Here is a 288,358-nt window from a genome sequence, read left to right on the forward strand (position 1 = left end):
AATTGTTAATACGGCGTATCACATTGATTGACTTGCATATATTGAAGAATCCTTGCATCCCTGGGATAAATCCCACTTTATCATGGTTTATGATCCTTTTAATGTGTTGTTGGATTCTGTTTGCTAGTATTTTGTTGAGGATTTTTGCATCTATATTCATCAGTGGTATTGGTCTGCAATTTTCTTTTTTTGTAGTATCTTTGTCTGGTTTTGGTGTCAGAGTGATGGTGGCCTCGTAGAATGAGTTTGGGAGTGTTCCTTCCTCTGCTTCCTCTGAGAAGGATGGCTGTTAGCTATTCTCTAAATGTTTGATAGAATTCGCCTGTGAAGCCATCTGGTCCTGGACTTTTTTTGGAAGATTTTTTGTTGTTGTTGTTGGAAGATTTTTAATCATGGTTTCAATTTCATTACTTGTGATTGCTCTGGTCATATTTTCCATTTCTTCCTGGTTCAGTCTTGGAAGGTTATACCTTTCTAAGACTTTGTCCATTTCTTCCAGGTTGGCCATTTTATTGGCATAGAGTTGCTTGTAGTAGTCTCTTATGATGCTTTGTATTTCTGCAGTGTCCGTTGTAACTAGAAGGCACCTTTCAGTTTCACAAATATTTATTAAGCCTCTACTATCTACTAGGTACTTGACACATTTCAGTAAATATGATTTTGTGTGACTTCCTGGTGACAACAGAGCACATTTGGAAAAAGAATGTCTCCTCTCCCCTGAATTGTATTACTGCTAGAGCCCCAGACTAGTCAAGGTTGGGGCATGGCCACAGAAGGAAATCAGCGTATATCCTCATGAACACTGACAATAGCTGGCAGCAGGGCACATACCCTATCCAGCAAGTCTTTTAACGAAAGCTGCCAGGGAGGGGCTTAAAGTTTCCTAAGGAATCTATGGAACTGCAGAAAAAAATGTCTAAATTCAATAGTTGACAGGAACAGTCTTTGGCAAACTGAAGTTTCTAAGCTATCTTTGATACTTCCTTATAGAAGTGCTACAGGAGCCCTAACTGACTAAAATTTTAAGTTTTATTGGCTCATCTGGTCAGAAGGTAGTGTTTGAGAAACCACAAATATAGCAATTTTGAAATTTAGTAAAGTGGCAATATATTTGGGAGTTAATATTATTAATATGCTTTTCCTTGATTCTCTTGCCTGTTTCTCTTGAGTTGCTTGGTTTTCTCCTTACCCTAGAAACATTTCCTTAAGAAGAGTAGCATAGTAAATCTACTGCCAAAAATCATTTGATTTTGGTTATTCTATTCACTTATGCAGAAAAGAAGCCATAGGGCTGCCCTAGTTGGAACAAGGCAGAATGCTATTATCATCATCATTCTCATTCAGCTATGCAGTCTATAAAAGTATATTAATATTTGGGGAAAAACTTCATTTTATAAAGGTAAACACTGGACTTTGATGTTAATGTGTTACTTAATGATATCACTTAAATTTGTTTCCTGTGTAGGAAGCTGCCTCCAGTTGTTAAAAAAGAACTACATCCGTTCAGATAAGACATTCCTAACTGAATTATAAGATGACTTATAAGGACAGTTTTTTGGCAATAGAAAGTTCTGAAGAAACAAATCTTGACAGTTCTAATACTTTTATTTTTAAAAGGATGAGTTTAAAAAAAAAAACCCAAATAATAGGATTTGATGTTTGCCTGGGAAGTGGTAAAAAAGAATCTCTAACTTGGTGATAGAAAATTCAGCTTATCCTGGGGTGCTGATACCTAGTAACGTGACAGTCTGGCTTTTTTGGCAGTGGTTTCAGATAAGTAGTTTAGAAGTAATTTTATCATCTTTCCCTGCTTGTCTCCATAAAACTATAATAGTTATTAAACCAATTTTAACTAAAATTAAGTATCAAAGTAATGCCTAGTATATGATAGGAACTCAGTAAACACATACTAAATTAACTTTTTAAGAATTCAAAAATTCCTTAATTTCCTTAGGGAAAAGGTGGGAAAGTAAGAAAAAGAAGTGTCAGAAACTGTAAAATTATAGAAATTCCTCAAATCAGTTTTTGAAAAATAGCTTCATGAATATTTAATAAAATTTATGTATTTAAGTAAAACCAAAAATGTGTAAAATTAATCATTATTATTCTCATAAACTAAGAAAAAAATCTAATCACGGGTTCGTGCCCCAGTCCGGGAAGATTCCACATGCCGTGGAGTGGCTGGGCCCGTGAGCCATGGCCACTGAGCCTGCACGTCTAGAGCCTGTGTTCCGCAATGGGAGAGGCCACAGCAGTGAGAGGCCCGTGTACCGCAAAAAAGTAAAAAAACAAACAAACAAAATACTATAGTGTATTTATATGCCTATAGGTATACAAATGTTAGCATGTATTCTTATCATCAGATTATAGAAAGGGCTGTTGAGTATCCAGTGATTCATATATGTTCACAGCTTATCTTTTTTTTAAAATTTAATTATTATTAAAAAAATTTTTTTTTGTCTGCATTGGGTCTTCGTTGCTGCACACTGGGTTTCTCTAGTTGCAGCAAGTAGGGGCTACTCTTAGTTGCGGTGCGCGGGCTTCTCATTGCAGTGGCTTCTTTTGTTGCGGAGCACGGCTCTAGGCACACGGGCTCCAGTAGTTGCAGCACGTGGGCTCAGTAGTTGTGGCTCGCGGGCTCTAGAGCACAGGATCAGTAGTTGTGGAGCACAGGCTTAGTTGCTCCGTGGCATGTGGGATCTTCCCGGACCAGGAATCGAACCCATGTCCCCTGCATTGGCAGGCATAGTCAACCACTGCACGACCAGGGAAGCCCCTCACAGCTTATCTTGACTTTAACCTGGTAACTGCACATTATCATATTAGCCTAGATAGAAACGTAGTAAGAATAGAACTTCTGATATTAAAATAAAATGAAAAGGCTTTTTGGCTTAGTCAATAAAATATTTTTCTCTTTCCATTTTGAGTATACTCATCCTAGGGTCAGTTAACTTCATAACTTTTCCTAGAGATATAAGGAGTAATAACTGATCCAGGAATTCCACAGAAAATTCTATGTTCCCATACAGGGTCGGGGTATGCAGTGATAACAGGTGTCTGGATCGCCAAGATACAACTGAACAGGTCATTTCATCTGGTATTTGAGATTCTTTGTGTGAGTTAAAAAAAAGACCTGTTGCATCAATCCATTGCTTTAGAGTCACACTTCATATATTACATAAAGAAAAAAGGCCATTTATGATTATTTTTCCATTTAGTAATAGAGTTAAAAAAAATGTTCACCCTTGAAGTCTGTTTGCCCTAAACCCTTATACAAGTTAGTCCTAAGAGGAATCATGTTCAGGATCCAAGAAACCCAGAGAGAAAAACAGAGTCACACAAACCATTTGCCAGTGACAAAGGAGTCAGCAAACTGTTGGAAAACAGAGAAAGCTTGTAATAATGAAAAAAGGACAGAGTTTTTTTAACCAATCACTTGTTTTCTTTTAAAAACACATAACCACATTAACTTTTTGTTTTATACAACCATCTACAAACTATAAAACAGTACCACATTGTGCATTTAACCTACTTTCAAGAAGGGAACTCCACACTTCGTAAGAATTCTACCCATGTAAGAAAGAAGGAAAAAGGAGACAGGTAATAGCATAGTCACAGATACAACATGAGTTCAAGCAAGCATCAATTCTTTGACGTCACCTTTTCCATTTACCAGAGTGGAGAGAGTAAGAAAGAAAGCAAGGGAGAAAAAAGAGGGAAAGCAGCACCCACAGAGGACTAATCACATTCCATAGTTACTTTTGACAACTATAGTTCAGAGTTTCATAGAATAGTATCATTTGACCAACACAACATGGTGGGGGTGGTGAAGGAAACATAAGTAGAGGGAGAGGATTCAAAAAGACAGGTACCTTTTACACCCTATTGCCCTCCTAAATACTCTTCATGGATACAAGCTTCTGTGTTAATCTGGAAAACAGCAAGATATTAATCTTCACAATGTGATAAAGCTTAAGAGTTCTGCTCTTTTTGCAAACGTGAGTGGCTCACAATTTCACTTTACAGTTCAAAAGAATAACAACATCATGATCATTCAGGATTCCCCACAATCTTCCTCCCTATTCCCATCACGCTGGTGTTGCTACAGGACAATCAGGGAAGTGTGGGTAGGGACTTCAGAGATAATGATGAAGGGATAGTGAGATGGAATCCTCGCTTTTGTAGGAGTCCACATCTTTCTGGTAGTAAGTCTTCCCTCTGATGTGTGGTGGTACAGAGGAAAGGGCATAGGAAGAACTAAGGTAATATGGTAGAAGTAACTGGTCTGAAGGTATACAAGGTATACAAGATGAGACTGTGTAATTAGCAGACACACTGAATCCAAGGCAAACAGTTGGTTATTTGATTGTCCTCCTTAGGTTGATGGCACCATAAAAAAACAAAAACAAACAAACAAAACTGAAGGTGACTTTGATTTAATAATAAAATGAACCAAAGGTCTGCTACAAGGAAACATGCTTTGGATGAAAAGCAGTATAATGATTTTCTTCTCTTCAGGGGAAACTCTCATCTTGTCCCTCTGACTTCCTCTTCCACAGTGAGTAAGCAATTTCATTCTGGAAGGTTGTTTTTAAGGGGCAACTCAATATCAGAGTTTTTCTAATTCATACCAGAAAGGCATTATGAGCCATTCCCATCAGCAGGCTCCTCTCCATTCCCAGGCAAACTTCTCATATCATTTAAACTAAGCTCTTCCAAATCTAATGAAATGCTTTTACTTTTCCATATTTGGTGAGTAGTGTGGCTTAATGCTGGTTGAATTAATGGTTTGTAGCATTGGCCAGCACAAATTTCTTATGCTCTAATATAATCAACTCTATCCCACATTACCACTGTGCTCTGACATTGTATAGACTGAAAATACAATGCAGAGGGTTAGCTTTTAAGATTTACTATCAAGACTGATACCTGAAATGCAGAAATGAAGTGTGTTTAAGTTATTTACAAAATGTCTTTAATTTTCCTTGTTTCAGCTAATCATCCAAAGCAAGAAATAAAAGTTAGATGTGTCATAAAATGAATTAAGCTCATAAATTTGATTTACTCCTCTTTACCTAACTTTTCCTGAGGTTCTACTAGAACTTTTACTGTCTTAACCTAGTGACACTGATCTTATTTATTGTTGGCTTTTAAAATTAGATTTGTTAAAAGTACGGGGATTTTGTAGTGAGAAAGCCTTAGATTCAACATAACTTTTTTCAATCTGAGAAGCTATCTTAATGTTAAAAATTTCAATGTTGTATAGCAAGAAGTACTTATTTTTTTGGGCTAGAAAATTTCATGCAAACTATTACAGAAAACAATAATCTGAAATTCGTTTACCAAATAAAGTGCAATCACTTCAGAGAAACCTAAGTTTTTGAATAAAATAATGCCATGGATAGAGTTATTTTCTAAATTACTTTTCTTAGACTAAGAAATTTTTCTAGTCATTGCTTAGAAAATTGCACTTGGGCATAAAGAACTATTTCCTGAATAAAGCAAAGTAGTGGAGAAAGATGGTAGGGAAACACAGGCAGGTCTCTTACCAGCTGTATAACCACTGAAAGGAGAGACAGCAAGGCATTGTCACCTCCATGCCATCAAGCTCATATACTTTCCTAACTGCCCTGCTGCCAAGGTCCAACATCCTTTTGCTCTTCTCTGCTATCTCCACAATTATTTTATTTCTCTTCAACTAAATGTCTGTTAATCTGATGCCTGTTTGCTCAGTAATAGGCTTTTTTCTATTCTTAACTTGCCTTAGTTAAGAAAGGATGAACTGCTTTCTCTAGTTATCGTGACTGTACTTTGGTCAAATCATGGTAGAAGGATACCATATAGCAACAAGTTACTTCTAGTAAAATCTGTTAAAATCTTAGAACTCTTATGTTGAGAATATTGGGATGCCACAAATCCTAGGGGCTGGGCTCCATTTTCCTTCTTTAAGGTTCATACATGTTACTGCTGAGGTGATTGGCATTCTCCTCTCACATCATTGCTTCTGAATTTGAAGTTAAGCAGGTTTCTTAAGGAGAAAAATGGCTGATGCCAGAAAAGAAAGATGCACATAGGTTTTCAACATCTTTCCAATCTTAGAAATAACTATTATAACCTAATGATGACGTAATGTTTGATCATTTTATTGTCTCTCTGAATTGGTATGAAATCCTCCTCAATGACTCCATTTTAATAGTATAGGCAGCCTTAATAATAGGTGCATATTTGTGCATAGAAAATAGCCACTTTTGTCTTTTACTTTCTCTACACAAATCAATGCTTTCCATACTTTCTTTCATAAAATGAAAAAGGAATTTTATTCGTTTTTTATATTTCCTTTTCATTAATTTGGGGAGTATTTTCACTGATATCAAATTGAGTGATTCTCAAATAAAATAAAGCTAGAATTTCTAAACCTAAAATCAGATGAAGTTTTACCTTTGGTTAGATTGCTGCTCCTTTAAAATGACTCTGTGACATTCATTTCCTAAGAGTTCTGTTGAGAGTTTCAGCGTACAAGAAGCTCCAATAAAATTTTAGGTAGGATATAGCTTTCACAACGGCTAGGGCATATAGAACTTAGGAGAGAAAAATGCACAATGCCTTTTTCGGAGAAAAAAAATTAAATATATATTCTGTCTCCCAAACCATTTTCTCCTGATGAGGAAAAGCCCTCTTTTCTCTTTACAGCTTTAGGAGGAACATAAAGCTGTTGTGTTTAAATACATATTTGAGTAACTGTCATAGTAAGTTGAAAGTTACATAAGCCTTATCATTCTTGAATAGACTATGCTGATAGGATGAACATCAGAAAAATAATACATTCTAACATTGTATTACCTACGAAAAAAATAATACTGATTAGGGCCTAGAATCATAATAGTTGAAGAAAGACCAAATTGGTCATAGGATACACTGAAGTAAAAACACTGGAGAATTCAAATACCAGCAGTCAACTGTAAGATTTTGTGTGTCACTATACAGGTTTACTAGTAAGAATGAAGTTGACAACTCAAATTGCTCTGGATACACATTAGTACCACCAATTTTATTTGTACAGGAAATGACTGGTCCACTGGACTTATCTATGTATTTCAGGAATAATTACTGCTACTTTTTGACAGACCAGTGATATTTCCCCCATAGTTTTAAAGTACAAAACCAGAATAGTTAGAAAAAAATCCCAAGTATAAATAATGTGACCTTTAAACTATTAAGGGTCACTAAATTGTTACCATTGATTATCATAAATGATTCAATTTATTTAAACTAAAAAAAAAAAAAAACCCAAATTAAACTTCTCTTCTTCAGTTTTGGGCCAAGGAACATGCTTGGCAAAACAAAAAAAACAATAAAGGCCACAAAGTTTTATGATTTTTCAGGAAAAAAAAAAAATCTCGATTCAGGAAGGGAACAGATTTGGGGAACTTGTAAGAATAAAGATGAAAAAAAGAAAACCTCCTTTAAAAAGAAACTATTTGTCAGTTAATTGGCAGAATTTTGGTAGTAACAGGAACTTTAATTAATTTACTGGAATTACGACAGGGATGAGTAAAGACTTGTGATACATGGGAGAAGAGCTGATGACAAAAGGGTATACTAAGGGGTAGTAACCATGTTTTTAATACTAAGTGATAATACTAAATTTAATGCCAACCACATTCAAGAAAGTAAAATCCCTTATGGCTTTTGGGCTTATCTGGATGACTTAGGAAATAGGAAAGAAATCAGACAAAGAAGTGAAAATGAGCATTATGTACAGACCATGATAGTCTGAAATTTCTAAGAAATACTTTTTGTGTATAACCAAGTTCAAGACCCCCAAATTTTAAAAGCAGTTTTTCTATCATAGGAGGGGCATGAAATCCAATGTTCATCCTTTAAAACTGCTGGGAGAGGGCTTCCCTGGTGGCGCAGTGGTTGAGAGTCTGCCTGCCGATACAGGGGACACGGGTTCGTGCCCCGGTCCGGGAAGATCCCACATGCCGCGGAGCGGCCGAGCCTGTGAGCCATGGCCGCTGAGCCTGCGCGTCTGGAGCCTGTGCTCCGCAACGGGAGAGGCCACAACAATGAGAGGCCCGCGTACCACAAAAAAACAAACAAACAAACAAAAAACAAAAAAAACTGCTGGGAGAAATGGCTGCTAAGGTCTGTTTTATCACTGTAATGTAAAAGAGGAAGGATAATTTGTTCTATGCTCTCAAAAGCATGGTTTCCCCAAGACAGACTTTGAATTTGATCAAATTCTGGCTAAAGTAAGAGGGCCGATAAGAAAAACTATCCAATGAGGGTGTAGAGAGTCTCTGAAATAGCTCTGTCTTCTAATTCTGAGTTAGTAAAGGCTGTACTTCAATTACCCTGCATGCTGAAGCTTAATAAGGCATAACTTCAGTTGTTACGGTTGGAATATAGGCAAATGTATTCCACATCTGTTCCTTTAAAGAAAAAAGTATCAGAGCTCTTAAAGAAATTTCAACTGGTTGTGTGGAAGTGTGTGGATGCTTTGTTATGAGAGACATGCTCAGGATTCTAAAGCAGCAGCAACGTAAGAAATCAGTAATAAAACTTTGGCTTAAAATTAAAAAGAAAGGAAAGAAAAAGTCAAACTGGTGCAAGTTGTCTCATGAAAGAGGTATTGTGGACTAAACCCTCATAAATGCTGTCCAACATTAGTTTCCCCTGTCTTCTTTCACTGTTATCACCTTCATTGTACAGGAGTTATATCATTCTTTTATGGTTAAGTTTCATAAATAATGAGAAAACCATATGTAACAAATACATCATATTTCCCACCCACCCAGCAACCCTCCCCAAAATAAGAAAAGTTACATCAAATTAAAAAGTAGCTTCGTGAATGAAGGTACTGCTCTAAGTTGCACTTTCCCTGCAAGTGCGGCCAGTGCTTTTGCGCTGGGTATGAAGGAAAGGAAAAAATTCTCCACATAAACAGACAAAAAATTTAAAAACCAATGTCCGGTTTCAACCAGTCAAAACCGGGCCAAGCGGAAGCCGAGATATCTCGGTACCGTCCCATCAGAGGGTCCTTGCAATGCTTGTTCTTCATCCTGACAGGTATCTGTGTCCTTGTGATTGTAAACAATCCATAAGATACTATGTTTTTGTTCCTTAAAATGTCCTCTGATTGGCAAAATGAAGTAAATATTTGTTTTAAAAGTAGAAAATGAAAATTAAACCAGAAGAAAAGAAAAGAAACACAGTGAGCTTGTTTGGAGTCCATAGGATCCGATCTGGAAGAGCTCGGAAAATGTGTTATATGTCTTCTCCTGTTTTCGGCTGGAAAGGTACTAGAGGTTGCGTTGGTCGAGGAAAGAACTGTAGAGTAGGAAAACCAAGGATGTTAATCTAGACTTCAGAGGATTCAAGTGTTAGCTTCATCATCTGTGTCTTCTATCAATACCTTAGTGTCACGAGCCTTGGATCTAGTGGTAATAAGAGGAAAAAAAAAACTTAGTCCATTACTAAAATACAAACACATCCAAAGTATTAGGTACATTTCCAATCTTACTACCATTAAAAATACCAGGCACAGGCACCATACACTGTTGGACACCAGATGGACTGTTCCTGGAGTTTCGTATTCAATTGTTGGTATTACTGGAAAAACACTAAGAAACTAAATTGCAACCAGAAGAAGGAAACAAAAACAATGCTAGGTCATGTGCAATGGAGGGACTTTGATTTTATGATGTATCTCTTTAACCTCTTTGAGTGACAATTTTCATCTCTGTAAAGCAGGAATAATAATACCTATTTTACAAAATACTGCTTTCACCTCATGGAGATAGTATGAATATCAAGTGAGAAAATGGATATAAAAAACATCAGTAAAGCATTAAACAAATATAAGGAATTATGATAAGGATGATAGAAGAATCATTTGAGGTACACATGAAAAACCAGGAGAGTTGGCCAGCAGGTGATAAGACCTAAGGAGAGACATGACAGTTGTCTTCAAACAGTTAACAAAGTATACATAGAAGAGGCAGAAAACGAAGTTATGTTAGAAAGCCCAATCAGGATCAACTGGTTGAAATTATAGTGAAGCATATTTCAACATAAGCTATCTACCACAATAATTATCCAACAATAAAAGCAGGTGCCTCGTATAGTTATAAACTTCACTATCACTGATGACTGTCAATCAGCGTAAGATGACCAACTATTCAGGATATTGTAAAAGACATTCCTGCATGGGATGAAAAATGGGATTAGATAATGTCAAAATGTTCTGCAACTCACAAGCCCCATGAGGTGAAGTGGGTATTATTATTATTACTCGACAGAGGTGAAAATAGACATTCAAAAAGTTAAGGATGTGCCAAAGGTTGCATGAGTCACAAAGTCAGTACTCAATCTCAGAACTTCTTAGATTCCCTGCTCTCTCGTTACATATATTACATATAACCTGCTCCATTGTTCTAAATGTCTTCCTCTGGTGGCAATCTAGTATCCCAGCGTTCTTCCACTGAACACCTGAAATTGAACGTAAAGATCTATTGCCAGAGCTCCCTTGTTTCTGAAACAAAAAGAGTGTATGTTTAGGTTGCCCTCTGCTGGTAACTAACAAGGATTAGACTTTCCAATTTAGGAGCTCAATGAGACGACCACCCACAGCACTGCCTTCTAGCCCTTTGTGGCCCTTATCTTGCTGACTCCACCAGCCTCCACATCCCCTCCTCTTGCTTCTTCAAACTCTGCTTCCTGCTATATATAATAATATCATGCTTTGTTTTGATGTTCTTCCTGCTGACCTCCCTGACCATTCCTTTCCTGCCCCTTTTGTTGGTTCTTTTTTTCTCTTGCCTGTGTTTGTTCCCTAAGACTCAGTTCCTTGCTCTGCTTTTCTTTTCTCTACCTTCTCCTCTTCAGAGAACTTCTAAATTCTATCTAAAGCTCAGGCAATTTCTACTCTGCGCCCCTATGGGTTATTACCACCTCCTATTTTTTTTTTTTTTACTTCCTTTAAAATGTTTCCTTATTTTCTTTTTAGTCCTATTGTAACCATCCTAATTCCAGTCTTTAATGTTCCATACTTAAGAATACTGCACTGGTCTTTTAGTTGAGCTGGCCTTGAGTTTTCCCTTTCCCAATATATGTTGCACAGTGCCATTAAAACTTATGAAAATATTACTTTCATAATGTCATTCTATGAAAAAATTCTCTGTGACTCCTTCCTGCCTACAAGATCAAGCTTGTACTTTTCAGCCTTCTACAATCATACTTCATCTATTCAGCTAAATTTTCTTACTATCTGTTACTAGTTTTCGTCACATGGCTTTTCTTTCTGCCCCTCATTTCCACCTTCATGTCTTTACTATGCCTCTAGCCTATTCAAACACTCCCTTATCCTTTAGAAAGCTGCTCATGCTCAACCTGTCTCCTCCTTCACTCCAATCCACTGTGCTAACCACTGTCTCTAAATTTCAAATGCAGCCACAATATACCCTACATTTATTGTTACTTTTAGGAATATACAAAGTAAATGACTGATAAAAATACTTTTGTAGGTATTTAGTAAAAAAGTAAAAATAATAATAGCTTACACTTATCGAGCTCTTTCTGTGAGGAAACTGGCCTAAATCCCATGTCATCACAAATTTAATCTAACCAGCCACCCTATGAGCAGGACCATATTAATCCCAATTTAGAGATGAGGGATAATATAGAGAAATTAAGTGATTTGGCCAAGATGACTTAGATGGCAAGTGGCAGAACTAGGATTGCTAAAGTTTATAACTTGGAAATGATTTTTATACAAGATATACTGAAGAGTCAAGTAAATTATTTTCCAACAAATTTTCCCCAGTGTACTTTTAATGCCAAATTAGTAAGTATTAATTAGCATATTAATGACATTTTACACTATGTGTTCATTAAGACATTCTATATATAGGTTGGATCATATGAAACTGCTGTTATTGCTGGTTTTTGTGGTGAAACACGGTTGAACGCCAGCAATTTCACCTGGTTCAACCTGATAGCTTCTTAACTTAAATGTTATCCAGTACTAAAACCTGAAGGGAATTCATCTCACAGAAGTGGAAGCTATACATACTGAGAAGCAAGGCGAGGCCGGCGCAGGGATATGCTCTGGCTGTACTTCCATGGCCGATTCTTCTGGCGGTTTCGTACCCCGTCTTCCTGGTCCATCATCTGCTCTAGAAGCGTCTGATCATCTGCATTCAGAGGGGCCACAGAGATGTCCCTCACAGCACGGAATTCACCACAGTTATTCAGATGTTCATTCTCCAGGCGGAAGAAGTTCCACACAAATCGCCTTAGCAAAATGGGGTAGAATAGGCAAATTACTTATAAAATTTGAACATACTACTACTATCACCTGTAGACCTCCCAGTATAACAAGTTTCCACTCATAGAAACAAAAAAAGGAATTAAGGACTAGAATACTAAAATAAAATAGAAAAAAGATGGTGTGGGGGGGGTGTGGGGGGAAGGGGACAAGAAAGGAGTAGGCAAAAGAAAGGGACTCATGGCATGCAGTTTCAGAGTACTCATTCTTTCCCTTTATTGAACAAATATTTATTGAATGCCTACAATATGACAGGAAAAGGCACTGAATGAGACAAAGCCTCTTCCTGTATAAGTGCAATCTCTAATGACAGAGACAGATAATAAACAAGTAAACAATTAGCTAACGGTAAGTGCTCTGAAGAAAATAAAGCAGGGCAAGGGTATAGAATATGTTTCTTTGAAGAGATGGCATCTAGAAAGGAAGCAAGTCAGGTAAAGTCCTACAGAAAAGTATCCCGGGCAGAGGAAACAGCAAGTACAAAAGCTCCCAAGCTGGACAGGACTTTGGTGTGTTAAAACAACAGCAAAGTCAGTGGGGCTGGAGAGGAACAGGAAGGTTAAAATGGCAGATGAAGATGGAGAGGTAGAAAAGAAAGGGGCCTGATCCATAGAGGGCCTTATAAGCCATCGTGAAGAGTTTAGATTTTTAAGTGTGATAGAAAACAAGGAGAGTTCTGAGCTGGAGAATGATGTGATTTGTTTTAAAAAGATCATTCTATCTGCTGAACTGTGAACAGACCAAAGGAAGATGAGAACACCTGAAGGAAGACCAATTAGAAGCTGCTGCAGTAGTCCAGGAAAGAGATGATGGAGACTTAGATACAGCTGGGGATAACAGAGGTGATGAGAAGCAGACAGACTAGGGATTTATTTATGAAGATGAAGCCGACAGGACTTACTGACATGGGATGTGAGTGGTCTCAGGTTTTTGTTCTCAGTGAATGGTGACACCATTTACTAGAGATCTGGGTTGTTCCTATTAGGCCAGAGCCATTAGATATCCAAGAGGAAAATTCAGTAGCTACATGGACATGAGTTTGCAGTTCAAGAGAGTCTAGGACTATAGACAGCATAAGAACAGTATTTCAAGTCATGGGCTTAGGAATAATATAAGTGGAGGAGAGAAGATTAAAGAAGATTAAACCCTGGAGCACTCCAATATTTACAATTTGGGAAGAGGAAGAAGAACCAGTAAAGGAACTGAGATGGAATAGATAGTGAGACAGAAGAGTGTAGTTTCTGAGAAATCAAGTGAAGAAAGTGCTTTGCTGAGAGGTAAAATAAGATAAGTACAGAGAACTAACCACTGGATTTACAGAAAGAGGATAAAGAGGCAGTATGATCTAAGAGCACAGATTCTGGGAGACTGTCTAGATTCAAATCATGGATGCTGCCACTTACTAGGTGTAATAACCTTGGATGATTTACTTAACCTATGCTTCATCAGTAAAATGAGACAGTAACAGTACCTACCTCACAAGACTGTTGTGAGGATTCACTAAGTTAATACATGTAAAGGGCTTAGAACAGTGCCAGGTACATAGAAGGCAATACATAAGTGTTTGCTATTTTTATTATTGATTATTAACAAAAGCAATTTAGTTTGAGTATTGGGAAAAGAAGACTTGAGTTGAATTAAAGGGAGAATGGGGGAGGAGTCAGAGAGCAGAGACAGCAAGTACAGACATCTCTTGAAGAGTTTTGCTGTAAAGGAGAGCAGAAAAATGGGCAGTAGTTGGAGGAAGATTCAAAGGAGATTTTTTGCTTTGCTTTAAATGGGTGATAGAACATCTGATTCTATTATGAAGCTGATTTTTTTTTTTTTTTTGCGGTATGCGGGCCTCTCACTGCCGTGGCCTCTCCCGTTGCGGAGCAGAGGCTCCGGACGCGCAGGCTCAGCGGCTGTGGCTCACGGGCCCAGCCACTCTGCGGCATGTGGGATCTTCCCGGATCAGGGCACGAACCCGTGTCCCCTGCATCGGCAGGCGGACTCTCAACCACTGCGCCACCAGGGAAGCCCCGCAGATAATTTTTTAAAGAGAAAAAAATCAAGAATAAAAAAATAATTGGGCTTGCGTGGTGGCGCAGTGGTTGAGAGTCTGCACGGGTTCGTGCCCCGGTGGGTTCGTGCTCCACATGCCGTGGAGCGGCTGGGCCCGTGAGCCACGGCCGCTGAGCCTGCGCGTCCGGAGCCTGTGCTCCGCAACGGGAGAGGCCATGGCAGTGAGAGGCCCGCGTACCGCAAAAAAAAAAAAAAAAAAAGTAATTGAGCTCCCTCTTTTTACTAGAACAAAAATTTTTCTTAATGTATAAAGCAGCATACATGAAAGAGAAAGGAGTATTTGCGGGGAGGCGTTATTGGTGATGGAGAATTTCAGATCCCAAACCTAGACATCTGAGAAAGTGAAGAGGGGAAGGAGGGTTGACAAATGGTTTGGAGAGAGCACTGACAGCAACAAGTATACTGCTTCCAGATTCAATCTTATTTTATCAGGCCATCCTGATATACGTGCCCATCCTGACTCGGAGGAAAGCTATATACCTGTCTAAAAATATCTTTATTTCATCTTCATTTGTGAAAGATATTTTCACTGGGTAAAGAGTTCAGGTAGGGAGTTATTTTCGTTCAGCACACTTAAGATACCATTTTAATGACTTCTGACGTCCACTGTTGCTGTTGAGAAGTCAGCTGTGAATCTAACAGCCATTTCTTTAAAGATAATCCTTTCTTTTGGGCTGCCTTTTTTTTTTTTAATAAGCATTTTAACTAAAGCACAACATAAATATATAAAAGTGTGCAAATTTTAAGTGTGCAGGTTGGCTAATTATTATAAAGTGATCACAATGTGTAATTATCACTCAGAAACAAGAAATAAAAAATTACCATATACCTAAAGCTGCCTGTATGGCCCCCCTATGTTATCTTCTAGAGAGTTTATTGATTTACCTTTCATATTTAGCTCTGCAATCCACCTGGAATTGATTTTGCATACATTATGCAGTGGAAGTTGAGATTTATTTTTTCCCCCATATGGATATCCAGTTGACTCAATATCATTTATTAAAGAACCTTTTTTTCTCCACTGTTATATAGCCACCTTTGTCATAAATCAGGTAGTGTCAATGAATGTGTGGATCTGTTTCTGGACTCCCTATTCTATTGCAGTGGCCTCTTTGTCTCTTCTTTGTCTCGTCAGACACTGTCTTACTTATGGTAGTTATATAATAGGTTTTGATATTTGAGAGTATAAGTCCTTTACTTCGTTCTTTTCAGGATAGTCTTGGATATTCTTGATCCTTACTGCTACCATATAAATTCTAGAACTGGCTTGTCAATTTTCACATACATACATCTTTCATTAAATTTATTCCTTTAGGGCTTCCCCGGTGGCGCAGTGGTTGAGAGTCCGCCTGCCGATGCAGGGGATGCAGGTTCGTGCCCTGGTCCGGGAAGATCCCACATGCCGCGGAGCGGCTAGGCCCATGAGCCATGGCCACTGAGCCTGCTCGTCCAGAGCCTGTGCTCCGCAGTGGGAGAGGCCACAACAGTGAGAGGCCCACGTACCGCAAAAAAAAAAAAAAATTTATTCCTTTAGGTATTTGATACATTCCAGGGCTATTCAAAACGGTATGTTTTTTTAAAATTTCATTTTCTAGTTGTTCGTGACTTTTTTAGAACATTAATTTATGTCAATCTTATATATTCATTCTAATAGCTTATTTGTAAATTCTTTTGAATTTTCTACATATACAGTCATGTCACCAATGAATGATCATAGTTTTATTTCTTCCTTTCTAATCCTTATACTTTTTCTCTCCTCATTGCACTAGCTATACCTGCAGTATGATGTTAAATAGAAGTGGTGACAGCATGCATACTTATCTCATTCCTGATCTCCAGGGAGAACTTACAGTGTTTTACCATTAAATATGATCTTTTTTTTATTATTTATTTTTTTGTAGTGTTTACTTTTTTCATAAACAGGCATTGACTTTTCTCAATGGCATTTTCTTTATTTGTTGAGGGTTGTTTTCCCCTTTATTCATTAATGTGGTGAGTTACATAGATTGATTTTTAAATGTTAAATGATTTTTGAATATTACATCTTACATTCTGGGAATGAACCTAACTTGGTTGTGATGTATTATCCTTTTTATATATTGTTGGATTCATTACCCAATATTTTGTTTAGGATTTTTGCATCCCTGGACATGAGAAATATCCTTGTAGGTTCAGACATCAAAGTCATACTGGCTGCACAAAATGAACTGGGAAGTGTTCCTTTCATTGTCTCATTTCCCTAAAAGAGTTTTGTGTAAAACTGATATTTCCTCCTCATATATGTGGAAGAATTCCCTGCAGTTTTCTTTGTAGGAAGAATTTTAATATGGATTTATTTTCTTTACTACATATAAACCTATCAGATTTTTAATTTCCTCTTTATCGGTTTTGGTAAATTGTGCTTTTTTGAGGAATTTTTTCACTTCGCTTAAATTTCTAAATTTATTGGCACAAAGTTGCTCATAATATTGTCATGCTCTTTTAAAAAACATCTTTAGGATTTTTGATATTTGTAATTTGTGCCTTCTTTCCTTGATCAGTACTATTTAGACATTTTAACAATTTTAGTAGTCTTTTAAAAGAACTAACTAGCTTTGTTAATTTTCTCTATTATATGTCTGTTTTCTATTCCATTAATTTCTGTTCTTTATATTTTCTTCCTTCTACTTTTTTTGAGGTTTGATTTGCTATTTAAATCTTTTTTCTAATATCGAGCTGTATACTTTTCTAATATATACATTTAAGGCTATACATTTCCCTCTAAGCATGGCTTTAGCTATATTTCACCTTTTCTTTTGTTACATTTTCAATTTCATTCTATTCAAAATATTTTAAAATTTTCATTGCAATTTCAACTTCAACCATGGGTTATTTATACATGTGATGCTTAATTTCTAAACATTTGTGAATTTTCAGATATCTTTTTGTGATTTTACTCCTCTGAAGTTTGTTAAGACTTCCTTTACAGCCTAGAATATGGTTAATTTTGGTAAATGTTCCATGTGTAGCATTTGTATTTAGTACTTGTTGTATGCAGTCCTCTAAATATGTCAATTAGGTCAAGTTGGTTAATTGACTACTTGTTTACTACTGAGAAAAGTATGTTAAAATTCTTCTCTAAAATTGTAAATTTATCTACTTTTACTTTTTAGCAGTGTCAACTTTTGCTTTACATATTTTCAAGCTATGTTATTAGGTGCATACAAATTTGAATTGGCTATCACAAATGAATCTCAAAGTCTCTAGGTCTGGCAAATTTCTTTAGCACAAAATTGGCTTTAGTGTTCTGCTTATCCTGGGATATCTGCCTTCACTTAGCATTTGGGCTATTTTGTCAGATCACTAATGCTTTTAGGAAGATTAAAAAAACATTTTATCTGGTATTTTTAGTGTTTCCACTGAGAAGGTTGGGCTGAATAACCCAAATTGCTAAATTGCAAAAAACGATTCTTAAAAGATTTTAATTCTAATTCCTGTTCTAAGACTTTTTACCTCCTTATTTCTACTCATGACCCTTCCAATGGAGCCCAATTCTTTCTTTCCTTTCTTTTTTTGATTTAAAAACCTTTTATTAAGTACAACACACATTCAGAGAAGTGAACAAATCTGATGGGCACTGCATGATGAATTTTAACAAAGTGAACCCATCATGTAACTAGCACACAGATCAAAAAACAGAACATTACTCCACCCCTCACCCAAGGAGGTTCTCCTGGTGCCACTTCCAATCACTGTCCCACAAAGGCAAATACTATTTTGACTTCTAATACCATAGATGAGTTTAGCCTGCTTTTGAACTTTATAAATTTGGAATCATACAGGGACATACTCTTGTGTCTAACTTCTTTTGCTTAATATTTTGCTCTGTGAGATTCATTCATGTTGTTATTTAGTCTTTTGTTCTCATTACTGGATAGATTTGCATGTGTGAAAATACCACAATTTATCTATCCACTCTATATTGCTGGGCACTTGGGTAGTCTCCATTTTGGTCTGCTATAAATAGTATTGTTGTGAACATTCTTGTATGTGGGTCTTGGTGGCCTTAGGTTAGCACTCCTGTTTACTATATACCCAGGTGTTCATGCACAGCTTTGGTAGATACTGACAAAGAGTTTTCCAAAGTGGCTGTTGTACTAGTTTCCTCCTACCTGCAGTGTATGAGAATTCCAATTGTTCCCATTGTTCTACACCCTCATCAATACTTAGTGTGTCTGTATTTTTCATTTTAGCCCTCATAGGTGAGTAGCTATATCTCAAATGTAGGTTTAATTTGTATTTCCCTGGTGACTAAGCATGTTAAGAACCTTTTCGTATGTTCATTAGCCATTTGGATGTTCAAATGGAGCCCAGTTCTAAAAAAGCTTCTAAGTCATCACCAGCAGTTACTTTAATTTTGTAAGAATTAATCTCTTAGTCCTTCAATCAGGATTTTCCAACTCTGAGGCTGATGAAAAGTTTGAGAAAAGTTGGAAAATTTAAGCTTTTCAAGTATAAGTTTTAATAAATTCTGATTTACAAGTATTGAGCAACTTTTTAGGTAAAAAAGAATCTTTGATAAACTTTTCAGTAGTTTGCTTACCGGAAAACCTCAAGGGGAGCAAAGACAGTAGCAATGATGTCCCTAGAATGAGGCAACAAAGTCATGGAGGTAATTGAGATTTGGATAGTCCAAGCAAAGCGCAGGATCACATCCTCTATGATGGCACAGTAATAATAGGCCTGAGGAATAATAAGCAAATTGAGTACACTTACCATCACGTTTCTTACAAATAAGCACACTTAGCACAGTAACAAGAGTCACATATCCTACTGACAAGCACAGGTTAAAGAGTTTTATATTTTAGAAAGATTTCACCAATTTAGTTTTTTTCTTAAATGGTACAATATTTAAAATGAATTTATAAATATTGTTTTACTGAATTTCAGTAATCATTTAACAAATAAACTTCATTCCCATATTGTATACCAGGCTCTCTTCTAGACCCCAGAAATACAAACCAGATGAAATCCTTGATCTGACTGAAATTATACTCTAATGTGTATGTGATACACTAATGACTCAATAGTTAATATTAGAAAATATTAGCAGATTTATTAACTCTGTTATTTGCACTTTTATTCTCAAATTGCCTTACCCTCCATCTGAAAAAATTTTGCCTTGCTTTTTGATGTCAGTAAATAAACTTAAGCTTGGATTTCACATACATAGTTAAATTTAAGGAATGTTCCATTTTCACATGAGGAAGACAGCACTCAACTAATCTTTCCAGGTACTAGTATCCAGTATTTGAGAGTCCACGCTTACCTACACAAATCTTAAGTAAACAAACTGCCAATAGACCAGAACTGTAATTCACGGATTTTCTCACTATTAATCTCTGGATATCTAGCTCTTTAAAAATATGTATTTAAAGGTTATGACATCTATGGGAACTAGAACTGATATGTATTAAGCCATAGCACTTATTTTATTTTAAAAAATTTAACAAAGGAATACTAGTCATGTCAGAAGCCTATTAAACAAAAGAAATAGCAGTCCCCTTCTTGTCCCATTCTCTAGAGACAAACATTTTCAAAATTTGTAGCTATTTCTTCTATTATTTATCTTCCACATTTCTAAATAATGTGTGTATATTGCTATACCTTGATTAATCAATTTTAGACATTATCCACTGCTTACTATGATGAATTTTATGAAGAACACATTAACATATCTCCCTCTTCCCTCCCCCATCCATCCAATAGAGCGATAATGTAATTTTTGGATAAATCCACATGCAGTGAACTCATTATTAGGCCTCTCAGTGAAGAGCTACAATTTCATGTGTCTTTAAGAGCCAGTCAAGTGGATCCACATTTCACTGATGTGGGAGCTGATGTTACCAAAAATTGAAGGTCTTTTGGGAGGAATACACTTAACTTGAGGTCAAGAGATGCAGAAAAGTTAAGTTTTAATATGGAGATAACAAAAATGCTTCCTGGACCTGGGTATGGTGCTCAATAGTATGCGTTGTTAATGCCAAGGAACTGATTTTAAGGTACATACAGCTGTGTTAATTTTTAAATGAAGTACCACTGGACTCAGCAAATAGCTTCTTCCTTTTTTAAGAAGAATAAATTTTATTCCAATATTTGCCTTTTTAAAATTGAAAGGGGTATGGTGATCCCCTAGAACATTTTTCTTATACATTGCAAAGCATAATGTACAAAAGCATATACTTTATATATATATATATAATAACAAAAAAACTGATTCTATTAACTAGTTTTACTACATAGAAATCAAAAAGTTAGAACTATTTAAACGGAGGAACAAATATTTATATAAAGATATAAACAGTTCATCAAAGCAACCATTATAACAAGAAATAAATGTATTATCTCTCTCAGTAAGGCAAGAACAGTTCAAAGAGCAATAAGGCACATACATTTGGTGAACACAAAAGGCCATCTTTACTTGAATGCATGTCTGCTGTCTGACTTGTGCTTACTATTACTTTTTTTGATTTTCTTTTCAAATGAGACTTATAAAGATATATCTAGTATCTTGGTCATATATTCTAAATTCGCACATTGGGATTGCTACAGCTTATGTTAAAAAAAAAATCACTGTCAGTAAACATCTCCTTTTCTGTCTTCATTTGTTTATACAAAGTTACCCTAATATACTATTCTTCGTATTCACTCTCCTATCATTTATTTTTAATCCTCACACTTGAAAACAGCCTTCCCTAACCACCAATTAAATACTAAACATTCACGCATTTTCAAAGTGCAATTCTGAGGTACTGGTGACATTCTGACATAGTATAAAGTATTAGTGACCCAATTTATAATCTCCTCCACATCACAGAATTTTAGGACTGGGAAAGGATCAAGAGATAATCTACTGTAACACCCTACCTTATAGAAAAGAATACACCGTAGTCTGGTTGCCTGAAATTATACAGCTAGTTAGTGAGAGAGCTGGGATTAGAATTCACTTATAAGGATTCCCAGTTCATTGTTTAATTTCTTTCAATATCTGAGTAAAGATACTCTTGGCCTTTTGACTTTTTAACTCAGCCTCTCTCATCCTTTTATTCATATATATATAAATAAGATGCTAAAATAATTCCCATATAATTATCCATGTATTTTTGGATTAAATTGTAACTTTAGGAAAACTGATTGAAATAAATGAAAGGAGAAGCCTTCTTGATGCACCCAAGCAAAGTCAGGCACTCCCCTTTCCTTCGTGCTTTCATAGCGCTGCTCATTCAGTCAAGTATTTATTCATTCATTCCACAAACATTAAGTCCCTGTATGCCAGGGACTATGCTGGATAGTGAGGGATATAGATACCTAAACAGGTAATTAAAATACAGTGTGACGATTGCCATAATGGAAATTTGTATAGGGTAAAATGGGATTAGTACGAATGGCTAATTATGCTTGGAGAAATAAGAAAGGCTTCTTAGAGAAAGTAAAAAACTGACTTAAAAAGAAGGAGCAAGAGTTTGCAAGGTAAACAAAGGGGAAAGAGGGCATTTGAGATGGAGGGAATTGCATGGTCAAAATAAATCATAAATGACAGTAAGTTATTTATTCCTCTATTCTAGTCTTTATCACATTGTATTGCAATCTGTTTACTTATCTGTTTAGAATACAGATTAAGGCCTCCTTGAGAACCACAATTTTACTTTGTTTTTATTTCCTATAGCGTCTAGCATATAGTAAACATCTGATACATTTTTGCTGACTGAATGGATTAGTACTTTTTGGTAAGTATTTTCTCTAATTATATTAGGTTGGGATTGGGTATATATTGTAATAGGTACGCCTGAGTTGTTGTTTTGTTTTTCTTTTTTAAATAAACCCAAGGACTCTTTGTACATACTTTTTGGGGGTATACAATCTCTTCCCGGAGGAAAGTGTTTTCTCCTGCATTCTTATCAAAAAGACCCCAGTCCATCTTCAGATCCCAGATGAGGGTGTAACAGGAACTGATGATACAAAAGACGATCCACAGGTAAAAGAACACTACGGTGTCTGAGTGACCTCGTTCTGAAGAAAGAAAAGGGAAAGAGAAAATTACTAGATTCAGGTAAAATTCTTCATTAAATAAAACTAATTTAAAAACAGATTCTTTCTCCAGCTCCATAAAGGAAATAAGATTTTAAAAGAAATCTCCTTAGTAGGATCATTGTCTAACAAAAGTTAAATAATAAATCTGATTCTTCTGAAGTTCAAATAGTTATCAAACATTCATCAAATACACAAAATTTGTACAAATGTGCATTTAGAGTTTAGAGGCTTTATGGTGAAAACATAAAATTTCAAATAACTGCAATGGAGGTTTTGAATATTACAAAAGTTGTCATTTTAGTTTTTGCCATCAGGTGGCAGCTTAGGGTCAAAGATGAAAAAAATTTATGAAACACCAGTAACAAGGAATGTGCTGCATTTGCTTTAAGAAATTCTTGGATTGTTTTTACTTTAGAACAACATTTCCTTCATATATGTAGATCTTAATACTTATTGCGAAAGCAATCAGATAATTTTAATTCTAGGTAAAATGCCAGAAAGCAAGATTGATGAGGAATGTATCCTTAAGAACATATATGAAAGCAAACTTCTCTCAAATCACAAAGCAAAGAATGATATGTTTGCTTCTTTTGGATGTTATTTAATGATGCAAAGGCTTAATGTGACTTTATGCTGGGAACACTGTAATGTAACTTTGGGTTTTATGCCGAGAACACTATAAAGTGCAATAAATCAGAAAAATAAAAATAATTTGCAAAGGTAGTTACACAACCTAGTCTTTTTCACTCTCCAGTGCTCTGTATATTCTCTATGAAACTTTTCTTTGACAAGTCTGAAAGTCATCGTGATGTTCTTTGTATTCTCTGGTTGTAGGATACAGGTATATAACTACTACTAATATGGTCCTCAATCATCAGGAAAAAAAGGTGTCATCTAATTCAAAAAAAGTTTAAATTGTGGTTAGTTTCCCAAAGGCTTAGAAAGTAAAGGATGTATCATGCATTATCCATAATCCTTCCTATTAAAATAAACAAGTGCTGGGAATATCCTGGTGGTCCAGTGGTTAGAACTCGGTGCTTTCACTGCTGGGGCTTGGGTTCAATCTCTGGTCAGGGAACTAAGATCCTGCAAGCCATGCAGTGCGGCCAAACAAACAAAAAAACAAGTGCTTACTAATCATTTTTAGATAGTAAAATGTTAAGTACAGTATTATTCAAAGGCACCCTTTAGACATTTATAATCTAGTAAGTTGAAACAGCCATTTGTTATTGATGCTAAATTTGAGATCAAAATAAAATAAACAGGGGCTTCCCTGGTGGCGCAGTGGTTGAGAGTCCGCCTGCTGATGCAGGGGACATGGGTTCGTGTCCCGGTCCGGGAGGATCCCACATGCCGCAGAACACCTAGGCCCGTGAGCCATGGCCGCTGAGCCTGCGCGTCTGAAGCCTGTGCTCCGCAACGGGAGAGGTCACAACAGTGAGAGGCCCGCGTACCGCAAAAACAAAAAACCCAAAGGACTATGAGAACATCAAGAAGAATGGGACTGTTTCCAGCAGTAGGAAATAAGAGGAAGTAGCATTTGAGTTATTTCTAGAAGGATAAATAGTGTTGCAAAAGTCAGGCAGATGAGGCAAGGCTATTCAAGGCTAAAAGAAGATAATGAAAAGCCATGAGGCTGGGAAACTGCAAGATATTTTTGAAAAGTTGCAAGTAATCTAAGTCTAGTGTGGGTGAAACACAGAGGATGTGAGGGAGTGGGTATGATTTGAAATGAAGCTGGAAAAGACATTTTGGGTCTGACCGTGGAATGCCTTCTTGGGCCTTAGGATTAGATCTGTATTTCAGAAAAATAATGGGTTGGCAGGTTGCTTTCATCAGAATTACTTAGTTGGTTAAAAAAATACAGATATCTCTGAGCTCCAGTGTTGTGTTAGCATCAGTCTGTACCAGCTTTATGAATCAATTGTCAAATTTTCAAAAACTTTGCAAACTGGTTGTTAAACATAGTCATTATTAAAAATTAAATTACATAAACATAATTAGCTATATTAAAAACAAAGGTAATGAAAACTCAAATTCATCACTTCCTAATTACTTTACTAAATTTTGATATTATTTATTCTTTTAGGTTATATATGTTTATTTTATCTATATAATGGAAATACTATACATCTTTTTCCAACATTCCATGTTAATCATCTTAGTAGCTTGAAATTGGCTATGGTAGCAGTCCGTATTTACACCATGGAAATCAGCAAACACTGCAAATCAGTGCTCCCATCCCCACCCGAGAGCTAGTTTTTAAATATATACCAGCACACCACTGTTCACCTTCTCCTGGAAAGTCAGTGGTAGGGAACAGAAACAAAAGTTTTAAAAATGGTCCACAACTGATTCTAATGAACAGTCAAGCTTGGATATAAACACATTTTCAGGTTTAAACTATTTTCACAAAATCTTTTCATCAAGAGCAAATTTATTCTATAACATTGTGCCATATGAATTATCATTTAAAAGGTCTAACAAAATATTTACTTATTATCTAGGTTTAGTTGGATGTGTTCTAACATACCTGTTCACTTCATTCTATACACAGATATAGAATCTAGCCGAGTTGTATTGTTCAATAATTACCATCATGGTTGCATTCAAAAGAATTCCATAACTCATCTACTAAGGTTTGCAAAGAATAAAGCAAATTTAGCAACATAATAAAATTCACTCTTGTCGTATTTTCAAAACAAGATCAACACAGAGATAAAGACCTAAAAGGAATTGATAATGAAACTAAAAGTAACGTGCTAATTTTGTTATTTCTTCTAGATTTTAAAACAAGTTCTATCCTCAGAATATAATTCTTAAAATGGGACAATGGGCTATGGGGCTTCCCTGGTGGCACAGTGGTTGAGAGTCCGCCTGCCTATGCAGGGGACACGGGTTCGTGCCCCGGTCCGGGAAGATCCCACATGCCGCGGAGCGGCTGGGCCCGTGAGCCATGGCCGCTGAGCCTGTGCGTCCGGAGCCCGGAGCCTGTGCTCCGCAACAGGAGAGGCCACAACAGTGAGAGGCCCGCGTACCGCAAAAAAAAAAAAAAAAAAAAAAAAAAAAAAAAAAAAGGGACAATGGGCTAAACTGCCTTCCTCTAAACCCATATTATTTCTATGAAATTGCTATGAAACATATACAAGGACTTATTGACTTAAAAAAATATACTTTAACAGAATATTTTATAATAAGTAATTTTTATCTTATGAACTTCTTCACACAATGATTTGAAGAAATCAAATATTTCGTCTACATATGCTACATTTTGGTCTTTTTAAAATTACTACCCTATGTGATCATTTCCATCTCCCAAATGAGGAGTGCTTCTCCCTGAAATCATCTGCCTTCATTGGTATTCAGAGGTTGTACCGGGAAGATATTATCACTTTAGGCAAGCAATTACATCTAATTCTCTGTTGGCTAACTCTGGTAGCCCACTTTAGTAATGTTCAGAATCACAGAAAATCAAGTCATTGGTATTCCACACTAAGCTTCTATTACACACCGGCCATGTTAGAAGCATAATTAATACCAGACAAATGTATGGTAATTGGTATCTAGTGAATCTAAAACAAATAAAATAAGCTTCCTAGAGTTTTGTACCCATTAACCATCATAGGAAGGATAAAGCAAAATAATATGTTGGGAAAAGTGCTGAGAGAGAAATCAGAAAAATTACATATGGACATCATTGTGAGTCATATTTCAGGAAGGATATTTTAAATATGAAAAAGTGGCACTGTGTAAAAACAAAGTGAACAGTTTTCTTTCAACCAAAACCTTTCTACTCTGGTAAGAGCTTACCAGGTTTTAATCTGAAATTAAATAAGGAAACAAATAAAATAGACTGGGGACACTGTTTTCAAAGCTCAAACCTATATAGGTAAGCTGAGTTATGAGTGAGTTTGGCTATCAGTTTATCCTAGGACAGGCAAGACAGACATTATATTCCCATTTTACAGTTAAGGAAGCTGAAGTTCAGCGAGACAGTCAGTAAGTGGCAAGATAACTGTATTTGAAGTCACAAGATCTGGGTTTGAATCCAGACTCTGCCTCTTTCCAACTCTGTGACTATAGAAAATTCATAATCTTCAAATGATTGAGACAAAAATGGAAATCATTAGGCCTAAGGATAAATGAGGAAACTAGTAATAGGAATCTTTAACCAAGGAACTTTTTTTGTACTAGACAGCACTGTTTCTCTAAGTCCAACTCAACTTGAAATAATAGTTCCACAAAACTATTAAGTAACATTAAAAATATTTCTAAGGTATGTGGAAAACAGAATTTAAAAAGTATACACATATTATTATTTCAGACTGTATATAACTTTATGTTTATAGAAATACAGAGGTAGCTATCCCTGATGAGGAAAGTAAGATTATTAAAGGGATTCATTTTAACTTTATGTGTTTATGTATTATTTGAATTTTGTTTTTATAGCCATATATACATATCCATGTTTTATTTGTATAATTAAACTAAAAGAAAAAGGAAGAAAGTGGGCTAAAGAAAACAGTTACCATCAGGGTGATGATATTTTATAAATGATTTAAACAAGAGTTTAATGCTGCTATATTGTTTTTATAATAAAAAAGTACACAGGAATTCATTTATTCATTCAACAAATGCTTACTGAGTGTCTACTACTATAAGCTGTGTTATTTATTATATAGCTATAATACTTAAGATCAGCTGCAAAGAAAAATCTGTTTACTTCTACATTCAACAAACATATGCTGAATGTCTACCAGGTAACCAGGTATATTTTAGAGCACAGAAAGGTACTGAAGAACTATTAAGGACTAAGTGTGAAAGAGGAGGGATGTAAAATAAACAAAAGCACAATGTGAAAGTGCAACTGTGGAACTGTGCATACAGGAGGAATCAATAGGTTAGGCTTTCAGGACGGGAAGAGCCAGGAAAGGCTTCCTGGAGGGGGTGCTACTTGAGCTGAGTCTTGAAAGTTAACAGTCTTGAGTTAACCAGGTTTGTGAGGCAGAGAGAGCCATATCAAAGAATAGAAACCATTCATTCAACAAATGAACACCTACTTACTATATGCCAGATATTATTCTAGATACCAGGCACACAGCAGTGAATCTTATTCACCAATGGGCAAATTTCCTACCCTAATGAAGCTTACTACTTTAGTTGGGGTAAACAATTATCAGATATACAAGTAAACAAGACAATTTCAGACAGTGAAAAGTGCCGAGAAGGAAACAGAACATGGGGACTTCTCTGGTGGCGCAGTGGTTAAGAATTCACCTGCCAATGCAGGGGACATGGGTTCGAGCCCTGGTCTGGGAAGATCCCACATGCCACGGAGCAGCTAAGCCTGTGCACCACAACTACTGAGCCTGCGCTCTAGAGCCTGCAAGCCACAACTACTGAACCCGTGTGCCACAACTACTAAAGCCTGCATGCCTGTAGCCTGTGCTCTGCAACAAGAGAAGACACCACACACCGCAATGAAGAGTAGCCCCTGCTCGCCACAACTAGAGAAAGCATGCAAGCAGCAACAAAGACCCAGTGCAGCCAAAAATAAATAAATAAATAAATAAATTACAAAAAGAAAAGAAAACAGAACATGGTGACATGATTGAGACTGGCAGAACTCCTTTAGATAGTGTTCAGGCAGAGAAGGTCTCTAAGTTGATATCTGAGTAATGAGAAGGAGCCAGCTACATGAAAAGCTGGAGGAAGACTTACCTATATAATATTACATTTTCTAGTAATCATAATTTAAAAGGTAAAAAGAAACAGGTAAAATTAATTTTAATAATATATTTTGTTAATCTAATATATCTAAAATGTTATTTTAATGTATAATTAATGTATAGAATAAATTATTATATAAAGTCATTGTGGCTATTAGAATAGAGACAGTGAGGAAAGGCAGAGTACTGTTTTGAGATACAGGAATGAGAAAAGGAAACAGATTAGACCAGGTGGCTTACTGAGACAAGGAAAGCCTTTTTAGGGTGAGAGACTGTTGAACGTATATATAGGTTGAAGGGAAGGGGCCAGTAGTGACGAAGAGATTGAAGATTTAGGAACGAAAAGGGGTGACTGCCAGAGCAAGATCCTGAAAGAGACAGGAGGAAATGAGGTCAGAGCACTAAGGTGGGAAACCTTGTTCCAAAGTCTGGGAAAAATACGGTGAGAATGGATTTGGGTTAAATAAGTACGTATATAGGTAGAAGATAGCTAAAGGAAAATGACTCCTGATAGGTTCAAGTTTTTCAGGGTATAGGAGACAAAGGTAGTCTGTAAAAGTAAAGAGGGAAAGACTGAGTTGGAGGTTTCGAGAAAAGCAATGAGAGTTATCATGAAAACCCTTTTCAAGTTAATATCCTTTTCTGAGATGACAAAAATTTAATAATAAAAGTTAGCAAAGGACAAATTAACATGTGTAAGTTCAGAAAGAGGGTAATATCTCCTTCCTATGATTTTTTTAATAAAACATTTTGTTTGTGCTTATACTATTTTTTATTATGATATAAACATACTTTTTCTCTCTTTCCTATAAAACTGTACCCTATCTAGCATTTTAAAAAGAATTTAATTTTACGATGGAGTAAACTGTATATGTGTTTATATTTTCCATTAAATTGTAATGTCTTTTAGGGAAAGATCTCATGCCAGCATTTTTCCAAGGCCTATGTACTCCACTCCACACAGCGGGAACTCAATTAATTTTTGCCAAATTGAATTCAGGGCAAGTGCTGTGTTTTACTCACTTTTAAACTTTCTGTACAATGCCTTACAGTCCAACAAATAGCTGGGGAAGGCAACATGGTTTCTGGCAGCCTACACATACAATGTGTCCCTAAAAACTTGTATATAGCTGAATATGAAAAAGACAAGTAACAGATGTACATGTTATATGAGGATTTTGTTTCCTGAGAACTAAAAATAAGAAAATAAAACCCCTTATTATATCTTCCTTGTCTTTTAGACATAATATTTAATGACATTATTCCCAACATCTTACAGACATTTTTCGTTTTTACTCTTTACAACAGAACACAGGATAATCTCTTCAAATTGAATGAGTGTTGGCAATGACGTTTAAACGTTGCTGCTTTCAGTATGCCTAACGATTTCCATCTTTGCTTTTAATGGTATTAAATTCGAGACATTTCTTTTCAATAATGAAGTGTACTATCACATATAATTCCCACTCATTTTAATAAAAATGTACAAAACAGAACAAAATATTCAAATAATCACACAAATACACTAGTATTTGTGACAAAGAAGGTGATGCTGCCAAAGCTGTTAGCTGGCAGCTAGTGCTACCATGTGAAAGCAGGAAACATTCTGAATCCAAAGGATAACTAAGGTGTGTGTGACTATCTGCAAAGTCTTATAACATAATACCCAAAATGTCCAGCTTTCAACTGAAAATCACTAATCATACCAAGAACCAGGAAGATCTCAAACTGAGTGAAAAAAGTCCATCAGTAGATGCCAAAAATGAGATGAGAGCTGCTGGAATTATTTGATGAAAATGCTTTTATGAATAATTATGAAATGCTTGAAACAATGAAAAAATAGGAAGTCTCAGCAAAGAAATAGAAGACATAAAGAAAAACCACATGGAAATATTAGAACTGAAAAATACAATAACGAAAATAAAAAACTCAGTGAATGATGTTAACAGCAGAATAGAGAAGACAGAGGAAATAGTCTGCAAACTGGAAAACAGGAGAATAGAAACTAACAAAGCTGAACAGTGGAATGAAAATATATTTAAAAAAAGAAAAAGAAGAAGAAAGAAAAGAGATTCAGGGACCTGTGGAACCATAAAAATGTTCAAACATCTGTGTCATCGGAGCCCAGAAGGAAAGAATAGGGAGGGGCTGAAAAAGTACTTAAAGAAGTAATGGTCGACAACTCCTCAAATTTGATAAGAGACATAAACCTACAGATTCAAGAAGTTGAGCAAACCTCAAATAAAATAAATCTAAAGCCAAAACACATTAAAATTAAACTTCTCAGGCTTCCCTGGTGGCGCAGTGGTTGAGAGTCCACCTGCCAATGCAGGGGACACCGGTTCGTGCCCCTGTCCGGGAAGATCCCACATGCCATGGAGCGGCTGGGCCCGTGAGCCATGGGCGCTGAGCCTGCGCGTCTGGAGCCTGTGCTCCACAACGGGAGAGGCCACAACAGTGAGAGGCCTGCGTACCGCAAAGAAAAAATAATAAACTTCTCAAAACTAACGACAAAGATAAAAACCTGGAAAGCAGTCAAGAAAAACCCAATACCTTAATGGCCGGGGTTAAAACAATATGATTGACAGTGGATTTCTCATCAGAAATCTTCCAGAGGCCAGAAGAAAGTAGCACGAAATTTATCAAGAGCTGGAAAAAAAAAGAACTATAAACCCAGATTTTTATACTCAATGTATACAAATTCTTATACTCAATATCCTTCAGGAAAGGAAGGGGAAATCAAGACATTCTCAGATAAATGAAAACTAACAGAATATATTAGCAGATCTACCCTGAAAGAATTGTTGAATTCTCTAAACAGAAAGAAAATAATAAAAGAAGGAACCTTAGAACTTCAAGAAGGAAGAAAGAACCAAGTAAGCAAAAATATGGGTAAATATGATAGGCTGTACTTTTCCTCTTGAGTTTTCCAAAGTATGCTTGACAGCTGAAGCAAAAATTATAACACTGTCTGATATGGTGCTAAATGTATGGAGGAAATATTTAAGACCATTACATTATAAATGGGGGAGGGTAAAGAGATGTAAAGGGAGGTAAGGTTTCTATAAGTCACTCAAAATGGTAAAATGATGACACTAGGACACTGTGATAAGTTATGTGTATACAATGTAATACTGAGAACTACTAAAAAACCTATACAAAGAGAGACACTCAAAAATGTTATAGATAAATCAAAATGGAATTTAAAAATATTCAAGTAAATACAGAGAAATAAAAAGCAGAGAGAGCAGAAAACCAAAAAAGAAAATGGCATACTTAATTTAAGTTCTAACATATCAATAATTACATTAAATGTCAATAGTGTAAATATATCACTTAAAAGAGATTGGCAGAGGGGATTAAAAACTATGACCCAATTACATCCTGTCTACAAGGACTCACTTCAAATATAATAATATAACTACGTTGAAGGTAAAAGTATGGAAAGATATGCATCATGCAAACAATAATCAAAGGAAAGCAGGGTGGCTATTTTACTATCAAATAAAGTAGATTTCAGAGCAAAGAAAATCAGTGTAAACAGACAGGGCCATTATATAAGTATATTAGAGTCAGTCCACGAAGAAGATGTAGCAATCCTCACTGTGTCTACATCAAACAACCAGAGTAGCAAAGTACATGAAGCAAAAGCTGATAAAATTGAAAAGAAAAATAGACAAATCCACAATTATAGAGATTTCAACTCTCCTCAACAACTAATGGAACAAGTAGACAGAAAATAAGCAACAATATAGAATTCAACATCATTAACTAATAGGATCTAATAAACACTCCACCCTACAACAGCAGAACATACATTCTTTTCAAGTGCCCAATGAACATATAGCAAGATAGGCCAAAAAAATCAATAACAGAAAAATCTTCAAACACTTGGAAACTAAACAACACACTACTAAATAATTCATGGATCAAAGACAAAGTCTCAAGGGAAATTTAAAGAATACACTGAACTAAATGAAAATGAAAATGTAACATCAAAATTTGTGGGACTTGGCTAAAGCAGTGCTGAGAGGAAAATGCATAGCATTATACATATAATTATACATACAACTGCGTACATTAGAAAAAGAGAAAAAATATCAAATAAATAGTCTAAGAACCCACCTCAAGAACCTAGAAAAAGAAAAGCAAAATAAATCCAAAGCAAGCAGAAGGAAGGAAGTAATCAAGATAAACACAGAAATCAGTGAAATTGAAATGAAAAATGGAGGAAAAAGATCAATGAAACAAAAAGCCGATTCCTTGAAAAGATCAATAACTAAATAATAATAATTCTGGAATGGATAAAAGTATGTGTTTTTCCCTCCTCTCCTGCAAAAAGACACAGTGTCATTTCTTTAACTAAATGGAATGCTACTGACCATAATTATTTTGCAAAGAAATAAAAGGATCCTAAAAGTTTTTGACACCGTTTCAAGTGCTTACTTTATGAAGCTGTAAAAAAGCTTCAGGTACTACATTCATAAGGGTAGAAACTTTTTTCTTAGTTAAACTGAAAAAAATTAAGCCACAGACACAAGCTAAAATTACAGCCAATTAAAAATGGAAATAAGATTGTGTAAGATTTAACACAGCAAGATCCTTTTTGACCCACCTCCTAGAGAAATGGAAATAAAAACTAAAATAAACAAATGGGATATAATGAAACTTAAAAGCTTTTGCACAGCAAAGAAAACCATAAACAAGACGAAAAGACAACCCTCAGAATGGGAGAAAACATTTGCAAATGAAGCAACTGACAAAGGACTAATCTCCAAAATTTACAAACAGCTCAATATCAAAAAAACAAACAACCCAATCCAAAAATGGGCAGAAGACCTAAATAGACATTTCTTCAAAGAAGATATACAGATTGCCAACAAACATATGAAAGAATGTTCAACATCACTTATCATTAGAGAAACGCAAATCAAAACTACAATGAGGTATCACCTCACTCCAGTCAGAATGGACATCATCAAAAGATCTACAAACAATAAATGCTGGAGAGGGTGTGGAGAAAAGGGAACCCTCTTGCACTGCTGGTAGGAATGTAAATTGATACAGCCACTATGGAGAACAGTATGGAGGTTCCTTAAAAAACTAAAAATAGAACTACCATAAGACCCAGCAATCCCACTACTGGGCATACACCCTGAGAAAACCATAATTCAAAAAGAGTCATGTACCACAATGTTCACTGCAGCTCTATTTACAATAGCCAGGACATGGAAGCAACCTAAGTGTCCACTGACAGATGAATGGATAAAGAAGATGTGGCATATATATACAATGGAATATTATTCAGCCATAAAGAGAAACAAAATTGTGTTATTTGTAGTGAGGATGGACCTAGAGTCTGTCATACAGAGTGAAGTAAGTCAGAAAGAGAAAAACAAACACAGTATGCTAACACATATATATGGAATCTAAAAAAAAGGTTATAAAGAACCTAGGGGCAGGACACGAATAAAGACACAGACGTAGAGAATGGACTTGAGGGAATGGGGAGGGGGAAGGGTAAGCTGGGACGAAGTGAGAGAGTGGCATGGACTTATATATAATACCAAATGTAAAATAGATAGCTAGTGGGAAGCAGCCACATAGCACAGGAAGATCAGCTCAGTCCTTTGTGACCACCTAGAGTGGTGGGGTAGGGAGGGTGGGAGGGAGACGCAAGAGTGAGGAGATATGGGGATATATGTATATGTATAGCTGATTCACTTTGTTATAAAGCAGAAACTAACACAACATTGTAAAGCAATTATAGTCCAATAAGGATGTTAAAAAGGAAAAAAAAATGAACTGTGAAATAGTTCAAAATTTACTTAAAACAAAGTAGATAAGAACTTCTACATCCCCCATGCCTATAGCCTACTGCTTAAATCAAAGAAAGTAAAAAAAAAAAAATCAATTGATCTGGTTTTGTTCTTTAGAAAACCATGTTGTTGTTGTTTTTTTCCCCTTCCTGGCATCCTAACCTCTTCTAAGTAAGTGTTGTCAAACACAGTGTTGCCATACATTTGTGCACTGTGATCAATTGTAATTTGTTACTAATGTTGAAGTATTTATTTTATTTACTTAAGTCTATTAAAGAATATCAATATTAACAAAAACAAACAAAAAAGACTGTATAACATTTAAGTAGTCATAAGAGCAGTATACAGTAATGAGTTGAATAAAATATAGATAAAAAAATAAATGTTAGCAAAAAATGACAATATATATTCTACATTATGATTAACAGATCTAAGAAGGAAGTGAGAGTATATATAATAGGAGGTATGCACAGAGAAAGATGGAATGCCAAAATCTCTTCCACCATTTTCCACACAACCTGCCAATACTCTAAACTAGTATAACACATCAGATCTAAAAAAGCCATCTGAAACAATTCTTAATCTCAGAGTCCAAGACTGTGATGTCTTTTTATAGAAACCTCATTTGATGCATTTTCTTTCAAATTGGGTATCAGAAATAGAGTAAAAGTTAAATTATCCCAAACTTTACCAGGACTTCTGAAACATCTATTCAAATATTTAACCTAGGAAGCATCTCATCAATCACAGTATCAATTCACTTTGAGATTTAATTAAAAATAACAAAACAAAAAGACAACCCTCAGAATGGGAGGAAATATCTGCAAACAAAGCAACCGACAAGGGATTAATCTCCAAAATATACAAACAGCTCATGAAGCTCCGTATCAAAAAAACAAACAACCCAATCAAAAAATGGGTGGAAGATCTAAATAGATATTTCTCCAAAGAAGACATACAGATGGCAAAGAACGTGAAAAGATGTTCAACATCATGAATTATTAGAGAAATGCAAATCAAAACTACCATGAGGTATCACCTCCACCATCCAGAATGGCCATCATCAAAAAATCTACAAACAATAAATGCTAGAGAGGGTGTGAAGAAAAGGGAACCCTCCTACACTGTTGGTGGGAATGTAAACTGGTACAGCCACTATGGAGAACAGTATGGAGGTTCCTTAAAAACCAAAAATAGACCTACCATATGATCCAGCAATCCCACTCCTGGTCATACATCGGAGAAAACCATAATTCAAAAAGATACATGCACTCCAATGTTCACTGCAGCACTATTTACAATAGCCAGGATATGGAAGCAACCTAAATGTCAATCGACAGGGGAATGGATAACGAAGATGTGGTACATATATACAATGGAATATTAGTCATAGAAAAGAATGAAATAATGTCATTTGCAGCAACATGGATGGACCTAGAGATTGTCATATTGAGTGAAGTAAGTCAGACAAAGACAATTATCACATGATATCGTTATATGTGGAATCTAAAAAAAGGGTACAAATGAACTTACCTACAAAACAGAAGTAGAGTTACAGATGTAGAAAACAAACTTATGGTCTACTAATGTTTACTTAAGTGTGGCCAATGAATCACCTTTAGTAGAAGCACCATGAGGTGCATGTTAAAAATGTATAAATTTCTGGATCATCACCCTAATCCTAGTGAATCAGACTGAAGGTGGGCCCAATATTATGCATTTTAAAGTAATACTTCATGGTGATTCACACATATACCGAAGTTTGAGGATCCCAGCATTACATCATGCTGCCTTGTTGGAAATAACTTTTTAAAGTAGAAAAAGGAATGGATTCAGAGACTGAGAATTATGGTTTTGCTACTTACTGCCATGTGACTCAGGGCAGGCAATTTAACCTTCCTGATATATTAAAATAATAATAACATCTACTTTCTCTTAGGGTTAATATCAGGTTTAAAATGAAATAATGTGTGCCAAGATGCTACATATTGACAAATAGCTCTATTAGAATAAAAGAATATAAAGAGCTGAAGGAGCCTTAGAAAGACAGTCTAGGCCAACTCCATTTTAATTTTTTTTAATGAAAATAACTATTTTCCTGTTTATAAAAGAACTTGTACATTCACCATAAAAAGTTCATAAAAGGGCAAACAAAGTGAGAGCACTGGGCAATCATATTACCTATAAATGTTATTTTATTCATTTAAAATTTTAATATTCTTTTCATTTTATAATTATAATCAGAAGAATGTTAAATAATAGTGATGATTGCAGATATTCTCATGTTAGTCCAGATTTTAATGAGAATGTCTCTAACATTTCCCCTCTAGTCATGATTCTAGTGGTTAGTGTGGGATGCTGATCGATAGATTGTGTGTGTGTATACATATATGTGTATATATGTGTGTATATACTGATCCTATATGTATACACAGTACTTGCTATATTTAAGAAGTATCCTTAAAAAAAAAAAAAGAAGTATCCTTATGTATTTTTTAATTAATGAATGTCTCTGGCATCTATCTAGATGATCACATGGCTTTTCTCCTTCTGTCTATAGTGATATGGTAAAATATTCCTAAATTATCTTAGTCGTGGTAACTCCAAAGCCCATGTTCTTTCTCTCAACATGAAACACTGCCATTCATTAAGATGGCGCTTTTAAAATTCTTACTGGCAGAGGATTTGATTAAATTGAGCAGAGAGATGGATCTGGCTTTCTAGGCAAAGACATTCCACTTTCTGCAACAGAAGGTTAAATGAAGGATAAATTTTAAACACTGATTTCAAATATTAATTTTTTTTTAGTTGAGGAAGGAAACATAGTTAGTCATATATTCATAACTGAGAAGGAAGAGGAAGATTATACAACGGATCCTAGACTTTCAGTTCATCCTTCTTCAGTGATTCAGTATTTTCTACACCAGCTATGAAACGTTGTGCAAGCTTCAATATTCCACTTTGGTGGATGTTCATTTCTTTTGAAAAGACTTCCTGGTAAAGTTAAAACAGCTGCAAGCAGTACAATTCTACTTTTAAAAGAAATATGCTCTAGGGTATTATTCAGAGGCAACCAAAAAGTATTTACAGAGAGCCCTGAGAATCCCACATGAGGAAACAAAGAAATGTAACACATCAATGTGATATTTAAGCAGTAGGTAGATGCTTTATTTTCCCTCCTATTAAGTAGCAGCACTATTTTTTTAATATGTGAAGAAAATACTGCTTTTAATATAAGAAAAATTTCACTCTAAACATTTCAATTAAAACCACATCTTATACCTCATTCAAAATACTACCAGTGAAACTAAGTATTAGCTTACTGGTCTTTGTTTCCATATTTTACTCGCTACATTCTAGGAAGCATGCTGGAATGTTTATTAACAATATATATTAAGGAAATAGCCAGCCAGCTTTAACAAATACCTAATTACCTCTGGTATTTCTCAGGAAGTGAATTTCATGACCCTAACAAAGAATAAAACTCTAAACAAATTATTCATGTCAATCCATTCTTCCATCACTTGCAACAATGTCAATATGTTAGTGTTTGTCTCCCTTCGATTCAAGAAAGACTTTCAATTTTCTTCCAGAGAGAAATTATTTATATAGTTGAGGTGACTCCACATTGCTCTTACTAATAAAAGCATGTGACTGTTAATGTGAGATAGCTAGTTCCTGGCAATGTCTTTGGTTTTCCACGAATGTGGCCATTAGGACAAAGGGATCACAAAGTGGGCCTAACCATATAAAAGTACAGTCTAATTATTCTCTCTCAATGTACCTTTGTGCTTCCCCAAACACAAATTTATCTGGCACTTGTAGGGATAGCACACTACCCTATCTGATCTTCCTTTGTTTACTACGAGTTTAACATTTCACCTTTGGGAAGAGCTCAGGTCATTCTATAACATTAGAAGGCAGTACGGTAGAGAAAAATAATCACAAGACCTGGGTGTGAATTCTAGCACGGTCACCTACTTGCTACTTGACTTTGGAGCTATATTGTTTGTACTCAGATTCACAACCTACGTTCTTCCACTTCATAGCTGTACGACCAGCAAGTAACTTAACCTCTCTGTTTTGAATTTCCTCACCTAAAAAATGACGATCAAGTGATCACCTCCAACAAAGACTCTCCTTTTTATTTTGGACCATACAGAATTTATTCTGGCAAACAGAAGCAGCCACATCCTCATTCTAGAGGTACTCGTAGTTGCAGTTCTAGAGATAACATTGGTGTCCAGCATTGGTAGTGTTGGGAATACAAGCTGTGATGTCTTCACTGCCTGTGGGGATTTCTGTAAGCTACTCAACATCCTTTAAATAAATCTTTCTTAAGATAACCAGAGGGTTTCTGGTGGTTGTGATATGAATATTGGGCGTAGGGGGTTATTGGAAGGCAAAAACCCTGTAGTTTTAGAAACCATCTTGGAGACTGAGGACTTGGATTTCTCTCTCCTTTCCGAAAGTGTCATTTAGTACATGTGTATTTCCACAGCAAGTGAATAATAATGGCAAGACACAAAGTGTGGTAGCCATTCTCTAAAATGGCATCCAATGTTCCTTGCCCCTTGGTATTCACATCTCTCCGTAATTCCCTCCCACATTATTCCAGGGTCAGTCTGTAGCACCCAGCAGAAGTGATGGATGGATAAAGACTCTCCTTGACTTAAGTATAGTCAGGCTCCTCTAAGTTCCTTAGGCCGAAACTTGGTGTCCATCCTTGTCAAGCATGCATCACCCAGTTGTAGCAAGAATCTTGCTAAGTCAGTTTAGAGAGAACCCTTTACCCTTGATATCTGATCACCTCAATCTCTCATCAAATTCTTCATCCTCCACCTTTGGCATCTGATCATCCTGATTTGATTTCAGCAAAAATCCTGTCAAGTCAGTTTAGCCAAAATCCTCCCTTACCCTTGATGTTTCCTTTTAGCAATTTTCCACTCATTGACCACCACCCTGCTCCTTGGCTATAAATCCCCACTGGTCCATTCTATATTCAGAATTGAGCCCAGTTCTGTACTGAGATGACTTTTCCTCTATTGCAACAGTTCCTGAATAAAATTTGCTTTTGCCAATTTAACTACCATTCAGCTCTGATTCTAATACCTCATAATGTTGCTGCAAAGATTAAATGAGTTAATACATGTTAAATGCTTAAAAGAATGTTAGCTCATAGAAGTATTCAATAATTATTAGCTTTAAATAATATCATTATTCTTTGTGGCCTTTCCCGTTGCGGAGCACAGGCTCCGGATGCACAGGCTCAGCGGCCATGGCTCATGGGCCTAGCCGCTCCATGGCACGTGGGATCTTCCTGGACCAGGGCACGAACCCGTGTCCCCTGCATCAGCAGGCGGACTCTCAACCACTGCGCCACCAGGGAAGCCCAATATCATTATTCTTCATCTACTATTTGCAGGTGCTTTGGGTGACTTTTGACCAGCCACTGTATAATATTCCATGTACCATAAACTCACTGTAATTAAATTATTCTCCTACTGCTGGACATTCATAAGATTACTTTCGATTTTTACTATATAGGGCTGTGAACATATATTCATTTATACCCACTTCTCTAATCACTTCCTTAGGAAAAAGTTATGGAAAGGGAGTTACTAAGTCAAAAGGTATGAATGATTTTAATACTCTTGATAGAATTACCAAATTGCTTACCAATTTATACTCAATCAACAGAATGAGTGTTCATCTCTCCACATCCTTGCCAGCAATTTGTATCATCACTTCCTTGATTAAATATGATTTTAATTTGCATTTCTTTTGCTACTAGTAAAGTAGAACATTTTTCATGTTTATTAGCCATGTTTATTCTACAATATTATGTTTATATCCTTTTCCAATTAAAAAAAATCAGTTAAAATTAATTTGTTTTGTGGTGATTAGATTACAGTTTAAAAATATCCACTCCTTTCTTCCGTGACTCTTACTCCATTGATGTTGGGTTTAATAATTTGCTTTGTCTGTTCAGGATGGGCAGACTTCCTTTAGGCTTGGCTATATGACTTCTTTTGGCCAGTGGGAGGTTAGCAGATGTGAGACAAGCAGACTTAAAAAGTGTTTCTGCAATAGTAATTGTTTCTGCTAGTACCACATATCCTTGGATAACTGCTGCCCCTTCGGCTGGGACCCGAAAATGAACAAACATGTAACAAACTCAAACCCAACTTTCAGGAAAGAGCCCAAAACCTAACGGCAACAGCAGCCTAAAGCCGTGCTATTCAGCTAGAATAGCTAGTCCCCAGCCTAGTTCCACCAATTCCCAGCTGACCCGCAAACATAAAGGAGAATAAATATATACTCATATATAAAGGAGAATAAATTACTGCTGTTTTAAGCTGCTGAGTTTTGGGGTGGTTTATTATGTAGCGATATCTGATTAGTACACTTATTGTATTATATTATGAAACTCTGAAAGAAAGAGATTCATGTATAATCTACTACTTATATTCCCTAGAGTAACATATACCTAGCAGGAACTTAGGCCTCATAATTCATTTGCCTGCTCAGTTTTTCTCTTTTTTTCTTTTCTTTTTGCTGAAAATACCTAGACACTATACCTTTTCTTGATGTTTATACTTTTCACCAATAAGAGCCTCATGTAAAATTATATATAATATAAAATAATATATAAATTAAAAATTTTATTTGCAAGTACTTGTCTTTAAATTCTTTTTCAATTAGACAAATTGCTCCGTAAGTTGAATTCATAAATAATTTTGACCTTGTTCTTTTAAACATCACAGATCCTCCAGCAGTATCTAAACAATAATAGAGATTGTTTTTAAACTTTAAATTTTTGTGCATGAGTGTTTCAAAAGCAACACAATTTACATAGAAATGCTAACAAATTACATCTATCAGTTATAAGAGCAATTAAGAAAACAAAGGTGATTAGAGAAAAGTCAACAAAAACAGCTTCAGGGTATAAGGACAAGTGTTTTTTTAAAAAGCTTCTTTTATATGACAAAGATGATACAAAAATGTAATTTATTCAAAGCTATAATTAATGTTTTAAAAGAAACTTAAGGTGAAATATAAATGGGATTGTTAGTGTAATATTTATAAAATCATTTAAAATCAGCACAATGTAGGCTTCCCTGGTGGCGCAGTGGTTGAGAGTCCGCCTGCCGATGCAGGGAACACGGGTTCGTGCCCCGGTCTGGGAAGATCCCACATGCCGCGGAGCGGCTGGGCCCGTGAGCCATGGCCGCTGAGCCTACGCGGCCGGAGCCTGTTGCTCCGCAACGGGAGAGGCCACAACAGTAAGAAGCCCGCGTACCGCAAAAAAAAAAAAAAAAAAAAAAAAAAAAAAATCAGCACAATGCCAAGTAGATACAAGTTACCCAAGAAATACTATTAAAGTCCATTTAATAATCAGAAAGAAACAATACCTCACATCTGATTTTATAGCATCAGCAGGATTTAAGCCAATACTGACAAATGGTGAATTCTAAAATAATCTATCTCGGGCTTCCTTGGTGGCGCAGTGGCTGAGAGTCCTCCTGCCGATGCAGCGGACGCGGGTTCGTGCCCCGGTCCGGGAAGATCCCACATGCTGCAGAGCGGCTGGGCCCGTGAGCCATGGCCGCTGAGCCTGCGCGTCCGGAGCCTGTGCTCCGCAACTGGGGAGGCCGCGGCAGTGAGAGGCCCGCGTACCGCAAAACAAACAAACACACACAACAAATAAAACAAATAAAATAATCTATCTCTTTTCTGCCTTATTAGTTAAGCTAGAGAAATTACAGCGAAATGTATCAAATTTCAAAAGGGTTAAAGATTTGAGCTACTTTCAATACTAAGTCCAAAATGAAAGCATTTATTCAAATGAGTTGTTTTAAAAAATTTTGTGTATGTCTTTAAAAAGTTAATGGAACAAAAGTTTCCCTAGAGATTAAAAAAAAAAAGCATTTCTACTATAGTATAACAAGACTAAAATTTGGAAATTGTGGCATAGCAGCTCATTATTCAGGGTAGAAACAGCATAACAAACTGGCCATACCCCCAGAGAGGAAGCACTTCAGGACTATGTGTGCTCACCCAAAACAATGAAATGACTATTTGCACTGAAGGCACTGAACTACTGCTGAGGAATCCTCATTAGGGGACACAGCACCTCTTACAGAATGTTAAACAAGGAGGGATCTAGAAGATATACGAGATCTGGGCACTGGAAAACAACCATGCAAAGAAATACAAATGAACTCGGCTTTTAAGTGAGTAGAGAGTATCTCTTTTTTTCCAAGTATTTTAAAATGTCTAATAGTAAATGCTAACAAATGCTAACAAAGGAGTCTAAAGTAAAACATGAAGTATTTTTTAAGAGAAGTTTTTTTTTCTTCTATGTATTCAGAGAACAGCAAAGAGCAAAATCCACTAAGAATTTATAAATATTTTAGAATGTTAGAAACTGTAAATGAAAACCAGAAAATCTAATGAAGTACTCTCTCCCCATCAATGGATTAGAAATAATAACACAATGGCTTTTTTATTACTGTACCTCCCACAGGCTTTTCCTTGCCAAGGCCAAGAAACCTCAAGGATACACAAAAACCATTTAAAGTACTTTCCTGTCTCCTCCACTCGCAATTCCAACAAAAAACTTGTAGGAATTGGCTTCTAATTTAGGCTTGTAACGAAATGCGAATTCTTAAAATAAGATTGGCTGAGAGCTAAATCCTTTGTTTCTAAAATCAAAGATAGAAAATAAAATATACTGAAATGTTTAAAGTGTTTCCTTCTTACTACAAGGGCTAGCTGCAGTATTATCATACTTATTCTCCCAATAATGGGCCTAACCCCCCTCCCTCACCTTTTAAAAAGTGATTCTAAGTATAGCGTTAACCCTTGCGTCTCCATTTTTACAAATCATGTGGCATAAGACATAACCTTTGAAACAATCTTGAAAATGCCTCCAATAATGCTGTTACTATGGTAACTCTTGTAGGCTAGTTCTCTGAAAAAACTCAGATTCCTGAGTCTAAACAAAGTTACCTCACCATTTTCTACACTTCTCCCCCCTGAGAAAATTTATCCTTTGCAATAGCACATACACATTCAATTGAAAAAGATCAACCTCATTAACCATGCAGAATCTATTCTTTTTAACTTAATGATCATTTCTAGTCTATGTTTTCTGATACATTTCTCTTGGAATATTGTCCAAGAAAACAATAGAAATCAAATTCTGCTTTTGATCACCATTCAATGTCAAATTTTCTGTCATGGGTTCCTTTGTCTTTTTGGTAAAAAAATTTAGTGATATAAATATTTAATATGTAGCAACTATAAAAAGTGTTTTTTTTAAATTTTAGGGATATCATTAAACTACAACCAATGGTCCCTCTAAAAAATGCTTGTGTTTTTAAAAGTTTGACTGTGGGCACATGAATCAAGTTCAGTCAGTAAACAGCTGTGTTACTTGAATAAAAAACCAAACACATTCCTAATTGATACTTACCCAGTACAACACCCTTATCCACACACCCACACACACTCAAGGTGATCATAAGTGTTTCTTGTGAAAAGACTTTCCATAAAGGAAGACACACATATACTAGCTCTAGACAGTAAAGAGAATTATATTTCATCTAAAGATAAATTCCACTTGTACAGCAAGTCAGAATTTCTTGATTTCATGTGCGCTACCTTATTTGATCCTTACAACAAATCTGTGACATAAACAGAACAGATACTCTGATCTCTGCTTTAAAGGTAGGGTTTTATCTGGGGTTGGGGTGGGGGAACGCCCTAGGGATAAAGATGAACAAAACTGGGAAACAGTAACACTTGTAACACTTCTATCACTCATAAATTACACGGACTTGTGTTCTGACACATAATGGGATAAGTGGAATCCTCCCCAACTTAATATAGATAATAAGATACAGCTTAACCATAACCTCTGGGAAGTCTTCTCTACGCTTCCCTTCCTGAGGCCTAGAGGCTGGGTTAGGAACTTAAGCTGTATGTAGGCTGTTCTGGTAACCCTGCCATCTCTTTACTCTCTATTTTAACGTCTCTTTTTTAAATTGTGCTAAAGAGCACAGCATAAAATTTACCACCTTAACCGTTTCTCAGTGTACAGTTCAGAAGTTTTAATTATATTCACATTGTTGTGCAACCAATGAATGCCTTTTTACCTATTTCCCCTACTAGATCATAAATTCTTAAGGGCAAGAATCGTGTCTTGTTTGTTGTTCTTTTTTTATTGCCTGGCACAGCCTGATACATAGAATATTCTCAATAATTCTTAATCTATGAACCTACTTACCCACTCACCTCCCTACCTAATTCAGAATTAAAGCTAAAAAATGAGGTGTTTACACAGGGGTATACATAAGTATATTAATTTCAGTCAAAACTCTGTTGTTGTCGTGTATCGATTTATTACGCTTTCAAAACTGTTGTTGTCGTGTATCGATTTATTGCACTTTGCAGACACAGTGTTTTTTACAAATTGTGTTGATCAAGTCTACAGGCACTATTTTTCCTTTTGCTTACTTCATATTTCTGTCAAATTTTGTTAATTCTTGCAATATTTCACAAACTTTTTCATTATTATAATAATTGTTATGATGATCAGTGATCTTTGATGTTTCTAATGCAAAAGCATGAGAAGGTTCATTGAAGTCTCAGATGATGGTTAGCATTTTTAATGGTAAAGTATTTTATTTATTATTATTATTATTTAATTTTTATTGGAGTATGGTTGCTTTACAACGTTGTGTTAGCCTCCACTGCACAACAAAATGAATCAGCCATACACATACAGATATCCCCTAACAGTAAAGTATTTTAAATTAAGGTATGTAAAGTCAGAACTTTTTCTGATTTGGCTGACTGGTTTTCTAATTAGGGTATATAGCAGATATTCTCTATAAATTGGATGAGTGTAATCTGCAGCTCCAAAATTTGTTTTCAAAAATACATTTAAAAAATGTGTTAAAGCATTTCATCAAAAACACTGCATTGAAAAATGTATTAAAATTAACAATATTTTAATTTTCCTAATTGTTTCTTGAGTATGTTGAACTAAACAAGGAGTCTTTAAAACTAAATATATGATTGGTCCTACTCAAGCTTTTTGGTATACTCTCCAGAAAAAGAGAAAGTGAATGACTCTAGTGACTAGTTAACAAATCGTTTTTCATTCAGTTTATGTTAAATTCTTTACTCAGTTTATTTTCAACTCTTTGCTTTCAACAAAGAAAACTTGATAGATCACAAAAAATAATTATTAATAATAGTTTACTATGCAATTTTGGGGGGCATATAATTCAGAATTTGTCCAAAAAACTGAGGGACAATGCAACAACAAAATTTCCATTCTTATGTATATAGCAATGCTAACAAAGTTTCTCAGGATTTACTTATATAAAAACTGAAAAATGGAAGAGTAATAAGTAATATAAATTTACCTCATTAAGAAACATTGGGACTTCCCTGGTGGCAGAGTGGTTAAGAATCTGCCTGCCAATGCAGGGGACACAGGTTTGAGCCCTGGTCCAGGAAGATCCCACATGCTGCGGAGCAACTAAGCCCGAGTGCCACAACTACTGAGCCTGTGCTCTAGAGTCCACGAGCTGCAACTACTGAGCCCGTGCACCTAGAACCTGTGCTCTGCAATAAGAGAAGCCACTGCAATGAGAAGCCCGCACACCGCAACGAAGAGTAGCCCCCACTTACTGCAACTAGAGAAAGCCTGTGTGCAGCAATGAAGACCCAACACAGCCAAAAATAAATACATAAATATTTTTTAAAAAATAAATATTTATGTGTAATAATTATTAAAATTTGTAATGTTATGTTGACAACTATAGATAAAATCAGAGTAATGATAATTACAACACAGAAAGAAAAAAATTATTCTAACAAGTATTTTTCCTAATAATAGGAATTTATATTCCTAGTAACTAATTTTCCTACTAATAGGAAATTAATAATTTAATTTCAATTTACATGCTATGTATCAGACAAAAGTCATTAAAACAAAAGTATACTATACTAAAATAAAGTTCAATGGGACAGAGATGTAAAATTTCTGACTATTGTAGAATTGCTTCATTAAAAAAAATTAAATCATGGTATAATGCCTCTATATTTAGATTACCTGGGTACACTTAGTAGAAACACTTAGCAGCTTTAAAAAAAATGTGAATATTTAAAATTTACTGGAAAAGATTTTTTTGTAATTATTTAAATTTAAGACAAAAAATTTCAGACATAAACTTAAAAATGTCTGAGAAGTAATATAATTTAAAATAATAAAATAAAGATAATAAAGTAATATATCAATAGTTTAAAAGGTTATTTGAATGGGTACATGAACAACAAAAAAAAATCTAAGGACAATACTATCCAAACCACTGCTTCTAGCTTTAGGTGTTCAGATTTGGAGTGTTTGCAGATTCGAGGAATTCAGATTTTCAGCTTCTTACTGAATGGTATCAGTATAGTTAAAGACATGTTATATCCTAAAATATTCAACCAAAAAAAAAAAAAAAAGAAAAGAAAAACCAGTACTCAATTTTACCCAGGATGGGAGAAAAGTGAAGGGTTATTAAGCCATAGGGTAGCATGTATCAAATTAACTGCCTGACTTAGAAATTCTCTATTAACAACCTTCTGAATCATGATGCATGCCTGGACTGAAAAATAGCATTCTTCACCAAGAGTTAAAATTTGGGGAGCTTTCATGGATAGGAAGAATTAATATTGTTAAAATGACCATACTACCCAAGGCAATCTACAGATTCGATGCAATCCCTATCAAAATACCAATGGCATTTTCTGCAAAGCTAGAAAAACAACAAACCCAAATTTGTATGGAAACACAAAAGACCCCCCCAAACAGCCAAAACAATCTTGAGAAAGAGCAAAGCTGGAGGTAACACGCTCCCTGATTTCAAACTATACTATAAAGCTACAATAATCAAAACAATATGGTACTGGCACAAAAACAGACACATGATTAGTAGAACAGAGAGCCCAGAAATAAACCCATGTATCATAAGTATTGGGTTGGCCAAAAAGTTCGTTCGGGTTTTCCATAACAGCTTATGAAAAACCCGAACAAACTTTTTGGCCAACCCAATACTTATGATCAATTAAACTGTGACAAAGGAGGCAAGAATATACAATGGGGAAAAGAAAGCCTCTTCAATAAATGGTGCTGGGAAAACTGGACAGCTATAGGCAAAAGAATCAAACTGTACTACCTTTTCACATCATATACAAAAATACACCCCAAATGAATTAAAGACTTAAATGTAAAACCCGAAACATTAAAACTCCTAAAAGAAAACATAGGCAGTATGCTCTTGACATCAGTCTTAGCAATATTTTTTTGGATATGTCTCCTTAGAAAGGGAGACAAATGCAAAAATAAACAAATGGGACCTAATCAAACTAAAAAGCATTTGCACAGGGAAGGAAGTTATCAACAAAACGAAAGGGCTGCCTATTGAATGGGACAAGATATTTGCAAAGGACATATGAGGTAAGGGGTTAATATCCAAAATATACAAGTAACTCATACATCTCAACATGCAGAAAAACCCAACCTGATTAAAAAATGAGCAGAGGACCTGAACAGAAATTTTTCCAAAGAAGACATTCAGATGGACATCAGGCACATGAAAAGATGCTCAACATCATTAATCATCATGGAAATGCAAATCAAAACCACAATGATATATCACCTCACACCTGTCAGAATGACTATTATCAAAAAGACAATGAAAAACAAGTGTTGGAGAGGGTGTGGAGAAAAGGGATCCCTTGTGCACTGTAGGTGGGAATTTAAATTGGTGCAGCCACTATGGAAAACAGTATGGAGATTCCTCAAAAAATTAAAAATAGGACTACCACACAATCCAGGAATTCCACTTCTGGGAATTTTTCTGAAGAAAATAAAAGCACTAATTTGAAAAGACATATGCACCACTGTGTTTACTGCAGTATTATTTATAATAGCCAAGGTATGAAAGCAATCTAAGTGTCCATTGATAGATGAATGGATAAAGATGTGGGGGGTATACACACACACACACACACACACACACACACACACACACACAATGGAATATTACTCAGCCATAAAAAAGAATGAAATCTTGCCATTTGCCACAACATGAATGGACTAGAGGGTATTATGCTAAGTGAAATAAGTCAGACAGAGAAAGACAAATAGTATATGATTTCACTTATAAGTGGAATCTAAAAAACAAACCAAAAAAAGAACAAACATAACAAAACAAAAGCAGACATACATACAGAGAACAAACTAGTGGTTGCCAGCAGGGAGGCGGGTTAGGGGATGAGTGAAATAGGTGAGGGAGATTAAGAGGTATAAAATTCTAGTTATAAAATAAATAAGTCATGGGGATCTAATGTACAGCATAGTAATTATAGTCAATAATATTGTGATAACTTCTTATGGTGACAGACAGTAACTAGACTTATCATGATCACTTTGTATTATATAGAAATACTGAGTCACTATGTTGTACACCTGAAACTAATACAATATTGTTAAGTCAATTATACTTCAAGGAAAAAAAAAACTATTAGAAGGCACTGGAAAGCCACCAAAAGCAGGCAAAAAGCCTGAGCTTACTTTGAAAAGACGTTGGCATAAAGAGTAAGAATTGTGAGTTTGTGGCTTTTTGCCTGAGGGTGCTCCCAATACCCTCTTTCTACTCCAGTCACAGAAAAATCAGTCTTACTGCCTCCAGGACAGAGTCAGGATTGATGGAACAGCTAGAAATTTAAAGGGGTAATCCTTGAAGGGAGAGACCTGCAGAAAGGGTAAAATGCAAAATCTGAGTACAAAATCTACCAGTATCCCAGGCCGACCAATGGGTAAGCATGTACAATGGAGAGTCTGAGGAGCTAGCCAAACAGTAGGTGCACATGAGAGAGGAGTTAAAAAAAAAAAATGAAGGGAGCTTCAGGATGTATTTCTTTCACTGAGGTACTTAGTTAAATTACATCATTTAACAAGAGTGCCTCCACAGTGGTAAAGTTATTGGCTGCATTATCAATATTACTGCAAAGTGTTCTGCTGGACCAAATCACAAGCTTTACAAAAAATAACCAGCCTAATCTTTCAAGACCATCAGACACACAGCAGCAGTTGTGGAGCACTAGCTAAGGCTCCTAAATACAGCATCTCAATTAAAAAAAAAAAATCACAGAAAAAGAACTTTTTATCAAAGTATCTAAAAATAATTGTAATAATTTCAATTGGTAACATTTCTTTACCACTCACAGATGAAAGTGCAGCCTCTAAGGTGCAGGCTGATACTGATTTAAATAGACAAAGAAGGAAGGCATTTTAGTAAAAGGAAGTGAGATCTTTGATTGACAGTTCTTAGGAGAAGGTTAAAAATTCAAAAGGAGTGCCTGTATGTGGCTCAGAACCTAAAAGCCTTTTTCTCCTCCCAACAGAAGAACAGTCTCAAGTAATAACTGGTTGCCATGGAGATAAGAAACTAGAGAGATCAGAGAACTCAATTTGCAGTTAAATAGGCTGGAAACAATCCTTACTACTTGGTGAAGGAAAGCGATTAAAAATATACATGATTGCCAGAGGGAATCTTCTTCACGTAGCATTTCCTAACCTCATTAATGAACAAGAAGTCTAAAAAACCAAATGCAAACCCAAGGTGTCTTGGATTGAACCCATTAAACAAATTCAGGACTTCAAACGTTATCAAAATCCTTTCTCTTCCAGATGACTTTGATTCTTTTTAACGGTACTTGTTAGTAAATACTGGAATGAGACTAAAATTGTGTTCAAGAACAAAGTAGTATACCTGACGGGACTGGAGCATCAATGGAAAAAAAAGAAGCATGACAAATGGAAAGGTAACCAGAGTAAGAAGCAGATTCAAGTGGTGAAAATCCAGATTTTGAAAAATCTTTTCACAATCAATGAATACCTTTGTGAGTGCTGTAAAGGGCTGCAAACGTCACCGTGAAGAAAGTCGTGGAGTATTTCCCAGCATTAACTAAATGAGGAAAGGCCCTTTTTGTGTCTCGGTATCGGCGCAGGCACTGGATAAAGCGAAGCCAAGCAGGAATGCACTGAACAATAGCCCGCACACCATATGAGTAATTGTGGCAAATTTCTGGTTCTGTGAAGATTTCAAAGAAGAAAAGACTACAATTAAAAAAAAAAATAACTTGTTCACATCATTTAGAGTCATATATTGTAACCACTAGGAAGTCCATAAAAGCAAGGAACCTGGGTTTCAGAATCACTTTTTTCTTTGCAACTATTATATTCTTAAACTTTTTAGTGGTTGATAAGCTGAGAAGAGAAGGTAAAATACACAGTGGGAACTTAGAAAAATCTGCTGGCTCAGATTTCTGACTATTCTGGAATCACCTTCTTTGGAGTGTGGTAAAACTATAAGACAATTAGAAGATGAGTACACTAATCAAGGAGAAAAAAATTAGCTCTGAAACATCTGGAAAACCTATATATATCACTGGTGACTCCAGTCAATTTCATGAACTCCAAACCACTACAATATATCCACTATAGGTTGTTCACACTCTTGTTCTTTAAATAAAACGAACAAAGAAAACAAACAGCAGAGTTTATACTTTTAAAATGAGAAGAATAGAGTTCGTAAATCAATTTTCTTCAAATTCTGGAAATGTATCAGAGTGGTTCAACATACAATAGAATTGTGATCTGCTGGCATCAATGAAAATGTGTTGGCACTGGCTTCATTAACTTTTGTTAGTCAGATGTTACATAATCTGTCTAAAGTTGGTCTTTGTCATTAAGGCAAAATTCCTTAGTAACTTGAACACCTGGCATAAACAAAGAGTGATAAAAAGAGCCAAAAGAAAAATAAGGTCCCCAAGAAGAATTAAAAAACATCTATGACTTTCTCAAAGCACTTGATCTAATTTCTAAATTATCAGTATTTTTGATCATAGTAAAGCAATACTGTGATAGCAATTGCTGACACTAAAGCATCTGTGATTTAATTACCAATGTATTAGAAGTTTTTTAGTTTTAGAATTCTTTAAGTGTAAGTTGTAAATCTCCTGGCAAATGAATAGCTAAAATTATAATATATAATTTAAGAGCCAAATTATATCAGATAAAGAGATTGCTAAAGGAGTGCCAAGTACATTTAATTAAATTTGGAATATTATTGGATGATCTTAAATTTCTCAGTTATCATTCCCAGTATTTCTTGGTTTACACTGGCAGTTCAGTAGTGTGGATGCACATTCATACCCTACCTTCTGAATCATTTGGCAACAGGCCCCCACTTTCATCCCATTTGAGCTCAAAACTGTAGAAGCAGATCATATATTCCAGGTCCATCAGTATCACTGACAGGCTGTTCAGCTGATCGGCCAGCCAGAAATCAGCAAAGCCTACCTTATGGAAGGGGGCTGTAAATACTCGAAACTGGGAGAAAGAAAAAAAATCAGAAAACACAGAAACAAGAAAGTTCATATTAAATTTCTCTAATTCATGTCTGACCCTGCAGCATGATTACTTTAGTTGATAAAATGGAAACCAATGAACTAATCACAAACACAGGGACCTGGCAACAGTGGCTAGGTTGAGAATTAGTAATGAAGGAAATGAGTTGAATGGACAACTAAGAAAGGAATTAAAAGGGTGGGGCAGGGGGAAGGCAGGAATAGCTACAGTCAGAAAACAGAAAGCAGAGAGGTGGGAAGAGCTGAAGTGGAAAGCACAGGGAATGGCACAAATGCACCGAGAGGACATTTAGCGTTAGTCTAAATTAAATTTTGCTGGAGACCCATGTGCTATGATAATTTCTGGAATATTCTCCCATCTTAGCTAACTGAATACAAAGCTCTTCTTTGCCTACACAGGATAGGAAGGGGAGGATAGCGCCTCGTCTGAAGTATGTATTATTCTCTAACCAAAGTCACTTTCATTTCACTAATGCCATGGTGATAATTGTATTTGTCTTCAAATTATGCCACAAAACTCAGTCCACATCCCACTGTTACAAAAACAATGATAAATAAATTCAGGTTACATGTCTTGAGCACTAATCCACTCTGTATTTTTCTCATAATGCATTTCTTATAATCCATTAACTATAACAATTCTGAGCTAGGTATTATCCATATCCCCATTTTACAGAAGACCTATAACAATAACTCCTCCTGACTCTATTCTGTGGAAGCCTGTTTACTACTGCAAAGGAAAATCCTGGCGTTGCAAAGAGAGAAAGAATTAGATACTAATCATCAGAAATAAGCTCAAATTGTACAGACTGCCTTGAAAGGCCTTGAGTGAAGTGAGGATGGGATGAAGGCAGCTTTCCTCCTCACCCTGTTAGACCCTTTCTATCTTACACAGGTGAAAATGGACTCCTAAAACAAGGAATTCTGGCTAAGCAACAGTTTTGAGAAAATGAGTCTAAAGCTATAGCTCTCCTGCCATCTAGGTATATTCATTTAATGGACATATCCAGCCTGGGAGACTATGGCTCTCTTCTCTCAGACTTGGCTGGTTCTTTCTATTCTTTCTCTAAATAATTCCCTTGATTATTTCAGGGAAATAATAAATGACTATATTACAAATCAATCCTGGGTGTCAACTATCTATGACAGGTATTGTCTTGGAGCTTTGGAATTTAGACCAGGGGTCTACAGGACACAACACAGGCTTTAAGACATTACTTTCTGGAGCTGATATATTTTGTGTCCACGGTTCAATCTCTGATCACTCGCTTACTCTTTCAGAAAGTTGTTCAGTAAGCCAGATGAGATGTTACCATTTGCAACCATAAGCTCCAGATACAGCAAACTTTATTTTTTTTTCAGGGTAGGGTGGGGTAGGAGGTATTAGGGATTGAGATGTTAATCATTTATGCACAAAGAGGTTCTGGTACCAGTTTATATAATATTTTAAGAAACTCTAGGTACAGAATGGATTTAAAAGATTCAAAGAGACAGAAACAAGAGAATAATTTAGGATATAACAACAAAGGATCAGGAAGTCTTACTCAGTCTAGTCATGGACTTTTGTGAAACTGGTAGCCTAGGGCAAACTTCTCATTTCTCACTGACGTTAGACAGACTACCATTACTGTCACAACCTGCCACACCCAGCCTCAAAACCTGGCTATTACAGAAAACCTCTGTAAGAGCAGAAGGGGAGGACAGTGTATTAAATAAGAAACAAAGAGATAGAGGGATGCACTAGAAAAGGAAAGGAGTGACATAAAATAAAAATTGGAAGGAAGGGAAAATTTACAGAAGAGAGAAGATGAAAAAAGAAAGAAAGAAGGGAGTGGTAAATATTGGTATAAGACAACTAATGAAGGTAAGAACATAATTATAGTCATTCATACATTTAACAAAGATTATTAAGTATTTACTGTATGTCAGGCATTGTGGAGGTACTAAATAAATAAAACATGGCCTGTACCCTTAAAGACCCACAATCCCTTTGGTCAAATAATAAATACCTAAAGAAATAATTACAGCACCATGTGGTAACTGCTATTACAGATAGGCATACAAAATACCCTGGAAATACAAAGAAAGGAACAAGTAGTTTGGTCAGAGGTAGGGTGAGTGGAAATGAAAATAAACAGATCATACTTAACTCCCTGACATTAACACATAGTCAAATTCATCTTAGATTTATCTGAATGCCTCCTTTTTAAAAAAAATTTTATTTATTTATTTATTTATTATTTTTGGCTGTGTCGGGTCTTCGTGTCTGTGCGTGGGCTTTCTCTAGTTGCGGGGAGCGGGGGCCACTCTTCATCGCGGTACGCGGGCCTCTCACTGTCGCAGCCTCTCTTGTTGTGGAGCACAAGCTCCAGACGCGCAGGCTCAGTAGCTGTGGCTCACGGGCCCAGTTGCTCCGCGGCATGCGGGATCTTCCCAGACCAGGGCTCGAACCCGTGTTCTCTGCATTGGCAGGCAGATTCTCAACCACTGTGCCACCAGGGAAGCCCTGAATTCCATTTTTTGAGTGAGAATTCTCCTTCCTTTCTTATTCTGGCTAAGGTCTTTCAACTTCTACTTTGTTGTGATTTAAATTAAAATGATAACAATTCACTGAGTAACTGTATTAAGAAAGCTACAGACAACCTGGATATCTGATGTTTTACCCACATACACAAAAAGACCACTAACAAGTTATTACAAAGAATGTATGTTATCATCTTCTAAGTTAAGATGATGAAGTTAAGGAGATAAACAGTTAAGCAGATGAAGTCTTAATTTCTACTTGTGGATAATCACATTCTTTCCAAATCTGATTTTAAGATTCCTGTTAGGTGATCCACTAATCAAAGTTAAACATGTAGATAAAGTGACCACCAGGTCTAACTGTTAAATGGTAGTGTTTAAGAACACAGATTATGGAGCCAGAATGCCTGGGTTCATATTCCATCTCCATTACATCCTGGCTTTGTGACCTTATTTAACTTCCCTGAACCTAGGTTTCCTCATTCATAAACTGTGGATTAATAGTAGCTCCAACCTCATGGTTTATTAAAAGGATTAAATAAGTTGATACATATAAAATGTCCAGAATAGTACATTATTAAATGAGAACATTTCTCTAATCTATTCTTATAATAGACACGTGTAAAACTTTTATTATACAACTAAAGAAAATACTGGAAAAACCAATTCCAAAATAATATAGCAAAAGACTCTAATTTAAAAACTTTATGCAGCCTTCTATAAGAATAACTTGATACTTTTGTTTAGAAAATCTGAGGCATTGTTTATGCTTCCTAACTGGATTTCCAAGTAGGACAAATACAGATCTGGAGAGAGGATATATGACCTAATGAATGTAAATAAACTGTATTAATCTGACATATAATACTAATATCAAAACAAATCAATTTCTTAAAAAAATTGTTTAGCTTCTTTTGGGGAGAGGAGTAACATATCAATTCCATAGATTCAAATTTAAATATGAATATAAGTGGTGCCCAGTGCCTACCACTATGGCCAAGTGACATATGTTCTTTTTCCACCAAAAATTAAGGAAAAAAAGAAAAAGGGAAATGTAGTTTACTTTAGGATGAAGCTTTAAGAAAAGCTGTATCAGAAAAACATAACTAGGGTAGAAACGTTCTTGTTAAATCACTAGAAATAACTCTAAGGGTAAATTTTCTCAGTGAGATTTGAATTAAAATAAGTCAATAGGTCAATTAATAGTAAAATATTCTATAAATAACATTTTTACTATTTACAATTATTACAAACATACCAAATCACAATGCTTGCTTCCGTATTTCACTGCTTCTGAGAGTATGTTTTACTATTCTCTTATTTCTTATTACACCCCTGCCACCCCATTCCATCAACAGTCCTCATTTATTAACACACAACAGATGCACAGATAAATGTCTACTCAATGGGGAATCGTTCTGCTAATAAGAATAACTGGTCATTCATGAATCATACCCGCTTCCTATTTAAACAAAGAAGGGTGCAATGGGGAAATGTTCACTTAGCACATAATGTACACAACTGTATTATTTTGTTATTGTAATGATGCAATCATCTTAACAATTTTCTAAGTCTTTCAAATCTCATTTGAAAATAACTTTATAGAGATTTCACAGTAATTTAGGAAGGAAAAATAGGTGTTTATAATCTTGTAGTTATTTCCTTGTAACCAGAAGAATATTAACATTTTTTATGCAAATAACACAGTTTAGAAACTCCACAAAATCTAGAAATAAAATGACAATCTCAAAATAAGAAAGGTAATCTAATATTGTTGTACTAACTGGAAATGATTTATTTTTAGTATAAATTTCAAGAGAAAAAAATGGCTCAATTTTTTCTTTTGTCTTAAATTAAAAAAAAAATCTAAAAAGCATGTTTTCTAGATGACAAAACACATTAAAGGTGATGGTATAACTTATGACTTATTAAAACATGCTTGAACATCTAAGTTCCACACTCAGAATTCAAACTCAAAATTAGGCCTAGTGGTGCTATACTTTAAGGGAATGATTTGCTTCCTTGTTTGCTTGCTTATTTATTTATTTATATTGAATGAAGTTGATGGAAAAGAGGGAGATTCTCAGTTTGTGATAAAAATCCTAGTGGAAGAAAGAAGAAATACCAATAAATGAACAATTAACTTTGGGGGGAAAAATATCAAGATTTGGGCCATTTTCTTTTTCAGATTGCTATAAATACCTGCCTACATTGGAACATAGGCTGCTTTTATTTGTTGACTGCTTACTATGTTTTTTTAATTGGAAGGTCATATTTTATTTCTTCAGATTGTAAAAATTTAGTTAATGCTAAAGAGAGAATATTGCTAAGAACAACAACAAAAATTATCCTAAACCTAAGGGGCATACAAAAGGAAAAAGAAATTAAAACTATAGTTTTCAAGGCAATATACTTTATAAGGTGAAAAAAAAGTGAGATGATAATTATGAGAATTCTGGAAGTCTGTGGAGATTGGTCAATTTAATTACTAACCATCACTCTACTGTTAGTTGTAATTTGTAATCTAAGAAATAATTATACGAAAGCATTCCCAATTGATTTTCAAAATAGAGCTGGTTAAACTTGGAAGTAAGCAGAAGTTCCTTTCCAGAGCAATCTACAATATCCCAAAAAATATAGCTACCATTTTTGCAGGAAATTCTATATCCTAATGCTGAGACTGCTTGATTTTGAGATCATTAAGAAATAGGTAAAGTGGAAGAAGAAATGGAATTTATAAAGTCAATTTCTCAAATTAAACTTGGTGATCTGACAAGATATTCCTACTGCTTTTAGAGAACCAATATTTCATAAAATAAAAATGTTTGATTGACTACTTATAGCAATTTAACAGGAAAGTAATAGTTTTACCACTTAAAAAAAGGGAAAATTCTACATGTTATCACAGTTGATTAATCTTTAAAGTAATTAATTATGAATTATTAATTTGCAAAGTCATTTCAATATCTCGACACTTCATATTCCATTTTGGAGGAAAAAATGCATGAGTGCTTTTCCTAGGGCCACTGTTACTGCACAACATCAGGTGTACCCGCCATACTGCATTCTTTGCCCCTGGAGCTGGGGTACCACTCATTTAGACTACAATGTGAACATGCCTTCTGAAGTTGTGCAATACAGGAGTTTTGTTTTCATTCTGGAGGAAGCCAATGACCAATATACCACTCTAAAAATGATACACAAATTTCTGGACTTACCAGCAGTTTAAGCAGCCAAAACCGGGATTTATAATAGAAAGTTTTGGTGGGGTTGATGAGAAAGAAAACCATAAACCCATAAAGGACAAGTGGGTACACATATGTGGGGATGACACTAACTGGAGCAAAGAAGCATGCCAGAAGGCTCAGGCACCACAATATCCCGAGGAATCCAGCAATCTGATAAAGGATGGGAAAGACAAAAAAAAAGAAAATTATTTTTATCTCTACCATTACTTAAAAAATCTTTAATAAAACAGAGGTAAGAAAAATGTTTAATTATTACATCAACAATCCTCTTCAAATAGAAAATAGATTTTAGTACCCATAAACCAGCTATATGGCTAATGTAAACTATATCCATGGGATTTTATGTCTTGCTTTGATTACCTCAAAGAGATGCTGATGAGACAAATTGCTTCTCGGATTAAGTTCAAAGATGAGCACATGATTTACTCCAGCCTGTCTCCAACCATACGTGTTGATGCCCAGTAGAAAAAGGAATTCAATCAGAAGAAAGCCACCGCGATAGATTCTTATCAAGGGCCAAATACTTCTATCTGTTTCAAGTTTAAATACAGCTGAAAGAATATCAACTAATTGGTTAGTTAGAAAATTTATAATGTCTCCATTAATTGTCTTTCTCTTAATTCTCAAGGATATAACCCTGGCATAAGAATTTTTAATAAATAAAACGTAAACCTAGGTTATCTCAAGAGCCTGATAAACTTGTTTAGAGGTTCTTTCTCTTCTTCATTTCACTCTGTAAAATTCCACCAGAAAAATTTTCCTAAAATTTGACTTTCAGCATATTAGTCCATGGTGAAATAATTTAGAACCATCAGATCAGTTCTGTCAGCTGGGGATTTCTGGCATGACACAACTTCTTTGGCTTTGTTTTGTCCATCACTGAATTGGATATAGTAATGCCTAGCTCACAGCGTTACTATGAAAATTATAAGAAAGAGTATATATGAAAGCAATGTGAAAATTGAAATGTCATATAAATGACAACAATTAGTATTTATAGAATGCTTATTATGTGCTAAGGATTGTATTTTTACATATAACAATTCATCTAATCTTCACAATGGCTCTGTGAGTTAAAAACTATTATCTCCATTTGATTGATGAGAAAACTACAGCAAGAGGTTAAGTAATTTGCTCAGGTTTACCAAGCTAGGATAAAGCAGAGCCAGGATTTTAACTCAGACAGTTTTGCTTCAAAGCCCATACTCTTAATTACTACATTCAATTGCTCATATGCCCATACAAACGTTCAGTATCACTACTATCCTATAGATCGCCAATAATTGTAACATTCAAACGTTTCGGCCTCGCAATTCAAGTTCTTCACAATCTGATCTCCAATTAAGTTTCCCAAACTTATAGTGCCTCTAAATTCTTATTTCCTGATAAATTTTATTATCCTTTTAACAAACTCATTTTGCTTATGTTGTCCCCTGTACCGAAAATGGCCTTGCTCTTTCTTTTGACCAATTCTATTTCTACTTATTACTTAAGAACCAGATTCTCATCTGTTCATAAATTTATTGAATCAATATGTTTCATTTTGAGCCTATTCTGTGCCAAACATTTCAATTTGGCTACCAATTTCTCAATTTTCCAAATAACTATAAAATTTACTGTTAGCACTACTCATTTGAAATTTAATTATATACATCTTATACTTAAATAACCATTTATTATTTATCTTTGTATTCTCTATAGCACATAGCACATTTAATAATTTAAAAATAACAAGGTAGAGAAGCCTTTGCTTTGGAGTCAAATACTACAGACCAGATTTCAAATCCTAGCTTTACTAGGGCAAATTATTAAATTTTTCTAAGTCTCAGTTTCTTTGTTGGTCAATGGGGAGAATATCTATTCTCATAAGTTTGTTAAGAAGATTAAATCTGAACAATATATACTAAATGCCGAAAACAGTACGTTTGGCCCATTTTTGAATATTCAGTGTATATCAGTTTCTTTTTACTTGATGAAAATTCATTTTTTCATTAATTTGACAAATATTTATTGGGTGCCCATTATGTGTGACACCATTCTAAAAGCTGGAGATTCAGTAATGAACAACAGACAAAATACCTGTCTTCAGGCAACTTCTATTCTGTATAATGTCAGATAGTGAGATAAGTATTTTGAAGGAAAAAGAGTAAAGAGATAAAGAATGTTAGGTGCTATTTTAGGTAGGGTGGTCAAGAAAACTTCTCAGAAGATGACATTTGCAGGAACCTTAAGGAAATAGAGACTCAATCATGTGACTCTCTGGAGGAACAGGGCTCCAAGTAGAGGGAAAGTACAAAGGGCCTTAAAATAGGTATAAGTCTTGTGTAGTCCAGGAACAGGGAGAAGGCCAGGGCACTATGACTGGAATGAATGAGAGGTAAAGTGGCAAAAAGTTACCTACAGGCAGATCAGGTAGGACTTTGTCAAGACTTAAGCTTTTACTCAGATGTATAAAGCCAATGAAAGGTTTTTCACATAATTGGTATGACCAGATTAATTTTAAAGGACTACTCTAGCTGTCATGTGAAGAACAGACTGCAAAGGAACAAGTATGGTAGCAAGAAGAAGTTAGGAGGTTGAAAATAAAAATATATATATATGGTCTTACATCCTGATTCCCAACCAAAGACCACATATATATTATAACAGTCAGGAAACAAAAATAATAAGTATAAATCCCAAAGAATACACAATTAAACTACTAGAGCTAATAAAATCAACAAAGTTGCAGAGTACAAGATCAACACAAAGGGACTTCCCTGGGGGCACAGTGGTTAAGAATCCTCCTGTCAATGCAGGGGACACGCGTTCGAGCCCTGGTCCAGGAAGATCCCACATGCCATGGAGCAACTAAGCCTGTGTGCCACAACTACTGAGCCTGTGCTCTAGAGCCTGAGAGCCACAACTACTGAGCCCGTGTGCCACAACTATTGAAGCCCGCACGCCTAGAGCCTGTGATCCGCAATAAGAGAAGCCACCACAATGAGAAGCCCAAGCACCATAATGAAGAGTAGCCCCCACTCGCCACAACTAGAGAAAGCCCGCATGTAGCAATGAAGACCCAACGCAGCCAAAAAAAAAAAAAAAAAATCAACACACAAAATTCAGTTGTCCTTATATAAACCACCAATGAACAATCTGAAATGAAATTAAGAAAACAATTCCAATTACAACAGCAAACAAAAGAATAGAACACCAAGGAATAAATCTAACCAAGGAGGTGAAAAAGACTTGTACATTGAAAATTACAAAACACTGCTGAAAGAAATCCCATGTTCATGGATTGGAAGACTTGTTCAAATGGCAATGTTACCCAAAGTATTCTACAGATTCAATACAATCCATATAAAAATTCTAATGGCCTTTTTTTGCAGAAATGTCAAATCGATACTCAAATTCATATGGAATTGTAAGAGGCCCCAGACAGCCAAAACAATATTGAAAAAAGAACAAAGTTGGAGAACTTAAAATTTATGATTTCAAACTGTACTACAAAATAGTGTGGTACTGGCATAAAAAAAGATATATAGACAAATGGAATAGATTGAGAGCTCAGAAATAAACTTATACATCTATGGTTGATGGATTTTCAATAAGAGAACCAAGACTATTCAATGAAAAAGAATATTCTCTTCAACAAATGGTGCTGAGACATTTGGATACTCACATGCAAAAGAATGAAGTTGAATCCATACTTCACAGCATGTACAAAAATTAGTTCAAAATGAATCAATGAGCTAAATATAAGAGCTAAAACCATAAAACTCTTGGAAGAAAATATAAGGTTAAACCTTCAGGACCTTGGATTTGGCAATGGAAGTCTTAGATATGACACCAAAAGCATGAATAACACAACAACAAAAACAGATAAACTGGATTTCACCAAGTTAAAAAATTTTGTGCATCAAAGGACATTATCAAGAAAGTAAAATGACAATCTATAGAATGGGAGAAAATATTTGCAAATTATATATCTGATAAGGGTCTAGTATTCAGAATATATAAAGAACTCTATAAGAAGACAACTCAATTTAAAGATGGGCAAAGACTTGGGTAGATATTTTTCCAAAGAAAATATACATATAGCCAATAAGCACATGAAAAGATGGTCAATGTCATTAGAAAAATGCAAATCAAAACCATAACAAGATACTACTTCAAACCCACTAGGATGGCTGTAATTAAGGAAAAAAAAGGGAAATCACAAGTGTTGATGGGAATGTGGAGAAAATGGAACCCTCATAAATTGCTGGTGGAAACAGAAAATGATGGAGCCTCTGTGGAAAACAATTTGGTGGTACCTCAGAAGGTTAAAAAGCATTATCATATAATTAAGCAATTCCACTCCTAGGTATATATCCGAAAAAACTGAAAATGGGTACCCAAACAAATCCATGTATATGCATGTTCACAACAGCAAAACTCACATTAGCCAAAAGGTAGAAACAACACAGCATAGTTATATTCAGTTTTGGTGATACTACCAAACAGTTCTCCGAAGTACTATAGCCACTTCCACTCATTCACTTTCATATCTTCATGGTATTCCATTGTATAGGGGTAATGTCATTTATTTTCTTAAACAGTTCCTGATAGACATTTGAGCTGTTCCTAGGATTTTGCTATTATAAACAAAATAGTGGTGAATACCCCCCTTTCATATATGTCTTTGCACCCATGTACAATTATGTTTATAAGATAAACTTTTAGAAATAAAATTGCTTAATCAAAGTGATTGTACTAAAAAATTTTTACATATGCTACCAAATTATCCTCTATAGAGACTGTGACAATTAATACTTTACCACTAGTGTATGAGTGCTTGCTATTTCACACTCTTATATGCACTTATTTTTTTTTTTACTTATTTATTTTTTTTGCGGTACATGGGCCTCACTGTTGTGGCCTCTCCCGTTGCGGAGCACAGGCTCCGGACGCGCAGGCTCAGCGGCCATGGCTCACAGGACCAGCTGCTCCGCCGCATGTGGGATCTTCCCGGACCGGGACACAAACCCGTGTCCCCTGCATCGGCAGGCGGACTCTCAACCACCGCGCCACCAGGGAAGCCCCTTATACGCACTTAAAAAAAAAAATTTATTGGAATATAGTTGATTTACAATGTTGTGCTACTTTCTGCTGTACAGCAAAGTGAATCAGTTATACATATACACATATCCACTCTTTTTAAGATTCTTTTCCCATATAGGTCATTACAGAGTATTGAGTAGAGTTCCATGTTCTATACAGTAGGTACTTATTAGCTATCTATTTTATATATAGTGGGGTGTACATGTCAATCCCCCCCGGTAACCATAAGATTGTTTTCTACATCTGTAACTCTATTTCTGTTTTGTAAATAAGTTCATTTGTACCAATTTTTTAGATTTCACATACAAGCAATATCATACGATATTTGTCCTTCTCTGTCTGACTTACTTCACTCAGTATGACAATCTTTAGGTCCATCCATGTTATTGCAAATGGCATTATTTCATTCTTTTTTTATGGCTGAGTAATATTCCATTGTATATATATGTACCACATCTTCTTTACCCATTTCTCTGTTGATGGATGTTAGGTTGCTTCTATGTCCTGGCTATTGTAAATAGTGCTGCAATGAAATTTGGGGTGCATGTATCTTTTCTAATTATGGTTTTCTCTGTGTATATGCCCAGGAGTGGGATTGCTGGATCATATGGTAGCTCTTTTTTCAGTTTTTAAGGAACCTCCTTACTGTTCTCCATAGTGGCTGTACCAATTTACATTCCCACCAACAATGTAGAAGGGTTCCCTTATAGGCAGTTTAAATGGTCAAACTCTTGTCTTTGTCAAACCAGAAAGTGAAATATGATATATTATTATTATATCAATTAAGTACAGGTTACTAGGAAACTATAAGAACAAGTTTTAAAAAATCTGAACAGGTAACTTTTCATCTTCATAACACTAAATATCTGGAATATGTGAATTTCAGACAAATTATTAAATATCAGGTCATGTCCCCTTGAGAAACCATAGCAATTATGCACATTATTATTATTATTATTATTTTTGCAGTACGCGGGCCTCTCACTGTTGTGGCCTCTCCCGTTGCAGAGCACAGGCTCCGGACGCGCAGGCTCAGTGGCCATGGCTCACGGGCCCAGCCACTCTGTCGCACGTGGGATCTTCCCGGACCGGGGCATGAACCCGTGTCCCCTGCATCGGCAGGTGGACTCTCAATCACTGCGCCACCAGAGGAGCCCACACATTATTTTTTTTAATGTGAATGTTTGAAAAAAAAAGAATCATGATTGTACATGCATTACTACTGCTGTGTTTCTCTCTCAATTTTCAACTCTGTTATCATTTACACAACCACTGGGAGATAAATAAGGATAGACAGCTGGCTTTAACTGTATTTACCCTGCCTCCACCCATAGACACACAAAGATTAAACAAAGACGGGTTCTGAGGTGAGAGAACATAAATACGCAACACTAAATGCATAAAGCACACACATTAGAAAATAAATCAGATCGTCTCACAAAAATGTAGGCTATACATACGAAAGAAAACAAAACCCCAACTTGCCCCTGAATTTAAGAAAACTTCATTTCAATTCATTCACATAAAAAGAATGAAGTTTATTTATCTATTCTTATGTCTCTTTTAATGATGGTGATGATGATAACACCATGCTCATCTTGGAAAGAAAAGAAAAAATTTCACACACAGATGAGTAAAGTCTTCCCTGATGCTCTCATTTGAAAGTAATCACTTGTTCTCTTGAGCTGCTTAGAAAACACTTCTATTTTGTAGTGTATTATTATTGTTTTAATATATCTTAATCTCCCTCGTGTAATAAGCTTCATAAGGAAAGGAATTCTCTTATCTATCTTTAGACTCAAGATTATCAAGCATAATCATAGATACATAAAATTTACTTGTTGAATGAATTCTAATACAACCCTGTTCTTGTAAGGTATTAAGCTCATTTAACAAATGAGGAAATTGTTTCAGAGAAGTTAAGTCATGTCTTTAAAGCCAAAACAATTAAGAAACAGTTGAGCTGGGACTGCAACCAGGCAAGGCCTTTTGTAGATAAGTCAGTGTTCTTTCCATAACAGCTAGCTTGATAATCTAGGGCTGGGCTTTTTATTGTAGTATTTCCATGCATTCTATATAAGTAAACTGCATTCATCCCTGAAGACACAGAGCTAGATTTAAATATGAACGTAAAGTATACCAATATTAAAACATGAGCTTACAGTAGACAATAACACAGTTAATTTTTAGTAAAATTGGTGGGAAGGAGAACTCTAAACATACAAATGAAAATACACTGTTAATACGTAAAGTTCACACACTATCTAAAAGCCATTACAACCTGGGCTATAATTTCATAATATGCAATTTGACAATCTTAATTAAGAAGAATGTTTATGAGGAATAATGAATTCAGTAAATTACTTCTTGAACATCTATATGTCTGGCACTGCGTTAGGAACTTGAAATACAAAAGTGAAAAATACATAGTCCCTGGAATCGAGAATAGTTTAAGTGTGACAGTGATATAAACCTTCCTTGTTCAAGCAGCATTATAATTACTAAAAGTCCAAAACAGATTATAATGGATATTTATACAATAACATCTATTTCTAAGTCATTTTCTGTGCAGACTTCACTGAACAGAATTTAATCCTTTATTAATGACTCACAGTTATTATAAGCACAAATACACAGACTCTTTTTTTTAAAAATAAGTTTATTTATTTTTATTTTTATTTATTTTTGGCTGCATTGGGTCTTCATTGCTGCGTGCAGGCTTTCTCTAGTTGTGGCGAGTGGGGTCTACTCTTTGTTGAGGTGCAAGGGCTTCTCATTGTGGTGGTTTCTCTTGTGGAGCACGAGCTCTAGGCATGCGGGCTTCAGTAGTTGTGGCACGTGGGCTCAGTAGTTGTGGCTTGCGGGCTCTAGAGCACAGGCTCAGCAGTTGTGGCGCACGGGCTTAGTTGCTCCGTGGCATGTGGGATCCTCCCGGACCAGGGCTCGAACCCATGTCCCCCTGCATTGGCAGGCGGATTCTTAACCACTACACCACCAGGGAAGCCCCAAGTACACAGACTCTTGGGGTACACCAGGATTATCTGCCCTTAAAGTAAAAGCCCTCAAATTCAAGAATCTTTGAGATATGTGTTTTTTTGCTGTTTGTGTGTTTTCTGAATATCATTTAATTTCATCTCTGTCCTTCTCTTCCATCCACTCAAACTTCAACCAACATTTTTTGAACACTGCTATATCCCAGGCAATGTTTTAGGTGCTGGAGATACAATGGTGAACAGGAGAGACAAAAGCCAAGGCATTAAGGAATTTATATTCCAATGGGAAAGCAGATAATATCAAACAAAATATGTCACAAGTGCTCCAAAGAAAACTAATGTAGGCTAAAGGGATAGAACAGGCTATTTTAGGGTAGGCTGATCAGGGAAGGCCTTACTAAGGAGGTGGCATTTGAGTAGAGACTACATGAAGTGAGGGAGTAAGCTATGTAGACATCTTGGGGAAGGGCCTTTTAGGCAATTGAAAGGGCTCACAGATGGGAATGAGCTTGGTGTGTTCAAGGAATAGTAACAAAACAAATGTGGATGGAAACAGTGAAACCAAGTGAAACTGAGTGTGGGGAGGATGACAGAATATGAAGTTAGAAAGGCCCAAAGGGATGAGATCTTGCATACCATAGTAGGAACTTTCAATTTTATTGTAAGAGAAGCCATTTAATGGATCTTGAAGAGGAGAGTGACGTGATCTAACTTGCATCAAAAAGACACTGGTGACTATAGAGAGGCAAGAGTGGCTGTATGGAGACAAATTCAGGAGGCTGCTGCAGTGTACTAAGAAAGAAATGGTTGCTAGACAAGGATGGCACTGGTGGAGGTGGTCAGATTCAGAGCATGTTTTGAAGACAGAGCAACAGGATTTGCTGATGGACTGGAGATGAGGTATGAGGGAAAAGAGAGGCTAAAGGTTTCTGGCCTGAGAAACTGATGAGAGGTGATGCTATATGGAAGAGAAAGCATATTTAGTGATAAAATAAATTTGTTCACATAAGTTTAAGATGCCTATTAGACATCTAAGTAACCAATTAGATATCATTCAGAGGAAACAGTATATAATTTGGGAGTTATTAGCACATAGATGATATTTATAGCCATAGGCTTCAATAAGATTGCATAGCTAGGAAATGAATGTAGACAGAGAAAGATCTGAGGACTGAACCCAGTGGTACTTCCTAACATTTAGATGCCAAAAGAAAGCTAGAAAGGAGTCTGGGAAAAAACTGCCAGCAAAGTTTAATAAGAAAACCAGCAAAGTGTGGTTTCCCATCAAAATCAACTGAAGAGTTTCAAGAATGAATGATCCACAATGTCAAAATGCTGCTGAGAGGTAAGTCAAATTCTGTTGGGAGGTTTAGTAAGATTATGCCTCCCTTGTTGTTACATCATTTCTTGATGTTGGGAATGTACTTGTTTCTAGCAATTCCTCCTACCTCTTTACAATTTTTAACTGCTATAGAATAGAATATTATATAATTTTCTTAAAATTATATGCAAAGTAATTGTAAATAGGTTCTGGAAAGGATGTGAGAGAGTCTCCAAAAAGCAAAGTAAATGACCTTAGTGCATAAATTTTGTAAAATCTTATTTACTCTCATCTGTGATCAAGGGAGCTGAGGTTATTGATAACTAAACGCTGAAAATGATGGAGAATAAGGAGTCACAATCTAGCAATGTTTAAAGGGATAATTATATCCAAAGGGGAAAACAAACCAAAATAACCAACACCCACCCTCCCATCATTTATAAAAACAAAAAACTTAGCCCTGACAGATTTCTCTTTCAGTAGCTTTGGTAGTTTGGTAGTAACTTTGGTAGAGGGACAGAATATGACATAAGCAGATTAGTAATAATTTAATTCAAAATTTAAACTACTCACCGGCAAGCACAAGGGTAATATTCAGTACAATGAATATTCCACAAAATAGGCCAACTCTAAAAGTAGTCCATGCTGGTGCAGGCTGTGGACAGAAAAATAGCATTTTGAGTAAAGGGCAAAATATTGAATACATTTAGTATACAGTGTAATAAATTAGCACTATAAGCCTCAAAGTTCTACCATGAACATATTTTATGATCTGAAGTTTTGTAAATCTGGACCAGGGAATCATCCTTCATTATCCAATAATACTAGAATTGAAGTGCCAGTTTATTCTAATTATTTTACAGAAATCTGTGTCACTAAATAAAGAGAATTAGAATCTCAGGCATCAAATTATATATATACTGAGTTTTCTTATAGGAGAGATTAAAGTGCAATTTCACTTTTACAGTGTGTACATATTTAAATTTTGTAAGTCAGTATTACTCAATTAGAGTTCACATATTTGGTACTATATAATTAGAGACAATGATAAAAATAAGAATACTCATTTTCTGAGTACTTACAGTATTATATTGGAGTACCTTAAAGTGAATTTTTAAACATACACTCATGTCAGAATCTCCAGGATGGGGGCTTTCCTGGTGGCACAGTGTTAAGAATCCGCCTGCCAATGCAGGGGACACCGGTTTGAGCCCTGGTCTTGGAAGAATCTACGTGCCATGGAGCAACTAAGCCCGTGTGCCACAACTACTGAGCCTGTGCTCTAGAGCTCTCACACCACAACTACTGAAGCCCACACCCCCTAGGGCCTTCATGCCACAACTACTGAGCCCACGTGCTGCAACTACTGAAGCCCACATGCCTAGAGCCCGTGCTCCGCAACAAGAAGCCATTGCAATAAGAAGCCCACACACCGCAATGAAGAGTAGCCCCCGATTGCCCCAACTGGAGAAAGCCCACATGCAGCAACAAAGACCCAATGCAGCCAAAAAAAAAAGAAAAAGAATCTCCAGGATGTGTACATGCAAAAATTATTTTTCTCTATTATAAATGTAATTTTAAATTTAGAAAATAATAAAAAAAATCTACTGCTTGCCAAAATAAATAAAAGAAAGTGCCTGATACTTTAAACATAAATAGATGAGAAATATGGAGAGATGATCTTATCAATTTAAATATTTGCTATGAATGTTATAAAAGAAATTGTAGTAGGTGATATTACATTTAAGATTCTTCAAATGTTTTCTAAAAACCTTTAAATGAAAAAAAACACTGAGACTTCCTCTGACTTATTATTCATCAGTAATAGATAACTCTATATTAGTTTAGGACTGAAAGCATTCAGAAGGAAGATGGTCGCTTGTCTTTTTCAAAAAAAAATTTTTAAATTGTGTAATTTATCATATTTACAAAAGGATGGGTGTGTGTGTGTGTGTGTGTGTGTGTGTGTGTACACACACATATACATATAAATAATGTATTTGGACTATTAGAGACAATAATAAAAGGTACCTAAACCTATCACCCATCTTTAGAAGAGCACATTTCCATTTCTTTGAAATCCTTACCCCTTCCAGATCCAAAATCCTTCCCTCCTCACCAGAGATAACCATTTCCATGTTTTCTTTAGCTCTATCCCTTCTACATGCAGTCCTAAAGACTTAATTTTTCAAAATTAATTTCCTTATTTTTAACAGCTTTATTGAAATATAATTGACATACAATGAACTGCACATATTTAAAGTATAAAATTTGTGTCCTTCCTCTCTGGATGCTTTTAAGATTTTTCTTTAATTTTCAAGCAGTGTGACTATAATATGCCTGTGTTTTTTTGGTTTTTTTGCGGTATGTGGGCCTCTCACTGTTGTGGCCTCTCCCGTTGTGGAGCACAGGCTCCGGATGTGCAGGCTCAGCGGCCATGGCTCACGGGCCTAGCCGCTCCGCGGCACGTGGGATCTTCCCAGACCAGGGCACGAACCTGTGTCCCCTGCATTGGCAGGTGGACTCTCAACCACTGTGCCACCAGGGAAGCCTCATGTGTGTGTTTTTTTAACTGTTTTTCTGACTAAATTGACATACAATAAACTGTACATATTTAAGGTGTACAAAATCTGATATTTTGACATATGTAAACGCCTATGAAACTATCACCATAACCAAGGCAATGAACATTATCTATCATCCCCAAGAGTTTCCTTTTGGCCTTCTGTAATTCTTTTCCTCTTACCACATCCCATCTCACCTCCAGGCAACTGCAAACCTGCTTTCTGCCACTATATGTTAGTTGGCATTTTCCAGAGTCTTAGGTAAACAAAACCATAATATATATATTCTTTTTTGGTCTGGCTTATTTTTTCAGAATAATTATTTTGAGATGCATCATGTTGTTCCATATATCAAGGTTTATTTTTTTATTGCTGAGTAGTATTCCATTGTATGGATATACCACATTGTTTACCTATTCACCTACTGATAGACATTTGGGTTGTTACCAGTTCTAGGCTATTATGAATAAAGCTGCTATGAACGTTTGTTTTTATATGAACATATGCTTCATTTGTCTTGGGTAAATACTAAGGAGTGTAATGGCTAGATCTCACTGTAGGTGAAGGTTTAACTTTTTAAGAAACTGCCAAATTATTTTCCAGTGTGGTTACATCATTTTATACTCCACCAGCAGCATATGCGATATCAGAGTTCTTGGTCCTCCAAGATTCAGTATGTCAATCTTTTTAATTTCAGTCATCCTAATAGGTGTGTGTTATCCCATTGTGGTTTTAATTTGCATTTCCCTATTAATGATACTAAGCATCTATTCACATGCTTATCTGCCACCCAGACACCTTTGGTTAAGATCTTCTGACGATTTTTAAGTTGGGTTGTTTGTTTTCTTATTATTGAGTACTAGAGTTCTTTATATGTTCTGGGTACAAGTCTTTTATCAGATATATTTTTAAAATATTTTCTCCTAGTCTGTTGCTTTTCATTCTCTTAACGTTATCTTTTGAAGAGCAGGAGTTTTTAATCTTGGTGAAGTGCTTTTGGTGTCATTTCTAAAAAATCTTTGCATAACCCAAAGTCACCAGGACTTTCTCCTATATTTTCTTCAAAAATTTGTAGTTTTAGGTTTTCATTTAGGTCAATGGTACATGTAAAATTAATTTCTATACATGGTATGAAGAATGTATGGAAGTTGTGCATTTGTTTTTTTTTTTAGCATATGAAAGCCAATTGCTCCAGCCCCATTTGTTGAAAAGACTATCCTTTCTCCAGTGAACTGCCTTTGCATATTTATTGAAAATTAATTGTTCATATATTTATTGGTGTACTTTTGGATTCTCTATTCTGTTCCATTAATCTATTTGCCTATCCTGACACTAATAACACACTGTCTTGATTACCATAGCTTTAATAAGATTGATACCACATAGTGTTAATCCTTCAACTTAGTTGTTCCAAAGTTGTTCTGGCTATTCTTGGTCCTTTGTACTTTCATATAAATTTAAAAATTTGCTTAATAATTATTTTTTTAAAAGCCCTGTTGAGATTTTGAGTTAGTTTGTGTTGTATCTATGAATCCATTTAGGAAGAAATGATATTTTAAATATACTGGGTTTTCTAACTTCTCTCATGTATCTGTCTTCTTTAATTTCTCAATAGTGTTTTGTAGTTTTCAATGTAAAAGTATTACACATCTTTTGTCAGATTTAACCCTAAATATCTATGTATTGATCTTGTATTCTGCAACCTTGCTAATAAAGTCAGTAATTAGCTCTAGTAGCTATTCTATAGAGTCACTGGATTTTCTAAATAGGTCATCATGTCATCGGCAAAAAAAAACAAACGAAACAAACCCCACCAGTTTTACTTCTTTCTTTCTAATCTAAATGCCTTTTATTTCTTTTTCTTACCTTACTACACTGGCCATAATCTCCAGTACAATGCTGAATAGAAGTGGTAAGAGTGAATACACTTTTTTGTCCCTAGTTAGGGAGAAAGCATTCAGTGTTTCATCATTAAGTATGATATTAGTTTTAGGTTTTTCATAAATACCTTTTATTGGGATGAGGAAGATCTTTCTGTTATTCATTTCCATTCCATTCTGGTCACAGAACATATTTTCTATGATTTAAATCCTTTTAAATTTACTGAGATTTAGTTTATGACACAGAAGATACCACTTAAATGTCTTTTGGTATAACTACTATGTAGATATCATTTAACAAATGCTTTTTTAGGCACAACGATTGCATTTTAGAGGAAAGTATGTAGTAGCCCAGACTATCTGAAGCCCTCCCACTCCCATATCATCAGATAAATATCTCATCTTAATCATTTGGTCTGACGAAGTTAGCGTGTCAGTAAGAATAAACAAGAGAAGTAGTACAGGATAAGAAGAGAAAGGTGGGAAGACATTACAATTTATTATGAAGTGAGATCTGGCAACTAATTTTTTAAAGTGAAAATAGCAATAGTAATAAACACTTATAAATTTTGGCTGAAACCTTTTTTAAAGTAATGAAACTAGTATATTTTATCAGCTAACAGATCATGTTGATTATTAAATAGGTAAAATGAACCAACCAAACAACTGGAAACAAATACGTACCTGAGCAGCTCCCAAAGGGGGAACACGTAAACGCTTCATAGCTTTTTGTCTGTCACCATCTTCAAGTTCATTGGTCACTACAGCCTAAAAGACACATTGTTAACTTTTGACACAGGTTATACTGAACTTGAGTATTGCATAAATAATTCTGAACCATTTATACATATGGTATTCTGATAACCCCCCTGGTGAATATATACTGAATAAAGCAAAAGAAAAAATCACGAGTAAGAATGTATGTATTTAAAGCAAGCAACTAATAACAAAAGGAGAATAAAAATGAGGAGTTATTTCATTAAAAATAAGACATTAATATTATTGAAAATATGTGGTATATAAGTGAGATTCCCGTACCTCAGTTTCAGAGATGAGCTGGTTGATTTTCTTGCATGTATAAAATGGGGCTACTTCTACATGAGCCACTCGCCAATCTGCTCCACGAGATGTTTCCAGGATCTTGTCATGCTTTTTAAGGATTTTTCGGAACCCTGTAAAATTCAGATTCTACAGAAAGAAATGAGAAACGCTACTATAATTTCCACCACCATGAGAGAAGATGAAAAATAATAAGCCCTTTGTGTTGACTGAGTTGACTGAAGATTGAGTACCGAGGGAAATGGCAATGCTTTCATAAAAGCATGTACTATAAAAAGATAAGACTCTTCTTTCTTATTTCATTTATTCATTTCAAGGTAGTATGCTATCAGTAATACAAAGAAACTCTGGATTATGAACCCTATTATTTCTATTTCATGTAAATTAATGGAAGTCTTAAACTCAAAACATTTTTATTTCCATTTTCCTATGTACAACTGTTTTCAAAATAGTTAATTTATGTTATTTTGCTTCTTTGATCAAAAGCATATATTCAGAAAATCTTCTGGATTTATCATGAACTGAATACATTTATTAGTTCTTTGCTTTTTGCAGGCCTGGTATAGCTATGTATTTCCCCCTGCTATGCAAGCATGTATGAACAAGCACAGGAAATGGATAATCATCTATTTTTCTTAACTTTTATTTTGTTTCCATCCATTCTGTTTGGGGATGGGTGTGCAAAGAGTCAGTGGAAAAGAAGAAGTGATCATACTTACAGGGTTTTGCTGATAACGCGTAGGAGCTTGTACTTTTCCTGCATTTCTACAATATCAAAATACTATACTTTTCTATATTCTCAAATCCTGTTGTTCTTTAATCAACAGACAAAAAAGCACGAGAAACTGTGGATTTGCAAGGTTCTTTAAATCAGAGGTCTCCCAAATTTGACCATATATCACCATCAGTAAAAAAAAAAAAAATTGAGCAGTCACTCCAAATTAGGTTTTGCTTGCTTGCCTGTTTGTTAATATTTTTTTTCATACTTTAATGGGTCATCTTAAACTCTCCTTGCGTGTATACACCATGATTTGGAGACTGCTTTCAATTCATTTTCCTTTCTCATCATTTTCAAAATAAATGTATTCTTAAAGGATAGACAGTCTCAAAGGATAAAGGGCAGATCAGACCTTTTATAATTAACAATTATTTTCAAGAAGCTTTTTATAATGATCCAAAACAAAAACTTCTGGCAAAGTTAATAAAGTAAAATTTAACAAGGGTATTTCCCTGTAATATTACACAGGAATTCCTGTGTAATATTACACAGGAATATGAAATGTTAATATTTTATATCACTATAAGCAAGAAGAAACACATTTCTGTTTCTTTTTAAAGATAAATTATAAAGCTATGGGTAAATTTCAAAGGAAAGGAATTTCCCATCATATATATCTTATATAATTACTTTCCTATTCTTCTAAAGTTATTTTCTGAGTTCTTCTTTGAATGTTAAAATATTAAATCACCAAAAAAGAAAGCAGAATTATGAAGGGAAAGATGGAAATAAGTACATGCATTAAACTTAGATTACTACAGATACGGCACTATAATTACTTTTTTTTTTTTTTTGGCGGTACGCAGGCCTCTCACTGTTGTGGCCTCTCCCGTTGCGGAGCACAGGCTCCGGACGTGCAAGGTGAGCGGCCATGGCTCACGGGCCCAGCCACTCTGCGGCATGTCAGATCCTCCCAGACCGGGGCACGAACCCGTGTCTCCTGCATCGGCAGGCGGACTCTCAACCACTGTGCCACCAGGGAAGCCCTATAATTACTTTTTATTTTAAAATTCCAATATTTACCCATGGTAATACTTGTATTATATAACCTCTAGTTTTTATATAGTGTATGATCCTGTGATGATCTTAACCAGATTAGGAGTAATAATCAAAAGAATAAAATGGAAAAATAATAGCACGTAAGGTCTCTTTAAAGATTAGGGAGATGCTTTTGCCTATTTAAATGTTTATTATTTAACGAATAATCTGTTTTTCAATATATTCTTTATAGATTTAACTATGTGAACAAATCTATAAAGAATTACAAATGAATAAATGCCAAGCATTTCCATAATTTAGCATACATGGTAATTCAACTTTTTAGGTTGGGTTTTACAATTTCTTTTCTTTCCCAAGTTTTGTTTTAGTTTTTGTTTTAAATACAGTCATATTGCAGCCTGTGGATAATAAAACTGAAAGGGTTCTCAGTGGAAAGTTGAAAAGTCAGTATCTTTTACACTATTAGTGTTAGTTGCAGGAAAGTTAACTATACAGCTGCTTTCATGGAAATTTTGCTGTGGTGGAATATAAAAGTTCTTACATAGCCAGCAGCGGTTGGGTAGACATACATTATTTCTTATTTCTACTCATTACTTAGAGATGCCTCTAAAAATAGGAAGCAAACTATTACTCTTTGAGTCAAGGGCTACTCCTGAATACTGTACAAAAGGTTTTGGAAAACTGATCTTCAAAAACAGAAGTCTTGTTAACATTATTTTACCATCTCTGATAACCTGGTTTTTAGCCAATTAAGAACATTTGAAATCCCAATAAGAACAGAAAGAATAATGACATGCTAAGAATTTCCCTTTTTGGATTGACCCGTTAGTAGAGCTCAAGGAAATTCCATTTATTTTAATTTCTCAATCATTTAAAGGTTCTATCCTCCACGGTAAAAACTGAAGTACCTGATAGTTCTGCAGCAGGATAAGACTGAGGTAGAACTCGCTGAAGGCCAGTTTAAGGTCTTTAAGATTCCTATGTTGGACACGTTCCTCATGGGACAGGTGGAAGACTGGCTTTCTGCGTTGTCGCAGTGTAGTAACACCAGTGCTTTCTTTCTGTGCATCCAGTGATGACTGAAGTTCATTCTGAAGTGTAGCAAACCTGCGCTGAGCCTCTGCGAGCTTTTCTGTAAGAAGTAAAACAGAACTGTCAAATCATCAAGATAAAAAAGCTGGTAAAAGTTCTCACTGACGTCTGAATTTTTACTAATTAGTCTGTTTCCCTAAAATTTCTAGGGAAAAAAATGCTACATTTAATATTTAGAACTAGATAGGAAAAACATGTTTCAGTGTAATACCCTCCTTTCATTCTACCCCACACTCCCCCTCAGCAAAACCTCAAGTGTACCCTTTCTTTTTACAGATGAAGATTGAAGACACAGAATTTAAAAGCCGTGAAGAGTGAGAATACAAAATGGTACAGCCGCGCTGTAATTTGGAAAACAGTCTGGCAGTTCTTAAAAAGTTAAACATAGAGTTACCTTAAGATCCAGCAATTCCACTCCTAGGTATATAACCAAGAAAACTGAAAATATACATGCACACAAAAACTTGTACACATAACACAAACTGGGACTCATAATAGTCAAAAAAGTGGCAACAAACCCAATGTCCATTAACTGATGAATGGATAAGCAAAATATGGTATATATGTACAATGGAATATTGTTCAGCCATAAAAAAAGAATGAAGTATTGATACATGCTAAAACATGGATGAATATTGAAGATATAATGCTCTAAGTGAAAGACACCAGACATAAAATGCCACAAAATTGTGTGATTCCACTTATATGAAATGTCTAGAACAGACAAGTCCACAGAGACAGAAAGTAGATGAGTGGTTGGCAGGGCCTGGGGGGAGGGAGGAATGAGGAGTGACTGCTAATGGGTACAGGGTCTTTTTGGGGTGATGAATGTTCTGGAATTAGATTGTGGTGATGGTTGTACAACCTTGTGAGTATTTATGCTTTGACTCTCTCTCCTCAGGAATAGCTCATTCCCTTTTAAGGGCTCACATGAGTAAGTCAGGCTTACCTGGAATAATCTCACTTTCTTAAAGTCAATTGATTTGAGACCTTAATTATACCTGCAAAATCCTTTATAGCAGCACCTAGGTTAGTGTTTGATTGAATAACTGAGAGAAAGTATGTGTATATCAGGGGGAAGGGATTTTGGAGGGCACCTTAGAATTATGCCTACCACATACTTTGAACTGATGCAAATTTCTGAAGACTCCAAATGCCATTTGGTCCCGCAGTCAAAATGGAGATATACAGTTGTTCAAGTGATAGATGGAATATTAGCCCAGGTTTAACTCAGTGGACCCAGTTGGTTCACAGGCTCACACTATGATTATATTTCCAGTTCTGGAATGTATAACTGGAATAGAAATACTGGGCTACTGGTGGAATCTCCACATTTGACTCTGACCCAGGAGAGGAAGGGCTAGTGGAAGTTCTGGAATTTCTCCCTATCAAGATAGTAAGCCAAAAGCACAAACATATCCCTAGGGGAACTTCAGAGGTTAGTGCCACCACCAGGGATGATGTTATCTATCACATCTCCATTTAACTTATCTGGTTAGTCTGTGCAGAAGTTGGACGAACCTTGAAGAATGAGTGTGGATTATTGTTAAACTTAATCAATAGTGGTCACCCTGAAGGCAGCTGCTATTCTAGATGTGGTATTATCACTGGTGCAAATCAACACAGCCTCTAGCACCCGGTATGAAACTATGCATCAAATAATGCAGCTACTTACCTGGCAGCAGAGGCTAGCAATGAGCTCCAGAAATGATACCATTCCTCATTGGAACTGACTAACCACCTAGCGGCAGGTTGCATGCACTGGATGAAGGGGGCAGAGATGTGTCCTCTTTGGAACAAGTGCTTTCTTTATATGGATGTGCCTTCCCTGCTTATAATGATTCTGCTAGCACCACTATCAACTGGAATGCCTTATCCATTTTCAAGGTGGTAAAGCAATGAGCATATCTATGGAATAAAACGGTTTTATCACATACCCAGAAATAGCTGGCCTAACATAAAGGCTTACTGAAATGAGTTGGGAGACAAAACTCTCAAAGGTTGGGGTTCTGTCTTTCAGAATGCAGTACTGAGACCATTATTTGGTTCTATCCTAACCACAGCCAAAATTCAGTCTAGGAATGAAGGGGTGGAAGTAGGAGTGGCTCCTTTCACTATTATATCTAATAATCCACTCAACCTGCAACTTGAGCTCTGCCTGTTGGTTAGTCCTCAAGAGGAAATGCTTCTTTCATAGGAATACAACAATGGTTCTGTTGAATTGGAAGATGAGACTGCCACCTGGCCTTTTTTGGACTCATCATACCATTGAACCAGTAGGCAAAGAAGGTGTTTACTGGTTAAAGTGATTCTGATTACCAAGGGGAATAGATAACACAACAGTAGCAATGAGCATTGTGTCTGCCACCCAGGAGACTTCCTGGAACACATCCTAGTACTTCCATGACCAATAACAGAAGTTAATGGAAAACTAAAGCAATCAAAAAAAGACAGAATTACTAAGGATTCAGCCCCTTCAGGAATTAAAGTTTCGGTTATCCCACCCAGTAAAGAACCCTCACCAACTAAGGTACTGGCTGAGGGCAAAGGAAATATGGAATGGGTAGTGGAAAAAGCAAATAACAGATATCAACTATCACTTCTTGACCTTCTTGTTTTGTCTTTTACATACCTTGTATTTTCCTCTCTAACTCTGTGCTGCATTCTGAGTTACTACTTCAACACTACCAGTTTATAAATTCTCTTTTAAGGTCTAACTAACTTACAGTTTAATTGATTAAGATATTAATTTAAGTAATTATACTGTCATTTAAAAATTTCTAATTGGTTATTTTTAAAAGTCAATTTTGATAGTTTCTTATTCTTTGCTCATGGTTTCGATACTTTCTTTTATGTCTATAGCCATATTAAGTATATGTTTTATTTTGTACCTGATAATTTGCATATCCTATACAGCAGGAGTCCCCAACCCCCAGGGAACTGGGCCACACAGCAGGAGGTGAGCAGCGAGCAAGCCAGCAAAGCTTCATCTGTATTTACAGCCGCTCCCCATCACTCGCATTACTGCCTGAGCTGCGCCTCCTGTCAGATCAGTGGCGGCATTAGATTCTCATAGAAGTGCAAACCCTACTGTGAACTACACACGCGAGGGATCTAGGTTGCGCGCTCCTTATGAGAATCTAATGCCTGATGATCTGAGGTGGAGCTGAGGCAGTGATGCTAGTGCTGGGGAGCGGCTGCAAATACAGATTATCATTAGCAGAGAGGTTTGACTGCACAGAGACCATAAAAAAATCAACTGCTTGCAGACTCATATCAAAACCCTATCAGTGAGTGTCAAGTGAAAACAAGCTCAGGGCTCCCACTGATTCTGCATTATGGTGAGTTGTATAATTATTTCTATTATTATTACGTTGTAATATATAATGAAATAAAGTGCACAATAAATGTAATATGCTTGAATCATCCCCAAACCATCCCCTGCCCCCCCAGTCCGTGGAAAAACTGTCTTCTGTGAAACCGGTCCCTGGTGCCAAAAAAGGTTGGGGACCACTGCTATACAGCTTTTAAGTGTTTTGTAGTCTTCCATAATTGTAAGAAATGGAACTATTCACCTATATTCAAATTTCACATTTAAGTCAAAGGGAAAATGAATCTAGGGTTTTTTTAAAATACAAGTTAAGCATTTCTATTGCATATGTGTTTGTCTTATTATCCTCATGATCAAAAACAGTATAGAACTTCTTGGTTCACAGTGCACTTTACATCTCAGCAATTTTTTCATGATGCTCCTAGGCCGAAAAATATACCAAACACTTCTATTAAGTAGTTAGGTTCAAACAACTTAAGTATTTACGTCCCAACCACTTCATAGCTATTTGCAAAAATATTATACACAAATACAAACACATATATAATGAAAGAATGTGAAGGTTTATCCAAAGTCCACTATAAATTATTATGCTAATTAAAAGCCTCAGGTAATTTAGTAAGATCGAAAAGCCAGAATATCCTAAGTAGCATGAATGATCAACTTTTGTTGTTAAAACATTAATACATGAGTTTGCTATTTGTTTAGCTTCCTTAGCCAGAGTTGTCAATACATAAATTTTGTAATTATTTACATCTTTCAGTACAAGGATATTAAAAATGTAAGAAGCCCCAAAAAATGGATAGAAAAAGAACCTGTATGCCAGCAATAAGCCAACAAACAGCCTCTCCATCTGGCAAACTCCTTACTCATTTTACATGGTTAATCATAAATATCATTTTCTATGTAAAATTCTTCTTGTCTAACAACTCTCAGTCACAATTTGAAGCTCCTTCAAGGCTCTCATGGGACTACATATATGCATACATAGAACACTGCATACAATTCTTTGTTTATATTTTTGCTTTATTTACTAACTGTGAGCTCTCTGAGGGCAATGGTTCTATAATCCTCATCTTTTATGATGAACAATTTTTTTACTCTTTTTGTTAAATCCTTTTTTTTTTTTAGATGTTGGGGGTAGAAGTCCATCAATTAATTTATTTATTTTTGCTGTGTTGGGTCTTCGCCTCTATGTGAGGGCTTTCTCCAGTTGTGGCAAGCGGGGGCCACTCTTCGTTGCGGTGTGCGGACCTCTCACTATCGCGGGCTCTCTCGTTGCGGAGCACAAGCTCCAGATGCGCAGGCTCAGTAGTTGTGGCTCACGGGCCTAGTTGCTCCACGGCATGTGGAATCCTCCCAGACCAGGGCTCAAACCCGTGTCCCCTGCATTAGCAAGCAGACTCTCAACCACTGCGCCACCAGGGAAGCCCCTAATATCTTTTCTTCAGGTATGTTCTATATACCATAAAATTCACCCACTGTAAGCATAAAGTTTGCTGATTTTTTAGTAAATCTGTAGAGTTGTACAATCATCACCACAATCCAATTTTAGAACATTTCCATTACCTCATACACTTCTGTCATGGTTGCTGGCTGTTGATCCTCACTCCCACCCCCAGGTAACCACTGATCTGCTTTCTCTGTCTACAGATTTGCCTTTTCTGGACACCTTATATAAAGGAATCATACAATATGTAGTCTTATTTGTCTGTCTGGCTTCTTTAACTTAGCATGATTTTGAGGTTCATTCATTTTGTATGAAACTACTTTTCATTATCAGTAGTTTGTTCCTTTCATTGATGAACTGTTTTTCACTGTATGGATACGCCACATTTTGTTTAAATGTTCATCAGTTCATGGACATTTGGATTGTTTTTAGTCTTTTTACTATATAAATTATGTGGCTATTAACATTCACATACACTTTTTTTGTGTGGACTTTCATCTTTGCAATAGCAGGTTCAATCCATGTTTGCTGAATGAATGAATGAATGGATATGTAGGAAAAAAGTTCTCTCTAGTAATCCAAGTTCCTATGTAGAAATAAGGAAAAATAAAACTTTCAAGGGTATTTTGCTACTTTCTTTAAACTAGTGATTCTCTTCCTTAAGGCACGACTGTCTAGAAGAGCATAATGAAAGAGAATCTCTACGTGGGAGTGTCGAGGATAAAGCATATGTTACTTGAAAAAAAAATTCAATATTACTACAGTTATGGTGTGAGATTTTTTAACTTATCAAAGGGGCATAGGTTTAAAAAGGATGAGAAACACTGCTTTTGACACCAAGTGTCCAAGTCTATTTTGCAATGATACCTCAGTTTTCTAAAGTTAGATCTCCAAAAAGCTCAAATACATGGAACAGCACAGAACCTAAAAAGAGGTATTAAATGTGTATATAAAACTTATTTTGGTCTATGAATGAAAATCTACAAATACAGTTATAAAAAATAAAAATGAATATTCCTAAGCAATTTTATAAATACTGATGAAAACAGCCTATTTTGGCAATAAATTCCAATTTCTATTCATGCCAGTGAATCAAGTCACTCTAAATATGAACAGATTATTATCTTAATAATATTTGTTTAATGCCATAAGCTCTCATACACTGATAATAAAATATTTGATAAAAATTTCCAATAACGATTCAAGACTTTCAACGTACCTATGTGTCCCTCAAAGAGCTAAAAAAAGATTATCAAGATCTTTAGTTTTAACGAGATTTGTATACATATTTTTACTTTTAGAAAAGTTATTTTAGAAATACAAGGTATCTTCAAAATAGCAAAGCTATCATGTTATGCAACTGAAGAACATTTCTTGATAAAGTTAATGTCTTAGAATACTTTTATTGTCTTTCAATGTTATCATCTTTCTGATTCAATTTATGGATTTCACTGTTACCTGAAATACAAAGTAAGTTTATAAGAATGTTGACCCATTATAGGTGATTCAGGATAGTTAATCTTGTTGCATTACATCCTATTTTTGCACGGCTTTTTCTGGAGTTCTTACCTGAAATTCTGACAACCTCAAATACTTAAGTCTAAAACCTCCATGTGTGAAAATAGCATCCTATTCTTCCATTCCACTTTTCTCTCTAATCAATAACACTCCTTATTTTCTTACAACTCCAGCCTCAGCTGACTATTTGTTAGCCTCCTCACCCCCAAATATGTCACGGACTTTAATGCATTACACATCTGGATAGGTTTTTCCCTTGTCCTAGAACACCATACTCCAGCTCTCCCTACTCCCCACACAGCCATTCCCGAACACACTCCTCCAAGAGGATATGGCAAATTTAAACGTTTCCATTTATGCTTCTTCATGTTTGCTTCCACAGTACGTTGTACAACTCTACAATAACAAATATCATAAATTTTTTTAAAGATATAATTAGTAAAGAAATATATTAGATGTACTCTGATATTTTCCATTCTACTATATTCTATTCATATTTTAAAAAAATGTGCTGACCCTGTGGGTCACTTATTGACACTGTGAGTCATTTATTGGGTTGCAACCTAAACTTGTTTAAAAGAACACTAATTTAGATGATAGTCTGCTTTTTTGTGAAGATGCCATCCTAAAAACCTGTTACCCCATGACTATGGGCATTGCCCTGCTTTCAGTCTTAGAAAGAAAGAAACGAAAAGAAAAGCTAGGAGGGAAGGAGGAGGAAAGAAAGAAGAAAAGACAAAGAAAAGGTTGGTTTCCCATGGCTTGTTTTTGTTTTTTTGTTTGGGGTTTTTTTGCGGTACGCAGGCCTCTCACCACTGCGGCTTCTCCCGTTGCAGAGCACAGGCTCCGGACGCGCAGGCTCAGCGGCCATGGCTCACGGGCCCAGCCGCTCCGCGGTATGCGGGATCCCCCCAGACCGGGGCACGAACCCGCGTCCCCTGCATCGGCAGGTGGACTCTCAACCACTGCACCACCAGGGAAGCCCCAATCACTTTTTTAAAGAAAATGAAGAAAGCAACATTTATTGTGCATAGAACGCAAATAATTGTAATTTTAATTTTCATCAGATGTGTTAGAAAGAAAGCAAGCCACTCTAGCTGCTTTAATTCACATCCCCAACTTCCCCTAACCTCCCATCCTTTAATAGCTTTTAAGTAACTTATTCTGGGGACTTCCCTGGTGGTCCAGTGGTTGGGAATACACCTTCCAATGCAGGGGATGTGGGTTCAATCCCTGGTTGGGGAACAAAGATCCTACATGCCGCCCGCATGCCACAACTAGAGAGCCTGCACGCCACAACTACTGAGCCCGCACACTCTGGAGCCCGCACGCCACAACTAGAGAGGAGCCCAGGCACCGCAGCAGAGGATCCCATATGCCACAATGAAGATCCCACATGCCACAACTAAGACCCGATGCAGCCAAATAAATAAATAAATATTAAAAAAAAAAAGTAACTGATTTTGTTGTAATGATGTAGGAAGAAACGCTAAGACAATAGAATTTTAAACAATATTACAAACCTATGGTCACCCTACTTAACTAAATATATTTAATCCACATTTTAACACATGAATAAGCAAAGAACAAAACTAGCCATTAAGTCACAGTTGTGGGTACTAGACACATATAATCACCTGTGAAATGAACATTTAGTATTTCAGTGAGAGAGTTTCTTATGTTTCATTATTATACAGTGCCTCAAATTCAATAAGAATAAAGAAAAGTAAACATATAGCAAGATACTGTATAATAGGATTACAGGAATAACTGTATAATAGGAATAGTTTTGAGTAACTATTACCCAATTGGTCTTACATTTACATGGAGACTGAAAATATTTTACAGCCAAGAAATAAATCTGTTTCTATTACCATTATTTTCCTACTTATGAATAACACTACTGTGATTTCCTACCTTTTCTCCCTCCTTTTTGGTAAAGAAAGGAAAAGCACATAACAGTGTTGTGAGTTCCTAACATAAAAACTGAAGTCAAAAATTAGGACAAACCAGATAAAAACCCTGAAATTATTTCCTTTAGAAACAAAGGAAAAAGCATTTAGATATTTAAAATATTCCAACCAATAAAAAGGGCTTGCCTGTTTTAATTGTGGAATATTAAAAGCAACAGATGTAGTCTAAGAGTTTTTTTTAAATGTAGGTGCATTGGGGCTTCCCTGGTGGTGCAGTGGTTGAGAGTCCACCTGCTGATGCAGGGGACATGGGTTCGTGCCCTGGTCTGGGAAGATCGCACATGCTGCGGAGCAGCTGGGCCCGTGAGCCATGGCCGCTGAGCCGGCGTGTCTGGAGCCTGTGCTCCGCGACGGGAAAGCCCACAAAGGTGAGAGGCCCATGTACCGCAAAAAAAAAAAATGTAGGTGCATAGAAATACTGCTTAGAAGCCAAGTATTTTGAATGGAGGGAGAAAGCAAACTGGTTCGAGAAAAGAGAAAGATGTGACATGAAGTAATTTGTACTCCCAACGGAAAAGGACATTACTGGTCATCATAAAAAAAAGTTTCTAGCACTACAACCTTCAGTTTGTATTGACTGATACCATTTTCAGTGCGAGAAGACACCTGGGAGAACTCTAGGTCCGTGATCAGCAATGTTATCACCAAAAGGATACCTCCTTTAAAAAATTTCCCTCTCTTCCCATGGTCTTCAAATGTTTGAAGATTTTATCTATAAATCTAAATAAATACCTATATCTTATTAGCCAAAAAATATGTCATAAAAAAAGAACAATAAAATAACTTACATTAGGTTTTGTGAAATATTGAAAATAGCTTCTGACTCCTTACATGTGAAATCCCAGAGGGCTGGGAATCAATTTGCTCATTTTACAAGTAAGTACGTAGAGGCCAAGGAAGGTTACATGGTAAACGTTTCCAAAAAAAATAATAAGGTTCAAAAATCTAAAATGTAATTGATAGGTAATAGACTTTTATGAAAATAAATACATCCATATTTTAGTAGTATTCATTCTGTTTTGTTGGTTTAGCTTTTATAGCATTTGGGCAGGGGGTACTTCAAGGTTTCAGTCAATACTATATCTCACCTAAAAAATAACCATTTTTAACTGACCATTAAATAATTTGTGAGATGTAACTGGGTGGAGGTAGGGTTTATAAGATGAACTCACCCCTATATTATTTATAGTTCTTCATGTGCCCTGGTATCTGAGGATTGTAGTATACAAGACAATCTGCCATGGAGAAAGTGGCTAAATAAGGAGAAAAATGACACAATCTAGGACAAGCACCAATTCTACTTCTGTCAATCATGTCTTCATATTACCCATCATTTCCTGACCTGGCAAAAAGTCAGTCTGAAGACTACCAATTTGTACCTACTCCTTGATGACATCAAGAGACATGCCCTAATGGCTCTGCCAATAAGCACAGAGAAAGGAAGTCATTAAATCATAGCCCCCAAATTTTTAATAGCAGAAAGCCTAAAATTATCTTTGAAAAGTAACCAAGTCTAAAATACCATTTTACAAACTGAGGGTTGTAACTCAATATGAGATCATGAAAGCAATTTAGTGTATCATAAATCAGCATTTAAAAAATCAAATAGAAACAATTAGAGAATACAGAATATAAGTAGTAAGAATAAGTATTGTTTCATGAGAAAATATTTTTAATCAAATATATTGCACATACACACATATACAGATGCATGCAAACATATAAAACACACACATCTGTCTGTGTAATGAGGTCATAATTTGTATGTATTTTTTACTGTTAACTCAAAATATATAAAGTATGTATCTGTTCTTAAGAGCAGATATTTTTCTTCGTAAATCAAGAAGCTTTGTCTACTTTTTGTAATCTAATTTATCCAATTAGAGTTGGGTTCAGAGATCCTTCCCAGAACAATCATAGTAAAAGAAAAATGCTAATAAACTTGACCTTTATATTTCTCATTTACAACCTTAGATCATACCCAATAGACTTTTCTCAGTCGAAATACTCTTTCCACTGCAAATGCCTTCCTCTTTTAGTCTCCTCTTCCTCATTCTACATTATATGGCTGCCCTCTCCTCTGTCTACATTGCTGGTTCCTCTTTATCCTCTTACCTCCTAATTGTCGAAATTATTTTTGTCCTTGAACACTGTTAATTCCTTCTGTACATTTTTCCCTTGCTGAAAATCTATGCATTTGCATGGTTTCAAATAATATTTCTGTTTTGTCTCTGCCTTCTAAGTGCTTGTAACATAGTGAAAAGGACGTGCATATATGCTATGCCCTTTCACAGCTCTGTGCCTTTGCATAAACTACTTCCTCTGCCTAGGAAGAAATCCAGCCATAAATGAAAGATGAGAAGGAGAACACAGAGTTAAGATATTTGCTTCCCTTTTTTTCAAGATGAGGTGATCCCATTTATTTATTTTTATTTTTTTTAAATTAATTAATTTATTTATTTTTGGCCGTGTTGGGTCTTTGGTGCTGCGCGTGGGCTTTCTCTAGTTGTGGCGAGTGGGGATTACTCTTCACTGCAGTGACTTCTCTTGTTGCGGAGCACAGGCTCTAGGTGCGCAGGCTTCAGTAGTTGTGGCATGTGGGCTCAGCAGTTGTGGCTTGCGGGCTCTAGAGTGCAGGCTCAGCAGTTGCGGCGCACAGGCTTAGCTGCTCCGCGTCATGTGGGATCTCCCTGGACCAGAGCTCGAACCCACGTCCCCCTGCACTGGCAAGCGGATTCTTAACCACTGCACCACCAGGGAAGTCCTTGCTTCCTTTTTTATTTATTTATTTTCTGTTTAAAGGGAGTGACTTGCTAAGGAAACTAATCCATTGAAAAGGGAAGTTAGAGGAAAGTTATTTTCTTAGAGGAAATAATTTCTGGAACAAAGTCTCCAGGAGCTGAAATTCAGTCAGTAGTTATAGAATTTTCCATAGACTGAAGAGGTATATCTTTTCTACAAATATTGGAGGAAAATAAATAAGGGTAAGAATATCTATAGGTATTTGGTGGGAGGGGAGTGGCACAGATCTGCATAAGTATTACACACCAACAGGAATTGAAGGCCTTTATATTTATTTGTAAAGTAGGAGGTATAATGAACATGATGGGGAAGATGCTTGGGTCAGAGAATTCAAGAGAATGGCATAGGGTTTAGAAAAGCACTTTGAAATATGAAAAAGGGCACTGATCATGATACACAGGCAGCTTTGAGAACATAGTTAAGAATGCAACAATGAATTTACAGTGGTTCAAATTTGTTCTGCTGTGTTTTTTTTTCCCCCGGCTGTCCTAAGCAGCCTGGGGGTAGGCATGAAGAAGGTAAAAGGCTGGACTGGTCCACGGTTGGAGTTTTGCCAGGCAGAGGCAATCAACACAAGGCAATGAGAGTAAAGGGATTAAAAGCTCAAGGACTGATGGAAATGAAAGTAATTCTGGGAGGGGCCTGGTCAAATGGAACAGAATGAGGTAGTCAAAAAAGGTGAGTTCTATGAAATGAAAAAACAGATGTTAAAGGAGTAGGGGAGTAAACATATATAAAAAAACAACAATTTAAAGGGTCAGACATAAATAAATAGAAGTTCTAATATTTTCTTTTCTTCTCAAGAGCATCTTGTAGATGCTACTCTGGAGACCATACCCTAGAGAGACAGATATGAGTGTTCCACACAACGGAAAGGCATAAAAGTGACATAATTAATAAGCTGCAACTGTGTCATTCAGCTCTGAGAGAAATGATAAAACCAAGTTTCTGACTCTTTAATGCTTTGGACTGGGCCACCTGAAGCTCAAGGTATTGAGTCATAATGAGGTCCTGAAATCCTTGCAACTGCAAGAGAACTAGGCAATGACCATATAAGGCTCAAACAGTGAAGTATCAGATGCATTCCTACCTCAGCTAAAGAAAATATCCTTTAATTGCAATACAGTAAGAAAAGCCCCAATTTTAAAATGATCAGAAGTTTCAACAATGACATGGTAGAGTTCCTACTTCCTTAGCAGCAGAAATTGTCTCTTGTATATTGTACCAAACAACTACTTACCTGAATAAAATGTGTTGATTTTGGCAAGTTCTTTTTCACAGGTTTGGAAAAATTTTTCTTCAAACTTGGCAAAATACCTCTTTACTGTGTCCTCATCTGTAACTGAAAGCAAGGAAAACAATATTAAAATTTAGTGTCCAAAGGCCAACTAGGAAAATTATGGAAATAAAAATTTAAATTACTACTTTCTTAGTCTTCGAATGTCAATATATGTATTTCTTTGAAAAAAATGAACTGTGAACTATATTAAGAAAAGGCTAATCAAAGGCCTCTTCACAGGAACACAATTATTTTTTAATTGAATGAAGTTTTCTAAATCTCTACTATAATAAACTTATAGTGGTGGACAAAATACGTGTTCATAAGACTTCAGAAGACACTACTGCAGAGGTGATCAAGGGAAACTAGGTGCTGGGAGGTGAAGTGAGTAGGATTCAGCAGAGAGTAAATAAAGTATCTCAGGATTAAGTACTGCATTCACAAAATGCAACAGATAATGAAGACATGAATATGTAATGTGTTTCTGGAAAAAATGAGTTGATTGTTCTAACTATATTAAATTGCTATCTACTCATTTTTACCTTAGCTGCACCAGACACAGAGAAAGAGATGTAGACTGATAGTTATAAATTAGATATTCCAAACCTTCAGTTGCTGGGTAGGAACATAAATGAGTTAAGTAAGTGGGTAATTGTGCAAGTATGGTGACAAATGGCAACTGACACATTCAGGATAAGTAGTGGTATGGATTCTGGTGAAGCGGAGAGCACAAGTCCATCTAGCTAGTTGCTGCTCAGGTTGTCAGATCTTCCAATTTTTCAGTCAGAAGCCATAAATCTAGGTATTTTAAAAACACTGTGTGGGCCAATCAATATATGTCTTTGCAGGCAGGATCCACTTTGTGAGCTGTCATATAGCATATTGATTTACTGAATCTCGTAGTATAGATACATATAGCTTCAGGAACCCCAAGCCTAAAAAGGGTATGTTTCTTGCCCAAGTAAGCTCTGACTAGACTCCAGATGCTAATCATAATTTAGAACTACCCTATTTCTGGATCTCTGGGGCACTCTAAGCTTGAAATGTCTACAAAAAGTACAGGTTCTTTTACAACCCTCAGATGCTCCAAATCTTAGTGCAATCCTGGAAACCCTTAAATAATTCACCTGTCCAGTAATAAGAGAAACAGTATTTCCCTAAGTAATATGTAACACACATACACACAAACTCATAGTACCAGAGATATTTTAAAGAAAACAAAAGCTTAAAACGAAATTTAAAAAAGCATGTTGAATCTATTCATTTAATTTGAATATACAAATGTAAAAAAAAATAGCACTACTACTTCTCTATTTCCTATGCTTTAGAACTGAACAGCTAATGCAGGATTCTACTGATTGTGCAGTAAAGAAGGGACAGCTACTTTAAGTACCTCATGTAAGCTTAGCAATTTAGGTACAATAAAGGCTATAATTGCCCAAGGCCAGTGAGAATTATTTTTCCAAACCATAAAGCAGCAAAGCTTTTTTAAAGCTGACCTTGAGTTAAAGATGCTCCATGGTAACATATGCTGCTCTTGTTTTTTGGTGGCAGGGTGGGGCTGGGGGACCACGCTGTGTGGCTTGCAGGATCTTCGTTCCCAGACCAGGGATTGAACTCAGGCCCCCACAGAGAAAGCACAGAGTCCTAACAACTGGACAGCCAGGAAATTCTCCAGATGCTGCTCTTATAATACATCTGGTTCTAGTTGATATAGAATAAGAGTAAATCTTACTCTACTTTACCTACTCTTTTTTTTTTTAATTTTAATTTTGTTCTCTATTGTATTGTTAGAGAAGAAAACCCCAAAGCAAAAAGTGGGCTTGGTCATATTTACTTTGTTTCCCTATTAACAGACAACTTTCATTACCATAAAATGATGGAAATAAAGAAAGTTGTCTCTCAAAGTGATTTAAATGTAGTTTCTGTTTAAAAAATAATTTTGCAGGGGAGGAATAAATTAGGAGTATGGGCTTAACAGATACACACTACTATATATAAAATAGATAAACAACAAAGATTTACTGTATAGCACAGGGAACTATATTCAATATCTTGTAATAACCTATAATGGAAAAGAATCTGAAAAAGAATATACGCATATATAACTAAATTACTTTGCTGTATACCTGAGAGTAACACAGTATTGTAAATTAACTATATACTTCAATTAAAAAAATAATTTTAACATATATGAATGTTTCTATATGACGTTGCATATTCAGCAACATCAACTATTCAAAATATTACTAAGAACCTAGAAACAACAAAAAATCTAAGCCTCTGAGAAACTAAAACGCGTGCAATAAATTTTATGTATTAAAGCATGAACATTCTACCCACGAATCAATGTCATATTAATTCTTCATTTCCTCGATCTAGAGACTATTTTATCTAAAATACCAGCAGTCTGTTATCTAGTTTTCTAGTTCACATATAACTTAATAGCCACAAATCAGAAGAGGGTAGAGTAAGATTACAGCAACACTAAGTAATAGCAAACAGAGAGAGAGGAGGAAAAAAACTATAGATAAAAGTAGCAAGAATAGCTGTGTAAAATAAATTAAATGAAGGAAAATGTTCTTGTCATCTCAGATTTCAAAAGACACAGTAATCTACTGTAATTAGAAGTACACTATTGGTAAAGAAATTAGGAAAACACAACAAAAAGAAGAGAATAGAGTCCAGAAATAGATCGGCATAACACAAATTTAGATTGAGGTAAAATGGTATCAAATCAGTAAGAATGGACTACATAGCAAGTAAGGTTGGGTGAACTGGCTACCCACTTAAATAAACTCCAAATGGAGTTAAAGAAACATAAAATACTACAAAAAATTAAATAACTCTACATGAAGAAGCTTCCTACACAGTACACAAAACAGAGAGGATAAAGAGAATGACTGACATTCTCACAAAATGAAAAATCTCCATATCAAAAGATACCACAAGCAAAGTTAAGATGAACAACAGACAGGGAAAACATACCTGCAACATTTAAAATAATTCACATGCAAAATATATTTTACAAAACTCTTACAAATCAATATTAAAAAGATACTCCATAAGAAAGATGGGTAAACTAGAGAAATTTATGGAAAAATATACAGTGTACAAGTGAAAGGATGTTCAACATTCCAGATATCAGATAAATGCAACTTTAAAACAATGAAAATATAATTTTTCAACCATTGGATTGGAAGCAATTTTAAAATAGTGGTATTATCTTGGCAGTGGTGAAAGTAAATGAACACTATCACTCCCTGTTGGTGGAATGTAAATCTGTAAAGCCTTTTAGGAAGACAGTAACTATCAAAATTTTCAATGTGTTTAATCCCACATGTAGGAAGTATATTCTAAAGGAATCTCTGCACATTACTTTTAATAGTGATAAAGAAAACAAAGTGATATCCAACAAAAGGGGAACAGTTACATAAATTACAATAACATTATATAACACCATGCAGCCATTTTAAATATGATATGCATATATCTTGGTATTTATGAAAATCCCAAGACATAATGCTGAGGAAAAAATTTAAATAACAGAATATATACAGTATGATCTCATTTATGAAAAAATATAAATTAATATTCATATGTACATTCATAGAAAGAAGATTAGAAGGATGCATACTAAACTGTTAATTGTGGTTAACTCCTTTGAAAGAGGAGTAAGTATGAGAGGGATTCTCACATTTTACTGTCTACACTTATTATGTTGTATTTATTGTATCCATTACAATGAAATGTATTTATGAAGGATAAACTTTATTGTATAAATAAAAGGTATTATTAACTGGAAGAAAAAAGAAACATGTCACTCAATTCTTTAAATTATACCTAACCAGCATAGCTAGTTTAAAAGAATATAGTAAAAACCTAACCAGCATAGCTTGTTGAAAAAAATATCTATGTCAGAATTTAGAGGTACATAAAATGACTAAGACTTTCACTTCAGTAATGAGTTGGTAGAATGCTGATTTACAGAACATGAATTTCTATTATAAGATGCTTCCTAAAACCTATCTGCTGAATAATATTAGAAATCAGTAACTAAATTGAAGGAACAGAGAATTTCAGCATTCAGAAATCAACTCGTCCAAGTTTCTTGTTGTATAGGTGAGGAAATATAGGTGTAGAGAGCCTAGATAATGTAAGGGTTTTTTTTCACCCCCTCCAGCAACAATGTAAGTTTTACAGAGACTAACTGTACTTTCTTATTGTAAAATAAAGAATATCAAAGTGACTACAATGTGTTACGTGGGTGTTATGAACTGAATTGTGCTCTCCACGCAAATTATCCCAGTATGACTGGATATGGAGATAGGACACTGAGGAGGTAATTAAGGTTAAATGAGGTCATAAGGGTGGGGCTTTATTCCAAAAGGACTCCTGTCCTTATAAGAAGAGGAAGAGACATCAGAGATGTCCCTCTCCCTCCCTCCCCACCTCTCTCCCCTGCACGTGCACACAGAGTAAAGGCCATGTGAGAAACAGCGAAAAGGCCCTCTGCAAGCCAGGAAGGGCCTTACCAGAAGAGCTGGTACCTTGATCTTGCATTCAAGCCTCTAGAACTTTAAGAACATAAATTTCTGTTGTTTAAGGCCCCCAGTCTTTGGTATTCTGTTATGGTAGCCCGTGCAGACTAATACAACGAATCTAACATGTCCTAATGTCAATTAGTCACAAAACTATTAACTCAATAATTAGTCACAAAAGACTAAACTCAGTTCAAAGAAAGCTGTTGTAAATAAGTGCAAATCTTAGCAAGATATATCAACAAATATAAGATTAGCATCAAGAGGAAAAAAAAAGGAAGACAAAGGGGTGAGAAAAAACACAGAATTGGCAAAGAATGACTCAGAGAGCACTGCTGTAAAGAACCCTTTGCTCTTAGTTAAATAAATATTAATTCATTCAGTTATACTAAAGAGAGAGAGAGAGGAGGGAGAGAGAGAATGAGTGAGAGATTTCTTTGTCATTTCTGTTATGGTCTTATCTTTACCTTGCATTTATGGATGAGTACTAATCAAGGTAAAATATTCCTACTGCATAGCAACCACCATCAAGTGCTTTTTACAGCAATTTTCAGGAATATTTTTATTTTTTACCATGTCATCTTATTTTCACATGCCATCTCTCAAAAACCAATTCTTTAAAACCACTAGTAACTGCTTCAAATATCTTATATGTTCCATTCACATTTTTATTACTATCAATACTTTCAAGTTTCTTAATTTCCAGATCTGTGAGAGACTGAAGGTAAGAATTATCTTTTTTTCTTTACAGATCCTATGCCCAACATAATGTCTGGTACATAGTATGTGCTCCATACATTACTTTTTTTAACTGTAAAAATGAAACATATTTGTTTCATAATAATTTTGAGAAAATTATGATTCTTTATTAAAGTTTAAAAAGACAAAACTCCAACAATTAAATATTTGTACACAAAGGAATGAAGTTGCACCCCCACCTCACATCATATACAAAAACTGAATGGATCAAAGATTTAAATATAAATTGGAAAGTATTAAAAGTCTCAAAGGAAAACAGGCATAAATCTTCATGTCCTTAGATGAGGCAATGGTTTCTTAGATAAAACACCTAAAGCATAAGTGATAAAAGAAAATATTGATTAAATTGGAGTTCATCAAAATTAAAAACTTTTGTGTATAAAAGGGCACTATCAATAAAGTGAAGAGACAACCACACAATGGGAGAAAATATGTGCAAATCATATGTCAGATAAGAACCTAATACCCAGCATACATAAAGAACTCTTAAAACTCAACAATTAAAAGACAAAGAACCCAATTAAAAAATGGGCAAAGGATCTGAATAGACATTTCTCAAAAAAAGATATACAAATGACCAATAGCACATTCCAACATCATCAGTCATTGGGGAAATGCAAATCAAAACAAAAATGCCACTTCATACCCAGGAGGATGGCTATAATAAAAGACAATATTAAGTGTTGGCAAGGGTGAAGAGAAATTGGAACCCTCATATACTGCTGGTAGGAATGTAAAATGGTGTAGGCACTTGGGAAAACAGTCTGGGAGTTCCTCATAAAATTAAATATAGAGCTACCATATGATCCAGCAATTCCACTTCTAGGTATATACCCAAGAGAAGTGAAAACAAAAACTTATACATGAATGCCCATGGCAGCATTATTCATAATAGCCAAAAAGTGGAAACAATCCAAGTGTCTAGCAACTGATGAATGGATACACAAAACATGGCATATCCATATAAAAAAATATTATTCAGCCATAAGATAGAATGTAGCAGTATTTCATGCTACAGCATGGATGAACCTTGAAAATATTATGCAAAGGAAAAGAAGCTAGACACTAAAGACCACATATTATAAAATTCCACTTATATGGTATGTCCAGAACAGGCAAATCCATAAAGACAGAAAGTAGACTAGTGGTTGGCAGGGGCTGGGGGAAGGGGGGATGGGGAGTGATGAAAATGCCTTGGAATTAGATAGTGGTGATGGTTGTGCAAGCTTGTGAATATATTAGAATATATTAGAAACCACTAAATTACACACTTTCGACGGGTGAAATTTTATGGTATCTGAATTATATCTCAATAAAAATAATTTAACTCCAAGGTTAACCCTATAAAAGAAACACACTGATAAATTAAAGCATATTTATTTATTTATTCAACAAATAATTATTGTGCCTGTTAGATGACAGGCTCTGTGCTAAATGCTAAATATATAATGATGAACAAGACAGATGTGGTTCCTGCCCTCACAGAGTTTGCATTCTAATGACTAAGGCAGAAAAAAAAAATCCACACAAATAAACAAATAATTACAAACTGTAAAGTATTGTGAAGGCAACAAACAGGGTATTGAAATAGAAGGTAGGTATTGGGATGGATGACTATCCTTTTTGGCAGGGTAAGAGATGGTCAGAAAAGACCTCTCCATAGGAGATGACATTTAATCTGAAACCTGAACCTAAAAGATAAGGAAGAGCAAGGGCAAAATGATTACCAACAGAAGGAACAGCACATTAGGAAAGAAACTCGGGTGCCTGAGGACCTGAAAGCAGGTCACAATGGGACTGACAGCATGATGTGATAGGAAATAAGGTTAGGGAAGTAGGCAAAGGCCTTTACATGCAGGAAGGCCACGTTAAGGAGTCTGAATTTTATTCAAAGTGCAATGGAAAGTTTTGAAGAGTTTTAAGGGGGAGTCTAAAAAAGTAGAAGAAAAAGGTAGAATTAGTTTAGCTTTCCTAAAAGATAATTTAAAATAGCATTTCCCAGGACACTAGGTATGCAGATGAAGGAAAAGAAGGAGAAGAATTTCAAGGAATTCAAATAAGTTTGGAAATATGAGTCTAGAGTTAAACTGATCCCTTTAATGTAGTAGTTCTCAACTGGGGATGATTTTGTCTCCTGGGGGTCATCTGGCAATGTCTGGAGGCATTTTTGGTTGTCAAAACTGAGAGGGTGTTACTGGAGTCTAGTGGATAGAGGCCATGGATGCTGCTAAACACCCTATAATACTCAGTATATCATCTTCTCTCTCCCCTTTTCCTCAACAAAGAATTATCCAACCCAAAATGTCACCGTCACCAAAGGTGAGAAAACTTTGCCTTAAGGCAAAAGAAGTTTTACTATGCTAACAAACATTGTTATTATTCTTCAAGAAGGAGAAGTAGTATACTGTGTTTCTAAAGTTATTTACAAGAACACAATCCTTCTTGGGGGTGGAGGGGGAATGGCTGGGGGAGGATGGGGAAGGGGGTGAAGAATATCTATTACAATTTCCAGTAATATGGTTCTGTGGTTGAGAGGCACGAACTTTAACATTACCACCATCTCTTTGCATTTTTATTACACTCCATATGCAATAGTTTCTATGGCTTCTTAGTTTCTCAGAAACTACACATAAATGAAGACAGCTGATAAATAAAAATTAACATGTGACTAGGTTCCATCAAATATAGGAAGAACATTTAGCACTATTGGTTTCATGCTTTTAAGAAAAAAAAAGGTGTTCTGAGTTTTTTTTTTTAAAGTGTGTTTTACAAATTAGGAATAAATAACTTGAAATTCTATTTTTTCCCAAATGCTACTTCATCAACAGATGGGTAAGTTATATAAAGCATATGGCAAAGAAGATTTCAAACACTGAAATGTTACTCTAAAATCATTGGTGAAGTAGAAACAGAACTAATCGGGCATCATTCATTCAACAAGCATTAAGTTCCTTGCATGTACCAGGCAACGAGGCAGGTGCTAGGGATATAATGATAAGCAAAATACACATAAACTCTGCCCTCACTCTACCCAAGGAAACAGACTTTAATCAAATACTCACACAAATATACAAAGTGTAGTATGGGTTTTGAAGAAAAAAGTAAAGATGAGAAAAAAACAGCAGTGGGACCAATCTAGTCTGCAAGGACTGGGGGAGGGGCAGTGTGGGAGTCTCTGAAAGTGTCATTTGAGATGAAATCTGACAGATAAGTAAGCATTCGCTAGAGCAGTAGAAGCACTCCAAGCACCAGGAACAGCATATAACATGATACTGTAAAAAGAAACGAGCATGGTACTTTTGAGAAACTGAAGAGGCCTGTGTGACTGGAATCCAGGGAGCAAAGGGGACAGTGGTGGCAGTTAAGGCTAGACAGGCAAGCAAGAGGCCTGATCAGTCAGGCCTTGCAGATCAAAGGACTAGCCTTCTTCCTATGACCAATGAGACATCTTTGAAGGATTTTAAGCAGAGGAATAATTGTGATCAGATATGGTTTGTAAATGAGGTGATGTGGGGAGACTAATCAGATCTAGTACAGTAGGTATCAGATGAGAGATCATGATTGCCTGAACAAGGGTGAGGGCACTGGAGCCTGAGAAGAAGTACAGAAACTCAGTAGAGATACTGGAGATAAAATCTATAGGTTTTACTGACAGATTGGATATGGTTCTGTTGCGTACTCCCTGTGTTAGCTTGAGTAAGTGACTCTCTGGCTCTGTGTTTTCTCTTTGACAAATGAGGGCATTTCAATAGGAAATCTCTAAGTCATCCTCAAGTTCCAAATTTCATATTCTGCAATTAAAGTTGTTAATTTCTGCAAAATGATTCTGAATCCCACTAAGCTGAAGTGGTCCTAAACAAGATTTTCTGAGCTACCTTGACATTTCATCATATAAGATCTAACTAAATGTGCTCTTTAAATAGTCCTGGTAGAACAACAACAAAAAATTCTTTTAATAATTAGTGACATATAATTGAGATGAAATTAATCTCATTAGCACTAGCTTTGATATAATTGGAACTATTTATCAGCCCCAATGAATGCTTACCTAATGTCTGCTAGTCAAAAAACACCAATATATGAAATAGCAATAAATAATTCCAACAAGGGCATAATTCAGTGGTAAAGCAAAACTTTTGAAAAACTATCTTGAATATTTTAAAGCTATGACGAAAGACTTTGAACACATTTAAATAGTTATAAACAATGAAATTTGTGATGCATTATAATTATTTGCATTTTAAATTAATATGACATTGTTTTAAATATAGCTAATGGAATTTAAATGCCATAGCAATATGATAACTGTCATCCATTCATAATCAAAAACTTTTATATCATTTCATTTTCTTCTTGAACTTGTATTTCCATTCTATTTAGATTACAAAATTTATTCTAATATATTTTTGGATTTGAAAGTCATTTATTGATTATCTTATTATAGTTCCTAGCCGTTAAATGTATATAAATGAAAATTTAAATACAAAAACTTTCTGAACCATAAAGCTCAAATATTAAAATTTCTTCTGGATTGGGCTATTATTACTATTATTAGAACATACTACATCAATACAACATAAACATGTAATAAGCTTGGTAAATATGAGATATAAAAAGTAAAATGTTATTGGCAATTGGCAAATAAATTTCACCTTTAATTGGATAAAGCTTTTTCTCCCAATTAGTTCACATATCCATTGATAAATGTTACTTCATTGCTAGAAAGATAAATATTACATTATTTGCTAAAATGATGAATATTACATTATTTGCTAGAATATTAAGAATATTGTAGAGTGAGACAATTAAGAGGCATTGCTATCCTTATTCTTCATTTTATAGATGTAAGTTCTGAGAAATCTTGTTCACATAAATAAGTAGACTGGAATAAAAGTATGCTGTAGCAATGTCAATTCTTTGAACTCCTTCCAAGTATTTTCCAAAAACTGCATAGGGATCTATTGTTAAAAATTAGTTTTAATAATATATAAGGTAACAAATAAGTCATTCTTCAATTTCAGTGAAAACAATTTGAGTTCAAAAAGATTTGTTTCCCTGTTAATCACTCACTTTCTCAACATCTACACCATTTGAATAGTTCAGACTATTCCTTTGTTTGGGGGCCAGAGAGGCTATTCAGATTTAATAATAAACAAGCCTTTCTTTTATAAAATCAGAGAAAGACCATTTGAAAGAGAAATCCTGGACAACTGCCTGGCAATTACTTAGGCAAATCAATTTCAGGAATTAGTATATATGGAAGATCTAGAAATGGATTCCCCTAAAAGACAATAAAAAATAACTTTTTTCCAGCACTGTTCCTTCATTTAACCAATATGACAAAATGCTAATTTGTATATAGATAATATTTTTAAGAGAATTATCTATTCTTTACTGAATGACTTCCATTTGCTAATTCTGTTAGCCTAATTATTTCACATAACTAGAAAGTATATGCCATTATTTAAAGCCACTTTATTAATCAAATCTATGTAGTTTAAATCTACCTTTAGCTGAATTATTACTAATCATAGTTTTTTCACTTCTGTAAAGCAACAAACAGGTCATATGTATTATTAAGACTGGGTTTACTATAAACAAACCAAATACAAGATATCTGATGATTGATGATTACCTGAGAAGTATTAGTTTAACTGAATTTTCAGTCTTCTTTTTTTTTTACAAAGATGAATACAAGAACAAACCATAAGAATTATAACCACTCTGGTTACTTATTCCAAGAATAAAGCTTTCAAAGAACGACAGTTATGTAGCTATCTCATTTCCCTCTGATGTGGCAGGCAGGTAGCTAAAGATAGAATGCATTTATAATGACATAACATCAATATTCCAGTTAGATATAAAAAGCTAGGCCACACAGCTTTCTAACAAAAAATCATTGAAAAATCAAGTATGTTGTACTCTTTGTTAATCTTTTAAGATCCGTAAATTACATCTTTGTTGAAAAGCTTCCCTAATATTCCCAAATTTTATTCTGATTTCATAGCAACATATCAACTAAAAAAAATTAAACTCTTAGCTGCAATTAACTCAAAGCCAGAATTTTATATGCTTCCCTCCTCCTCTATATTCTGAGACTGTTTAGTATTCTTCAAATTAGAGCAGAAAAATAGCCACTGATAAAGACTATTCCAATGACTGATAGAAAATTTTTTAAAAATGCATTCCAGAATCACACTAAGATGAGATAACAAAGGAAAAGTATATAAAGCAATTAAATTAAGGAAATAAACTGGCTGCTAAAATCAATTTTTTAAAAAGCTTAGTGATTTTATATGTTTAAATAGAAGGCTTGGTAATGGAAGGTGGTAAAGTTTCTATTTTCTTGAGGAGAAAAGAACATATTCAATTCAATTAAAGAAACATCCCTTACCTAATTTCTGATCCAAAAATCACAGTTTGGGCTCTTAATTACATATAGATAAATTTACCACCTAAACAACTAAAGCATACTTTATAGCTGCATCTGTCTTAAAAGAAAACATGGATTGAGGGTTCTAGTCCAAGACGGCAACATAGACAACTCTTGAATTCACCTCCTCCCACAGACACACTGAATCTATAGCTACTCACAGAGCAATTTCCTCTGAAAGAAATCCAGAAACTAGTTGAGTGACTCTCACATACCAAGTGAAGGAGAAAATGCCCACATCACCCACTTGAAATCGTTAGGAAAGGCTGAGACACACTCTCGCCATAAACCCCACCCCTGGTCAAGCACCAGACAATGGGGAGGGAACTCCCAACTCCAATTCCCAGCTTCACCCAGAGGAGAGAAGGGGTTGGACCCCACATCTAAGGGAGAAATAGAAAGCAATACAATAACAGTAGGGTACTTCAATAACTCACTTCCAACAATGCACAGGTCATCCAGACAGAACATCAAGAAGGAAACATTGGATTTGAACAAGTCAAACCAGACTTACAGAACATCCCATCCAACAGCAGCAGAATACAGGCATACCTCATTTTAGCTCTACTGCACTTTGCAGATAGTTCATTTTTACAAATTGAAAGTTTGTGGCAACCTTGCATTGAGCAAGTCTATTGGTGCCATTTTTCCAACAGCATTTGCTCACTTCATGTTTCTGTGTCACATTTTGGTAATTCTCACAATATTTCAAACTTTTTCAGTATTATTATATTTGTTACGGTGATCTGTGATGTTTGATGTTACTGTTGTAATTGTTTTGGGGCACTATGAACCGCACCCATATAAGACAGCAAATTTTACCATTAAATGTTGTGTATATGGTTTGCAGGGCAGAAACAGATACAGATGTAGAGAACAAACGTATGGACGCCAAGTGGGGAAAGTGGCGGGGGTGGGGGGTGGTGGTGGGATGAACTGGGAGATTGGGATTGACATGTATACACTGATGTGTATAAAATGGATAACTAATAAGAACCTGCTGTATAAAAAATAAATTAAATTTAATTAAAAAAAAATGTTGCTTGTGTTCTGACTGCTCAAGCAACTGGCTGTTCCCCAGTCTCTCTCCTTCTCCTCAGGCTGTGCTATTCCCTGAGACACAACCATGTTGAAAATATGCCAATTAATAACCCTACAATGGCCTCTAAGTGCTCAGGTGAAAGAGTCACACATCTCACTTTAAATTAAAAGCTAGAAATAATTAAGTTTAGTGAAGAACGCTTGTCAAAAGCCAAGAAAGGCCGAAAGCTAGGCCTCTTGTGCCAGTTAGCCAAACTGTAAATGCAAAGGAAAAATTCTGGAAGGAAATGAAAAGTACTACTCCAGTGAGCACATGAATGATAAGAAAGCAAAACAGCTTATTGCTGATATGGAGAAAGTTTCACTCGTCTGGAAAGAAGGTCAAACCAGCCACAATCTTCCCTTAAGCCGAAGCCTACTCCAGAGGAAGACCCTAAGTCTCTTCAACTCTATGAAGGCTGAGGGGTGAGGAAACTGCAAAAGTTTGAAGCTAGCAGAGGTTTTGGTTCAAGAGGTTTAAGGAAAGAAGCCATCTCCATAACATTAAAGTACAAGGTGAAGTAGCAAGTGCTGATGTAGAAGTTGCAGCAAGTTATCCAGAAGATCTAGCTAAGATAACGAATGAAATTAGCTATACTATAAAACAGATTTTCAGTGTAGATGAAAAAGCAACCTTCTATTGGAAGAGATGCCATCTAGGACTTTCACAGCTAGAGAGAAGTCAATGCCTGGCTTCAAAGCTTCAAGGGATGGGGGGACTCTCTCACTAGGGGTGAATGCAGCAGAATACTTGAAGTTGAAGCAATGATTAGTTACCATTTCAAAAATCCTAGGGCCCTTAAAAATTATGCTAAATCTACTCTGCCTGTGTTCTGTAAATGGAACAACCAAAGCCTGGATGACAGGACATCTGTTTACAACATAGTTTACTAAATATTTTAAGCCCACTATTGAGACCTATTGCTCAGTAAAAAAAAGATTTCTTTCAAAATATTACTGCTCACTGACAATGCACCTGGGCACCCAAGAGCTCTGAAGGAGATGTGCAATGAGATCAATGTTGTTTTCATGCCTGCTGACACAACATTCATTCTGTAGCCCATGGATCAAGAGTAATTTTGACTTTCAGGTCTTAGTATTTAAGAAATAACATTTTGTAAGGCTACAGCTGTTATAAATAGTGATTCATTTGATGGATACAGGCAAAGTAAATTGAAAACCTTCTGGAAACGATTCACCATTCTTCGTGATTAATGGAAAGAGGTCAAAATATTAACATTAACATGAATTTGGAAGAAGTTGATTCCAACCCTCAGGGATGACTTGAGGCGTTCAAGACTTCAGTGGAGGAAGTAACTAACAGCTATAATGGAAACAGCAAAAGAACTAGAATTAAAAGTGGAACCTAGGGGCTTCCCTGGTGGTGCAGTGGTTGAGAGTCCGCCTGCCAATGCAGGGGACATGGGTTCGTGCCCTGGTCCGGGAAGATCCCACATGCCACGGAGTGCCTAGGCCTGTGAGCCATGGCCGCTGAACCTGCACGTCTGGAGCCTGTGCTCCGCAACGGGGGAGACAACAACAGTGAGAGGCCCGCATACCACACACACACACAAAAAAAGTGGAACCTAAAAGATGTGACTGAATGCTGCAATCTCATGATAAAATTTGAATGAATGAGAAGTCGCTTTTTATGGATGAGCAAAGAAAATAGTTTCTTGAGATGGAATCTAGTCCTCGTGAAGATGCTGTGAAGATTGGTAAAGTGGCAACAAAGGACTTAGAATATTACTTAAACTTAGTTGATAAAGCAGTGGCACGATTTGAGAGGACTGACTCCAATTTTGAAAGAAATTCTGTGGGTAAAACAGCAATGCATGCTACAGAAAAATCATCTGTGAAACGAAGAGTCAATCAATGAGGCAAACTTATTGTCTTATTTTAAGAAATTGCCAGAACCACCACAGCTTTCAGCAACCACAATCTAATCAGTCAGCAGCCATCAACATCCAGGCAAGATCCTCCACCAGCAAAAGGATTATGACTTGTTGAAGGTTCAGATGATGATTAGCATATATTTAGCAATAAAGTATTTTCTAAATTGAGGTATGTACATTTTTTAGACATAACGCTATTGCACACTTAACAGACTACAGTATAGTATAAACATAATTTTTATATGCACTAGGAAATCAAAAAATTGTGACTTGCTTTGTTGCAATATTCACTTTACTACGGTGGTCCGGAAGCAAACCTGCAATATCTCCGAGGTATGCCTATACGTATTCTTCTCAAGTATATATTATACATGGAACATTCTCCAGGATAGATCATATGGTAAGCAAGAAAACAAATCTTAATAAATGTAAGAAGGTTGAAATCATATCAAGCATCTTTTCCAACTACTATGAAACTAGTTCTAGTATGAAATTGGAACCTCTATGTCTCAACCCCTATAGCTATCTTGAACTATATTCAGTTCCCTGAACCAGCCATACTTTTCTTACCTTTGGACCTTAACATGAGCTGTACTTCTGCCTGAACGTTTTCCCCCTCAGCACCCGAAAACTGTCTCTTTCCCCAGCCCCAACATTCATATTCACACTATCTCCCTTGTTCCCTGACACTTACCCTCTTCAAAAACCCTTCTCAGAGATATTACTGGCCAGAACAGCCCTGAGCATTTTTTTTTTTTTTTTTTTTTTGCAGTACGCGGGCCTCTCACTGTTGTGGCCTCTCCCGCTGCGGAGCACAGGCTCCGGACGCACAGGCTCAGCGGCCATGGCTCACGGGCCCAGCTGCTCCGCGGCATGTGGGATCTTCCCGGACCAGGGCACGAACCCGTGTCCCCCGCATCGGCAGGCGGACTTCTCAACCACTGCGCCACCAGGGAAGCCCAACCCTGAGCATATTTAACACATTAAATTATTGACTGTAAATAGTCTATGTCTCTTGGGACAAGGAGTATCAGGTAAATTTCAGGCATAGAATAGGAGAAAGGATATAAGGGAACTAAGTCTTAGGGGGCTAGAAAAGGGAAAAAGCTACAATGAACCTTATGGGTTAGAGTAGAATCAGAGATATCAGTGTGAACTCATGGTTGTTAATATATACATAGATAGACATAGCAGTATAGATACGTATATATGCAAGGGTTAACACACACACACACACACACACACACACACACACACACACACTTCCTGGCTCTATCTGCTGTCAGAGTATAGGAAAACGATACTCTAATGACAATGAGAACACCTAGCACTCAGATCTTGACTTCTAAGTACCATTCCCCAATTAATAGGAGTCAGAGCTCTTAGGAAAGGAGGTTGATTCCAGGGCTGGAGCACAGAACATACAAGATGACCTTGGAATATCTTGTGATAAAAAATAAGAAATTCTCACAAAAGGATTGGGGGATGTCAAAATGACACAGAAACCATCCTGAAGAAGTTCCCAATGACCAAAGCAATAAAGTAAATGATAGAATAAATGATAATTCATAGAATAAAACAAATATCCACAGGTCCATATTGATATAAATAATTGAATAAGTAAATAAATGTGGGAGAAAGGGCAACTCTCCCTTATAGAAGAATTTTAATTAATAAAGGTAGAAGGAATGAGAAAAATACAAACTCACCATCAGGCAAATACCACAGTATTAAACTGTTGCAGGCAAGACCCACCCACAGATGCTAAGATCAGTGGGCAAAAGTTTGAGGAGCAGGAAGATATTTATCAATACAAAGGGGGAAATAGTAGCTTTACAGTGCAGAAACTGGGTGACACTTTAAGCTAGTAATCAGCGTTAATATCACCAATAAAATACGACATATCAACATCATGTACTGTTGAAGGACATATCACTTCTGTGGTATTCTTGACAAAAAGGCATAATCTGAATCTATTAACGAAAAAACATCTGACAAAAGTAAACCTAGAGATATTGTAAAAAAAAACATAACTCATCAAAGTACAGTATTTATCAAAGTGTCAAAGTCATGACTAAAGAAATGTTACAGATTGAAGGAGACTAAACAAACAACTCAGTGTAATGTGGGATCCTGAATTGGATTCTTGTACAGAAAAGGACACAAAGAGAAAATCTGGTAGAATTCCAGTAAGGTCTGTAGTTTATTCAACAGTATTGTACCAACTTGTTAATTTCCTGGTCTTGATAATTGCACTACGGTTAAGTAAGCTGTCAACATCAGGGAAAACTAGATGAAGGGTATACATGAACTCTCTGTACTCTTTTTGCAATGTTTCTGGAAGTTTAAAATTATTTCAAAATAAAAAAGATTAATTCAAAATGTCTAGGGTTTGAAGGCAAACCAATTAAAAAAAACAACTAAACCTAGTCAAGAGAATGATTTAATTGTAATAGCATTCCCCATACTATTTAATTAATAAGACAGTCCAATAACAAGTGTTAAATATCAATGTTATATATTAAACAGTAAATATTTTTAAAATATCTACTATGTGCCAGGCAATGTGCTATTGACTAGGAATATAGTGATCAAGAAGGCTAACACAGTCTCTACACTTTTAGAGAAAACTGATACTAATTAAGTAATTAGAAGAGCAAAGTACGTAATAAAAAGGAAAGCACAGGATGCTAGGGGAGCATGACAACAGGCACTAAGCCAGTGTAAAGTGATCAAGCAAGTCTTTCTGAGGAAATCACACTTCAGATGAGATATAAAGAAGAAACGAAAGGATGTGGGGCAGGAAGAAGTCATAGTATATATGCAAGAGTTGAGAGTATGGCTGACTTGAGAAAAATATCCAGTACTGCTGGACCACACCAAGTGAAAGTAATCTAAAATAAACCTGAAGGCAAAGGCAGGGAGCAGATAAGACTAGGGCTAGGTGAAACGTATAAAAGATAACAAGTAGGGGAGTAGTATAGTCTGATGAACTTTTAACAAGAAGGTGAAGATGAAGAGACTGAGATGTATTTCTAGAAGCAAAGCAGATTAGACATGCTGAGAACCTTTCACAGTACAGAACACCTAAAAATGCTGAATAAAATTTAAAAACCATTTATTTACATGCATAGCTGAAAGAAAGTAAGAGACATCTTCAGAAGCCAAAAACCTAAGAGAAAACACAAATCCATGAAGGAACTGAACACTGAAGCAAAAAGCTATCCCAAGGACATCTGTAGAGAGAAGCTGATTAATGAAGTAATAAACTATCTAAATTAAACAGTATTTACATATAAACACAGTAATAAGCTCAAAACCAAAATAATTATTTAAAAGAAAGAATACTGAATTAAAAAACCAACAGATATAGATGTCCTTCACCATAGATAATTTGAGAGACAAGCTCTAAAAGTCCACAGCCTAGTGCTGGAAGCACCAAAAGCTGACCTGTTTTTTCTTTCTAGTTGATCCAGCTATTCTGTTCTTTCAATTCTATGCATCACCATAACAGCTTTCAATAAATTCCCATTTTATTCATTCATTCAACTTCAATTGCTTGCAATGAAAGAACTCAACTGATAATCATTTCTACACTTAAAGTAGAACATATCATACATCCATGGAGATGAATAATTTCTACCTACATTTAGGATATCTGTTACCAGGTGAATCACAGCACATGTTTAGGGGAGTCAAGACAGTATAAGCTTAACTTCTATTACTACTACTTCCACTACTAAAGTTTAGGCAACTTTATTATACAATTTAGATATTAAAACAAATGAGTAAACTCTTTAGTAATTGTCTTCAGGTGACTTATTTATTATAAACTCAATTCATCTAAACATCTTTTAGCTTTCTTTTGTGTCTTATGCCAAGGCCACTTTTGTGTCTTGGCTGCCGTATTTCTTCCAGGGGCCTGATGTTAGCATATACTTGTTGCTCAATAAGTACTAGGAGAGATAATTATTATTATATGATAATTATTCCAATAAAGATATTGGAATAATTATTCCAATAAGATTACACTTAATTTGAGAGTAAGAGGTATTAATCCTACCTTTGCTTTGTCAACCTCAAAGTAATGATTTGCTCCTCTGCAAAACAGGAGGACATGCTTTGTGCGTACAGTGTTTTAACTCTATAACCTCCATGTTAAATTCTGAACATGCATTAGTACTTCACTGACTCATAAGAAAATGAGACCTTTTGTTTAACATTTGGAAAGCATCAAATTAAGGAAAATTGGTATTAAAATATAAATAATACAATATTACTAAGAAGCAACAGGGTGGGAATTCTCCTTTAGAAAGGGACAAACAATATTCAAAATGAGTTCCCAAGACATAAAAATAAAGACACAAAGAAAGTCAAAGACACTCCTAAAACTGGCATTCTTAACCAGAAGTTCACAGATAAACTATAAAGAATTCCTTCTAAAACTAGATGTAAAATGTCAGAGATTCCAGGAGACATCTATCTACATTTTTCATAAAATATGTAAAGTGATTTATTTACCTTAAAGAAAGTTAAGACTTACTGCTTCAGAATGCTAAAATCTCTGAAGTAAAGAGAAGAGAATACAGCAGCAATTCGTCCCTGTTCCAGGATGCTTGGAACAAATTAGTCCAAGTAGACTGCAGTTGACTGAGCTTACTGAATGTTAGACAGTGAAAAGCACTGCTTTTTTCTGAACTTACCGAAATCTTTAGTCATAGAATTTTTATTCACATAGAGGGAAATAAAGTTCTTTTATTGGGCAATATTCTGAGAATCATTATGAACAGTAACAGCTTAGAGCCTTAAGGACACTGAGAAATGGCTCTAGTTACTAAAAGAAGGAATCTGAAATGTCTAATAGGCTGGAATATATTCAGTGAAATGAGAAGCCTTTAATTCTTGTAGCAAAGTTTATATACTCTTCAGATTTACATTTAATATTTTCTGTTTAATTCTGTTAAAGGGTAATGTGCATAAATCCTGCAGAGGGAAATACCTGATTATGATTTAATTGTGCAATATCCTCTTCATTTTTTGTCCTTAGAGTCACAAGGAACTGCACAAATATAATCTTGGTCATGTTTCCAATCTAAACTCAGGTGGCATTCCCCAAAAGAAGGTTATAACAGAATTATAGGGCTTGAGGGTTTCATAAAGAAACATCAATTCTGACCATTTATTTTTGGCACATAGAATCCGGAAACAGACCTATGAATCTTCTATGAATGAAGGAGATCCTCCTAGAAAGCTATGAACAAAACATAATGTACAATCTCTAGTGTTTATGTAGTACTCAAACTAAATAAAACTTCATAGGTAAACCTGAGTCTTAAGCCAAACCTCTACACACTCAGTTCAGATGAAAAAAAATTTTTTTAAGTTTCTTGTGATTAAAAAATGGTTTTACATTCATCACCTCATTAAGAACACTGAGAAACAGGTTATTGTAGCAGTTAAAAGTTTGGGCTCAAGACCCAGGCTCTAACCCTAGCTCTGCCCCTTGTTAGCCTTGTGCCCACGTACAAATTTCCTAATTTCTTTAGGCTTGTTTCCCCATTTTTAAACTGGGAATAAAAATATTACCTGCCCTGCGTTTGTAAATGTTAAGGGAGATAATATACACAATTTCCTTAGAACATAGAAACTATATAGAGCGTCATGACTCTTGGGCCACCATGTATAGGGGACAAATTTATTTGATAACAAATAAAACCTATATTAAACAGGGCTACAAATAAAACTTTTGTTAAAGGCTATTAGGAAATAAAAGTAGCCAATAAATTTGTAGATCATTGTTCATTCCTTCATTTTTTCACCCCAAAATAAGAAATAAAAGGCATAAGATATAAACATGTTAATTTGGGGATACAAAATGAAAACTTACTGGTAATTTTTACTTACATTTTTCCCCCTAAAATCACTTCCTCCCTCCAGAACAAATGTGTTCTTAGTTTTAAGCCACCAGCACTGTAAACCTATTTACCACACTTATTTTCAGATAACAATTTCACTAAAAAGTTTTTTTTTAACTGCTGGAAATACTTTACAACTCACTTCTGAGTGTAATTTCTTTAAAAAAAATTTTTTGAAAGTATATTTCATTACCTGGACCAGAAGCACAAAAGTTTATCTCCTACTTAGAATTATATTTGACAACTAAACATACCCAACTAGTGCATGTTTATTACACACCAGGTTCAGTGTTCCTTTTCTTCATGATATCATAATATACTGTGTGTATCAGAAAAGTAATGTGATTTACCAAAACTATCTCATTCTTGCTAATTTAAATTTCAATCCTTCCCATCAGCACTGACCTGTACAGAAAAAAACCCACAATGACATATACTACTTCACATCCCTAAGATGGTGATAATCAAAAATTTGGAAAACAACAAGTGGCAAGGATATGAGAAACTGGAACCCTCATATGCTGCTGATGGGAATGTAGAATGGTACAGCTGCTTAAACACAGAGTTACCTTATGACCCCAAAATATTCCACATCTAGGCATATATGCAAGAGAACTGAAAACTTAAAGGCATGCAAAAATTTGTATGCAAATGTTCATAGCAGCATTATTTATAATGGTCAAAAGGTGGAAGCAACCCAAATGTCCATCAACTGATAGAATATTATTTGGCAATTAAAAAGAATGAAGTACTGATACATGCTACAACATCGATGAAGTAGGAAAACGTTTTGCTAAGTGAAAGAAGCTAGTCACAAAAGACCACACAGCGTATGACTGCATTTGTATTAAATGTCCAGAACTGGCAAATCCAGAGACAGAAAGCAGATTAGTGTTATCTAGGACTGACAGAGATGAAGAGGAGGGAAGAGTGAGTGCTAATGGTACAGGGATTTGGGGGTAGTGATGAAAATGTTCCAAAATTGACTATGGTGCTGGCTGTACAACTCTGTGAATATACTTAAAAATCCAAACAAATAGAAAAATGATTTATTTCCCTGAACCATCTGAGAATAAGTTTCAAAATGATGACATCATCCTTATATAATTTAGAATGTATTTCTACTAATAATACCATTTCCTGCATAACCACAATGTAAACAACAAAATCAGAAAGTTAATAATGATACATACTATCATTTAATCCTCAGATCCTATTCAAGTTTCTCCAAAGATCCAGTCCAGAATTACATTTAGTTGCCATGTCTCTTAAGATTCCTTTGATCTGAAACAACTCTTCAGTCTTTCCCGGACTTCAATGACCTTTACACTTTAGAAGATTGCACGCAGTTATTTTATAAAATGTCTCTCAATTTGGGTTTATCTGGCGATTCCTCATGATTAGATTCAAGTTATGCATCTTCAGGAGGAACCTCACAGAACTGATGCTGTCTTCTTCTTATTGCATTTGATCAGATGGCAGATGACTTAGGTTTGTCCAATTACGGGTAATATTAACTGATTACTTAAGGTGATGCCTTAAGTGGTAGGCTTCTCCACTGTAAATGAATTCTTTTTCCCCTTTGTAATTAATAAGCATTTTGTGAAGCATGTACTTTGAGACTACATTAATATCCTATTCCTAATCAAAATTTAAATTTACTGATTTATTTTCATTTTCCCCCTTTGTAATCAAGAAGTATTTTATAGAGAGGTAGTTTGAGACCGTGTAAATATCCTATTCTTAATCAGAATCAAATGTATTCAATCTAAAATTTATATCAGTGTGCACTTATGGATCTCTATTTGTTACTATCGTTATTCACTTTGACGCCTAAAATGTCCTAGATTTGGCCAGTGGAAGCCTCTTGGACCAGGCTTCTCTGTCACTTTGACATGTCCTCATCATTCTTCAAGCACTTCCTTACTTTCTGGCACAACAGAGTATTCTAGGCTCATCTTGTACACTCTCTCTCCCAGCCTTGGAATCAACCACTTCTCCAAGGAATTCTGGTTTGTCTTAGTGAAGAAAGGTTCAGTCACTTCTGCAGGGTGATATACAAGTTCCCCAAAATCACTACACTATGCAAAGTTGTTCAGTAACAACCACAAGGCTGATGGGTAAAGTGGGATTAGGAGCACAAAACTCAAAACCTTCATCAGGGCACATTTAAAAAACAGGAACCTAATAAAAATAGTATCACAGTTTTATATATGTTAAATGGCTAAGAAATACATAAATGCTGCAGTAAATGCGGCATTTTACCTAGAAAAAAAGATCTCAAATTTGCTCGTGGAAGTGGTTGTCTGAAGGGCTATAGTTTTTGAATTATTGTGAACTGGTAAAGAGGGCTAGCTGTATGAAATTAGGGAAAGTTTATAACAGATGTGGACTGGTGTGGTGGATAACACAAGTGGTAAAATGAGATAGCTGGTAAATGTTTGAGGTGTGCACATGCGTGCATCTTGTGTATCTCTACACAGCTTGGTTCAGCTGTGTGTAGTATTCTGAGTTCACCTAAGGCAAAATCATACATAAATAAACACAAAATTCACTTCATTTTCTACCTGTTCCCTAATATATTAACTGCATTGGAACAAACGCATAATTTCAAAACAAGTGTTAGAGTAGAACTAATTATACTTAGAAACTAACATCTGGATGCTCAGTGTACTCACTGTTATTGGGGTGTTGATTTCCAGGCCCTCTCAGTAGACAGAACTAAGGTATATATGTATACACATCCACCCACCATGTCTATCTATATATGCTGAAAACCATGAGTTCATCATAATATCTCCAATGCCAACCCAAAACCATAAGGTTCATTCTAGTTTTATTCTTCTCCATATCTGAAATTTCCTTCCCTATAAGTTAGATACCTGGCTCCTATTACCTTCAACATATTTACTTATTTGATCAATCCCCTGTGTGTAACCAGTATTCTACGGCTACAGCAATCCACTCCTGTCCATGCAGGTGTCCTCCTCATCCCATTCAGGCTCCAATACCATGCACTGGACTTTTGGACTAAAATACTGGGGAGATGGGGAGTATGGGAGAGGAGGAGAAAACAAAAGACTTTTTAAAGAAAAAAGAGCCCTGAAAAATTTTGAGGGAGGAGAAGAGCCTACTCTTACAAAGTTATTTTAAAATGTAAGAAAGGAGAAGAGTAAAGGACAAAATTGGGTTCCATAACATTAAGTATTTTTCTGTAATATAAATATGCTTTATCCTTTATTACACTTTATATTGTAGAAAATTTCAAACGTATACAAAACAAGAGAGAACAACGTATAAAACAAGCTCTTACAGACCTATCAATTAACAGGAATACAACAAGTATATTGGACATAAAGAAACTAATAGTCAAAATAAATGATATTAACTTTTCCACAAGGGGTCACTGACATAGTGTAAGACATACTAGGGCCCTGCTCTTATGGAACTCATATTCTATACAAAGGATAAATAAGTAATTAAATTAAAAAAGATACTTTCAGAATACTATAATGGTTATGAGGAAAATGAAACTGAGTAATATGATAGTGTAACACATGCAGGGAGAATGACTTTAGAATGGATGGTCAGAGAATACCTTTCTGAAGAAGTGGCATTTGAGTTGAGACCTGAATGACAAAAGGAGTTAATCTTGCAAAGATGTGAGAACAAAGGGAACAGAAAAGACAAAGGCTCTAAAGCAAGAGTGGCAGACAGATTTGAGGACAGACAGATTTCAGTGGTGGGAAATAGTAAGAGAACTACAGGAACCACAATAAAAGTTGAGGAAATAACGTGCAATTTGAGGAAATAATAGTGCAATTTCAAATACATATTCACCCATTTGTTAACCACACATATGAACATACACTTAGGACTGTGCTAGCTAGAACTAAACTAAAAGTAGAAGACATTACATTCTCTCAGCCAAAATACGGTTATGTTGATTTTATAGATGTATCAAATTGATAGCAATACAAATGATATAAAATTAAGTGATGAAATGAAGACTTTGTTACTACAAAATAAAGAAGAAAATTAGTTTTCCTCTGAGCTTATTTATTAGTAGTACAACTGAAGTGACAGTTCTACATTTTCAGTACTGCCTCTTTAAAGTTGATTACCTTTACATGTTCTATTTGTTCTACTTTTTTTTCAGGAGCGATTCAACTATAATTTTTCAGTGTCTACAATTTGCTAGGTCCTGTGCACACAGCAATCTTGAACTGTCAGAACTCCAATTACTATTTTGTACAGAGCAAAGTTAGGTTCAAAGAGATCTGCCAAAAGTCAACTAAGTAGCAGAGTTTGGATTCAAACTCAGATTCTGCTGCTAACCACAGTATTCTTTCTAAGTAAGGCACAGCTAAACTAACTCCTACTTTTGTTTTTTAAATCATTAAAAGCAACATTTAGATACCTGCTACTTCTTTTCTATGTGGTACGCCTATCAACTTCTAAAACTTAATGTTTCAATAGCAAATTGGAGAACTAATTTTTAGTTCTATGATTCACTGTGCCTATTTAAGATCATTATCAGTAACCTTATCTTTATATATTCGAGCACTCTTTAAAAGTACATTGATACTGTCTATGATGATCCAGTGACAAGCCAGAAGATCTGTGATTTGGAAATTGTTATATTTCTAAAAAATGTAATTACTGAATGTTCAATTTTCCTACACAATCAGACATTTCAGAGGCAGTATGTGGAAGAGCATTCTTCCTCTGGGATCCGTTAAATCAAAATTGGTTAATCTTCGGTTAAAATTATAGTCAATCAAGCGTCTTCACCACAATCTAGCTGTTTAACCAAGGTGTGTGGTCAAGCAATGGGGAAATTCCTAAAGTCTTCAAAGAAAAATGACAGTAATAGTTACTATAGAAGATGAAAATCAGGCAAGTTTCAAATGCCAAAAATCAAGCACGTAAGACTTTGGTAAAAACTGCTATTTCTAAAACCCTCCGAAAAGATCAAGATAAGAATAGGGAGATACCAATATCATCTAATGTTTTATGGTGAAGTTTCAATATCCAAATAATTTTAGCATCTACAGCAGAAGTATACCAAAGAGAACAACAAATTTAGCCATATAATTCCAAAAAGAGAAAATAATCTTTTAAAAAATTTTGTCATCTTCTAAGCTAACTACTACCCTTTATTTTGTCACATTTTGTCTGTTCTTATTTATAACCAAAGTTCCTTTTCCAATCCATTGTATCTTCTGCCATCCACGGTTAGCAATTGAGTCTGCAAGTAAATATTAATGTCATAAACATTCAACTTTCACTTGAAGCTTCAATCTTATTTTCACGCATACTCATACTATCTCCTTCCTCTTTTTCCATTACTAAGTGTCATAGATGATGCTATCATTACATTGCTTTCTGTATTTATAAGGGTCGAAGCTCATATCCCCAGACTTATGGGCGACACATTTATTCCCTTTAGACATTAACTCTTCCTTTCTTCTTCCTCTTGAGGGAAACAATTTTCAACGGTCTATGTGAAAGATGAGCTCACCATCCCTTACACACTTAAAATTATAGACATGTTGGTGAGATTTATTTCAATGATTATTGCCATCTGCTCTTTCTATTCTACAGGAAAGAGGGACTGCCACTACAAATTGAACTACTGGTTCATTTAAATTATTCTACCTCTGAAAGTGACCTATATTTAATTTTCTAGGAAATGTATAAAACAGTAATGCATTCTGACAACTATAATACCATGGAAGAACACACAAAATTTTTAAATGCTTTCAGCAGATTTGGCTTCCCTTTTATTGCTATTTTATATATAAAACTAATGTTAATGCTCACAAAGTAAATCTAACATAAAATGTATCAATTTTTTAAACAGTAGCAGGTAAAAGACATAGCTTAAAAGAGCCTCAGTTTTCTGTAAAAATTAGAAACTCTCATTTTCTAATAAATTCATTCGAAGTATTATTTATTAGGTACTGATATGAAAGGCATGTTTTGAATGATTGGTCTCATTAGAAAAGCTATACCAGAGTTCCTCTAGTTACTAACATCAAGAAAATTTTTATCGCTTCTCGGCCTTTTGGCTAAGATCAAGTGCATCAAGAAAATTTGGTCATATGCTTTCAAATTAAGGAACTTACCAATGATTAGACAAGATACATAAATGGTAAGAAATGCCTTGTAACTGTGGGTTAACAATTTAAAAATATAAAGCATATGGATCAGAAATGAAAAAACTTAAAACTGTTCTTATTCACAGACAACACAACGTGTATGTACCACATCCTAAGAAATCTACAAAAGCACTGCTAGAACTAATAACTGAACTGAACTAGGTTTCAGATTATAAGGACAATATACAAAATTTAACTATATCTCTATATACTAGCAACAAATGATTAGAAAATAAAATTTTAAAACATTACTCTCTATGATAGCATCAAAACATGAAATACTTAGGGATAAATTTAGTGAAATACGTTCCAGACCTGTACATACAAATATGGAAAACTAAAACTACATGGAAAACTAAAAACACCGCAAAGACTAAGTAAGGAAGACCTAAGTAAGTGGAGAACTATACCATGTTTGTTGATTACAATATTCAACACTGTTAATATGTCAATTCTCACCAAAATGGCTTACAGATTCAATGCAATCCCAAACAAAATCCCTGCAGGCTGTTTTGCAAAACTTGACAAGTAGGTTTTAAAATTTATTTGGGAGTGCCAAAAAACCTAGAATAGCCAAACAATTTTGAAAATGAAAATAAAAGCTGGAAGATTTATACTGTCCAATTTTTAAAATTTTATTTATTCATTTATTTATTTTTGGCTGTGTTAGGTCTTTGTTGCTGTGCGTGGGCTTTCTCTAGTTGCGGTGAGCAGGGGCTACTCTTTGTTGCGGTGTGTGGGCTTCTCATTGTGGTGGCTTCTCTTATTGCGGAGCATGGGCTCTAGGTGCATGGGCTTCAGTAGTTGTGGCTCACGGGCTCTAGAGCACAGGGTCAGTAGTTGTGGCACTCGGGCTTAGTTGCTCCGCCACATGTGGGATCTTCCTGGTCCAGGGATTGAACCTGTGTCCGTTGCATTGGCAGGCGGTTTCTTAACCACTGCCACCACCAGGGAAGCCCTATACTGTCCAATTTTGAGGACTTACTATGAAGCTATAATCATGAAAACAAATACTACACTGGCATAAGGATAAACCCTATGGAATACAATAGCCCAGAAATAGACCCACATATGTGTGGTTAATTGGTTTTCCATAAAGATACAAATATAATTCAACCCTTCCTGTATATATTTTCAAACATACGTGAGGCGGAAACACTATTACTCCATGTTATTCTTTTGGAAATAATAGGATTAAAACGTGTAAAGGCTTACTTTCCCCTGATTAGTAGCATATTAAATACACACAGAAAGGTATCTCAATGTTTTATCTTCTCTATGTTCAGCAATTAGTTCCTCTCCTTTGGGAGCTGGAACACAATCAGCTATGCACTACAGAAATACAGCTGCTTTTCTCTTATCTAAACCAGATCAAGGGACAGAAGTGAGAACACTGACTACATGACTCTTAGAATATATTCTGAATGCATACAAAAAACAAAACAGGAGCCTTAAAAAAATGTTTTATTCCAGATTAAAAATGGGAAGAAAAGCCATCATAATGATGGAAAATGTAATGTCAAATAATCCATATCTTTCGAGTGACTGAAAATGAGAATCAGTCTGTGCTGTACCCAATGCTGAAATGCTTTTTATAAAATCATTTCCTTATTAATACTGGAAGGGGGACAAAGGATGAAAAAGAATGAAAAGTTTCAAAATTAAAACCAAAATTTAAATTATTCCCATTTCTTGGGAAAACATTTTCAAGCAAATGTTGATAAGTGCTACAATTCATAGTTGTTTTTCAATATTCAGTAAATATATTCTTTAAGCTTCTAATGTCCCTCTTTGAAATAAAATGAAGTATTGGTATTTTTAGACCTGAAAGCTCCCAGGATATGGAATTCAAAAGAAAACCATACTCCCTCACCCCACATTTTTCCTTCAAACTAAGGTATGTTTTTAATAATGGTGAAAGTGATAATACCGGAGGATATACTAACCTTGAAGTTAAAGCCAGTGTTAAGATTTTCTTTCACCAACCCTGCTTACTCTAATTATGGCAGGTATTTTGTTTGAAAAGGCCAAAGGGGAGAAAAGGAAAGGGGAAAGTATTTAATGAATGTCTGCTCTGTACCAGACACAGTGTTTCACTAATAAATGTCTAATAATCAGTTCTCAATGTGTGCGTGTATGTGTGTGAAATTTATGTTTATTATAAATTTTACCAATATAAAGGATGTATAGGACACAATTTACAATTATAATATCAATAAAATATGCAATACTCTTTATTATAAATCCCATAGAGCCAAGTGATTCTGACAAAATGCTCTTGTTGATTTTGCAAATGTCATAAGAAGCCAACCTAGGGTTGCAACTTATGAATGAGTGTAGTTCCAACCTTAATGTTGTTTCATATTTTCATTTATGTGAAAGAATAAGAGGAAAGTAAAACAACAAAGACATATGTCGTAACCTCACACTTGTTCATCAATGAAATGAGCAACTTCTTTGCTGAATTAGATAGTAATTTAGAATATTTCTTTAATTTCTTTTTGTGTTACTCACAACAACAGGCAACAGACTGTTTAAGTTTAATCTGCTTTACTGGCATTTTCTCTGTCACTTTCTTAAATCTAGACAATCAACAAAACAATAAACCAAGCTGTGATTTATAGTATTTACCAATTTCCATGGTATAAATACTACCGTGACAGATTTCTGTCAAGCTACCAATGTGAAAGCACCAAACACAAAGCTGGGAAGAGATATGCAATAGCACATCATTATATATTTCACCATACAGATACAGTAGACATAAATAATAGTACAGTATAGCAAAATAATTAGGAAGTGATGAGTTTTGAGCATTTATATGACATTGCTTTTAACATAAGTTATTTAATTATAAGTTTACATAATTTAATTTTTAATGATGATTGTATTTAACAATCAGCTCATAAGATTTTAAAAAACTTAATCAGCTCTTATGAGCTGGTACAAGCCAGCTCCAGTAGAGTATTGGCTGGATACCATATAAATGTTTCACAGACGAAGGAACTGAAATTCAGCAGTGGTTCATTCAAGATCCCACAGTTAGGGACTTCTCTGATGGTCCAGTGGTTGGGAATCCGCCTTCCAATGCAGGGGATGCGGGTTCAATCCCTGGTCAGTGAACTAATATTTTACATGCTGTGGGGCAACTAAGCCCACATGCCACAACTACTGAGCACATGCGCCTCAACTAGAGAGCTCACATGCTGCAAACTACAGAGCCCACGCACTCTGGAGCCCATGCACCACAAGTAGAGAGGAGCCCCTGTGCCGCAACGAAAGATCTCACATGCCGCAACTAAGACCTGATGTAGCCAAAAATAAAATAAACAAATTTGAAAAAAATTAAAAAAAAAAAAAAGATCCCACAGTTGGTAAATGGTAATACTGTGCTCCAAGCTGGGGTATGACTGACTCTAAACCTGTGCTCTATTATACTAGGTTATCAAAGATATACTTTATACCAAACTTTAATATTAAAATTCAAATAAGGATGTTTTTCTTTGCAAATTTTAAGTGGAAACCTGGTTTTGGTATGCTCTTCTGATTTGGAAGAACAGAGAGTCTCATAACTTTAAATAAGGGAAGGTTTGCTGCATGGACATAAGGATTTGGGTTGAAAAGCTAGGGACCCACCCATAAAAATCTTGATAGAGGTGTGCCTCATGGGAATTGGAAAGTCATGGCAACTGAGGGACTGGCCAGTCTTCTTATCTCTTATGGTTATATGGTCTCAACTTTTCTGGGTACATCTGCTCATTGTTTCTGCCTTGTAGGGTTCAATTAAAATCAGAGTATTTCTGTATTACATCATATTTAATTAGTAATAAAGCTTACCTTTAAAAAAAAACCCTTCACTATCCAAATTCTAGATAACTTATTCACTGAGTATTTACTGAGTGGGAAATAGTATGTATCAATACTAAAGAAACAGCAAATAATCCCTATATTTAAGAACATTAAAAATACAACAATTAAAGCAAAGTAAATTACAAACTAAACAGTGGATTCACCTGTGAACTTTTATGGGCTAAAAAGTACAAATAAGCAATTCATTAACAAATTAATGGATAAGAGCTTTGAACAATAAGAGCCTTAAAATCAGTTTCCTTTTTTTCCCATACTCTTAACATCTCGTAAAAATCAATGCATATCCTAATAGTCAGTGAAGACAAAAACTAACATAAAAGCTCCTTATAGGCTACAACAATAACCCCATGAGAATAAATTGTTAAGATTACCAGTAATCTTAAAAATACACACACACACACACACACGCACACACACACACGCACGCACACAGGATGTAAGCATGATCCTGCATCTTATAACATAATATTCAAAATGCCGAAGAAACAATCCAAAATTACCTTGCGTATAAATAACCAGGAAAATCTCAATACTCATAAGAAAGACAACAGACATCAACTCCAAGATGACACAGATGTTGAAATTATGTTACAAAAACAAATATATGATGCTGTGATATAACTAAGAAATATATATTTAGTCTTCCTTCCTCGTTCCTGGCACAGAGCTCCTAAAACTCTTGTAATTTCCTGAGTGACAGGGGTGAGAGGAGCATCTTTAGTAATTTATAACAAACCACTTTATTTTTGGATAGCCCCAACCTCTTCTCTTTGTCCACTTAAGCCTCTGGGGTAGGATACTTGGGGCGCGGGGTGGGGGAATGGATAGCTACATCTTATTTTCTTTGCCACAGTGTTATTACTTTTGTTGTCTAGCCCCTATGTAGTCACTTTCCTATTTTAGTAAGTAGTCTAGTATTAATATTGTATGTGAAATTAAATGTTTTTTGTGATATAGTCACAACCCACTTTTCCTATAGATTTGGTAATATACATCTTGCCTCAGTGCCTCCATTGCTGCTGCCCAAATAAGTCTTTTACCCCTATAAAATCCAATATTGACCTTGTTCCATCATTTCTCCTGATATCCAAGGTGAATTCTTTGTCTTTTCCACTTCAGATTATGAATTCATATAAGTCTATATAAAATTTCAGTGCCACAATGTATTCCCTGTGTGAACCTAGGCAATTTATTAATCTATAGATATAAGTTTCTTCAGATACAATTCAGAGATAATAATATTGACCTCACAGGGTTGTTTAGAGGATTAAAGGAATACAATATGAACATCTAGCATAGAGAATTTCCCTGGGTGTGCATTTAACAATGTCAGCTTATTTTCTCATTCAATGGTAAAACTGTGTAGATAAACTAATAAAGTTGGATAGCAAAACAAAAATATATAATCAAGAGAAAATATCTTCAGAAATCATTATAAAATAACACCACATACATATTAAAATAATATCAAGAGTCCAGATGAATTGAGTTTTTCTTGACAATAAGGATTGTAAGTTTTCTTTTATGTTGTGGTTAATGAAAGAAGCATCAGTAAGGAGAGTCCCATGGCTAGAGAGGGGTGATATTGAAACTGAGCAGAATCCTGTGGGGCCTTCCTGGGAATATACCCCCAGCTCCCCACCATGTCCCCCAACTCTCTTTTGTTTATTTTTTTTTAATTGGAGTATAGTTGTTTTACAATGTTGTGTTAGTTTCTACTGTACAGCGAAGTGAAGTAGAGGTCCCTGTGCTATACAGCAGGTTCTTATTAGCTATCTATTTTATACATATTAGTGTATATATATAACAAACCACTTTAAATGACTGGTGGCTGGAAGACCCCAGATAGCTTAAGGATTAGGGCTGGTTGCCAAAGGAACCAACCATGTGATTAGAGGGTTATAACTTTCAGTCACACTCCACCCCACCCCCAACCTCCAAGATGGGAAGAGACTGGGTACTCATCACCAATGGCCAATGATTTAATTAAACATGTCATCATAATGGAACCTCCTTAAAAAAACCCAAATGAAGGGGTTCAGCAAGCTTCAGATTGGTGAGTGCATCTACATGCCAAGAGAGCGGTGCAGCCCTATCCCATGGGAATTCCTGTGCTCAGGATGCTTCCAGACCTTGCTTATATATACCACTTCATCTGGCTGTTCATGTGTACCCTTTATAATAAACTGGTGGTGGTAAGTAGTGTTTCCCTGAGTTCTATAAGCTGTTATAGCAAATAACTGAACTTGAGGAGGGGATTGTGGAGACCCCTGATTTGTAGTCAAATCAGACAGAAGTGTGGGTAACCTGGGAACCCACTACTTGCTATTGATATCTAAAGTGGGGACAGTCTTGTGGGACTAAGGCCTTAACCTACGTATGGGTTTTGTGCTAACACCAGGAAGGTAGTGTTAGAACTTAATTCAACTGTAGGAAACCAGGTGGTGTTCACAAAGAATTAGAAAATTGCTTGATGTGGAAAACCCTTGGTGTCAGAAGAGTTATGAGTAGAAAAAGTTTTCCTTTAACCTCAAATGGGATAAATCCAAACAAATTCATGCCCAAACAGACCATAATCAAACTGCAGAAAACTAAAGATTAAAATAAACTCCTGAAAGTAGCAAGAGAAAAAACAACTGATTACTTAGAGAGTAACAATAATTTTAATGACTGCAGATTTCTTATCAGAAATCAGAGAGACCAGCCATGGAGAGGGAGTAATATTTTCAAATACACCAAGAAGAGATCTGTCAACTCAGAAAATATATCTAGCATATATATCCTTTAGGAATGAAGGTGGAATAAAAGTAATATCAACAGGAGAAAACCTAAGAGAATTTGTCAGCAGCAGACTACTCTTAAAAAAAAATTGCTAAAGAGAGTTCTTTGGATAGAAGATAAATAATACCATCAGGAAAATGGGAAACTCAGGAATGAAGAAAAAGGAACAGACATGATAGTATCTGGATACACGTAACGAACTATACTTCTCTTGAGTTCCTTAAAATGTTTGACAGTTGAAAGAAAAAATTATAACCTTGTCTGAAGGGGTTTTCAATGTATGTTGATGTAATAAATAAGACAACTACAGCATAAAGGGGAAAAGGGAAAGAGACCTATTTGGTGTTAAGGTTTCTACATTCCAAATAAAACTGTAAAATACTGATTCTAAGTAGACTGTGAAAAGTGAAGTTTATATATTGTAATTCATAGAGCAATCATTTTTAAAAATCCAAAACTGTAGAAATATATATAGTACAAAATACAATAGATAAAATAAAATACTAAAAATATTCAAATAGGGCTTCCCTGGTGGCGCAGTGGTTGAGAGTCCGCCTGCCGATGCAGGGGACGCGGGTTCGTGCCCCACTCAGGGAAGATCCCACATGCTGCGGAGCGGCTGGGCCCGTGAGCCATGGCCACTGAGCCTGCGCGTCCGGAGCCCGTGCTCTGCAACGGGAGAGGCCACAACAGTGAGAGGCCCGAGTGCCACAAAAAAAAAAAAAAAAAATCAAATAACCTGCCCTTTACCCACCCCCCCACAAAAAAAACAGCAAAGGGAAAATGAATGAAAAGCATAGGGAAAAACCAAAAATCAAATAATAAAATGGTAGATCAAAATCCAAACATAACAATGATCCCATTAAGTGTAAATGACCTATCTAAAACACATCAGTTAAAAGACAGATTGTCACAATGGGTTTTAAAAAGTGATCCAACTATATTTTGTCTACAAGAAACTCACCTTAAATATAATGATATAGTTTTAAAGTAAAAGGATATAAAAAGATACACCATGCAAACACTAATCAAAAGGAAGATTAAGTTGCCATATCAAAGTAAAATTCAGAGCAAAGAAAATTACCAGGGACAAAAAGAGACACCATATAAAGAAAAATGAGTCAATTCATCAAGAATTCATCAATTCCTAAATGTGTATGCACCTAACAAGAGAGCTTCAAAATACATGAAGCAAACACTTACAGAACTGAAAGGAGAAATAGACAAATCCACAATTATAGTTGGAGGCTTCAACAGATCTCTTTCACTAATCAATAAAATGAGCAGATAGAAAATCAGCAAGAATATGGAAGAACTGGGCTTCCCTGGTGGCACGGTGGTTAAGAATCCGCCTGCCAATGCAGGGGACATGGGTTCGAGCCCTGACCTGGGAAGATCCCACATGCCACAGAGCAACTAAGCTTGTGTGCCACAACTACTGAAGCCCGCGCGCCTAGAGCCTGTGCTCCGCACTAAGAGAAGCCACTGCAATGAGAAGCCCATGCACTGCAACAAAGAGTAGCCCCTGCTCGCCGCAACCAGAGAAAGCCCACACACACCAACGCAGCCAAAAATAAAAATACATAAAATAGGGTTTCCCTGGTGGCACAGTGGTTGAGAGTCCGCCTGCCGATGCAGGGGACGCCAGTTCGTGCCCCGGTCCGGGAAGATCCCACATGCTGTGGAGCGGCTGGGCCCGTGAGCCATGGCCGCTGAGCCTGCGCGTCCAGAGCCTGTGCTCCACAACGGGAGAGGCCACAACAGTGAGAGGCCCGTGTACCGAAAAAAAACAAAACAAACAAAAAAAACCATAAAATAAATACATTTATTAAAAAAAAAAGAATATGGAAGAACTGAACAATAGCATCAACAAACTGGGTCTTTGAAATTTAAAGAACACTCTACCCAACAACTATACATTTTTATTCTTTTCAAAATGCACATGGAACATTCACCAAGATAGATCATATCCTGGGTTATAAAATAAGCCTTAGCAAATTTACAAGAAATGAAATTATATGACATATGTTCCTCTAAACTATAAAAGAATTAGAAATCAATAATAAAAAGATAACAGTAAAATCTCCAAACACTTAGAAATTAAACATATTTCCAGATAACTCATAGGTCTAAAAGGAGCATCAAGGGAAATTAGAAAATATTTTGAAGTGAATGAAAATGAAAAAACAACATATCAAAATTTCTGGGATACAGCAAAGTAGTGCTTAGAGGGAAATTTATGGTATAAAATGTTTATATGAGAAAAGAAAGGTCTCAAATCAATAATCTAAACTTCCACATTAAGTAACTTTAAAAATGAACAAAATAAACCCAAAGCAATCAGAAAAAAGAAAAGCAGAAGTCATTGAAACTGAAAACAGAAAACTCAACAGAAATACTGAGTAAAATCAAAAGCTAGCTCTTTATAAAGGGTAATAAAACTGATTAAAAAACAAAAATACCTCAAGCAAGACTAACAGAAAAAAGAAGATAAATTACCAAGATTTAAAATAAAATGGAGGATATAACTAAAGACCCCAAACATTAAAAAGCTAACAGAGGAATAATACAAATAACTATATGCACGTAAATTCAACAACTTATATGAAATGGACCAATTCCTGAAAAATCACAAATTACCAAAATTCACCCTAAAGGAATTAGATAACCTGAAGACTCTTCTAACTTCTAAAGAAATTGAATCATCACTAAAAACCTTCCAAAAAAGAAATCTCTAGACCCAAATGGTTTCAATGGTGGATTCTACAAAACATTTAGCAAAGAAAACTACAGACCAATATCTCTCTTGGATAGAGATATAAAAAACCCTCAACAAAATATTAGATAATTGAACCTAGCAATGTACAGAAGGACCATGACCAAGTAGGGTAGATACCAAAAATGCAAAACTAGCTCAATATCTGAAAATCAAGCAATGTAGTCCACCATATTAACAATATAAAAAATAAAAACCACACGATCATATCATTTTATTCAGAAAAAGCAACTGACAAAATTTCATGTCCTTCAACAATAAAATTCCTAGCAAACTAGAAATGGAAGGGAACTTCCACAACCTAATAAAAGGCATCTGGAGGGCAGAGGGGTGTGGAGCAGAGGTGAACTGCAGCTAACATTATACTAGTATACTTAATGGTGAAGACTAAGATGCGAACAAGGAAAAAGGATGGTCACTCTCGCACTTATTTGACATCATATTAGAAGTCCTGATCAATGTAATAATGTAAAAAAAAAAAAAAAAGAAGAAGAGGCATACAAATTGGAAAGGAAGACATAAAACTACCCCTATTCTCAGATAACATAATTGCTTATATAGACAATGCCAAAGAATCTACCAAAAACCCCTAGAATGAGTTTTCAAGGACACAAGATACAAGGTCAACACTTTTTAAAAATCAAGCATATTTTTATACACCAGCAATGAACTGTAAAATTAAATTAAAAAACCAATATCATTTACAATAGCTTTAACAAAAGGAAATAATTAGGCATAAATATAACAAAGTATGTATAGGATCTGTATCCTGACAACTATAAACCACTGATAAAATATGTAAAAGAAGACCTAAATGGAGAGACTTACCATTGATCATGGATTGAAAGACTAAACAGTAAAGATGTCAACTCTCCCTAAATTGCTCCATAGATTTAACACACTTCCAATCAATATGCCAGGAGACTTTCTTGGTAGATAGATAAATACAGATAAATTGAGTCTAAACTTTATATGGAAAGGTCAAAGGACTGAAACAAGTATTAAATTTTTGAAAAAGAATAACAAAGTCAGAGAAATCACATTATCTAATTTTAAGACATAATCATATGTTGACAGTGTGGTACTGGCAAAAGGATATACACACAGAACAAGGAAACAGAATAGAGTCCAGAAATAGACCCAAGCAAATATGGCCAATTGATTTCTTGCAAAGGTACAAAGGCAATTCGAAAGAGAAAAGAGAGTCTTTCCAACAAATCATATTAGAACAACTGGACATCCATACCTAAGAAAATGAACTGGCCTAAACCTCACACTTTCTACAAAAATAAACTCAAAAGGATAACAGAACTAAATATAAAACTATAAATCTTTCAGAAGAAAACAAAGGAGGAAATATTTGTGACCAGAGGTTTGGCAAAAAGATATTAGACACGATACCAAAAATGAAAAAACTGATAAAATGAACTTCAACAAAATTAAAAACTTTTACTGTGCGAAGGATGCTGTTAAGAGAATTTAAAAAAGAGACAAGCTATAGGCTGGGAGAAAATATTTGCAAGTCACATAATCAACAAAGGACTTGTATCCAGAATACACATATAAGGAACTCTCAAAACTCAACAGTAAGAATATAAACAATACAAATAAAAAATGGGCAAAAGACTAGGAAAAGATGGCAAACAACACATAAAAAGATGTTCAACACCATTAGCCATTAGAGAAATGCAAAATAAAACCACAGTGATGAAAGTGTTCTAAACATAAGACTATGGTAATGGTTGCACAACTCTATGAATATACTAAAAACCACTAAATTATACACTTTACATGAGTAAATTTTATGTTATATAAGTTATAATAAAGACACTAAAAAATAAAACCACAAGATACCATTTACATACGTATTCAAATGTAAAAATAAAAAATACTAACAATGTCAAGCGTTGGTGAGGATGTAGAACAATTCGACCTCATGTGTTGCTGGCAGGAATGTAGAATGGTACAGCCACTCTGGAAAACAACTTCACAGTTTCTTATAAAATTAAATGCAGTCTTACCAAATGACCCAGCAATCCCACTCCTGAGTATCTAGAGAAATAAAAACTTACATTCACACAAAAACCTGTACACAAATGTTTAAAGCAGCTTTTTTCCATAGTCACCAAAAACTGGAAAGAACCCTAACTTCCTTCAGCAGGTGAATAGAAACAAACTGTAGTATATCCATTACAGTGGAATACTATTCAGCAATAAAAAGGAATAAATTATTGATACAAGCAACAACTTGCATGAATCTCAAAGGAATTACGCTGTATGAAAGGAGCCAGTATCAAAAATTATATACTGTATTATTCTATTTATATGACATCCTCAAAAAGACAAAAATATAGTAATGGAAACAGATCAGTGGTTGATGAGGGTAATGTGTAGGAGGAGAGTGTGACTATAAAGGGATAGCTCAAGGAGTTTTTTGGGGGTGATGGAGCTGTTCTGTATCCTGATTGTGGTGGTAGTTACATGGATTTATACATGTGTTAAAATTCATAGAACTGTACACCCCAAAAACATACATACACCCTTATGTATGTTAACTTAAAAAATAAATTTAAAATGTTAAGCAATCAGGGCTTCCCTGGTGGCGCAGTGGTTAAGAATCTGCCTGCCAATGAAGGGGACACAGAACTGATCCCTGGTCCAGGAAGATCCCACATGCCGCAGAGCAACTAAGCCCGTGCGCCACAACTACTGAGCCTGCGCTATAAAGCCTGCGAGCCACAACTACTAAAGCCCGCAGGCCTAGAGCCTGTGCTCTGCAACAAGAGAAGCCACCACAATGAGAAGCCCGTGCACAGCAGCAAAGACCCGACACAGCCCTAAATAAATAAATTAATTAATCAATTTAAAAAAAATGTTTAGCAATCAAATAACAGTATCAATTTATATTATCACTACTGCAAGAGGGAAATGAAACAAAGAGAAAGAAAATAGCTTAAATCAAATCGTTTGTTTTAGAAAATGCTATGTTAGGTAATATATAACCTAAATTTTCTCCAGCCTTACCAGCTTGAAGTGTATTAGTGTTAACTCCACTATTTACTGCTTGTTGCCCTCACTTGCATAATGTCTCATATCTCCTTTTGGCCTCCATTCCCCACCCCATCCCTGACCCCAGTTATTTATGGGAGGCCACAGATGTCTCACAGGTGTTCTTATGTTCTCCACATCCTGTCCCTATTTTGTTGAGGTCTGACTCTTACAAATTCATTTAACAGAAGCGCGTCACCATTTCTCATGCTGACCTTCCAAAGCTGCAAATCCTTAAAGAATTCCTTTAGTCCTCAATACATAAGAGGCATGCTAGGTTCTTGCAGAGATGAGGAGAATGCCCTCTCGTAATTATTTCAGGTTCCTTGACCGTGCCATGCTCTCAACTCAAGATCTTGGTGCATGCTGTTTCCTCAACTTGAAAAACTTCCCCACCTTTTTCCTAGCTAATTCATCCTACAAGTGTCAGCTAAAACATTAATAATTTAAGGCAACATCCTCTGACCCTCCCAGATTATGTTAAATTCTTCTAGCACTCTGTATTTCTTCTTTGCAGCGCTTACGTACTTCTAATTACTTATTCGAAATCACTGCTAGGTTACAGACTCCATGAAGACAGGGCAAGTGTCTATTTTGTTCACTGCCATATCATATCTCTGGCATCTAGTATATGGTAGACACACATGACTGGTTGCTGCATGCCTCTCAGAGGTAATAATCTCCCTATCCCTGGAGGTATAAAAAGGTTATAGGACCCTCTCAGTTATAATGTAAAAGAGATTCACACAAAGGATGGGAGTTGAAACTAGAGGACCTTCAAAATCCTCTGAAATATTTTATTATAATGTGAATAACAAATTTTCAAATAATTAGAATACAACTGAACTATTCTGAGTATAATCTATTCTACACTATTCAAGTTCTGGTGTGACACAGTATTGATCAATAAATGTCCTTAAAAGATGCTTGAAATAAAAATTCTGAACAAAACTTAAAAATTAAAGGACGAAACTCAATCCTGTCCTCCCAATTGAATTAACAGATGTTGCCTGTTTTTGTTTGGAATACATGTCATTTCATGGAATTAATTATTTAGCTAATATTTGCTTTCTTATGAAATCTGGTGTTAATTGGAAATCAATTTTTCTTAAGTTTCAACAAGTTAATGTCTAGAGAGAGCCATAATGGAATACCCAAATCTGTTTAAAACCATTTAAAAAGACACTATTTGATTAGTTTTCAAACAGACTTGGACTATTAAATACAGAACAGACACATTCTGTCTGACAACATGTACTTCCAAATTTAAGTGTGTTTCTGCACTGCAACAGGCATTATTCAATGAAGCCACAATAAAAACACATTAAAGATCAACTCTCCCTCATGAGTAGTCAAGGGAACTAAGCTGCATCTCTGTCATTCCTCACTGGCTCACTATAGACAAGATTCTCGAGATCCTTAACTAATTACATCTGCAAAGACCCTATTTTCAAATAAGGTCACACTCTGAAGTTAATCTTTTTGTGCTCCAACTTCCCCTCTAATGTGAAAGAGGTAGTGCTGATTAAATAAAATGTTAACTTTTTCCACAGACACCAATGATATCCTTGTTGCTGCTAAGGCAATAGACTTTTCAGTCCTTATCTTATGAGACCCCCTCCACTGCATTTCACAATACTGACCACTCATAGTTCTTGACACCCTATCCCTCCATCTTGGTTTCCAAGATACTAATCTTCATGGTTGGTTCTTCCTACTAAAAGTCCACCACCTATGTGATTAAGACACCAAAATCTTCATCTCTGGCCCATACTGTCACCAGCAAGATCCTGTGGGGCGTTCCTGCAACAGACCCCCGTCTCACATATCCTCTGCCTGACTCTTGTTTGTAGAAAAGCTGTAGTCTATCAGGCCTTCCCTGAGTCACATAAGCCTGGCTCAAGAATTGAGTGAAAGGATATGAACATGTAGTGACAAAAAATAGCAGTTGGGCCAGTAGAACTGTTGTTTTACAGATGCTAAAACCTCCACCAAATGGAAGAAGTTAACTACTTGATGACCATGAGCACACAGCAGACCTACTGGAGCCTGAGAACTAATAATGTTAACCCCTGTGACGCTGCCTGGTTACCTCACCATCAACCAATCAGAGAATTGTGCACAAGCTGATCACACAACCTGCAACTCCCCTCCTTCACCTTCCCTTAAAAACTCTTCCCTGAGACCCTTTGCGGAGTTCAGGTCTTTTGAGCAAGCTGCCCTGTTCTCCTTGCATGGCCCCTGCAATAAACCTTTCTCCGCTCCCAATTCCACGTTTTGGTTTGTTTAGCCTCACTGTGGGTCAGGCACACGAACTTGGGTTCAACAACAAGTTCACTACTTATTGAGCCCCAAACTTATACAACATACTGAACATCTGCCATTGGCCCTCCCACAAACACCTTGAACTCAACATGTCCAACACTGAATTTAGCAACTTGTAAGTATAATGGTTAGGAGGCAAAGGTTCTGGAATGAAGACTACCTGGGTTGAAATCCTGGCCCTGCCTCTTTCTTATTAAATGTCTGACCCTGGAAAAGATACTCCAATATTTCTCTGACTGTTTCTCTCATCTGTAAAATAGAAATAATAATTAAAACTATCCCACACTGACAGGTTATAGTTTATGACAGTGAATAAAATCAAGGTCTGAAACGGTCAATCCTCGTTTCACCATGGAGGTTCATGCTATGTTGAGATGTGAGTTTCATGACAATGCATTTGTGAAACCAAAAAAACTACAGTGCTTCTTAGAATCAAAGATGTATTTTCCATACCACCACATTTTAACCACATTTCTGTTACCAATGATGTGTACATCTTAAAATATTTTTTGAAAAACTGACATTAAATTGATAACTAAGGAAATATTAAAGTAGATATTGCCTCTCAACATAATGATTATCTCTTTGACTAATTAATGGCATCTTTATTTGGGGTTTAGCATACCAAGTGTTGTTTATTCTAGCTAAGTACTGTTTATTTCTCTAGTCATCACTGCACTTCAACTAGTAGCAGCATGTGTAAGAGATACCACATTTATTAAAGTTCCTTAAAGTGAATCTGTGGTTTAATTATCAACTTCCTACTCTGGATTTTGCTAATCTCAGCCTCTAGCACCCACAAACCCTTACTTACCCTTCAAGGCAGGCCATATTTTAATTTTTCCAAGTCCCACCCAGGCACTTCTGCCTTCGTAAGCCACTACCTCTATTTTAAAAAATATTGAAAATTATATTTTACAATTGCATTAGTATAAAGAGGAATATAATCCAGGCTGGATTTATTATTACATATTCATTCTTTTTTTTTTTTTTTTTAGTTTATTTTTGGCTGCATTGGGTCTTCGTTGCTGCGAACGGGCTTTCTCTAGTTGCAGTGAGCAGGGGCTACTCTGTTGCAGCGTGCAGGCTTCCCATTGCAGTGGCTTTTCTTGTTGTGGAGCATGGGCTCTATGCATGTGGGCTCAGTAGTTGCGGCGTGTGGGCTCAGTAGTTGCAGCGGGCGGGCTCTAGGGCGTGCAGGCTTCAGTAGCTGTGGCTCATGGGCTCTAGAGCGTAGGCTCAGTAGTTGTGGCGCACAGGCTTAGCTGCTCCACAGCATGTGGGATCTTCCCAGACCAAGGCTCGAACCTGTGTCCCCTGCATTGGCAGGCGGATTCTTAACAACTGAGCCACCAGGGAAGTCCCTCATTATTCTTATACTGCTTTCTTTTTCTTCTGATTTTAAAGTAAATTAAAATGGAAACATTTTTTGTGGGCTCCTAAGAGAACTGTGGGCCCTAGGCACTGTACTTACAGTGCTTAATGGATAAATCAGCCTTTTTTCTAGGTCCTGCTTCAATGTCACCTCTTCTAGACATTCTTTGATCTCCTCCCAAACTTGGCTCAAGGCAGAATGTCATCTTCTTACTCTCACAGCACTTGGTTCTCTTTCCTCTTATAATATTTATCTTATTAAAGTAGACAATCTTCTCACCTACCATGGCTTACTCATTTTTTTTCACCACCAAATTTAGCAGACAATACTGTTTTTTTATTAAACTAAGTGTTAACATACTCAGGAAAGAATCCACTCTTCTTTCCACTTTTGTTTGTAGAAAGAAGGGTAAAATAGGAACTGTAAGAACAGAAAAGACTGTTAAACACTATGGTCACATACATTATCCAGATAGAAAGAGGTTTTTAACCATGTGATGCAAATCATGAAATAGCCAAATGCCTCAAGAGGCATGCTAAATACCTCTAGTCAAAGCATCTGGATGATCCTACAATGAGTTGTTAATTCAGTATAATGAAGAATGCAGAAAACCGCGTTTAAACATGGTTTTAAATGACCAGGGCTTAAAGGATAGAGAACAAAGAGATTCCAGAAAGGAGCTGAAGACAGGTAAGGGGAAGAAAAGAGGAGGAGACTATTTTACCAGTAGTTTTATGAATGGGACTATATTATACCATCCAGTCCCTAAGCAGATAGGAGTAGGTTCTCAAGAGGCAGGGACTCTCAAAACAGAAGAAAATGAAAGGAGTCCCAGCCTACTACAAGGAGGAAGTGAAAGCAGTTCCTTATGTGCACTCTTACTAGAGAAGACAGCTATCATATACACAGTGACTGAAAGAATTTTCTTTGGTGCCTTTTGTGGCAAAATGGCCCTAGTACAATAATTGGAATATTGACTCTACGGTTACTTGATATAACGATGGTTTTAGAGATGAAAAATATGTCCACATGCTAAACTTCAGGAGTTTTTTAAGTTGTAACATTTTTGTTATGTAGTATTGCCAACAGATACTTTATGACTTTATTACAATTTTGGAATTACATGATATGAAAAGCTTCAATAATTTATTAATGCTTTAGGTTCCTACAGGGTCTGACTCCCTAAAAAACTCCTGTCAAATAGCAGAAAGTGGAAAAGGGGGAAAGATGTTTATAATTTATATGCTCTTTAAGAAAATACAAAGCAGCCTTTAAAATTTTTCAATGACAAAGCTTTATGGTTTACCAGAAACTTTATCATTCCAAAACTGAAAAATCCCTAATATATAGAGGACAACTGCTGTGTTAAAATATAAAATTAAAGAGAATGTTCTCCCCACCCAACATAATTATTTTGTTCTTAAAAATACAAAGAGTGATGATAAAATAAAATGTATTCACATTAAATGCCTTGGGGGGACACTTGATAATTCCACTGATGTGTGTAAGCACACCACCTGTCCAAAACACACTAGTCTATAAATAATCATAGCTCTTCCCATCCCCAAAATGGAAACATCATTTCAGGAGGAAAGCAAGGCAAGAGAGACAACTGTGTCAAGTTGAAAAACAGTCTGAACTCTATTTTGGGACGAGTGTTCTGAGGGTCAAACTTTTTGCTTTCTCAGGTAGGATTTTTCAAAGAACAGTCAAATCCCAGATTAATAAGCATAAATGAATTTATCAGTTAGAAACAATAAAATTACATTTTTGTTCAATTAAGTTACATTATACATCAGATCATTTTCACCACTGGCCGATTTCTCAACTAATTTCTACAATTTTTTTTAGTCCTTTCTTAAAATGAGAGTTCTAAAATAATTTAAAACATATAACTGAATGTATAAATTTAATATAAATGTTTCTAGTTTAAGGCTTAACTTTCTCTAAGCGTTCCTATTCAAATGCTCATTGTATATAAAAAAAATAAAACAACAACAACAAAAAAAACCTAAGCCCTAATAATGTGTCTTAGAAAGACACAATTTATTAAAACAATGACTTTCAAACTATGACACACATAACCAATAGCAAAATGACTGTTCCAATCCCTGCTCAAACTCAAGACAGGCACAACTTCTTTCCTCACCTCTCTCAAAGATCCACTTTGATACTGTCCTAAGTAACATTCCAGACCAATTACTAACAACTACCTAAGTCTACCCTCAGTCTGGCAAACTCAACACTCTCATACTTGTTGGCTAAATGTCAACAAATGGTACCAAAAAGAAAAAACACAGAAAACAAAGAAATCTTACAACCTAGATTTCTCCAGTGTCAGCACTGAAATGGAGTAATTTCCTTCTAAATTCTAATGACATCTAACTACCACATGCTCTGGTTTTACTCTCTGATCAATTCCACCTTTTAAATATTCTGAAATGGACAGTACAACTGATTAATAAGGCACTCTAGAAGGGTACATCTCTTGAACAGAATAACACGTATACAATTTTGCTTACTGGCTAGTACAAAAAAGGACAATAACATTCTAAGTGTGTGGTTTTTAAACTTTAGCATGCATCAGAATCCCATGAAGAGCTTATTAAAACACAGATGGCCAGGCCCCACCTCCTGATTCAATAGGTCTGAGGTGAGGTCTAAGAATATACATTTCTAACAAGTGCCTAGGTGATACTGATGCTATTAGTCCAGGGACCACACCTGAAAATCACTGCTCTAATGTTAAATCATAATATGCATTTTCATATCCTACACACAAAATCATACCTTAGATTGCTCTAATTCATTAATTTTTAAAAGTTACTTTATGTGAACAGTTTTCAAATTTCTTTTATTAGATGATAAATAATCACCATGGTGGCCTATTTCCTCAAGTCTTTTTTATGTTTCACATCTACCAAAAAAGAAAAGCTTCCAAAAAGGCTAAAGGGCTATCGCACTACCTACTGCTTTAATACAATGGAACTTGAAAGGCTTCAGAAATTCTGTCCTATGTCACTGCATAATTACATTTGCCATTAATCAGGTTTATTCTCTAAGACACTATGCTTTGGTTTGGTTTACATAACTAAATTTGTTTTCCTTTTAATATTTCTTGAAAGATAATCTAATAAACTTTATTACCATATAAAAAAGCAGCTTCTCTCCTATCTCCTAGCACTCTCTCCTCTCTGTCAGAACCACTTATCATTTCATAAACCATACATTGGCTCTATTGACTTCTAAGAAATAAAACTGTTAGAAAGATGCTAAAACACATGAATATTTATTAAATATCAAAATCAAACATTGTAATCCACTAGACAAGACCCTAACATACCTCTCCAACTCAGATTCTCTTACACAATCCCTGTTCTTGCAAGTCTATCTGCTAACTTTCCTCCAGATTTCATCCTTCTCAACTGTAAAGCTCTATGTTCTCCTCTTTTAATTCATATCACCTTTAAAACCACTGTGAATCAGGTATTAATTCATTTTTCCCTGACTGCATTCAATTCATTCTGATCATTTTTGATCGGCAAACACACATTATGTTTGAACTATATTGTTTTGTACCTTTCAAAAAACTGTTTTCCAATCATTCAGTGTGTATTTTCTTGTCCCCCAAAACTGTGAAGTTCTTTGATTTCTTTTGATTCCTTCATTTAAAGAAAACTATATTCCATATAAGATGGCATGCAATATATGCTTACTAAATACCACAACTTTGACAAATAAACAAGTTTACTAAATATCAGTGTGGAAGGGAATGTTAGTGCTTCCCAATAAACTGTATCTTCTCTTCTGCCTGGCACACAAATAAACAATATCTTTGAGTTCCTCTGCAATTAGGCAGGGTCACATAACTGAGTTCTGGTCAGCAGAATGCAGGTGAGAGTGATATATTCTACCTCTAGGCCTGGGCAATTAAAATCTCCCACACAGTATCCTACACTCTCTGTTTCTGTGGTGACATCTGAAATCACAGACTGAAAATGGTAGAATTATGTATGAAGAAGCCTGGATCCTTAAATCACTTTTTGGAAAAAACTTATCTAGGAGAATGTCCTGATCAGGCATACCCATATTAGATTTTGTGTGAATGAGAATTAACCTTCATTATGTTATACTGAAATTTGGACTGATTTGATACAAAATTAGCACTACTGATATTAACATGGACTATAATGTTTAGGAAATTAAAGAAATCCTTTTATACAATTTCCCAGCAATTTAACTAAACTGTACATTGTCCTAAGTACAACGTGAAAGTATTAATAGCCTTTATTCATTCATCAATGAATACTGAATTCATCACTATATTCAATATTACAGTAGATTATGTACAGTATAACGAAGTAGATGATATGTTGTGACATTTAAAATTTATTTGAAAATCATTTCTTACACAATATTTATTACTAGAGAGAGCACTTATAATATTTCATTCATCTTAGAAAAAGAACTACACTATATCTGAACCCCTCATGAGGGCTTTACTTTTAAGAGCTATGCAGACAAAGTAAATTTTTCAATTATAAAAGCGACAGAAATAACTAATACTGTGACCAGAATAGGTTGATTCCATTTAGCAGAGAACAAGTCTTAACTTTTAAGCCACATTTACCTGTGTCACCATGTTCCATCATACTATCCTGATCCAAAATAAATAGTCAGAACACTTTAATAGTCATCTAAGTACCACTGTTGAAAATTATATTACACTAACACACACACACAAACACACATACACACCATTTGATACAGATAACAGAAAAACTGAACTAAGAATAATTCCAATTGAATTCTAATTTAAACCATCAAAATTATTTAATCTCTTGGTTTAAAAAAAAACTTCCCCCAAACGGAAAATACCTTCAAATATACAAACCACCTGGAGTAAAAAAATTAAAACACTATTTAAGATGTATAAGTATCAGCAAGGAAACCAGGAAGATATCCTAACACAGCATCTTATGTAAAGTCCAAATTTTTCCCTTTGTTACTTTCTGCTCAGTGAGTGCATCTATTTTTTAATTTGAAAGAAAAACATTTTTTCCTAGTTTTCTGTCTTTCTTTTTTTGTTACAGCCCTCAGTTTTATTAGCTGCCTGGCCTTATAAATGTTATCACCAAGATAAAATGTTCCTAACAAAATGTGCCTTTCTGAAGGTAAAGAAATTAAAAATTAACAGGTCACTTCCTACTGCAAAGAAAACTATAAAGCTCTATTAAATAGGCAGAGCATGTCTCAAAATGGGCTTCACCTCCCCAAAACTTTTACCCCCATAATCTATTACATAAAAGTTAGTTAATACTAAGAGTGAAAATAATGGTTAAAGACTTTAATGAAAACCATTACATTAGTGTTGGTGAAGAAATCCAGAATGTATTCAGGAAACTTGTTAAGTCCTACCATCTACTGGCTAACTAAAACCTAAGAAATAGCCTTAGAGCAAAATTTGTGATACTGTAGTTCAGTTAGTTTTGGATGACTGATTTAAGGGTGTACATGGCAGATAAGTCATCTAAGGGCTAAGAGAAAACTATTTTTAAAATAAATTTAGGAGAAAGAAATATGTATATGTACTAATATGTATAAAATGGATAACTAATAAGAACCTGCTGTATAAAAAAATAAATAAAATTCTAAAATTAAAAAAAAATGTATATGGGAAGGGGATAAAAAACAATAACTTTAACAAATCTTTACAGACCTGTCAGTCTTTTATAAACCTATTTTATCTCATCAGAGAAGAATGTTTATAATAACTCAAAGTGATGGAATGACTAAATATATAAGCTAGGATTACTACTATTATTATCTTATCATTTTCTCTAAATTATGGCTAATTTATATGGGCCATTATAAGATGTTATGCCCACGTGTGTATTTGCCAGTGCACTGCTAGCAGACAGCTAATCAGTCTTAATGAGGGTCCTCATTATAATTATTATGGATTGAGAGTTTCAAGGCTTACGTCTAGAACTACACATTCACAACCCTCACAACTCTTCTGGTTGAACAGTCAAAACATAAGATTTTGAATCTAGAATGGACTTTATCAAGCATCGAATCCATTTCTCTTATTTTACAGATAAAGCAACTGAGGCCCACGGATAATCATATAGCTAGTTCAAGGCAAAGCTGAGATTAAACTAAGGATTCTTTTTGACCGTAATGTAATTCTTGATTTATTGTCTTCAAACTAGCTAAACCTAACTAAGCCCAAGACCCCTTACAAAATAAAAGAAGAATGACAGCATCTTCAACATGAAAAGCTCGTAAGAGTAATACTGATATATACTTAAGTTTTCATGACATTTAGGAGGTGAGAGTAAAACTCCAGTCACCTATTAAGGCCAGAGAATGAACATGGGAATGCATCAAGTTACAAAACAGAGATAATACACTTATTTCTGATACAAGTTTAACCTGTTCCCTGTAGTCCATATATGAACATTGTCTGCAATTCATGGAGCAAAAAGTGATAATTAAATCACATTAGTAAAGAATTAAAGAAACGAAAGAAACAATTTCTGGTATGTTACTGAATGCATTACACATCATAAAGAAAGTGTTGTAGTCACTGAGCTGAAAAAAACCCATGTCTGTCCTATTTGATTCTTTGGTAGTAAAAGTTGCAATGAGTTTTACAGAGCAAAGTACTTGATACAGGTAAGAAAGAGTAAAACTGTGAGAAGTATGCCACTTTTTCCCTTCAGTTTCCCTGCTCTATAAAAGAGGGATGATAATGATAATAATAAGCAAGCATTTTAAAACAAAGGGTAATATTTCTTCCTTGTTTGCATTATTTCATTTCAATGCATTATACTTTTTAAAGTGTCTGATATGCTAAGGAAAATATGATAATCATAAAATACTTATTTCTTTGCCATAATTTCTTTAGCCTCATCATACCAAAAAAGGATAAGCCAGATTAAAACTATTAATAATTTCTGGAACATGTTTGTAAAAAAAATACACAACTCTCAATGAATTCATGATGTGCTGGTTTTATTTTTTCTGTTGCACGTTGAAGTCACATATAACGTGACTTATAAGTCTCAAAGCTGAGACAGATAATGTTAAACTCGTGACTTAAAAGGTTAAGGACAAGAAAAAAAAAAGCAATGCCTGGCTTAATATAAGATAGCTGGATGCTCCTATCTGCTTCTGCATGCAGTCAGTTGCAATATATTATGATTAAAGAAAATTAAGTCTCTCACATATGTAGTTGGAAAAGTATCTTAATATCCTTTTCAGATAATTGTGTATATTCTTTTTTGACACCACACCAAAAGTCAGCAAGTAGTAACTTGTCTTAAAGGTTAGTTGCAATGTGTAAGTATCTTTTTTCATACTGTTAACATTAAAATCCATTTGTCTACCCTCTACTTTGAATAGATCTTATATCCAATCATCATTGCGTAATAACATGCACTGGTCATTTCGAAAATATTAGTTCACTGAGTTATACAGATCTTCCAAAAGTTGACACATTTCATTTTAAAATGACATCAATTAATATTACGTCTGGTCTCAAAAGAAAAGTGTTAAGTAGTGGGAAGCTGTCAAGCTTACACTGGCAGATAAAAGTTTTTCCAAATTCTTATTTTCACTTAAAAGCTCAAAATTTTTTATTGGTAACTAATATTGTCAGTTGCTTTTCTTGAAGTGATACTCTGTTCATTTTTGAGAAAATGTCTATTAAAGAGTGGTGGATACTTTAAAGTATGTTTAATGTTAAAGACATTAAACATTTAACAGACAGGCCATAGTTTGTCAGTTCCTGTGAGTAAAAACACACACATAACTACATATATGTAGGCCTGTCACTGAGAAAATATGGTAACTATCAATAATATCAGTACTTTAAGTAAGATGGAAGAACATCAAAAAAGTATTTGTAAGTTGGACAATCCAAGGCCATACCTTTTGGAAAACATAAAATACTTTTCAAGAAAGATACTTTCAACTTTCCAAACTTGTATTATGGTCACTGTTAAGTCATTTTCTCCTTGGTAGGTGGGGAGTGGGGAAGCTGAATGGATAGTGATGATTTCGGCAATCAAGACTTTAGCCAATTTGATTCTGGGAACAGGGATAACCTGAACGCAGGCTTCCTTCTGCTCCCTACTAACTCCAAGTAATTTGACCTTCCTGAAACATATGACTGTTGTCACCCATGAGCAACTGAGTGTAACTCAGGACTTGATAACTGTTGAGATCCTTGCAGAGAGAACTGGTGTGGTCTTCTCCCTCATGGGCTGGATATGCAATTGTTGAAGAGCACTGGAGTTTAGGAAGAGGAAGAAAAATCAGGCCGTTCTGGGAGGCCCTCAGCATTTAGAACACTGTGGAAACGTAAAAGATCAACATCAGCCTAGTATTAGTGATCCACACCTCCTTAACCTCACAAAAATAAATGGGTGGATTGAGTATCCCTACAGAGAATACAGAGAGAACAGCAAATAAAAGTATTCCTCTAGTTGCATCAGAAGAAAACTGACAATAACCTGCCTGTCTATACCCCTGTAGATCCATGGGGGTAGGAACTCATTTGCTTTCAACCAACCACAGGATTCCCACCAATTCATACTGTCTAACCGCTAGACCTAAATTCAAAAGGTCCACAAAGACAAAGGGATCCAGTAGAGCAAATAAGAAGTAGAATAATCAGCATATAGAATAATAAGAAGACTCAGTGAAATAAAATGCTGGAGGAGAAAGATAAAACAATGAATAACATAATTAGACAACTAAATTCTGTATAAGGAATAATAAATTCTTTCAATCTGTAAAAAAAAAAAACAAAAAAACATGATTTCCTAATTAATGATTCAGTTGATGTTCACCACTCAAACCCAAATTTGTATCCTGGAAGAGACAGTGGAAAAAATCTCTCTAAGCCCAGAACAAAAAGTCTGAAGCAGAAAACATGACACTTTAAAGACATATCCAGGAGACCTAAAATGCAAATGGTAGGAGTCTAAAGGGAGAGACAATTTAAACAAATCTAAACACATATATATGTGTATATATATATATATACACACACACACATATATATAAACAAATTTAAACAAATTATATAAAGACCTAGATGTCCAGACTGAAAGGACTCACTACTAATGAGAAAAAAGTCCCACACATGAACATATCCTGTAAAATTCCTGCTCTCTACATCAGGAGCTAATAGAGCAAAAGACAAACAAATAAAAGAAATAGACAAAAAAAAAAATGCTTAAAAGAAATAAAAAACATACTTGAAAGCAAAGCAATTTCTAACTACTTAGGAATTAAGAAACATACTCTTGGGACTTCCCTGATGGCACAGTGGTTAAGAATCCGCCTGCCAGTGCAGGGGACACGGGTTCAATCCCTGGTCTGGGAAGACCCCACATGCCACAGAGCAACTAAGCCCGTGCACCACAACTACTGAGCCTGCGCTCTAGACCCGCGTGCCACAACTACTGAGCCCTGGCACCACAACTGCTGAAGACCGCACGCCTAGAGCCCATGCTCCACAACAAGAGAAGCCACCACAATGAGAAGCTGGTGCACCACAACGAAGAGTAGCCCCTGCTCGCCACAACCAGAGAAAGCCCGTGCGCAGCAACAAAGACCAAACAAAGCCAAAAAGAAATAAAATTAAATCTTTAAAAAAAAAAAGAAACATACTCTTGGGTAACCCTTGGTTAAAAGAAGATATCAAAAGGAAATTTCAAAGAATGTAGAAAGCAATAAAAAGCAAAAGAGACTAATTTGGACCAAAACCTATTAAGCCTAAACAATAAAGATAAAAGGTAAAATTAATCCAATAAAAAAAACAAAAAGGTGTAGGGGGTGTTAAATAAATCCAAAAGACTTATTAGGAAAACAGGGATAGCAAAACAGACGAAGAAGGAGAAAGGACACATAAGCACAGATAGAGGAGAGTTTAAAAGACATAAAACGTATACCCCAAGTGATTGTATGGCATTATTTGTCAACTTAAACAATATGAATAACTTTCCAACAAAATATGAATCACCAAAATGATTCAATAATAAGTACTAAATTTGAATAGTCAAATTACTATAGAAATGATTGAAAAGTGATTGGAAAGTTACCATTCAAGATCAGATGGCTTCACCATCTCATTCACCCCCCACTTAGGGAAAAAATGATAGTTATGATAGCTGAAACTTATCTGAGCATGTTATCGGCATGGCACTGTTCTAAGGACTTTCATATGTTACCTCAATTAATCTTCATACAAAATTAGAAATAGTAACTACTATAATCTATATTTTATAGGTGAAGAAACTGAAGCACAGAGAGCCTAAGTAACTTGTGTGCTGCTTACATATATAGGTAGAAAAACCCACATAAAATAAAACTAGAGACGTTCAAAAGAGTAATTAATATACTATTACCAGGCATGGTTTATTCTAGAAATGTAAAGGGGGGCGAGTAAAACATCAATAAATCTATCAATAATCAATTATACTAACAAATTAAAATAGAAAACCCATATGATCATATTAATAGATACTGAAAAGGCATCTGATCAAATTAATCGATCATTAATATTATATTATTGTGTTATAGATAAAAGAAGCAAAAAACATCTAAAATTATCTTACACAGAGATATTTTATAGAATTATCTTATATGATCAAACCTAATTATAATACAATGTGGTAAAGGTGAACATGGCAATTATAAGATAAATTCTGGGGTGCTCACAGAGGGGAAGAATCAAGTTATGAAACGAGGAATATTTCAAATTTTTCTGCACAATGAAAGAATGTAGCAGAAAAAAGGGAAAAATAAGAGTCCAAGAAAATAAGTCACTGTATTCAATCTGATTTAATACTACTTATTTGTATATCCATGTTGATAGGTCATTCCAGGCAGAGAACTACAAAAACATGGAGTGCCCAAGTAATCATCTAATTACACATTCTTATCTCCCTGCAGAAATAAACAGATCCTTTAAGGGAGAAGTAACATCCAAATGTCTGGCACTCAACAAATATTTTTGATTAATATTTAAACACTACCATCTATCTGTTAATGATGCATAAGGCTTCTACTGTACATCAGTTAATCTTATGTCTATCATTTGTATATTCCTTTTGTCTCTTCTGGGCATATTAGTTAACTATCTATAAAATATCAATTCATGGGCTTCCCTGGTGGCGCAGTGGTTGAGAGTCCGCCTGCCGATGCAGGGGACACGGGCTCGCGCCCTGGTCCGGGAAGATCCCACATGCCGCGGAGCGGCTGGGCCCGTGGGCCATGGCCGCTGAGCCTGCGCGTCCGGAGCCTGTGCTCCGCAACGGGAGAGGCCACAGCAGTGAGAGGCCCGTGTACAGCAAAAAAAAAAAAAAATCAATTCATTATACAATTCTTAAGCAGTCATAAAAATCACATAGAGCATCAATGCTATTAAGCTTACGCGTAGCCAACATCAATTAAAAAAACAAAGGAACCCACAACTTTCAATAGGATACAATTCGAGGTGATTTACAAGGGTGGCAGAAACAAAGTTGGTATAAAAGTCAACAGAATGTATACTAGAATGCCTACTGAACAGGTTAATCTTGATTTCTAAAGGTTTATTTAATTATTTCTGCAGAAAAGTTTATAGCTGCTTCCTTTGCTTAGCCAAATAAAACAAAGCCAAAAAAAAGTAAATTTAACAATCTAAACTTTCCCTAATATGGGAAAGTTTCTACAAGGTAGAGCTAGAACCAAAATAAATTTCCAAAACTCCAGTGGAATCTATATTTATTTTGATGACTAATTAACTGATGGCTGCCAATATTAAGGCCTATCTGTGTAGATCCTAATAAATTTTAACTTTTGTAATAGATGGTATCAAATTTATAATATGCATTATGTATTTGATAAATGAGTAAACTGCTAAAGTCAAATTTTTACATTGTTTTTCCAGTTATTAAGAAATTTGTTAAACACCTAAAAAAAGGTGTATGTCCCACAAGATTGCCTGCTGCAATGAAAATCATGTAACATACTCTACTTAAGAAATGTACACATTTTTGTAGTATGCAAGAATAATGTAAATTAATTATTTGATTAAATTCCATAGCAGAGACTTTTGTGAGAGATGTCTAGACTGCATTTTTTTTTTTTTAATATACAGCAGGTTCTTATTAGTTTAGACTGCATTTTTAGGTATTCTCACATTTGGGATATATCTTTGAACCCAGTCCTACAATGTATAAAAACTCCTTAATTATACTCCTTGCCAGTTAATTTCTCTACATCCCTCAATTCAAAGGCCACTTCCTCAAAGAAACCCTCTCAAATTATCCACCCCCCAATTCATCAAATTTTCCACCATACACTCACAAAGAACCCTGTACCTTCTCAGATTCCTTATTACAAACACAGTTGAGTACTATTCTGATGCTTCTCTATTAGACTATAAACTCTACAATTACAGGGACGTTATCTGTCTTACTTACAATTTTATCTCCTCGCATAGGACAAGTACTCAATAAATAATGCTAAAAGAATGAAAGACTAATAAAATGATTTAACTACTAAGAAAGAACTAGTATAAGAAAATATCATTTTTTGACCTTTCAGCCAGACCAATTATATATACTGTTTCTCCCTACCATCTTCTTATCAATAAACTTACCTGTTGCATGTCCTTTTTTCAAATGGCACTTAAAATATACTCAGTCCTAAACTCAAATCTCCCAATTAGAATAAAGCATCTGGAGGAGAGAAACTATGCCTTACTGGAACTTTTGATTTTTTAGAATATTCTGACTTCAAAAATCTTCAAAAATGCTTACTTTACAGTGACCACAATCTTCAATTCCCGCTTACTTGTCTTTTCTCATCATATCTGTCCAACAGCTCCTTTGCAAAATTTATGTTACATCTGCTGCTACCCTTACCTACCGAAGTCACCTCTGCAATCATTAATATATTCTGTATCTTGAGGAACAAAAATGACTGATTTTACTAGAGTAAAGGTCAAAAAATGTATATGAGGACAGATAAATGATTCATCTAAATCGTATTATATGTGAGAAATAAGCTTATATTTTAAAAAAAATGCCTCACTATAGCATCCTTTTAATTCAAAAAAATAATTACAAACTCCAACTTTCAATAAGAATGTAGTAGGTCAAAACAAACACTTACAATGCAACAACTAGAAAAGGCTGGATAAGTTTTAAAATCTTATTTGTACAAGTAACAGAGAGCTGTGGGAGCCACAAAGACTTATAGACCAAGGAAAACTGTTCAGAGTAGAGCTGATGATCACCAGTTGCTTTTTTGTTTCCAAACTCACTAATTTCTGACTTAGGCATGGGCTATGGATTGAGTTTGACCCAGACAGGGAATCTGTGATGGGGGAAAAAGAAACCCACAAAGCTTCTAGTAGTTATATGGGATAAAACTTGAGGGTATAGTAGTTTAGGACACAAAAGCGTGACAGAGGGAGGGGCCTTGCCTCAAGTACATAACTCATATCAGTACACTTGATCCTCAAGACATCTGCCAGGTTTTAAAGGTACATGGGTGGCAGGAGGGCTGAGCACCTCTGAAAAGCAGAGCTGATTTCCTACAGCATTTCAGGGCCAAGGGGACAGAGATAGGCCAGGTTCTCAATCAAAATCACCAGGGCTTAGGAAAAAGACCAACTATAGTTTTAGTGAAACTATGAAAAGTGCACCCAAGCTCAAACCTGGCTCAATCCCTGACTGGATTGAGGTACTCAGCCACTCACCTATCTGCCTGACAGAGAAAAGGGAGAATCCTCTCTAGTCAAGGATGACATCATCTGAATTCTCTAAGCTTCTTTTATATATATCAATACAATGTTCTGCATATAATGAAATAGGCAAGAAAACATGATAACCAAGAGAAAAAAAACAAACCATAACGCAGACTCACTGATCATTCAGATATTGGATTTATAAGAGAAGGACTTTATAAATAATCTATTTTAAAGATTCTTTCATTTTTGAATTGAAAATGAAACAGTAAGTATTCAGAAGGATTATTTTGACTTTTAAATACCCTTTTAAGAATATCAAGGTGGGAGTTCCCTGGTGGCATAGTGGTTAAGAATCTGCCTGCCAATACAGGGGACACGGGTTCAAGCCCTGGTCCGGGAAGATCCCACATGCCGCAGAGTAAGTAAGCCCGTGCGCCACAACTACTGAGTCTGCGCTCTAGAGCCCGCAAGCCACAACTACTGAAGCCCATGTGCCTAGAGCCCGTGCTCCGCAACGATAAGCCACCACAATGAGAAGCTTACGCACCACAACCAAGAGTAGCCCCCACTCACCGTAACTAGAGAAAGCCCGCACACAGCAAGGAAGACCCAATGCAGCCAAAAATAAATAATAAATAAATTTATAAAATATGTGTAGAACCAAAATGTGCAACAACCATATAAAAAGTGGAGGGTGAAAGATAAAGGTCCTAAGATTCTACTGGGGAATAAAAGTAATATTTTGTAATAGAGTTAATAATTCAAGAATGCATTTTGTAATTGCCAGTGTTAAAAGAATTTAATATGCATCAGTTTCTAGAAAAATGCAAACGTTATAGATCTGCCATCATAAAACCATAAATTATGTAACCAGAAAGCATCTCAGAGTTAATTATAATACATAAAGCATAATCTCAAAGCCAAACAAATGATTGTTGATGTGAACTTGCAAAAATTAACAAAATTTGATGGAGTAAAAGTCCAGTAGAAACCTTTTATCCTGAGAGAAAGATTTCAGATATAAAACTAAAGAACTGTTATAAATACAACATAGATGTACTCAGGCTGATAGCCATAAAAAGATAGAACATAAGTTGGCAGAGTCACCTGAACAAAGACAGTCTAACACTATAATCAAGAGGAAACGATGGTGGTAAGACATATTTATTCCACAGTCACACAGGCACTGTGACATCCCTAAATTTGGTCTCTGATTACAGCTGATCCAAGGAGACCTACAGCTGATGGTTAGTATACCAGGACAACTACTGGAGAAAAGTGGCTGTTAAGTCTTTGGGCATAGAGGGCACACACACATCTCTCTTTCCCTGGTTCCTAGCACAGAGCTCCTAAAACCCTTGCAATCTCTTAAGTGATAAGAGCATTAGGAGCATCTTCTGTTCTAATGTTTGGCCTTTGATCCTGGTTCCTGACACAGAGCTCCTAAATCCCTTGGAATTTCCTGGGTGATGGGAACATCTTTTCTGCCAATGATGAAACGTTTGGTGGGCTCCTGGATGGCAACTGATCACCAGAAAGACCAAGCTGTGATTAGAAGCCTGGAATTTTCAGCCCCATTCCCTCCCCTTCAGGAAAGGGAGAAGTGCTGGAAATTGAGTCAGTGATGGATCATGCCTACATGATATGAAGTCTGTATAAAAATCCCAAAGGTACAAGGTTCAGAAAGCTTCCAGGTTGCTAGGAGACTGGTGTGCTTGGAGAGGGCATGGAAGTTCTGCACTCCTTCTCACACACCTTGCCCTATGTATCTCTTCCATCTAGATGTTCATCTGTATCCTCTATCATATCCTTTTATAATAAACCAGTAAACATTAAGTAAGTGTTTCCCTAAGTTCTGTGAGCTACTCTAGCAAATTATAGGACCGAAGGAGGGGGTTGTGGGAACCCTGATTTATAGTCATTCAGTCAGAAGAACAGATGACAACCTGGGATTGGCGTCTGAAGTGGGGGGAATGTTGGGCCAGTCTCATGGGATTGAGTCCTTAACTTGTGGGATCTTACACTAACTCCAAATAGGTAGTGTCAGAATTGAATGGAATTATAGGACAACTAGCTGGTATCACAGAGAACTGCTAGGGGGTGGGAGGCATACATTTGGTGACCAGAAGCATCAGAAATGAAGTGTTCTGGGCAAGTAGTGACACACAGGAGAAGTGAGTTTTTCCTACTCAGGAACTATATTCAGGAATTACACTCACCTCTTAACTTGAAGTGTGTTCCATACAAGGGATTTGTGCTTTTATCAAGTCCCCCATTATAACCATGGGTCACATAATATACCTCGGTTTGTATCCACTTTGGAAACAGTTTCAGAACCTACTTGAATCATACCACAATCTGTCCCAGTAATTTTATCATGGTGACCTCAGACCCAGGAAAACACCTAATACTTTCCATTTACTAAATGGTTAGGTCAAAATAAGTTAATAAGTATTTGTGTCATGTTGGGCACTACCTACCTTCTCAAACACTGATATCACATTGGACACCGCCATCTTCATTCCCTGATTTCAGTAGTTTTCATACAGTACTTGCATTTTATCTCAAAAGCCACTGAAAATTCATCTTCACAAATATATAACATCAAAAGGAAGGTAGTGAGATCTAACAATGAAATTGTGAACTACTTAGTGCTAGTAGTTTGAGCAGTTTCCAACAGATGTCAAGTAATGCTGTATTTCCCTCAGAAATGTAAAATATCTCTGTGCACAGTTTGGGCACCTCAGGTACATAAAATATTAACAATGACTACTCTATAAAAGAATGAGTAAAAGGTTATTAATAGAGAGTGAACAAGTAACAGATAATAAGCAATGGAGAGAAAGAGAGTGAGGCACAGACAGGAGGTTTGGGAGAGCAAGCGTGAGCAACAAGGAGAGCTTAGAACAGAACACAGCAGAGAGAACAATAAAAAGAAAACCACAAAAACAGGAAGAGACAGAGACAGATGGTGAGAGGAAGACAGATGCACAAAGAGAGAAAGACAAATAAGGAGAGACAAAATGATGAACAAGAGACAAACTGTCAGATGAAGAGAAAGACCAAAAGGCAGACAGACAGAGAAACAGACTGATGAACAGTCAAGGACAGGGAGATACTGATGGCGGGAGAGAGAAACAGACAGAAGCAGATGGACAGATGGGGGTAAACATAGAAGAGAGGATCAGAAAGGGTACGACAGCATTAGAAAGAAAGGGAGAGAAAAAGGGGGAAAGAGTGAGTCAGAGAGACAAGGAGAAACTGTCAGGAAGAAAGAGAAAGACAGGCAAGGATAGACCCAGATATCAGGACAGAGAAGGGGCAGGTAAAAGGGAAAAATACTAAGAAAGAGAGATACAGAGAGGCAGTGGGCACAGAAGTAGAGGAAAAAGGAAATCAAGAAAGGAACTCAAGAGAGGGTGGTAGGGGAAGGAAAAAGAGTCTTCCCCTCACACCACCTCCACCCAGGGGAACAAGGATTTTATTCATCATTTCATTCATTACTTTAAGCATGACCCCTACAGTCTACTAGTGCATAAAAAAGAAGCAGGAATTAGCACAACCATTCTTAACGCTGAGCTCTGCACTCCAGAGGTTTTTCTGGCCATAGGGGAAACATTCTCTCTCTGCATATTATTAGCTAATATAATCTACTTTCTTACTTCAGGTATTAATATTCTCATTGACAGAATTTCATGGAGCTTTGTGAGCTTCCAAAGGTCTCTGCTCCAATCAACCAATCTAATGTACCAATAATTTGTTTTTCCTAGAAAGACTGTAACAGCATAAAATTACATAGGAAGCAATTTTAAAAGAGGAAACTACTGAATTCTAATGTGTTATGTTTTCAGGACAAACCAGCTATGCATACCCTTTCAATGTATTATAAGAATAGCATTAGTCTGGGTTTTTAAAAACTATTTATTGAAATTTCAAAATTAATAAAGCAGAAAGTAGAGAATAATATAAGCCCCAACATGCCCAAAGCCCAGCTTCAACAATGATTAACATCTTGCTAATATCGTCATCACATTTAAAAATGTGAAATAGGAAATAAAACTCTAAATATATTCAACTTTTTCCCTTATTGTTCCATAATTTTTAAATGCATTTCAACTTAAACATGTTGGACTTTAAATCAATTATTTTAATACTAATCATTATGAAATTATCATACAAATGTTTCACTAGTGTTTCCAGAATTAGACCCTCTGTTCTTAGATTCAATAAGTCTATGTCTACACATTTCCCAGATACCTATATATCCCAGGTCTTCTAAATATTTTATAAATGTAGATTATTCACAATCTATTCCAAGAAAACAAAGTGTTACCATCCAATGGTCAAAATTATGTTGGAAAATTAAGTTGGAAAATATATTACAGTTTGTCTAATCCAGGGATTCTCACACTTGGCTTCACACAATAATGACCTGAAGAGCTTTAAAATATACAGATGCCCAAGTCCCAAGATTCTGATTTAGTCAATTTGGGATACAGCCTGTATACTGAGGGTTTTTTGGTTTTGTTTTTAATGTTCCCCAGGTGATTCCAATACGCAACCATGGTTAAAAATCACTGATCTAGTCCAGCTTCCTACCAAATGCAAAAATTCCCTCCAATAACTGTGTATAGTAACCACCTGACAACCAATTCCCAACTCAGTATATCTCAGTCAGTTTAACTTTAGGGTAATTTTAATTATTTGAAAGTTCTAACAAGCAAAATATGCCACTCCATACCCACCAATCCAAGTTCTAACTTATCTAGGTCATATAAAATAATTCTTATTCTTGTTCATCATCAGAGCTACTCTAAGTAGTCTATGCTCAACTTTTCTTCATTCATTTACCCCTACAACAGTTTTCAAACTCATTTCCATATACTAGTGGTTCATTTCTAGAAAAGTTCAATATCCTTTTAAAAACATAGCACCTATAATCATTCCTCATACTCCAGGAAAAGGATGGTCTGATTAGGGCTTTGCATAGTAGTATTATTACTTTTGTCTGTTCTACACAACTTAATATAAAGCATTAACGTTTTTTGAAAGTTATATCTTACTACTGGCTCAAATCAAAGAAACAGGTAAATCCCTAAGGGTTTTTTTTTTAATATTAACTGTAATTATGCTCCCATTCTTCCATCCTACAGGTTTTTTAAACTTCACATCTAACCCATTCTATTACATTTAACTAGTAGTGTGTTGGTAAATGTTCTCCAATTTGACGGGACTAATCTGTAGCATTTGCCAATTTCTATAATGTAAATACTCCCATCATGGCCAATTTCAAGCTACCAACACTGAACACAGGATTGGGAAGAGATGCAGATAATCATCACAAGCCTATGTGAGACAGCTTCAGCATACCACTACATATAATTCATACTTCTTAACTGGAAGTTTCCATCACAATCTTTATTATTTTTTTGAGATAGCCTCATCCACCAGAGGGCAGACAGCAGAAGCAAGAATAACTACAATCCTGCAGCCTGTGGAACAAAAACCACATTCACAGAAAGATAGACAAAATGAAAAGGCAGAGGACTATGTACCAGATGAAGGAACAAGATAAAACCCCAGAAAAACAACTAAATGAAGTGGAGACAGGCAACCTTCCAGAAGAATTCAGAATACTGATAGTGAAGATGATCCAGGACCTTGGAAAAAGAATGAAGGGAAAGATGGAGAAGATGCAAGAAATGTTTGACAAAGACCCAGAAGAATTAAAGAACAAATACCTAGAAGAATAAAAGAACAAACAATCAGAGATAAACAATACAATAACTGAAATGAAAAATACACGAGAAGGAATCAATAGCAGAATAACTGAGGCAGAAGAACGGATAAGTGACCTGGAAGACAGAGTGGTGGATTTCACTACCATGGAACAAAATAAAGAAAAAAGAATGAAAATAAATGAAGACAGCCTAAGAGACCTCTGGGACAACATTAAACGCAACAACATTCACATTATAGGGGTCCCAGAAGGAGAAGAGAGAGAGAAAGGACCCGAGAAAATGTCTGAAGAGATTATAACAGTCAAAAACTTCCCTAACATGAGAAAGGAAATAGCCACCCAAGTCCAGGAAGCACAGAGAGTCCCAGGCAGGATAAACCCAAGGAGAAACACGCCGAGACACATAGTAATCAAATTGACAAAAATTAAAGATAAAGAAAAATTATTAAAAGCAACAATGGAAAAACAATATTATTTTTTTGTTCATTTTTAAATATTTATTTATGGCTGCATCGGGTCTTAGTTGTGGCACACAGGATCTCTTGTTGTGGCATGCAGGCTTCTCTCTAGTTGTGGCACTTGGGCTCCAGAGCGCATGGGCTCTGCAGTTGTGGCCCATGGGCTTAGTTGCCCCACAGCATGTGGGATCTTAGTTCCCAGGCCAGGGATTGAACATGCGTTCCCTGCACTGGAAGGAGGATTCTTAACCACTGGACCACTAGGGAAGTCCCTCCATCACAATCTTTAGAATCCTGTTTTGAAAAAATTTTTCCCAACCCAGTCCATCCTTAAGATTTTGATGCAGTATGTATACAGACTGGAATCCAAGTATTTCTATATTTTAAACCAGCGTTCCCCAACCTTTTTGGCACCAGGGACCAGTTTCGTCAGTTTCTTGGAAGACACTTTTTCCATGGGGGGTGGGGGGTAGGGTGGGGGGAGGGGTGGATGGTGCAGGCAGTAATGCGAGCCATGGGGAAAGGCAGATGAAGCTTCACTCACTCACCAGCCACTCATCTCCTGCTGTGTGGACTGGTACCAGTCTGCGGCCCGGGGGGTTGGGGACCCCTGTTTTAAACAATCTGTAGTTTAAATCAGGTAGTTCTGAAGTACACAGTCAGGTAAAAACAATCAAGATCTTTTTAACTCATCAAGATCTTTTTTTAGGTGTCTTCCATCAAGAGAAACATTTTTTTTATTCCTTCACAAAACAAAAATTTTAAACCATGCCTTGTTTTCATTAAAATAATTACTAAAAATATTAAACTAAAACTTTCCCTTACAACTGGCACAAATCTGTCAATAGTCTTTATTATAAGTATTTCAATCAGCTACAAATCCCCTTAAATATATTACCATTCATCTTATATTTTTCCATCCTGGCCACAGGCATAGCATAAAAGGTTTTAAAAACTGTCTTCCTGAGATTGTATGCCTATGGCATTCTGCTATTCAATTATGAGAACTAACTTCAAAAAAAAATTAGGTGAGCTTGGAATAACTTGCTTTTGTGAACCAATATGCACTCCTAGAAGACGACCACATTACTGAACACTCAAACATAATCCACTTAAGGAAGGTCCACTTCTGGGCTGGAAGAGTAGCTGGAAGCCAACTAGCACCCTCACATTAAACTGGTAAACTGAATAATATACATAAGTAATCACTACCAAGGGAGCAAACAGCTGCTGAAAAAGCAAAAACTGAAGGAAAAGGACCTAATTCCAGAGAGGGAAGAACCTTAGAGAGGTGAGTTTACCTTCTGTAGCCGCTGAGCCTTGTACGTTTGTTATTTGATGTTCCATGCATGAAGCCAAGAACCTGGGCTTACACATGCAGAGGGCTGCTTCTGGGAGCCAAATAAAGCAACAAAGTTTTTAGCAGACAAAAGCTTACATTTCAAGAAACTAAGAAAAGAAGAATACATTAAACCCAAACAGGGAAGAAGGAAGAAAATAAAGAGCAGAAATCAATAAAATACAATCAGGCAAACAATAAAGACAAACAATGAAACCAAAATGTGGTACTTTGAAGACATCAATAAAATTGATAAACCTTTATTCATACTGATCAGGAAAAAAGATAATATACAAATTTCCAATATCAAAATTAAAGAGGAGTTGTAACTACAGATCCTGGAAACATTAAAACGTTACTAAGGGGAATACTGTGAACACCTTTTGTAAATAAATCTGACCACTTAGAGGCAATGATCAAATTCCTTGAAAGACAAAAACTACCAAAGCTCACTCAAGAAGAAATATATCTATAATACCTATGCAAAAAATTTAACTTATAGTAAAAAAAGAAAAAATTTTCTCATACAGAACACTATAGGGCTAGATATACAAACTCTTCTACAACATAAAAGAAGACGAAACAAGTCTCAATTCATTCTATGAGGCCAACATTACCTGATCCCCAAACCAAAGATATTACAAAAAAAGAAAACTATAGAGCAATATACCTCATGAACACAGACACAAAAATCTTTCACTAAATTTTAGCAAATCTAATTCAGCAAAATATTAAAAAATAATGCCATGACAAAGTAGAATTATCCCAGGAATGCAAGGTTGGGTTTAACATTTAAAAATAAATCAATGTAGTTCACCATATTAACAAAAGAAAAAAGAAAAAAAGTACAATTATCTCAATTGACGCAGAAAAAATTTTTGACAAACTCCAACACTCATTGCTGATAAAAATCACTCAGTAAATTAGGAATGGAAGGCTACTTTCTCAGTACACTAGATTATCAACAAACATCTACAGCAACCTGTTCCACCACTGTCTCCATACTTACTTCTAAAACTTATTGAAAAGAAAAGAAAACTTATTGAAAGCTGGGGGTGGGGGGGGTGTCAGTGGGATGAATTGGGAGGTTGGGATTGACATATATCCACTAATATGTATAAAATAGATAACTAATAAGAACCTGCTGTATAGCACAGGGAACTCCACTACTCTGTACAGTAGAAACTAATACAACACTGTAAAACAACTATACCCCAATAATAAAAAAATAAAATAAATTCAATTATAAAAAACATACAGCACACAAAGTATTACACATTTCATGAGGACACACACAAAATAATTCAAGATTTTCTGGAAAAAAAAAAAGAAAAGAATTATTTCTTCAGAGTGATATTCAGGAGGTTTACAACGGATCTAAAAATGGGTGTAACAGCAACAGTAGTAACTATAACAATAAATTAGAATTATACTATTTTACTTTGCAAACTGTATCATTACCTTATTTGTGGAGCAAGCTCATTATAAGGGCTTGATAACAGGTAAGCTCCTGATAAATTTCTTCTTTTCCTTCTTATTGGCTCACACCTCTTTTTAAAAATGTTCTGAGATTCTGAAACTAAACTGAGTCTGATTCCACTCTTAACAAGACGTTTGGGAGGCCAAGCGTACTTATTAGCCTCTGACTGAAAGGTTATCAGGTGCTTTGCTGATCAACAAAATTAATCAGTTGGCATTCACTAAATCCTCAAAGCAAAGCAAAGGAGACATAATGAAGTTTAAGTTGCACTGCTGCCAGTCTCAATAAGCTAATAATCTATTTAGAGAGACAAATATAAACATTTACATAAACATGAGGTTTTAAACTTTAAACTATTTTAAACTTTAACAACAAATAAAGAACTATCAAAAGTTCATCTTAATCAGTTACATACATGTTACACAAAGCCAAATTTATTATTTGACTTATTTCAAACCTGGCTCACTCTCTTTATTCCTATTTCTTAGACAAAATTGCTTATACCACACTACCTATATCACTCAATGCCTCCTACTAACTCTCTTATCTACCAGTCTACAAATTCTCTCCATACTATTATTTTACCGTTTTTCATAATGTTGATTATGTTTATAAATTATGTATTCTCACATATGCTCAAATCTCCCTACATCTTCCTCTATAAAGTTTGTCTGCCCATGGCTGACCACTCATATCTCCCTCTACATGTTTAAGGACATACATGTGAGTATATCCCTCACGATTTTTCTGAGATAATCCAGTACAAAAATTCAGGCAATGGTTTCAAACTCCCTGGCCTTTGTCACTTTATTTAAGGATTAACCTAATTGGTTCAGTGAGATGTGGCCAAGCCAGTTGCCCAACAGTACCCCACAATTTTATTAAAACATTTTCTATAATGGTCTATCTACTATGTATCGGAAACCGTAATATGAAGCTGAATAAAATAAAGCCCTATCTTTTAGGAATTCTTGAATTATTAGAAGAAAGTACAAAAATAATTATAATGATATTATCAGTACTATAAGAAAATTATACATAAATGTTTCATGAGAAGACAAATGAAGAAAGATCAGAAAAAGACATGACATTTAGCTGGGAGTAGGAGTTTTTTTGTTACATTTCAAAACAAAGGGCATTCCAAAACCATAGAACTAGGATGCACAAAATCAAGAAGGCAAAAGTAATTGGTTTATCCAGATATCCACATCCTTATTCCTCTCTCTGAAAATAGTTTCTGACACAGAAATATGTCTCAGGTATTTAAAACATACACGCTATAAATAGAAATACTAGTGAATTTGTTGGGTCAGAATGAAACTATTTCAGATAAACGCTTTTAACTGCAAATAAGACTTAAAGAAGAAATGGCTTAAACAAGAAAGAAATTCATTATCTCACATCACAAGAAATCTGGAAGTAGGGCAATTCCAGAATTAATTTCAGGTCAACATCATCACATCATCAAGGATTCAGATTCTTTCCATCTTTTTGCTCAGCCACCCTCAGCATGTCAGCTGTTCCCCCTCATAATAAGAAGATGGCTGCAGCAGTTTCAGGCATAATATCACCACACAACAAATATCTAGGTGGAAAAGAATTTACTTCTTCTCTTCTATCTCTTTTTATAAAAGCAAGGAAACCTACACAGAAATCCATATTGTAGAAATCCTCACCTCAGGTTTTATTTGGCAAAATGGTCACAAGCTCATTCCTAAATCAAACAGTGGCTTAGACCAATAATTTAAAAACTGTTTTAGTCTCACGACCTCTTACACACTTTTAAAAATTATTAAAGACCCACAAAAAGCTCAGTTTATATGAATAACATCTGTAACTATTTACCATAACAGAAAATTTAAGAAATATTCACGATAAGTACTTTATCAAGTCACATAAAATAATCTGGAATCCTACTCTATAATCTTTAAAGTGTCGACTACATTCACAATCTATACAGGATAGAAGCCAAGGACTGGAGTAACTATGCTAAAAGCACAATTTTTTTTTTTAGGTTGTCCTATACATTTTTTTTTAATTGGACTATAATCGCTTTACAATGTTGTGTTAGTTTCTGCTATACACGAAGTGAATCAGCTATATGCATACATAGATCCCCTCTCTCTTGGACCTCCCTCCGACACCCCCTCCCCCACCCCATGCTGCTCATCTAGGTCATCACAGAGCACTGAGCTGAGCTCCCTGTGTAATTATTTTTAAATAAACACAAACATACTTTAACAAGGTATAAAAAAGCACAACTGACAAAAATGAATTTGTAAGGTAACAAAACAAGTTAACAAGTTCTTCAAAAAGTTACAAATTCACTTCATTACATTTATCAATAGACAGCTTTTATTTATACCTATGGAACAAAGTGTTTTATTCTTTAATACTTTTTTTTTTTTTTTTTTGCGGTACGCAGGCCTCTCACTGCTGTGGCCTTTCCCGTTGCGGAGCACAGGCTCCGGACACGCAGGCTCAGCGGCCATGGCTCACGGGCCTAGCCACTCCGCGGCATGTGGGATCTTCCCGGACCGGGGCACGAACCCGTGTCCCCTGCATCGGCAGGCGGACTCTCAACCACTGCACCACCAGGGAAGCCCTCTTTAATATTTTTTAATCCATTAATGGCACTAACAATTGTGCCTCTGAATTGAAATTAATCTCAACTCGTTTTCTTCCAAACACTGGCTCACTATTCCCCAATATCCTATTGTCACCATCCACTAAATTAACTAACTCATGTTTACTGTAACTTAAATTCTCATAAAAATGGACAAGTCAGACAGTGTCTACAGGCCAAAGATACCAAGAAACAAGTATTGACAAGCAACATCCAGTGCACCCCGAATTTTAATTACTTGTCAAAGACTTCATTAAATTAAAAAGTAACCACAATAAGCATTTGAGCCTACTCAGTGTTCCACAGTTATAAAGTTGGAACTGTACTTGAGGAGGTATAGATACTTACATTTCACCATAAAAAAACTAAACAAGTGTAATTTATAATACCCAGAAAATAAAAATTATTCACATTAAAAATATTTTTACATACATCAGCATTACTATTTTAGTAAAACAAAGTACATTTTATTTCATTTTTCTCATTGTAAATGGCAAGGAGAAAAGACAGCCTCCCAAGTTAACTAATTTTAAATGTCAATAAGATCCACCCTTCACTCAGACCTACACTCCTCAAAGCAACTCATGCTCCCAAATTACTTCATATACCTACTTACCTTAGCAACCAATGAAAACTTCCATATTTAGCCCCTACATTAAATGTTAGGATGAAAGTAACCTTAGAGTCACACTTTGCACAGTTAGAAGTTACAGAAAATTAAAATGATTCATATACACTTGAAGATTTCTACAATTCTGAGGATGCTTTTTAAAAATTGCACAATGGGGGCTTCCCTGGTAGTGCAGTGGTTGAGAGTCTGCCTGCCGATGCAGGGGGTACGGGTTCGTGCCCCAGTCCAGGAGGATCCCACATGCTGCGGAGTGGCTGGGCCTGTGAGCCATGGCCCCTGAGCTGAGCCTGTGCGTCCGGAGCCTGTGCTCTGCAACGGGAGAGGCCATAACAGTGAGAGGCCCGCATACCGCAAAAAAAAAAAAAAAATTGCACAATGGAGGTTGCTTTTGAAAAACAATATATTTAGGTTTCAACCAACAAAAATGAAAGCTTAATTCTAAGAGAAAAAGAATGATTTGCAAAGCCATATAAAACCACAATTTCAAATGTCTTAACCATGTAAGGGAATGAGAGAGGACTGACAAGAGAGCAAAAAAGTAAGGAAGAAGGAAAAAGAATGGGTAAGAGGTAGGGGAAAAAATAACAATGAGAAATATATCAAATATAAAAAGATGGTACACTACCTTTTAGTTGCAAGAGTCCTAAAATTGATCAGAAGAACTGTAATTCCTTAATCACTAACTAGTGACCCTGGAAATTTGAAATTTGGTTCATCTCTCTAGGTCCTAGTAACCTCATCTTCTAAATTAAGGGGAACAGACAAGGTCAACTTTTCCCAAAGTGCCTCACAGAACTTTAGTCCCTAAAAAGAAAAAAGGGTTTCAAGGTCAAATAAATTTGGGAAACATTAAATACTATATCTCTTCCTCTTTGATGGTCACAATGTAAACTAAATAGTAAGTAAGAAAAGTCCTAAAATGCCCTAGAATTAAAAATAATAATAATATTAATAAAGAATAGTAGAAAATTCTATTTTTGTTTTATTAAATGTTTTACAACCTTATTTGGCCACAAAACACTTTCTGCTCATAAGTCGTAAAATAATTCAACAGATCAGAAAACACTCTTTATGAAACATCTAAAATCTCATTACTTACATCTATGAGTCGGTTTATATTTATCATATATGCCGCTAAATGTCACCATTAGAAAGTACTGATTTTAGCACTCAAATACATATAAAGAGCAATGAAATTGAGACTCCAACTTGGGAAACAGGGCTAGGGTAGAAGCACAAATGCTCTGGAAGAAAGGAAGTCATCTTCTAAACAAAGCAGAGAGAAAAACCTGTTTCTTCTTATAAAGTAGAAGTAACGAAACTTCCCAAAGAACATGCCTGACATCCAAAAAAGGGAAAAGAAAATGGCCCTAGTATGGACAGGAAGAGATAAGCCTGCCTTACAACTGAAAAAAGTGCCTGTCTTTCACAAGTCACCCCTAGGAATTCCAAGCTGGTGGCAGCACTACTTTAGTATTGGGGGAAATGGCAGCAGTATGAGAATGCTCGTAAGAGTGACTATGGCAGCTACCAAAAGAAGAAATGGACTCAGAAAGATTTCTGCAGCTGATATAGCCTATAGTTTACCTGACACATGAATCCATCTACAATATTTCACACTAGGGATGCTCAGTCCAGTCTCCCACTGACTACCTACAGGAACCGGGAACCACACAGATAGCTCAATCTTTTTTGTTAAGATTAAAACAATTTTATTACAACACTTTATTGTTGATCATTGATCTTTCCTCATTTCAAAACCTCCCACACACCTCTTCTGACCATATTTTGATGACAAGATGGGTCAGTGGAAAGAATGCTGAAATGATCTCTGGAAACTGAAAATCGAACACTTGCCACTGATTATGTGTGTAACATTGAGTTAACCAAAAGACAGCTCCTAACTTTGATTTCTTAAACTGAAAAATAAAGCAGTCTCCAAGATCCATAAACACTCTAACATCTTATGATTCCAAGACTCATTACGGCATGGTTTGTCCACTTACAAATCTGCTTACTCTGGCCAAGAGTGCTAATGAGTCTAAATCCATTAGTGTGGTGCTCAGAATTAAATACGAGATTCTAGAAATGGTCAATTCAGTAAAGAAGAGTGGGTTTATTACCTTCTTTTTTCTAAACACTATATTTACATTAATAAAGATTTTGATCAAATTAGATTTTCTGTGGCCACATTACATTCAGATAACTATACCTGGTTATCCAGCACTGTGGATCCTACTGACTACTCTTAAGCAATACTGCACTAAAGTTGATCTCCCTTATCCCATACTTCCCAAATTGATTTTTTGGCACTGAATATAAGATTCGAGATTTTTCTTAATTAGCCTGTATCTTGATTTGTTTAGGCCACCATCTTAGCCTAAGATGGGATCAAATTGATACTTCATAATATTAGCTACTCTTTCCAACTCAATAAGTGGTTGAAATACTATTATTAGCATTATCAACAAAGACACTGATTAAAATGCTGATCAGAAGGGCTGATCAACAGAAAAGGGTAACACTGGAAATAAAGCTTCCACCTTAAAAAACTAGAAAAAGAAGAGCAAATTAAACTCAAAGTAAACAGAAAAAAAGAAAATAATAAAGATCAACAAGGAAAGCAATGAAATAGAAAACCAAAAAAAAAAAAAAAACAGAGAGAGAAAAATCAATGAAACCGAAGGCTGGTTCTTTGAGGAGAACAATAAAATTGATAAACCTCTAGCCAGACTGTAAGTTAATAAAAAAGAAGACACAAATTGCCAGTAACAGGAATGAACAAGGTAACACAGCTACAGATTCTACAGCTAGTAAAATAATGATATGGGAATATTATGAGCAACTTCATACCTATAAGTTCAACAATTTAAATATGCTAATTCCTTAAAAGACATCAACTACCGAAGTTCACTCAAGAAGAATGGATAATCTAAATACCCTTATTTAAACCTTTGCACAGAGAAAACTGCAGGCCCAAATGACTTCATTGCTGAATTTTATCGAACATTTAAGGAAGAATAATCCCAATTCAATAGAAACCCTTCCAGAAAATTAAAGAGAAAAGAATTTTTTCCCAACTCATTCTATGATGCCAACATTACCCTGATGCCAAAACATGACAAAGACATTACCAGAAAAGATATCTATAGACAAATATCCTAATGAATATAGATGTAAATATTCTACTTTTATTTATTTATTTTTGGCTGAGTTAGGTCTTAATTGCAGCACATGGGATCTTCGTTGAGGCATATGGGATCTTCCTAGACCATGGCTTGAACCCGTGTCCCCCGCATTGGCAGGCGGATTCCTAACCACTGCGCCACCAGGGAAGCCTGACCCTAATTGTTGATGGCAGACAGCTGGAAGACTCCCAACATGGAAGAGGACACAATTACAGGAATCATAAAAATATTTAGCAGAGCTGAAGACTGGATGGTACCACCATACCTAAAGCCTGCATTCCTCTGGACTTCTATCTATTTTTGGATACTGCTAAACTAGAGCAAAGCATTCACAATGATCTCTAAATTCTCACCTGCATTAGACTAACAGCCCCAAATGTTAAGATATACTGGTCTCCCAAATAAAGTCCAACTTTTTAAAAAATTTAAGCTTCTTGGAAATTTGGCCTCATCCTTAGAGTTCACTATTCTCCTATAATAACCCTCTGCTTCATTTAAAGTGTTCTATTGAATCCCCCCGAACGTCTTATGTACTTGCACCCCTTTGGTTTTGTCCTGTTGCTTCCCTGTGCCTAGAAGGCCCTCTCCTACAGCTATAACTATGCTTCAAGACCCAAATCAAATCTCAACTCCTCCATTAATCATTCCCTTACTACTTCGTTTATGAAGATTATTTTGTGTACACAACAGATAAACTGTTCCTGAGGATATCTACCTAATATGCTGTGCTATTCTTGTATTGTTTAAAGTTCCTCTCTGCTATAAATACCCCAACTTATTTACCACATCATGAGTGAACGGTATCATATTTTTCCTTAAGTAGAAAGACTAGTCGTAGTCTTCTAAAAGGATAACAACCTCGTTCTACTAAGATGACAGAGATGTCATAAAGAAAAAATAAAGAGTACAAAAATAATAAATCATACAATATAAATTTCCTTATTCTGTTCCATCCTTTATAAAAGAAATGCACAAATTCAGCTATTTCACTTTCCCATTATAATGACCAAAAGATTCCTTTTTGAATAGCCTAATAAGAACATACTTTAGAACTGCACACCAATTGTGGAACAACAGAAACTCTTAAATATATTTAATCACACTAGATTTGCAATGCCCTGATTCAAAGTATAGATATTTCAACCTCAAGATTCATGTGCCTCGGGAGTATATGCAAAGTTAATTGCATGTGATAACACACCAATATAAATTCAATTTCCTTTTCCAATCTCACTGATTGCACCTTTTGTAACAAGAACATAGCTGATCAATTTCTCATCAGGAACCACAAATTGGCACTCAGTCTCATAGTGATAAACTATGTTTTCCCTCTCAAACTTCAATAAAGAAAATGAAAATTTAATCTGTATAGGCAGATTCCCTACCCCCAACACTCTAATGCCAAAGAGGTGTACTTGTGGTTCCCATGCCTAAAGAGTATTATTCAATCCTAAAATTCATCACAGTTCACCTTTTCAGCTGTAGCAGACACTTTCAAGTCTAAAGTATACTAAGAATCTAAGTTTTAATGAATGAGGTATTTTATCTTAAAATATAAACATATATATACATATATGTATTTATGCATATGTGGGTATGTATGTATATATTTCTCCCCACTGAAAAACAAAGCCTAAAACAATGAATAACTCAGTAGCAATGATACTCTGAAAGAAGTGCTTATATGTGGCTTCTAAAGGAATTAAGACTCCTTGGTTATCACGAAAAGAATCAAGACTCCTTGGCAAAATGGTTGATTCCAGCTCCCAGGCTGGAAATATGTTAGATGAGTCTGGAAAGTTGTGTCATATCAGACAGAAAGGAAGCTATCAAAGACTATGAGGGTCATATCAAAAGGAATGAGGAAACCACTTGAAAAGGCTCCTACTGGGTCAAAGTTAAAAATCACATCATTAATACGGATAAAAACTACAATGGACCAAAACATACTAAACAGGTTTAAACATATTAATTCATTAAAACACTTAAAAACATTTCACTGGTCATCTTTGGAAAATGTTAGAGCAGCAATATTATTTTGAAAACTATAAAATAAAAGAATTAAGCAATCATCCTACCTTTCCTATGCAAAGAGTTAACAAAGGTAAGTTTCTCTTTATAGAAGGCTGGCTAATAAACACAAGAGCATTAAGATATCACCACTAGGCTTCCCTGGTGGCCAGCGGTTAAGAATCCGCCTGCCAATGCAGGGCACACGGATTTGAGCCCTGGTCCGGGAAGATCCCACATGCCGCGGAGCAACTAAGTCCGTGTGCCACAACTACTGAGCCTGCGCTCCAGAGCCTGCGAGCCACAACTCCTGGAGCCCGTGCTCTGCAACAAGAGAAGCCACCGTAATGAGAAGCCCGCACACCGCAACGAAGAGTAGTCCCCGCTCACAGCAACTAGAGAAAGCCCACGCACAGCAACTAGAGAAAGCCTGCGCACAGCAACAAAGACCCAATGCAGACAAAAATACATAAATGAAATAAATAATAATAAAATTTAAAAATATACATATCACCATTTTGTAAACCTTAACAAATTCATGGATCTGGGGCTAGGCAATGATCATCAATAGCTAGTAAGATTACAAAGAGAAACAATCTGACATTATATATCCCTCCTAAAAGAGGTACACACCAGCACCTATAAAGTGTTCTTGGGAAAAAGTATATATACATAATATTTAACCTGATTTAGATCAAGTCTCTAGATTTAAATACAAATTTACAGGGAATACGGAGAACAGATACCATGTTAAGGTATACCACAGGAGTACAATCAGTAAAATCCAGGCTCTGGGAGACCAAAAAAACCAAGCAAGCCAGTTTGTTCCATCAAGTAATAATGATAATAAACATTTTTTAAAGAAAATAGAAAACACAAGAAAAATAAAAGAGTTGGAGGGGAAATCTATAGATCAGCTCTAACCAATAAAACATTCTTCAATGAGTGAAATGCTCTATGCTGTCCAGTATGGTAGCCCCTAATCTCCTGTGGCTCCTGGGCACTTGATATGTAGGCAGTGTGACTGAAGATCACACTATTTCATTTTAATTGTAATTAATTTAAATTTAAATAGCTACTTGTGGCTAGTGGCTACCATATTGGATGGTACCACTATTGATCAATGGAGAATTAAGAGACTTATTAATCACAGTATATCATATGATTGATCTTATTTGCATCTCTAGTCAAAGTAATAAATTTTTTAAAATATATATTACTAGAAATTTCTTAATAGTATTAAATATCTATCTGATATTCTTAATAATATTAAGAAATTACTATTAATATTTTTTATGTGTGATAACTGTATTTTGGTAATTAGGGCAGAAACTATCCTTTAGAAATATTTACACCAGAGAAAACCATAATTCGAAAAGATACACGCACTCTAATGTTCATAGCAGCACTATTTGCAACAGCCAAGACATAGAGGCAACCTAAATGTTCATCAACAGATGAACAGACAAAGACGTGCTGTGTATATGTGTGTGTGTGTGTATATATATTCACACACACACACATACATACATACATACACACACACATATATACACAATGGAATATTACTCAGCCATAAAAAAGAATGAAACAAGGCCATTTGCAGCAACATGGATGGACCTAGAGATTAATATACTGAGTGAAGTAAGTCAGATATCGCTTATATGTGGAATCTAAAAAAAAAAAAGATACAAATGAACTTATATACAAAACAGAGATAGACCCACAGACATAGAAAACAAACTGATGATTACCAACAGGGAAGCGGGGGGATAAATTAGGAGTTTGGGATTAACACATACACACAGCTATGTATAAAATAGATAAATAAGAAGGACCTACTGTAGGGCACAGGGAACTATACTCAATATTTTGTAATAACCTATAAGGGAAAAGAATCTGAAAAAGAATATATATATGTACATACATATATGTATAACTGAATCACTTTGCTGTACACCTGAAACACAACATTGTAAATCAACTATTCTTCAATTTTTTTAATGTACCTTAAAAAAAGAAAAATATTTACAGAGAAATGATATAATTTCTGGAATTTGCTTCAAAATAATCAAGGGGGATAAAACAAGACTAGGCATTGAATTGATAAGGACTGAAGCTGGGCAATGGATAAATGGGATTCTGTATACATTCTCTCTACTTTTGTATACCTTTGAAATTTTCCATAATAAAAATTTGGGGGGGAGGAGAGGACACTTAACCTGCATGCTAGGAAGAGGTTTGCCTTTCTGTTTCCCCCAGGAAGGATACCAGAAATATAAAAGAAATTCTTAAGAAAGATAGTTTGGTTAGAGGCAGATAAACTGTCCTATACTATATTTTATACACTCAAGCCTGACTATCTACTGGACAGCTTTGCACTTTCTGGTATCATACTTGAACTTTTCTTTGACATCATTTGACTGCTCCTTTCAACATGGGTAGATTAGAATATGAATGCAAATGCCTCAGTTGTAGCTCTAGCTCTAGCACAAAATTTGAAGGAAGAACATTAATCACAATGTATTTTTTTTTCAATTTGGATTAGGGATATGGTAGGCCAAAACTGACCACGACCACCCCCACCGGAGGCAAATGCTATCCTTGTCAAACCTCTGGAACCTGTGATGTTATCTTATTTGGAAAAAGGGTCTTTGCAATGTAATTAAGGATCCTGAGATGAAATCATCCTGAATTACCTAGATGCCCTTAAATCCAATGAGAAATGTCCTTAGATACACAGAGAATAGATAGAGGAGAAAAATAAGTGACGAGGCAGATATTGGACCAAAGTGGCCACAAGCCAAAGAAGCCAGCAACCACCAGAGGCTGCAAGAGGTAGATTATCCCCCCAAAATTCCAGGAGTGCAGCCCTGCCAATACCTTGATTCACACTGTGGCCTCCAGAACTGTGAGAGAACAAATTTCTCTTACTTTAAGCCACCAAGTTTGTGATAAATTGTTACAGCAGACACAGAAAACTAACAAAGGGGATTATCTACTCTTTCAACCATTGAATACCTTATTCCTTCTTCATATTGCCTCAATAATTAAACATTATTGAGAATCTAAATGATTTTTAGAGCATCTTTTCCATTTTGAGGTCAGGAATTTTTGTTTCTTTTATTCAATGATGTAACCTAGTGCTGGAAAACTACTCTCTGATCATAGCTTTTTTTTTTTTTTTTTTGCGGTATGCGGGCCTCTCACTGTTGTGGCCTCTCCCGTTGCGGAGCACAGGCTCCGGACGCGCAGGCTCAGCGGCCATGGCTCACGGGCCCAGCCGCTCCGCGGTATGTGGGATCTTCCCGGACCAGGGCACGAACCCGTGTCCCCTGCATCGGCAGGCGGACTCTCAACCATTGCACCACCTGGGAAGACCCTGATCATAGCTTTTTATGCTTCTTTCTACCTTTCTCATTGGTGTTCTTTTACTAAAAACCTAAGGTGGTTCTACCTAAAGAAATAAGAGCATAAAGAAAAACTTCCCTTAACTTTAAATTCTGCCAACTTTAAGCCTTAACAATTGTTCCAGTTTTCTAACACTAGTTTAGAAAATTCTATCTGAAATCATCATATTCAATACTCCGGTGTTATAGTACCCTTTATATACAATGTAGAGTATACACCAATAATTCCCAGAACATTTCTGCTTCATGACTTAATGTTTTATATTTATTCCTTCTCTACTTTATGACCTTCCCTCAAACTTACCAATAAAAAAAGAAATACCACTATGTGACAAATGACACAGTGCCCTTATGTGTTATTGACTTTTATACGCAAAGGAAAATTTTAAACACTGAGAATATTTTAAATACTCTGCAGTGTCGCAAAGAAAGGATTAAAAGCCTGTTCAAAGCACTTCTTTATTTCTTCTAGCTTCCCACCTATATGCTACTCAAAGTTGATACATATTTTTAATCACATAATTTACTACCTATTTATATTGTCATCTTATGTCCTAACAATCAGCATTAAATTATGTTTAATTCTCTGTGAAAGAGAAGTAGATATTTTGTCAACTCCAATAGTAATGCTATTTATTATCCAGAAGCACATCTTTCCTATTCATGAACTAGTTTGAGGTTAGTGACATCTTTAAAGAATACACAAGTACATTTTTGAAGGTGATAATATTTTTTACCTAGAAGTTGTCATTTCCACAGTACAAATGAATATGCAATCCTTTTCCAAAGTAAACATGAAATAAGCACATCCTTCAGAAGAAAAAACTCCATTATATGTCTCTGAATATCAGTCAGGTCTTTTGATCCTTTCTAAAAGAAGTTAATGGGGAATAGGAAATATATCATTCTTAAAGAGATGACAATTATTTTTTTGGCTTGGCTCCTGTCTCAACTTCCACTTCTTAGCCATCTGTATTTCTTTATTTCAAAACAAGGTTGCAGTGGCTACAAATGAATCCAGCATTTCATTCTGGAGGTTAAACTCTCTACTCATCTATAGTCTTCTCATGCAATATAAACCTACTACTAGCAGAAGGACTTCTGAAAATTGACAGTAAGTGACTAAACAAAACAACACTAATAGAAAAGTGGAACTTAGAAAAGATACTCTCCTGCCACTGCCCAGCTGAAAATGTAACAAATTACATATAGTTCTCCCTATTACAAATATCAAAAGGTTTTATTTCTAGGTCAGAAAAAAATTTTTTAAACAGACAGTGATACAGGATAGCAAAAAGGAAAACTGGGGGGAGGGGAGACAAAAGATTAAAAACAACATAAGAAAAGTAATGTATTATGAATGCATAGATTTAACAGTAATCCTATACATGCGAAAACTACTTCATGTATTTTAGAAATGCAATTCGGTCTTCCATCCTCTTGAAGCTCACATCTGTTAAAACAACAAAGACCTATGGAGAGAGGTGAGGTGGAAGAAGATGCCTGAAGTGGACTCTGTCCGTTCAAGCGTATAATCAGAATGAATAATTTACAAGCATACTTTCATCTTCAGTGCCACTAAGAGCTGAATTCTAAGGAGCTTAGGGAGACTGTAAAACATCTGCTAACCAAGTTGAATATGCAGAGGAGACCTAAGCAAAAATGATCCAACAAACCTGTTCATAAGATTGGGGAAGGGGATGGGGGACTAAAAAGAACTGGCCGAAAACCAGAGACTAATGCAGCAGTGGTCAGTGACTTATATCCTTAACTATATCTATTCATTCCATTTTAGAAAGTCAGATAGCTGTATTAAGCTAACTGAATCAGAGAGCTATATTAGGCTAACATTAGCTATATACTCCCCATCAAAAGGAATATTTTATAAAATAACAAAAGAGGCAAAATGTGAAAGGAAAACAACCAAAGCACCTCTAGGTCTTTCCATTTTAATTCAAATAATATAAAAACATATATTCCACTAAGTAGACATATATGGAAAAAATTCTCCAACAATTCATATATGTATTTTTCAGATCTATGCCTATTTCATGTACCTTTGAAAGGAAACATACCCAAACAAAAAGAAGTGGTTTAGTGTCTTACAAAAAATATACAGTCACCCAGTAGCTTATAAAATATGATTTCTCAGCAATCAAAGGAAACTCTATGCTTGGCATCAAGACAACACAATGCCAAAAAATCTTTATAAACTAAGATCTCATATCATCTGCTTCTCGCTCAGTTTTAAAGAAATGCTATGTGTGTCACCTCAGACTATATCTTATGAAATTACAGTCAGCATTATAAGACAACAACAAACAGTATGCTTAGCCATCTAAGCAGAAGGTAAAATTCTGCATCTAAAAATCAAGAGAAGTTAAAAATTTTAAAAAATAAATAAAAACAAAGGAGCAAACTAGGTGAATTTTAAAATAAATGGTACTTTGGCTTTAAGGAAGATTGAGAGAAAGGATTCATTTTTATTCCTATTCATTGATGTGCTCAGTAAATATGTAAGGTATGTGCCTATTTTAGATACTAAGTATAAAATGGTCCAAAAAGAAAGACAAAATCTCTGGTCTAAAGGGACTTATCTCAAAATTAATAAATCAATGAAAAAACACAAGATATAAAAAAACTGTATGCAAAAATAAATAAATAAAATAGGGTAATGTAATACAAAGTGACTGCGTGGCTACATAAGATTGGGTATTCAAAAGGCCTCTTGAAGGACACAGCTATGGAACGATCTAACGAAACAAAAGGCAAGAGCTTAGGCCCTATTGTAAGAGCAAGCTTGGGCTGATTTAGGTACACAACAAAAGGCAATGTGACTAAACAAGGGGGAAAATGGCAGAAGGTGAGGTCACAGACATAGGACCACATTATTTAGGGCCTTGTAGGTCAGAGTAATAAATTTTTACATTATACCCTTGGACTGTAAGAAGCAGCCTCATGAAACTTACTGTCATGCTTTTTGTAAAATAGCTGTTGGGGATACTATCCACCACACCAAACAAAATACTCTTCACGAAGGTGCAAAGGAAGAGTTTCTCTCAGATCTCATGTTCAGTAAGAGCTGATCTTTTTCTGAGTAACTGGTACAAATTTACCTTATGTGAATTCTGAAATTAATCATGCTCTCCTCTATCCTCTGAACTCCAGCAAAGTCAGGGCTGAATTTACAATTAGTTTCTGGCAACTGTATAAATCTTATGGCATCTATTTTTTTAATAAACTTTTTATTTTAGAATAGTTTTATATTTACAGAAAAGTTACAAAAGTAGTACAAAGGATTCCCATATACTCCCCCCCACCCCCCGGCTTCCCCTGTCATTAACATCTTACATGATGAGTATGGTACATTTGTCACAATTAATGAGCCAATAATGATACATTATTATTAACTAAAGTCCATAATTTACTCAGATTTCCTTAATTTTTACCTGATGTGCTTTTTCTTCCAGGATCTTTATGGTATCTATTCTATATATTAAATTTACTGGAGCTTTATATCACTGTTTTATCTTTATTTTCCCCTTATTCTAACCTCTATAACTACTGTTATCTAATTATTTTATCTAATTCTATAAACCTTTCCCAAAAATTCTAGGAATTATGTGGAGCAATAAAAAAATTAGTAGAAAGAGATTTCTTGAAAGACACAATTAGCTTTTGCCCAACAAGTCAAGTAGTTCAGTATTATTCAAAGTAGGTAATGCTTTATAAATCTTTTAAAAATACAGAGACTCAAGGAAATGTCCAATGAAAAATGTTACTCAAAGATATCGTTTGGATAAAAATATAAAGTCAATATAAAAAAAGTATTTTTATGTTTCAGTATTAATCTCTTGAATTCTCTCTCCTTTTGTTGTCATATATAGCATTAGTAATCCTGATTGTTCTTACTGATCCATGCAACCTTAACATGGTCTCTGATTGTACAAATCTAAGATGAGGGTGAAGCAAAATGATCTTTTAATGTCTCTTTCAATTAGAAGTGTCGATTTCTTAATTCTGTGACCTAGGCTGACTGTCAGATTCTCATATTTTTGTATCACAAGAGTGGAAAACATTAATGCTTCTAAACAAAAGATACTACAGTTTAAAAAGAAGATGGCAAAATAAAGTTTTAAGCTTTACTTGAAAATAATTCAGAGTACAAACTAAAATAAATTTAGTGTATAAATTATATGAAGTGTATAAGTTTATATATTATATATATATGAAAATCATATGTATCAAAAATAACCTGAGGAAGGAGGAAGTTTCCCCAAAAACACGTGTTAATATTTACCTAAGTAAATTTGACAGAATTTGACTACGTCAAATGGGTACCACAATTAGGAGTTCTGTTGTCATATCTATAATAAATTGTCTTGCCTCGAAACAATTCTGATTATCAAGATGTGACTGATTCACTGATGCTGGGACTTTCAGTTGGCAGCTTAATTTAATCTGCCCCAAATACCCAAATACCAAATACCACATTGACAGCAGGAACTATAAAAACACAATATAGTTGAAAGGTTTTTAGCATCTATTTCCAAAAATTCCTCAAAACATTATTTCATTAAACACTGACTCTAAGGGTCCTAAGTGTGCCTGCTCCTCCACATAAAAAAATATATATCCACTATTTTAGTCACTTTAATACCCTTATTCTACTGTCACATATGCCCTACAATTCTTTCTGCAGAAAAAGATAAAATAAATAGTAAAATTCTTAATTATCTATGCCATTATTTAAAATTCAATGCATTGTGTTAGTTTTAACATAGAACTTTAATTCACCTTCTTAGTCATATTTCTAAATGTAAATGCCTACCAAAAATAACAAAGATTACACAGAAGCGTAGGTAATGATATATATCAAAGGAGATTAGATATAAATTGATAAGGAATGCCTGTTAGCACTTTAAAAAATCTCTTCAGAATATGAGCATTTCCTAGCTATAACCATAAGACATTTATTTTAAATAAAAGTAGAGACCCTTTATTTTTCATGAATCAATGTATGAATGATTCATGAAATTCACTCTCAAAGGACGAATGAAGCAAAATAACCAAGCAAAATAACCAAGAATCTGAATGTTTATTTATTTGAATAATAAAAGCAACTTTAAGTAAATGCTCCTTGATATCTTAATACACTGAAATTATTTTGTTTGGTTGGTTTACTTTTTTTTTTTTTTTTTGCAGTACACGGGCCTCTCACTGTTGCAGCCTCTCCCACTCCGGATGCTCAGGCTCAGCAGCCATGGCTCACGGGCCCAGCCGCTCTGCGGCATGTGGGATCTTCCCGGACCGGGGCACGAACCCGTGTCCCCTGCATCGGCAGGCGGACTCAACCACTGTGCCACCAGGGAAGCCCTAGTTTACTTTTAAATGGGAAAAAAAGCAACACTTTATCTATGAAGAATAAAGGCACTATCCTGAAATTAGAAGAAAATAATCCACTAGTGTAAAAAATAAGTCAACTTCTAATCAACAAAAACTTTCATATACTGTGCCTTTTATCTAATTTACTTTTATCAAATAAACCACTTCACTCTTTAAGAATCCATTTCAAGTTACCTTTCTTTCACTATAATCAGAAATCCACTCGATCTTAAACAAAAGTACTGTGAAAATATGAAGATACTTATTTTACTATAACTAATCTTAAGTAATAATTCAACAAAAATGTTTTTTAATTCTAATAACAATGTTAAGTTATAACGATTTAATATATGTAAATAATCAGTACAGCTATTACTTATATTCAATTCAATGCAATAAACATTTAAAAAATAAACATCCTATAAATGCTAATAGAATAATCAGACTATAGATGAACTTAAGAAGCCTATAAACCTACTGGCTAGTTATTGCCTGAAAAAATTTAGCATTAACAATACTGGTCTAAAATTCTTTAAGATTATTTATGGCTGGGGACTTCCCTAGTAGCGCAGTGGTTAAGAATCCGCCTGCCAACGCAGAGGACACAGGTCCAAGCCCTGGTCCGGGAAGATCCCACATGCCACGGAGCAACTAAGCCCGTGTGCAACAACTACTGAGCCTGCACTCTAGAGCCCGCAAGCCACAACTACTGAGCCCCTGTGCCACAATGACTGAAGCCCGTGCACCTAGAGCCGTGCTCTGCAACAAGAGAAGCCACCGCAATGAGAAGCCCGCGAACCGCAACGAAGAGTGGCCCCTGCTCGCCGCAACTAGAGAAAGCCTGCGTGCAGCAACAAAAGACCCAACGCAGCCATAAATAAATAAATAAATAAATAAAATTTATTTTTTTAAAAAAAGATTATTTATGGCAAGGGTTCTCAACTTTGGCTATTTTATTAGAATCACCTAGAAAGACTATAAAACTATCAATGCCTGGGCTCCACTCCCCATATCCTATTTTAATTGGCCTGAGAAAGGTACTAAGTATCAGTATTTGTAAAACAAACATACAGGGCTTCCCTGGTGGCGCAGTGATTGAGAGTCCACCTGCCGATGCAGGGGACACGGGTTCGTGCCCCGGTCCGGGAAGATGCCACATGCTGCGGAGGGGCTGGGCCCGTGAGCCATGGCCACTGAGCCTGCGCGTCCGGAGCCTGTGCTCCGCAATGGGAGAGGCCACAACAGTTAGAGGCCCGCGTACCCCAAAAAAAAACAAACAAACAAACAAACATACAAACAAAACACAAGTAAACTGAGTTAATTGTGTAGCAGATTTGAAAATCACCAATTTATGGTATACTCCAGTTTTAAGATTAAAACAAAAAACTTGCTTACTGGCACCAAAAGTCTTAAGTCTACTAAAACTTAAGGTATAGAAAAAGAGGAGAATGAAGAAGAGAGAGAAAGACAATATTCAAAAAAATAATCAGGGCTTCCCTGGTGGCGCAGTGGTTGAGAGTCCGCCTGCCGATGCAGGGGACAAGGGTTCGTGCCCCAGTCCGGGAAGATCCCACATGCTGCGGAGCGGCTAGGCCCGTGAGCCATGGCCGCTGAGCCTGCGCGTCCGGAGCCTGTGCTTCGCAACGAGAGAAGCCACAACAGTGAGAGGCCCACGTACCGCAAAAAATAAATAAATAAATAATAATAATCAAGGCCAATCAAACATTTTTTTCCTTTAAAAATGTTAAAAGTTGGGACTTCCCTGGTGGTGCAGTGGTTGTGAGTCCACCTGCCAATGCAGGGGACACGGCTTCGAGCCCTGGTCTGGTAAGATCCCACATGCTGCGGAGCAGCTGGGCCTGTGTGCCACAACTACTGAGCCCGCGTGCCACAACTACTGAAGCCCACGCACCTAGAGCCTGTGCTCCATGGTAGGAGAGGCCACCGCAATGAGAGGCCCGCGCACCGCAACGAGGAGTGGCCCCTGCTTGCTGCAACTAGAGAAAGCCCGTGCGCAGCAACGAACACCTAATGCAGCCAAAAATAAATAAATTTATATTTTTTTAAAAAATTGTTAAAAGTTGAAAGTCCTATCTTGGACTTTGTGATAAATCTGCTGACGTTGCATTATTTTATAGATAACTGCTAAATAAAAATCTAGAAATACAAACCCAATAGCAAGAATAAATGAATGACAGAAATGATTATCATTTCAATTTAACACCATATAAAAGAGAGTAAATTAATATAGTATCACAATGCAAATGAGACACAAAATTATAGTCCCTTTAAATAACTTTTTCTAACCTCAATACTACATAGAATGTTTCCTTAATCTACCTTCCAATACCTTCAATTCCCCAGTGTCTCTAAAGAGAAAAATTCATTTTAAGAAGACAAAAACTACATGGGTTTAGTTTGTTTATCTGAGAATGGAAAGAATGAGCAAGTACAGAATATTTCCCTTATGAAAGCAGTACATATATCTGCATGATCAGCCTAGAGTACTCCCTTTATAACAGGGTCCAAAGAAGTTAATGTCTCTGGACAATGAGATAAAGAAAAAGTTATTAACTATAAATATTTGTCATTTTAGCATACTTTGACAGAATTCAGTTTTTCTCCCATAACAGCTAAAAGTATATGAGAATTACTAGCAACATGATCCAGCATGGAGGGATGAATAAAGATCATAACTTTCAACATATCTCAGAATATCTTTGTTACAAACCAGATGGTAAAACTTTAAAAAAAAATTAAGGATAAGTAGTCCAACTTTGAGAATAAAATTAAAAGAACCAATATTAAAGCAAGTAACACAGGGTGAGGAAACCAGCTTAACTTCCACGCAATTTCATTTTTCTTACATTCTTAAAATATTTTGAGGAGGTACTCTTTAAGACACATAAAATAAGAGATAATAACCTAATAAAGAACTAAACATTTGTCTTCAGTTAAATATTAGAGAATTATATTAACTATGTTAAATATATTAAATATAATCCAAAATTTAGTGACATATTATAAAAGTAATACCCAGGTGCCAATATCCTAGTAAAGATTTTGAGATGCTGAAGGAAGCATGTTTTGAATTCAGAACAGTTAGAGCTGAAAGATATACACTTCTATGTCATTAAAGACAATGAGATTTTTAATTACAGGTCTGTAGTTTTAATAAACAACTTCATATTCATCTCTCCTGAAAATATGTGATGCAAAATTTTAAAAGACTATCCAGCCTCAGAAGGAATACTCCCTCAAGAAATAGTTGTCGAATTAGCTAATTATTTACTGACACAAGAACTACAACTTTAACTTACAACTCTCCAAACCTATCAAAGGTTAAACCCAGAAAGAATGAGCTAGTGAGTAGAAGCTGAGGTAACAGAGGATCAATAAAGATAACTGGAAAGATAACCACTGTCCTTAGGTCAGTCATTTTATGACTGCCAAACTGCACAGGCATACATATACATGCTTATAAACACAACACACACACACACACACACACACACACACACACAGAGTAAATATGGTTCGTTGTTTTACTAGTCCCAGTCTAAAGACATGACATAAATAGAAAGAAAAAGCTGTGTTGCCCAGACTAATTATGAACTAAGGATTTACTGAATGATGGATGTATGGATGAATAGACAATAGAGACAAATATAAAAATACATTGTTTGGGGGAGGGAGCATGACACAGATAAGAGCTTTAACTCTAAACCAATATCTATGATTCACAATGCTAAGGTGATTTGAGGACATTATAAGAGATCCATCATAAAGTAAATGTGAGCTAAACAAAAAAAAAAAGTTTCATTGAAACACAAAGTAATCATAATATATATTATAAAAAACAAAAAAGATTTATATAGTAGGGCAGGTTATATTAGTTTTATACTGTTCAGTTTAAAATATCTTTTCTTAAAAAGTTTTATGTGGCTAAATGTAGAGATTAATGCATCTTACCTTCCACAGAAGGTGCCTGGTCCTGAGCTGAGTACAGCATGTCCTTAAAAGCCTATTAGAAAGAAAGAAAACATACATGGAATCATGAGTAATCTTTACAGTAAAAGCATTTTGAGCTAAACAATTACTTCTTTTTCAATATCCAGACAATGACTACATACGGTTCCCTAAATTGAGAATTTAGTGAAATACTTTAATAAGCTAAAACCCAAATACTATACTTTCTTATCAACCCAGTATTGTCCCATCTTTAAGATGAGGGCTAATGTGTATACTTTAAAAATTAAGGGGCATTTGGAAAAGAATGAAAAATCACCTGAGAGATCATAAAATCTCTTGACTAAAAAAAAAAAAATAGTGATAGAAACCGAGAACAGTCCTAGAGGAATACAATGGAACACTGCATAAGAAGATATAAAATGCTGGATACAAATTTTTTTAAATTGTGGTATCATATACCTGAACATAAAATTCACTATCTTAACCAGTTTTTTGTTTGTTTGTTTGTTTGTTTGCCATACGTGGGCCTCTCACTGTTGTGGCCTCTGCCATTACGGAGCACAGGCGCGCAGGCTCAGCGGCCATGGCTCACGGGCCCAGCCGCTCCGCGGCATGCGGGATCCTCCCGGACCGGGGCACAAACCCGTGTCCCCTGCATCGGCAGGCGGACTCTCAACCACTGCGCCACCAGGGAAGCCCTTAACCAGTTTTAAGTGCACAGTTCATAGTGTTAAGTAAAGTTACACTGTTGTGTAGACAATCTCCAGAATTCTTTTCACCTTGGATACAAATACTTTTCAGTGGAGGTCTGGAAAGTCCTCTGTTAAAAGAGTTCAGGACTATAAAGATAGTAGAGCTTTTATTGTTTTTTCCAAACCAGTAAGTTAACTAACAATCATATTTAGGTAATTTAGATGGTTGCAGTTTGGTCTCCTGATAAGTGGTTTTGGGACAGGAATGAAAAGTACTTCTTCATACCTACCAAAATGGTAGAATCAATTAAGTGGATAAACTCCAGAGCAGAAGAGCTAGTCATAAGCTTAGGTGACTTTACCTATCCCATAGCTTCAAATACCATCTAACCAACCACTGGTGATTCCCAAATTGGCCTCCAGCATTCCTCAGCCTCCGTACAACTGACATTTGGGGCCAGATAATTCTTTGTTGTGGGGGGCTGTTCTGTGCATATTAGGATTTTTGGCACTACCCCTGGTATCTAGAGATTCACTAGATACCAGCAGCAACCAACCAAAAATGTCTCCAGACACTACCAAATGCCCCTAGAGGACAAAAATCACCCCTCCCCAGAACCACCGGCCTAGAGTCATTCAAGCATATAAAACCAAAAAAGAAGAAATAAACCTCCAAGGTAACCCACTCTGTATTCAAGTCTAGTAAATTATATTCTTCCCCAATGAAATTACCATTTACTTTAAATTAATGACCAACCTGTCAGTTCCATGACTAACCCTAACCAGTCTGATAATATACAAAAGCCCTAAGTGAATAAAACAAAGATCTAGAACTTCTTTTAAGAAAAAATGTATATATGCTCACTACTTTCTTTACTATTTCAGATGTCTCAGGAACCACTAACGTCCAGTTTAAAAAAAGAAGTTAGCTCAGATCTTATCAAACATCAGAAAGTCTTTATTTCAGTTCACAGACTGGAATTTTATATTAAAGTCCTATACAAGTGCAGAGTAGGGGGCTTCCCTGGTGGCGCAGTGGTTAAGAATCTGCCCACCAATGCAGGGGACACAGGTTCAATCCCTGGTCCAGAAAGATCCCACATGCCACGGAGCAACTGGGCCCATGTGCCACAACTACTGAGCTTGCGCTCTGAGAAGCCTGCGCACCGCAATGAAGAGTAGCCCCCGCTCTCCGGAACTAGAGAAAGCCCGTGGGCAGCAATGAAGACCGAACGCAGCCAATACATACATACATACATACATACATAAATTAAAAAAAAAACAAGTGCCGAGTAGTAGTTATGTTATGGTTCTTCCACAGAATATTTTAAGAGGGTAAATGAATAGATTGCTTAGAGCAGAGTAAATCTCTAGAAATAGAAAAATATAAGAAGAAAGGAACAAAAAAATCCAGCCAGAGAATACTTAAGGAAATAAAGCTATCATGGAAGCAGGTAATACCAGAGACTCAAACATCTAAATGAAGTTTTTCAACTTCTGAAGTATGATAGGCATGTTTACCAAAATCAAATGAAGTTATCAGTAACCAAATAAACCACCAATGACTAGCAGAGTAGCTTGTATGCAGTAGGAGCTCAATAAATAGTTCTTGAATTCAAAAGGGTTTCTCAGCACACTGAAAAAAGCACACTAAGTAGAATCTCTGGTACACAATTAAAATGAATTAAATTTGCAAAAGGAAAGCTTACCAAATTAAGGTTTTAAAAAGATGATTTAAATTTTATAAAGAGAAAAATTATGATAGTTTTTTTTTTTTTTTTTTTTGCTTTACGCGGGCCTCTCACCGCTGTGGCCTCTCCCGCCGCGGAGCACAGGCTCCTGATGCGCAGGCCCAGCGGCCATGGCTCACGGGCCCAGCCGCTCCGCAGCACGTGGGATCCTCCCAGACCGGGGCACGAACCCCCATCCCCTGCATCGGCAGGCGCACTCCTAACCACTGTGCCACCAGGGAAGCCCGATAGTATTCATTTTGGTTATAAAAATAAATCATAATTTCATTTAAGTCAAGATAACTCTCGGTAAAATCAGGGACAACTCTTTTTTTGCTTCTTACTACTTCAGTTTTCCTCTGAATAAGAGACCCTCTATGTTTTTGATAGTAATAGACTCTAGAGAGCTCTATAAGAACTCTATAGGATACCATTCCCTGTCAGTGACTAGAGAATAGCCCCCAACTGGGAACCAGTGGGGGGAAATCCTACAAAGTATTGTCTATATTAATACCTATGGATTGTTCGTCTGTAATATGAGTCACCTGGGTTGGGAGCAGTACCTCCAAATGCACAAAACAACAAATTCAAAGTTTCCTCAATTCATGCTGTTTTACTTCAAGAAAATCCAATACTGTACATGAAACTCTGAATTTGTATAATAAATAAAATCAATATGTATTCATGTGCATTACAAAAGATTTCTTTGATCACTGCCAAGGGCCCAGGGTTCAATCCCTGGTCAGGGAACTAAGATCCCACAAGCCACATGGCACGGCCAAAAAAAGCAAAAAAAAGCAAAACAAACAAACAAAAAAAGATTCAAAGCAATTCTGATGCAATCAGCATCTCTACTGTAATGTCTGAGTTACAAAAATTAAGTTATTTTTGTTATGATGTTATTGAAATATATATAAACTAGGACAAAACTCTTAGTGTTTATAACAATGCATATGACACTAAAATCTTACAAATTAAATCCAAATACAACGATAAAACCAGTATTATTCAATCAACAACATTAACATGACAGAAAACAAGATGTTTGCTGAAACAAAATCTCAATTGATAACACGAATACAATGCCAATTTACCTGTTCTGAGTTTGGAATGCCCAGATAACTGCGTCAGATGGGATCTACTGTAAGGCAGTATAGTCAGTGGCTAGAAGCTATGGAGTCAGACAACGTGTATGAAAACCAACTCTACCACTTATTAGCTGTGTAACCTTAGGAAAATTAACTTCTCTATACTTCAGTACCTTCACCTGTAAAACAGGAATAGTAATTACACATACCTCACAGGTCTACTGTATGAATTTAAAACACAAATCCTTATATTAATTATGCTTCATTATTATACATGAAGAGTACTTTGAACAGTGCCTAGAACATAGAAGATGCTCAAAGAATGTTAGCTAATAGAATGTGAACTACCACAAAACTTATGTCATGTAGTGGGCTGTAGCATCATTTGGCGGTCTACTAGACATGAATACATCATTTATGAATTAGATATGCCTCAGTTCTTAACTAACTCTTCACAAAGTAGTACAATAGTACCTGGAGCCAACATGACCAAACAAACATAAATAGAGGCACTGCAATCTCCTGGCATTACCAGCTTAAAAGATGGTCAACTAGATGATTTAGAATATGCTATTATATTTTCTGATGATAGCTGACATGAGCACACACAGTTTTTAATTCTTATAAGAAACCTATAGATTCCCAAGAAAATATAGGCAGTCCCAATCTGCGAACGCATTAAATAACAAAGACTCCTAATTTTATTACTTAAACTTTCTACAACATATCTAGTGTATAAAATAGGGTATAGTTCGAACTTAACATGTATGTTCAATAATACCACCAGTAAAAATTTCTTATGTTGTTAATTTTTAGTAACCCACAGTAGATCATCTCTAATCTCCTTTCCAAACACATGGGTTTTACAGACCATTTCACAGAACAAGGATCAGAAGCTAGAAAGATTCCTACTTCCTATCAACTCACTATTAGCCGCACATATAACATACTATAAATATTACCATCTCCATCAACAAAATATCTAATCTATGTTGTTCTCATCTGTCTACTTCAATATTCATTCAAAGTCAGCATATGGCAATCTAATTATTGGATTAATGAACAATAATATAAACACAGGCATTTGAAGAGGAAGGACAAGGAATATTTATTATAAACCTTTAAAGGAATCATAATCCCTGTTAACAGTGTTTAATAATTTGATAAAATTTACATCAGACTTTTTTTTATTCTGAAGGTTTTTCCAAATGGTACTATTATAATTTTGATATATACTTAAAAATATGTACACTATGCCTGATCTACATACCCCAGAAATAATGTGAATAATGTGCAAGTGAGTTATATCTGACCTGGTTTCTTTGTCTCGTCATCTAGAAATCAGTCATGTTTTCCTGATACTAAAGTGCTAAGAACAGTTCTGTAAATCAAATTATAAACCTCGAAAGAGGGCACTGAGCATTCTCATATGTCCTGTACAAAGAATGACCATCTAATTAATCTTCATTTCTATCCCCAAATAAACTAACCTAGCTCTGTTTTTGATGATAGAAATGATCTGTAAAAAGAAACTCGTATACAAATTTTTTTAATCTAGTATGTTAAAATTTTAAATTAATGTATTCTTGTACATACTTAACAATCCAAAGGCTGTAGTATATTAGAAGCATTATGCATGACTCAAAATTTTCATGGAATTTAAATGTACCCCATCAGCAAAGGCAATTCAATATACAGAAGTTGTTACAACATTAAATTATTATTGAATTTGTTAAATGTATAAAATGTATATAATTTATAATAGGAAGAACTAATTTGGAATACGTCCCGTTATATTCACATTTATAAATTTCCTCACTAACATACTCTGATATCCACTGACGTGGCTTTTACTATTTCTATGTGGATATCTCCCAAATCTGTATCCTCAGCCACACGTTTGCTAACACATACTCAAAATGTCCAAAATTCATTTTCTTCCCAAAGCCTACTCTTCTCATGTCTTTATTTCTGTTAATGTCACTGCCAGTATCCACATCACACAGATTCACAATCTCAGCTATTGTATCACTCATTCAACAAATATTTGTGTATCTGCTATGTGCCAAGCCTGTTCTAGGCACCTGGGATGCATCACAAGGAAAATAAAAATCCCTGTCCTAGCTGAATTAACATTCTTATATTCTCCTCCTTTCCACTCCTAAGTTTAGTGATCTGATTCGTCAATGCCACCACCACAACGTCTTTTACATTCATTCTCTCCTATCCATTCACCTGAACTATTTCAACGGATTCACTGATTTACCAACCTTTAGGTTTTCATCTCTCTAACACATCTCACAAACAACTGCCATATCAATCTTTCCAAAGCACCAGTCTGACTCTCCTCTTAAAAACTTACAAGGATTTCCCAATGGCCACAAAATAAAGCCCATACTCCTCTGCTGGCCTATAAGGCACCCAGAATGATCCAATCTATGTTTCTAGGCTTATCTTCCGAACTGAAGAAAGCCAATTTCATTTTCACAACCTGACCCTCAAGTCAAAATGAATTACCTATTACTCACTTTAGAGACTTCAATATTTCTTCCATCTTTGCCTTTTGTTTACAACTATTACCTCTACCTGGAATCCCCTATCCCTACTTCCATCTTTTCAATCTAATTTCCAAATCTTAACCATCCTTCAAGGTCCAGATCAAATTTAATCTCTTTTATGTTTTGTCCTGATTCCTCCAGCTGGAAGTCTTTACTCATTCCTCTGAAATCCTGTAGTACTCTATTTGAAACCATTTATAGCACTTAATATTTCCACCTTATGTTTTAATTATTTATCTGTGTCACTTGTTCACCATTTGACTGTAAAGTCAGGGTTTTAGCCACCTTGCTTGTACTTGTATAAGAAAGGCTCATCATAAACATTTCTAGATTACTTAATATCATCATTAAAGAAGTTACTAAGTTTTAGTCATTAAATGAACATTACTGCATGTCTACTCTGTGCACTATGCCAGGCTCTAAAGAAATAATGGTGGATCAAGCAAGGAAAAGACAGTCATATAAATAGATACATTTTAATATAATATGTTAAATACTTTAAAAATGATCAAAGCATATTGAAGGCCTAACTAACATAGTAGCAATTTAAAAAAAGAAGGTGATATATGGGAAAGAGGGGGATACCAAGAAGCAAAATAGGAAGATTAGACAAACAACTAAACATGAACTAAGGGAATTAAAGATCTCTAAGATTTTGAGCATAGGTAAACCTAGAGAAAGAGGCTTAGTGATACTATTAACCGAGCTGCAAAAACACCAAAGAAAAAACTTGGGCAAAGAAAAGACAGGAGTTTGGGTTAACAAACCACTTCAGGTATCCACAGGACAACTGAGATGGTCAGCAGACAGATGAAAACAGAGATCTACAGTTTGGAAAATAGGTCAGAGCTAGTGGTTAAGAGTTGGAAATTATGTGTATAAGGTGATTTGAAACTGCCTATGCCCTAAGTAAATGAAATTTTTCAGAAAGTAAGTGGACCAAGGACAGAATCTTTTGGAATACAAAGCAACAGAGAAGACAATAAGGAAAACACCAGATGTATAGAGTGCCACAGGAATTAAAGGGGCATTTCAAGAAGGAAGATATATTAAAAATTATCAAAAGCTGCTTAGAGGAGACATATCTGCACCTCCATGTTTTCTGCAGCATTATTCACAATAGCCAAGACATGGAAACAACCTAAGTGTCTGTCAACAGATGAACGGGTAAAGAAGATGTGAGATACACACACACACACACACAAACACACGATGGAATATTATTCAGCCGTGAGAAAGAAGGAAATCCAGCCATTTGCAATAACTTGCATAAACCTTGAGGGCATTATGCTAAGTGAAGTCAGAGAAAGACAAATACTATATGATATCACTGAAACGCGGCATTGAAAAATGCCGAACTCAAAGAAACAAAGAGTAGAATGATGGTTACCCAGGGCTGGGGGGTGGGGGAAATGGGAAGATACTGGTAAAAGGGTTCAAACTTCCAGTTATAAGATTAACAAGTTCTGAGCATCTAATGTACAGCATGGTGATTATAGCTAATAATACTGTATTATATACTTGAAAATTGTAACAATGGATCTTAAATGTTTTCACCAAAAATATGAAATTTAATTATGTGATGTAATGGAGGAGTTAGTTAGTGCTATAGTGGTAATCATCTGCAATCTATAAATGTATCATATCAACACACTGCACACCTTAAATTTACACCATGTGTCAATTATATCTCAGTAAAACTGGAAGAAAAATTTTAAAGAAAACTGAGAACATTTGAGTTAAATAAAACAGCTATCAAGGAAGGGTTCAGTACACTAACAATTATTCTGTTTCTTCAGCTGGAAGGTGAATACAGATGCCTATTTACCTACCTATCCATCTGTCTGTCTGTCTGTCTGTCTATCTATCTATCTAATTGGAATGCTGCAACTGAATTATAAAGAAACAAAAATAGCTAACATTAGAATGCCTAGACTCTGACTTTAGAGCCTATAACTTAAACTATTCATATGTAAGATTAATAAAATATATCCTTAAGTTAAAGGAAAGAAAAATTAAAAGCTGCTTAGAGATCAAGAAGAGACTAAGAAGAGATATAATTAGGTCTGAGGATCAGGAGCTCATTGGTGACCTTCAAAAAATGGTTTCAGTAGAGTAATGGGGCAGAAACTAGATTAGATTGTTTTGAGTACACGAGAGCTGAGGATATGATGACCACTAATACTGATTGATAATAAAAGTAATTATAGTTACCTTTACTGAATGCCTACTATCAGATATCGTTTTGAGTATTTTAAACACACTACTTTAACAGAGGCCCACAACTCTTTAATGTAAATATGATTTTCATTTTACCACTGAAGATCTGAAATTCAGAAAGGTTATTAAAGTATTATCTTGCCCAAGTATTGCTCATTCTGTAATCCACGCTTCTTTGAGAAAAAGACACATAGCCCACTATTTGGAGTGAAATCTTATTTTCTAAGATTTACCTCTAATTTTGGCCTCTCAATTTTCTGATATTCTTCCTTTCATTTCCAAAACTTTTCTAAACCATTAGATTTTTATATCAGGTGTGGTAACTAGCCTCTGAAATAACCCCCAATGATTCTTAACTCCTGGTAGTAATGCTCTTGTGCAATCCCCTCCCATACTAAATAGGACTGACCTCTATAACCAACAGAATATTGCATAAATGACCGAGTACTACTTCCAAGGCTAGGTCATAAAAGGCACTGTGGTTTTCATCTTATTCTCTCTTGGATTCCCCACTCTGGGGAAAGCCAGCCATGAAAAAACTGAAGCAGCCCTATGGAGAGGTCCAAGTGGTAAGGAACTGAGGCCTCCTGAAAAAAGCCAGCACAAATTTGTCAACCATTCGAGTGTGCCATTCTAGAATTGGATCCAGCCCCAGGCAAGCCTTGAGATGACTGCAGCCTTGACTGGCATCTTGACAACAACCTCACAAAATATCCTTAGCCAGAATCACCCAGTTAAGCTGTTTCCAAACTCTTTACACACAGCAAGAGTGTAAGACAATTAATGTTTCTTATTGGTTCAGCAGTTTTAGGTAGTTTGTTATAGAGCAACAGATAATTAATACATGAGGCTAGATTTGAAAAACATTTTTATATCACAGAATGTAATGTTATTAGATCATAACCAACATCTCTGGCTTGTCTTGATCAAAGTACCTAAAATTTTTATTCCTATAAAGATACAAAAACTATGGAAAGGAAAACTATGACAATTTTCAAGTAAGTGATTTATTTAGCAATAACAAGCAAAACTGCATTCCCATAAGCCACAGCCACCAATACTGTAATTTAACTTATACCCTTGAATGCCCTTGAGAAGTCACATAGCTGCACTTCTGAGCTGGGACGGAATAAATCTGATAGATTAAATCAGCATCCTCCTTGTCTAAGGATCCTATTCTGACAATAAAATAAAGCTGATAACAAATGCTCTTTTATAACTAATTAAATCTGTACGGCTCATTCTTACATTTACTATGGTAACAACTGTAAATTCTCTGAGGGCAGAGAGCAGTCTCACTTCAATTCTTATGGGCCACAGCATCTAGCACAGTACAGGTTCAAAGTACATTTGTCAATTGCACAGACTTTGTAACACAAAGCCTAAATATCCAAAATGAGCACATCAGTTAATTTTTTAAGTAACTATGTTATTTTTATTGAATTATTTTATAGCATTTCCAGTTTCATGAAATATCAAAATGCAAAGTCATTTCTTATTTTTCCTAATTTTCATTATCTTTTATTTCTACATAAGATTCAAACCTCTTTCATTTACTAGCCACAAGAAAAGTTCTTAGTGTGTTTGGCTTCCAGCCCTCTTTAATATATAAGGTTTATACAGGTTGGTAAAACATGTCGAATTTTGACCAAATATAATAGTATGGCAACATAAAATTCTCACTCTGTTCTTAGTTTGCCCGTTTATCTGAAAGAAAACAAAAAAAGGAACCCAAAGGTTCTGCAATACACCTGTACACTTATAAAAATGGTTTCTAATCCATCAGTCTCAGACCACTTCATAGCTCCAATTTCAATACTGTAAAACCTTATAAACTAGGTATTCTCTGTAGGCTAAATAATGTTTCCCACAAATACATTACTACTTGTCAAAATACATGAAGGTATTTGTACTTAATAAAATACTACCATATTTCATTGAGTCTAAGGTACCATCAATTGTTAAGACACACCATTAATTTATGTATCACTGCACCATTATTTTACGTACCATTAAGAAAGAAAAACATTACCAATTAACTATGTTACATCTGTAAAATGAATCTCAATTTCAAAGGTGTAGGAATGTGGAACAAGGAATGTGCATCTTAGAATCTGCAAAATGCAGTAATTCATTTGGTCAAAATGTGGTTTCTCAAGCAATGGATTCTAAAAGTCCAGCTACCATCATTTGGTTTCCAAGAAATTTCATGATGTTGAAAGAGTCTTGTTATACTAAAAGACTGAGTACCAACACTCTAAAATAAACGTCTGCTGAATAAATGAATAAAAGTTACTCCTATGGCTTATTTTTAATGAAGACAGAAATTAACAGCTATACTTTATTGAAAAGTATCTTCTATAGGTCAGGCCCTTGCTGGCACTTTCATATATTATTATAGCTAATTCTCATAATAATCTTGAAAGGTAAATATTATCCCCATTTTGCATGCAAGAAAATTGAGGTTCAGAGAGATAAAATAACTGTTTAAAAGTCCACAGCCAATAAATGAGGGAAATGCAATTAAAGCAAAAAATTTAGATAAAATTAAAGCTACTTTCTCTACTGCCTTCAAGATGAATGGATCCCATATATCCTCCAAAGAATCTTACTTTATCCTACTCATTCCTAAAGGTTCTATCCTATTTTCCTCACTCTGTTAACAGACAAATTTCTCAAATGAAAAGTACACATATGTTGTCTCAATGACTTTAACCTCTTAAAACCTGGAATAAAGTTAGCAGAAGACAATTTATGTTCAGAATTCACTAATGAGCAAGGTTTATCAAATCCAAAGGCCTACCCTTAATCCTCATTCTCATGAACCTGTCTACAAAGTATGTTACTGCTGATAGTCCATTTACCCTTAAGACCCTTAACTCCGATGACGTTTTTTCCAAGATTTCCTCTATGTCTCTATTTTTCTGCATTACATACTTTCCCTTAGTGAATTAATTCTTTAATTACTATCTCAATTGTAATAAATCTTATCTTTGATACAATTTTTCGAATTCCAGCTAGTACTTATCTCTACATATAGACATTTTGTGTATGAAATCAGCATACTTAAGATCTAATTTACCACCCCCATAAGTAGCTCTCCTCTACCAGTTTCCCTAGGTTTAAACCATTATATCAATATTAAATTCTTCCCTCCTTCAACCCCTATATCTGGCAACTCATCCAACTTCTGTTATTTGAAGTATAAATATCGAAGCACCTACATAAATCACTGTGCTAAGCAATAAAAAGAGATACGTTAAAACATGTTTAATAGGGACTTCCCTGGTGGTCCAGTGCTTAAGACTCCATACTCCCAATGCAGGGGGCACAGGTTTGATCCCTGGTCAGGGAACTAAGATACCACATGCCGCACGGCGCAGCCAATAAAAAAAAAAAGTTTAATGGTATTACTTTACCTTTACCAATAATATCTTTATTTAATTTCAAATACTAATGAGAAAAAAAGAGATCTAACTACTAAAATATTGTGTATGCTTGCAATTACACAACTTGGAAGGGAGGTGTTGCTTTTTTTTTTGAATTTTTGAATTTTATTTTATTTATTTTTTTATACAGCAGGTTCTTATTAGTTATCCATTTTATACATATTAGTGTATATAGGTCAATTCCAAGAAGGTAGATGTTACTTTAATAGGATACTATGTGTTTAACAGGGCAGGTTCACAAAATATGCATTAAATTATTATTATTAATTATTGATATCATTGCTAAAATTTTTTAAACATAAAGTTGTTTAAACAATGTTTTAGGGCTTCCCTGGTGACACAGTGGTTAAGAATCCACCCGCCAATGCAGGGGACACGGGTTCGAGCCCTGGTCTGGGAAGATCCCACATGCCGCGGAGCAACTAAGCCCATGTGCCACAACTACTGAGCCTGCACTCTAGAGCCCGCGAGCCACAACTACTGAAGCCCGCGCTCCACAAGAGAAGCCACTGCAATGAGAAGCCCCCGCACCACACTGAAGAGTAGCCCCCGCTCGCCACAACTAGAGAAAGCCCACGCACAGCAACAAAGACCCAGTGCAGCCAAAAATAAATAAATAAAATAAATTTATTTAAAATAAACACAAACAAAAAAATGGTTTAATAAGTTTTCCTTACATAAAACCTATCATATTAAATAACACTGTCTCTAAAATGGAAGTAAGAAAGGTCAAGGAGGAATTTCAAAATTCTGCATTTGATAGTAATTTCTTTCCCTAAAACATTTTCTTCTCTAATACATTATGCTTACAAATCAATTCAGAAATTCTAATAAGGCTGTACAACAAAAGTGCAAAAGAAAAAGGAAAAAGTTACCAATTTTCTTCCCAGTTTTTCATCTCTACCGAAACCAAAGAAACTTTCAAAAATGTATACATTAACCTTTTTTTTCTTTCATAAATAACCATTAACAAGTAGTAACATAAACTTTCTGTTCTATGAAATCCTGACCATGTAACACCATGTTAAGAATCCAGGTTCTGGGGCTTCCGTGGTGGCGCAGTGGTTAAGAATCTGCCTGCTAATGCAGGGGACAAAGGCTCGAGCCCTTGTCTGGAAGATCCCACATGCTGGGGAGCAGCTAAGCCCGTGCACCACAACGACTGAGCCTGCGCTCTAGAACCCACGAGCCACAACTACGGAAGCCCACACACCTAGAGCTCGTGCTCCACAACAAGAGAAGCCACCGCAATGAGAACCCCGAGCACCTCAACGAAGAGTAGCCCCCGCTCACTGAAACTAGAGAAAGCCCGCACGCAGCAATGAAGACCCAACACAGCCAAAAATAAATAAGTAAATAAACTTATAAAAAAGAATCCAGGTTCTGAAATAAGACAAACCTGTGTCTGAATTCTGGTTTTAACCATTCACTACCTATGTGACCTTGGGCAGTCTACTCAATCCAAGGCTCAGCGACTTCTTAAAACAGGGATAACAAAACCTACCTTAGAGGGTAAGGATTAAATGTAAAATGCCTGGCACGATGGAAACACTCAATAAACATTGGCTGTTATTATCATCATCATTGTTTTATTATTTTTTTAAAAAAAGGAAGGGGACACTCATGAATACTTAACGAATTGGTTTAATACATATTCTAATCTCCTCTAGTCAGATGTGCCCTGACTTTGGCTTGGCAGCATGTTATAAGAGATGGGGAGATGGGGGGCAGGGGGGAGGGGAGGTGCTCTTCATGTACATGTAACCTGTGTTAACATTCAAACAGATATGCTACAGAGAAATGCCCAAATGATTTTTCAACTTTCCTGAGTCTTGCTCTCATCTCTACCTAACTCCTCAAGCCTTACCATAATTCCTCAGTCCTGTCTCCTCACCTACAATAGGTTTCTACCTAGATGGGGCAATGGCTAATTTTCTGTAGTTGAGTAAACAACATTTTTAAGGTTTGAGTCTCTTAACTTACTTAGTCTTTTAATTGACACACACACGAACTATTTGAGGTCGTTAATGTGAACTAATGGATTAGGTTCAGATAAATGTTATTAACAGAGTATTTAAGTAATCATTAACAAGAACATTTAAATTTATATGGGTTCTTACAAAGAAAATTTATTCTTAAAATTAAAAGTAAAGAAATGTTTATATGGCAGTGATAAGCCTCAGCAAGGTATAGCAGTGAGCAGGAGGTCAATACTTTTATTCCAGGCTCTCCTATCAGCTAGTTGTGAGACTGACCACATATCTTGGCCTTTCTGTCCTCGATTTATTCATCTGTGAAACAGAGGGCTTGAGAAGGTCTTTTTCAACTCTAAAACTAATTCTAGTATTAAAAATTAAATTTCCATTACAGAAGTGAAAAGAACTAAAACTAGATAGTCTCTGAAAACTCAAAGGATTCACTTAAGCTATTCAAACATACTTAGGAATGCACATGTGAATTTCACCCCAATTTTTAAAAAAGAAAAGAATATGAAGGCACAGTCTATAACTGAAATGAATCCAAGTTACAAGTAACCAAGGAGAACTAATTTATTTCAAAACCATATAATTGTTCCCACCTTAATTTCTTACTGTATATAAAAAAGGACAATTTATTAATAAAAATATCACAGATAAGATAACAGGAGTAATACCTAAAATCAACAAAGCCATTTTCCAAGAAAATATGAACTGGACAAGCCCAGAGGGACAAAGTTTGAGGCTCAGTTTCCCTCACAAAGGTACTGTTAACCTAGCATTAACTAAATAATTTTAATAGCAAATATAGGCATAGGCATTGTCTAAGCACTTTTCATATTTTAATTCATATAATCCTCACAAAAGTCCTGTAACTAGAGTGAAGTAAGTCAGAAAGAGAAAAACAAATACCATATGCTAACACATATATATGGAATAAAAAAAAATGGTTCTGAAGAACGTAGGGGCAGGACAGGAATAAAGACGCAGACTTAGAGAATGGACTTGAGGACATGGGGAGGGGGAAGGGTAAGCTGGGACAAAGTGAGAGAGTGGCATGGACATATATACTCTACCAAATGTAAAATAGATATCTAGTGGGAAGCAGCCACATAGCCCAGGGAGATCCGCTCAGTGCTTTGTGACCACCTAGAGGGGTGGGATAGGGAGGGTGGGAGGGAGGCTCAAGAGGGAGGGGACATGGGGATATATGTATACGTATAGCTGATTCACTTTGTTATACAGCAGAAACTAACACAACATTGTAAAGCAATTATACTCCAATAAAGATGTTTTTAAAAAGTCCTGTAACTACTATTACTGTCCCGATTATACAAATAAGGAAACTGAAGCACAGAGAGGTAGAATGACTTGCCTGAGGTCACTCAACTAGTAAACTGTCCAGATGGAATATGAACCTAGGCAGTCTGGCTTCAGAGTTTCTTCTCTGTACGCGTTATTGACATATAAGCATATGATGCAAAATAGTTAAACAATAAAATGAATCAGGGTGATTGTGTTCACTCAGCCACTAACCAAGCCATGTGTCCCTGAATCACAACCTCTCTGGACCTCATTTCCCACTCAAGTAAAAAAGGGAATTGGACTTAATTAGTATCTGAAATTCCTTACAGATCTAACGTTCCATGATCTATGGAAGAATCTAAAAGCCAAAAGCCACGACTGTGGCATAGCAACAGCTATATCCGCTGTTCTTTACCTTCCTCTTCTTACACTTATCATTATATCTCATTATTTTTTTCTTATGGCTCATCTTTATAAGGTCCTCTATTTAACAGCTGCCTACCTCATAATAGTTACACTGATAAACTTGAGGAAAAAATAAATTAACACAGGTGAACTCTGACCTCCAGACCATACTCTACTACCTCCAAACCATGCAGACTGAGACCTGGGACTAAAAATAGACCAGCCATTACTTCAGCAGGTGCTGGAGAACAGGTAAGACTACGCCTAAATGTACTTACGTATAAATGGATGGATTTATTTATTTTTCATAAAGCAGTATGATGTAGGAATTAAAAGCAGGGGCTCTTTCAGTCTCATCTCTGCTAACCACAATTAGCAGTTTCAACATAATCAGTTACTTAATGGCTCTAAGACTCAGGTTCCCCATCTACAAACAGAACTAACATAACCACCTACCTAAACAGCTTACTATAAAGAGAAAACGTTTTTAAAGTAATGTCACAGTGACTGACAAAATAAGCACTCAAAAAATAACAGCTGATGGGGATTCCCTGGTGGCGCAGTGGTTGGGAGTCCGCCTGCCGATGCAGGGGACACGGGTTCGTGCCCCGGTCTGGGAGGACCCCACGTGCCGTGGGGCGGCTGGGTCCGTGAGCCTTGGCCGCTGGGCCTGCGCGTCCAGAGCCTGTGCTCCGCAACGGGAGAGGCCGAAGCGGTGAGAGGCCCGCATACCACAAAAATAAAAATGAAATAAAATAAATAACAGCTGTTGTTCCTGCTACTGCTACTGTTACTGGCACTGTTACTGCCACCACTGTTATTTACAATTCGCATATAAAAAAGCAAGAGTTCCAAAGTGTGACAAATTTGATTTCAAATTCTGGCTCTACTACTTACTAGATGTGTGGCATGAACAAATTGACTAGTCTCTCTAAGCCTGGGTTTCCTCATCAGTAAAATGGAGATAATAAATCATCTATCTCACAAAACTGTTGTGAAGATTAAATGAAGTAACGTACTGATGACACCTGGTTCCTAACTGGTCAATAAATGTTAATTCCTTTCTCCTTAATGACAAAATGACCACATTTCCACTAATTCAATTCAAAAAAGAGAGAATGAAAGTGGGAATCTCAGGAAAGACAACTTTCTTTTCTCTATCATCCTGTGCAGGTGGGATATACCAGAGAATCCTCACTTATGGGATTTCCTTTATCCTCTTATGTGCTTCCTAAGACTAGAGAGCTTTTTCTCAGGCCATCTCCAAACATTCTGAAAGGAGTCCTGTGCTCTAAGGCAGCAACTCTCAGAAACCCTTTCAGGGGAGCCAAAAGGTCAAAACTATTTTCATAATAATACTACAACTTCATGTGCTTTTTTCACTCTCATTCTTTCATGAGTACACAGTGGAGTTTTCCAGAGGCTAAATGAAACGTGATGTCATGTCTCTGATGGCTAGTAGAGGTGTGCTTGTATACTCTTGTGTTTCAGACATTTCTTAGTTTTAATTTCTAATGTAGCATATTATCAATAGACATTGAAATCCTCAATAATTTTTAAGAGTTTCAAATGGTCCCAAGACCAGAGAGTTAAAGGACTTCTCTTAGGTATAGAAAAAGCACACAAAGCACTTGGATTACTGTGAATTACAACTTTACCAATTTAGCTTAAATAAGTAATTCACACAATAATCTAAAAGCTTCTCATTTTCCTGTATGATTACATTTCACCCTTCAATCTTCAAAAAAATCACTTGTTCACTAATTATTTATGACTATTCAGTGACAGAACTGGGTCTAAGGACTTACATCTCCTTATTCATGGTCTACAGTCTTTCCAAATACTGCAGGTCATCTTCAATAAGGAATGACTATGTTTTCTTAATCAACATACTGTCCCTCCTATTACAGACAATATGAAAATTGTAAGTTATGCTTACAGCAGGTTAATTAAACTTTCCTCTGACCTATAATAAACAACTTTTTAAGGATTTTCTGATCAGTCCCCATAGATACCACACCTGCCTAGTGATGGGAAGAAACAGGTAACCAAATTTCTTCCTATAAAGAAATTAAATTTAAAGGCATATAACATAAAACGTTTGAAAAGCCAGGGAGAATTCATCCATATTATGAATCCATATTATTTACACAAGTGATCCAAATTTCACCATGTTCCAAGTCCACAATCTACAATTTTCCCTTTCTACACCATTTTTAATTTTGAAAGCACTATGCTGACTAAAATATAAAACCAAACACACACATACATACACACACACACACACACACACACACACACACACACACACACACACACACACACACACAGGAATACTGTTTATTGGGACTTCCCTGGTGGCGCAGTGGATAAGAATCTGCCTGCCAATGCAAGGGACACGGGTTTGATCCCTGTTCCAGGAAGATCCCACATGCCACAGAACAAGTAAGCCCGTGCACCACAACTACTGAGTCTGCACTCTAGAGCCCGCAAGCCACAACTACTGAGCCCATGTGCCACAACTACTGAAGCCCACACACCTAGAGCCAACGCTCCACAACAAGAGAAGCCACCACAATGAGAAGCCCGCACACTGCAATGAAGAGTAGCCCCCGCTCACCGCAACTAGAGAAATCGCACGCAGCAACGAAGACCCAATGCAGCCAAAAATAAATAAATAAATAAATTTATAAAAAATAAAATACTGCTTTTTGTTTTTTTCTATTTTTAAGACAACAAAAGAGCTAGAATTTAATGACAAATCTATCAGCCTATAGGACATAATAGAGCCCCTAAAAATATTTGTTGAATGAATGAATAATTTTTTAAGGCATTTGTTCACGAACATTATCTACTTGGCTTCTTTTAAAGATTTTTTTTTTTAAATGTGGACCGTTTTTTTTAAAGTCTTTATCGAATTTGTTACAATACTGCTTCTGTTTTATGTTTTTGTTTTTTGGCCGCGAGGCATGTGGGACCTTAGCTCCCTGACCAGGGATCGAACCCACACCCCCTGCACTGGAAGGTGAAGTCTCAACCACTGGACCGCAAGGGAAGGCCCTACTTGGCTTCTTTTAGCATTTACTAGGTAAGGGGAAGAACTGAAAAGGAAAATATAACTGGGCAAGAATCCTAGTGAATTCTGACAATCTCTCAATCCCAAAGGCCAATTAAATACCAAGCAACCCACAAACCACCTGCAGTTAAGCTATACAACTTGAGAAAAATCTTCCAAACTATTTTTATGTCATATCACTATTAAAAAAAAAAAGGGGGGGCTTCCCTGGTGGCGCAGTGGTTGAGAGTCCGCCTGCCGATGCAGGGGACACGGGTTCGTGCCCCGGTCCGGGAGGATCCCGCATGCCGCGGAGCGGCTGGGCCCGTGAGCCAAGGCCGCTGGGCCTGCGCATCTGGAGCCTGTGCTCCGCAACGGGAGAGGCCACAGCAGTGAGAGGCCCGCATACCGCAAAAAAAAAAAAAAAAAAAAAAAAAAGTTTACTATGCGCCTCCAATATATGTACCTTTGTTTATAAATTATCTCCTTCTACAACTGTGTACATTATAAAACTCAGAACTTTTTTAAGTGGAAGTTTTAAAAGATGAGACAATAATAAAATAAATAATTTAAACTTTCATTTGTGAATAATGTGAAAATATTTTTAATTTCTCTTAAGAAATTATCAATAACAATACTTTTAAAGAACAACCTAACAGGAAAAGTTCATTACTTTTTAAAATCTTAGTTTTTAGTATCTCAAAGGCCTAGTTCAAACTTCAGGATTCACTTAATTTTGAAACTTGATTACAATGGCTATAAGCTGGAAAACAGACCGCACAAAGGCAGAAAACTCTAATACATAACATACATTTAGGGTGTTCACTGTGGATGACAAAGGATGTAAAATCTTATTTCAAAGAATTATCTTAATTATTTTGAAACTTTTTGGCAAACGTCTTGTCAGGTCTATTAAAGTACCATTGTTTTTTCTGTAATTTGGTTGACAAAAAGCTAGTACTAGAAGTAGAATTGTCAGCTCTGCCATTTTCTTGTTGTTCACATGTGCTTGCATTATGCTGTTATGGCTGGTACTGCTGTTGAGGCTTCTTTACAAGAGTCTTTTTAAGTCACATCCATTTTATAAGAGTTAGTTTAGTCAAAACTAAATAATATCCATAAATTCATCTTAACTATGCACCCATAAACTGGATTAATTGCTATTTGCTGAAAGTGAACAAACAAGTGAGAAAACTATTAGCAATTCTTGTCTCTCTTTCCCTCAGACTACCTCCTAAACAAGGTCATTGCATCAATCCATTTATTCAATATAAGTAAAATTTCATTTCTTCTTGTCATATGCATAAAAATGAATATAATTAAGCCTTCTAAAACTACCTTCTCTTACTCCATGGGAGTGTTGGGTACTCTCCTTTGGGGGCTATGATGCAAATATACTTGCAACATCTAGCCAGCACAACTCAATCAGTCTCAAATGCTTTTCAGATTAGGATTGGATTTGAAGTCAGGACTGATTTTCCATGGTCACCTCGGGTCAAATAAGAGTCTTATGTTCTTATGATCTGGGCCTTCACTCAAAAACTGATCCAAAACCAACCTTCAGGGATGGATGGACAAGTATAATCTTTCCAGGACACTTAACCTAATGTACTTTATTATACAAAGATAATAAAGAACAGTAATAACTTCCTGTTTTATACAACATTCATTCACTCACTTAAGAAACATTTGTATATGCCAGGCATCTTACTGCCATACTCATTTACAAATGTTATTTTAAATATGCTATATTGTACTTTCATTTGCCGAAGTGCCTAAAAGAAGAAGTGTGGTTTGTGCCCCATCGGGTGGCCAAACTGGAAATTTCAAACAAGTTCCAGCAAGGCAAGTTAACCGTAACTAATCAACATAATACCTTTGGGAAATTGAAGCCTGCAACACAAGTGTTCTCATGGGAGAGTTCTATAAATGAAAATCACAATAATGTTATGGCAATGTTTCCTTACACTTGAAAATAAGGGATATGCAGTTTATGGAAAATCCCTTCCCAAATCTTGCAACAAAAAATTAAACTATGACCATCACTTTTTACTTAAGTTAAATAAAAGCTTCACTGGGTCAGCTTTCCAGTCACAGATTAAAATATCATTTAAATTATTTGAAAGGAGACTATTAATTTAAAAGGATGATATTAATAGTAATGCTTTAAGTTCTGTCCTCTTCATATGTAAAACATAATGAAACCATAAAAATGTACAGAAATTTGGAGCTATATGGGTCCTTAGAAAATAGAGGGCTGTGAGCTTAGAAACCATCAAGTCCATTTCTCTCACTTTACAGATGAAGAACCTAAAGCCCAGAAAGAGGAAGTGATTTCGTCAGGGTCACACAGTCTGGGTGACCTGACTCCCAATGCTTACACATCTGTGCTCAAGAGACTAGCTATCTATATATGATCCTGGACAAATAAATAACTTAACCTTTCTGGACCTTAGTTTCCTTGCCTGGAAAAAAAACAAGGAGGCAGATAATCTCTCAATTCCCTTTTAACTCTAAAGTCCTGAAATTTAGATACCTCATTATTTTAGTACCTTACAAAACTACAGCGTACACTGAAAAAACCATTCCTAGTTCCTGAGAAACCAAAGCAGCACAGGACCCTAGGGAAGAAAATACAAGTCAGCAGCCTAAGGCACCAAATATATTTGCTTCTTTTGCTAATATTCTGTAAAATATTAACATGGTCATACTAGCCTATTTGGTTGAAACTGGTCTAAATTAATTTTGATTAATCAATAACAGAACTCTAAAATATACAATTACTGATACTAAATTTTAAAAAGTACTCTTTGGGGCTTCCCTGGTGGCGCAGTGGTTAAGAATCCGCCTGCCAACGCAGGGGACACGGGTTCGAGCCCTGGTCCAGGAAGATCCCACATGCTGTGGAGCAACTAAGCCCGTGCGCCACAGCTACTGAGCCTGTGCTCTGGAGACCGCGAGCCACAACTACTTAAGTCTGCGTGCCTAGAGACTGTGCTCTGCAACAAGAGAAGCCACTGCAATGAGAAGCCCACACACCGCGACAAAGAGTAGCCCTCACTCATGGCAACCAGAGAAAGCCCGCATGCAGCAACAAAGACCCAACGTAGCCAAAAATAAATAAATTAAAAGAAAAAAAGTACTCTTATAAAGCTTTATTGATGTCTTATCTTATATGCCAAGATTTACACTCAAATAGATTATTGGAAACAGGGATAGTAGTCTCTTCCCATTTGTGTTTGTTGTTTGTAAAAACTATTCACAAATGGATCAAACTGATTTTCTTTATATGGTTTCTCCATGTTGCTCTATTCTTTTATGCTCTGTTATTCTGCCTATGAAGACCAAGTCTGTGAACACCACAATTCATTTTTAAATTAGAAACTGATAATTTTCAGGATACTGATGGATCACTAACAATAATTTTAACAATCCAAAAAATGAAATCCATTAAAAGTTAAATCAAAAACCTATGGGGGTGGGCTTCCCTGGTGGCTCAGTGGTTGAGAGTCCGCCTGCCGATGCAGGGGACACGGGTTCGTGCCCCGGCCCGGGAGGATCCCACATGCCGCGGGGCGGCTGGGCCCGTGAGACATGGCCGCTGGGCCTGCGCATCCAGAGCCTGTGCTCCGCGGCGGGAGAGGCCACAGCAGTGAGAGGCCCGCGTACCGCAAAAAAAAAAAAACATAAAAAAACCCTATGAACTGGGACTTCCCTGGTAGTGCAGTGGTTAAGAATCCGCCTGCCAATGCAGGGGACACGGGTTCAAGCCCTGGTCTGGGAAGATCCCACATGCCGCGGAGCAACTGAGGCCGTGCGCCGCAACTGCGGAGTCTTTTCTCTGGAGCCCGCAATCCACAACTACTGAGGGCATGTGCCTGGAGCCCGTGCTCCGCAACAAGAGAAGCCACCACAATGAAAGGCTCACGCACCGCAACGAAGCTGCACGTCACAGCTAGAGAGAGCCCGCACACAGAGGCGAAGACCCAGCGCAGCCACTAAATAAATTAAATTAATTTTAAAAAATACAAAAAACCTATGAACTACAACAGAACTTGAAAAGCTGGCCCTATATTCTTATTTTATGAAAGAGGAAAGAACCCTGGAAAGGCAAAAAGACTGTCCCCATGGCCTCATGATGAACGTGTGTAAGAACTAGCACTTATTGTATGACCGTGTGTACACAATAATACATATAATCGGAGATGTAAAACAACATTTTCAGCTTCAACCTAATTCTCTGCTTATTTCAAGTAAAATTTAATATAGCAAAATGACATAAAACCAAAGAAGCTGAACAGTTCATAGTCGTTCACAGCACTAGAAAGCAGCCTACACAAGAAATCAGGAGTAATACACCCAAATTTCATCACCAGTACTTGAAAAACAAATTCAAGTGTCCGGTCTACTAAGTGTTTCAAGAGCATCATCTTCACATATGAGAAACATGTTACTGCACTATGAGAAGGTTCTTTTCTCTAGCAAATGCTAACATCTTTTATGATGTCCTTTTTTCCCCAAAGTTTTAAGCTGCCAAAATTCCTAGACTCTAAAGACGCTTATTTATGCCCCTTTAACTATTTTTAAAGGAACAGCACCAGCTCTTGAGAAATAGTATACAACACACAGACCCCAACCCTATAAAAAATGTCTTTAATGGCTCCAATTCACAAAGAAAAGTGCTCCTTATTAGTTTTGCCTACCAAACAATGAGCTTTTCCACAACAGGAGTCACATAGTAGGGACCCTCTGCAGAATAAAATGTCAACAGTTAATGAATTTTTCAAAAAATAATTTCTAATTGGCCTAGGAAAGATAACGCAGTCACACATATGAAATGTGCTCCTCTCCTCTCTGACCAAACTAAAGTAACCATTTAGGACTAATGTCCAAATGGAGTATGTGAATGAAGAGTCCCAGAATGACTCCAGCCACAAAGCTGACATTATAAATCAAGAGGTAATTTCATCTTCAAACTAAATCTTATGCTTCTCCTTCCAGCCCCAGAAACTGTATTCCAGATTAATACAATTCTATGAAACAGTTAAGTGCTGTAATACTTAAAATGAATCATAGCATACAATCAGCCACTATTACTTCTCCCCAAATGAAGCATTCCATACTATATAACAAGTATAAGATGTTGCTTCAGCATGCTGTGTTCTATGGAGAACTAGCAGTGGTGCTGAAAATTACTACTAGAAAGATGAAAGACCAATACCTTCCCTTCAATAAAAACCATCATCTGGACTCTAGCCAAGGTTTTAAAACTGACCAAATGTTATTAGAAACAATAAATCAAAAACTCTACAGGCTGAAAAGCTAATCCCTTATTTCATTCTTACAAAATGTAGCCACAAAACACTACAAGAAAATTAAGTTTAAAGAAAGCATTCATAATTTTAGGCCTTTCACTTCTGGCAATACTCAAATACTGTATGTTACAAGGTGAATTTATTTTACAATCTTCAAGGTTGTTTAACCTACTTACATCCCTTTCCTTTTCTTCAATTATTACAACTGTTATACGAATAAATAAACCCGCGTTGTTGCCTAAACATCCTATCAATGAACTTAAAACAGAAATTAAATAGAAAATCGAAATATCTCAATTTATAAAACCTAGCTAGAATATTTGTGTTCATATTGATTTTATACTCTTTGTTCCTGCACATAACATAGATGTGAATTCCTGGAGGTTACAGATTAAGTCTTTCTCTATCCAGGAGCTGAACTGCCAGCCACTGAGAATAACCTATTGCAATGCTTAAAGCCCTTCAGGTATCTTGGCTTCTGAAAATATAAATGAGCTCGTTATCTTCACTTTTCTTTTTATTAGTGTAAGGTTCCTTATCACTATCTATTAAATACCCTTCAGGAGCTGTTATCACAGAAATTAAGGGTGAGGAGGGCCATGATTTCTGTAATAACACAGGTATGTTTTCAACGTACATTGTTTACAAGATGGTACTTTTCTCCCTAGCTAACAAAAATTTTAGGAAAGAAAACCTTAAAATTTTAATAATTCCCTTCTCTTTCTTCCTTCCTCTTCCCCTTCACTCCATTCCAAAACAACAGAAAAGCCAAAAACAAAGATATGATTACTTTATATACTTCATTAAATTAGTGAAAAAACGAATCACCGTCTTTTTATCAAAACAAAATAGTTGATTACGATACGTTTGCATACTGTAACCACCGCATGTGTGATACACATTTAAGTCAAGTTTCAACGCTGTTAACAAAGCCTTTGTCAACAGTGGGCAAGTGGGGGAAAGCTGAAGGGCTCTGTGGAATGAAGGAAATCACTAGAGGGGCTTATCTGGGAAGAGAAGGATTCCTTGGTGAGAGGTGAGCAGAGAGAAACAAGACCTAACCTTGGCGAGGGGGCGCTCGCCCAGGGTGGGAACCAGAGGTCAGGGTGAGCGGGAGGAGGGGATTAGCGCGGAACCGCCGCGACCCCAAGCTACCCTTACACCCCAACTCCCCCACCTGCGGCTCGCCCTCCCACCACCATTCCCCAGCCCCGACCGGCTGTGCCGTCCCTCCCGGTCCGCCGCCCGCATATCCGTTACTCCGGCTGCAGCGGGGCTGCGGGGGAGGGGAAGGTCAGCGGGGCCTGGAGGGGGCCGGCCGCAGCGGGGATGCCGCAGTGGCTCCCCGCCGCACCGGGTCAAAGTCCGCGGGGAAGCAGCAGGAGCGGAAGGCGGCGGTGGAGGTCGGGACTGGCGAGATGGTGGCCCCTCCGAGTCCTCCCACTACCGGGCCGCTGCCGGTACCTCATACTGGATGTATTGCTTCCTCCACTCGGGAGTGATGTGCGCGGAGAGGTGCTCGGCGAACTTCATCCTGCCGTCTCCCCCTCACTCCCACTCGGATCCAGCAGTTACAGGCGGCGGCGGCGGCGGCGGCGGCAACAGCGACTCCGACTCCTCCCCACATGGGCCCCGGCGCGGCGCGGCGATGCGCTTCTCTCCTCCTCCGCCGCCGCCGAGGTCTCCTCAGAGCCGCCCTCCCGCCATCTTCCTCCTCCTCTCCATAGCCCCGCCCCGCCCCGCCCTCTATACGTCATCGCCATGGTAACCGCCTACGCGCACCGACGAAGGGGGCGGAGTAAGGGGCGGGCTTTGCGTACATTCCTCAAGGCTCCGCCCCTTCTGGGCCGGACGTGCTGAAGGCACCTCCCCTGACCTCTTACGTCTGGCGCCTGTGGGCCTTACAGCTGCTCTTTACCTCCAGCCTGGGAAGCAGCAGTGCTGTTATTGCAATTAATATTAATACTGTAGCAACAATAATCCACACAAGACGTTTATATTTTCAAAGATTTGTGCAGGGCTTCTGTGGTGGCGCAGTGGTTAAGAATCTGCCTGCCAATTCAGGAGACACATGTTCGAGCCCTGGTCCAGGAAAATCTCCAAAGCTCGGAGCAACTAAGCCAGTGGGCGGCAACTACTGAGCCTGCGTGCCACAACTACTGAAGCCTATGCACCTAGAGCCTGTGCTCTGCAACAAGAGAAGCCACCACAATGAGAAGCCCACGCACCAGAACGAAGAGTAGCACCCGCTCGCCACAACTAGAGAAAGCAGCAACCAAGACAACCAAAAATAAAATAAATAACTATATTAACAAAAAAAAGATTTGTGCAAACGTTTTTCCATTTTGATATTTATTCTTCATAAAACCCTCAATGATGGATCAACATTAATCCAAACTGAGTAACTAAAACAGACTAAATAGTTAAGGGCCACATGTATTTAAAGGAATCCTATTTTACATGCTCTAGGTGCTCAATAAATGCTTGTTGAATTTAATTAAAGACGTCAGTGCCAAGAATTGCATGCTGCTTCTGAATTTCAATGTAATTATCTAGTCCCGGGGCTACCAGAAAGGCCAGCAACAACACCTGGGCCCAAACCAGGATTGTGGGTACCAGCTGGACTTGTGACTGAGCTTCCTGGAGATTAGGAGTGGGGTTGAGAGGGTAACCAATGTTGGGAGGAAAGAGAATCCTCTAGAGTTACGGTTGGATCTCTACCCTCAGGGAGACCAGACATGGATCCAGCATCCAGGCTGACTGTCCTCGAGGAGAATGGAGAATAGATCACACACACAGCTTGGCACTACTTTGAGCATGGGAGTGATTGTCCTGGAGGACCTGATTTGGGACACTAACCAAGGTCCTTCCCTGAGTAGAGGAGCCCTGGATAATAATAACTAACATTTGTTAAGCACTCACTGTCCATGTAACAAACATTATTCTAAACCCCTTATACGTACAGTACCTTGTCCTTTAATTCTCATAATTTTGAGGATGTCCAAAGACTAGGGGACAACCATGACCGAGACAGTACTCTTAGTTATCAACATCTACTGTTGACTTTTTTTTTTTTTCCCATGTGTTTTTTCCCCTTTCCCCTTCCTCTTAATACATGCCAGTAGGGATTCTGCAATTATTTCCTCAGGACAGGGGTGATGCATGATGGAAAACAGGCATAGGCTATGAGTCTTTCTGACTTTTATTGTACAAAAAAGCCTCAACCTTGGGTGAAAGGGTAATCAGGGTCAAAAAAAGAAGAAGAATAGGAGAAGGAGTGAGGACTCCTCTTAGCTCAGCACTATACCCTGCTGCCCTCCATAACAATTCCCCTCTACTGGAGGTAAAGGTTGTCAGGAGAAAAAAGACAGCAAGAGAGGGCTAGGCTCCCAGGAAGGAGGCGCAACCACAGAGAGATAATAACTGCATGGTGTGCCTAGGAAGACAGAACCAGGAGCAGCTGCAAAAGAGATTGTGGGCCTTTACCAAGTATAGACTAGAATGGTAGACTCTTTTTTTTTTAACTGAAGTAGAGTTGATTTACAATGTTTCAGGTGTACAGCAAAGTGATTCAGATGTAGATATAGATATCTTCTTTTTCAGATTCTTTTCCATTATAGGTTACAGTAAGCTATTGAATATAGTTCCCTGTGCTATACAGTAGGTCCTTGTTTATCTGTTTTATGTATAGTAGTGTGTATCTGTTAATCCCAAATCCCTAATTTATCCCTCCGCCCGTTTCCCCTTTGGTTATATAAGTTTGTTTTCTACGTCTGTGAGTCTGTTTCTGTTTTGTAAATAAGTTCCTTTGTATCATTTTTTTAGATTCTGCATATAAGTGATATCATATGGTATTTGTCTTTCTCTGTCTGACTTACTTCACTTCGTATGATAATCTCTAGCTCCATCCATGTTGCTGCAAATGGCATTATTTCATTCTTTTTTATGGCTGAGTAATATTCCATTATATATATATATATATATATATACACACACACACACACACACACACACACACACACACACACACACACACACACCCCACATCTTTATTCATCTGTTGATGGACATTTAGGTTGCTTCCATGTCTCGATAATTGTAAATAGTGCTGCTGGGAACATTGGGGTGCATGTATCATTTTAAATTATGGTTTTCTCCAGATATATGCCCAGGAGTGGGAAATGGTATTACAGGATCATATGGTAGCTCTATTTTTAGTTTTTTAAGGAACCTGCGTACTGTTCTCCATAGTGGCTGCACCAATTTACATTCCCACCAACAGTGTAGGAGGGTTCTCTTTACTCCACACCCTCTCCAGCAGTTATTATTTGTAGACTCTTTGATGATGGAAGAATGGTAGACTCTTGGCAGCAACTCCTGTAGACCGTGGCATCCAGCTCCCAACAGCACCATACCTTGGTACCTTAACTGTGCGCAAGATTCTGGAACCATGACTCAACCCAGAGAAGACAGGAAATCCTCAATACTGTTACCAATAATTCTTAATTTTTCTTATGCTGGATCCAGAACCCCAAGACTCAGTTGGACCTGAAAATCTTAGTTTATCTACAGAATTAAATTTAATAATAAGTTTCCTATTCCTAGCATTACTTCAGATAGTTCATTGACAGAACAATCAAATACTTAGTATTTATTGAAAACCTACTTTCTACAGAGTACTGTGCTAAGGTACTAAGAATGATAATCTGAATAGTTTTAGTCTGAATCAGAAGTAACTCTTACGCTTTCTCTTGTAAATAGGCAAATAACTCTTCATTCATCAAAATTTTACTGAACACTATGATATGCCAGCCATGCCACTTTGGGAATGAAGAACAGTTCAAAAATAGGGCTTCCCTGGTGATGCAGTGGTTAAGAATCCGCCAGCCAATGCAGGGGACACGGGTTCGAGCCCTGGTCCAGGAAGATCCCACATGCTGCAGAGCAACTAAGCCCCTGCGCCACAGCTACTGAGCCTGCGCTCTAGAGCCCGTGCTCTACAACAAGAGAAGCCACTGCAATGAGAAGCCTGCGCACCACAACCAATAGTAGCCCCCGCTCACCGCAACTAGAGAAAGTCCACAAGCAGCAACAAAGACCCAATGCAGCCAAAAATAAATAAGTAAATAAAGAAATTTATAAAAATAAATAAATAAATAAGACTGTCTTTTCCTTGGAGGACATCAAAATCCAGTCAGATAGACAGCAGATAGGCCAATATCTAGATTACAATGTGATATGCACTGTAACTGAGGTATCTACAAGGACACATTCAGCTGACTAGGAAGGGAAGGAGGGTATCCCAGAAAAAGTGGCTTTCAAATACAGTCTTAAACAACTATCTGACAGGGAGAAAGACACCTCCAGAGATCTCAAAGGCAAAAAGCAAAGAGAATTCAGGGCTGTTAGAGAATGGCAAGAAGTTGTCTGACCAGAATATCCTTTAAGGCAGCTAAATGTCCCTGCCTCAAAGAAACTGTCCCCATCCCCTTACCTCCCTTACCCATTCTGGCTCCCACATCCCCCGGTGCACTCTCCTCACTGTATTGTCAATAATAATTTGCGTCAGCCTATGAGCTCCTTGAAGACAAATTGCTCTTTTCTCTCATTTTCTCTAATTTAGCGTGGTGCCTGGCATTCAAGCATTCAATAAATGTTGACGAAGAAAAAAAAGAAGGAAGGGAAGGAGAGAAGGAGAGAAGGAAAGAGGAAGGAAAGGACAGCCACATAGAGGGAAGTTGCAGGAAATAAAGTTAAGTTGGAATAAAATTGTAAAGGAATAGATCATGACAGCATAGGCAGTGCGGGATCTTTGAAGTCTATGCAGTGACTAACTCTGCCTTGGGAAAGCAGTGTAGTATGGCTTCCTGGTTTTGAACTATGGCTCTGGGAATAGACAGACCTGAATTAAAATCCCAACTCTGGCATTTATAGTGTGTGACTTTGGGCCAAGTACATTAGCACTTAATGCCTCAGTTTCCTCATCTCTCAAATGGGAATAATAGCACTTCCCTGACAGGTAGTTAAGAAGATTAAATGAAATTCTGTACATAAAGCACTTAGCATAATGACTGACCTCTGGTTGACCACTCAGTAACTGGCAGCCCCTCGAAAACCTCTGTTAGCGGTGTGAAGGATGGACTAGAGTAGGGACAAACCAGTAACCAATTTACTAACAAGCACCTATGTAGCATTTACTCTGTGACAGACACTGTTCTAAATGCTTCACAAATACAAACTTATTTAATCCCCACAGAGACCCCAGGAGGCAGCTACTATCACTCATCTCATTTTAGAGGTGAGTAAACTGAGACAGAGCAGTTAAGAATCTTGCTCAAGGTCAACCACTTAGCAAGTAGTAGAGCTGGGTTTGAACCCTGGCAATCCAGCTCCAGAGTTCTTACTCTTAACCACCATGTTATGTTGACTGTTGATGCAACAACCCAAGCCAGCCATAGTGATGGACAGAAAGGAGGTGTGATGTGTGACTCTAACCCTAGTGACTGGGTAGATGCTGCTGGCACAAACTGAGATAAGGACGTGGAGAGCAGGTTTGGGGCATTGTTGGATGTGCTAAATAGTTAGAATTTGTGAGACACACAGTACTCCAGTTGGAAATACAGATCTAGAGCTCTGGAAGAGGAAGGTAGCGCTGAAGGCCTGGGGAGCCATTCACCTTTAGATGATGATTAAGTCCTGGTAAGTCTGCCCAGGGAGAGAGTATACACTGAAATGGAAAGGGGTCCAAGGGAACATCCTGGTATGAGCCTGATAAAGAAGATGGGACAAGGAAAGAGGCTGGGGTGAGGCCAGAGTGGGCAGCAAAACAATAAGGAGAAGCAAGTGTCAAGGAAGCCATAAAACGATGAAAATTGTGTCAAGGAAGCAGTGATCAACATTGTCAGATGTTATAGAGAGGTTGAGTAGGATGACTTCTAAGCCATTGGGTTTAGCAATTAAAGACTTACTAGTGACCTCAGAGAAAGTAGCTTCCATAGCATGAAGGGCTACAGAAGGCTGAGCAGTGTACAGCATTTGGTTTTTGTATATCCTAAATTGTCGTTACTCTGTGTGCATGTTGTAGGACCATGAGTGAGAATTTACTAGTGTACTCAGCAGTTTATCTAGAAATTCACAAGTGCTGAGTCTGAACACTTTATATTTATCACATGTAATTCTAAGTTTGGGAACAGTTATACTTACCACAAAGTAACTCTTCTAAAACTTAGAATTATGTGTGATAAATATAAAGTCAAACTGTTGCTTGAGCAAATGAGGTTAGTGATCATGCTGAAAGGTGAAGAACTGACCTGCAGAGAGATCAAATCTTAAGCTACACTTCCCACTGAAGCTGAATAAGCTAAGATGGCCTAGCAGTGAAGATGATGTTCTCAGTAGAGCTCAGGCTTTGAATTACAGGAGGCCCAGTCTAACTATAAAATATGATAGGTTTATAGATCTAAAAGGGTTCAATAGATGGGCTTCAGGTGGCCCATAGCGCCCATAAAATTACATGCAAAACTTTGTGTGTTATTGGAATATTTTTCTGGAGAAAGGATCAACATCATTTCTCAAAAGTTTTCACAGCCTGAAAACATTTAAAACAATAGCACCAGGGGGCTAAACACCCCTCTCTCCCCACCGAAAAAAAAACTGACATAAAGAATTTATAAATGAAGTTTCAAATGATCCAATTCATTTATTTCTATAAATGCCTTTATTTCAACACAATTTTGATTAAGTACACCTTGAGGTTTTTTTTTTTTTTAAGGAGCAAGAAGTGTATTTTGCAAGTTACAAAAGAATGTTATAATAGTCATTCATTCATTCAACAAATACTTACTGAGCAGATACTACTATCACTGCTCTAGATAGAGCAGTGAATAAAACAAAGTCCTTGGCTTCCTGGAGCTTGCTGTCAAATGAGAGGATACAGACAATAAACAATTATGCAGAGAGAAGTGCATGGAGAAAAGTAAAGCAGAGTAAGAGATAGAAAGATTGTTATGTAATCTTATATAGGGGAGTCAGGAAAGGCCTTACTGATGAGGTGATTTTTAATCAGAGTTCTGAAGGGAAGGAAGGAGAGAACTATGTAGATATGGGTTGAAGATGGGAGTTGGATAGGAGAGTAGGAGTCAAAGCAGAGGAATCGGCAAGTGCAAAGGCCCTGAGGTTAAAATGTGCTGAGAAACAAAGATGCTAATGTGGTTAAAGAGTGTTTCAGGGAGACAGAAGGTCAGAGAGGTAGTCAGGAGCCAAATTGCTTAAGGCCTGAGAAGGCTTAGGGCCAAGATAAAGACTTGGGCTCTGAGTGTATTGAGGACATTGGAGATTTTTTTGTTTCTTTTGTTTTGAGTTTGTGTGTTTGTTTGTTTTCCTTTACATGTAGTAATAACCACCTTTTTTTCATGCATTTCTAAAAATCGTGGTAAAATATACAGAACATAAAATTTTCCATTTTATGTGTACAATCCAGTGTCATTAAATTCATTCATAATATTGTACAACCATCATCACTATCTATTTCCAGAACATTTGCATAATCCCAAATGGAAACTCTATACCCATTAAATAATAATTCCTATTCCACCCTCCCTCCAGCCCCTGGTAAATTCTATTTTACTTTCTGTCTCTATGAATTTTCCTATTCTAGGTACCTCGTATATGTGGAATCATACAATATTTGTCCTTCTGTGTTTGGCTTATTTCACTTAGCATAATCTCTTCAGGGTTCATCCATGTTGTAGCATGCATCAGCACTTCATTTTTAAGTCTGAATAATATTCCATTGTTACCATTTGTTAGTTGTAAACAAAATATACTATTCACCTGTTGATGGACATTTGGGTTTCCACCTTTTGACTATTCTGAATAATGCTGCTGTGATCACTGGTGTACAAGTATAACTTGAATCCTTGCTTTAAATTCTTTGGGGCATATATGTAGCAGTGGAATTGCTGAATCATGTGGTAATTCTATGTTTAACTTTATGAGGAAATGTAGGTTTTTGAGTGACATCATCAATCAGATAAATTATATATATTTTTTGCTGTGTGAAAAACAGTCTTCAGAGGAGAAGAAGAAAAAGCAAGGTGGATAAGTTTCCTAGGGCTGTTTTAACAAATTACCACAAACTGGGTGACTTAAAACAACAGAAAATTATTCTCTCACAGTACTTTAAGTTAGAAGTCCAAAATCAAGGTTTCAGCAGGCTTACTCTCTGTCAGCAGCTCTTAAACCTGGTGAATCTCTTCTGTGCCTTTCTTCTCGTTTCTACTGTGGCTAGCAATCCTTGGTGTTCATTGGCTTGCAACCACTTAACTCCAGTCTCTGCCTCCATCATCAAATGATGTTCTCCCAATGCGTCTCTGACTCTTCACAGAGCTGTTCGCCCTCCTTGTGTCTGTTTTCTCTTCTTATGAGGACAACGGTCTTATTGGATTAGGGTCCACCCTAATTGAATTATGACCTCATCATAAATTGATTACATCTGAAAAGACCCTATTTCCAAATAAGAACACATTCACATGTACTGGGGGGTTAGAATTTCAACATATCTTTTTTGGGCGGACACAAGTCAACCCACAACATGGGAACACTGGTAAAGATGGTATTGTAATAACCCAAGGGACATATGATGGCGGTTTGGATCAGGAGGTTAGCATTGGAGAGGACGAGGAGTGGTTGGAAATTGAATGTATTTTGAAGATAGAGTCAACAGGATTTACTGGTGGTTTAAATGTGGGATGCGAGCAAAAAAGAGGCATCAAGGATGACTCCAAGGTCTTCTGCCTGAGTAATTAGAATGGGATTGGGGGATATTGCAGAAGAAGCAGGGTTGGGAGTGGAGGGTGAAACTCAAAAGTTCAGTTCAGGGTGTGCTATGCCTGTCAGGCACAGAGGTGGAAATGTCCAATAGGCAATTTAGAGTTTGGAGGTCATCAGAGAGGCCCTGGGTCAAGATATAAGTTTGTGAGTCAACAGAATAAAAATGATATGCAGAACAACCCATGGGATTGCCCAGAAAATGAGTGTAGATAGAAAAGAGAAGAGATCTAAAGACAGATACCTGGGATACTCCAATGCGTAAACGCTGGGAAGGTGAGGAGGAAGCCACAAAGGAAACTGACAAGAAGAAATTAGGCTGAGAAGAAGCCAATACAGTGAGAATTGATCATTCTTTCAGGAAATGTTTCTATAAAGGGGGATAGAGTAATAAGGTAATAGTTGAATTGGAATGTGATAACAGAGGGGGTTTTTTAATGGGAGAAATAACAGTAAGATAACAGCATGTATGTATTCTGGTGGAGGTGATTCAGCGTAGAAAGAAAAAATGATTATACAGGAAAGAAAGTGCACATAAATTTTCTCTGTGTAAAACCAGACATAAAATACACATATTTGATAGTGATACAGGTTCAAGAAGGATGTTCAGAATGGTTACCTCTGGGTTAGAGATTTCAAGGGATTTTTACTCGTATTTTTCTATGTTGCTTTCAATTTTTACAAAGTGTATTTATCAAACCTACAAAAACAGTAAATGTTCTGTTTAAATAATTCCAGAACAAGTGATGTCCAATGAGTACAAAAAAGTATCTCTGCAGCATTTGATACTGCAAGCCACAAGAAAGAAACCAGTGGACTGAGAGATAGAGAAAATCCAGGGGATGAAAACTCAAGCAAGGGCCCAGAGAAAGCAGAAGAGTGTAGACAAAGGATCAACCCTTAAAGGGAGGAGACACTTGACATCATTTGAGACTTGGGGTTGGGGGTGATAGTAATGATTGGGGTAGACATACATAACTTTGTAGTTGGAGGGGAAGGAATTGTCTCTAAGGAGACAAGTTCATTTGCTTGGGAAAATGGGAGCAGAGTTGGACAAGAGGTATGCAAGTAGCACTGAGTATAGAAACTATTCACTTGCAACAGAATCAACTAGAAAGATTTTGTCAAATTTTCCAGCAGTGTTCAGCAGTCTAGGAGCAGGAATTGAAGGAAAGGACAGTTCCAAGGTTAGGAATTGCAGAAAACATCTTAGGACAAGGAGATAAAGATACTGAGGTACAAATGGAAACAAAATAACAACAACCAAGATTTGTTGTATTTCACATGCATTATTTAATTTAATCCTCATAGCAATGGATAAGGATTAAAAGTACATTAGGTTAAAAAAAAGTATATTAGGTTAAAACATAGCAAAGGATAACAGTAAAAAAGGGATATTTTTCATTGTACAGATGAGAAAACTGAGGTTTGGAAGGTATGGCCGATTTGTTGCCAGGTTTGGGAGCTACCTTCCTAGATGGTGGGATACCCCCATCCCTTAGGACTTGATAAGAGGCAAGACCCCAGCTCCCACTAGGTGTAAAGTGGGCAGATATCCCTATCCCGGCTCTTTGGCAGGAAGTATGTGGCTCATGTTTGTCCAAACAGATGCTTCTGCCAGGAATATAGTCTCATGTGGAAGTAATCAAAGACATGGCAACAGGTGGAGCATATTCTCAGAGGCTGCAGCAGATTTCAAGTCTAGCAGTGAAAATGGCATCAAGCATCCAAAAACTGGACTGTCAAACGCAGCGTCCTGACCTGATTGTTTCTCTGGCATGACCTCTGTTCTGTTCCCGGCTATAAGCTTTTCTTGGCTTCTGCCTTTTTCTTAGACTCGTTTACAAGCCTTCATATGGATAATGTGAGCAACCCAAAGCAATCCAATAAAATCTATTTCTGTTTTAAGTTAACCGGAGTCAGATTTTCCTGTTTATAACCAAGCACCCTGGATGGGTCATAGGGATTAAGAACTTTGCCTGCCGCTGTTGCCAAGGAGGTACTCAATAATCAGATACATATAAGAATTTTTATGAATGGGGCTTGTTTAATGGGCTCATGGATCAAATGGTCATCGTAGCAGGGATGGAGGATACGCAGGGGCTCAAAAATATTGTCTTTCCCTCACCAAGGCTGATCTGTCAACTGCTTATAGGGAACAACGCTGAGTCCCTAATATAATTTGGGATGAGTCCCATATTTGGAGTAGAGATAGACCAGTCAAATACCTGGTGCAAGACTGATTACATTGATCTTTTTCCATCATGGGAGTTGGGGACAGAGGAATTCATTTATTCTCACTAGAGTAAGTAATAATTCTAGATATGGATTTGTCTTTTCTGCCAGCTATGTTTTTGCCAGCAATACCGTCTGTGAACATTTTTATTTACTGTCACAGTGTCTCATTTAATATTGCTTCTACGAAAGAAAGAAGTCAGAGAAAGGAAAGATGTCTATGGATTTCACTGGTCTCTCCACGTATCCCATCACCTATAAGCACATGCCCTTACAGAATGGTATTATAACCTATTAAAGACTCCGTTGTGGTACCAGCTAGGAGACACCACGCTGAGTAGTTGGAGTGCTGTGCTATAGAATGAGATAATGTTCTAACCAGTAGCCAATATATGTTGCTGCTTCTCCCAGCCAGACATGAGTCCAGAAACCAAGGAGTGGAATGATATCACTTCTCATTATTACATATAAGAACCCAGTCAAAAAGTTTTTGTATCAGTTTCTCATAATGCTTGGCTCTCTGCTGTTTTCGAAGGCTTAAAACCCAGAAAAAAATTGCTTCCACCCGAAGACTCAACAATGATTCCATTAAAGGAGAAGTTGAGATAACCATTTGACCTATATGGGCTCTTCATGATGTTAAAAGATCAGGGCTTCCTGTATTGCTGGAATGATTGGTCCTGATTTTCACAAAGAACCAAGAGTTCCCATACAAATGAAATGGATGGGTAGGAGGGTAGGAGTGGGTCTAAAACCAAGGGTAACCTTCATGGTAACCCCTTGTGTTGTTCTGTCCAGTGATAAAAGTTAATTGAAGATGTACCAGCCCAATACAGGCAAGATCACCAACGGTTCAGACCCTTAGAATGAAAGTTTAAGTTACCCCATCAGATAAAGTAGCATGACTAGCTGAGGTGCTAGCTGAAGATTAAAAAGAAAAGAAAGAAAAGAAAAGAACGTGAGAGGGGAGTGGAAGAAAGTTATAAATACCAACTATGGGCTTGGGACCAGATGCAGAAATAAGGTCTGTACTAGCTACCCTGTTTTCTTCCTGGCTTTGTAATGCATGTAGTAACCAATTTTCTTTGCTTACTCTTTCCTTTTTCTCTAGTATTTCATATGGCTGTGTGAGGTGGCGAACTTTGTAAGTTAGACCTTGAGTCAGAGGATATGAAGGTGGTATTGTGACCAAACTAGAAGAGGAATGAACATCCCCTTGGAGCCAGGAGTTCCTCTAGGGCATTCCTGATTTTCAGACAGCCCACTCCTCCAGGCCTTTCAATGACACTAGTTCCCTGGATTCAGTCCATCCTGACTAAAATTGCACCAGTGGCTTTCTGTTATCTGTACTTAAGCGCTGACCAAAAAGCAAAACAAACAACACTGCAAAGAATGAAAAAATATAAGCAATGTTTATATTGTTATGGAATCAAAATGATTATGGAATAGTGCTTTAGATTATTTGTTTTGGTTACTTAAAAGAGCTTTTTCATTTCTATTCAGGCTATAAAAATTGCTTTAGGCCACAGTGTAGCTCACTTTGACATGGCTTTGTCTTTTTATGAGTCTCACAGATGTCTTGATCAAGGAGAAGAATTGCTGTTTTCTGCCAACACTTACATCTTTAAAGTCAGAGAAATAACCTTTCCGAGAGTGCAGCTGGTTCCTGAGGGACGGGAACCACTCCTATCTTATTCACTTGTAATGGCACTTAACACAGTAGCCTCCACAAAGTAATATAAATTGATTCTTTAATATATGCTTCCACCCACCCACCCAGGAGTGATAAGCATGACAATTTTGGGGTCCATGCAGATCCATTCTTATTATAAAAACATGTCATTAGAATCTAGGCTCTTTCCCCAACACCTGGAATGGTTGAAAACTTAAGCTAGAATCAGAGACTTGTAAGCAAGGGGTGATATATTCAGAAAAGTGAGAAACCTGAAGCATTCAGGGATTGGGGAGTCTTGTTATCATGTATACCAAAAGTCCTACTGGAGTACATAAGAGTCTTTTGGTATTCTGTTCAGTTACCAGTACCTCCAATCAAAAAATTCCCAACCTCAAGGAAGTTTGATTTTCATTGTGTTTTTTCTTAATTATCAAATTAATACCCACTAATCATAGAGAATTTAGAAAGCACAGAAAGGTAAAGAAGCAGAAAAAAAGATCACCCCACCTCATCACCCAGGAGAAACTACTATCAACATGTATATTACTTTTTTTCTTTTTAAGTTAGCATAGTTGAGAGGTTAGAGAAAGTGAGAGGTGGAGCAGAAATGTATCCCTCTCTTGTAACTCTTTAGTGTCCCTGACATCAGGGTACCTGTCCCTGAGGCATGCTCCACAAGCTACCCAAAACCTCTGACTTGGCCATTAAAACAAAGAGATGTTGGGCTTCCCTGGTGGCACAGTGGTTGAGAGTCCGCCTGCCGATGCAGGGGACATGGGTTCATGTCCCAGTCCGGGAGGATCCCACATGCCACGGAGCGGCTGGGCCCGTGAGCCATGGCCGCTGAGCCTGCGCGTCTGGAGCCTGTGCTCCGCAACGGGAGAGGCCACAACGGTGAGAGGCCCGCGTACCGCAAAAACAAAAACAAAAAAAAACAAAGAAATGTTTTGTCTTGACTCAGAGGGAAGGGGTTACTCTTTGTGTGACAGATTGATATTAAGAAAAACCAGTTAGGGAAGCCCAGCATGTTCCTCCCACCAGTTGACAGTACATTTCATCTCATGTGTTTCCAGCTGTCTTCTGAGAGCCAGGATCTGGGTGGAAGGAGGGCAAAGAGGGCCGTGAGAAGCACCAGTTAGATCTGAGGAGATAGGGTGTGTCTGTAGAAAGCTCAGTATGTCAGTATGATTGGAAGTGGGCAAGGAGTAAGATTTGGATGTCTGTTGGGCAGGTTTATTTCGAAGAAACTCTTATGGGCTCCTGCTAGTGAATGTCAAGGAAAAAGCAAAATGGGGGAGGAGACACAAAGCAGGACACTGCCTACCGCATTAAGAAAAACATTCATCATTTCCTGCTCCTGCTCTTTGTATATCTCTGAAAGCTGGCTTCTGACAACGGCCTTTAAAAAAAAAAAAACACAAAACCAACTTTCATTTGTTCACTTCCTGAAATCCTGAAATGAAACGCACAGCCCCAGGCAAAGCATGCACTAAAATGAAAGTCAATTTTTCTATCTCCTAGTGAATTGGAGGTTTGGGTCTTGTTCAATGGTATATTCCCTGAAATGCACCCGGACAGATTTTCAGTGGTGACTCCAGTGCTGAGCAGATGATTAACTTCCCGATTATTTGGACTAGGACCTAAATAATTCAGCGATCTATACTGGTTAAAGCTTCTTCTTCATACTGCCCTAAAAAGAAATTTGTTAATTCTATCTCCAAAATATCTCCTGAATCAGTTCACTTCTTCCTGTCTCCAGAGCACTGGTCAACATATTCTCGCACCTTAACTGTAATATTTAATAGCTTCCTAGCTGGTCTCCCCTTCTGGCCCTACTCCACTGTCCACACAACAGTCAGAGCAATCTTTCAAAACATAATCCCATCACGCCTTTTTCTTGCTTCAAACCCTTCAATGTGGGACTTCCCTGGTGGCACGGTGGTTAAGAATCTGCCAGCCAATGCAGGGAACACGGGTTCGAGCTCTGGTCCAGGAAGATCCCACATGCCGCGGAGCAACTAAGCCTGTGCGCCACAACTACTGAGGCTGTGCTCTAGAGCCCGGGAGCCACAACTACTGAGCCCGCGTGCCACAACTACTGAAGCCCGCAGCGCCTAGAGCCCGTGCTCCGCAACAAGAGAAGCCACCGCAATGAGAAGCCCGCGCATCGCAACAAAGAGTAGCCCCTGCTCGCCGCAACTAGAGAAAGCCCACATGCAGCAACAAAGACCCAACGCAGCGAAAAAAAAAACCTTCAATGCTTCCCATGGCATATATGATAGACTCCAGAATCCTTACCATGGCCATACAGGATCTGTCCTTGACCTTCCTCTCCTTCATCTGGTCTCACTTTCTTCCTAATTCACTGTGCTCCAGCTTCACTAGTCTTTTTTTCAGTTTCTTTGAGGCACCAAGCTCTTTTCTACCTTAGAGCCTTTCCATGTTCTATCCTGCATGAGATATTTTCCTCCCTTCTCACTCATCCTTCGAACTTCAGCTTAAAGGTTGAAATGAACTTCAACTTCATTGACCATCCACACCCAATCTAATTTAGGTTCTTCCTCTATACATAGTACCCCATACATTTCCTTTACAGTTCTTATTAAAATTTGTGAATATATATATTTAGTTGTAAGATTTTTAAGATCCAGTTTCCCCAACAGATGGTAGATTCTAAGAAGATAGAGATTATGTGTGTTTTGCTCTGCTGTATCCCCTAGTGCCTGGCACAGTATCTGACACGTAGTAGATGCTCAGGACTTCTGGAATGAATGATTTTACATTATTTGGGTTTGAAGAATTTAAAATAATAATTACTGAAAAGATAATTTCCTTGTGTTTGTTTTTTGCTAATGCAGGACACGTAAGAAATACACAACAAATATTTGGTGATTGATTAATTGACTAACTAACTTTGGATTGATATTTTGGTAGGGCAGAAAGGTATTGCACCTGGAGACAGGCTAGAATCAAAGACACCCAGATATAATTACAGTCAACCCTTTTCTTACTGTGGTGAAAGTGAAAACTGTTAAAGTGAAGATTAGGTACAAACATTTATAATTACTTTAATGATAGGGCCTCTTAAAAAAAAAAGAAATCAAGATGTACTAGAGCTGAATATTACTGGGCGTGGTTGTGTTATCTGTAGGGAGAGGCTGTGATTGGCTGTAAGGGGCTGAGGACTGAAATCAAACATCTTGCTGGATTCAGTAGGCTTGGAAAGAGGAGGAGAGTACAGACTAAATGTGGAGTGTATGGAGAAAGCCCTTTCTCATAGGGTAAAAGTTATATTTCAAACCTTGAGCAGCAGATACAGCCAACAGCCCAACCTCACGGTTACCGATGCTAAGCATCATGGTGTGGATAAATTTTTGTATAAAATTAGTTTAAATATATATCATAGGGAGCCACGGTCTTGGCTTGAGAAACTAAGCTGCATTCACTCTAGGATTTATGTTGATATGTCCAGGCATGTCTGACTTAGCAGAGGTTTTATTTGTACCAAAGGGCATCATAGCAGCCATTGGACCAGTAGAAGAGAGAGGTGAAGCTCACAAATTTAGTTCAAGGACTCTAGTTCAAGGTCAGTGTCAGTGAGAAGGATGATTAAATCCCAGACAGCATCTGTCACTGTGATTGTCCTCCAGCCCAGTTGAGCTTAGGGAGCAGGACCTGCAGAGGGATGGACAAAAGCAAGGCATAAGGTAGTACAGTCTACAAACAGTGCCAGGGGAGGTACAGTCAGGAGTCAGGTCACAATGTGGGACATGTGAGGACTCAGAACGGACATAGGAGACCAACCTACAGCTGGATCAGAGAGGGCATGGGACAGGACACCAGACTGCAGTGGCATCAAGGGGACACTGGCACCTTCAGTGGGCATTGTCCCTCTGGTGCTTCTTTGCAGGTTTGGAAGTATTTTGCAGAAGCATACTGACCTTGGTGGCAACATGAGAGACGTCACTGGATCAAACCAAAACAGGAGAGGAGAAAAATGTGTGAAAACAAAGAATACAAGATCATGACCACCCAGGGGCACCCATGGGCCCTTTCAGAGCTACTTGGAAGGAATTTGTTATGAGTTGAATTGTGTCCTCTAGAAAACCATGCTAGCGTCCTGTCCTCCAGTACCTCCTCAGAATGTGACCTTATTGGCAATAGGGTCACTGGAGATATAACCAAGTCAAGATACGGTCCTTTGGGTGGGCTGTAATCCAATATGACTGGTGTCCTTATAAGAAAAGGAAAATGCTAGGTGAAGACACAGACATACCAGGAGAATGCCAAGGGATGAAGAAGCAGAGATTAGAGGGATGCAGCAGCAAACCAAGGGAGGCCAAGTATTGACAGCCGCCATCAGAAGCTAGGAAGAGGCAAGGAAGGATTCTCCCTTACGGGTTTCAGAGGGAGCATGGCCCTGCCAACACCTTGATTTTGGACTTCTAGCCTCCAGAACAGTGAGACAATAAATTTCTGTTGTTTTAAGCCACTGGGGAGTGTTACTTTGTTACAGCAGCCCTAGGAAATTGATACAGAATTTGAGGAAAGGAGTTTTTCAGAGTGAATAAGAGAGCCAAAGAAAGAGACATTGTTTCATTGCTGTTATTTTGACCCTAATTTTCCCCATAGATTTGTGAGGCCAGAGAAACACAATTATACAGGACAATTATATAAATAACATGCCAAACAGCTAAGCTTTTAATTGCTGACTTCAATTTAGTCAGTTAACGTGCCATGATTTAGTACATTTCATGCAACTCTAAGACATGCCTGCATCTAATTAAATAAAATAATGTATGTAAAGCTCTTAAAACAGCACCTGGCACCTAGTAAACCTTCATAAATGTTAGACAAGATTATTATCATCATCTGATCATCCTGATCCTAGAACTTTCAACTGTTCATGTCTCCTCTGCATCTGAGAGCTGCCGAAAACTTCTGAGAAAACCTCACACCTAGGCAGTCGGGCACCAATGAAAATTAAACATCACCAAACTCACCGGAGTCCCTTACCCTGCCTTGGTTTCCCTAGTTAATGCTCTTTCTCATTCTCTGCAACTTGTATTTCAAATCATACTTCCTCAGACCTCCACCACCCTCCATTTCTCCTCAGTTCTTACCACCAAACCTATGAACCCACGTGTATCCATAGCTATCCTGGACTTGCCCCTGTTATTTGCACATAAGTGGTACCCTGGTTGCTTTCTGGTCCGGGTGATCATTCTTCATTCTTCCCTCTTCCTAATTTACACTTTCAGTGTGTAACTCAGTGTTGTTCATTCTGCCTCCTAGGTATCTTGCCAATCCACACACTTTGGTTTATCTCCATGGCCACCAGCTTGGCTCAGATAAGCTGATTGTGTCATTGTCCTGCTTAAATCCTCTCAATGACTTTCTACTCCTCTCACATCAAGAAAGTCCTTCACATGTTTACCAGACCTCCCCATGCCCCAGTCCCTCTTAATCCAAGCTCTATCAGTTTTTCTAACCTCCCCTCTTTCTGTATTTACACTGTATGCTCCAGGTTAGAGAGTAATTCAAAATACCTTCACTTCCTTGTTAAAATGACTAACACTTACCTGCTCACTATGTGCTGGGCACACAGCAACTCATTTGTCAGGACAACAAAACTATCAGCTTAATACTGTTACTATCCCCATTTAAAGATAAGGAAATAGGGGGCTTCCCTGGTGGCACCGTGGATAAGAATCTGCCTGCTAATGCCGGGGACACGGGTTCAATCCTGGTCCGGGAAGATCCCACATGCCGCAGAGCAACTAAGCCTGTGCGCTACAACCACTGAGCCTGTGCTCTAGAGCCCGCGAGCCACAACTACTGAAGCCCACGTGCCTAGAGCCCGTGCTCCGCAACAAGAGAAGCCACTGCAATGAGAAGCCTGTGCACCGGAATGAAGAGTAGCCCCCGCTCACTGCAGCTAGAGAAAGCCCGCGTGCAGCAATGAAGACCCAACACAGCCAAAAATAAATAAAATAAGAATTTTTAAAAATAAATTTTAAAAAAGAAAGAAAACTGTTAAAAACAAAATAAAGATAAGGAAATAGAGGCACGGAAGTTAAGTAACTTGCCCAAAGTTACAATGAAAGTAAGTGGTAAGTCAGGGTTGGAACCAGGAATATTGGCTGTGCAGTCCACACCACTGTGCCATTCTCTGACCTTGTTCCCACTCCTTCAGACTCTTCCCTCAGCCCCAGCATTCATCTTCATCCTCTTAATTTGGCCGATTCTGACAATGTCTTCATTTCTCAGGGTAAACATCCATTCCTGAGGGTCAAACCTCCTCGCTCCATGTCGTCATGTCTTCCGATCTTTCCATTCTTGTTATTATTTAACACCTGTCTCATCTGCTAGACTATAAGCTCTGTAGGGACAGGGAACATGTCTACTTTATTCACAGCCACACCCTCACCACTTAGCTTATGCCTGACGTATAGCAGGTGTGCACTAAGGATTTCTTGACTGAATAAAAGAATGAACAGTTACTAGTCACCATGAAAAATCTATGTATATAGAACACATAACACAGTACCTGGCACATTGCATGGACTTGATAAGTATTTGATACTGTGTTCAGGAAATGGTAAGGAGTCTGGTTTGACTAGTGTGTGAAGGGTGTGAAGAGAGGTTTTGGCGAATGGTTCAAGCCTGTTTAGTGAGCCAGAGGAGGAGAGAATTGCATGATGGAAGGGGTTATCAGTATGTAATCTTGCAAAGGTAAATCTTAGCATTTCAAAATCCCTGGATGATTTTTGATTTTTCTTTTAACCACATCACCCAATCTCCCTATGACAGACTTCAGCAAAATGTGATTGGTGGGCTCTTGGGACTTTGGCAGGATTAGAAGCGTGCACTAATGACCCAGGTGAAAACAAAGAGCCGCTGTGCATCTGTGTAACACAAACAGCTACCTCCTCCCTACTAGGAAAAGGTCTATCTCAAATTCTAATCTCTATGAGCACAATTGAAGATTTCCTATGCCTATCTCCTTTGGAAAAAGTAAATAATTTATTAACCTCAAAAGGCTTCCTGGAACACTGGGTTAATCCCTTTAAAGGGATACATCTGGACACCCTAACTTCATTACAATTCTAGACTTGGATGCTACCGGGTATGTTTTGTTCTTCCCCAAACTGAGTGGTGCCAGGGAGTCTAGAGACAAGCAGTCAGCAAGCCAGGTTCAAATCATTGTCTCTTTGAGGCTGTGTTTTGGCAGCCACAGCAACAGTAGGTTCAGCCTTCAAGGAGCAGTAAACTTCTCGTCACCCTTCAGTGACCCTCAACGGGAAAACTGGAACCAAAAGGGGATGACTTCCAGGGAAAACAGCTGATCCACCCACCACCTGTACAAACATGCACCTAACTGGCCTGACATGAGAGTCCTTGGGGAAGGGCTTTGGTAAACCAGAGGAATTGCCAACATGTGAAATCAAGCCTCCGTGCTCTGCACATGCCAGCACCACAAAAGATCGTGCTGTCAGAAACCACCCGCATTACAGAGCTACTTTATTCCAAATCATTTTGCTAAATCACATCCCCACCAACTACAGGCCAGCGACTGTACGGGACTCTTGTCATGGGATCAGTGTCTCTGGCCCTATTTTCACACCACAGGAGACATCTATCCTTTTACAACATTCAGGTCTATGGCAAGCTGTTAATTATATTTGCCGTGAAGAACCAGTAATGAAGGGATATTTCGTGGCCTTTGACAGAAACCTCAGACTCAGCAACCAAGGAACTGAAAGCCCTGACCTCAAGGCAGTCTCCACACCGGCCTCCTGCCTGATGCATATTTCAAAGTTTGCCAGGTTTTAAAGCGTGGATTACCTTTGCAAATGAAAAATTGAACAAGCAAAAGCATTTAGTGGCGTGTTATTCCAGTTACAATGATTTTGGAAAGGCTGCTTTGTTTAACCCTAGGCAGAATTTCAAATGAACATAGAAATAAATATCCATTTGTTTCATTATTTTCTGTTTATTCTACCAGGATTTAAAATATAGTATATATTGATCCCAAATAAGGTTTCTTGCCATTGTAACATGCATATATCAACCTACTGAAAAAATTATGCATATTGATAAAGTATTTAATAGCTTTAGGGGCATTCAATATCCAGCCACCCAAAAGATAGGTTGTTTATTTGTTTAGAGGATTTTGCATGGTAGTGAAATTTTGAACTCTGTACAAAAGATAGAGTCTTATTCTTTCAAATACTTCAAACCTTTCATTTATAAGAAAAATGATTAAAACAAAGTAAAAGAAATCAGTATTGTCTTTACCACAATAACATTTAGTCACTACTGGCCAAGTACGTGGTATTTTATCAGGTACTATTCATCTAAATACTTTCATTGTATACCTACTATGTACCAGGTAACTCCCAAAATGAAAAGATTAGAAACACACAGTCTTTGCCCTCAGAGAGTTCAAATCTAGAAGGAGAAACAGATTAGTACAACATAACATGGTAAATATTATTGGAGTACAATACATGCTAGCTGTACTTGATGTATAGATGTATAAATGAAGCAATTAATGAAGGAATGAATTAGCAAGGATATTTAGGGAGTATAATAAATTCAGCATGGAAGCAGGCAATAAACATATAACATTCAACAAAAATGGAGCATGGAATATTTTTAGATGAAGAAAGTTTCAAGAGGATTCAAAAGATTGAAGATTTTAGCTGTAGGGTTACAAAAGAAATCAGAAGTCCTACATTCAATTTATTTGCATGTTGGTAAACCCAGACTTCAACACGAAACACATGATAATAAAGAGCTAAACTGCAAAATACAGGAAAAGTAAGAGAGACAGGAATCAGATCGTTACATAATGGTATGATTATTCACACTCTTATTTTGGATTTATGAATATCTATATCCGATCATCATGACATACCTATGTTAATATTTCCAATGTTGCTGCAATTAACCAGAGCATAAGTCACTACAAGTGAAGGTACTAGAAAGTGGTATAAGGTAAAGTTGGGCCAATTCTCCTCCTTTGGGTCTTTGAAGTGCAACATAATATCCATTTCCACTGCAAAGGGAACAAAACCCTCATCTGTGACTCCCTCAGAAGAAAGAAAAAAATTTTATACAACAAACAGAACTTTTCAAGGACTCTAGGGGCTCAGGAGAAAGAAAGAAAATGACAATAAGTATGTGCCAAAAAATATGGTAAGTTTTGGTCTAAAGAGGCATTATGTTGTAATAGATTTGTTATTGCAGAGGTGCATTCCAACTGTATTATTTTGCTATATGACCTTGGCTGTCATTGCCTCACCAGTAAAACAGGGGTAATAATGCATGCTCTACCTATCTGATGAGAATGCATGCTTCTTAAATAGTGTAAAATGTATGAGATGTTTGAAAACATTGTGAAAATATAAAAATCCCATATTAGATTTGTTGCCATTGGGATGATAGAGTTCCAACAGGATGGTATTTTTCATGTATAAAGGATGAAATAACTTTATTATAGGGAAATAAAAACATATTATAATGTAGGAGATCTCTCTCACAATCCATGCAATAATAGGAATGAAGTAACAGAAATATTCCAATTTCTCTATTTCAGGCCCATCTATTTCTAGTTCTAGGGTACAGTTTGTTTCTGCATTTTTCCTTCTTTCTTTCTTTCTTTTTTTCTTTCTTCTTTTGTTTATTTCTTTTTCCCTTGCTAACCTTTCATCATATCTTCATAAACGTTTCTAAGGCTGTTTCTTGGGTTTTAAAATATTGTTGTGATTATCAAAGTTTAATTGAAAACCTGAAGGAAAAAGATCATAAATACCTGTTGTTTCCTCTAATAAAGTCTAGCCTGCGTTCTGCCAAGAACATCTAGAAGTTGTTAAAAAATAGCACATTTCTTTATTTGGACTCAGCTGACTTGTACTTCTGTGGACCTGTCGAAATGTTAAATAATAAATTGTTATCTCTGAATAGATTCTTCCTTGCCCAAGATACAGTCAAAAAACGTGTTTTAGATGAGTCATTCAACCAGAATAATTTCCCTTCAGATTACTAGAGTCATTAGGGGGGAAAAAATAAAACCATGTGAGTAATTTTCCATGTATCTCGGGTTCAATATCTAAAATGTTTCATAGGCCTTGTGCATCACAAGGCAGTTTATTTAAAAATACAGGCACATCCTCTTCTCTGCTTCTGTGTGTCCCTTCCTCTTTAGCAGCTGAAGGCAGGTGCATCCACGATGAACAGTGTCAGCAGCCAATACCCCTGTGCTTGTGTGTCATCGTTCCGAGCTAGGAATGAGCATGTCCTAAAAAGCCAAGTGGAGAGCCCATCCTCCTTTTATCCCATCATCACTCTGACCTATAAACAACAACAATAATAACAAACCTTATTAAGAACAATCCAAACAACCTGTGCACAATGCACGATGCAAAGGTACAACTTCTGTAGCTAAATAGAGCTTCAACCGAATAGCCACCCGACACATTTGCTGCTGTTACTGGGGGGGAAAAGGAATGTTGCTTTGGCTCAAAGCAAGGAGGGGAATAGGCGGAGGCAAAGGAGAGGAGGAGGAAGAACCCTGCCTTTGACAGGGGTGTTCCAACTGAGAAAATCATTTCTCACCCGCCGTGAGGAGCAGGTGAGCCACAGAAACAGGAGAGTGTGGTGTTCCTGACCCCTGCCAGAAAATTCAAAGAAGATTAGGACACTCATCAGGAGAGGCAGTGCCCTGCATGAAAATCTCCAGCTTTGATTTTTTTAGTTAAAGGCGACATTTCAGAAAAATGTATAGCCGACATTCCTACCATTACCTTGTCTTGCCATTCGATATTGCACAGATGCTCTGCTAGGGAAATTTGATCAATATATTAGATTCCTGGCAGAAAGATGCTATCAGACAATGCATGTATGCCTTGACATAGCTCAATTTCCATCTGTCCAAAAAGGTATTGATTTTCCGCTCACGGAAGTGCACACACACATACTAAGAGCGCTTACAGAGGATGGGGGTTGGGCAGGCATTTATTCAAGAACAGGCAGCTCTGCCATTCCCCAGACGCATTCCAAATACCCTCTGGCTTGGTGACTTAATATTCGGGTAATCTATATAAACTCCTCACATCAGGATGAAATCGAGGGCCGATGAGCAAAACCAGTATTCCTCTGCTCACTCTTTGAACGCTAAGAACTCTCAGCTTTTTCAGAAAATGTGGCCCTCTTGGAATCCTATTCCAGGCTTACTTCACATGAAACAACTTCCTGAAGCCCCATCTTCCTAACTCACCTGGAATTAATTCTGCATTTCTTGGTCACAGTCTTCTTTCCCAACATTTGGAGGCCTGTTAACACTTCCCTTACCACTCTTTTGTCCTTTCCTCATTTCTGTCAGTCTATTTCTGACTTAGACCACTGTGGTAGTTATCCAGGCTGCTCTTCATCTTCTGGGCTTGGGCTGGGATTCTACTCCCTGGTCCCTCTGTGGTTAGGTGGGGCTGTGTGACCAGTTCTGATTAATGAGTGGGAGTAATTTGTATCATCTCCAGGTTGAGTTTTTATTTATTAAAAAAAATTTTTTTTAATGTTAACCAGAAGGTAAACTTGAGTGTAATTGTAAGACAGACACACTTTTTGACTAGTTTCTTTGAATTCTAGATCAGTGATCCTGTTTTGTGATGTTCATGGAAAACAAGTTGAGGACTTCATCTTGTAATTGATTCTAAGTTTCAGACTGTGTTTGTAAACAGGATTTTGCAGACATTCATATTTCCTTCTTAAAATATATCCCTTTCTGTTCAGTAGTTAAACAGAGAAAGAGGATCTAGTGCAGCCTCTCTGGAATTGTTAATGATGTACATCTAGTCCCTAGTTTTTTTACTTTTCGTCTCGTGTCACATGATCGTTGTGTGCACACACGGCATAGAAGTTTGCTGCTGAGAAGCCAGGAACAGAGCACATGCCGTGGACGAACAGTGAACACCAGTTAGGCACCTTTGCTCCCCAATCCACCCTCTCTACCTTCTCAGTTCAGTTTTTAATCTCACCCTGGGTCTCCTTGTGAAGTTGGAGGGAAGTTTATACAACAACAACCGCGCGACACTACCCTGTGCCCCACTCTGACGGTCAGGAGCCTCTGCTCTCAAGCGAGGTGCCCGTTCTATGCTTGGATAGTCAGTCAGTTATTTGTGTATGAAACAGTGTACAAATCAATGTTTTGAAAATAATGATCTCAAACTTTCAAAGTTAAATTTTAAAAAATTTGATCGTTTGCCATATCAGGTGGGTTTACTCTTAGAATCGCATGCTGTAGAAATGCTCAAAAGTGCATATAGGACTCAGTCCTTAGATGTTCTCTTTCTTTTCAGAAATAACCTCTTTAAAGCTGTAACCATTGCTCCTCTGTGCACACGCATCGCATCAGAAGCCGTGCAGTCAGCAGCTCTACACACTCACCTAGCGGGATATTCACTGTTTTCTTTATTCCTTTAAAAACAAGTCCTGTTCCAAACGATTGCTGTTGGAATTGGGGGTTGGGGCGGGGTGGTACAGGGAATGGAGAACTCGGCCTCCCTTTGTGGATTCCTCACAGCCCGGCTCTCCCATGGAACCAGCCTTTTGCACCGAGGCAGACCATTTTTCTAACATGCAGACATCCCTCGTTTTGTGTGAGTCCAGTGTGGAGCAGTGGCGTTGGGACAGCGCAGGCCTCCTCCCCTTCACCAAGCACTCCCGTAGAGGCAGCAGCGGCTTCTCCATCCTGTGTTTGCACCATCCTGTGTGCCGTGTGCCCTGGACCCACAGAGAGTGGGACAAGCACCCCCCCCACCCCGCCCCCACCCCCCTCGGCACCCCTGTAGAGCTCTCTGCACCCTGTCCCTCACCTTTTGTATTTAATTTTAAAGTCAGTGTACTGCAAGGAAGCTGGATGCAAGATAGATCCTATATTCACTGTACTGTTATTTAAGATGTAATGAAGCAGTTTGACATGAAAAAAAATTTTATTTTTTTAACATCTTTATTGGAGTGTAATTGCTTTACAATGGTGTGTTAGTTTCTGCTTTATAACAAAGTGAATCAGTTATACATATACATATGTTCCCATATCTCTTCCCTCTTTCGTCTCCCTCCCTCCCACCCTCCCTATCCCACCCCTCTAGGCGGTCACAAACCACCGAGCTGATCTCCCTGTGCTATGCGGCTGCTTCCCACTAGCTATCTATTTTACGTTTGGTAGTGTATATATGTCCATGCCACTCTCTCACTTTGTCACAGCTTACCCTTCCCCCTCCCCATAGCCTAGGTTGAGCTTTTAATTGTCTATGGAAGAGCTTCTAGAGGAAAATATTGATATATTAGACTTCATAAAAATACAGAACTTCAATATGACAAAAGATATCATTAACAAAATTAGATGGTAAGAACCAAACTGAGAGAAAATACTTTTGAAATATGTAACGAAAGGTTAGTAACCATGTACAAAGAGAGTCTACAAATCAAAACACACAGGCAGATATAAAAACAGGCATTTCACAGTAGGAGAGATATATAAGTAGCCAATATACTAAATGATACTTAATCTCAGTTGGAATTAGGGAAATACAAGTTATAGCGACAATATTACATTCTTATCTTTGAGATAGACAAAATTCAAATTGAAAACTCAAAATTTGGGGCTTCCCTGGTGGCACAGTGGTTGAGAGTCTGCCTGCTGATGCAGGGGACACGGGTTTGTGCCCCGGTCCGGGAGGATCCCACGTGCCTCGGAGCGGCTGGGCCCGTGAGCCATGGCCGCTGGGCCTGCGCGTCCGGAGCCTGTGCTCTGCAACGGGAGAGGCCACAACAGTGAGAGGCCCGCGTACCGCAAAAAAAACCCTCAAAATTTTAATAATTTACAGAATCAGCAAGTGTGGGGAAAAAGACATTCTCATTCTTGCTGGTATAATGTTATTGGAGGGCAATTAGCAATATCTTTCAAAATTATAACAATGAATATTTTGACCCCAAAACTCTATTTCTAGGAATTTAACCTACAAAACTATTTGCATGCAATACTAACAACATTCATTGAACACATACCATGTGTCAAGCCCTGTCTAACTGCTTTATTTATATTAGTCATTTGGAACCTGTGAGGTAAGTTCTATTCTTATTCCATTTTACAGGCAAGGAAACGGAAGCAGAAAGACTAAGTTAACAATTAATAAGTGGCAGTGCAGGCATCCAGACACTCACTTCTGTGGGACACTGCAGCACTATGCTGCCTCTCTCAAAGAAATATGCATAGGAATATATATTGCACCATTATTTGTAATTTTTTAAAAAGATGAATGAAAGATGAATGTTCAACAATAGGAGAGATGGTTACACAGCAAATTCAAATTATAGAATATTATGCAGTAATTCAAAAGAATGAGCCCAAGAGAACTGAAACCATTTAGTCATGCAAAACATGTAGAATATTCATAGTAACATTATCCATGATAGTCAAAAAGCAGGAATAACCCAAATGGCCATGAACTGATAAACAGATAAACAAAACGTGGTCTATCCATACATGGGAAAATTATTCAGCCCTAAAAAGGAATGAAGCTCTGACACATGCTACAACATGGATGAACATTGAAAACATGCTAAGTGAAAAAAGACACAAACAGCCATATTTTGCATGATTCCGTTTATATGAAATGTCCAGAATAAGCAAATCTGGAGAGACAGAAAATAGATTATAGTTGCCAGGGGAATGAGGGGACAGGGGAATAGGTCTAACGGCTAATAGATACAGGGCTTCTTTTTGGGTGATGGAAACATTCTGGAATTAGACAGTGGTGATGGTTGTACAACATGGTGAATATAATAAAAACCATTGAGTTATATACTCTAAAAGGATGGAATTTTATATTATGTGAATTATATCTCAATTTCAAAGAGAGAATGAGATAAGTATCTTTGTACTGGTACAGAAAAATGTTAAATTAAAAAAGCAAACCTCAAAACAATATGAATAGCATGTTTCCATTTGTGAAAAAGGAAACAATACATGTGTTTGTAAATGCATAGGAAAGAGTCAACAAAAATACATATTAGTCTGTTAACAGAGCCTTCCTCTGGAGAGAAAATGTATTTGGGAGAGAGAAGTGAAAGGCAAACACATTTTTACTGTATATACTTACATTTTGAATTTCTTTACTATAAGCATATATTACTTTTATAATTTTTAAAACAATAAAATATGAAAATAAAAACATTTAAACATAATTAAGCTGGTAAATAAAAATAACCTCCAGAAATAAACCATAGGCAAAATAATACGATGTAATGGCAAAGCCCTGAACTTGTAGCCAGGAGACTTGGTTTCCTGGCTCAACCCTGCCTTAATGACTTGTGGGTCATTAAAAAGTTCATCTAGCATCTCTATGTCTCAGTTCCCTTGTTTGTCAAACAAGACAGACTAGATGACCACCATGGGACATTTAGCTCCAGAATCTGGATTCTACCATAGGTCATCCTCCCTTCTTGCTCTGTTGCCAAGGTTACTCGCAGCTCCAGCCTTTCAGACCATGTTTTAGACAAGCCATTAAATACAGTCATGAGTTTACACATATTCCGAGATCATATCATAACCTTACAAGAAAAGGATCATCAACCCCATTGCCCAGCTTCTGCTTAGTTATGACCCTTTTTGTTTTATCTGATGGCAGTTAATTTCCCGGACTTAGGGCTGAGTCAAGTAATAATTCTTGGACAAACAAGATAATTGGCCAGACAGGTCATTTTGCTGTTGTTGTTTAAAATATTGAAATCTCATTTAAGAAAGCATGCAACTCTGAAATAACTTATTTTCCTTTCATCATGTACATAACTTCTCAGTTGTCTTTTCATTAAATTTTCCTGGTCCTGGACAGACAAAAAGAAGGTCAAAAGAAAGAGAGAGAGTCACAATTGCCCTGGGAACTCGGGAGTGCAAAAGAGGAGGGCTCAATGAAACACTGTACATGAGTGAACAAAAGAATGTCTGAGAGAATGAGAGACATTTCTGTTTCCTTCTCCATCAGTGTTCCAGCTCGTCTGCCTGGCGGCTAGACTGCTGCAGCAAACAGTGGAGATTATGTGCCCATCTGAAGGGCCTGGAAGAGGGTCCTCCAGAAGCAGAAGCTCATCCTCAAAGAGCTGGACCAACTCCATCAACCACAGTGTCAGCACAAGTAGATGCCCCCAAAGTACCAGCATTCTACACTTTCCCATCTTCCACGGGAGACACTGAAGGAGAATAGAAAGAACCAAGACTTTGGAGCCTGGAAGACCTGGGCCCACTTCCTATCTCTGCCACTGACTAACTGTGTGACCTTGGACAACTGTGAAAACTGCAGGATTGTCATGAAGGTTAAACAAGATAACAGATGTAAAATGCCTACCACGGTGCCTGGCACACAATAGGTAATTAATGAAACACATAACTGTTTCTCATCTCTTAATGCTTAAAGGACCCAGGCCTAAAGTTTTGCCCAAAGCAGACCTTGAGATCTGCTTCAATAGGATGTGTTTCTGAGAGCAAGGATATAATCCACCCTCTTATTTTTTTTAATTTAGTACTTTTAATGTCATTTTACCCTGCTTTTTTTTTTGCGGTACGCGGGCCTCTCACTGCTGTGGCCTCTCCCGTTGCGGAGCACAGGCTCCGGACGCGCAGGCCCAGTGGCCATGGCTCACGGGCCCAGCCGCTCCGCGGCATGTGAGATCTTCCTGGACCAGGGCACGAACCCGTGTCCCCTGCATCGGCAGGCGGACTCTTAACCACTGCGCCACCAGGGAGGCTCCTACCCTGCTTTTTGAACAAGGGTCTCCCCATTTGTATTTTGCACTGGGTCCCACAGATTAGTTAGCCAGCTCTGAGGATGTGTCAGACACTGTGTTCCCTTGAATCCCCTTCCCTCGGCCTGAGGTGAGGAGGAAACCCCAATTCCCCATTCCTCATGGATGAGGGAAGATCACACCACCATATCTGAGTCAATCCTCCACCAGCTTCTCTCCCTTCATTCTTTTGTGGTAGAGCGTAGAGTAGAGGTGGGTGATGGATAGGCCAGCCTCTCCTGTACAGGTGGTTTAGCACTTGGTTTTGGAACGTGTGGATGCGCGGCACTTATTTTTTTGTCCTTTGCAATTGGAACCTTGACAATGGGACTATAACGGCCTTGACTGCAAGGGAGCCTTAGTTCCCTGTAACCACAAGGGTGCCCAAAACATGCCCAGGAGGATAGATGGACCAGCAAGGAAAGGAGGGGAGATCCCTTCAGTCCTGTCTGGCTTCCTTCCTGGCTGAGAGAACACGTGATTTCCTGGTGATGGAGGTGGGTTTCCTCGCAGGGCACCCTTGTACAGAGTGGTTCTTCATTCCAGGGAACAACCACAGCTGTGCCTTTTGCCCCTGAGCATTCTCAGACAGTGCATCATGGAGGGGCTAGGCAGTCTGTTGGAAAGGACACCCAGAGTAGTACTGTTGCAGGCAGGTCATGGGCCAGGCTCAGAGCCCTGCTACAAAGTGCTGACAAGATGGTAACCCTGCTGGCGCTTGTGAATGGCCTAGCGGGTACCCTTCCTTTGACCAAACTTCATACATAAAATATGGCTTGCTTCAGAAACCCTCAGAGTTTTTAACCCAGGACACTTTCCCCCTGTTCTATGTGGCAAAGAGACCAGGAAAGTCATATGCTCAGTCTCCTCTGGAAAATGGGCAACGAGGGTCATGAGAATTTCCAGTTGTAGCAGGAAAACTGGCCAGCAGGCTGGGTCTCCATTGAGGCTCAGTCAGGGCAGGGTCAGTGTACAGCAAGTAGGGAGACTGGCCTTGATCCTGCAAAATGCTATTTTCTCCATATAGTCTACTAGTCCCCTGTCAAATTCTTATATGTTGCCTGCAGGGCACTCACTTCCTTTGTAGAGCCAAGAGGTCAGTTGAAAGGACATCAAGTTTCTTTCATTCTGAGTCCTCCAGTGTCTCAAGGACAATGCATCAGACCCTTGGACTAGAACTAAGTCAGGTCCTAGGAATGCTGGCCTTAGTCACCAGGCCTGATGCGCAGCCTGGCTCATAAGAGATGGTCTTCACGGGCTAAAGCACTTCTGGAGAAAATGACACAATGGTGCACAGGCACCACTACAAGCGCTGCGTCTCCAGCTTCTGCTGGTCTCACAGTACTTAAAGTGCTGTTCCTTGCTTTGTTCACTTTCCCTTTCCCCTGAGTGACCATCCAAACTTTCACAAGTTCCAACCTCCTGCCCAACCTCCATACCCCTCGCCCTGAGCAGATTCCTCACCGCCTATGAATTTAACCACACCCATCCTTAACGTCAGCTACTCTCTCTTATCTCGGAGGCTGGCTGAAGTTTCCCTTCCTCTGTCAAGGCCTCCACCCATGTCCTTAACCCCCTCGTACTCACTCAGGAGACTTCCCTCCTCAGCTTCTCTCCTCTTTCCTACCTTTGCTCTCTGCTGCTCGTTCTTCCTCCTTTCCCAGTCTCTCTGAGAGTGAAACCAACTGACACTCCTTTCCTAGACTTTATCCTCCTCTATTTTGTGCCTTTCTCTCTCCTTCTGAACCAGTTCTGCTCCAATCTAGACAAGGTGGGAGGCTCAGGGAGGCCAGGAGTCAGGGTCTGGGTACCCAGATGGGGACGGGCTGGAGTAGAGCCCCAGGATATGGAACAAAAAGGGAACTGAGGGCAGCATCAGGTGAAATAGGGTGAGAACAAAAGAGATGGTCAAACACTGTATCAATCCAAAATACACTGGGCAGAGAGGGGAAAAGTGGATGGGAGTTAAAGGATCTATGACTAGAAACAGGAAGATAGAGCCAAAAGTTGCAGGAAATTGGAAGGGAGCCAGAGCAGAGAGATTTCTCAAGGTGCAGACACCTAGTCTAGCCTCCATTTATAGGGGACCTGTGGCCTTGCCCATGGGTGGAGAGGGAGCAATTAAGGATGCCAGGCCTGTCTGGACAATTTTCCTCCTCTGTTAGTCTCCTTAAAAGGATAATCAGTGAGCACTGCTCTATTTCTTTAGTCCACCTTCACTTTAAAACTCACTGCAGGGCTTCCCTGGTGGCGCAGTGGTTGAGAGTCCGCCTGCCAATGCAGGGGACACGAATTCGTGCCCTGGTCGGGGAAGATCCCACATGCCGCGGAGCAGCTGGGCCCGTGAGCCACGGCCGCTGAGCCTGCACGTCCGGAGCCTGTGCTCTGCAACGGGAGAGGCCACAACAGTGAGAGGCCCGCGTACCGCAAAAAACAAACAACAAACAAAACTCTCAGGAAGCAATCACCAATGGTCTCTGCATTGGTTCTTCTCTGAAAAACTCCCTCATGAGTTTTTCCTCCTCCTCTTCCTCCACTGCCCAGTACCAAGTTTGTTTTAGGCTCTTCTAACCACACTCACAATCATTAGGCGTTTTCTTCTACTGTTGTGTATTTTAAATAACAGTTTTGCTGTTAACTTCTAAATCTAGAACTCTGGTCCTTCTTTCTCTCCTGGTCATCAGACACACATCTGAACTGTTTGGCTCTGAGATCCCCAAAATGTTACTTGTGTGTACATTGTTGGTCAGAAGTGTCATGTGGCAAATGCAAGAACGGAAAGGGCTGCAGGATAAGGAAAGAAAACATAATGAGTGCCTACAAACAAGCTGTCAGGTCAAGTTATTTCTAAAAGAACAGGGATTTTAAACTTTTCTCTAAGGTGTTTACACACTCCCCAAATTCCTGTATAGGATAACTAAATTAAACTATCCTTGAGTATATGCCTGACTTTACCTCTTCCCTAACTGGGGCACCAAGAGTAGACTTGGGTCATAGAACTGTCACATCTGGAGCACTATCTTTAAGGGAACTTATACTGAAAGTGGGCTTCTCTGTCCAACTGGCAAATTCTTTCGATTCTGTTAGCTTTAATTCCTCTGAAAGAGAATCTCATTGGCACAGCTAATCTTTGCATCCCAGGCCCTCCTTGGGAGGGAGTTCCTGCTTTTGCCTGGGAAGTCAGCAAAGGCTTCACAACGGCTGTGACACTTGAGATAGCCTTAAAGGATGATAGGTGCTGGGGGTAATTGTGTGTGTGTGCCTGTGTGTGTGGCAATTTCAGAATTTTGCAGCGTTATTCTAAATCTAGAGCCTTCTTTCAACTATTGTTTACTTTTTTCTTTTTCTAAATCATAAGAGTCACTTTTATTCTTAAAAAAACTCCACATCTGAAGGAACTAGAATGAGTCTCTCTCCCTTATTTTGGTAGGGACACTTAACAAAGTCTAGAATAATATTCTCCCATTCATTCATTCATTCATTCACTCAGTAGTCAGTGCCTGCTATAGGTTAGAGCATTTTTTACAGGTTATAAAATGCAGTTTACAGATTATTTTGTTTAAGCCTTATAACCACGCTACCTCAGTAGTTATTGTTACAAAATACATTTAATTCAGAAAACTGAGGATCTAGGGAGTTAAGTAACTTATTCAAGATCAAATCATAAGTATAGTGGGGGAGGGGAGACTTGAATCCAGGTTGAATCTCCAAAAACTATGTACTTTCCACTGCACCACACTGGGATGACTCACAAAATGGTGTGTTAGATCTGATATAATTGAACTATGTATCAGTAACTTGCCATCAGTCACTACCAGCTAACATCTGACATATGTTAGCTGAACATTTTCCTAAACTGAGAGTTCAAATTATATAACCAAAATATACTCTTCTAAAATAATTCTACAAGTCTGAAAAAGTTTTCTAAGCAGATTAAGAAATAAATTTGCTTATTTTTAAAACAAGTGTATATATATATATATATTTTTTTTTTTTTTTTTTTTTTTTTTTTTTTTTTGCTGTATGCAGGCCTCTCACTGCTGTGGCCTCTCCCGCTGCGGAGCACAGGCTCCAGACACGCAGGCTCAACGGCCATAGCTCACGGGCCCAGCCGCTCCACGGCATGTGGGATCTTCCCGGACCAGGACACGAACCTGTGTCCCCTGCATCGGCAGGCGGACTCTCAACCACTGTGCCACCAGGGAAGCCCAAAATAAGTATATTTTTAATGAGTAATAGAAAATTCTGTCTCTCTAGCATTTGTCCTTTTCTTCTGGCCTTAGAAACATATAGATAATGTTTATTAATATATAATAATGCTGCCTTCCACATTATGAACTGGTCATTCCTGCTTATGTTTGCTTTTGGTCAACTCAGCCCATTTGATTGTAGGGCTAAGAAATCAGTTCAATCCTTGTGAGTAACTTTATTTTTGCATCCCCTTTCTCTTTTGGATTGGAAAAGTAACAGATGCTTATTGTATAAAAGGCAAATCATACAGATGTCTTAGGAAGAAAAAGCCCTGGCAATCCCACCCCCAGACGTAACAGCTATTAATAATGTGGTACAGAGTCTTTCAAATTTCCTCATTCATATACCAACACATACTATATTTATACATATTTTTCCTTAAGTGAGATCTGCCATACATACTGTTTGGCAATTATTGTTTGTTTTGGACAAACAAACAGCTATCATTCTTTGTCAGTATCTATACATTGATCTCAGCTTTCAGATAGCTTTTGACAAAGGAAAACATCCATTTCACAGAAACAGAATGAATTTCAAATGTTTTGCCATGCCTGCCTTAATCAAAACAAAGCCTGGGTGAGGAAGTGGGGCTAAGTGCTATATACTGAAAAAAATCAGCATAGCTTAATAGTTGTTCCTATTACACAATATGTTGTTGTAACATTCAGCCTTAAAAAAAAATTAAGCCATTACATCCACTTTTCAAATTAGCAGCCAATGGACCAGAGGTGAAATGAGGAACGTTTTGAAAAATACCCTCTCATGGGGTTGCCTCCAGGTAGTGTATTGTAAGGCTCTGAGGCATTTCAACAGCTTGCCACTAGCTAGAAACATACTTCCCAACACCTCAGCACTGATCTGTTAATGCCTCTCATTTAGTGAGAAACACAAGACAAATGAGTCAGTGTGCTGGGCAATTAACCCGTCAGGGGCTTTCTTCCTGAGCCTGGGATAACAGGCAGAAAAAGGAATGTAATCCTTAATGACTAACAAAGGGCACTGCTGGAGGGATGGGAACACACACGTACAAGGCATGTGATGGGCTCTCTTTTTCCATCTGGAACTACCTGCCAGTCATCTCCTGAACTTACACAGATTTTTGCCATAGATTGATCTTGCCTGGGAATGAGATAAGTTTTTTCCCAGCTGTCTTGGAAATGGGAACTGACATGTGATAGACTACACTCACAGAAGGCTGTATGTCTAATATTCCAGGTCTTGGACTGTCCATAAAGAGCCAAAGAAGTAGCCTAACACCTGCCAGCATTTTATAGGACACAAAAGAGAATATATGTTCTCACGCTGAGCCATAAATATCAACATTGGTCCAGGGATTACCTGAAATTTAGCCTTCTGGAACCCAAGTCATAGGCGTCAGAAAACTGAATATGCTATGTTCTTTTTCATGTTTTTACATAGCTTTGAGGCTTGTCAGGGAATCCTGAGGCTGGACTTACAGGAAGCAAATGTTTTGTAATAATGTTTTACTAGTATTTTTCAAAACACTTTTTTTCCACCTTCCCTCCATATTATTTCTTTATTCCCTGAGATATTTTGCTTTGATTCCTGGTTTGGGACTCTTCATTTTTCAAATGAAAAGTTTAATAGTGCAAAATATTTAGAAGCTAATTCTTTTTCCTTTCCCCTAAATCTTTGGTTTGCTGTCATTAAGACAAGATCTGACAAGCAGGCTGCTGGAAGTTTTCTACACTCTCTCAGTGTAAAACTGTGGGAGTAATAAAGTAAGTTTCGGAGGGATAAAAGGAGGACAATGGAAACTTCTTAAGCTGTCTGTGAAACTGTCTTAAGTTTTCAGCAATTATTCTCATTAATAATGTTTAGGTTAATAATTATTAGGGTGACTAAATGTCCCAGGTTGCCCAGGATAGTCCTGGTCTATGCCCGTGGGGCCAATATAATTATTAATAGCATCCCCTTTCTCTTTCGAAAGTGTTCTGGCTTGGACACTAAATTACATGATCACTGTTAATCATATAAGACAGTATTCTGCCAGCACAATGGAAGTAGGGTCATGTAACAACTGTACACTGAACAGTATATTAATTGTATATTAAACAGTGGCAGTTTTCTGTCAAAATTGAAAGTGCACATACCCTTCATCCTAGAAATTTCCCTTCTTTGAATCTATTCTATAGAAATTCTCATGTTATGAGCAGATTATGTACATACAGATCATGCACACACACACACACACACACACACACACATACACAAGAATGCTTAGTGAAAATTGGAAAAGATCTAAATGTTTATCAGTAGTCTAGTTAAACACAACGGAGTCCTATGTAATTATTATAAAATAAGGTGGTAGATCTATATGTGTTGATGAGATGATGAAATATTCATGACCTATTTTTAGTTTTTAGAGATTTATTATTTATTTATTTTAATTTTTGGCTGCATAGGGTCTTAGTTGCGGTACGTGGGATCTTCCATTGCGGCACGCCGGATCTTTCGTTGAGGAGCATGGGCTTCTCTCTGGTTGTGGTGCGCGGGCTTCAGAGCTCATGGGCTCTGTAGTTTGCGGCACACGGGCTCTCTTGTTGAGGCGCGCAGGCTTAGTTGCCCCGCGGCATGTGGGATCTCAGTTCCCTGACCAGGGATCGAACCCGCGTCCCCTGCATTGGAAGGCAGATTCTTTACCACTGGACCACCAGGGAAGTCCCTTACGACCTATTTTTAAATAAAAAAAGCAAGTTGTGGAAATATATATGTGGCAGTGCTTGCTATGGCTGGCTCTGAGTAGGTTCAGATGAGGTTCTCTCATAATCTCCTCCAGTTCCCACTGCCACCCCCCCAAACCAGGCCAAATCAATGTCAGCCTAAACACTAACTGCTTACTATGCAAATGAAGCTTCTCTCCTAGCCTTTCCATTTAACCAGATTGCGGCCCCCTCCCCCCAAACACACACAGACACATCCTCTCCAATATACTGTGTTGGCCAGAAAGTGCCTTTGCTTTTTAAGTAAAAATGGAAGACACATTTTTCATTTTCACCAAGAAGTTTATTGAACAATGTATTCACCCTTTTGTTCCCCTACCTTCTGCCATTTTTCAGGCAATTTCATAATTCCATCTTCCCAAAACTTTTAATCTTTTTGAGCAAAGAACTGTTCCAGGTGACTTTTACAGTCTTCCAGGGAATTGAAATTTTTTCCATTAAGGGAATTTTGTAAACGCCAAAATAAATGGAAATCCAAAGGTGCAATGTCTGGTGAATATGGCGGATGAATCAGAACTTCCCAGCCAAGCTGTTAACAGTTTTGCCTAGTCGTCAAAGAAACATGTGGTCTTGCATTATCCTGATGGAAAATTATGCATTTTCTTTGACTAATTCTGGAAGCTTTTCGTTGAGTGCTGCTTTCAGTTGGTCTAATTGGGAGCAGTACTTGTTGGAATTAATCGTTTCATTTTCCAAAAGGAGCTGGAATAGAAGACTCCCTTCCAGTCCCACTATATACACAACACCACATTCTTTGGAAGACGACTGGCCTTTGGTGTGGTTGGTTGTGGTTCATTTCGCTTGCCCCATGATCTCTTCTCTTCCACATTATTGTACAGTTTCCACTTTTCAACCCCCATTCACAATTTGTTTGAAAAACGGAACGTTTTTGTTACGTTTAGTAGAGAATTGCATGAGGAAATATAGTCAAGAAGGTTTTTTTCTCTTAACTTATGTGGAACCCAAACATCAAAGCGATGAACATAACCAAGCTGGTGCAAATTATTTTCAGTGCTTGAGTTGGATGTTTTGAGTATGTCGGCTATCTCCTGCATGGTATAATGTTGACTGTTCTCAATTAATGTCTCGATTTGATCGCTATCAACTTCAACTGGTCTACCCCACCGTGGAGCATCGTCCAGCAAGAGATCTCCATCATGAAACTTCACAAACCACTTTTGACATGTTCGATCAGTCACAGCACCTTCTCCATACACTGCACAAATCTTTTTTTACCTTTCAGTTGCGTTTTTACCTTTCTTGAAATAATATAGCATAATATGCTGAAAATGTTGCTTTTTCCTTCCATCTTCAATATTAAACTGGCTACACAAAAATCCAACCATTTTGATGTCTTTTTTTAAATGCTTGCTGATATGACAGCTTTCACATCTAACAAAATTGTTTCAAATGAAGTTAAAGACAGCTAAGTGCTGCTAGAGCTATCTTACTGAATAAACCAAACTAACCTTTTGGCCAACCCAATAGAAATTCTGGAGAGGCCATAATCTGCAATACAATCTTCTTGTTCTAATATGTATATTGGAAAGAGATTTGCAAAGCTTTGGATGGTAATTACTTCTGGGGAGCAACTGTTATTCCCTTCTGTACTTTTATTTTAACTCATAAGCATATATTTTATGTTTATAATTTTAAAAATTAGTTTAGAAGGAATACATGAGTAGTTTGCCATATAAAATTGTATATTTTAGGTGCATCTAGGGCATCTGGAAACTCTTAGAGAAAATGAATAGGGAGCCAGACCTCTGGCATTTTTCCTGTAAATATACTTTGGAGTGGATGTGGCATATTCTATACTTATCTCCCAATTATCAGGCTAACTGAGGAAATAAAGTTGAAATGTAGCTTTTCGTTTCCAACTTTTTCATAATCATTTAAACTGGATCAGTTAAACAGATGCATTAGTTGCTTCCTCTGAATCTCTTTGGAAGTAGATTATGAAACAACTACTGGAAAAAGAGTTAAACAAGAAACAAAAGAAAAATAAGCTGATATAAAAATCTAGGGTTGGAACTGTGTCTTTCGCTGGAATTTCATGGAGCACACCGGGGTCTCAGGGAATCTGTATGGGACCAGCAAAGCGGCCGTGAGGACGGTGCAAGCCGTGAACCGCATCTGCTTGTTGGACATAGTCCTACAGGGCGTGCACAACATCGGGAAGACTGACCTGCGGCCCATCTGCATCTTCCTGTGGTTGCCCTCGCTGGACCGCCTGGAGCAGCGGAACACAGACACAGGGCAGAGCCTGGCCGCCGCCCGGGCCGACCTGAAACCTGGAGAGCAGCAAGGAGAGCAGCAAGGAGCCCGGCCTGTTTGACCTGATCATGGGCAACGACAGCCTGGACAAGGCCTACTGGGCCCTGAAGGAGGCGCTCTCCGAAGAAATGAAGAAGGTTGAAGGAACTGGCCCCTCCTGAGGAGGTCTGCCAGCTCTGTCCCCCCACCACGCCTACCCAGCCCCCACCCCCGGGGCCTGGGGCCTGGCATCCAACCCCTGCGGGCCAGGGTGGCTCTGCTCGCCTTGGCTAGCGCCCTGGGGTGCGGGTGCTGCCCATCCCCCTCGCTATCCCGCTGTGGTTGTTGAAGGACCTTACCACCCCCCAACCCTCCACCCTTCTCCCCTCACCCTCTTCTCCTCACACCCCTTCCCCCCTCGACTCCCTCCCCGGCCCCAACCCAGCTTGCCTCGTATCCACGGGATCCCCACTCCCAGCTCTGTCTCACCTCTGCTCTCATCTCTCTTCTCCTATACTCTCTTATAGGGCTTAATTTATTTTATTTCTGTTTGTTTCATCATTTGCGCCAATCCCTGCTGCCATCCCCTAGTTGGATTGTAGCTTCCTTCAGAGCAGGGACTGATCCACATTCAGATTTGAAGCGAAGGTGCCCGGCACAACACCTGACACATAGTAGGCACTTATACATCTTTGTTTAATAAATGAAACCTTGGCATAAAAACACAACAACAAAAATTCCTCACCTCTAGCTCTACAGAGAACCCTGGCAACCATTTAAAGTTCCCCCAGGGAAGGGATACTCTTGGGCAGGTACAACCTTGTTTTGGGTTGGCTCAGTGACTGAAGTTCATAAGTTTCTCGGCATTTTTTCCCCTGTTGGGTATTGGATTGAAGTGCTTTTTGTAACTGCCACATTTTGCAGTTTCCCTAACCTTTCTTCTGGGAAATTAGAGTTAGAGCTTTGGAACTAATGGGGTGAAACAACACGCATTCTGCGTACACCTATTGTTATTGGTGGCTTAGCTGTGCACAACACTCTGGATGAACTGGCTCAGGAGACACAGTGACTCATGGCATTTTCCCTGTAACCAGAGGTGACCTGGAGCACTTCAGGCCAGGAGGAAATTAGTTTCTCACCCTCTAGTTCTGTAGCTCCGATTGTGGACGAGTCTGGGCACCATCTCGGCATCCATCAACATGACTGAATTAGTTGCTGCTCTATCTGATGGTAATGGGGATGGCGCCTGGCTACAGGAAAACTTCCTTGCTTAGCTAAGAGAGGTTGTGACCTGCCTGCCCATGGATTTAATGGGAGCATGAAAATCTGCATTTGACTAAAGCTTTAGTATCCCCAGTTAGAGACTCGGTAACATTAACTAGGCAACCTCTTTTAAAACCCGTGAGTATGAAGCTATTAGCTATTTAAATTTTGCGAATTAGCTTAATATTTATTGACTGTTTCCGACATCTAACTGAGAGCTACTTGGAAAGTAGGCACTTGGATGGAGGGTAGGGAATGGGAGAATACAGAAGATGCCAGAGAGAGGAGGTTTGGGGGGCACAGACATGGTTACTAAAGACCACAGACCTGGCACTGTAGAGAGGATTAGGGGAGACCCAGAGGCTGTCCTGAGCACTTGGAGAAAGGGATGAGTGTTAGAGAAAGGTGTAGAAAAGATTCCTGAAAGGGAGAATCAGAAGGTCCCTAAACTTTGTGTGTACAGTAGTTTGTTTTTGTATTTGTGGTCTCCTAGTCTAATAAGATGAAAATTAGTAGGCTGATCTAAGAGGGAACTTGCAGGAAACACTACCACTGATAAGGATGGGCAAAGTGAATGAAATTCTGAGGACCTACTGATTTTTTAAAACATATTTATAATTATTTGGTTGCACTGGCTCCTTAGTTGCGGCATGCTAGCTCCTTAGTTGTAGCATGCATGTGGGATCTAGTTCCCAGACCAGGGATCGAACCCAGGCCCCCTGCATTGGGAGCACAGGGTCTTAACCACTGCGTCACCAGAGAAGTCTCCGGCCCACTGATTTTTTTTTTTTTTTTTTTTGGTACGCGGACCTCTCACTGTTGTGGCCTCTCCCGTTGCGGAGCACAGGCTCTGGATGCGCAGGCCCAGTGGCCATATCTCACGAGCCCAGCCGCTCCGCGGCATGTGGGATCTTCCCGGACTGGGGCACGAACCCGTGTCCCCTGCATTGGCAGGCGGACTCTTAACCACTGCGCCACCAGGGAAGCCCCGGCCCACTGATTTTTAACATAAAAGTTTGTCTTTTTTTTTAATTTTCAGAATTAAAACATTTCAGAATTACAGAAGTAATATGTATACAGGAAACTTGGAAAACATAAAAAAGCACAAAGGACCCAACAGACAAGCAAACCAACAAAAACAGAAGTAATTCTACCTCCAGAGATACTAACCTTTACCATTTCGGCATGCATGCTTCCAGTCTTTGTCTAAGCCCATATTCACACACGTGTGTATCTTTTTTAGAATGTAAACTATTCCTACTCACATACTGTTCTACAATCTGGACCTAGTATATCCTGAAACGTGTTAGTGAGGTAGCTGGGAGTGATTTTTCTCTGTCTTTCTGTAGTTCTGTACGCTCACCTCACTGCCCTGTTGCAGGGAGCTTGGTCCCTCGGAGACTGATTGCTGTAGACTGACCCTGCTCACCCAGGGCTTCTTTGTTCACTGACAGGGTACCAGGGCTCAGCTGAAAAAGATGACAAGACTCTGCTAATTCATACATTACTTTGCATATATTTTCTTAAGATGCTTTTAAGTAACACGGAAGATGAAACAAAATAGATTAATGTAATCTGTAGACTAACATTCAGGGTCCCCCGTTTGTGGAACTAAACCATGTAATCACAGCCTGGGGTAAGAAAGCTGATTATACGCACAGAGAAAAAAGCTGAAACATGCCCAAGGAGACCTACCTTTACAGTACATACAAGGGCACCTACCCGACACCTTCTTTTCCTGTCTCTTAACACTTTGTACTCTTGACACTGGACAGTGGGCCTGAACTGTTGAGCCTGAGTACTTTCCCGTTGGGCCCTGCCTCTCCTTCCTACTCCACTACTTCCTTACTTTAGCCCTATCTCTCATGTGGATTACTGCAAAAGCCCCATACCTTGTTTCCCTGCTTCCAATCTTGCCCCTATCTGCTCCATCCTCACCATTTGCAGTTAAAGGAACTTTCTGACATGAATGTCTCTGTCTGTTCCTGTTACCTATCACCATGTAATAACAAGCCACCCCAAAACTTAATGGCCTAAAACAACCACAATTTTATTATGCTCACAGATTCCGTGGGTCAGGAGTTCAAACAGAGCATGCAGGGTTGGTTTTTCTCTGCCCTGTGATTCTAGAGCCGGTTTGACTTGAGTAACTGGGATGGGAACAGCTGGAGTTGGAAGACGTACTCCTAAGGTGCTTCTCTACTTGCACGTCTGACACCTAGGCTGCAATGCAGAAGGACAGATTCAGGTGGCACCGTTGACCAGGGGACCTATGTGTGGCCTCCTCAACATCATGGCCTCAGTCAGACTTCTGTGGTGGCTCAGTGCTTCAAGGGCTACTGTCTTCTGGGAGCAAGGTGGAAGTTCCATTGTCTTTAGTGACCTAACCACAGAAGTCATATAGCTTCATCTCCACTGTATTCCATGGGTCAAAACAGTGAGAAGCCTCCCTCAATTCAAGGGAAGAGAATATAAATTCTACCTCTAGATGGGAACAATGTCAAAAATTTTGCAGCTATGTTTTAAAATCATCTATCTATCTATCATCTATCTACCTATTTTTCAGATTTGTATAAGCACAAAAGACAATTTTAAAAGGTACACACCAAACTAGTAAAGATGAGAGGAGGGAAGGAGACTTTCACTCTTTATTCTCTACACTTCCAAAGGAGGGGTAAAAATTAGTGGAATTATAGGTGAGTTTTAGTTTGTACGGAAAATTACTTTCCCTATTACCTCAAGCTTGCAAAGGCTAAGAATACTATGGTAGGTCCTAAGTTGATACATTCTAAAAGGAAGTGCTAAATCGCCTAGCTAAGCAGGGCATACAAACACATTGTGAAATGCCTCTGCCAGTAACAGCTCATTACCCACCTTCAGGCTATGGCAGAGAAGCTAGAAAACATCTTTTGGGAGGTTTAAGAGGCCAGAACAAGGGCTTCTTTATAGAGAGTGGTCCTGTTGCTGTGTTCCACAGCTCATCCCATCCCTACTCTGCCAGAGGAAACATCCTCTCACCTTAAACAAAGTGAGGGAGCTTCACAAGAATCATTTGGACATCTTAACCTGTGTCTCTGGAAGTTCGAGGGACACAGGGACTGGTGACTAACTTTCACCAGAAGAAGCCTAAAGGTGAAATGTTGGCTGGAGGAGACTGCCTTGCAGCAAAATGAAGAGAGAGGACTGGTTGGCAGGAAGCTGCCCTTTTACTCATGGGTGGGCCATTGGAATGGAGGTGACCCATTCACAGGCCACCCATGACTGGCGTGAGGGATCCCAGATTCTTAGACTGGAAGGATTATAATACTTCATATTTATGAAATGTTTAAAGGTTTGCAGATGCTCTGGAACTTTAAGAAACATTATATCATTTGAATTTCACAAAAGTCTATAAAGGAAGAGTTACATCATTTTAAAGATTTTTATAAAGAAAGTGAGAAGCAGCAAGGTTAGGTGATTTGTCTGAGGTTACAGAGTTAATTAGTACCAGATCCAGGACTCTGCTAACTCTAAATTGAGTGTTCCAGCCTGTAGTGCACACCATGGCTTTCTCTACCGTGGTTAGTACACGGCCCTGCGTCAATATGATAAGGCCATTAATGACAGACGTTATAGCTTCTTGTGGTTGAGAGTTCAGAACAAAATCAACAATGACCATACCTCTTGGATGACCGTTTCAAAAACCTTCCTGGAAGCAGCTGGGCCCATCTGAAGTGTCTAAGAAAGTATAGACTGTAACAAGAATTCACTTAGCATGTTGGTTTTCTTGAAGCCAACAGGGTTTTTGGTTCAAATCATTCTGGGGATGAATTAGAAGCCTGTCCTGTATGTTTAATAAATAGCCACATTCCCTTCCCTTTCCTCCGCAGCAGAACTTGGCAAATGGCATGTTGGAAAGAGAGTTATGCCTCCTTAGAGGGCTTCTAGCCTGTCCCCTGGGATACATGTGCAGGACAAGTTAGGGGGGATTTTCATTATGGAAAATTTGACATTCATTCATTTACACTCGTTATGCATCTTTGTTTTTATTTATTTAAAGAGCAAACACATTTCCTCTGAATAAAGGGAACAACAAATATAACTTGTTAAACATAGCAGACAGGATTCAAATCCCTGCTCTGCCAGTTAGTAGCAGTGACCTTGGGCAAATTACTGAAACCCTCTGAGCCTCCGTTTCCTCATCTGTTAAACTGGAATAGTCACACTAGGGTTTGAAAGTTTCTTGGTGCCTACTGACTATCTATTCCCCCAGTTTCCATTTGGAGATCCTTCGCCCCTACCCTCCAACACTTTGTTCTGGTTAGGGGCCCCACCACCTCACTCCAGGAATGCAGAACATGAATGGGGAGAGACTCTTCGAGGCCCCTGGCCATGAGACCAGTTCGGGATGAGCACGTGACCCCACCTAATTGGAGTGCACTGAGCTCTCAGGAGGAAGCTCTTTATTTTCTGCCAAGAAGAGAGACACTGGAAGACTGTCTGGCTGGAGCAGCTTCAGCCACCTGCCCCCACATGGAACCCGAGAACAAAGCCAACACACAAAGGCAGGTGGAGCCGGTCCAGGAGATGGAGGGAGGAGACAAGGTTCTGACAACATTGTTTGAGTCCAGTCATGCCTGAGGCCAGCCCTGTACCTGGACTTCTCAGTCTCATGAGCCAATCAATGCCCTTTGATTTATACCTGTTTGTTCAGATAAATCAAGAGGATCCCCAGTGATAGTCTCCCTAAATTTGAGAAGAAAATAATGTCTTGTAAAGTGCTTGGCAAAATACCTGGTACACAGTAAGTGCTCAATAAAGGTTAGCTTGACTGTGCTTCCTTTGGTGTTTAGTTCAGAAGAGAGGAGACTTCAAACTTATTTTGAATACTGAGCACATTGTGCCAGGCATGGTAAAGAGCCAGTATTATTGAGAGGCTGAATCCCATGAGGTGTGGTATCAGAGATACCAAGAGGGCTCTCCTGTCCTCCAGAACACCTCTCTTTCCTTGGCACTGATAGATGTCAAAAATAGCCATGAATCCCTTTGTTTTAAGACCTTTTGAGAGAAGTTTCTCATTTAGCCATAGCAGCTGTGGGAATGAGTCCATTAGCTCCATTCCTGAGGGCAGATTTTTTTTTTTTTCCCCTGAGGGCAGCTTTTGATAGTGACCCACAGAGATAGTGGAGGCCACTGGGTGTCCTGTGGGAGCCACACCCAAAGGAGACTGCAGCGCTGAAAGTCCAACTGTCTTCCTGCATAGTTTTGCACAGGCTATCCTTGCTGGGCACCCTCAAGAAGCTCCAACCTGAGATTTTACAAGGTATGGACTCTTTCTGAACTTTAAGCTGGGTATTTGGCTAAAATGTCCAGACAAACCTTTATTAACCAGCAAGCATTGCACCTAACCCAGTCCTCCTCTTCTGCCCAGGCAGCCACCAGATCCTAGCCCTCAGCTACAGACGTTCCAAGGGAACCAAGGACCATAAGGACAGTGGCAGCCAAAAATAGCAGAAGCAGCCCAAGATGGTGAGACCGAGGAACGGCTGCAGTGACAAGAGAATCAGAACTTGCTCCTGTCAGGTAGGAGTGAGGCAGGTACCTCGGTCATCTGTGACTCTTCCCTGCAGAGGAGATGGCTGGATGTAAAGAATGGAGATCCCACCTGGACTGAGTACGGAGAATAGAGTTTAAAGTGCTTTTAGAAAAAGGACAGAGCAGACCCTGATAAGGACCCGAGTCATATTTCAAAGAAATTAGGCAGAAACACCTGGAATCAACAGTCTAAACATCTTCAGGTGTACTATTTGACCCTCAAGGCTTCAACTAACTTCCTTCCTCCCTTCCTTCCTTCCTTCCTTCTTTCCTTCCTTCCTTCTTTCCTCCCTTCCTCTTTCCTCCCTTCCTCCCTTCCTCCCTCCCTCCCTTCCTTTCTTTTCTTCCTTTCCTTTCTTTCACTCTTTAACTTAGAGCCCTAGTTTTCTTCCTTTTAAACCTATATACCCCACAAAAGTCTCATTCTGTTGATTTGAGTAGTTTCCCTCCTCAAAGTCCCATTCTGTGGCTACATAGATATTTCCTTTTTCTGTTTATTCAGGAGCTAATATCTGGCAGGCAGCACAATGCCAAAGATTTGCACCGCCAGCTTTGCTAGAATGGCTCTAAGCCACTGTCAGCCAGGTCAGAGCACAGGGCTCCAGAGAAGGTGAAATACCATTTCCTGAGCCTGGTGACTTGTGGAAATAGACCATTCACAAGAATTGAGAGAGATTAATTGAAAAGGGAATAAGCTCTTACACATTAATGTTATTTAAGGCAAAGTACCTGTACACCTGTAATTACTTTGAATCTGCTTCTCACATTTTAGGATAAATTGCACTCTAACATTTTATCATTTTCTACTTCATATTCACTCATCTTTTTGACCTCAATGTCACTGATGCATTTGAATATTTTTTCTGTACACACACTCCAGCTAGTATTAGCCCCAGTACAGAGGAGCATTTCCAAGTGTCCCTATCTCTACATAACATGCGTCAGATAACTTGACAGTGGGGAAAAAAAAAGGTATGCAAGATAAGCAGGAATGAAAGAGAATTCTTTATTATAGGTACCATTGGATAGACTATCATGAGACTAAACACCAAATTAGGGTATTTCAGCTTTCCCCAGAATTGTATTTCATATCAGCAACTTGATCTCACCATTTAGAAATATTTTTATATACTAAGGAATCCATTAACTGGCTTGTATTGGTCAGAATTGTCTAGAGAAACAATGTGTGTATATATATGTATATATATATACATGTATATGTATATAAATGTATATGTATATATACACACATATACACAGGGCGGGGGGAGATTATTATAAGGTATTAGCTCATGAGATTATGGAGGCTTGGAAGTGTCATGGTCTGCGGGCTGCAAGATGGAGACCCAGGAAATCTGGTGGCTCGTGTGTAGTTCCAGTTCAAGTCTGAATGCCTGAGAACCAGGGAAGTTGGTGATGTAAGTTCCAGTCCAAAGTGCAGGAGAAGACCAATGCGCCAGCTCAAGTAGTCAGGCCAAGACTGAATTCTTCTTTCCTCTGTGTTTTTGTTCTTTTCAGATGCTCAACAGACTGGTTGAGGCCCACCTACACTGGGGAGGGCAATCTGCTTTACTCAGCCTACTGATTCAAATGCTAATCTCATCCAGAAACAGCCTCACAGACATACCCAGAAACAATGTTTAACCAAATATCTGGGAACCCTGTGTGCTGATCAAGTTAACACATAAAATTAACCATCGTATGGTTGTATGATGAAAGTAATTATTTTAATTGACAAGTAAGCAGTGGTAGCAATCTGATTTGAATAATTTGAATGATGCAAAAATTCTTAACAAATACTTATCGAGCACCTACAATGTACCAGGTACTCTCTGGACCAGGAAAGGTCAAGGGTCACTGTCCCTACTTTGGAGTATCAGGAAAGGTTTTACAAAGGTGGTAACACTTCAGTTGAGTTTTCCAAGAAGAATGAGAATCCATAAGATTACCAAGGGGAGAGGATAATCCAGGCAGGGGGAACAGCATGTGCAAAGTCATGGAGGACTATTCTGGGAAGTGTGAGTGGTTCCACATGATTAGATTTATGAAGGCTATTATGAAGGAGAGTGGTAGAAGATGAAGCTTAAGGGGTAGGTAGAGGCTAGCGCACAGGGCCTTATAGGTTAGGGCACACACTGTAGGCTGACATTCCATGAACCACTTCTTCTTGTTAACAAAACTTTGATTTTGTTCAGGTGGTAAGGTATCCAGGACCAATATGTAAATCACAATTGGTCAAGCCAATCATAGCAATTCCCTTTACGCTAATGATAATGCTTGGTCTAGGATTGGGTATAGCACTTAGTTATGGCCAGAGAAGTAGAAGTCTTGTAGAGGGCACAGAAAAAAGAGTTTCACCTCTGATTAAAAAAAAAAAAGAACTCTGTACAAGAAGGAGTTCCCATTTTCCCCATTCCCTTCTTTTGTGATTTGAATGTTGTCATAGGAGGATGTGACATCTAGAGTTGCAATAGCCATCTTGTGACCATAATGGGAAGCCTGAGGATGACAGTCACACACCACGGATGGAAGAGAAAGGACAGAAGACAGTAGGGTCTTCAACAACATCACAGGGTCAACAAACCAATTGTAAGACTGCCTGCCTTAGGACTTTTAGCTTAGAAAACAGTAAGGATCTTCTGGTTACAGCCACTGTTAATCGTGCTTGTTGTCAAATTTGTCATAACTGCTGTTATGGTAAGGGTGACATTTTGGATGTATGACTAAGGAGTTTGGCCCTTATCATGAAAAGAAATGGGAGCTGTTGGGAGATTTAGACAGAGGAATGTGTTGTCAGATTTGTGCTTGAAAACCATTACTCTGGATGCTGTGCTGGGCTGAAAATGGAAGAAACAGAAGCAGAGAGACCAGTTATGAAGCTACTGTAACTGCCCAAGAGATTAGGTAGAACCTAAGCAAAAGAAGTGACAATAATAACTGGGGGATGAGGCTAAATCAGAGATATTTTTAAGTCAAAATAACACACTTTAGTGACTAAGTGGATGAGAGAGGTGGGGAAGATAGGAGAATCAAGAATCAAGAATCAGAATTTCTGACTTGGTTGACTTGAGATACAGGAGATCTGACTCTCATTCTGGTTCTGCCACAAGTTAGTCGAATGATCCTAGGCTAGTTTTCTCATTTGGGGAAGGTCAGATTAAAAATATGATAGCAGATTGATCTCATTCCTCTTGACAGCTCCAACTCCCAGGAGCACTTTTGCTGAAAGGACTAGAAGGGGCCAGGAGAACCACCTTGGGGAAGGAAAAACCCCTTTCTCTAGTGGATCCTCAGACTGATTTGTGCAGAGCTGGGTGGTGGGAGACTTTGAGTCTTTGCCTTTTTGGCTTAGGCTGACAGCAGTGTGAGAAGTAGGGCAGCAGGGGGTTCCTTGATGCCTGGATGATGCCCAAGCATGTAAATTAAAACCAGCAAAACATCATTTCCCACATACCCTCAAGACTTATCCTTTATTAAAGTCTTCATACAAAGCCTTGTCCACATCCCCTAGGATTCACTTCGGGGCATGGAGCTCTTTCCTTCTGCAGTTCCTTTACCATCTGGATCTGCCAGCTTCAAAGAGTAGCCATTTGCATTCAGGCAAACCAGTTATTCCTTTTTACATGAGGCCAAGAAACAATGGAACAGGTAAAACGATGTCTTTACCCTGGGAAGCTGAGGGGAATGATGCAAACCAGGCACAAAGCCCAGAAACTGTTGCCAGGATACATCGCTGTTGGGTGGCAAAGGTCACAGAACCATGGAAAGGGTTTCACAAATGACTAATTCTTTTAATTTATTTCTCTTTATAAAAAGATTGCCTCGGGCTCACCAAGACTTACTATAGTTCAAATTTTAATCTCTCTCACTCCTATACCACTTTTTATATTAGTTTTACACATTATTTCATTTGATGGGGAGGAAGAATTGAGGAATGCAAAGGTCCAGACCCTTCCCTCCATTCAGGGCAATTCTGAAGAGCCATCCCATCTCCAGAACTCCCCCTGGGATCAGCTGAGGCCTCTGAGGCAACCGCATCACAATTCAACAGCTCCCTTTGCCAATCCTGTTTCACTCCCACTCTTAGAGGTGTTGTTTCTGGTGGCACTCCCCAGTAAAATTCCTGCATGTGTCAAAGAAACACCAGAGCTGGACAGTAGTTAAAGTGGTAAAAAAAAAACACATTTTATTCAGGAACTATTGCAATAGGAGAGAAGAGATCTCTATATAGAATCAGGCTCAATGTCCTTCAAATATAAGAAGGACAAGTGGGAATTTATAGCCAAGAGCAGGGTGGGGTCAGTGGGTGGAAGATCCTAAGTGGAAACATCAGGGGTAAGGAGAGAATTCTGACTAAATCAACTTGACAAGATTTTTGCTGAAAGCAGACCAGGGAGATCAAATATCATCACCTGGTGGATGCTAGGGGATGAAGCATTTGATCAGGTATTGAGGGTGATCAGATACTGAGGGTGGGGGAGTCTTTCTAAATTGACTTAACAGGATTCTTGCTACAACTGGGTGATGCAGGCTTGACAAGGACAGACCCTGAAACCCAAGGTCAAAGCCTAGTTAAGAAGAGGCCTTAAAGGAGACTAACTAGCATTTGGTCAAGGAGAGAGTCTTTGTCACAAGCAAATTTCTGTCTGTTTCCTGGGGAACCTGACCTAGGACACTAACATAGAATTGTCAGTCATCTCTATTTTTCTAGGTAAACACACACACACATTCCTATTGTCACATTATTATTTTTTAAAATACTTTAATTCCAACAAAGAAAGAATTACAATCTCAGAATAAATTAAAAATGCTTTGAACTAAATGTTTAGTTTAATTAAAAACAAAACCACTGGTTAGACAAAGACTTCTTATATAGGACACAACCATAAGCCAGAACCAATTTAAAACTCTGCTCTTTGAATGTCACACAAACCATAAGCCTGAACCAATTTAAAACTCTGCTCTTTGAATGTCACAGATTAGGAAAGAAATATTTGCCAAAACCATATCTGACAAAGAACTTCTTTCCAGAGTATGTACCCTCACAAAGCACTAAGGATACAAACAACTCAATTTTTTAAGTGAGACAAAGATCCTCTTAATCAAAAAAGAGATACAGATGGAAAATAAGCCCTTAAAAAGATGCACAACATCGTTAGTTATTAGGGAAATGCAAATTAAAACCACAATGAAGTATCACTACACACACATTAGAGTGGCAAAAACAAAGAAACCAAAAAACAAATCCTGATAATACCAAGTGGTGACAAGGATGTAGAGTAAGTTGAACTCTCAATAGATTGCTGGTAGGAGTGCAAAATGGGACATCCATTTAGGAAAACAGTTTGACAGATTTTTATAAGGTTAAATATTTACCCTGTGACCCAGCAATCCTACTCCTAGATATTTACCCAGTCGAAATAAAACACATGTTCACACAAAGACCCATATACAAATGTTCATAGTGGCTTATTCATAATTCCACCAAACAGAAAACAATCTAAATGTCCATCAGCTGATGAATGGATAAATAAATTGTTGTACCACCATACAATGGAATATTACTCAGCAATTAAAAGAATGAGCTAATGAAACACACAATAACATGAATGAATCTCAAAATAATTATACGAAGTAAAAGAAGCCAGACACAAAAGGCCACATACTGTATGATTCCATTTATATGACATTTGGGAAAAGAAAACTGCAGGGACAGAAGTTAGATTGGTGTTTGCCAGGGCCTGAGGGAGAGGTTTAATTTAAAGGGGCAAGAGGGAATTTTGGGGGTGATGAAAATATACTATATATCTTGATTATGGTGGTGGTAACACAACTGTTTTTAAGTTTCAACACTCATAGAACTGCACATGCAAAAAGGGTGAATTTTACTGTGTTCATTTATACTTCAATAAACCAAACCAAACCAAAACTTCACTGTATTATCCTTATCTTTTTTGGTTTTGCCACCGACTAGTGAAAACTTCATCACCTAACAACCCTGGCCTGTAGATATGAAAGGAAGCAGGGAGAACAGGCAGTGGTTATAGGATCAAAAGGGACTTTTTCTGGACAGATGAGACTGGAGCGTGTGTGTAGGCTGAAGGGAAGGAGCTAGTTTTGAGGGGAGAGACCAAAGTTACTGGAGATGGGGGGAGGCTCATTGATGGAGTGAAAGCCACTTGAATCAGAGTTCTTGATGTCAGACAACAGAAACTCAATTCAAACTACCTTAAGCAAAAAGGAAAGTTTGGGGCTCACATAACTGAAAAGTCCAAAAATTTAAAAACAATGTTGTCAGTACTTGTCTTAGCTCAGGCGGCTGTAACAAAATACCATAATCTGGGTGGCTTCAACAAAAGACATCTATTTCTCACTGTTCTGAAGGCTGGGAAGTCTGAGATCAGGGTGCCAGTATGGTCAGGTTCTGGTGAGAGCCCTCTTCCTGGCGTGCAGATGGCTGTCGTCTTGCTGTGTCCTCACATGACAGAGGGAGAGGGGGAGGGAGAGAGAGAGAGAGAGAGAGAGAGGGAGAGAGAGAGAGGGAGAGCGAGAGGCAGAGACAGAGAGAGAGGGAGAGAGAGAGAGAGAGAGAGAGAGGGAGGAGAGAGAGAGAGAGAGAGAGAGAGAGAGAGAGAGAGAGAGAGAGAGGGAGAGAGAGAGAGAGAGGGGGGAGAGAGAGAGAGAGAGAGAGAGAGGGAGGGAGAGAGAGAGAGAGAGAGAGAGAGGGAGAGAGAGAGAGAGAGAGAGAGAGAGAGGGAGGGAGAGAGAGAGAGAGAGAGAGAGAGAGGGAGAGAGAGAGAGAGGGAGGGAGAAAGCTGTCTGGTGTCTTCTTATAAGGGCACTCATCTCATGGTGAAGACTCTACCCTCATGACCTCATCTAAACTTAATTACCTCCCAAAGGCCCCATCTCCAAATACCATCACATTGGGAGTTAGGGCTTCAACATATGACTTTCAGGGAGACACAAACTTTCACTCTATAGCAGTACTCTAGCTCTGTATTTCCTGGCATCTTTTGCCTCTCCCTCAGCCTTGTTCTTAGGCAAGCTCACTCCATGTAAGACGGCCAGGCTTACATTGGTTTAATAACTGACAATCTCAAGAAAAAAGAAAACTGTCCTGCAGTGCTTGTATCCAGTCTTGAAACAGATTCTAATTGGCCTTATTTAGGTCAAGGGTTCACCTTGTGCTAGGGAAAGCAGAGTCCCATTATGGACAGCCCCAGGCACATGGAAAAGGGAAAGGGGAGTTAGGAAAGTAAGGAATACAGAGCAGAGAGACAAAAACATGATTGATGTTTACCATAGATCCACAGACTTGGGAGGGGATAGAATTCGAAAGACAAATGAAAAAATCTGTTTGCTAGGGGGTTCCATCCTTTGAGACAGATGGGAATGAGGTAGGGATGAATGAAATGTAGAAAGGGTGGGTGGTTTTTATTGAGGAGAGGGGAATGTGGTCAGGAAAATGAAGTCATTCACAGCTGTGAGTTCCTCTTCTGAGCCTGCCTGAGGACAAGGCTAAGGAGAGAGAAAAGATGCTAGGAAATACAGAGCCAGACTATTGCTATAACCTGAATGTTTCTGTCTCGCAGAATTCATATATTGAAGCCCTAACCTCCCCAGTTTGATGGTATTTGGAGGTGGGGCCTTTGGGAGGTAATTAATTGTAGATGAAGTCATGAGGGTAGGGTCCTCATGATGGGATCAGTGCCCTTATAAGAAGGGACCAGAGATATCACTCTCTCTCACTCAAAGCCCCTCTTTTACTCTATGAAGTAAGGGCATTTGCTGAGAGTGAATCAGTGGGGGGCGTAGAGGTAAAGTGCTAGGCTTGGGGGTAGGGGTGCATATAGGGACAAATAAAAGGATTGCCAGTGATACTGAGGTTGCAGATAAAAAATTCTACCCATCTCTTAAGGCTCAGTTGAAATATGTTCTCCATGAAATTGTACCTCCACTGGAAGGTATCCCATGCTCCTCCAAGCTTCATGGCATTGGGGGCCACTCTTACAGCACCCAATATAGTAATGTTTTCATGTTTACATAGTACTAATTATTCTGCTAGCCACATTAATCAGGTTCCTGAGTTTGGAGACTGACAGTTTGAATAGTGAGTGGAAATACTGATTAGGTTTTTGAGTTTTGGAAAGTGAGAAGTAAAAGTTTGGATAGAGATGGATTTATTTTTAAAAGTATCTGAATCTATTCAGTTCCTGAGTTTGGGTAACAAAAGTTCCGATAAAGAGTTTGAACAGTGAGGATGACACAGTTGTGTGTATGCACACCTGAGTGTGCATGCGTGTGTGTATGCCTGTTAACTTGCCTGCTGTATTGTACTCTCTTGAAGGCAGAACTCTTGTGTGACTAATTTTCATGTTTCCACATGTCCTAATGTGGTTGGTGCTCAATATTTGTTAAATGAATAAATAAAAACTCCCAGCTTTCCTTTCCCCGCTTTTCTTCGTTCCTACTAAACTTTACTGCTCCATTAAGATAATTAAAGATGAAACCAAAAGAACAGCTTTAAGAACTGCTCTCGTAATTGGGACTGCTTCCAAATGCCATTGTAAGCACGTGCTTTTCTTTGTCTTTAACCCCACCCCACATCGGACAAAACCTGAATCAATTTCAGGGGATGGATTTTGCTGCTTGTGTAAAATATTCTGGCTTCTAGTCAAATGGACATTGCAGGAGTATATAAAAATGGCTTTGTTCTCCACACAAATGAGTTCATTTAAGCAGCACACAGTTTTGATTTCTTACTGCCTTTTGGGAGGGTAGAGCATTAGGGAATTTAAAGGTATCATTATTGTATGAAAAGTGCTGAATAAGGAATACCTGAGTGGTAAACAACTCGCTGAACCACCTTAGTGCATCTGGGATAAGGGAGCACGTTGTTTATTGTGCCTTGAACCTGTTTCCAATACGAGGATTGTACACTCCTTGCTTAAGGAGGAACGATAATAACCAGTAACCTTGAACATACAGTACGGCTCTGCTGCTTGTTCTTCATTTGTAACTGTATCCTTAGACAAGGCTGAATCTCAGACAAAAGATTAAAAGATTCTGAAAATGGCTGAAACGTCTTTGTTTCTGCATGTTTGTGTGAGAATGAGGCTAACATTAGCAGAGCTGGCGTTTAATAAATATTCATTGAAAGAGTGGATGAGTAAAGAAAGAGACTCTGCTGCTAGAGATCAGAGCTTAATAAAGACATTTTCCCATGAGGAGGCAAAGAAACAAAGTCCCTACACTCTATGTTTTGTAAGTACCCTAGTATTGTGTTCAGGGACGCAGAAATTTGGAGAAAGGGAAGAAATGCACATTTCTGATGGTGGATTAAGGATGGAAGTTAACCAGCTCCAAAGTGGGTGCTTCCATATTTCAATTCATAGCAGCCACAAATGTTATTTGTCTAAATAGGAACATACAGGGAGGCAAGAACATTAGATTTACTTTCCATTTGCATTTCTAACTAGCTCAGTGGCCTTTAACATGTCTTGCAATTCTCCTGAGCCTCAGTTTCCCCACTTGTAAAATGGATATAGGGGTTTTATGAGAATTAAATACTATATATAAACATGTATGAGGGCTTCCCTGGTGGAGCAGTGGTTGAGAGTCCACCTGCCGATGCAGGGGACATGGGTTCGTGCCCCGGCTGGGAAGATCCCACATGCCGTGGAGCGGCTAGGCCCGTGAGCCATGGCCGCTGAGCCTGCGCGTCCGGAGCCTGTGCTCTGCAACGGGAGAGGCCACAGCAGTGAGAGGCCCGAGTACCGCAAAAACAAAAAACAAAAAACAAAACAAAACAAAAAAACACGTATGAGATTGAACCAGGCATATTTAGTCATTCAACAAATATGTATGTGCCAGGCACTAGGGCAAAAAAGACAAGACCTTATCCCTTGCAGAGCTTATAGTCTAGCGGGAAAGATTTGTATGTTTTGAGTATTGAGATAAGTATGGTTGGAGCACTATCGAGGAACAGGAAGAACGCCTAAATCAGATTGGGGAACACAGGGAACACTTCCTGGGGGAGGCAATGTTCAATTGAGTTTTGAAGAAGTATAAGTTACATAGACGAAAATGGGAAGGTCATTCCAGACAGAGCTGTCAACACGTGCAAAGGCAGAGTGGCACTGACTGTTTAGGGAACTAAACAGTATAACTGGAGCAAAAGGTGTGGGCCGGGAAGAGGCAGCAGAGGGGGTGAGAGAGGCAGGCAGAGGCCAGATCAGGAAGAGCCTCAGGCGCCATGCTTTCAGAAAGTGAACTTTACCACCAAAGGTATGGGCAACCACTGGAAAGTTTGAGGGAGGGTGGGTTGAAACTAGTTTTATGTTTAGAAAGAGCACTCTGGGTGCAATGTGGGGAAGGGGTTGTAGGAGTGCAGCCTACAGGCAGGGGGTCCAGTTTAAGATCCCTATAGTAATCCAGAGCAGAAAGAAAGGAGAATCTGAGCTAAAGTTATGAGAATGGGGAGGAGGAGGTAGCTATAAGAGCCATTTAGGAGGTAGAGCTTGCAGGGCAGGGGTAGAGGGCAGGCAGTGAGGGAAATGAGAGTCTAAGATGATTTCCATCCAACTTGGTGGATGACGTTGCCATTCCTTGAGATGGAGATCACAGGAGAAGGAGCAGGTCTGAGATGGGACTGGGGTGGGTAAATATGATACTTTCCATTTAGGGCATGTTCAGTTTTTTTTTTTTTTTTTCGGTACGTGGGCCTCTCACTCTCGTGGCCTCTCCCGTTGCGGAGCACAGTCTCCGGACGCACAGGCTCAGCGGCCATGGCTCACAGGCCCAGCGGCCATGGCTCACAGGCCCAGCCACTCCACGGCATGTGGGATCCTCCCAGACTGGGGCACGAACCCGCATCCCCTGCATTGGCAGGCGGACTCCCAACCACTGCACCACCAGGGAAGCCCCATGTTCAGTTTTATAGTCTGTGAGTCACCTGGGTAGACATGTCCAGGCAATTGGATACATGGATCTGGACTAGAAGTATGGATTGGAAAGAAAGACTAGGACTGTGAGTTCTCCAATATTTATTGCCTGTTGTTCTTTGGTACTAGAATTCCATCTCTTGCTTTCTCTCTGCTGCATACATGGACACCTAGAATAAAAAACTATGTTTCCCAGCTTCTTTTGCAACTGGGCCTGGTCATATGACTAAGATCTAAACAATGAAACATAAGTGAAGTATCATGTGAGAGGTTCTGAAAACCTTACTTTGGGTTCAACCTATGTGTACCCTGTGCTCCTCCTTTTGCATCTGTCCCTTCCTCTATCTTTCTGCCTGGAAGATAGACGCTGCCACCTTGGACAATAAGGTTGAGACCACTTAAAGGAGAACATCAAGAGGGAAGGGTCCTGGGCAAGGCCATCACTTTGCACTACTCCAGAAGGGATGGTTCAAGCTGTGTATGTGGATAACGCTTCCTGGAGTTGCAGGGCACAGCCTGCGAGGCTGTAAATGGAGGCCCAGGGTCTGGGTCCCTGACGTCATGGAGCTTCTTCATAACAGCTCTGGACTACTTACTCAGACTTTTATGTGAGAAAGAAAAAATTACAAAACTACTCTTTTGGTTAAGCTTTTAAATGACCGGTATTAGCCTAATTTACACAGGGAATCACCAACCTATGGGAGAGAGTTGAAACCACACATATGGACCCAGTCTCGCAGCGGCTTTGTGCAGTGAGAGGAACAGAGGATAACAACAGAGCCTGGAAGACAGGCCCTCGAGGGGCCCCTCCACAGCCTTCCCTCCATCCATTCTGAAAGGGCCTTTACTGTTTGTCCTTTTCCTTCCCACCCTGCCTCGGGGATGAGCATAAGCCTTCTCTACTCAACCACCGCCATTCCGTCACAGACGTTCTACTCTAACCATAAAGATTCACAGTTGGGTGTGTGGGGGGTGGAGGAAAGCAGAAGCAATGATTTTAACAGCTTTAATGAAATGTAATTCATGTATCATATAATTCAGCATTTAAAGTGCACAATTCCATATTTTTCACTATTTTCACAGGGTTAGTCAACCATCACCACAATCTAATTTTAGAATGTTTGTACCCTGCAAAAAGAAATGGGATTAGATGTCCATTGGCATCTGTTTCCCATTCCACAGCAATAATTTTTGACTCAGCCATTGTTGGAGCTGAAGTAAACCAACTAGTAAAACCACTGCCTTAGGCATAGAAAGCAGAGGATAAACCTGAGGACACGGAGGTTCAAAGAAGTTCAGTTACCTGCACAAGGTGACACAGAGAGTGACAGAACCAGGTCTCCTGGCTTTCCCTTCAATGTCCTGTCACTTTTTTGAATAATGGCATTCCATAAAGACTCTTTGAATGGAAGTGATAAGGTACCATGGAAGAATAATGGCCTTTATTTTCTTTGGAAATAATTTCAAAATTACAAACATGTTGCAAGAACGCTACAAACTCCCATATGCCCTTCACCCAGATTCCCCAATTGTTAACATTTTACCACATTTGTCTTTATTCTCTCTGCATATTTATATACTTTACTTTTTTCCAAATGATTTAAGAGGAAGTTGCAGGCACAATGCCTCATTAACCCTTAATACTTTAGTACGCATTTTCTAAAAACAAGGACATTCTCCAATATAACCGCAGTACAAACATTGAGACAATGTTACCGTCTAATCCACAAACAACATTCAAATTTTACCATCTGTCCCAATAATATCCTTTATGGGTCTAGACTCCAATCCAAGATGATGTGTTGCATTTAATTGTCATCTGTCTCTGATCTCCTTTAATTTGGAATAGTTCCTTAGGCTTTCCTTGTCCTGTATGTCTTTGACATTTGCAAAGAGTACAGCCTGTAGAACATTGTTCTGTAGAATATTCTTCAATTTGCGTTTGTCTGATATTTCCTCATGATTAGCTTTAGGTCATGCATTTTTGTCAGGGCCGCCACAGAGTAACACTTGGACCAGTGTGTCACATCAGGGATATGCGACGTCGATTTGTCCCACTACTCGTGTCATCAAATTTAGCCACTTACACAGGGATATCGGCTCGGTGCTTTGTGACCGCCTGGAGGGGTGGGATAGGGAGGGTGGGAGGGAGGGAGATGCAAGAGGGAAGACATATGGGAACATATGTATATGTATAACTGATTCACTTTGTTATAAAGCAGAAACTAACACACCATTGTAAAGCAATTATACCTCAATAAAGATGTTAAAAAAAAATTTAGCCTCTTAGTTAAGCTGGTTCTTCACAGTAAAGTTAATTAATAAGCATTTTGTACTTTTTAATAAGTATTTTATTGGGAGATACTATGAGATGATGTGAATATTCTGTTTCTCATCAAATTTTCATCCACTGGTTTTCGCATCTGCCGATGAGTCTTGCCTAAATCAATTTTTATTATGATGGTGGCCAACTCTGATTTTCTAATTCCATCATTCTTTCTATGTTTATGTGTTGGTGTTACACTGTGAGGTAGAGTTTTCTCTTATTTATTTACGTATGTCATTTTAGACTCATGGATTCCTATTATATTTATAACAGGTTGTAACATATTGGTCTTGATATTTATTTTGATTCTTAATTGCCCTCAATATGGCCAATGCGAGACCCTTCAAGCCGAGTCCTTTTGATATGTCCTCCTCATTCCTGAGTACCACGTCACTTTCTGGAAAAAGAAGTTCCAGGTTCATCTTGTATATCCACTGTCCTAGCCCTGCATATTAGTTCCTGTGGCTGCTGTAACAAATTATCCCAGACTTGTGACTTAAAACAACAGAAATTTATTCTCTCACAAGTTTGGAGGCTAGAAGTCTGAAAGCAGTATCACTGGGCTGAAATCTAGTTGTCAGCAGGACCATGCTCCATCTGGAAGCTCTAGGGGGTCCTCCATCCCTTGCCTCTTCTAACTTCTGATGGCTGCCAGCATTCCTTGGCTCGTGGCCATATCACTCTAGCGCGTGACTCTGTGGTCACATGATCTCTTCCTCTACTGTCTGTAATCTCTTTTTCTGTTTCTCTCTTATAAGGATTCTTGTCATGGGTATGTAGGGCCCACCCAGATAATATGGGATAATCTCCTTATCTTGAGAGAAACTTAATCACATCTGCAAAGATCTTTTTTCCAAATAAGGTAACATTTACAGGTTCTAGGGCTTAGGATGTGGATATCATTTGGTGGATCAGTTTTTAGCCCACCACATCTTGGACTCAGTCATTTCTTGAAGGAGTGCTGGTTCTTCTTAATGGAGAAAGATATTTAGAAGCCAAGATGTGAATGCTAGGTATGCTCTTGCTACTTGGATGCCTTTACTTCCTGACACTCTATGCAGATAGAGCTAGGAAATTACAGAGAGAGAAAGAGAAAGAGAAAGAGGTGTGGATGTATATCTGTGAATATGTTGGGCTGCACCCCACAGGCCTACAAGCCCAGCTGCAAGGCCAAAGAAAGAGCCTAGAGTCAGCAACAGAGATATCAATGGTTTAATGGGCGGGGCGGGGTGTGTGTGTGTGTATATTACATGTCTGATGCAAAGTCCTGGAGCAACACCCCACCATGTGCAGTGCACGGCGGGCAGGACATGGTTGCAGTCTTCACTCCCGAGGTAGGGCAGAAGGGGAGATTACCAGTTATAGGCTCATTAGTTACCAGGGAAACCAGTAGAGGGTCGTGCCCATCACCTGCCCCTTTGATAAGAACAATCCCTAGCTGGGGCTTGGGGCAAGTACGCAGGAAGGTCAGTCATGTGGGTAGGGTAGAGGTGAAACAGGCACTGGTCGGGAAGGGGATGTATGGAGAGCAAGAGAACGGCCGTCCTGAGTGGCCTGAACATACACTCCACCCCTACACACCCTGCATGACCCTTACGGTCTTGGCCCGCCCCTTTTCCACAATATCCCTGGGGTCAGGTATATAGCAGGCACTGCAACCAGACACCACAAATACAATACAGACAGAAGCAGCCACAGCGCATCAAGAGTAAGATACCCAGTATGCTCAGAACAGTCATTCTCCAGGATGTGGGCAAATTTTGGAGCCAAGCACTTACCAGGTCAATGTAAAGGGAGTCAATAGCAGCAGTGCCTTGTCCAGTTATAAGGAAGGTAAGGCCACCCCTGGTTTTCACAAACCCAGAGCCACCCCCATGGGGAGGGGAAACATTCTGGTGGCCTAGCCAGGAGTCAGCAGTCACAGTACAGATCTGTCACCACATGTTATGTTGAGTGCCACTAGGGGTGAACCCATTAGGTCTTTTCCACCAAAAAGCAGTTAATCCCACTAGTTGGACTTGTGTGTCCAGAAGCCAGCCTATTCCATTCCACACAGCATAGCCCAGGAGGGCTCACGGGCAGTCAGTTGTACAGTAATGTTTACCAACAGGGGTCCTTCTGATGCACTGACATGTGGGACAGGAAGATGGTGAGAGTCTTTCTCCCCCATGGTCAGTAGTCCCCACATAATCATAGTAGCCGGGTCAATTTTTCATGGAAGTCCAGAGGAAGACAGTGGCATCTGGCTGTTGACCCAGCAATTAGACTCATTTCGCAGTGAGGCCATTGTTGTTGCCCAGTCCTCGAATAGATTTCCTCCCTCAGGCTAGGGACAAAATATAAGACATCTAACAGACACAACACGGGAGATCATGACGGTTAAGCAAAATACAAGCAGCAACCGAATTCTGAGGTAATACCATACCCACCTGTGGTTTTTGTCCTGATCTGCGTTACAATTCAGAAAACTCAACTTTTCAATAATACAAGAATGTGTCTAAAATCACGTATACAATGGCCACCTAGTTCTACCTCGATGTCTGAACCACAGCTACTCCATTTTGACTCTCAAATCCATTCCCTTCCTCAATGGCCAAAGCAGATGTACAATGTGTGTCTGAAAGGATAAAACAGGCTGCTCTGGTCAGTAAAATGTAAGTTAAACCATGTATAAGCCTTCTGACTTCCCCCTACCTCAATATGTGCAGATTTTTCCATCATTTCCCCTTTTGGTTGCAAATCTTTGAATAGAAAGCACTAATGATCAAAATATTTGTCCCGCAGTGCTGAGGTACTGCCTTCTACCCCAGGTTCAGATCATGTCCCTCAGTGCTAGGCGTCCTTAATATCCACCTAGTCATTCACAGGAAAACTAATCAGATCTTATGAACAGGCTCAGAGGTATGTCAACACTTTATAGACCATACATTTTGATCACTTATACCTGGTTGTCACACAAGCATTGTACATGTGCTTTTAGCAACAGACTTAAAGCAAGCAGTGTTACATAGCATGAGTAGTTATACTCTGTGGCAACTTCACTAGAGAATTTTCTTTTCCTCCTGAACATCAGGGCAAAAGTGTGGCTAACACAATAACTTTCATAAATACAGATCTCAATTAACAGAACTAAAATTTAATACCCACTAAAACATAGTCTTACTAACACAACACTGTAAAGCAATTATACTCCAATAAAAATATTTTTTTAAAAAACATTGCCTTTTTTTCTTTCTGAAATTACCCTCATCTCCACCAAACATAGCCAAATCAAGACTAATTTGTTTGCAAAACAAGTCTGGTCAATTGATCATATAGGTCCCTCCAAACTGGCTGAGGTAGAACTCCTCAGAAGGAGTCTCAGACTGAATTCCCAACAGGCTTCTCAAGGCCAGGAAAGTCAAGCCCGAGGCCTGCCATAAGGCTCTGCCCCAGTGGGTTTCTCAGTCCCCAAAATACTGAGATTCCTCCACATGCTAGGAGATAGTCATTCCCATTCACCTGATAAGGCAGCTCAGAACCCAAGAGTCTCCAATTTCTGGACGCACCAGGCAGTGAGAAAAGAAAAATATCTCAATTGTAATTATAAATTACTAATTTATAATTTACCAAATTGCCATAAATCATAACTCAAGTGAGGGGAATGTCTTCCCTCTATCTGGAAAACAGAGACCAAAACCAGTAACATTCCAGACAAAACCCCTAAACATTATAACCATATTCACCAGTTCACTCAGTAACTAATCTTTTTGTTAACTTTTTATGAAACCATCAGGCTTTCCATTAGGATTCTTTAATTTCTTACCCTGTTCAGCAGTATAATCTGAAATTTATCAGAGACCTGTTATTGTCACAAGGTCCTTCCTATGAATCTTCTTGAAGATGAAGCACTTTTGCAGAAGCATCAGAGTACAATTACTGTCTACAAATGACAGAAGACTTTAAAAGGCACAAACACCTGATCTTAATGTAATCAATAAAGAAACTTGGTTACAAGAATTATGACTGTTTATAATCTTCACCCTTGAAAACCTCAATCTCTGGCAAAAGCCAAGAAGCAAATAATTGTGCATTTCCTGATTGGAAAACTTAATGCTTTAGTCTTCCTCTCCTAAGCAGGCAAAGGTAGCTAAACTGAGACCTTTAATTGCTAAACTCAGCAATTAATGTTCCAATATTTTATCCTATTTGAAATGACCCAGACAGTCATTTAACTTCATTTAGTTTCAAGTTACCGAAATCTAGAGACTATTTTAGAGAGACATTCGTAAAACATAATTATTTCTAGAGTTTACTTAAAAGCCTTTTTTCTCCTTTACTCTCAGAGATCACAAAAGATTAAAGTCCAGAAAGCCGTACATAATTTACATCTCAAAGGCACAAGAGAAATACCAGTTCCTCCTAGAAAGCTAGCTTAACCAATTACAAAAGGCTCACTTTGATACAACAGCAGAGCCATTAGATGCCATTGTTCTCCAGATAGCTTGGCAGCCCCCATTCATCAAGGACAGCCACCACGAGGCCCCAAATACTAGTGGACAGCCACCCCGGGAATATCCCCTGCAACTTTCAGGATCACCCCTGGAACTTTTGGGCCTCACGTGTTAGTGGACAGCCACCTCAGGATTATACCCACAACTTTTGGTCCCCACATACTAGTGGACGGCCCCTGCCACTTTCCATTCCCCGTCCTGTATCTCCCGACATCTCTGCTCACAGGAGTTCCCTGTTTCCTGGCTGGCTCTGCCAATTGTTGGGCTGCACCACAAAGGCCTACAAGGCCTGCGCTTGCCCAGCTTCGAGACTGAAGAAAGAGCCCAGAGTCAGCAACAGAGACGTCAGTGGTTTAGTAGGTGGGGGAGCTTATACATCTGAATCAAGGTCCTGGAGTGACACCCCACCATGGGCGGTGCATGGAGGGCAGGGCGTGGTGAAGGTCCTTGCTTGGGGGGGTGGGGGAGGGGAGATTACCTGTTACAGGGGAATTGATGTCAGGTGGGCTCATTAGTTACCAGGGAAACCAGTAGAGGGGCACGCCCCTCACCAGCCCCTTTGATAAGAACACTCACTAGCTGGGGCCTGGGACAAGTACATAGGAAGGTCAGTCATGTGCATAGGGTGTAGGTGAAGCAGGCACTGGTTGGGCAGGGGATGTATGGAGAGCAAGAGAACAGCCATCTGGAGTGGCCTGACCGTGCAGTATATGTATGCCTATGTAAGTATCTATCTATAGATACACACACACATAAATACACAAAAATCTAATTTATCTACTCATGTAAAAACCAGGAGCTCACACAGAAACCTTCAATTCCAGTTCACCAGTACAGAGTTTATTCCAGCCTTCTTCCTTTCTGTATTTGTAGCTTGAATGTAGATCTGTCCAATAGTGAGAGACCTGGCTTCCATTAGCCTCAAGATGACAGTGAAGGGTTCAGAAGTTCCCCTACGCAACATACATATTCACATTAGTGCTGCATTTTTCTCATCCTTTAAAAAAATGCGAATTGCCAGACATGCTGAATCTTAAATTGCTTATAGACATAAAATGTTTTCAGTTGAATGAACACCTTCGTATTTTAAAACCCTAGAAGACCCTGGGGGGAGTAATTTTCAAATCCACTCAGACACACTAACAGATGATTTTGCCCCTCACTAACTTCTTTTCTGATGTTGTTAATGGGAGGAAGGGTGGAGTTCCGCAGTGCCATTTAAATTCTAGACAAACATTGGATTTATAGTTCTATTGTGTAATATCATTGTCTGACACATAAAGTGGTTTTCTTACTGAGAAATAAAGACTGAGTAGTGGTGGAGGAGGGAAGCTGAGGGAAATTAGTGGATTAGAATGCACGTGGGTGACTCTTCCAGACAAAGTTATTTGGGCACATTTTGTCTCTTTGCTCTCTGCATTTAAAAAAAAAAAAAAGTGTGTGTGTGTGTGTGTGTGTGCACGCGCGTGCACGCTCATTTGTGTGGCTATCTTAGCTGTCTCAATCCCTGGGCTGCTTAAGCATTAATAACAACCAAAAACACAACAGATTTTGTTTTTGTTGCTATCGCATATGCCAAGCATCTGGGCTGAGACAAGGAAAATGGAAACCTGAAAGCCTTCTGAAATTGTGGAATGATGACAGTAGCTTTTGGTAGCAGGAACTGGGTTTCATTTTCCCCTTCTGTTACAAGTGTTCAGAAATGAAAGGGAGGACACTTAAAAAGGGGGGAAAAGTCTGGTGACTACACACCACAGTTTAAAGAAGGAAGATGTACATCAGGACGTAGAGGAAGTGACAAGGCAGATTTTGCAATAGTTAAGCCTTTTTTACAGGGTCCAGATCTGTGGCGTGACTATAAAGCAAATAGGATTTCTTTAACACCACACAGCTTACTTAAACATTAAAAGCAGTTGTACCCACTTCAAAGTGGCCACCCAGGGAGCCCATGCACAATGCTAAGCAGAGTGTAGTCTTTCAGAACATTTGGAAACATCTTCTGGAGTTGACTTCAGAGTCACTTAATGAGCCACATGAAATTTTAGGCTTGTGTCTATAGCAACGATTATTTTTTCCCACCCAGACTAGAATTTCCAGCCATTTATTATCCACTTTTATTTTTCTCATTTGACTTTAAAAGACTTGGAATTTTCCCCCAAAATCACTCTTAAAGATCTTTTAATGCAATTCAAAAGAATGTCATTAGTGATAATTATGGTATGAATAACTACTTATTGGGCTACCTGGGATATGCAGATACTTTATATACATTTTACCTGGTCTTTTTTCTCATTTTACCAATGAGGAAACTGAGGCTCTGAGGGAGATTAAGCAACTGGGTCAAGGTTACATAGCTAAAAAGTGGCAGAACTTGATTCGCACCCAGGTCACCTGTCTCCAAACAAAACTCACGCTTTTTGCCCCAGGCTACAACTAAAGAATCACTCCACTTGTTTTTGAGTTATGGCATTTTAGCCCTAGAAACGTGGTGACTCCCAAAGTGGCCATTTCAAAGGCACAATGCTCATTAGATTGTATAAATGCTTGTTTATGTGTTTCAAGCCTGTCTCATTATTTCATTGTCACAGCTCATACTTTATGTCACAGAGAAAACGTTTACAACTGAAAATGCTAACAGGATATTACCCACAATTGAAGATGGTAAATGTTAATATTACCATTTAGAACAATGAGTCTCAGGAACTGGAGGCGGGGTGGGGGGGGCGGGGGGGGGTTGGGAGTTCAGTCTCCCACATGCCAGCCCACCCGCATCTCAGGGGGCCGGGTTGTAGGTCTGGTTTGAAAACAAAGCAGTGCTTTGTTCTAGTGTTTTTTTCCCCCGATACTTATGCTGAATTTCAGAAAATGAAAGGAGGGCATGCGATGTTTTAAAGTTTATCAAACGAGAAAGCAGTTTTTTTTTTTAAATGCAGGGATTTTAAATAAGTTTGGAAAATACTATAAGAAGGAAAACATAATCTGCTTTAATATTTTAGAAATCTTTGCCTCCGTACAAGAGATAACTGACTGGTAAAAGCGAGAGGTAAGGAGGTCAAAGAAAACACATCTTCAACATCCATTGTTTAATAATTCAATGCAAACCCTCCTTATTATGCCTCTAAAAATCATTATTGTTCTGAGAGGGGCGCTGGGGAGAGGAGCAGCAGCCTCTGGGCACAGAATAAGACAGAGCAGCACGTGAAGTTCCAGGAGCTGCAGACGTTCAAACCTGCTCCCTCCTCTTTATGGAAACCCTGGTGGTGAGAGACAAATGCTCCTGAGCATCTGTTCGATAGGCAGTTGTGAATGGCGGGGATTCTTTCTAAACAGATTTGTAGCTGTTGTGTAAACAGCTGGGTTTAAGAAATAGCTCCATTTGCACCAGCCTATTATTTGACGAAGGAATCTGAGTGTGTGGCCTTGTGTCTCTGAGAAGGTCAGAGCGGTTGATTGTTTGCTGGGTGAAATGCTGCATTTAAAAAGTATTGTGTGAAAAAAAAAAAAAAAAAGTATTGTGTGTTCAGGCACTTAGGCTTCCACTCTCATTCTGCACCAGTATTTCCACCCCAGTTTTCCTCTGTATTCTTCTTCCTTTCAGTTATTTGTGATTAGAAGGATGGTAAGATTCATAGGCTCCAGATACCATATCTGCTTTATTCACCTGTGCCCTCTCAGGATATAGCATGGTATCTGGCACATGGTAGGTACTCAGTGAATGAATAATCCAAAAGCTCTTGCCGTATCCTGCTCTGGACTCTGAGCTGCTCATTGCCCAAAGCTCATCTGAGTTCACTTGGTCAAATTCCAAAGCAAGCAAGAGAGTCAGTTTTCAATGATGGATGGGCAGTGTGCCACTGCCAGGTCCTTCTCGCTACCATTTGGAAAGCAAACCACTGTTTACCCTGCGAGCCTTTTGGAAGAAAATTGGCACTTTGACACACCACCCTCAAAGGGTCTACCAATCCCTGTTCTGGAAATACAAAATCTGGGTTTCCTCTATGGCTAAAGTCTTGGGCTTAGCCCCCTTGGGGCAGAAGCCAGGGATGGGGGAAGCCCTGGAAATCAGCCAGTGCCATCAGCATGGCCTGCAGCGACATTTCTCTGGAGGATGTCCTTGCTTCAAGCCAAAGGAGTCTGCCATTGGATGCACTTGAGAAGAGATCAACTGCAAACTGGGAGTGGATATGTAGGGAGCAGAGGAGAAGGAGACAGGGGATGCCAAAGCTGAAGAGAGGCGAGAGCAGGTGGGAGACAGGTCTTGCATGGACAAGGAAACCTGTGCTCTAGTCGTACTTCCTGGACTATGAAATGTCCGATACTACAGGGAGGGTATTCAAAGGAGAGAAGTCAAGTAAGCAGAACCTAGGCCACTGGGATCAGAATGAGCTCACCTGGGGAACTTTTGCAATCATGGATGCCTGATCACACCCCTAGAGATCCTGATTTAATTGGTTGGAAGTGGGGCCCAAGCCTCAGTAGGTTTTATCAGCTCCCCAGGTGATTCTAATGTACACTAGATCAAGCAAAAGTGAACAGAAAGCAGGAAGAATGTGTTTATCCATGTAACTTTTTTTTTTTTTTTTTTTTGTGGTACGCTGGCCTCTCACTGTTGTGGCCTTTCCGGTTGTGGAGCACAGGCTCCGGACGCGCAGGCTCAGTGGCCATGGCTCACGGGCCCAGCCTCTCCGCGGCATGTGGGATCTTCCCGGACCGGGGCACGAACCCGTGTCCCCTGCATCGGCAGGCAGACTCTCAACCACTGTGCCACCAGGGAAGCCCTATCCATGTAACTTCCTGTCCCACAGCTGATTCCTCTCACCTGCTGGCCCAGTTCACCCCAGGCACTGAGACCTAGTCTGAGCCTATTCCTATTCCAGAGAAATTGAAGGGAGCTGATTTCCATAGCTCAGGTGACTGGGTTAATTGGGGCGGTCCCCTCCACTTTCTCCTTTGGTCAGCCAGACCATGTCCTAAATCAGCTGAAGACCAAAAGCCTTGCCTCATAAGCAGTGTGATTGAATTAGCATATAATACAGTGGTTTGACTTTAGGGTTGCCAGTTGCAAATTAAAATACAGAACACTGAATTCAGATTTAATTTGAATAAACAATGAATAATTCTTTTTAGTATTAAGTATGCACCATGCAATACTTGGGACATATTTGTACTAAAAATTATTTACCTGAAATTTAATAGGGCATCTTGTATTTTATCTGGCAAATCTACTTTAGACTCAAATGTTATGTTTGAATTTAAGAGCATGACTAGCTTTTTATAGCAAAATTGAAAAGATTGGGTTACTGTGTATGTAACCATTTCACTCTCAGAAGTGTCAAGTTTGAATGAATTATGTGGTCATCCTACGCATGGTGACCCAGGCTGAGAATACCTGGCTGTACTCAGTAAGACAAGGATTTTGCTGGTTAGTCCCATAAAGGAGATGATCTCTAGTTTTCTTTCTGGAAGCCTGGGGTAACAGAACATGAACTCCATCTGGGCAGCTACTGTTAAATCTATTGTACATTTCTGTCTCACTGATGCCTTTCTGTAGCTGGAGGAGGTGGACCCTGTAGGAGGCAAGGATGGCAAACTCCCTCTCTGCCACCAGCATGCCCTGTACCGTGCCAGGGGTGGCAAGGGCTGCAAACCTGACTCTCCCCTGGGTTGGGGAACTCCTCTCACTTGCCCACCAGATCTGGAGGCTAAGGCAGGTAGCCATAAAGCCGCTTTTATTTTTACCTTTAGCTGGTGTCTTTATCTGCCTGTCATGAACCATTCATCTAGAGGCAAAAGAACATGTTCTCAATTCCACCTTTGGAACTAGGAAATTAGTCTTTTACCGGATGAAAGCACTCAGCACTAAACCAACTGCTGTTTGTTCCATGTCGTCCCTCTGTCTGTGTCTCTCTAACTGTAGTGGCCCGATCGTACATCACACCTAAGGCAGATGCGAAGAATCAGCCCTGGGCCACGGCCATGGCCCTGATTCAGATATTTATCAGCCTGCCTCCCTGTGTGTGTGGCCCATCCATTACTGAATAGCAAGTATGCCCAGAGCACCTCAGCTTTCTGCGCAGTGCCTGATATTAGCCTCAGGTTTGCCTCCTTGCTCTGATCACCAGACTTTCTTCTCCCGTTTATCAGACTTGCAGCTCCCTCCACCTGTCCCTCCGCTTGACTTTGGGCTTTACTGATCCTTGAGCTACAGCATTCTTAAAGCTATAAGAGGCATAAGGGACATACTCTCTACTATCTTTGGTCTCCTGGGATCCCTCAGGACATTATACCTGAGACCCTCAATAACCTACTCCCTATCTGTCACCTAATCAGGAGCAATATTCTGTCTAGGTGACAGCATTCACAGCACAGCCATATTACTCCAGAGTCCCAGACCTCACCAGCCTGGGAGTACCATATTTGGTGATATCTCTTCTCACCCAGAATAGAGTCAGTTCAGTCTTTTCTCCACTTTCTCTACCTCTCCCCACATATTGCCAAGAATGCTTGGCTCACTTTCCATGTATCAGCTCCTTTATAGCTGCTTCCTGAAAAGAAATAACTCTGACGAGTGCTTGCAGGCCCGTCTCCACACCTGCTGACCTCTGGACGGCCTCGATAGCATCCCCACCGCGGCTGACGTGGAGAGCTGGTCTCTGTTCTGAAATCCGGACAGGCTAGGGAGGCCAAAAGGAAAAAAAGAACACTATTTTATTTTTATTTTTTTTGCGGTACACGGGCCTCTCACTGCTGTGGGTCTCTCCCGTTGCAGAGCACAGGCTCCAGACGCGCAGGCTCAGCGGCCATGGCTCACGGGCCCAGCCGCTCCACGGCATGTGGGATCTTCCCGGACTGGGGCACGAACCCGTGTCCCCTGCATTGGCAGGTGGACTCTCAACCACTGCGCCACCAGGGAAACCCAAGAACACTATTTTTAAAAAATCATTTTAATTGTTATGACCATACCCACTTGCTGCTCTTTGACTTGCTGGACCAGCTCGTTCATCTTCCCACTGAGCCGTTGGGGCACCTACAGCTTCTCACAGGCCAGGATGGACAATGACAGGGAAGGTCCTCCCAGACGAGCCCCAGCCAGGCTGAGTACCCAGCTAACTCTATACATCCTGGCCCATGCAAGTCACTTGCTCCAAGCTGCCAGACAGCCCGATGCTGAGAGCTGTCTCACGCCTGGATCTCCGTGGATCTCTGGTTCCCAAAGTCCCTGTTGCGTACTCCACCCACCTCCTGCAACACCACCTGCTACCCTGGCTGGATAGTCCCGACATTGAATGCCTGGTCCCTTGTGCCCACCCGATCCTCTGTGGTCATGGAGATTCCCCTGTTTGGCCCCAGTTCTTACCATATCTGTGGCTGGGCTGCCACTGAGCACCTGGTCACCACCATGCTTTTGATTTGGCCTTTCCAAATAACCATCAGCCAAATGCCTTCTGAGCTTCCATTCCAACAGCATGCTGGAGGAAAAAAAAAAAAAAAAAGGACAGATGGAAGCGAGGAGGGTGTTCAAGCAAGAGCAAGCACTGAGAGGTGCCAGGGGAGAGCAGAGCAATTATACCAGATAACCCTACTTCCTGATAAACGTTTTGTGCCCTTTCCTCTTATCACTAATTCACTGGGGCTGGAACATGGTGACTCAACCCTGCGGTGGAACTGAAAATAGAAAGGCCAATACAGATTTTTCCCTTCCCTAAGATGACTTACAGTAGGAAATGTTAAAAAACTATAAGCACAGTGTTGTTCAATATGAACCAATGAGTTGGACTGAGCATAATTTAATTTACCAGAAACTTTCATTTATACACATAAAAAAAAAGTTTGACTACTGTATAAAGCTAGATACTAACCTAACTTGTTGGAGAGCAAAGTTACAACATCTTATAAAATAAGTAAATGCTACTGAACACTTAGTGAGCTGAACATTCTCTATGTTAACTTTGTCAGCAAAGGCATGGGTTATCCAAAGTCATTTCTGATGTATCTTAACCATATAGAGCTATAAAATAAAATGAGTTCATTAGTTGTTGGGCCAGAGAACAAATGTTTCTTTATTTCTTAGGGACTCTGAGGTGTAGCCAAAAATTCAAATGCCTAGTATTTATCTCTAAATGTAGCTTCTAGCGTTTCTTTTGTTATTGAGACACCCTAGGAGGAACATCTCATATGAGCACTACGGTAATGCTATACTGGTCCATGTGCACTGTGGATCATCAATGACACTGGTTTTATGACCTCAAACCACTTTAGATTCTACCTTAGCTCCTGCCTAGGAGTGTCACCCAGTAACTGCTCCCCCCTGGGAAGATACCCATGGCTCTTACATGTCCAGTGATTGTGAATTTCATTTCCTGAGCCACTGAACTCACCTGCTTCATCCCTCCACCTCACCCAATTCTTCTAATCTCTTTCACTTCGAGCCTGGCTGCCTTTATACTGTTTTGTTTTGCTCCTTCAGCTCACATCCTGGGGAGACGAAATAGCATGTGATTCCAAGTCTGCCACTTACCAGTTCTTCACAACTTGCTCAGCCTCTCTGAGCTTCATTTTTTTTATCCATAATAATAATATACCTTCTTATATGGTTATTGAGAAGGTTAAAGGAGATAGAGCTGGAAAGTGCTTAGCAAAGTGCCTAGCACATAGTAAAAGCTCAATAAATGTCAGCCATTATTCCTACTAGCTAGCTTTCCTGAGATGGCCAAAGGCTCGGCCATTCTTCAAATCTCTTTTTGTTTGACTTGACACATTCATGGATTGCATTGATAGAATCCTTTCCAGGGCAGCCTAGCAACTTAATCTTTCTCTGCTCGCCTTTCATGCGCTTTTATACCCAGTCTTATCTCTGTGGGTGAGGACAGACACACGATTCCACATAGCAACAGGGACAATCAGAACATGTTCCTGTAAGTTCTCTTCTACATGTGGAAGGAAGCAGCAGGGGCAAGTCTTACAATATCACCTCATTATCACAAATGCCAAATTTTGGTAAATCAAGAAGCACATTTTCAGAAACTTCTATCATAAATGTCAAACTCAAGATGATCTAATCTTGATCTTACCAAGAATATCATCTAAGAAATTCTCAAAATTGGTGCATCGAGACATTTTATGGGCAGTTATGCTTTCAGCTGGTTGTTGATCCCATTTATGAAATTTAAATCTGAAAAATAACCCATGGAACCGGGTAATAACCCAGTATGCATTCCATAATCCTACATGACAGTTGGGGGAAACCTCATTATGACTTGGGTTTGAACTGTCACAAACTTTTCTCTTTGGAAAAGAGCCTGCTTTCATTTGGGGTCCATTTTTTCACTTTGGGGTAAAATGAAAGCCTTTTCACATGTCATTCCCAGAAAAATTATTGCCATTGACCATCAAAGCATCCATGTAAAGCACAGGGTCTGTATAGCAGTTTTTTTGGTTTTGTTTTTGTTTTTTTTGCGATACGCGGGCCTCTCACTGTTGCGGCTTCTCCCGTTGCGGAGCACAGGCTCCGGGCGCGCAGGCTCAGCGGCCATGGCTCACGGGCCCAGCCGCTCCGCGGCATGTGGGATCTTCCCGGACCGGGACACAAACCCGTGTCCCCTGCATCGGCAGGCGGACTCTCAACCACTGCGCCACCAGGGAAGCCCTGTATGGCAGTTTTTAAACATGGCTGTACAGCCAAGACATGGAAGCAACCTAAATGTCCATCAACAGATGAATGGATAAAGATGTGGTATATATACACAATGGCTGGATTGTATAATCCAGTCATAAAAAGGAATGAAATATTGCCATTGGCAGCAACATGGATGGACCTAGAGAATATTATAGTAATTGAAGTAAGTCAGACAGAGAAAGACAAATATTTTGTGATATCTCTTATATGTGGAATCTAAAAAACAATACAGATGAATTTACAAAACAGAAACAGACTCACAGACATAGAGAACAAACTTATGGTTACCAAAAGGGAAAGGGGGGAGGGATAAATTAGGAGTATGGGATTAACAGATACACCCTACTATACATAAAACAGAGAAACAATAAGGGTTTTCTATAGGGACTTCCCTGGTGGTCCAGTAGTTAAGACTCCGTGCTTCCACTGCAGGGGCGCGGGTTCAATCCCTGGTGGGGGGAACTAAGATCCCGTATGCTGGGCAGCCAAAAAAAAAAAAAAAAAGGATTTACTGTATAGCCAAGAAACTATATTCAATATCTTGTAATACTTATAGTGGAAAATAATGTGAAAAAATATATAAATAACTGAATCATTACTGTACACTTGAAACTAACATTATATTATAAATTGACTATACTTTAATTTAAAAAAAACATGGCTGGGGCTTCCCTGGTGGCGCAGTGGTTGAGAGTCTGCCTGCTGTTGCAGGGGACACGGGTTCGTGCCCCGGTCCGGGAAGATCCCACATGCCGCGGAGCGGCTGGGCCCGTGAGCCATGGCCGCTGAGCCTGCGCGCCCGGAGCCTGTGCTCCGCAACGGGAGAGGCCACGACAGTGAGAGGCCCGCGTACCGCAAAAAAAAAAAAAACCCATGGCTGTACATTCTGTTACATTCCACCTATTGAGAAGTTGTATCTATGTCACTTTTTACTTCAGTCTTCAACAACAGGACATGGTGAGTTTTGAGCCGGGTGGAGGCTAGGCTAAGCCAAAAGAGATGCCTATGGGTGCAACATTTAAGGAGGTGCTCACTCTCCAGTTTGTGCCAGTATGGGCATTAATGTGTGACGCAAAAATCTTCACACTTTGCATCTCTCCATGTGCCTTTACCACAGACCTCCTTGTCTCTGATCATTTAAATTTTTTTCTTTCTAGGCTTTTGACCAGACAGCACTGCCTGGGAAGCTGCATATATTCCCCTCTTGGGCCACTCTCTCTTCCACTGGATGGCCAGGTATACTGCTCACTGCACTACCCATTGGGAAGATTTTCCCTTTCCACTGTCTTTCGAGGCAAACCCTTGAAATATCCACAGTCCAAACTGACCCATTCGTAAACCGATCTCAGGCAGGTCTTTAACTGGTTATGTGGGATCCCTCATAGGAACAACCCAATGCAATCATTGGGGGAGGGTGACATGGGGATCTAGGCTACCTAGTCATGCAGCTGTCTCATGTCTTCAAGTCCTGCTTGGGCTCAGTCCAAAAGGTACCATTGTCAATTTATGGTAGGCTTTGCTGGGCCAATCTGACTTTACGACTTGGTGAATGTGACGGAATCTAGCTCATGAGCAGTTCCAGAATCATGGTCGTCTGATGTCTCAGGGTCGAGTGTTCCATTGCTACCGGGACCTAACTGTACACCTAGAGCTGTTTCACAAAGGACACCTAATTCTCTGATGTGGGTGGCATGAACTTATTCCAGAATCTCAGAGATCTGCATTGTGAATTTTTTCTGCAGCTTGTCATAAACTCCTCACTGCATCAAGGGAAACCCACCCGTGACACCTGCAACTACATAAGATCTGGTGAATCATGTGGCTGAAGTGACGGTGCTAATTGCAGTAGGCCTGGACTTGCTGCAGTGTCCTTTCCTGTTCTGGGCTCTATTCAAAAACTGGAAGCCATGGGTGTCACCTAGTATGTTGACTGGAGTAACATTTCCAGGTGTGGAATGTGGATCAGAATCCAAAGGGGTAGAACCAGGAGCTATGCTTCCTTCTTCTTGGCAGGGGATGCAAGATGCAGCAATTTATCTTTTACCTTGATTTCACCAATTATTCCGTATTCTTTTTCCTGCCTCTTTCATGATGGAAAAGGTCCAGTGCAATGAATCTGCTACCAGAAGGCTGGTGGGTCTCCCTAGGAACTCTGCATTGGTCTTTACTGTTGCCAGATTAGGCTCTCAGTGGTGGCAGTGGCCATATCAACCTTGGTGGGAGGAAGTCCGTAACATTGAGCCTATGAGTAGCTTCTATCCCTATTGCTGTGACTACTCTGAACATGAATTCATTAAGCACTGGAATGTCTGACTGAGATCCAAGAATGGGTCAGCTTATCATCTTGACTTTTTGATAACCTTCTCCGCATTGAACATGCACAAGGGAAACAGACATCCTCATTCTGTGCCACTTCAAGATGTCCATCCTTATACATTTTTTTTTCAGTCTTCCTGTCACCAATCTTCCCTTCCTGTTCTTTCCAATTCTCTGACCATTCATCCACTGTCTGTGAATCAGTCAGTGCCTATTTTCCATCCTGACAGAGTGGATAACCAAATATACTTCTTTTGTTTTTCCCACTGGAAGGATGTTCCTTTACTATTGTCAGATACGCACCTGATTTGGGCTATAATGTTGCGGCAGTCCCCTTCTGGTTAATGTAGGCACGCTGTGTAGAACCATTTGTAAAGTAGATCTGAGTTTTCCCCCCTTGGTCAGTTGATCACAATGGACTCCCCGTGATGTCATAGGTGTGAACTGAGGAAGAGGAGGCAATGCCATAGGATCAGGTGCTGCTCATGCAACTCACTTGTGTCTTCAGGATCTTCTTGAGTCCAGTCTCTTATACACTGTTTTCACTTGATGATGGATTGCTGCTGAGCATACTCTAAACTTATGAATTGCTGGACCAGATATTACGAAGTTCATGATGGGCAGCTCAGTTTGTATTGTCACTTGATGTACCAAAGGTCTCCACCAGGGCCCTGTAGCAGGCTAGGAACTATTTCTTGAAAAGAGAATTATTACCTGAAGGAGCAAGCATAGCTTTGTCCCCCCAGACTCCAGGAGTCTGCATTGTGAGTCTCCTCTTAGAATTGCCAAAAGCAAGCATCCCTATTTGCCACTGATACTTTGAGTATGGCTGGGTCTATTGGGTCATATGACTAAATTTGATGTAGAACCTTTTCTTGCTTTGGGCACAATTCAAAACTGGCAGACTTTCGGTTATTCTGTAAATGGGTTGCAGTAGCACACTATAATTATGTGCATATTGCTTCTAAAGCCCAAAAAAGCCCCTGCATTTTCATGTTTATCTCTTACTCCATGGCATGTATGTGTGTAAGTAAGGTATCTATGGTGCTTGCTACTTTCTGCTCCTCGGGTCTAATTAGCATGCCATCAATTAACGCAGCATCATAATTTAAAAAATATATATATATATTTATTTATTTTTGGCTGCATTTGGTCTTCGTTCCTGCATGCAGGCTTTTCTTTAGTTGCGGCGAGCGGGGGCTGCTCTTCGTTGCAGTGCATGGGCTTCCCATTGCGGTGGCTTCTCTTGTTGCAAAACATGGACTCTAAGTGTGTGGGCTTCAGTAGTTGTGGCACGCGGGCTCAGTAGTTGTGGCTTGTGGGTGCTAGAGCGCAGGCTCAGTAGTTGTGGCGAACAGGCTTAGTTGCTCCGCGGCATGTGGAATCTTCCTGGACCAGGGCTCGAACCCATGTCCCCTGCATTGGCAGGTGGATTCTTAACCCCTGTGCCACCAGGGAAGTCCAAGGTGAATCACAATTTATTTGGAATGTTAAGATGACTAAGATATCTTTGGCCTAGATTAGTGCAGGAAGCAAGAAAGTGGATGTAACCCTGAGGCAAATCCTTGCCACTTGAAAGCAAACTGCTGCTGGTGGGTCTTGTAAATTTATATAGAGAAAAAAGCATTCACCAAATCGACAGCTGTATATTAGGAGTCAGGGTCTGAGATGATTTGTTCCAGAATATACACCAAATTGGAAAAACAATTGCAAAAAATGCCTGATTGATTTATGATAACCTACAATCATTCTCCAAAATTTATCTACCTTCTGCACAGTCCAAATAGGTGAGTTAAATGGGGGGTGTGATAGTAATCACTGCCTTGGGATCTAGATCTTTGATGGTGTCACTAAACTTGACAATTCCCCCAAGGATACAGTGTTGAGTTTTGCTTACTATTCTCATTAGGAGAGGATGCTCCAGGAGGCTCTTCTTAGCTCTTCCTACTATAATAGCCATCACTCCATGGGTCAGGAAGCCAGTGTGGCAATTCTGTCAGTGGCCTAGCATGTCTATTCCAATTACACTTTCGGGAACTTGGGAAATAACCATACAACAAGCCCATGAGCCTATTGAGCTCACTAGGTGTAGACATAGGCCAGAATGTCGTATTTCCTGACCTCCATAAGTCCCTGGTAGACTGGTGGACTATAGTGGGTTTTGGGGTCCTCTGGGTTTACCATCAATTTAGAAGGCTGTGTTAAGTTTCCTAGAGTTTCTGTAACAAATTACCGAAAACTTGGTGGCTTTAAAGAACAGAAATGTATTCTCTCATCATTCTGGAAACCAGAAGTCTGAAATTAAGGTGTTGACTGGGCTACTCTCCCTCTGAAGGCTCTGGAGGAGGATGCTTTCTCTCCTCTTCCAGCTTCTGGTGGCTCCTATTGGCTTGCGGTTGCATAACTCTAACCTCTGCCTCCATCTTCACATGGCCTTCTTTCCTATGTCTCCTGTCTCTCATAAGGGCATTTTTTTTTAAGTTTTATTTACTTATTTATTTAATTTATTTATTTTTGGCTGCATTGGGCCTTTGTTGCTGCACGCAGGCTTTCTCTACTAGTGGTGAGCAGGGGCTACTCTTCATTGCAGTGCGTGGACTTCTCATTGCGGTGTCTTCCCTTGTTGCAGAGCATGGGCTCTAGACACGTGGGCTTCAGTAATTGTGGCTTGTGGGCTCAGTAGTTGTGGCTTGCAGGCTTTAGAGCGCAGGCTCCGTAGTTGTGGTGCATGGGCTTAGTTGTTCCACCACATGTGGAACAACTGGATCTTCCCAGACCAGGGCTCAAACCCATGTCCCCTGCATTGGCAGGCAGATTCTTAACGACTGTACCACCAGGGAAGCCCTCTCATAAAGGCATTTTAATTGGATTTAAGTCCCACCCTAGTCCAGTATTATCCTTATAAATATATCTGCAAAGATGCTATTTCCAAATAAGGTCACATTCTGAGATTCCAGGTGAACATTCATGTTTAGCCAGTGTCTAGTAATTCCATAAAAGCATGAGATTTTCTCTTTTCCCTGTATCCATCAAGCCTAGTAGATGAATGTAGACCCTTTATGGAAGGCTTGTAGGAAGATCCACAGTATATTTTAGTTGCAGTATTATAGTGTCCTTTTTCAAAGTGACCCAATCTCCCTTTCACGCAAGGGGCTGTGAGTCTACGAATTGGCTTAGATATGGGAACTGAGAGAGCATATCAAGTTAATTCTGGAGGAACAAAATGCTAAATTACTGTTGCATATATCTAAAAGCCCCAGAAAGGGAATTAAAAAAAACCTAACATTAGTTTGTAGAATTTTCCAGTGGTCATGAACTGGCTGCTTTGGAACTTAAAGGATATATAGTCACACACACACACACACACAAAGCATAATAGTTAAAACAAAAGGCAATGAAAAACAACAGAAACAAAAAACAAGGCAACCATAGTCCACCAGGCTTTACTATATTCTCTCGCCCTGAGCTCCTAATTACTTATTCCTTTATGCTGATCAAAATATGAATTAAGGAGTGTGCCAGGTGGGTAGATGCCCAGGGCACCAATTAATAAGTAAGCAGTAAAACATCTGTGGAATACATTGGCTATATGGTGTAAGTTAATGCAGTCTCCACAAGAGAATTTTTATGTAACTGGGGAATATGTAATTTGGTCATACTCCCACCAAACGAGACAGTATCTCAAATGGAAAATTTAAGATATTCCTGTCCCATAAATAAATATTGAACAAATACCTAAAGAGTATTGACTTGAAGAGGGGCCACATTTTTAGCCTTCCTGAGGTGCCACTTATTTTGTTCTAACCTGCCTGTCTTTGTCCATATGATGGTCCTTAACTTGTTTTCTCCATGTCTCAGCTATTATCAAAACTCCTTTGCATTAATTTATTTTCCATTTGGTGTCCTGGTAAATGCTTGTGGAGGATTTAAAATAACAGGTGTTAAAATGTGGAATGAGTGAGTTGAGTTTTCTAGGGCCCCCTATTTCTCCAGGGGGAACCCTTTCAGAAGGTAGCAAAGCAACTGGTTAAATTGTTTCCCATTGTCTCATGGGACTCAGACTGACATGCCTGCTGAGGCTAGAGATTTAGAGCACTTTGTAAAAAGACATCAGGTGGGACTTTGGATGTGGTGGCTGCTTCTTGAAGATTTCAATAATATCTTAAAAGAACAAATGTTCTAATCTATACAAAGGAATAATATTTTAGCCATAAAAAGAAGGAAATCCTGCCATTTGCGACATGGATGGACCGTGAGGGTATTATGCTAAGTGAAATAAGTCAGACTGAGAAAGACAAATACTGTACAGTCTCACTTATACGTAGAATCTAAACAAACAAACAAATAAAAAACCAACTCACAGAGAAAGAGATCAGATTTGTTGTTGCCAGAGGCAGGAAGTGACGAGAGGGGGAATTGAATGAAGGCAGTCAAAATGTACAACTTTCCAGTAATAAGATACATAATTACTGGGGATGTAATGTACAACATGATGACTATAGTTAACACTGCTGTATGGCATATTTGAAAATTACTAAGAGAGTAGATCCTAAAAGTTCTCATCACAAGAAATTTTAAAAACTTGGGGGTAACTATATAGGTGATGGAAGTTAGCTAAACATTTTGTGGTAATCATTTCACAATATATGTATGTCAAGTCATTATGCTGCAAGCCTTAAACTTGTACAGTGCTATATATTAATTATACCTTAATAAAGCTGAAAAATTAGAAACAGAACTCTATTTTAGTTGGCCCATCTGAAAGCAGAAAGGAAAAAGATAGGCAGCTTTATTAAAAAGAGGTCCTTTCTAAAAGGCCAAAATATCATGTGCCCTGAAGAATTGTTAAAGCTGAATTTTCTGGGGACTTCCCTGGTGGTCCACTGGTTAAGAATCCGCCTTCCAATGCAGTGTACGCGGTTCAATCCCTGGTCAGGGAACTAAGATCCCACAGTGCCTTGCAAGAAAAGTTACCGCATACCGCAACGCAGATCGCGTGCAATTAAGACCTGACGCAGCTAAAAATATAAATAAATAAATATATTTTTTTAAAAAGCTGAATTTTCTGGGCTAATCTGAAGTTAATACGGACAAAGTCAGGGATGATAGACACAAAGGAACCATAAGACTGAGGTCTGGGTAGAGGAGAGTAATGGGAAGAACATGGTCCCCCCACGAGCCAAGCCACTGCTAGATGGACAAGGGCAACTATATAACACAGTGCCCAGACTGTGTTAAAACCTGTGGAGCAGTGGTGTGCCAAGGGCAAGAGCAGTGGAAGCAGTTCAGTCCAGATGCAGACAATAAAGGGGTGCATTATCTGTGGAGAATTTTAAAACATTAATAAAAGTCTGTACTGTTTGGAACCATCGGAGCTCACTGCTGCTGAAGTTCACATCTTTAACCCTGTGGAACTACATGTTCCTGCTTTGAAAAAGTAGATTTGAAACAAACGAGGGGGACTTCCCTGGTGGTCCGGGGGTTAAGACTCTGCACTTCCACTGCAAGGGGCACGGGTTTGATCCCTGGTCAGGGAACATCTTGCAAGCCAAGGCAAAAAGTTAAAAAAAAGAAAAGAAAAAGAAATGAACTAGGATAGTGTAGTGATTGTAAAAGTCAAAGAAAGAGAACCTGAGTTACTCCCGTACAGTAATTTCATGTGACTTTTTGAGTGTTTGCGCTTAAAATTAAAAATAGGGAAACTGAGCTGCAAGGTATGTTATTGTTGGTAAGTAGAAGTTTCAGTTCATACAGGAAGTGGTTTACTGATTTTTAATAATATGTTTAAAATTTATTTTCCTTTCTTGTTAATTATTATTTTTAAAAAATTTAATGTGGGTATATTTTATTTTTTAAACTTTATTTTATTGAAGTTATAGTTGATTTATCTTGTTAATTATTTTAAAACTGAAGAATGATCCAAGGTAACAAATCATTTGTGCAGAAAAGAAAGCAAAAACTCATGGCTCTCTATGTATACATTATACTTTTCATTAAAAAATAAGTAAAATATATGATGATATTTTGAAAGAGGACTAAAAGTTTACACACAGAACTATAGGTAGTGATAACCTTAGCGAGGAGAGTTTTTGTATGTCTATGTTTTTGTGGTGTTGTTTTGCATAAAACAAAGTCCAAGTAATGTCAAACAAACAAACAAAAAAGAATGAACCAAGAAAATAAAATATTGCATTTGTGTTATGATTTATTAGTTGCCTAAATTCAATCTTTTGTAAACATTTCAGTTTTATCAATATTCACTATTTATTGTTGGATAATTATGTACATAATATATTACTATCTCAGACTGTAACCAAAGGATCAAAGTTCAAACTGGTAGGTTGATATAACCACTACTGAATAAATATTATGCCTTTTTCTCTTTTAGTACTGCACTATTTATTTTAGTTTATCTTTTTTTTTTTTTTTTGCGGTACGCGGGCCTCTCACTGTTGTGGCCTCTCCCGTTGCGGAGCACAGGCTCCGGACGCGCAGGCTCAGCAGCCACGGCTCACGGGCCCAGCCGCTCCATGGCATGTGGGATCTTCCCGGACTGGGGCACGAACCCGTGTCCCCTGCATCGGCAGGCGGACTCTCAACCACTGCGCCACCAGGGAAGCCCTTTATTTTATCTTTTTAACTGGAATGATTATATATATGAAGTTCAATAAAAGAACATTTTCACTGTCTGCAATTCTATTCTGACCATTATATGTTTCATTTCACAAGTATTATCAAAAAATTTTTCATTGTATGAAGGAGGGGAGTGTTTAAAATCATCTCTTCTGGGCATTAAATATAGCTGGGCATCAATTGATAATATGGAAGCTCAATGATAGGTACCTGGGGGTTTATTATACTATTTCCTCTCTCTGTCTCTGTCTCTTTCTGTCTTTCTCTTTGTCTCTCTGTCTCTCTTTCTATCTATACATCTATATCTATATATGTATACAAAATGTTCCATCATAAAACGTTTAAAAAAATTATAGAGACCAAATACATGATATCAATTACGTGTATCTGGAGGGATTAGAGGGCCAGGATTATAAAGGTAGCCAGGAATGGGAAGAAACAGTAAACAGAGATTGGACCTGAGTAAATTTCTGGATAGTCATCATTTAATATACCTGCCTAAGTACAGTGAGTGTGAAGGTAGCTGCATTCAAAGGTTCGGGGATGCAGCAGACTTGGGGAAATTTGTAACTGTCAATACAACTTTTAACATTATGAAAGAAGTTCTCAGATCTTTATTACCACTGCATATCCCTTAGGATTCTGGGGACCCGTAGACGAAAGAATCTAGAATAGACAATATATTGTTATTTTCCTTTGTGGACTATACCCTAGAAGTTAATTAGAGTAAAGGGAGTGACAATAATTGAGACCACCAATAACATCAGGAACTAAAGAATTCTGACGGTAAAGGATCTTCCTCTGGAGCCTGATTCTATCTTTTATAAGATATGATCTTTTATAATCATAGGAGTTATCAGATCCCCATAAAGTAGAATTCTTCAATCTCTAAAATAAAGAAGAGCCACAGAGCCCAGAGTAAAGCCCAGCGCAAGCAACAGTGATAATTTCTGCTTCCTTGTTTCCTCTCCATACAGCTATGCCCAGTGTAGTAATTCCCAAGAACTTGCATTTGAAGAGCTGTTTGCTAAGTTCAGGGTTTCCTACTGAGATCTATAGAAGTGCAGTTGTTTTGATGAGAAAATGAGCTATTTGTAAATGGTTTCAATTTAATAGGTTTCTGCTGTTGCTTCCTTAGAACCAACTCTTTTTTTTAACCTCTTTATTGGAGTATAATTGCTTTACAATGTTGTTAGTTTCTGCTGTATAACAAAATGTATCAGCTATACGTATACATATATCTCCATATCCCCTCCCTCTTGCGTCTCCCTCCCACCCTCCCTATCCCACCCCTCTAGGTGGTCACAAAGCACTGAGCTGATCTCCCTGTGCTATGCAGCTGCTTCCCACTAGCTATCAGTTTTACATTTGGTAGTGTATATATGTCCATGCCACTCTCTCACTTCATTCCAGCTTACCCTTCCCCCTCCCCTTGTCCTCAAATCCATTCTCTAGGTCTGCGTCTTTTTCCTGTCTTGCCCCTAGGTTCTTCAGAACCATTTTTTTTTTTTTTTTAGATTCCATATATATACATTATCTTTTCTGACTTCACTGTAATCTTTCCTCCACATCACCCCCGGTGGAAGGCGGTTGGGTAGCACTTTTACCAAAAGTTTAGGGTAATGGTTGGAGAGAAGTCAAATTATGCCAGAGCCCAGCAAACTCCTTTGGATGGAATAGCAGCTATTTCTGTTCTAATGGTCATTGGTTAGCCCTTTGATTGAGGATCTTGCCCTGGCGAGATCTTACCCTCTCCTCTTCAGGGCCCTAGCTTCCTATTGAATAGACTATCCCTGTATATACCTCTTTATCTCTTCCCTCTCTTTCTTATATTCTCCACCAGTTAGCACTCTTGTATTGAATTATAGAATTTTAGAGGCTAAAAGGGCTTTACAACTAATTTAATCCAACTCTATCATTTAACAGATAAGGAAACAGAAGTCCTATGAGGTTGGGCAATTGGCCTGTGATATCTGAGCCAGAACTGGACCTAAAAACGGGGTTTTGCCTTTTCATCTAAGACTCTTGCACAAAACTATGCTGTTGCCATGGTTCTGAAGCTAGCAAGTCAGACCGATTTGAGGTGCTTATGGATGGATGAATGCACAGCATCAAACAATAGCTCTCTCAATGAAAAGAAAACCTGGCTGATAATTGAAACCTCTGAAACACAAGCAGAGATAGAAGTTGAAGGCTCTGCAGGCTGCCGCCCTGCCTGGGGTGGGGTGTGTGTGTTGGGGGGGGTGTGGACGGGCACAGGAGATGTGGCGAGTGGGTGGATGGAGACTTGGGTGAGGCCCTGGCTCCACTGTGTCCCCCCAGAGGGATCATGTGGGAAGCCTTTGGTTACGTGACACTGTTGTAGGCACCCTGTGGATTTTACATCACCCAAAGCTATAAATGGTTTTGCATTAAAAAAAAAAAAAAAAGAATTACAGGTCTCCCACAGCCCGCAAAAATATGCTCCACCCAAAAAGAAGCCCATAATTTGGCTGCAACCAGCTGGGTTAAACAAAATCGGAGCCAAGGTTGCCCTGTATTGTCCTGAGAGAGGGCCTAGCATTAGCACGAATGAAAAAAATGTAAAATTACTCACAATGGGCTAGATTTTCTCCATAGGGAAAGCTCTAATAGTTACACAGCAAGACCTTGGCATCAGCCAGGTAAGGTCTACTTGCTGCATGAAAATCACTGCCAAGCTATTATTTATAATTTTATAGCATTCACAAATTGCTTAGCGATGAATTGAGGCAATTTCTCATAGCAATTCTGAGTGGGAGGTTGAGGATTTTAACCCTTCTTTTACTAAGACACAAAGATATTGAGACAAATAATATGCATCTACCATAAAAATAGCTGGCCTGTCTATTTACTTTGGCCATGGCTTGTGGTCTGTGACTTGGCCCAATTTAGGGTGACCAAATGTTTGCCTGGGATGGAGGGGTTTCCTGGGATGTGGGACTTTCCATGCTAAAACTGGTCCAGTCCCAGGTAAGCCAAGAAAATTGGTCATCCTGTACACAGAATGATGTTACCTATGCCTGGTGCTAATTCCTGGCCATTTCTATCTGCATATCTTAAATAATATGGCTTTATTTGTTTATCCTAATCTGTTTTGTCTTGCTGTGTTTCAGAAGACAGAGCCTAAAACTGAATTTTTGTTGCCTTCTCATGTTAGAATCCCTTAAAATAGTATTTACTAGCTGATTGTTCAGTGTTATTCCATTTAGGGAATTCAAATGACTACCACTGACCTCTGAAATGATTTTGGTATTATGTGTCCAAAAGATGGCTTAAAGCAAAACGCAAGTGAGAGAATATGATTTTATTTTTCTACTAAGTAATCCAACTTGGACACCATTCTCTGTCTCCCTAGACCCAGAGGTCACACTTTATATCTGGGCTATTTTCTTTGACAGAAGAACATTTAAACTTATAAAATTCAGATAGCCACCAGGATAGACATAAAGAAACAATTTACCTCTGGCTAAGAAACCCTTGAGTCAAAATGAGTCCCAACTAACATCACAGACTATTTTATCACCAGCCAAGAGGATAAGAAAGGGCCGTGCCTGCCAACATTTTTATAAGTAGGATGTCATAAATTGGATAAAGTTTTCACTAGCATTATAAGATTAACAATCCAGAAAAGTCTAAGTAAGGCAATATAACCACTGGCAGGGCCTATTGATGTAAGGCCTCAGGAGACAAGTCAGCGGCAAAGCAGGCCCCAAACACTTGCAGGTTACAGTGACAACCGCAGATTAGCCTTTATCTGCACAGTTCCGTTACTGGTACATTCCACTGCCCTTGGTGGGCAATACCATGACCTCTTTAAAGAAGGTCAGGGAAGCACAGAGGGTGCAAAGAATGAATCACAATCACAGAACTGGATTGAGGGTCAGGCCAGACAGACAGCTGTCTTTGGTGCCAATTTCTAAAGATCACTTTCAAGAATGAAGTAGAAATATGGTGCCAGGTAAGTTCAACCCAAGGTTCTGCATATAACTGGTAAAATGTCAAAGTGGCCTACACCAGTGAAGTAGACCATATCATCCAGTGGAAACAAAACAACATTCTTCCCCAGTGGCGGCCCCCACCAGCACTAAGTCAATCTGAAAGGCACTAAATTCTTAGTCCACGTGGGATCCCTGTATCTCTTGGTCTGCCCTATAGAAAGACCTAGAGTATTTCTCACGCCAAGTACATGTTGTTCCAAAGCATGCCCTGCCTCCACCTCTGGATTCCAAGATGTCTCAGGAGAAGCTAGTATTCTCCATAGTGTTCAGGTGTAAATGGTAGAGATTAATAAAATGGGGCTTGAGGAAGTGACTTGAAAGTTACAGTAAAAAGAATCTAAAAAAGAGTGGATATATGTATATGTATAACTGATTCACTTTACTGTACACTTGAAACTAACACATTTTAACTCAACTATAAGCCCATCAAACTTAATTTAAAAATAAAGTAAAATAAAATTAGAATGTGATATCAAAAGAAAAAAAAATAAGTTACGGCAGCCTACCCTATCTAAAGGTAACCTCAGATCGCCTTGAGGCACCTTTTTTCTCTCTGTGCGGTCCTTGCATTGTCCCTGCCTGGTTAGCCAGGTATAGTTGTGCGCAGGCATCTGTTACCCTGGGGAAAGGGGTAAAATGGGTCTTTTTGTGATCTGCCAAAGCCTATCAAGATGCTACTTTCCCTTAAGGATATTTAGATCTTGGCACAGAGCCCAGATCACAGCCCCCAAACCTCTTTTTGTCCTGGTGAATTTCCCTTTTGGGCACCTTGTCCTCAGGTAGATTGGTTCATCCTTACCTCAGCAGGTCCAAAACTATTATCTGAGGCCTGGCTTTGACAAACTACAGGAGCTTCCATTGCCCTGGAACCTTGACTATGCTCTGGTTAGCATATGGCCCAGGCAGGAAGGCCCTCAGGAGGTAGCCGCCCTGGCCTTGCACAGAGGGTAAGAACTTACCTCAGAGCCAGGGGTCCATTGCACCGTGGATCCAAACCAGCAAGGACACCACTGCAGAATAGACAAGCTCTGTTGGATTGTGCATTGCCAGCTTCTGACAGCCCCGACTGGCCTGCTTGGACCATTTGCCTACCTCTGAATTCATGGCAATGGTTAGAATGATGGTATACCTGGATTGGTCAACTTGCGTCAGCATATTCGCCAGTGAAGCTAGGAGAGGGATGGGGCACCATGATTGACAGCCTCACCAGGACCTGAAGCGGTGGGGAGCTCCAAGTCCCCAAAGAAATGAAGGAGCATGTTATCAAAACAAAAGGGGAAGGACTTCCCTGGTGGCACAGTGGTTAAGGATCCACCTGCCTGGACTTCCCTGGTGGTGCAGTGGTTAAGAATCCGCCTGCCAATGCAGGGGACATGGGTTCGAGCTCTGGTCTAGGAAGATCCCATCTGCTGCGGAGCAGCTATGCCCGTGCACCACAACTACTGAGCCTGTGCTCAAGAGCCTGAGAGCCACAACTACTGAAGCCCGTGCACCTAGAGCCCGTGCCCCACAACAAGAGAAGCCACCGCAGTGAGAAACCCGAGCAGTGCAATGAAGAGGAGCCCCTGCTCGCCGCAAGTAGAGAAAGCCTGCGTGCAGCAATGAAGACCCAAAGCAGGAAAATAAATTAAAACAAACAAACAAACAAAAACCCAAAAGGGGAACGGCCATTTCTGGGTGAACACCTATTCCTTCAATGCTCTCTCACTGCCTACACAAGTCCAGTGTTTTAAAAAGATTTCCACTTTGTGCGAAAGTAGAAAATTGACAAAGAGATGATATATTTCCCCTTGCTCCATGTAAAAGATTAACATAATTTTACTACCACTCACTTGGAACATTACTCTATCAAACTGCTGGTAGGAACACAGACTAGTTTCTCTTTAACAATATAGTTTAGTCAGAAAACAATATAATGAAAACTAAATTCCTTCATACTTCTCAAAATCAGGTGATCAATGGAAAAGACATCTGACAAAAATCGGTAAAGAAAATGGCATCATTCCCAGTACACATAAATGTGTCTTTTTCCAGGGTGCCAGGTGTAGTCACCACTTTATTAATTCTTATAAAACCCCAGAGTCGGAAGAGGCAAATATAGAAGGATGATATTCTCTTGCTCGGTCACTGGCTTGCTCTCTCTCTCTCTCTCTCTCCATCCATTTCAGAAATTCAAGAACTGAGACTTGGAAAAGGGCAGTGATTGGGCCAAGGTGGCACCCTAGGAGTGTTCTTGGTTGCCATGGATATGTTCAGCATCTGACATTTTTTTCTGATCAGGGCCCAAGAGAGAAGAGGCATCACTGATGCCTGAGTCACTGATGAAATATATGTCCTCTCTCACGTCTCCTTTTGTTTCCATCAGAGTGTTTTCTAAGAGTGGGCAAGGCAGCACACTCCCCATCCATTTCTGTTTGCCCAGTAGATTTAGGTGAACAGCACTCAGCAACGTTGGAAAGCAGGCAATTTAAGTTTATCGTCATCCTCTCGGTGCTCAGGGCCACCTGTGGTCTGCTAGTTTTCACCAGCAAGGGAGGGGAGAATGTGATCTTGGTTCTTTCATATTAGGGTGAGTGAGTTGCAGCCATAACTTAAGCATGTTAACTCTGTAAAATTAACTCTGAAGATGAAATGAAATACCTTACCCTTTTTAAATAGAATGTTAGGTAAAGAGCAGAGACAGCCCTTCCCAAGCCTCCCAGAATCACACCATGCCTATTCCTAAAAGCACTGTTAAGCGAATAATATCATTTTAGGGCATGTGGACTCTAAGGAAAGCAGTAATTCCTGTTTTTTACTCCCTACAAGTTTTCTCTGTTCCCAGAGGAAAGAATAGCCACGCACAAGCCTAGTCTAGCTGTGTTGGAAAGAGGCTGGCTGGGCGCAAAATGCCCTGGCTGCCACCCCACCAGCAGAGGTGGTTTACTGTGGTCACTCTGTTAAAGTTCTTTCCTCTTTCCCCAATCCTTGCCATGGAACTGGTCTCGGTTATACTGTGCTTCTCTCCTCCAGACTCCAGGGATCCAGGATCTAAACTCACCCAAACCTCTCACCACCCCTGACCCCCATACTTTCCCCTCTGGGCCAGGTTTCAACCATCCCTCATTGCACC

At 37.9% G+C, this 288,358-nt stretch overlaps 1 protein-coding gene and 1 pseudogene across 2 annotated transcripts; one reads left to right on the forward strand and one right to left on the reverse strand.

Moving 5' to 3' along the window:
* Window positions 1–8,815: 8,815 nt before the first annotated feature.
* Window positions 8,816–199,885, reverse strand: XPR1 (xenotropic and polytropic retrovirus receptor 1). Of its 2 annotated transcripts, XM_060132192.1 has the most exons (16): window positions 199,631–199,885; window positions 174,374–174,425; window positions 87,375–87,476; window positions 74,877–75,100; window positions 72,171–72,320; window positions 71,817–71,900; window positions 67,262–67,343; window positions 57,647–57,837; window positions 57,257–57,436; window positions 51,306–51,477; window positions 49,982–50,176; window positions 22,278–22,444; window positions 18,978–19,117; window positions 12,077–12,298; window positions 9,419–9,440; window positions 8,816–9,333 (listed from the first exon to the last, which is right to left on the reverse strand). In XM_060132192.1, exons 1-16 carry the CDS (start codon window positions 199,697–199,699, stop codon window positions 9,271–9,273), a joined length of 2,115 nt encoding a protein of 704 aa, XP_059988175.1. In that variant the 5' UTR covers window positions 199,700–199,885; the 3' UTR covers window positions 8,816–9,270. The 2 variants fall into 2 exon arrangements, with proteins under 2 accessions (XP_059988175.1, XP_059988183.1); XM_060132200.1 differs by lacking the exons at window positions 8,816–9,333; window positions 9,419–9,440; window positions 18,978–19,117 and having other exon boundaries at window positions 12,120–12,298.
* Window positions 199,886–226,258: 26,373 nt separating this feature from the next.
* Window positions 226,259–238,182, forward strand: LOC132515409 (guanylate kinase-like; annotated as a pseudogene).
* Window positions 238,183–288,358: the final 50,176 nt, after the last annotated feature.

This window comes from Lagenorhynchus albirostris, chromosome 2 (genome assembly GCF_949774975.1).
Source record: "Lagenorhynchus albirostris chromosome 2, mLagAlb1.1, whole genome shotgun sequence".
Taxonomy (NCBI): Eukaryota; Metazoa; Chordata; class Mammalia; order Artiodactyla; family Delphinidae; genus Lagenorhynchus; species Lagenorhynchus albirostris.

Excerpts from the sequence above, each read along its gene's own strand:
- XPR1 (XM_060132192.1), bottom strand. The coding sequence starts at position 199,699 with ATGAAGTTCGCCGAGCACCTCTCCGCGCACATCACTCCCGAGTGGAGG. Across the intron at positions 67,344-71,816 it reads CCCCTTTGGGAGCTGCTCAG|CCTGCACCAGCATGGACTAC; the intron begins GTACGTATTTGT and ends TTCTGTCCACAG. Across the intron at positions 12,299-18,977 it reads GCTCCCCTTGAGGTTTTCCG|GCGATTTGTGTGGAACTTCT; the intron begins GTAAGCAAACTA and ends CATTTTGCTAAG.